A 274,123-nucleotide genomic window follows, 5' to 3' on the forward strand; every position below is an offset into this window, starting at 1 on the left:
ATTTTGTTGTGACAATCGAGTGTGCATTACGCATACGCCGCATGGCGCGGCTGCTGCTGCGGGATTCATTAAATGTTATAAACTCATTAAGGCCCTTTTTGTCTACGCGAAGAATATGGGTGGTATCGGTGGTGCGCGTTTCTAGTGTGGGGGTTTTGCTGTAATAACCGCAGAGCATCTGCGAGGCCACAGACAAAACCCCCACAAAAGCATATACCTACTGTATCTGTATGTACATAGCGCCAACAGGCACACAATCGCAGCCACTAATACACACACACACACACACAGACAGATACTCACACTTACACAAATGGAAATCTTTGTGCAGAATTAATTAAGTAAACAATACGAAAATTGTGGAAATCGCTTTGAATGCGTCCCCAAATGCGCTACAAACACACCGATACGTAGCCACACAGGCACACACCCGTACACACACACACACACACACACACACACATGAAGAAGTTATTGCCAGCAGCTGTTGTTGTTGTTACACATTATTATTATGATGCTGCTTAATAGGCAAACGAGTGTAGCCGAAAGGATAGGGGTAGGGATAGGGGTGGTGTGGTGTGGCGTGGCATGGGGGGATCCCTATTCTCCCCGCCCCATTGTCTGTGCCAACAATTAAGCTGTACTTTTGCCTTAATGATAGAGAGACACATGAAGAAAATGGCCAGAACAAAAGGCGCGCGGCGAGCAGGCAGCTCTCAAGAAATGCCAAAAGAATGGAAAAGAGAGACGAGAACATAAAGGAAACGAGAAGGAAAAGCGAAAGCAAAGGCAAAAGCAAAAGTAGCAGGAAAAACTTTTGATCATTCATGAATAATAAATTGCGAGTGAGGGAGGGATGGCGAGTAAGCCTCATAATTAATTCATAATTGTTTTGCCAGCGATTTGTGGCATGAATGCTCAGTGTCTGGTGTACTCTTTATGATCGCAGGCATCAGATACAGATACTTCTATCCGTATCTTTAGCATAGTGCGACGCCTACTCATAGACTCAAGCCACTCTAGCCAGACCAGTACGCCCACTGCATTGAGTGGAGTTCAGGGTTCACATGTCACAGGCGTGGCACTGACTGCGAATTCTTGCGATTGCCAGTGCTTCAAGAAGAAGGCGTACGATAGGGCGTGGCTGCAGCATTGACTTTCGATTTGTGGCTGCTGCCACTGCTGCTGCTGATGCTGTTGTTTCTGAGGGAAACTATTTTACCGCTCAATTGATTTTGCAATTTATTTGCGCGCATTATGCGAACAGCAGGCAAGGGAATGAGGTAGGGAAAAAGGGAAATAAAGCACACACAAACAGCCACACACACACGTGTCCTGGCTACGGATACACTTTACAGCCAAAAGGGGGTTGGCATTTTCAATTCTATTTACTCCCAATAATCATCATCAATGTCAGTTTCGCTGGCACTAAAAATAAAAATAAAACTAAACCAAGCAAACAATTTTTGTGCCCTCTCTCGGTTGATGTTGATGTTGCTGTTACTGTTGCTGTTGCTGTTGCTGTTTTCTCTTTCTGTTTTGTGTGAAACGTCAACAGGATCACTGGCAGCATTGGCAGCTCTGAACACACAACAATGCTGCCAAGGGCGAGGGGTGTGGGCGCAAGCGGCAGAAACGGCAAACAGGAGACAAACGCATTGAGGGTTTGATGTTTATATCGATTGCTGGCAATTTCGTGAATTACAACAGACAAACACTTGCCAGAAAAGCAAAAAGGGAGAGCAGGAGCGAGAGAGGGGACAAGAGAAACAGAAAAAAACGACACACCATTCAGTTATGTTCGCATGGGGGGGGAACACACTTGAGACACGTCGTCAGCGACGTGAGCATGTTGCTCCATACCATGCCTCACCATCGCTGCACATTGTTGTTGTCTCTGCTGTCTCTGCTGTCTCTGTTGTTGTTGTTGTTGTTGAAACTACCGTTGTTGCCATGTCGCTGGCGTTTGTTGAATTGCTGCCTCCATTGCTGTTTGTGGAGTGGTTTCGCAGGACAAGTAGCGTCGGGGTCACCAATTCAGCAGTCACCAGTCAGCCAGCCAGTCACACAATATACTCGCTTACTCTCACTCTCTCTCTCTCTCTCTCTCTCTCTCTCTCTCTCTGTCTGTCTCTATCAACGTGAGCATCAACGTTACTGTCACAGATACACAGGCACGCGCACAGACGTTGGGATGGGGAGACAGTTAGAGCGACACAGCGACATAGAAGACACAAACAGCGACACACACATAGCGGCACGATAATCACAATACGTCGCGTACAGGCGACAAAGGTGCATTGCTTGCCCCAAAGATCGAGCGTGAAGTACGCAGAGATTTCATCGCTTTCGACCAATTTTGTCGCCTGTTGCATGCCGCGTGACTGCTGCTGCTGCTGCTACTGCTGCTGCTACTGCTATTGCGATTTTCCATGCCTGATGCCTCGCTGGATACCTGACTCCTTCCTCCTTCACTACGCTCCCCAGCCCCTGCCCCAGCTCTAGTTCGCGAAAGGGAAAAACTAAAACAACAAATTACGCTAAATCAGTTTTTGTTCTAGCTTGTGTGTATGTCCTTTGCCCTTATTCCTCTCGTTGTCCCCTGTCGTTCTTGTTGTTGACTTTTTTTGTCATCTTTATGCTGACGCAAGAAAGTGTTGCATACTTTTCGGGTTGGAATTCGTTTTTATGCGCACGTTTCACGTGGCAGCCAGCAGAGAGTCCCGTTATGTGCTTGATTGAAGTTTGTCTCAGCTTCCGTTTCCGTTTGCCCGCCCGCTCTCTCCATCTCTCTCCATCTCTCTCTCTCTCTCTCTCTTAAAGTGTGTGGAAAAGCATTGAAAATTATAATCTATACCCTCCAAAATATTCCCTAACAAAAATAAGGAATCCTGCACAGCTGATGTGTGTGTGTGTGTGTGTGTGCAGTGTGCGGCACATTATGATTGCTTACATCATAAAGAGTATTTTGTGGCAGAGTCTGGGGGCAGCTTAGCGACAAATCCGCTTGTCGCGTACACACACACACACACACACAAACAAATGTAGATACAAATAAAAATTAACAACAACAACAACAACTGACACTATAAACATGGCGGACAAACGCCGCGCCGTTACCCCCTGGTGGGGCCAGAACCTGGCCATGTAAGCAGCTCACGCGCTAAGCTCGAATAATTTGCACAAAAATACACATACACTGGCATAACATGCTTAAAAATAGATTACAATGGTATAAAGTTAACAATGCCACGGCACACACACACACACACACACACACGCCTGCCACGCCTACCCAACCCAATGCCGCCCCCGCTTACATAAGCCAAAAGTGAATGCGGGGGAGCATTGGGCTTGGGCTTGGGCTTGGGCTTGGGCTTGGTCTTGGGTTTGGGTTTTTGCTGTGCGGATTGTAAATTCACTCGCGGGTCGCCGAACGCGCTAAAAACGCAAACAAAAATTTGCAGCTTTCCATCGCATAAATAAAGTTTAAAATAAAGTGCGAATGAAGAAGAACGGCAGAAGGGCGGGGGGCGGGGGGCGCTAACCACAAAGTTCACACGCAGAGGCGTGCGCCAGGACGCCCCCAAACAAACGTCATTTAAAAGTTATTTGGACGCTAGTTGGTGTTTATGTAAAAGTAGCTCAACGTTGCCCCAGGACACAGTAGAACAAGAAAGCTGCCACCAAAATGGATGCATAACGAAGTGCTAGATACCCTGTGAAGTGGCCATAGCGTGATGTGCGAGCCAAGCGATTTTGTAACCCGTTTTGGCAGCAAGAAGTGTTATAAGCAGCCGGCATACGTCTGCCATAAATGGACAACATATGTAAAGTGTATGTTTCCTGCATACCCTGCACAAATAGAGTATGGCACGGGGCGGAGAGTTGGTTCGGTTCCGCACCGAAAAGGGGCAAGCAAAAGTAGAAAAAGTGTAGGAAGGCAACTTCTGCTTTGGGATTTTGTTTAAACAAACCAACCCACACATGCACTTACATTGAGTAACACGCACACACACACACACACAGACACATTCGTACATTCATACAATCATTCACACTAGCGGCACGCGAATGAGCACGCACATACAATGAACTAAACGCTACGTGCTGATTACTGCTAACGCAAGGATTTTACCCAACGCACCAATACACACACGCGACACACACACACAGCCTTCTAAAGGTCTGTGTGCAGCAGGAATCAGCCTGAGGACAGCATCAGAGCAACAACAAAGCAATTTGCAGTCGAGTGGGAGCAACTGAGCAGACTTCGCGGTTACCCTGGATATGTGAGGGATAATCCAATGCAGGGGTTCAGGGGAAAGATCTCCTGATAGATGAGAGCTAATGCTAAGGGGGCTTAAAGGGAATTTTCAAACCGGTTAATAGCTGCTGAAAAACAACAAGCTGCTGCCCATACAACTCTCCAGCCCTGTGGGTGCTCCTTCCTACAGGGTAAGACGAAAAAGGCGTCGCCAGAAATTACTGCAGGTCCGTATTGTTAGTTTAGTAGTTGTTTGTCGAGCATTTCACACGCGACACACACACACACACACACACACCAACGGCCAACAACCAACAGGCAAAGGCAAAGGCAAACAAGCAACGCAAACACGCACACACAGAGACAGCACAGAGCGGACCAAGGAGTGGCATGGGGGGCTGGGGGGACACGGGATGTTTGGTTGGACAAAATATTTAGCATGTGTCCGCTCACCTTTTGTCAAAATTTTCGGATTTGTAAAACCAACAAAAAAGCAAACACCAGCAGAGAAAAATATCAGCAAAAAAAAAAAAGGGTAAGCAAAGCAACTAAAAAATAATAAACAAAAGACAAGTTTCTTAGTGGCGGAGAGGAACAGAAATGCAAGACTCTGGTTGGAAATTGTAGCAAAAATGTTTCATTTTACTGAATCTTTCATTTGTTTCCATTTACACTAAATATTTAATATTTAATCCATATTTTAATGCGCTCTTTGTTGGAAATTGTAGCTCGAATTTGGCACATGATAAATATTACGAATTTTGAGTCATTTTTTTGTAGCTCTTTCAGCTGGAAATTGTTGCTAAAATTTGCCACTTTTTTAATGTGTCAAGTATGTTTTCACTTAAAATGAATGAAACCATTTGGTGGCATTTTTTGCTGCGCTTTCAGGTTTTAAATTGTAGCTAAAATGTGTAAACTTTCATATGCATCAACTTTGTTTTGCATTTGCATTGCACACGAAATATATTCATCCTTTTGTTATAAGAGCTTGTCTGTGCAATTTGGCATTCGAATTTAAAAGTTGAACCCTAAATATTTCCTGCTTTAAGGCGTTAAGTCATTCACTTGTTGTTGCATTGTCATTTGCATTGTACGAGTGTCGCACAATAAATGTTGTGTCAAATGTGCACATTGAAGCATGATGCAAATGTATATGTTGCCGCTTAATCATAGATACATAGATGTGTGCGTACGAGTGTGTGTTTGTTTTCTATCAATATGTAATGGCACTTGAAATCACTTAAATGAGCCTTCCAGACACATGAGACGCAGACAAAGGGAACGCCATGCTCTGCGGACAGACACAGACACAATGCCTGTCTCTCTCTCTCTCTCTTTCTCTCTCTATCTATGTAGTCCTTAATAATAAGGCTTATAAATCACACGAACACACACAAAGACCCACACATGCAAGCCAGCCATGCTGTGTTTTGCCTTTTGATGTTTCTGGCATTTAATTTGTCAGTTTTTGGCGCCTCTCTGGCCAGCACCAGGCAGCAGACAGCAGGCATTAGGCATTAGGCAGCCAAAAGGATTGCCCGAGGGGTGAGTGGGGGAATGAGGTGTGTGGTGTGTCGGGTGTGGGGTGTGGTGTATGGCCAACACATTAATTGGTAATTTGATACAATTTGCATTGCTTAGCTGCAGGAATTATTTTAATTGGTTGTAATTTTACGGTCTCATCGATTCGATAGAAATGGCCAAGCAGGCCGCAGGCTCAAAAACTTAACAAGCCGCCTCTGCCTGCCTGCCTGCCTGACTGCCCCAAATGTATCTGCCCTTCTGTGTGTGTGTGTGTGTGTGTGTGTGTGCGTATCCAATTTCGAAATTGTGCAGATTGAAATCCAAAAGAGCAGCAGCAGAATGCAGCCATTTTGGTTGCCATTTGAAATTGCCTGGAAATTGAAGATCTTCCTATTTTTGGGGCTTCCATGTTCTGGGCAGTCTGTGTATTCGGTGTGCTGATTGTGCCTGGCTAATCCCTAATGATTTTGAAAGGTATCCAATTGACAGCATTTTGCCAGAGGCTGCCTATCTCTACTATTCCTCCCCGCACATTAAGCCAGCTTTGGGAGCAGTGTATCCAAATCAAAGCCGCTTCAGCAAATAATTTGTGTTGAAAGTTGTCTTCATTGGGCAGCTCAGAGGATCAGGCGATGGGGCAATCAGTCATACGAGTAGTTATCTTTGTGTGCCACCATTTTTTTGACTTATCCAACGCATTGTTCAAAAACTGTTGCATACTTCTAGGCCGGCCGCCTTGTCGTTTCGCTCTCTCTCTCTCTCTCTCTCAGTCTGTTTGCGTGCGTCGACAAGCGAGCAATTAGCTGCCATTCATTCAGTGGCACCCCTCGTGCCACACAATGCATGTGCCACACAGTGTGTTGCCCGCTGCTGCTGCTGCTGCTGCTGTTTGCCCCATTATATCGTCAAATGCCATTGACAGGCATTTAAAAAAGGACTCGACGCTCTCTGCAGTCTCTCTCTTTCTCTTTGTCTACTTCCGCCCTGTTCCTCTCTCTCTCTCTCTCTCTTTCTCTCTCTTTCCTGCTGCATTTTGTTGCTGCTGAGCCCGAGGCTGTCTTTGTATCTGAATCTGCATTTGAATGGCAGCGGCGGAATGTCTGTGTCTGTGGCTGTGATTGATTGATTGGCTGCATGATTTATTGGCTATTTAGTTGGGGGCAGTGGCAAAATTAGCTGCATAAACCAACAGATTCTGTAGATTACCTCCACAAAATACAACCCCTTCTCACTCTCTCTCTCTCTACACTCCTATTTCTATGTGCGTGTGTGTGTGTCTTTAAGCACTTAACAAACTTTTGCGTAGGCAAAGTTTACTCAGCTTTGTTAGGGGCTGGATCGTGCGGGGGTCTGGTGTCCGTTGGGCCACTCTAAACAAGCAATTGCAACTCATTAAGCGTTGACTCTGCCGCAACGTCAAAGTTTTCAGCAGGTAACCGCCGCCACAGCCACAGCTAAGGCCACGGCGAGGTGCAGCACAAAAGCTGCTGGCTACATCTTTGATTCCATTCCCTTTTCTAGGAACCCGTTTGAGCTCTAAGAACTACTCGAGCAGCTCTCGCTGTGTGTGTGCTTGTGTGTGGTTGTGCCAGACAACCGAAAAGCAACGTTTTGCTGCCACGAAATCAGCGGCAAAAACAAGTTGCTTTCAGTTCAGTTCCTTGCGCTCTCTTTTACTCTCTTTCTTGTTGGCCGCCCCCCATCCTAACTAAGCAAACTTTGTGCTCTTCTAGGCAGTGGCAGAGGGTATCCTATCCCATCATATCCTATCCTATCCTATCGTATCCCTTTCCCTTTCCCTCTGCCTGCCCCTGCCCTTCCATCGTGTTGTGTAATTTGCACCTATCGATGCTCGAAGCAAAACTTTTTTAATGAAATGCCGAATGATAGGTGAAGGTGGAGGGGGCGCATGCCAGTGGAGAGCCTCCTCCGATTGTCTGTCTGTCTATCTTTGGGCTGCTGCTGCTGCTCCTCGCTGGCCAATAGACTTCACATTAAATTTCACTAATAAAGCAAACAATGCGTGGCATTCAGCAGTCGTCAGTGGCGGTGGTGGTGCGGGTGCGGGTGCGGGTGGGGCAGGTGGACAACAGATGAGAAATTGCGCAGGGAAAAACAGGCGGAGAAGAGAGCGAGGGCGGTGGAGCATCTCTCGCCCTGTCAGTGGCAGTCGCCTGTTTTGCGGAGGCAAACGTGCAACACTCATACGTCATGTTGGACGCGTTGTGAGAGAGTGGGAGAGTGAATGGGAGACACACAGCAGCAGCAGCAGCAGCAGCAGCAGAACAGAGAGATAGTGAGGGGGGTGGAGGGGGTATACCCCCACCCAAAGAGAGCGAGACAGCAAGCGAAACACGCACAATGTAATGGCATTTTTATGTTGCATCACGTACTGGTCATAAGTCATGTTTAGAGCACTGACTGCTGCTGCTGCTGCTGCTGCTGCCACCAGCCAAACAGCCACACAGCCACCCTGCCTCACCCACCCTGCTCCACTCTAGCAACTCAAATGAACTGTAGCTAAATTGGCCCTGTAGCTGCCCCAGCAAACTCCTCGCCCTCGGACATCCCTTCGACCGTGGACCGTGGACCGTGGACCGTGTCGCCTGTCCAACTGTCAGTCAGTCAGGCAGCGTTCGCCGAGCTTAAACGGATATTACAAGGTGTTGGCCAAACATTGACCGTACATGCGCTTAAAGCAAAATTAACCAACTAACAGAGATGTGGCAAGTGCGAGAGTGGGGAGCAGCAGCAGCAGCAGCAGAGTGGGAGAACAGAGCGGGCAAAAAAAGATTGGCAGTGTGGACTTAAATGCCTGCTTAAGCGGATTCACCGCAGCAAAAACAGAATCTAAGGCGACAAATTGTGGTAACACGGGGCAGGTGCAAAGGAGAGGAAAGGGGGTAGCCAAGGGAGAGGCTGGAGAAAGCTGACAAGCAACACTAAGAGCGCAATTATTTCGATTTTTAATATGCAGAAAAACTTGAATTCCCTCCAGACTCGGGGGCCTTTTTTGCTGCACTTCCTGTGTGTCCTGTTGGCCACATTAAAGGCACAGTGTCTGCCGGCAGACACCATCCCATACATATCCTGACAGCAATTTGCCACCCCTTTTTGGGTGCCTGCCGAGTTTTGATTTATTTTCCCTACAGAATTTAGATACAAAAGCCGCGCCAAGAGTCGCTTGATGAGTTGGGTGGATGCCCGCCCCTGCTCCAGCTCCCCTTCTAAGCATCTTTTGCACTGCAGACAATGTGGGCGTTTTAGGCGGGAGGCGTGGACCAGGACCAAAATCATAAACCACATGGCTCCTCGACAATTTGTGTGTGTGTGTGTGTGTGTGTGTGTGTGTGTGTGTGTGTGTTTGTGTGTGTGTGTGTGTGTGTGTGTGGTTCAACGATAAATAATTTCCATGTTGTTCAGACATTTGCTGCCCCTTTTGCGCCTTGTTCTCCTCGTCTTCTTTTTCTTCTTTTTGATAATTCCGGAAGCTTTGATCAGACGTCAGTCAGGCTGGTCCCATAAGCCTATTGCCGTGCAGCACTTGGCCACGCCCAGCCAGAAGCAGCAGCAGAACCAAGCGTACGCCCACCACTTGAACTTCGAACTGTGGTCTGAGGACTGTGGACTGGGGGCTGGCAGCTCCTTGAGCTTTGAATACTTTTCATCCTTGCTTTGTTTCTTTGCTTTTTATGATTTACGCAGAAGGCAGAAGAATAGTTCTGATTACCCTTTTCGGGGGCTAGGGGGGTGCATTAGGGTAGGGGCAGCAGGGTATATCCGCTGCTGCTTCCATTTGGAATCGCTTAACTTTGAGCTGTTCTCTCTGTGCCTCGCTGAAGGGGTAGTCCCAGCTTCGATAGCTTGCCGCATAATTCTCATAAATTCTCACTCAGGCAAACTCTTTGGTCAATTTGCCACACCCACTCAGCCACAGCCCCTTGTAGGTGTGTTTTTGCTTTTGTCTGTGCTGTGCTGTGCTGTGCTGTGCTCTAGAACTTGAATTTCATTTTGTGGCACGCTGATTAATGAATTTGATAAAAAGAAAATTTCCACATGGAGCGAGCGAGATTCTCGTTTTGCTAATTAACATGAGCTTTGGCTTTGCCCAGGCAAATGTGTGTGTGTGTGTGTGTGTTTATTCCTGGGACATTTTCATTATGAATCAAATGATTTGTGCGCTGCGATAAGCGCACCTTTGGTTCAGAGTTCAGAGTTCACAGAGAGAGCTTCACCCAGCTATTGATTCAAGATGAAGTTGGTTTTTTAATTAATTAAGTGGTTGGTTGTGCCAGTGGACTGGGCCACTGTCTGTGTGGTATCAGTTTGCTGGCTCAGCGGAAGCGAACAGCAGCAGCAGGAGGAACAGGAGCGCCAGATGCGAATCACTTGGAGAACAAATGCTGCTACAACTCCCAGGCAACTCCTTCTGATCAAGTGGGCCCCAAGGAGTCGTAAACATGGAGCAGGACACCAAACGTGTCCACACACATGGACACACATGGACACACATGGACAGCACACGGACACTGTCGCTGTGTACGTGAGGTGTCGCCCATTTTTGAGTTCAAGCCAAAAGGAACAAGTTTTCTTTTTGTTTTCACGCAGCATAATTTTTGCGGTGCTTGCCACGTTGGGCTGTGGCATGTGCGAAATGTAACACTTTGCTCAGGGCTCAGGAGACGGCAGGGGGGGTGCTGAGCTGTCTGCAGGATAAAACGCTCTCCGAGGACACTGCCCGGTGAAGTGGAGGTGAAGTGGAGGAATGAATACTTCTATGAGTGCATTCATTTGAGGACTAGGCATACAGCTAACCAGCCCAGCCCAGACTGGCACAGGAGTACCCTTAATGTGGCCAGAAGGCATTCCGCTGCAAAAATATTTGCACGTGTACTTGGATATTGGAAAATCATCCAAAGCAGCATTCAGCATGATTGCCTCATGGGTTTGGTCACAACAATTTGCATATGCTCAGACACACACACACTGGACTGCTGGCATTCATCCGTTGAGGCCATTCATTCGGGCATTTGCAGATTAGTGTCACGGCAAGGGGCCACAAAATCCAAAATCCAAAATCCTTTTGCGATGGTCCTGCACTTGCACGTGTCTTGGACATAAAATTGAAGCGTTCTCTCTCTGCTTAAAACGATATGCGTACCTTTTGGGCAGGGAGGAGGGCACAAGGGGTCTCCCATATTGGGGTCTGGCTTCAGGGCTTCTGGGCTTCTGTGGGCTGCTGTGTTCTGCTCTGCTGTTAGCTGAGTCAGCAGAAGGCAGCGACAGTCATTTGCAGCAATTGCACACTGTATCTTACGGATGCGAATGTATCTTTTGTCCCAAGTAATTGTTATGAACTTCCATTCCGTAACGGTCGAATGTGTGTGCGTGCCAAGACTGCTGAGAGGTGGAACCAGGCAGTGGCCTTTCAGCAAATTGCTTTGATAATTGTTAACATCTCATGCGCGGCACCTAAGCTAACCCACCACCACCCACCCATCCACCCATCCACCCGTCCACCCTGACTACCAGCCAGTCAGCCTGGAAGGGTCTATGTCCATGCAACAATTCTCTCCAGTTGGCTCTGAGCCTGGGCCTGGGCCTGGGTCTGGGCCTGGGCGTGGCACTTAACACGGTAACTTGTTATTTTGTGGTTGACTAATTGCGTGTGTGGGCCGCACCGAGCAACGCACCAAAGGAATTCAAACCGAAATCAGAATCGGGTGGTGGCTGGTGGGTGGGTTGTGCCTGCAACATGGCAACATGAGCATCAGGATCAGGCAGCGGCAAAACAGTCATGGTCATGTGGCCCAACTCCTGCTACAAATCCAAACAGGAGCCACTTGCTCCACAGCAGCAGCAGCAGCAGCAGCAGTCCCGGACACGAGATTTATTCTGCCAGTGATATGCCCAAACAGGAGGAGAGTCCAGCACACACAGTGGCACTGCCACTGCCGCTGCCACTGCCACTGGTAGATCCCCCATCATGTGGCACCGAGTCATAATCCGAGCTACACAACATGCAAAAAAGTTATTCACGGATAGTCAGGGAGATGCCACATTATTTTGGTGTTGCCCTTGTGGGGATCCCTTTTCTAGGGTTTCTCAGAAATGGAGCGAGAAAGATTTGCCAGTCGCTGGAAGCCCTCGACTTTGCTGCAGACAATTTCTCTCAGTGCCAGCCCGAAAATGCAATGCGCTTTTCAAAAACCGAGAACTAAATCAACGGCATGGGCCCAACCCCCCCCTGCTAGCTCATATTTCGGAGCATGGAGTGTGTGGGGGTTTTTCTGCCACTTCCTGCCCGGTGCCATGCCTGCTCTACCACGGCCCGCGCCCGTGCCCGGTGTGCAGACAGTGCGTATGCGTGATGCCCGGACTCTCGTCCACCCAGGCTCTAAAATATACTTTGCATGCGCCTGGGTTATGGCTTTTGCGGTTGCATTTTGCAATTTTGCAAATGATAAAGTGATCCAAGCGAAGGCTACAAACCCCGCCACACTCTTTCCCCTCTCCCCCACCCCTGTGGCAGTGGGTGTCAGCGGCAATGGTTCAAGTGGTCACAGCATGACCACCTCCCAAAGATGAATGAGCCATTGGCCACAATGCTGGATGGAATGGAAACTGTTGCTACACGACGACGACTACGACGACTGCAGTTGAAGTTGGCCAGCGGTGGCTGCTGGGGGAGCAGCGTGTAGAAGGCCAAGGCATGTTTCCGTTGGGCTGATGCTGCTGCTGCTGCTGATGCTTGTGCTGGGGCACAAACACCGCACATAAAACAATCAGGAGGCGACCACAGGCTGACACGAAACGCCGGAAGAAGCAGCAAAATGAAGTCACAGACAGTGGCACAGGGGGAGGCACAGGGCGAGGCAGGAACCCAGTCAGAGAATGGCAACTGCAACTGGAAACTGGAAACTGGGGGGAACGAAAGGCATGGGACACAATTCATACATGAATGCCTCCATTTGTGCATGGGGGAGGCAGAAGTTGGGGCCGAGTGGTGCTGGCAAAAGTGTAACCAGCGTGGCAGGGCGCAATCTAATCAGTTTATTTGCCTTTGGGGGAAAGTAATTGGAAGTTGTTGCACTCAATTACAGTTAATGTGCGTTTCAATGCAGCAACCGAACGGATCTAAGAGTACATACTTTGCGGCTTTCAACGACTACACAATTTAAGCTTTACTCAAACGAAGATGATTACAAAAAAAAAACAGATTATACACAATATGGTAGTATCAATGCTTCGGGATACAGATTCATGATACGGCTATGTCGTCAGCGCCTACAACTTGCTCTTGATGGTGCGCAGAATGGGGAACTTGTCGTGGCCGGTGCAACCGCCGCGGAAATCGTCGTAGCTCAGATCGACCAATGCAACGCCGCCGAGTCCCTCGCGTTTCACATACTCGGCCTTGATGCCGGCCGTGTCCGGATCCTCGTAGCCCACCCACACACCATTCTCGCCGGAATCGTCGGCAGAGCGGTAGGCATAGCTGCCGAAACGCTTTGTGGGATCGCCCACCTTGCGCAGCGGCCCGTCGGCGCCCTTCAGATGCTGATTGGCTGGATTGGGCAGCTTGGCGCACACCTCGGGCCAGCTAAGGAGTCCCTCGACTTGGGTCTGGAGTCCGGCCGGTGCCGGACCATCGGTCTCGGCCACTGGGGGCAGGCCGGTGAGGCCCGAGTCCTTGGTCAGCTTCCAGGCACGGCCGTAGGCGGCGACGACAACGTTGATCTTGGAGGCTGGGGCGCGATTGTTCACCCAGTATTTGACCTGGTAGTTGACATTCAGCTCGGGGTTGCGCTCGTTTGCCTCGTAGATGGGAGCGGGGAAGTCGGCCACCTCCTTGTTGCGTTCGGGGGTCTGGAAGTCGTAGGCGTGCACATTCACGTAGTCCAAATTGTTAATCACAGCTGGCACATCAAAGAAAACTGTCCACAAAAATAACAGAAACTGATTACCGTTTGTCTATCGATTGATGGGTGCGAGACTTACGCGATGAGTTGACATTGGGCAGGACACTGAGACCCAGGAGATAGCCATCGGGGCGGAAGGCGTTCTTTAGCTCACGCACCAGGGCGGTGAACTCCTCCTTGTGCTCCTCGGACTTCTCATCGACAATGTGGTCACCGCTGAAGATCTTCTTGAAACCCTTCCAGAACTTGCCAATGCTGCCGTGCACCTTCTTGGGCTTGTTCTTGGGGAACTGCCAGGCAAGATCGAGGCCATCGAAGCCGTATGTCTTCACCAGCGAGTGGGCGCTGTTGATGAACGGAATGCGGGCATTGCTGCTCTCCAACAGTGTCAAATACTTGTTGTTCTCCGGATCCACAATGTCCTTGTCGCCGCCCACACTCAGCAGCACCTTCAGGGCGGGGTACTTTCGCTTCAGGCTCGTCACCTGCCGGAACAGGCTGCTGCCCAGGTCCAGGTCAAGCTTCTCGTTGGTGCTCACCAGCTTGTTGCTGGTGGGATTGATGCCAGCATAACCGTAGATCAAATGGCTGCAGTACTGCAGAGCAGGTTCCAGATCGTTGAGGGTGAGCTTCGAGAGACCTGCACAGACAGAGCAACAGGAGGGCAGGGGCATGAGTGAGTGAATAACTGTGTGTTTGTGTGTGTGTGTGTGTGGCCAGGGGCCCAACCCAAAAATAAACACCGTTTACATAATAAATTAACGCATCTCGAGGTGCCAGTTCCAGTGCCAGTGCCAGTGCCAGAGTCGAAGCCTCCCGTGACTCATTGGCGACATCGGCGACATCTGATTCCAATTTGCAATTAGCCAAAACTCAACGCTCGTGTGGGTTTTTACCGGCGGCTTGAGTGGGTCGTCAATGCAATTTACTTAAATTACTTACAAAACTTCGACCCACCACTGCCAATTAACGGGTCGTGAGAAGTGGCCACTTTACTGCTTTTAGCATGCGGCTATGAAAAGTGAAAATCATCTAATGGAATATTGTATCGCTCTCTGAGACCAGACCCCAACGATAACCTTCTAATCAGACCAAACCAAAGTTTCCCTCGAACTGGACTTACCCTCGCGCACAAAACTGGAGCCGTCGTAGTAGCAGAGCAGATGCTGGGTGCCGGCAGCGGCGCTGATCTGGCCGATGGCCAGAGAGCCCACGAGCAGGGAGAGCAGGGCGTAGAGCTTCATGTCCAGCTGTAAATGGAGACAAAGTAAAGAGAGCGGAACAACAGATTAGCGATAAGCAGCTACAAGGGAAAGCTACAACAAAGACTACAAAACGATTAAGAATGTTTCTTCGAATCAACAATTAAACGAAATGGAAGTTTCCTGAACATATTTAATGGCAAACTCTACTTTTCGCAGAAACTAAAGCTACACTAATGCTTCGTAGAAATATTATAAACAAAGATATTTGAGCTTTCAAGTCCAGAGGATAACTGGAGAATTCTGCGAATAAACAGTAAAGTCGAAATAAACTGAGATTCACAATCAGCAGCACACATTATGACACACTGAGAAACCAAAGACAAACATAAAAAAAAAAACAAAAAACAAATGCCAAATAAAAATATGCATAGCTCCAAAATATACTCAATATGAATTATTCAAAAAGCTTCCACTGACTTGTGATCGCGTTAAACGTAAAACTGGAACTGTCCGACAGTCGAGGTAAACCGAACTTTAAGTGAACTCGCTGTCGAGAATACGAATACTCGAACCAGATGAAAACTAAAACTAAGGTGAAGACGAAAACAGAGCGAAGCTTCAAACCAGAGATGATTGCGTGAGTGCGTATATCGTATGCATGGCTTGTTTTTCAAGATTTGCGCACCACATCAAGCACACAAGGACGTGAGCTGCGTGAGTGCCGTGAGCTTTTGCCCACCTCTGTTATTAGAAGAGCGACAGAGATGGGAAGAGACAAACAGTCATATCAGCAGTGACTGCGTAGCGACAGCGCAACGCGAGAGCGACGAGAATGTAACACGGCTTGAAAACCGAATGTGGAGTGAGAGAGCAGAGTGGAAGAGTACTGAGAGGAGTGAAACGAGAGGCGGTTAAGTGGATAATGTTAACAATAAGATATTACGTGCCTCAATGATCAGCTCAACTCTCCAATCGAACCTCGCTAAGCCGCACTTTTGTTTTTCGATTTTTTGCATTTGACAAACTGTTTATTTGATCTGCTCTTGTTGGATTATTTTCGTATGCGGCCCGTCGTCTCGTACGCTGCTGCTGCTGATGAGAGAGCAAGCAAGTGTTCAAACGAAGGCGGGGGTGGGTGAGTGAGTGAAGTGTGATGAAGTGTTTGTCATTGTTGTAATGTGCTGCTTTTGTTTTTGTTTTTGGTTTTTTTTGCTTGGTTCCTTTTCGAGCCTGTTTCATTCGCCTACCGCTGTGTGCCGCTCGCCTCGCTTGTGATGTCATCATTACTGGGAATCGGTCGAGCAATTATACAATCAGGCCAGGCACCGCACTGCGAGCATTATTATCGTCTGTGTTCGCCTGTTCATATATCCCCATTAAAGTGACAGTGTGGCGGCAACACATCACATCCCATCACAGTGTTTACTCATCTTGTTTTTCTTGCGCAGAGGATAAATATGAAATAAAACAAAAATATCATCATGCATATAAATCGCAAATCGACAATGTAAACCCCAACCCAAAACCCAAAGCCAAACCCAAAAAAAAAATTTATGTGTTTGATTTTTGTTTCCACGATTTCCAGTGCTAGAGATCTGAAGTTGGAGCTGTGGTCTATCTATGGCCTTTGCTCTATTAATTTGTGTTAAAATTGATTTTAATAAATAAACACTTTGAATCGTTCAGCGTTTGCCTTCGTTTTCGTTTTCGTTTTAATTTCAATTCTCAAATGTTGACACGGGACAAATAGCGGCAAAAGAGAGGCGGCAGCATCGGAATCGGAATCGGCGTTTGTCATGAAATCGCCAATCGGGCGACTTTATCAATTTATGTCAGTCGGAGAGGTCAAATATAGACCCAAATGAATGCTCTGTGTATGCTGTGGAGTGGCTTTGTTTTTTTGCTTTTCTCCCCGTCCCCCCCCCCTCAACCATATTTAGTTTTAATTTGCTGGCGTGGCACTGCTTGCCAGCCCTGCCCTGCCTTTACACATATGACAGCGACGTGACTGCGACTTATCTGCGGCTTGCGATTGAGGGATTTGGTTGGGGATTTTCGTTGGGTTGGTCGCTGGGTTGGGCCAAAAACCCCTCTCCCACTCATTCTCTCTCTCCCTGACTGAATGTCCACTCCGTTGGTGAGTGGCGGAAGGCTCAGGCTCAGGCTCAGGCTTTTGGTACAGGCTCAGTTTCAGGCTTATGGCCAAATGCTCTTGTCCATCGATACATTGAATGGTTTTAATGAACTCCCTTTTGATACTTGATCGTGGTTAAATCGCTGACAAAAATTCCTCAGTCAAAGTAATTCCAACTTTTCACTCTCATTTGCTGGGGCTAAGGGGGAAATATGAATATAATTTTCCATGCATATGGATATTTAATTGCCTCGCTTTTATTTGCAGCTCCAAAAGTATGCAGCACTTTGTGCCCCGCATTTTTGTGCTCTTAAAAAATGTAAACCAAACCGAACCGAAGCCCTGAACAAAGGCACACAAATAATATTTTCTAGTGCACACCGAATAAGGTATACCCTGCTGCATGAGGAGTACAATATTCATATTCAAATTATCAAATTTTCAATCTGTGGAAATTAGCAAACAATTGTGGAATAAGCAATTAAATAAGTGTTTACGAGAGGTAAGACTGTGAGCAGATAGTCGCAGATATTTCGCCGATACATTTTTAGCAGATATTAAGCACACATTCCAAAGTGGATTCCGTTAGAAATTGTGTAAAAATGCAACCAAAAACAAATAATCTGTTCGTAGACAAAAATGCCAGCAATGTGAGTGGATTCAACCACCAGGTATTCCCTGTATATATTTGCAATTGTAATTAAAACCGCGTTAATCAAGTGAATGCATATACACACATACATACATACACACATACATTTGTGTGTCAAAGTGCGTGGGTGTGGGCAGGTCAAACAAATAATAATTAAGTTACAAAGTGAAAAAAAAAATCACACTCAAAAAACATGGCGCAAAACAAAGAAGGAAGAGCAGAACAACAATTGTCGAATGAGGTGACAATGACAAATGATTTTGCAATCTTTAGAGGGCATAATACATGTATGAATGTACAGGCGTAAATATGTATGTACATAGATACATTTGTACATATTTATGTAATTGGTTGCAATGTATAGGGGTGTATTGTTGAATTGTATTTATTTGTGTTATTAAATGTGTAATCAGTGAGAAGTAAACAATTATAAATGTTGATTCCATGGGCTCTCGATTCGATTTTCACTTTGATTCACGAGCCCTGTCTCTTTTACTGATTGCTGTTCCCCGTTCCCAACTCTGCGCGGTGCTGCGTAATTTAAACCAATTAAACACTCACCGCCGAATAAACAAGCAAAAACACCAGCAGCACCCTCTCCCCCCGCGTCATGCCAACATGTTAAGTATGATTTACAAAATGGCTGCAATACCCATCATAAATATACTCGTACAAACACCCACAAACACACATTCATATGCACAAAAAAGGAAACATGGAAAAGAAAGTGGGAAAGCGGCTACAGCAGCGGTAATCAATGGTGGGCACTGGCCACGAAAAACTGAAACGGAAATGAGCATCAAAGGGCTACAAAGGCATATTGGAAAACGGCAACATGAAACGTGCAACTTTACAACTGTAGCAACTGAATGCTGAGCGACGCGATCGCATGCCTCAATGGGATTACAGATTGTCGTTGCCATGGCAAAACCGTTGCCACAATAAAGCCACAACCAATTTATACGGAAGGCATTAAAAAAATGCTTATAAACTTGGCACAATTAATTTTCTAAAAATGTATAATTTGATTTTTGGAAAATGTTTTGAAATATATTAACATATTGTTGGGCTTTCAAAGATTAGCCACAGATCAAAAATAAATACCAGACGACTATTTGTTGACCATTAAATTGCGTTTACTCTCCCGCCTCCCCTGCAGGCCCAGCACAACAAAATTACAATTATTGTGCTCTGGTATTTTGTATCTTTGTCATAAATCGATTAATTAATGTTCCCCCCATTGTTTTCCCCATTTTCCGTGGCTTTGTTGGGGCTCTAATTAAATGTGCAGCAGCATATTTGAAATGTCTGCCATTCGTGGCATTGAAATTAATCGTTTCGTGCTCTATTTTTTTATGCTCTCCATTTTTTATGCATTTTTTTCTGCCATAATTCGGTAGCCGCAAAGGCTCCAAGCTTTATACAATTTCTTGGGGTGTGTGAAAGTCGACAGGAATATCGACTTGAAGTTACAGTTGCTGTTGCCTTTGCTCTGTCATAAATCCAACGAAAAAAAAATAAAAATTGCATAAGGAATAAGAATGCAGCAAAACGAAAAAAAAATGGGGAAAAAGTCGCAAAAAAATGGAAATAAAATTACGTGAAACAAACGCAGTCGACGCTGGCGACAGCAGTCGGATAAATATATGTACAAACATACAAACAAATGTGCAAATGTATGTATGAATGTATATCCGAACAAACACTCGAGTGGGAGTGCAGGCGGGTGTGCGGGGTGGCTGTGTATATTTATTTTGCATGTCGCCTAACTTATATTTGTTTGTTTCTTTTCTTTTTTCTTTTTTCTTTTTGTTTCTTTTCATGACTTTTGTGCATTCTCCTCGTTGTTTTTTCGTGACGTTTCGGGATCATTGCATGGCTGCAAAGCCAGTGAGTGGGTTGCAAAAGTTGCGCCTGGCACAAAGTCAATGATGCACAAAACTACGCGAGGAGGCAGGCAGCAGCAGCAGCAGTAACAATGAACGAAACTCAAAGCCTCTACCAAAGCGAAGATACATCGAAGGAGCTACTCTCGGGCTTGGGGGTAGAGCACAGAGCCATGTGTGAGCCGTCAGGCCTCTGCATCCTGCTCAGAGGAACGTTCTGGGCACGTGCACATTGCGCATACGCCTCATCGCACAACGGCGCTGGGCTGGCTGGCTGGAAATTGCTGGAGTGAAGGTGAAGCTGGCTCTGTCTTAAACAAGTATATGCTCGCATGTATTGTACATAAATAACTGAGAAATATTGTTTAATATAGCGCCAGGCGAGTCGGAGTGGGAGTGGGAGCCCTTGTGGATTCATTGGAGATTGTCAATTGATCATTGGGCTCGGGGCGGGGGACATTAAATTGGCTGGGGAATCGTGATCCGTGGCATGCTTCGCTGAATGTCAAGGGCTGGCCTGGACTGTGCCTGCCACATGCCCTCCCCATGGGATTTTGATCGATGACTTGGTCTAAACTGATTGACTGACTGGCTCGCACAGCGATTGACTCGGCTGCTAGCTGACAAAGTGACTGAGTGACTAACTCACGGACTGACTGACAGAGTGACTGAGTGACTGACCGACTGATTGCATGATTGAGTGATTCACTGACTGACTGGCTGACTGAAAGACCAGCCACGAGCAGACCTAACAAATGATGGTGCTGGCCGGCCGCTGGCAAGACAAAGGACTTTGCCAGCGTATCTCTCTTTGCCACTGGCCACTGTCCTGGATCCTGGGCCGCCTGTCCTGTCACGACTTGGTCTTGGACTTTGAATTATGGTAAGAGCGAGAAAAGTTTTTGGCCTAGCAGCAGGACAGGGGGACGCCACGCACAGATAAGCAGCGTTGTCGAAAGTTTTGATTGAATTAATAATTTCCAATTGGTATTTTAGGCGGCACTTTCTACCCATCCCGTCCATCCTGCGGGCGTCCATCCTGCCCTTTGAGGGCCAGAAGTTTTCAATTTGCGTCGTGGCACAGTGGGCCATTCAGGTGTTGTTGCTGGCAAACCATTCTCAAGTCATTGCTGTGGCCCACTGCGTGCACCACTGTGGCAAGTACTTGCCCCATTTGCATTGCCATTTCCTTGTCGCCATCGCCGTAGCTGTCTCCTTTTCCGACTGCTCTGACTATCCAAAACTAAAGTCTAAATATCCTGGCACGCCTGAGCTGCTTCCTCTTTGCTGCTGCTGCTGCTGATGCTGCTGCCGCTTTGTCTGGAGTTGCAGGCAGGGCTAAAAGTTTCCATTGGTTTGTGCCCAGCTCCTCATCAACACGGTGAGCGGGAGGGGAGGGGAGGGGAGGATACTTTCAGCCGGATATCGAGTCAACCATTCCCTCAGTTGTTGCTGTTGTTTATCGTGACATATTTGTGGCACCCATTGGAAGGAGGAGCAGGAGCAGCAGCTGGAGTAGCAGCCGAGTATGCAGGCGGAAGTATGCTTTTCTTTGGCTTGTTTCCTGTTGGGAAGAACTGCGTCCCGTCTGCCCATCCTCCCAGCTGATGTTCACTCCTGCAGTTCCACACAAACATCTCCATCTGCAGCTCGATTTCATTTGGCTGCTGCTGCTGCTGCTGCTGCTGGCATGGGCTTTGGCATGGGCTTGGGTTTTGCGTTTGCGTTTGCATTGAAAATTTCCAATCAAATTCAGTCAGCGTGAAACCAGAAATGTTGCCCCAACAGCTCCACTTCCTGCAGCAGCACAACTTTCCTTGCCATTCGACAGCAAACGGCAAAACACTTCAAAAAATGGCGCACTGCATAAATTTCCATTTGCATTTTGCATTCCCCGAAAATCGCAACATTTTTTCTCTTGGCCAGCGATAGATAAGGGCCGAGGCGAGCTACCAATTAAAAAGTGATAATCATATAACCATGGCCAAGGGGGGGCGGCGGCACACGATCTCCCCAGGGGTCAATGTCTGTCTGAGTTTTCTGGGTGCGAGTGCCGGTTGAGGCCTTCTGTTTTTGGTGTTTGCTTTGGCAATTTGCAGCTGCCACCCACACATAGCCACAGACAGACACAGGCCACAGAGCCACAGAGCCACAGAGCCACGGGCAGAGACAGACACTCACACACACAGATACAGATGCACAGCTACAGACAGGTGCATTTGTGGTTGCACGCAAATTGGTGCAAGTTGCCAATTGCCGATTATCCCAGGCAGTCAGGCAACGGGAAACGGGCAACGGGCAGCGTGCAACTGGCAACTGACTTCTCTCCCTCTGCTGCATCCCCCTGCCACACTGCTGGTGCCGCATTCTTGGCTGCGTGCATGCTCTAGAATTTTTAGGGCTTCTCAAACGCTGCCTCAAAAGGGAGCAGGAGCAACACATCCGTTATTAGCCGGATGCGATTCGATTGATTGCCCGTCTTAAGATTTCATCACCCCCCCACCCAACTCGTTTGCCCATCAATGTACCAGCATTCCTCTCGCCTTGTCCTTCTGCCAGAAGTTTATTCTTGTATTTATTGGAGCAACAAGCAAGAGCGCGGCATAAAGGAGACACAAAGAAACTAAAGAGCTACAGATGGAAGACTTGAAACATGTTTAGGAGTAGCTGTATCTGTATCTGTATCTGTGTACGAGTATGTGTGTGTGTCTGTTAACAAGTGGAAATGATGTTAGCAATGGGCAGGCGAACGAGGCCCATGAAACTAATGAATATATCGTCATTAATTAAAATCGTGGCCTCGCAATTGGCCAGCACCAGATCGCGTGCGAGCGTCTCCTTGACGATTTTTCCGCTGAGTGAACGCAGCAGGGTGCCACACAATGGTTGAATCTCAAACAGAATGTGTTCACGATCAACCAAATTTGGATGATCGTTCAGGAAGATCTGGACTCCGGGCCCCTCCGGAACGGCTGCAAGCACCTCAAAGAGGTCCGCCTTGTGGTCACTCCCCTGCAGCGATGGAAGACGGTGCACCTGAATGCGCTGTACACAAGTGATGATAATTAAGATGAATATATATGTAATTATTGCTTACCATTTTGATTGATTTTCAAGTAATTTTTTGTTATTTCAGTTTTGGAGAAAACAGACTAGAAGTGACACCTTTAAGAGTTGTTTTAAAGGGATTTCTGGGTTGGATTTATTTCAAAATACTATTCAGTAGTTGTATGACTTCATACAGGTGCAACTTCCAGCTAAAAAGCATTGCAAATAGACGACACAGTTCTAGCGCTGATTTCAACGTTGCTTTAATGCAGGCACCGACACGCAGCCACTCGCATGTTTTTGTTGCGTTTGTTTGTGCCGCGCTTTGTCGCGCTTCTCTTTCGCATTTGTGCAGAGGATCGGGTCTTCTCCATGCATTAACTTCTCGGAGCGATGCACAGGGAGGGGGAGCAAGCGAGAGAGAGAGAGCACGCAGACACGAGGCCGAAAAAGCTTCTTGCTGCTCTGCCGCTGCCGAAGCTTTCACGCTGTGCGTCTATGCCGACTGCGCTGTCCGGCCTCTGCTTTAAAGTATCGATCATTTGAGAGCGACTGCTTTGGAAAAAAAGAACCAATCCAAAAATAACTCCCGCCAAATGGGCCAAAAGAAACTTGAGCAATGACCATTCATTTTGTTGCACTTGCAACTCCTCCCGTATCCCTCTGCCGACCCATCTAAAGATGCATTGCAATTGTTTCTCTATTCTTGTCTTGCTCCATGCGTCGCTCTTCTCTCTCTCTCTCTCTCTGTCTCTCTCTCTTATTTTTTCTTTGGCTTCGTTGCACTGGCAAACGATTTCTCTTCTGCTGGTACGTTGGCTGGGCTGGGCTGGGCTGGGCCATTACTTTTGCTTTAACTTGCACTTAGCCGCTGACAAAGCAGCTGCACTGTTGAGGCAGCGCCCTGGCAGGGGGTACGCGCAGGGGGTGAACGTGCATCATTACTCTTGGCAAGGCGCAGTGGAGCGCATGAGTTGACAACTCCACTGGTATTGGCCACCATTCCGAGTCGCATCCTGTCTAAAAGCGGGAGAGGACAAATATTGCACATGTCATTCGACGTGACCCCATAGCGAGACCCTCAGTGCTGCCAACATTGTTCAAAATAATATTTGGAAACCCCACAAAAGGATGTACTCTCCTGCCAATGGCTCATATTTCATGCTAGATTTCTGTCCTGCTCCTTTTGGCTATCCATGTCTTGCTCTCGTACAGCCTATTTCCAGCTAGATTCTCTGATAGCTTTTGTGATTGCCTCTTTGGCCACACTGACATCTCCCGGAGCATTTTTTGGGGCCATGACTTATTCATGTCAACCGCTGACAAACGGCGGACAACTGCAACTGAAAGCCGAAGGCTGCAAATGGCATCGAAATCGAAGATGGAGTTGCAGCCAAAGCTGAAGCCAAAGACTGAGCCTTCAATCAGCAGCTGGCAGGCAGGCAGAAGGAAAAGTAGAAGGGACAGCAGAAGGAGCCATCCCATGCACATGTCGTGGTGCCAGGAATCACTTTTCCATACTAATGAACTGTCACACGCACAGGAGAGGTGGGCCATCGCTCTCTCTCTCTCTCTCTCTCTCTCTCTCGATATCGTTATATCTGCCACTCTGGCGCTCTCTCTTTCTCGTCTGAAGTGCTCATATATCTTTCAGGCAGTGCCTGGGGTGGGGTTGGTTGGGGGGGGGGGGGGGGGGGGGCCCTTAGTATAAAAAAAAAATTAAGAAAAAAAAAAGATTTTTATGTTGGTGAAAAAAAAAAACAAAACCACCCGCGAACGGGGCAAAACAACAGCAAAAACCGCAATGCAGCCGCCTGCTGGATGGAAATCACTTGAAAAGGCCACAAGGGGAGGTGGGTGCAGTCAGCAGAGGTCCTTGCCAAAATGACGAAGCATCCAGCAGTAGCAGCATCATCCAGCAGCACTCTCGGCCCTCCTTCAGGTGTCTTTCATCTTCATCTTATTGTATTTTTGAGGCAACCCAAACCCAAGCCCAAGCCCAGGCCCAGGCCAACCATCCCTCCTGGCTTCTGCCCAGCCACCCGCAACAGACATTAGGCTGACAAACAATGCGGCCATCCTGCTGCTGCTCCTCCTCCTTGCTGGCCCTGTTTGGCCAGATTGATGTCAGGCGGCAGCCAACACTTGAAATTGCACTCGGTGGCCAGCATCGGAATGCAGGAGGAGGATCGGTAGCAGAAGCAGAAGCATTGCCAGAGGTACAGTGGAGTAGTAGATGGCGCAGATGCAGCACAAGAAGCCAGAGCACTTGGGTATGCAAAAAAGCGTAAAAGTAAGGATTCAGCAGCAGCAGCAGCAGCAGCAGCAGCCCTTGAGCAAGCAGCCAGCAAGCGGAAACGGAAACGGAAACGGCAGTTACAGCCTCGACACACTGTGTGTAAGTGAAATTATAAAACAAATTATGCAATTCTTCGGCGACTAGCAGCCATTAGAGGACCCACGATGCTAGGACTCACTTGAGAGGATCTGCAAAAATTGTGAAATTGAATTTCAATTCCGAAGCTGCCTCGTTTTTTGTGACTCTTTGGGGGCATTCCATCATGCCCTGGGCGATCCCTCTTTGACACTCTTTACTTATGCCCCATGCCTCATCCTCGTCTCTGCTTTTGGCCACTACTCCACTCTACACTCTCCACTCTCTCCTTTCTGCTTTTGGCGGCGTTGACTAACGAACACTATCAGTTAAATCTTGAAATTGCACTTGGCAAGCGTTCAACATGCCGCACCTTCTTTGGTGGCGCCACTCCTGGCCCGCATCAGCATGTCCTGCTGCTCCCGCTCCCGCTCCCGCTCCTGCTCACCGCATTGGCATGGTTGACATGCAAACATGCAGCCAAGGGCCAGCCCGGACCAGCAGCAGCAGCAGCAGCAGGACGACACCACTTAGCAAGGCTGTCCCCCAGGTGGAGGGCTCAGCTGCAGTGGATTCTGCTCCGAGTTGGAGTAAGCTGAAGAGTGCTGGCACTGTGGCTAGTGGCTTGCAGGGCAGAGGGGATGGAGGGCATTCCAAATTGCTTCGCATTACACGCCGTTCAGGGCGCGAAGGATGTTCCCGTCACTGCTCTGCTCGGCTGCAAATCTTTTGTGCCATGTCTTGGCGTCTTTTTGCGCAATTTTCATTTCATTTTTTTTTTGGTTTCGTTTTTTTAACTGCTCGCCGCAGATGCTATCAATATTTATCTTCCTCTGCCGCCGGCCCCTGTGCTCCTTGGTGCTGCAAGCAAAGGACAGGCACCCCAGTCCTGCCACCGCCACGCTTCTTATCCACTCTGTTGTCCCTTCCTCCCTTTCTGTCTGTCTGTCTGTCTTTCTGTTTTTTGCAACAATATTTTTCCCTGAGATTTCATATCATTTATCAGGCTCGACGACAAATTTGTCATTCTGAATCTGTCAATTTCTGCTTTATTAATATTATACGAGGGCCAACAACCAGGCCAGGCCAGGCCAGGCCAAGCGACCCTTCTTCCTGCTTGGTCTCCTTCTTGGCCTCCTCCTTGTCTCTGGGTGGAATTTTCACTTACAGAGATTTGATGAGCCCGCCCGCCGCCAGAACCACAAAACGCCTTCAACTTGGACTGCCACCCAAGCACACAGCACACAGCACACACATGCCACATGCCACATGCTGGCGTGGGCGTGGCTGTCAGTTGACTTGCTGCTGACAGTTGTCTGTGCCGCTCTGTGCCCGAGAGTCACCTGTGTGGCGGTAAAGAAGAATTGTTGCCCCGTTCGATGGGCGTGGAATAAAGCAGATGGATGGATGGCTGAAGAGGCTGCTCGATTTATTGTCACCCCCTTGCAAATGTGCGCATAATTCAGCAGATGAGTTTTTAGTTGACAGCTGGAGCCGTTAATGAAGGGGGCGTGACCCGGTCGCAGTCGCAGCCGAAACCAAACTTCAGGCCAGGCTTAATTGAGTTGGTACAGTGCGCTGTGGATATGAGTGATAACTAATGAATAAATAAATATGACAATTTATATTTCTTTTATTAATTAACTTGTAAGGCTCCAAATAATTGTTTGCTTTAATTGATTTCCATAGGAGCCACTTTGAAGCCAAGTTTTCTGCCCTGCCCGCCTGCTCAGTGTTGCAGTGATATTATTTGATTTGATAGGGACTATGTCTAGGCTTTTTAGCCAATAAATACTGTGCCAAAGCCGAGCAGCCACCATAATTTATGTAAATTGCCAAACGATTTCTAATCAAATCGAGCAAAGTGCTGTGAGAAATCTAATGCCATAAACAGACTTTTTGGCACGACATAATTTTGCACCGCCCCCCCAGACCCCCCTAAAAGGGATGTGCTTTCACCTGTTTGAGAAAAAATTGCAAACGTTTACGCCAGTGAATTTTATTGATGGCATAAATAACGAAATAAAAGGGACACCGCAAACAGACACACACACACACACACACACAAACACGCAGGTGAGGGGTTAGGGTTTAGCGCCGGAGTACATACATATGTTAAACTACGAAAGGACTCGGGGATCGAGTCCCATCAACCCTATGGCCTACCCCACTCTCTGATTATGCCCAGCTGCCGGACAGGACATTGGCTAATCCGCTTCTTGTTGTTGCTGTTCCTCGGGCATTGTCCTTCGCATATCAATGCTGGCCTTCCCCCCGGATGAAATGTTGTTAAATTGACATTTCCTCGAGGTCTTTTTGGGGCTGCCTCCTCAACTTTTTCTAATAACATAAACATGCCACACAAGAGACAGCGACAGAGGGCAGATAGCGATGGAGATAGAGAACGCTTCGGTTTTGGCCACCAATAAACCAATCAAAGAATAATTCAATGAATTTTTATTGCCAAATTATGTTAAAAGTGATTTGAATGCGACAAATGCGACGGGCCATTTATGGGGATTATGATGATGGCAGCAGCACAACGGAGGGGGCAACTCCATGTTAGAGAGAGTTGCAGGAGAAAGAGCTGTTAAAAAGAGCCAAAGAATTGGCACAGAAATATGCCAGAACTTGGCAGACAACTGCGAGGAGTTCTTTGATGAAACTTTAAAGGGAGAAAGCCATTCAAAATGTGATTTTCGTTTAACCAAATTAAACAGAATTCAAGACACTTGCGTAATATCCCTTGGCTCTATCACTGAATGTCTTGCAGCAATATGTCTTTACGTATATCCCTTGAAGTACCTGAATATGTTTGCTTGCAATTTCGCACATCATTTCATATCCTTCACATCACACACATTCTGCTGCAGCTTTCAGAAACAGCCACTCGTATTCCCCCGTGCCATTGGGCGGCTGGCTGGCAAAACTTTGGATCTTCATTTCAGTGCAAAATGTTCTTTAGCCAATTAAATTTTTGAATCTTTGCGACAGCAAAACCCCACAACGCTCCACTGAAAGTGTATCATCATAAACAAAAACTACAACAACAGGGCAGGGATAGGTTGAAATATTTTTGGTTTTTGGGCATAAAGTTTTTCTGATTGTTGTTCTTGGTTGTTCTGGCAACAACTTTTGCTGTTGACAGTCGCCAGGCAAGCTGGGAGCGTCTCTCGCCTCTCGCCTCTCGCCTCTCGCCTGTCTCTGCCTCTGTCTCCCTCGCTCGCTTCTTTGCTTTGTGGGTGTGTGGGTGTGTGTGTGTGTTGTGTGCTTGTGTGTGTTTTTGCTTACATATTTTTCGTCAACTTGAGGGACAACAGCAACGGAAAACGGAGAGTAAGAAGCCTGTGCAAATTAATTTAAGCGCCGCATGCAACCAACTTGCACGCAAAGCAAAAGTCTGCTCTTCGCACCTTGTCACTACAGGGGGGGCGTTGCCACCTGCCACCTGCCACCTGCCCACACTGAAGGGAAAACTCTGAGCTGTTCACGTGACACGAAAACTTTAGCTCTTTATCCACATACGAGTATATTCAAGTCAAGGATACTCCCAGTCTCTACGGCAAAGGCAACATTGGACACTGCTGCCGCCAATGCAGCGCCAAAACTGTTACAAAATATTGCCAAAATTTAACTATAAGCCTTATGCCGTACTTGCGTGATTACGTCTACGCAGCGCTGCTTATTAGAATGCCACCAACATTGCCACTTCCCCACACAGCCCGTCATCAGCCCGTCATTGATATATGTGTGTAGGAAGCCCCAATCCGCGTGCCAAAACAGCCAAAAACTTTTCACATATTTGCTTAGAACAGAACCAAAACAGAACACACTGTCTGCAATAAATCATATGCAGGCTCAGTCCCTGTTCCTTTCTCTGTTCCTTTCCCAGCCCCTGGCCATGTACTTTTTCCAGCCGCTTGCTGGCTGTCTGTCTGTAGTTGTTGTGCATCTTCACTAAATGGGAAAAGTTCAACTTAATTAGCGTTTTTTGGGGGGGGTTAAAGGCTGTAGGCGAATAATGTTTTTTTGCCCCGTTCGTTTTAGCACAAATAAAAATGTCAATGATGAGGCAGTCGCAAGGAGAATTTCTGTACTGTTAAAAGTGTAAATAACATAAGGCTATGCTCGTAAGTAAAAGTAATTTCTTGTTTTTGTTGATTTATTTATTTCAGTTAGATTTCGGCTGTGCAGATACTTGCGATGTGGTCTGTGCTGTGAACAGAGCAAATAACAGAACACAAACCAGCAAGCGAGAGTAGAAGCGGCGATCAAGCAAAGCAAATAGGGAAACCAAGACTCAACGATCGGCCGGCAGCGACGCATGATTATGCTATGTGCATAGGAAAATATCTCGGGCAGCGCAGTCGGCATAGACGCACGGCGTAAAAGCTTCGTGTGGCGGCAGAGAAGCAAGAAGCGTGTTCGGTCTTGTGTTTGCGTGCTCTCTCGCTTACTCCCCCTCCCAGTGCAACGCTTTGTGAGGTTAATGCAAGATCCGTTACTTACGTGCGAGCATGGCCTATGCACACATGCGACAGAGAAGGAAGGAAATGTTGTTGACTTCATTTCTCGCGGTTGAAGCAAAGGCAAGAGAGAGAGTATTTATCACCGATCAGGTATGCCTAGCCATATGTTGTGCCAGTTCCTCTAGCGAGTCATCACTGCAAGTACCGCACACACCCCTCTGCCTGCGCCTCCTGCTCGCTCTCACAGTCAATAGCAATTGCAATCCAAGTCCAAAAGTTGTACGAAGAAAGACCAACTTGAAATGGGAACTTGGGCTAATGTGGCACGCTGTCTGCTTACTCGGAATTGTTGTTGCTGTTGTTGTTACACTTGCCCCGCAGCTGTTTGTTGCTGTGGATAAAGTGGGGGCTGGAGCTGGAACTAGCATTATGCAGGCTCGCCCAAGCACAAGACAACCAAAAACCAACAATGGCAAGAACAAAATGCAACAACGAAGGAGAACAGCGGCCAAGGGGCAAACAGCAGCAGAAGATGGAGAGAAAAATCAAATAAATAAACATTCATGTAGAGGAATGTTGCATGCAACCACACGGACATGCACACACACATTGGACGAGGACTCCATGGCTGCTGCTGCTGCTTCTGCTGCTGCTTCCTTACGGCTGCTGTGGTGCTGTGTGCCACTGTGTGGCAACGAAACGTTGGGAGCAGCAGCAAAGTTTTTGTGCCGCAAGGCTGCTTCAAATGTTTTATAGGTGATAGAAAAATATTTTGCGAACGTGATGAGAATTTATCGTTTTGCCATCGGGAGCAACATCAAATGGACTGAGCACAAAAACGAATATCGACAGAGTCCTGGGACGGGCAGGAGGACAAGGAGGATAAGGAGAGCTCCAGGATTGAGAGAGAGAGAGAGCGAGAGATGGAGAGCCCTGCAGCAAAATATGGCATCCAGAGTCCGGACAACGGCGAAAACGCTTAAATAAACTGACTGTAAATGATATGAGGTTGCCGCCTGGATGCGCCGAGCGCCGCCATCCCACCGACGACCGACGACTGACGACTGTGTTGCAACATTTGAGGCTGAAACTGATGGCAAGTGAAGTGAGAGCTGCCACATGCTGTAGCACTGTGAGTTGGTGTACCTCCAACACGATCACGCTTGGCGGAACTTATTCATTTCAATCGAAGTCAAAGGCGCATCATGCACCTTGTGCATCATGTGCAGAATGCTTACACCTGCAACTGCTGCAGCTGGAACTACATCTGGGTAAGGCCATATATACCGTAGCCTTTTCCATGTGTCTCTGTGTGTGTCCTTGTCTTGGCTTGGCCACTTGTCAATTAATTCCAGTTAGGTTTTCTTTTCAGAGTTCAGAGCTCTAATTAATATTCATTTGTCTTCGACTCGCACCCCACGCCCAACACCAAGCCCCTCCCCTATCGACTTTGCACTCCGCTTTGCTGCTGCTGGAGACAGCAGATTGGAGCACAGCACAGAGCCAGAAGGAAGGAGCCAAGCAGCCAGGAGCAGCCAGGAGCAGCCAAGCAACGAAGGAGCCAAGGAGCGCCATGATATTTGCAGTTGAAGACAAAACGTTTCTGGGCCAGGGACTGACACATTTGAAGAACTTAACAAACCGTAAGAAATGGACAATAAACGGGATGTGGATGGACTCTGTGTGTGCGTGTGTGTTTGGCTCCTCAGGGTTCTGCTCCTCAGCTCTTCTGGCTGTATCTTTGATTGTACTGCTGCCTCGAAAGGGTCTGGGGGTATTGGGCATTGGGCATTGGGCATTGGGATTCGGATTCGGATTGGTGGAGGAGCCAGCTCCTGCTGGTTGGGGTTGTGTGAAGGTCGCTGGCAGGTCAACGTCTCAGCCAGCAATTCAAATAAAGTCCTCGACAGCAATGAACCTTTACAAATTGAAACGATGATCCTTCTGGGTGCAAGACGACACATTTTTGACACTTGCGGTGCGGTGCGGTGCGGTGCGTGGCATGGCGTGTGGCAGCGTGGCAGCGTGGCATTGGGTCTGCGTGTGGACATTGTTGACTTTTTGTTATTTGTTCGCTTGTTAACTTTAAACGCTGTAAATGGCTTTGAAAACTGCCCCGAATCCAGTGAGAGATAACCCACAAAAAAAGCAAAAGACGACTTGGCTTAGAGATGAAAGCGTGAGTTGCTGTGAAATTGGAATCGAAAATACTTATCACTCGTGAGTCCATCAGCAGGACAGGGCCAGCACAGCGACAGGTCAGTGGCAGAGGGTGAAGGCTCCCGGCTAACGGCGTGTTTGTGCCACCAACAAATTGGACACAAATAAAAATGCTATTGACACAGTTTGTCAAAATGCCAAAACTGTCCCTTGTCCCCTTTCCCCCTCTTTCTGTTCCTGTCTTTTGTTGTGCTGTTTGTTGGGTATTGTTTGAGTGTGTGTCCTCCTCCCATTTGGTTGTATATTCTGTGTTCTGTTTGCCCATCGAAATAAGCTTGATAGAGTTGTTATGGCTGCTGCCATTTGTGCTCATCGCTGTTGATTTGTTTTGGCTCCTCAAGGGTAATGGGAGAGGGACTGGCAGTGCGACTGGGACAGGGTCTGCCTCTGGGTTCTGTAACTGCCACTTTGCTCTGGGGCTTTGCTCGGGTTAAAAGGGGCCAAGCCAGGAGCCAAGAGCAATGAACAGTCGTCCAGTGGAGTGTATTAAATGTTTGTTCAAAAAGTTACCTCCCCTCTGGCGGCTAGCAGCTGGCAGCTGGCAGCTGCCACCGACCGCCCCCACAGCCCCCTGCTGACAATGACGAAGTGTTGACAAATGTGTTAAGGGATTTGCGGTCGGTTGGGCTCCCTCAGACTCATTGATGGTCGCTCTTTCTCTCGCTGTGTGTGTGCTGCGCCCCGTGTCTAAGGCCTTTGATTCGATTTCGCTCATTCAGTGTACTAACAATGGCGCTTTAAAACTATATAAATGATACAACGATTCATTCAGCTATCTTTGTTCTTTTGTTAATAGAAACAGGCTCAAACTTTCGGCTTTGTCTTTGGCTTTGACGCAGTCTATGGCTCTGCCTTTGGCTTTATTGTTTACTGTTTAGATGCAGTTGCAAATGCAAATGCCACTGCAACAACTGGGACAATTATTTAGCAAATGAACGATGAAAAGAGCGAAAGATTCGATGCCCTGGCATGTCCCTTTAGTTTGCATTTAGGAATAAATCTTTGAAGATCTTTGTCAATTTTGTTCGTCTTTGTATTTTGTATAGTTTGCCCAAATGGAAAGCTCATCTTGTATGCCAGTTTATACATTTTTGCGCACACATCTAGTTACAACCTACTTTGTGGCTTACATTTTCCACCTTAATCTTGCCATATGGCAGGGACAGCAGCTCATATGGTGGCTGGCTGGCCAACCCAAAACTGTATTTAACGCTTAAAAAAGACCGCATTAAGTGTGCCGGACAAAGGCACTGAAGGACCAGCAGCCAGAAGCAGCAGCAGCAGCAGCATGGACCAGGGGCAGGGACTTTGGGCGGTGGGTTTTGCCGGCATTGAATTGCATTTAATGCATGGCCAACATAATTTTAATGAGTTTTTGCTCTTAATCCGTTTGCAAGATGTTGTCAATGAGCCTGTGGCGGCTCCTCCGGATTGTCCCACCTCCCCCCGCTCTGGCGGCACTGCCAGCGGTTTTATTTCCCTTCTCGTTTGCTTTCCGGTTGCATTTTTTTGTTGTCCCTGTTTCATTGCTGTTTTTGTATACCCTTACTGGAGGTAGTACGATGACACAGTGAAAGTTGGGCCAGCACTATGCCAGGGTATCCTTCAGCTTCGGCCAGCGAAAGCAGCAACCTATCGGCAGTTTACTTTTTTTGTTTTTTTCTTTGCTTTGTTTGCTGGCAAAATTCTCTCATAATGCGCTGCCGACGCGTCGGCCTGTCAGCATGCGAGTGTGTCTCTGTGTCGCTGTGCGTGTGTGTTTGTGTGAGTGCTCATGTTTTCTTTCTATCTGCGCTGCAACAATTTCCCTTATGGCCCCTGGCGGCAGCCCTCCCAGCCCTCCCAGCCTCCCTCTTGCGCCACTGTTTGCCATAATTTTCCGCTTTTTTGCAGCATTTTAATTTGATTCGAGAGAGAACAGAAGGCTTCCCCCTCCGTACAGTTTCCCATGGCCCACGGTAGATCAGTTTTTGCTTCCCCATTCGACTGTCTCTCGGCTCTCTCTCCTTTTGGCGTGACACTTTGCCGCTTTTAATCGTCGCTCGCTGTTGGGCATTTTGCAATGTTTAATCACGGCAAAACGAGTCCACCAGAATGGTGGCGTAGGCTGCGGCACAAGCCCAAATTCGAGCTAAGGCAAAGCAAAACCCCAAGACGCTGAGTCCGAGGCCGAGGCCGAGGCCCAGGCTCAAGCCAAATACCGAAATCAAAATGATTGAAATGCCAATTAACCAATAAATGTTGTAGCTTTGTGCGGGTCTTCCTTGTTAGGAAAGGGTAGGGTGGTTGGGGGGCTGTGGGGCTGTGGGGCTGTGGGACAGGAATGCTCCAGTTGGAGGAGCCTTCAAAGCGCATTTCGTGGGGCAATGCTAAGAATTTTGGCCTCTGCTGGAGCTGACCTGCTGCTGCTGCTGCTGCTGCTGCTGGTCGATGCGATGGCTGCTTGCGGTTGCCCCAACATCAAAATCCAAAATCAAAGCACAAGGAGGCAGGGGGTGGCAAGCAGGAGTGGGTGGTGAGGAGAGGCAGGAGGCAGGAGGCGTAGGCGTAAGTCGAGCAAAAACTGTTGCATACTTAAGCGGACAGCAGGAAGCGGGCAGCGGGCAGCGGGCAGCGAGCAAAATGTAAAATATTTTCAATTAATTTGCCGCCACAAATTTCATTTCATTTCAATTTCATACCCCCAACATTTTCTCGGCACAAAGAATTAGAATATTTCCATTTGAATCTGTCTTTCATCTCCCATCCGCCACCCCTGGCCAACCCTTTATTTATGTGGCTTTCATTTCATTTTGGGCTGCCGCTTGTTTGTGCAACACTTGAGAGGTCACAGAGCAGCCAGGACTCCGACTCCGAATCTGCTCTGATTCTCCTCGTTGCTGGCGGGGAAAAACTAATAACTTTCCCCCCCTTTTGCCTTTCCGGGGCTTGTGTTTATTCATGAGGTTTGATTTCTGTGGCCGGCACAAGACTTTGGTAACTTTCTGAGCCGCTCAGGTGAAAGTTCAGCGAAGACTTAGGCGCTGGAAAATAAAAGTAGCGCAAAAGAAAACCCACTGAAGCCGCCAAAACGCATAATTAAGAGCATTGTGTACAAGTGTAGCTCCCAGGGAATATTTCCATTGATTGACAGCAGAATAAATGTAGAACTGATAATGGAGCCTCACAAATGTACACAAAAACATGCAACTTGTGTTCTTTTAGTTATAAATCAAAAACCCCAACCAGCCCCACTGGAATTTTTCATTCCACACCAACAGCTGAGCGTGAACGGGGAACTCTCTCTCTCAAAATAGTCAAAAATATTTATTTTTTAAATATCTTCTCTGATCAAAACCGAAAAGGTACCAAAAATAAGTTCTTCCATAAATTGTTTGCATAATTTTTTAAATAAGTTTCGTTAAATTTTGTGATCAATTTCGTTATTTTCCACAAGGAACCAAAGATGACCTGTCCGCCCGATGAGGCTCCTGAGCCACACCCCAAGCCGATAGTCAAGAAACCCGCAGGTGACATCATTCTGATTGGCACCATGGAGCCCAAGCGTGGGGACACCATCGTGTTGCACAACTGCGTGGCCTACATGCCCGGCAATGGTCCATTACGCTACGTGGGCACCCAAAAGCTGCGCCGCGAGATCATCGTCTCCATTATGATGGTTATCTGAGTCCCCTTAGTCCCCCTTCCCACTCCTTCCAGTCTGTCTCCTCTCCCTTCACAATAAACAGGCGTCCGTTTCACGCTACAGTCAACCAATAAAATTGTTGTTCCATATAAGTTCTGTTTTTCCTTTTGATGTGTGGGATAAATGCTCTCGAAAGTGTTGCAACTTGTGGGCCTGTGGATCAACTCTATTGCATTTCTAGTTACCCAAATTGAGCAGATCACTAGTGCTTAAATATTTTTCTGGCATCTCTGTGACGCGCTGCAGTTGGTTTTTACATTTCTATGCTAATAAAATTTTGCAAAACTTTCAAAGATTCAAAGGGTTGCACGGAACACACAAAAAGGTCCTTGGCCGATAATGGAGCTTATCTTGGGGAGCGGATACTGGCAGCAGGCGGCCAGTAAGCACATGCACATGGGTGTGGGAGGGTTGGACAAAATTGTATTATGTGCGGCATAAATTCGCATCGTCTGCCATTTGCCGCAACGACAACGACAGCGACATCATTGACATTCATTGGATTTGTTGGCCATTCGCACCTGATGCCACCTGACTCCACATACGGTGGCCATGGCCCACACAGAGCAGCAGGAGCACCTTTCGGTGGCACAAAGTGTTTTATGGTTATTCAAATGCGGCCAGTCGACGCGACCCCATAACCGTAAAATGATAAAATGATTTGCCAGCCAGCCAGGACACGGTAAAGGCAGTGGGTGGAGGGTGTGTGTGCCTGGGCGAGCCACTCATTATGCGCTGCCGCTTTATGGCGCTCCAAAATCTGTGCTACGGAAATTGTATTAACATTTTATTATGACAAGGGAGAGAGGATAACACAGATAACGCACAGCACAACATATGCTGCAAAATGTTGTACAACAATGATGGTCAAAAAGGGCGGGGGAAAGGCCGAGAGAGGGAAAGAGACATCATCTTTTGCCACCAACAAAGTTGAGGAGCTAAACAATGCAAATTAAATTGATTAAAATCTACAAGATGTGGCACAAAAATTCGAATAATTCAAATGACAAAATGAAGCCAATCTTAAGCGTTTTAAAGTCATCAGGCAGCGGCGGGCACGGCTAATCCCTCTTTAAGTTTCACCCACAAGCACCGTCCAACGGGGGCTCCTGCCCCCGTGCCTCGCCACAGTCTGTGCTGGAAAAATGTTTTTAAAACACTTCCCATGGACACTCTATTAAAATGTAATTATTCATTGCTAGGCCGTTGCCACTTTGCACCTGACAGACCGCAGCACAGCCACCATTCAGGGCACCCACCCAGGCACCACCCCTCAGCTGCTGTTGTTTCAATTTGGACTGCTCAAGGGGGTCTGGTGGCAGCCAGCATGGGTGCTCCGCCCTGTTTAGCATAAAGAATCCCTTAAAATAATTACAGTTTTCAAAACTGTTTTTCGGGGGTGAGTCCAACATCGCAACACTCCTGCCCCTGCCCCTGTCCCTGTCCCTGCTCCCACTCCACCGGCTGCTTAGAGCCCTGTCATCGTCCTTGTTCTGTACAAATTTTTAGTGCCTTGTTCGTCGCGTTGCTTTGGCATTTATTAGCTGGCAGAGGGGCTCTGTCCGTCTGTCTGTCCGTTCCGTCCGTCCGTCCGTTGTGTGTGTAAGGTGTAAGACGGCAGACCAGGCCAGACCAGGCCCCGGCCAACAACAAGTGAAATAAAATGTTAAACAAAGGCAAACAACGAGCTTGGCCATATTTTTTATGCCACCCCTCCTCTGCACTGCTTTGCCGACACCCCAGCTCCAGCCCTGGTCGTGCATTAAATTAAATGATGTGAAAATAATGTTGGTGTTTGGCTGTAGAGCCGGGCGGCAAGGCGGCAAGGCGGCAAATGTGCAAATAATTCGAAATAAAGTGTAAGCAAAGGCAGGGAATGGCCGCCAGGAGGGCAAAGGCGCTTGCAGACAGACAGTCACATTAATTACACACACACACTGAGACACACACACACACACACACACTCGAATAATTTCACGCAGCACATTACTCAAATGCAAAATAAGCTGTTTGCAGTTCCCACTTGCCATTCCCAGTGCCACTTCCCATTGCCTCCCTGCCCCCAATCTCACTCTGTCTCTGGCGCTGTATCTGTCTTTGTCTCTGTCTCCACCGCTGTCTCTGCCGCTGCCTTTCTGCTCCCGCCTTTGTATGGTTTTTCCTGAGAGAGTTTGCCCGTCGGCGCATTGCCTTAAATTTATTTCGATTCATCTATGTCTCGCTCGAAATAAAAACCAAAAAAAAAACCAAAACCTCTACAAAATGCTTAACTTTATTTTTAGCACTAAATAAAAACTGAAATAAGTGATTAAAAATAGCAACAAAAAAACAAAGAAATATTATATAAATATTAGAGACTTTTGGCGTAGAAACTCCTTTTCCATGCTAAAACTTCATAGATTCCTGGTACAAATCAGAGATCCTGGCCCCACTGTGGCCCCAGCGCCAGCCACAGACCGCAGCATTAGCCAGAGAGCACAAGGGTGGCTGGGGGTGTGAGGTTTCTGGCCAAGAACAACAGAAATGGTAAGCAAATTATCATATCAACGCCGTTAAGCAAAACAAGGCGATGTGAAAATGATGCGGCCAAAAGTTCACACGCAGTCGAGCGGGGGCAAAGGACACGGACACAGACACAGAAACAGAGACGGAGACGGAGCAGGCAGAAGGCAGAAAATTTAAATAAATCTTAAATGAAATTCACGACAAATGGCATGCAAATTTGTCTGTGTGGAGGAGTGGGGTCCGGGCCGAAAGGCGCTTCCAATCCCCAACCGGAGATGGCCCCTGGCATTGTGGAATTTTTCAGGTGAATGCCTCGGGGGCAAGCGGGAGGCTAAACAAGCCCCAGGGACAAAGGCCAGGAAGGAAGGAAGGATAGGATGGGATGGGATGGGATGGGAAGGGGCAAGGCAGTCTAACAAATCACCTGGCATTATGGACCTGGGCCTACCTGTGGCCTGCGACCTTGATGATGGGCCATGAGGCCACCGGACATTCGGGCCTAATGTCATGAGGCAGCGCAGAACGACAGATGGCAGCAGCCAGGCATAGAGATGGAAATGTACTTGGACTCGGAGTTGGACACTGAGTTTGCCATGCATTTCCCAGACCCATCAATTGGTTATACTCGACTTGTGCTGGAATTATCCTGTTCGAGTGGCGGGCTACCATCATTAATATCGGAGTGAAGCAGCCAGCTAGACCAGCACAGCTACGACTTGGGAGCTGTCCGTTGTCAGGGGCATAACGAATGCTCTCTCCACTCTCCGCAGTGGAAGATAAAATATGGCCAAAAGTGCAGCATGTCACAGGAATGTGCCGGGGAGTCTTAAAGATACAGAGAGCCAGAACAGCCCAGTCCAGCCCCCCTAGGAGCCAGTGCTACTCACATGGTAAAAACGACTGTCACCGGGACAGGAAGGAGCAACCCAGCAAGACCTCGACATGTGCTGACCAACTGGCCCTGGCTTCTCTCTCTCTCTCTCTCTCTCTCTCTCTCTGTCCGTATCCGTGTCCGTGTCCGTGTCCGTGTCCTGGCAGGTTGATTCTACCATGGCGTTGCAGTTTTTATTGGTTACATCGTTAGACAGCAGAAATATGCGAGTGTGAGTGTGTTTGTGTGTGCCCACCCGGGCAGACATTGTGGGTAAATATCATGGCAAGTATCTGAATGTTTGTCCAAATGACAGGCAGACTGAAAGCCAACAAACAAGAAGAGACCGACCGAACGACCCTCAAGATTCCAAGACGCTGTCCAAAAGTATTTCTGGATAATATGGGTTAGGAATGGGGATCTTCAATTGGACTTTGGATGGGTGGGTTGTGGATAATCAATCAACTAATTCTCCATTGGGTGGCTCTTCTTCGGCACTTTTCAGCGCTGCTGCTGCTGCTGCTGCTGCTGCTCGCTTTTCCGGCTAATTGTTTTGCCACACAGAATCAGCAAGGCAGAACCGAAGCAAAAAACAAATCGAGAGCTTTCAGTTCCACTCATTAGCATATCAATTAAAGGCAACACGCAACACATGAAACCAGCACCCAACAGGCAAGCAGTCAGGAAACCAGGAACCCGGGCACCCCGGCCAGGACCAACTTTTCTTTGAGCAAACTTTATCCAGACGCACACGCACATATGTGCCACACACACACACACACACACACACATACAAATGTCGTTAAGGCCAAAGCTGTTTGTACAGTGTTTGACTTTTATTATTTTAGTTAAACTTCTTTTTTGCACTCCGCAGAGAAAGTCCGATGGCTGGGGCTGGGTGAGAGAGATTGCTGCTGAACCCAAATCAAAGGCAGGACATGTCAAGTGTGTGTGTGTGTGTGTGTGTGTGTGTGTGTGTGTGCTAGTGTGCGGGCAAGTCTTATAGGCTTTCTGTGTGATGCCAGCACTGGCTCTGGCTGTGGCTCTCTGGCTCTGGCTTTATTGATATCCTGCCCAAGCCTACATCGCTGCCTGTCGTCAGCTGCCAGGCAAACTTAATGCCTTCCTGTCTGTCCTGCAGCTCCTGTCAGCATCCTCGCCCCCTCGCCCCTTGCCTTACTTGTTTTGTTCGTCCATTGGCCACTAATTCATCAAATTTAGCTCAAAACTGAAGATTAATGACATACGTGTGGCATATTACGAAACTTGGTGACTTGATGAAATTTATTATTATGCTCCCAGCTTGATCTGACCAACATCCACCCGGCTTTAATGCTAGTCGCAGTCGTAAACCCCCCCCAACCCCCTCTGGCTTTAGTCGCAGACGTAAAGCGCAGAGCCAACAGCAATTAGCTGTAAGCTGAGAGCACAAAATTGGCACAACAAAGTGACATTATTGCTGTTGTTGCTTATTCTAAAACAATCGACGAAGCGATGCAAATTTTCAAATTTCTTTTGGCAAGTTTTTTAAGGTCTTATTAATGATACGGCCTACTGTTGTGGCACCTTGACGATGCCCAGGTAACGGACCACTTCAGTCAGGGTTTTGGTAGAATCCGAGTATGCTGAGAACCAAGAGAACAAAAATATGACACTAATGTCGAGTGTCCAGATAAATGACCCACAAAGCAATAAAATCTATTAAAAATGTACAAATAATTAATAGCAAGCGGCAGTAAATTCATTTCTATAAGTGCAACCAATCGAAGTGAAGTTGCATAGGGAAGACATTCACCCTTCATTTTTGTGGGACATTCTTGCATTGGCATTCATAATGCTTGAGCTTTGCCACTTCCCATTCTGCATTTGGCGTGGACTTTTGCTCTGCGCTTTACTCTAACTTTTTTGCTCTCTGTCGCAGTACTGGCCACCGCACTGTCCTCGCACCATTTTTACAATTAATTCTCATGCAAGTAATTAAAAATGCCAGCGGCTCGCATTGTCGTGGCTAGTTTCTGGTCTTGCTTTGGTGTGCGGCTAGTGTGTGTTGCTGGCCCCGTGATTGCAATGCAAATAAAAGCAACGGGAAATTAATTACGCGCTCGCATAGTCGACAAATGTAAAAATGCTTACAAAAGGAAAGGCCGGGCCGAGCAGCACAGAGTAGCCGGGGGTGGGTGGGCAGCAGCGGATGGAAAATTCCAACAAAATAGAAATTACAAATAAAAGTACCTGCCTGCACATATCCCTGAACTCCCTTTCTCATCGTGTACGAGTACTGTTGTGTTCTGTGAGCAGTGATGTGGCTATGACATTGGACTAAGGCTAGCTCTTTGTGATCCCCCCTTTAAGAAGGTGTAACTTTAGTCCTTTCGGAGCTCCCCCTCACAGACCACAGAGCTGAAAACCCTTTGGCCTAATATATGGGCATGCGGAGAACTCATTCCGCCTGTCGTTGGATAACACACTAAAGTTGGCTGCATTGTCTGCGGGCTTAAACAATAACAGCAACAGCAGGCAAGACCTCGAAGTAGGAGGAAAAGGAAGCAGCACAGGAGCAGGAGCAGCAGCAATATGGAAGATGGCGGAACGTTAGAGAACAAATGGCTGCCATTAACATTTCATTTAGCTGGAAAACGCTTCTTTCTTTCGTTCTTTCATTTCCTATTTGACTGACCGCCGCCTCTGCCCACTCTGCTCACTTTTTTACCACTTTCCTGCCACTCTCTTTCTTTTTTTTTTCTACTATTTTTTGTTGTTGCCAAACATTTTAATTATGAGCGGACTCCCTACATCTACATCTAGCCCCTTGTGCCGCTGGGTTATTGTAAAACAAACGAAATGAACAAAGTCCCTTTCATACATATGTATACATATGTACATACATAAATACATACATATATTTGTGCATACGATCGCCAAATGAAAAAGGCGAACAAAATGGACATGTGGTCTCGTGCCGCGTACTCTGCGGTTCTCCCAGGAGGCGCCCGCCCCAGAAGTCAAAGCAGGCAGGAGGAGAAGGCAGTCCGCGGTCTAAGCCAAAAGAAAAGGCCAACTGCGACTGCCACTGCCACTGCCACTGCCACTGATGATGATGATGATGATGGCAATGGCTATGGCGGTGGCGATGGCAATGATGTGGGCCAGCTTGAGATGAACGCGTGAGGAGCAGCGATGATCCACACAAGAGATGTACAAAGCAAAAGCCAAAGATTTGCCCATTAGTTGCACGATTAACACGGTGCAGCATATGCCGCAGTGCCACTCACGCGCTCATCGCTAAGACAAATGCATTGTTTGCCCTCCCGCAGCCGACAATGGGTGTGTGTATGTGTGTGACATGTTAACGACGGCGCTCAAATGACTTTTGTGCGGTTTAAAAACCAAACCCAAAGCCTGAACCCTAACCTCAGCAGGCGCCATGCCATGCCACGCCACGCCAAACCGTGGAACCCCCCAACAAGCCATCATCGTCGTCATTGCCATGCCCTCCTGCCCACTCACCCGCTCTGCCTCTGCCCCTTGCTCGTTGCAGTATTTTTCAATTTTATGGTTTCCAGATGAAGTGCGTTCGACCGTAAGTAAATGCCATAGCCCGTGCCGTGCCTGCCCCCAAAAGCACCTCCTGCTGCTGCTGCTGCTGGTGCTCCTTCATCTGCTCCTCGTCCTAGTGCAGCTCCGCGTCAGCTGCAGCTGTCATTGTTTAGCTTTTTACCCTCTTTCGGGGCACCACAAAAAGTGGAACTCCCGCTCAATTTTTTGTTCGCTTTCTTTTTGTTTTTTTTTTTGTGTGTGGCACGCATAAAGTTGCATTTCTTTTTTTGCGGCTTTTTGGGGCCTCTCTCCGCTGCTTAGCCATTGGCCTGACCAATTTTTTCGAGCTTTTTGTTTGGACCAGGGCCTGGACATGGACTGCTGCTCCAACTGAATCGTTATGAGTTATATATGGCACTTGGATACGGGGCATACGGGGGGAGGGACCGCTCCCAGGTACAGGCTAACTGAATTGCCAAAGCGGCTGTGAACATTTCGTTTTAATTAAGAGGTAACGGCCAGAAGAGCGGGAATCGAAAACAGAGACAGAGAGAAAAAGCGACAGAGCGTGGGCTTCTTCACTGTTTTGTCTGTCTGTCTGCCATTCTTTTGTCATTTTTCTGCAGGGTTTGGGGCCTCGGGTTCGGGGTTGATCCCCGTAACTAATTGAAGTCTGTCACTTTTGGGCTGCCGCAATTGCTGTCAAGTTTTGAGCTACAAAAAAATGCCGCACGTATTCATGGACTGCCAGAACTATTACTATATTTATACTTATTCCAGAAGCATTTCTTCCTTCTGCTTCACCTTTTGCCTGGCACTTTTCTTTTATGTTTCCCTACCTGGCGCTCCTGGTGCTCCGGTAAATGCATTTTTAATGCCGCTAAAAGCAAATGCACATTGATATAACATTTAATAGTTATTTCTAGTTAAATATTTTATTTGCAGCGACTGGAAAGGAGCAGGGGCTGTGGCAGGATAACATAATAATAATTCTTAATGCGAATAAATCAGCGTCACAGTCAGAGTCGGAGGAGATGCTCATAAAAATTTCGTGTTTGTCCAAATGCAATAAGAGTCAAGCGAAATGACAATCCAACTGGCTGGCTGGCGGGCTGGCTGGCTGGCAGGCAGGCATCTTCCAGCAACAGCAACAAATCTGTATCATGCATCAACGTTGACACTATTTGTTGCAGCTGCAATTGCAGTTGCTGCCTGTCGCTCCTCTTGTTTGTGTGTGTTGCAAGCATAAACCAACGCCAAGGGGCAGTCAGCCAGCAGGCAAACGAGCTCAGGGCTGGACAGCTGCTGTACGTTACTTAAGGTGCGAGTATTCATTCCAGCAGAGTGCCCGTTGCATTCCAACTCTTTTGGCACTTTGTTATCTCAAGATCTCAGATAGTCCTCTAGCCGGATTAAAATGTCGATTAAGAGCTGTTTCCGGGCACCTCTTTATGCAATCTCTGCACCTCTTTTCAGGGCTATAATTACTCGTAAAACTGCAGCATAAATAAATGGCCAAAGGATACCAGCGGCACCACCCCTTGCCCCTTAACACGTGGACGACATCTCACGACATCTTTCTCTCTTTCTCTGCTGGCTGCTCCTCAGTTTGCGTTATTCCCTCGCTGTCAAGTTGCCTCCTGTTATTTGTTGCAATTTAAGTGACTTGGAATTGCAATTTATTGTCGGCCCTCCCCGCTCGTCCCACAGTCCTGTCTGAAGCGGCAGCACCCTGACGTTTTCCTTTTTGGGCTGTAAATAAACAAGCGGAAAAACGGTGACTCTGTCGGATGGAGGGGCGGCAAAAGCAAAAGAAATATGAGAATTTAGTGTAATGTTGTTTTTTATTGCGGAATCCATGTGCAGACTGCGTAGCTCCCACGTTGCATACACTTGGAGCCCAAGTTCCGCCGATCGGATCACCTTTCGGCGTGATAATTTCTGCTCGAGAGCAAAGCTACACTGACATTAGGGGTTTAGGATTAGCTTTATTCTTACAAGTAAAGTTGAAAGATGGAAACTATTGAAAAGTAAAGGGTACAAGAATTGAATTTAGCATATCAAAAGAGTGTCTTTCCAATTCTACGCTCCGAAGACCATTAAAAGTCGCTTCCACTGGGCTTTACAATGTTTTAACAGATACTTGATGGCGTTTTATAGAATGTAAAAAATGATACGATACGTTAGATGCAGTGTGAGAAATTACTTCTTTTATTGACCAAGAAAACGTTTGTATTTTGGGGTTTCCCTGGGCTGCCTTCCCCATTCGAATTTTGATTGTGCTGCGTGTGGCAGGGCAGGGCATTGTGTCCCTTTTTTTTGTTCGCTTCGGGATGCGATATTGTAAATTTCTTTATATTTGTCAAGCCAATTGAAAAGTTTGGCGCAACTTTGTGTTGATTTAACACACCCTGCCACAGCACACACACACACATATATGGCACGGGAGAGGACAGAACCATCTTCAGGGGCAACTAAGTCAGAAAGTGAGGCGATGTCGGTGACGGTGTCGGTGGCGGCTGTCCCTCTATTATTGAGACTGGACTCCGGCTGGACTCCACAAAGACTCCAGGGGACTTTCAGGGAAAAAAAAACTTTCTCCGGGCCGGCACATAAATAAGGAATTGTATGGTAAATGGCCACCAAACAACCGAATAGCATCCGAGCCAACAAAGCAAGCAACAAACCAACGCAACCAACAAGGAAACCCAAACGAAGCGAAGCGAAGAGAAGGGAAGGGCAAACATCGTGGAAATAAAGCTGAACAAGTCGGGGGAATTATTTCGTAAAGGAGAAGTGGAAACAATAAGCAACTGGTGGATGGAAGGGGGGGAGTGGAAGCGGGAGTAGAGACGGCACTGGGTGCCAAGTGACCACACAGTGATTTACGCTCATGAAATTGAGTTGTGGCGCAAATTATTTATGAACAAAGCAGAAGCACACCCAGGAATAATAAACCCCAAAGAGGACGCTCTACACACAGGACTACAACAGGGGGGGCTGACAGACAGACAGACAGACATAAAACGAGGATTGTGATGTCGCCTCGGACTCCTGGAACAATATGCAGTTTTTGGTATGGAATCGGTATCGAAGTCCCAGACCCCAGGGAGACGCCCCAGCCTGCCCCTTCTGCAAACAGCTTAGTGCTCGAAGGCATCGCTATCGCCAGGAGCCAACTTTTTCTCTCTCGAACAAAAAAAAATAAAATAATTTATTAGCGGCAAACGAGGAAAAGTTTTATGAAAATTCTAAAAAAAAAGCCAAAAAACACAAGAAAATACACAGCAAATCTACAACGAAAAGTAAACGAAACAAAAGGAAAAACAAGTGGAAGCATGAGTCGAAGTGGAAGTAGCTCCCCCGCATGCCGCATGCCGCATGGCGCATTTCATTGTCAGTCGTGCGCCGTGCGCATTGTTTAATATTTTCCGACACTGTCAAAAAGTTGTGTGTTGGGGGCCAAAACTCCGAGTGTTCAAGTGAGCACATTTATTTACTATCATGTCCTCCAATGGGCCGTGTAGCTGCTCGGGGAATATTCGCTATTCGATGGGGGAAACACGGGGAGTATGTCAGCCTCCTTAAGCAGCAGCTTCTCCCACAATTAATTTTGTAAATATTTTAGTTTCACTTTCAAAGTTCTTTCTTCACTTATCCTCTGGTGGAAGGGTATTCAGGGATCGTGGTGGGAACAGCCAAAAAGCGAACGCAGGTTACTCTGGTTATTTATTGAATTTGGCACACAATTGCACAGAAGCTACTCCCGCCCAAGCACCCAACCCCGCAGCATTCTCCTCCGCCCACTCACGCATTCAATTGCTGTGTAGAAAATTTATGAAATTTGTTTGTCGTCAAAGTTTTCTTACGAGTATGTCTGTCGGGGGACTGTCGGGGCACCATGGAGGTGCCAATGACACTCGAATTACGAGTGCGTACCTACCCCCACCATGCCATCTGCTTTGCTTTGTTCTAAATTACGTATACGCAGTGTGTGGCGTTCGATATTATAAGCATTTGAAATGCAGATGGAACACGTAATGCGAGTTCTGGCGTGTGTGTGTGTATTATTTTTAGAGACAAACAATTTCCGTTGCTTAGCAAACTCCGAAAGCTCCCCCCCCTGGCTGCATTGTATGCAAATGAGTAAAGAGAATGTCGTAGAAATGTTCTCATGATAATATGCCATTAATGAGCGGGCATGGCAGTATTTTCCCCAGTGTATGAGCGCATTGTGTGCCAATTAATTGAGCGAGGAGCACCTTCAATGCGAAATATATATCGTGGATGTAATAATTGCAATAATTAAAACCAGTTTCAGGTTTCTGGTTTCAGAGGCATTCCCCAGAGGCAATCAGCCATAGAGAGTGACACAAATGGCCACAAAACTATTCTCGCAACAATTCGAAATATTTAATATGTATTGTGTGCGTCAAGGATATTAGGTTTGGGCCTTTTTCGTCGGCCGGATGAGCATGCGAACGTAGCTGAGGGAGCCCGTCGGTCCCGGCACAAAACTCTTCCACAGTATGCCCTTGAAGTAGCCAATCTCCTGGCCATACTTGGACTGGAACGTGCCAAAGAGATTGCTAAACAGGGAAAAGCAGAAGCTCAAAATCAAACTGCAGACATTGACTGAATAAATACCTCTCGAAGCACTCGCGGCCATACCACCAGGCGCCCGCATGTGTCCGGGCGCAGTTCTGTCCATTGTCGTCGTTGTCCTGGTCGAAGGTGGTGAACTTCTTGCCCGCATGGTAGCGCAGCGAGTCACCGGCATCGCCCTTGTACGGACCCAGCACATACAGCAGATACTTCTCGGATTCGCTGCCAATGCTGAAGTGATCGTAGAGGGCGAAGCGCTGCTCCCGCGTCTTGCTGCGCATTATGACGAGCAGCTCGTAGTTATCGCTGTTGGTCAGAAGACTCAGTTTTTCCAGCCCAATGAAAAACTCCGAGTTGAGTGACCCAAAGCCGGCCTTGTAGTTCTGCCAGTCGCGATTGAAGTCCTCGCTGCCATCGAATCTGTAGGCGATCACCAGCCAGCCACCGTCGCGCTCCTTCTGGTCACAGTTCACGAAGAACGGCTCCACGTGCTGCGCCACACGGATGCGCACCTGGCCGTGCTTCTGGTCCCAGCAATTCCGCGGTGTATCATCGCTGGGCCCGACCGCTGGCAATGCCTGAACAATCGCTGGCACGGGACGCAGACTGCAGTGTGTAGATGAGGATAAGTGAGGATCAACTGTGGGAGTGGCAACACTTACGATCGTGTGCCAATTGCCTCGCCCGGCGCCTGGTTCTTGTACTCATCGATCAGCTGCTGCAGCTCGCCCAACTCCGTCGTGAGTGTCTGCAGCTCGTCCGTCATGAACTGGATGCTGTAAGGACAAGTAGAGGCGCTGTCATGGAGCAAATCTTTCCCATCGAACACTCGGAGCACTCACCGCGCTGCCAAACCGCCCAAGGCGCTCACGGGACACGCAGTGTCCTGGGCAGAGAGAAACCATCAGCAGTTGAAAGAGAGATCTGAACAGTACTCACATTTACATTGAGGAGGAATGGCTCCACTGAGTTTCGCATTATAACAGAGGACCGAGGTAGAGGAAGAGACGGAGACAGAGACTTCTCCGGCATTGTGGTGGTGCTGAGGCAGGCCAAAGCCGTGACGAGCGACTCCAGTGCCATGATTCTATTCCTATGTGTTCGGCGACAAATCAAGTTGTGCTCGATCCCAGCTAGAGGCAACGACTGCGACTGAGACGCAGTTGCAAGTGCACCTGCTGGCTGGCTGGTTGGAGATGCCCTCCACAAGTCACTGGCAGTGATCACCGATCACCGATCACACTGTGCAGTGTGTGGCACTGCCAGTAGCTGCACAATCACTGCGCAACACTAGTCATCTAATCATTTTGCATACTCGTTTGCCATGTGGCTGGCTGGCTGGCTGGCTGGCTGGAGAGAGAATTAATCTAATTGCATGATGACCTTTGTGGGCAGTCGTCGATCGAGCAGTCGATCAGCCCCCCAGTGCTCAGTGGTCAGTGGTCAGAGCTCAGTCAGTGAGACATGTCGCAGCAGATGCTACAGCTGGATGCCTTGGTTATGGCCATGGCGTGCCTTACCACAACGCAAACGGATTTGGGCGGTGGACTGGGCATGGTGCCGCCCACTCTGGATAATGCAGTGAGCACCACTTCTCTCTCTCTCTCTCTCTCTCTCTCGCTACATCTCTCTCTCTCTCTCTATCTTTGAGCAGACCAGCTGTCCCATCTCTGCATTGAGTGGCCTCAACACACGCATCCAGACTTTGAGCAACGACATTGCCAGTGTCAAGGAGCAGATTGGAGGCCTGCAGGAGCAGCTGGTGGATCTGCGCAGGAGTGGGGAGCCGGTGTTGGCCCTGGGCACGACGCATGACATTGGTTCTCGATTGTAAGCTGTGCGGGTTGGGTCAGGGGTGTGGGGGAACACTGACTGATTGATTGATAGACCCATCTCCGGTCTCCTCTCCAGCTTGGATGTACAGCCAGAGCTGCTGGCAGCCCAGGGCAACGGAGCGGTGACTGCACCCGCAACGCCGAGCAACTGCCTGAAGCAGCAGCATGGCGTTGTGCGGATACGACTCCGCGCCAATGTGGAGCCCTTCTTTGTGTTCTGCGACCAGAAGGTGCGCGGCGGTGGCTGGATCATGGTGGTCAATCGCTACGATGGCAGCGAGAACTTTAATCGCAAGTGGGACGACTACAGGATCGGCTTCGGGCCGCTCACCACCGAGTTCTTCATTGGGCTGGACAAGCTGCACCAGATCACCAGCAGCGACAACTACGAGCTGCTCGTCCAGCTGCAGAACCGCAAGCAGGAGCTGCGCTATGCGCTCTACGATCACTTTGGCATCGGCAGCGAGTCGGAGCAGTACCATCTGAATGTGCTCGGGAAGTATCAGGGCGATGCAGCCGATGCGCTGAGACAGCACACCGGCAAGAAGTTCAGCACCCAGGACAGGGACAACGACGAGAGTGAGGCCAATTGTGCGGCATCGCAGTCGGCGGCCTTCTGGTACGGCAGCTCCTGCAATTTGAGGTGCGTTTCGTTCATGCAACAGTCTCCCCCACTGTCTGCACTGTCCACTCACTGTTCTCTTCTTTCTTAGCAATCCCTTTGGCTTGTATCAGCGCCTGCTCGACCGGGACCCGGACGGCTACAAGGGCATTCTGTGGCGCGGCTTTCTCGACGGACCCAAGGGCTCCCTGAAGATAGTTCGCATGATGCTGCGCCCACGCAGTGCATCCCCGTAGTCGGAGCGGTGGGTGTGGCTTCCAATAAATACGATTATATATTTTTCCACAAGGCCCAACAGGTTACAAATACAATTAAGATACGAACAAACAAAAAAAACAATATGTATAAAATATAGAATGATGAAATTCGAGCTTAGACTTCGTTCAGCTTGTCCACCGACTCTGTTGTGGTGGTGCTGGCGATGGTCGTGCGTCTGGTTGTTGTTGTGGTGGTGGGATCCTCAAAACCCTCGACCACCAGCGCATCCCCAAAGATGGGCTTGAAGAAGAGCACAAAGCGGGAATAGCGGCGTGCAGTGCCCTGAAGAATGAGAGAGAGAGAGATAGAGAGAGAGAGATTAAAGCGGTAAACTTTTGCTTAAAGTTCTGCTGCAGCCACGTGCCAAAAAGCTCACGGCGAAAGCTCTCTCGCTGTGTTCATTGCATAGCTAGAAAGAGCTTCTGTCTCGCGCTCTTACCATGATCAGGCCTGACAGCGACTTGGCCACATTGGTGATGGCGCGGAAGGACTTGTCGAAGAGCCCAGAGGGCAGCTCGAGTGACACCATGCTGCCGTCAAGCTCCGCGGCATCCTTCAGGTCTTTGTCCCCTGCACGTGGCCGCCTGCCCTTGCTCTGTGAGAAATAGATAAAGAAAGAGAGATAGAGAGAGACAGATTGCGATGAGTGTGTGTTAGCCAACAAAGAGACAGAGACAGAAACAGAGACAAACAGCCAACGACAGACCCAAGCTTAACTCAATGCCAAAAAAAGTCCAGCCCCAACCTCAAACATTTGGATTGCGTTTTTGTATTTGTGTTTAATTTTCTTTTTCCTTTATTTATTTTCGATCGCCATAGTGTCGTGTGGGTTGATTGATATCGATAGTATTTATATATGCCGAATGTATGTACAAACATGAAACAATGCGTAAAGTTGAGCTTAACTAGTGTGGGGGAGGGGAGCAAGGGCAGGGCCGGGCAGGAAAATTCAACAAGATTTTGCATCCACGCTTCCATGCATCCAAGAGTGTTGAGTGAGAATCTGAGAATTGGTCGAAGGATAACGATAAATTACAAAGTTCAACCGATTTAGCGCTCTCATTGCTTTCTCTCTCTCTCTCTCTTTCTCCATTCATCCTGTGGCTCCTGTTTAGTAGCCCGCCTCGTCAGAGTCCGGTGAGGGTGTCGTTACACCGCCAATGCCGTTAGCGCCGCCCGAGGAGCCCTGCAGTATGGGGCCGGAGAAGCTCAAGAACTTTGAGACGACATTGCCCAGGCCGGCATTGGGATTGCCATTGCCCGCCGAGGAGCCACTGAAGGCGGTGATGGTCGTCAATACACCGGTGGTGATGTCATTGGCAATGTTGCCCAACGAGCGGATTTTCGGCGAGACGACGGCTGTGATCAGGGTCTGGAAGTCCTTGATGGGCACCGGCGACTTGATGTCCCACTGTTTATTCTTCTCGATATTGGTGCGGTCCAGCTGCTCGATCACGCGCGTCTTCGTGTCCAGGAAGTTGTCGATTTTCTAAAGAGCACAGCAAACAAAAGGACATTTCATATCATATCTAGCCACTGTGGAGCAGATCATACTTACACCAAAGACAAAGCCGAGCACGGCATTCTTGGCCTCAAATGTCGCATCGGGTAGTTTTCTTTTGTTGCGCTCTTGGCCATCGCCCAACACCTCCTGCAAAAGGAATCGAATCGGGGTACAGACATTGGCAGGGGCTCTTCGCTGGACCATGAACTTTCAAGCCATCTACTCGTATCTGGGGCTTGGGTTTTTTCCCCCCCAACTAATTGCTGTTCGCTTACGAGTATTTTCTGTGTGATTCTTTGCCCAAAACTGACTTCAAGTTTAATTACTGGCAAAGAAGTAAACAAAAAAATAGACGAAAAAAACACTCGATAATCTCTGACACTTAAGGCCGGTTCGACTTGACCCAATTTTGGGGCTGGCTGCCTGGCCCCACACATACACATTGAAGCAGTGAAACATTCATGCATTCAAACGTATTCACACATACATAATTATAACACTCACACTTGTGTTTAATCAATTTAAAACTGCTGCTGGGGGCCGCTTTGGTGTCTCGATCTTGGTCATTCTAAGCCGTCGAAAGCTTGGCTCGCTTCTCGATCGACCCCAACGATCTGCACTTAGCATTCAGTCCATCAACAGGCGCTGCCTCCGACTCTGACTCTGATTGGCCCAAAGCATGCGATATGTATGCAGCTCGAAGCCGAAATCCAAGTCGAAATCGAAACTGAAGCCTAAAGCAGCTCATTTCTAAACAAAACGCATATTACAGACCCCACCAAAACAAACCGTAACTGAACCAAAACTGTACCGATCCAATACGATCTAAAACCGAGCTCTACTGAGCCTCAGCTGAGCTGTCGAAGGTGCTGCTGCTGTTTAAGTGCAATCGGATGTGACTCGGCGATTACTTGGCCTACGTATAGATACCTGCAGTAATACGACGACCTCTGGACATAATTTTAATTTGGTTTTTGTTTTGTTTTGTTTTGTTTTGTGACGTCATTTGCGCTTGTGGCACTCTTCCGTTGTGTACGCTATTACTCCTGCGCTTAGCCTCTAACGAAGTTATGCAATTATTGGGCAAGTGATTTGAATATTAATTCGCATTACGGGAAAAGCACTCAGCCTCTGACTCAGGGGCCTACTCTCTGGCCTTTGGATGGTTCAGGCAAAAAAGGGAACTTTAACTGCTGGAAAATTGTAGCCCAGAGTTTATGTTAATAAAGTGGTTCTAGGCAGTGCGGTTAAGTACTTTAAACTCATGGTTGGACCAACCCTTTGTGGCTGCCTGCCTGGCCACTTCTTTTGTCATTTTTTGTTTGGCCGAAATTTTGTGCAATTCATTTTTGGTTGCATGTATTCGTAATTTGGCAAAAATCTTTGCTCCATTGTTCTGCCATTCTCCCACTTGAGATTTGCAAATTGCGGTCCAGTGCCTGCTGCGGCCCACATGCTTTTTGTTTCTGCCTACTTTGGTTTTTGTTTTTCTTTTTTCGAAAAGCTAAAACATTTGCATGGCAATTTATTAGTTTAACAAAACGCTAAACACATTACGCTATCCGCTCACCCCCCGACCGTTGCATTGTTTTTGGTTTTTGTTTTGGTTTTCCGAAGTGACAAACAGTTTTCAAAGCATTTTGTTGTGTTGGTCGTGAGCTATGATTTATATATGCCAAAAATCAGGTCAGACGTTTAAAGCGCCACAGGGACTTGAACAAAGGTGCAACTGGGTAAATGGTAAAGGGCAGGTAGTCAGGCAGACAACTTATGAATGGGCCTCCAAGAGGTTGCTATGAACCGAAAGTTAAACCTAGAGCAAACTTATAAATCAGATCAGAACACATGCACATACATGCTGAGTGTTTTCATTTACAGTTACATCCCTCTCTCATTCTTTCGTCCCCTTTCTAGCTCCCTCTCTTCGGAACTGTTCCGGCTGTTCCGCCTCCACTGTTTCTTGCTGCTGGTTGCACATTGGCTCTTAATTGTTTTGTGTGCAAATTGTGTGAATTCAATTAAATTTTCACAACATATTGTTGTTGAATCAATAAGCACGAAAGAGCGTAGAAATCTATTAGCAAACTGTTAAAGCGGGGAAATGTTTCACAAGCCACGCATCAGCAGCGCAGGAGAGAGAGAGAGAGAGAGAGAGAGAGAGAGAGCGAGCGCGTAGGCAGACAAGTGATGAGCCCTGGATGAGGTCGGTCTTCGCTTGGACCCGCTCTCTTTCTCTTTTTGTGCTTTTGCTTCTGCTTCTGCTTCTGCATCTGCCTCTCCTCCCCTCGCGAGGCGTTGGCTTTGGGTTTTTGGGTTTTCGGTCTTCGGTCTTCGGTCTTCAGTTATTTTTTTGGGGAACGGTTTTGAAATGTTAACGTAGGTCGTTAACAAGTTTCGTCGCGCTCAAGGTCGTCATGTCTGTGGGTCTTGTATTCGGCAACGAATTTCGTATTCATATTCGAATTCAAATCGATATCTTGTGCGGTATTCGATATTAACATATTCGCCATGGCTATGGCCATGCCAGAAGTCGGTTCAATGCACCAGGCCGCAAAAATTAGCAGCGGCTTACACAACAATAGCAAAAGAGCCACAGAGCCACAGAGCAACAGAGAAACGGCGAAATGTGCAACAAGCCGCAGAGAGCCGCAGGCAAAATTCACTTTCACGCCCCAGCTGCCCCCAAGGAGACGAGACAATCAAGTTTCCCCACTCTGTCTCTCTCGCTGTCTGTCTGCTGTCTCTTTTTGGGCTGACTTCCTTGTTGGGATTTGGGTGGATGGTTGGTTAGGGAGCTTTACCTCTGCATTGATGGGATTGAGGTCCGGGTCGCTGCTGCTGAAGCTGCTGTCCTGCAGGGTGGACTCCAACTCGGCGTTGAGCTGCTGGGGCGAGGGTGCCGATAAAGATAACGTCAGCGATAACGCTAGAACGGCCAGCATCAAAATCGTTTTGCACTTTGTGTACTGCATCTTGTGTGGACGACTCCTTTTCGTTGTAGATTCTGCAATTAACCAAAGGAAAGACTATCAATCACTGGGCACGCGCAGTTTTCAATTATATTTCTGAGGGAAGCAAGAGGGGTGGATACTGAAATAATATTTCACCCATATGCGGGGGGCTACACACCAAAAACAAACAAAAACACACAAAACTTGAAGCGCTTAAAGGGCAGACAAGTGGTAGGTAAACAAAAAACAAACAAAAAAGTGAATGATGAAAATTGAAACCGCTTGAGGTTTTTCTTGATTTTTCTTTGATTCGATCGGTGGTGAGCCGCGCCGCCAGATACGCGATACTAGCACGTTCACTAACTTTAAGCAAATGACTGCAGACGAAAGTTACTTCAATGATTTAGCAGTGGCCAAAAAATCGGTTACACAGCCCACGGCGCAACGGCGCCACAGCGCAAGCGCAGCCCCGAACGCGTCGGAGCTTTTTTTACCGACCTGCCCGAGCTGCTGCCTGAGTTGCCCGCTGCTGCTGCTGCTGCTGCTACTGCCAGCGTCGGCGTCTGGCAACCCGAAAATTAAAGCAACAAATACCTCAACGAAATCCATCCAAATTGAATTTTATTGCGGCGCTAACGTCGCCAGCAACGTCGGCGTCGCGTCTCAAACTCGCTGGCCAACTCGTTTTTGAGCGAAAAACTCACCGCATCGCACCGCACACAAAAAAAGCGCTCAATAAAGTGCAAAACGTATGAAGAGAGAAATGTGTTAAGTCACTCTGTCTGTGCTTTGGCTTCGTTGGTGTTAGTGTTGGTGTTGCTGTTACTGTTTCTGCAATGCGCTTTTAATTTGTACTTTTTGGCTTTCAATTAAAGCACAGCCAAGCCAGCTGAGAGGCACTCTGGCAGGCACAGGCTACTCTCTGGAATTGTGTTTAATGCATTCTCAAGCACTCTCCGCATTGGATTGTCATCATCATACCGCCCCGCCGCCGCATGGTATGGCCTAAAGCGCTTACATAAGGGTGGAGGCATCGACACAACACAACATTTTGTTGGTTGGGATTTTTCCATTTAGACAGGTTTTTGGTAACATCAAATGGGGAAGGTATTAACCCATTATCCTCTTCTATAAACCACTTTGATGGCACAAGTGTTTGCTCATATATTTTTTACCATACTTTAGGGCGCTCAAATAGAAGAAATATCTCGCAAGGAACTCGTTTTGGGCGTGAAACGTAAAGATCGCAAGACTCCAACAAACATTTCCAGAGCACTTAGTGAGCAAAACACACAACGAACATAGATCTAATAGGGCTTGTGGCACATACGTTTAGGATGGTTAGCACCGAGTATTTTTTTTTGTATTGATTGATTGCCAAACCAGTTCTTTGCATAGAAAAAGGGGAAATGGGGCTGGGCCCCATTCTAGCCTGCTTTAGGGCGCTGGATAACAGAGGGAAATGCAAATTGCAAGGTTCTACCAAGTGTAATGAATCTGTCTTTAGTGTAGGACAACGTGTCGCTAATTCAATGACAATATTTAACTATCTACTAGGGGGCTGTCCCATGTCGAATTGCCACTGTAGATCCTTGACTTTAGTATTGATTAAATTAGCGAAATTTATGCGCTTCCAACATTGAACACTGACCTCGACAATGTGCTAACTATGTAAAATGGCATTTTAAAGCGCCTTTTTTTAACGACTTATAGCCAATATAAATTATACATATTTATGTACCAACTGGAGGCTAGAAATCCGCGTAATATGTAATAAGAACACAAGCAAAAAAAACACAAAACCCGAACCCAAACCCAAACCAACAGCTGAAAGAGAGAATACGAGAATACAAAGTGGAGAAAAGTTAATCAAGTCGTTCGCCTTCAGACGCCAGAGGGAGACCGATAAATTGGAGTCAAAGTGCGCGCGTATTGAATTCAGACCTAAGAAAAAACTTAATAACTGGAATTGCATAGAGTCCGCTACGATACGATACGATCCAAACCAAGCCAAGCCAAGCCAAGCCAATCCGTTTCGATGTGGCCCGCATATGCATTCATGTATAATTAGTCAATTCGATTGTGGCTGAACTCTGAACAATTAACTAAATAAATCGCCAGCCGATTCCAATTCGAAATCCAATTCCAAGCAAATCTGCTGTTGATTAAGTCAATTTTTGACATTTAAATTGGTTTAAAATGAGACCATCTAAAACGCTTCTGAGAAGGCATTTATGAGCACAAATTGAACCAAGTCATTAATGCTATTTATATGTTGAACTGCAGCTGTAGATGCAACAATCAAGCATCGGCTGAGCTGCTCTGAGGGATCTGTGAGAGGTTCATCGGTGGATCAGGCCCAGTCACCTAATTATAGCTCATGTCACGATCTGTTCCCTAAAATTGGCACTTGACATTCGGGCACTCGGGGGATGCATGGATGCCTTTCTAATTAACGCCGGAGAGCACTTAACCCGTTTTAACCAGACGCTGGCGCTGAAGCTGAAGCTGACTCTAACTCTGCCTCTGACTCTGGGGTCTTTGTTGGGGCTGGCAGAAATCAGGTGAGCCGCTTATCAATGTGCGAGCCGCGAACTCAATCAACGCCTGGGCTCAAGGTCGATACGGGTCTGGGTCTGGGTCTGGGAACGAAACATAATCCTTAATTGACATTAAGAGCTGCGGCTGCCGCTGCTGCTGCTGCCGCACCTTGCCCCGACTGGTTCGCTGTTTCATGCAACATTTTATGGCGATGGCCAGACGACGATGACAACAAAAGTGAAGCCAAGATAAAGCAAAATTAATGCGCGCATCCGTTGAAATGACAATATAAAAAATGTACAAATTTCAGCCAGCAACCACAAAAACCGCAAAAAAATAAAACTACAAGAAAACCAAGCTGGCAAAACTAAAAAGCGAAAACCCAAAATGCAAAGTGCAGGCAGCACGCACAACTGTCAATGTTTTTTTTTGTTTTTGTAGGTCACAAGGTCGCACCAGTTGACAGAGCGCAGCCGAGTAGAAGGCGGCAGCAGAAGATCTCCAATCTCCAATCTCCGATCTCCAGTCTCCAGTCTGCGCACCGATCTCTGGCAGGTGTGGATCTCTGGCGGAGATGTTGCAGAACCCGACTGAGTGCCTCTTACTTTTGCCCTGCTTCAACCTTAGCCAAAATTGACTTTCAATTTCCAAGTGGTTGCTGCTGTCTGATCTCATTTCAACCAAAATGAATACAAATGAAGCCCAGAGGGAATCGCTGGAGGGAGTCCCCACCGCCCAGCTGCAGGCAGTCCAATCAAAAGTTGCATTCAATCGGTCCGTCGAGTGTCCTAATTTGTCTGCACAATTAACAAATTAACTATGGAAAATTCAATTACAATTGTTGCAAATTTTCAAGTGCTGTGTGTGGCGTCTGTGGCGCCTCAATTAGAACGCCATAATTGCTGGCCAATCTGTCAGTCAGTCTCCTGTCCGCTGTCTGCTGTCACCCAGAGCGTGGCTCATAAAATTTATGACAGACTTTGTTTTGCTGTTGCGAACTCGAGCCGCTTGTCAAGCCATTTTGACTTGGCCAAGACCCCAAACGCAAAGCGTTGCACACACACAAACAAATACTGCTGATGGCTCATAAAGCCGACATAATTGCACTGGTTGATAAGGTACAACTAGATCTACATAGATGTATGTTGTTGCAGTTGTAGTTGTAGCTTGGAGTCGTCCTTGCCCCAGAGCCGACCCTCAATGAACTGACTCGCTTTTGTGGCCGATCTTCAGCGGTTCGAGTTTGGGTTTTGTTTTTGGTTTCATTTTGAAGTCTCGTGTAAAATGTCAAAGGGGCAAGGGAGCTGCTGCCTGCTGCCTGCTGCCTGTTGCCTGTTGCCTGCTGCCTGCTGCTGGTATGTGGCAAACAAGTTGTGTGGCAGACGCATTAAATTTGTATCTAGTAACCAGTGGCAGGCAACTTGTTCTCCAGCTGAATTTTCGATGTTGAATGCTGAATGCTGAATGCTGCTGGTACATTGCCCAATGTATGTCTGACTGACTGACTGACTGACTGACTTGTGCCTTGTGCAACATTTTGTCATTATGCATGACTTTTTTTGTTGCTGTTGTGCACCGAGAGTGTGTGGCATTAATGTCACATGCTCCATGGTTCCTTGGTTCTTGCCACGATGACGGGGCACGCAGAGGCACAGGGCCCATACCGCCACTTAATGGTTACCCGTAAGCTACCAGCCATATCTATGCAGTGTCTTGGGCTATTAACATGCCCAGACACGGACTTCGTTAAGAGCCGGGCCACCGAGGCTCGTTAACGGCTGGCAGGAAGACGTTCGAGTCCAAATAAACTGCCAACCATATTGCTGGGCCTCCAATGAACTGTTGATGGCGCAAGTCACTTAGCCATCAGCCATCAACTCTATGGCATAGCGCTGTAACTGACAAGTTATTGGAGGATAAGCTGGAGCAATAGTTTGGATACACCTCTCGATTAGCTGTTTAGCTTTTGGCCAAATCCTTCGGATCAATGCTTTTGCTCCAAATCTGCGCTGCGAATTTAATTGGAGAAGGCGTTGCACCGCCACACCGGAGTCGATCTTTGTTCTTGGATCTGTTGAGAGTCTAGAGGCTAATGCTGCCGCCGTGCCGTGTTGGATTCTTATTAGCCGCCGAGTCATGTGGCGTTTGTTTGTTCACTGATCACAATAATTATAGACGCTCGTTGGCATTAATAAATCTAGCTACTGGTACATGTAAACGTACACCTCCCCATCCCCATCCCCACCCCCCTCCTCCACCCGCTCCACCCCTGTGTACATCTTGTACTCCTCGAAGGTCGCTGCCTCTATAATAATATTTTTTTTATTTTTTTTTTTCGATAAATGTTTAAATGCTCGCCAAGCGGCCAATCGCTTTTTGAAAGGCATTTCAAATTTGATCATTTTGTTTAATTGGCCATTCGAGAGAGAACTTGGCCAATGGCCAATGGCTCTAATGACCGGCCGTTGGCCGGCCTGGCCAGCCATACAAGAGCCATAAAGCTGGAAAATCACTTCTGCACTTTGTCCAGGCCTCCCTCCTCCTGTCCTTTCGTGAAAGAATTCAAATTCGATGCGTCTTGTCACTCTTTAAACTTCGATCTTTGATCAGCCATAAAAATGTGTGAAAATGCCTCAAGACCCAATGTTCGAAGCGGATTTTAGCGGCTCATAATTGACCCATAAAGCCCACGGACAGATGAGCAGAGGAAGATCCGAATAGCGTGTCGCGGAATCGTACAGATGATTTCCAAATTTACATAATAAACAGGGCGATAAATATTTTATTTATTAAGACCCAGTTCCACTGAGGGGCATTTGGTTTATTGCCAATTTGATGAGAGAGGTTCACGGGGGTTCGGAGGGAGTTTGCATAATCGTAGCGGAAAAATACTCTCATCTCGCGGGAGTATTTATTTCGAAAATGAAATCAAACGAAATGCTTGTGGTCTCTCTGGTCAATAAACTTATTGACCGACTTAGATATGACACCTGTAACCATAAATAGGCTGCATGCAGATGTATCTATGTATCTGTGGATGTGCATACATAACTTTGTGTCTGTGTGCCTCTGTGTGGACGCCCCCTCGCTGGTTTGCCTTCGAACGCGTCGTCCAGCTCCAGCTCTGTGCTCCACTTTCGTGGCATTTACTTTCGCTTTTTGTTTTTGTTTTTGTTGCTGTTGTTGCTTTTCGCCTGCTCTTTCGACGCCATCGATGGGCACAAAGCGCGTCTTTGTTGTGGCCCAAAAGCGGCGTTGATGGCTGCGACTGCGACTGCGACTGCCTTTGGGCTAAGTCAGGGCTTATCTCGTCATCGAGTCTTGTCTGTCAACGACCTTGAGACCATTACCGGTTTCTTTGGGCCATATGCCGTGGTTAGCTGACGTTGACGCTATGGCTGTCGCTGTCTCAATTTTACTCCAACTTTTAGCCATCTTCAATCATGTTCCGTGCTGGCTGGGGGTCAACCCACTTGCCAGTGGCTTAACCCCAACCAAAAATCGTTGAATTTTAATGCACAAAAATGCCAGCTTCAGATTCAATGAACTTTAATAGACAAATCTCCTTCCATCGCGACAGCCCTTCCAATCATAATTGCGCACACAGTAAAATTTCCCTCTTTTTGTTTGCTGTTTCGATTTATGGGGGGGGGGGGGGGGGGGNGGGGGGGTTGCCAAATTTCAGTAGCCACAGCGATTAATAGCCGAGCGCTAATCAGTGTCTGAGTACTGGCCGGCCAGCGATAAAGCTGAGGCGCAGTCCAGTTAGCAAGTTTGTTGCCTAAGTCTTTCGTTTGGCACACACCAAGAGCCGGGATCTACCTGCACTCCTGTCTCCAGCAGGCATACATTTTACACAATATATACTACATACATGTATGTATGTATGTATGTATGTATGTATGTATGAATGTATGTAAAACTTACCAAAGAAGAAGCAGCACTGGCTGGCTGGCTGGCTGGCAGCAAACTTTAATTGCAATGCAAACTCTGAGACGGGGCAGCACCCAAAATATATATAATTGAGTTCATTAGCAATTTCCAAATGCAACACACAAGCACAACACACACTAAAAAAATAAAAAATAAATCAAGCGAGAAACAATAAACAAAACAGTTGAAGAGTTTTCAAATTAAAAAGACGCGACAACTAAACGGCCCGGCAAAATGTCACTTTGTCTTGTGAAAGATTCACGCATAACTGAAAGTCGCGGCAGAGTCGAGTACGGAACCCAGTCGTGCCAGGGGAGACACTGGCCAAGAGTGTGAGGGGGGGGGGGGGGGGAGAAAGAGTGAAAGAGAGTGAAAGAGAGTGAGTGCGTGCGTGAGTGAGCGCAAGAGAGAGGGGTAGATAGATGGAGAGAGTGAGTGAAAGACAGAGGAAAAGGAAAGCCAAAACGATTTAATGAAACGTGCAATCAGCACTAGAAAGTGACACAAGGCCCCCAAAAGTAGTTGCTCCATTGAGCAAGAGAGCAAGAAGACGCCGAGAGCCAAAGAGCGTAAGAGCGTAAGTGAGGAAAGCGAAAGAAAGATAGATGCAGTGGGAGAGTGAAAGAGACAAGATTGCAGCAAAATCAAAGAAGAGTGAACAAGCGGAAAAAGTCTACAAGGGAAAAGTAGTTCTCGCAAAAGCAAATCGGAGAAGTAAGAGCAGTTGTTGTAGCCATAAGTATTCTTTGATGAATCATTGCCATAATATTTGTGTGCACTCTCAACTATCGGGTTGCCATGCCTATGGCCCAACTTATGGCCATACCTTGTGTGGGAATTGCTCTGCCCTGAAATTTGTCTGTGCCCAAACAACAGGCAGCCCAGTTGCCCCAGTGCATCTTTTGCTTCCGCCTTGTCTTGCGTTTGGCATCGACTGCCTGGCCCAAGGGTCCTTTGCCCGGCAGCAGTGACGTACGCGTGGGCGTAGCTTGTTGGGGGTGGGACTGGGGCTGGACTGCACTGGACTGAAGTCTGTTGCATCACACACACACACACACACACACACACCCGCCAAGGCGGTTACGGCACTTGATTTAATGCCTCTTTTACGCTTTCTTGGCTGCCCAAGTGACCGAAAAGTGGCCCGTCGGTCTGCCCGTTTCTTTCTTTTTTCGGGTAACGAAATCTCTTTATTTAAAAACTAACAAAAAAAAAATGGTTATAGTAATTACGAGTAGTGGGACGCTTACGAAAAACCCCAACTAGAATGGCTCCTCGTAGTCCCATGAACGTTCGTGGGCCGCTGGCTTCCAATGGTGGCCTCCGCCACCGCCTCCGCCACTGCTGCTGCTGCTGCTGCTGGAGAAGATGCCCGTGGAGGCTTTGGAGGCACCACCCGAGGCGCCCAGGGCGGCATTGAGCAAGAGACCCAGCGCACTGCTCACTAGATGGGAGGCCACCTGCTTGACAAAGCCGCCCGAATCGAAGCCAGCCGCTGGATGGCCGCCACCGCCCTCCCGCGCCTTCTTTTTGCGCGGCTTGGGCAGCTCTGCGCTGTCGTGGCGCTCCTCAGAAGCCTCCGCGGGACGAAACTTGGCCTCCAGGAAGCTGGACAGCAGGCTCTTGGCGAAGGTCAGCGGCTGCGGTGGTCCGTCCTCCTCGGGGTCCTAGGGCAGGGAACAAAAAAAAAAACATTCAAAATCGTGCAAAAGTGTGGCGGGGGCAGCTTTGGGAGTTAGTTGAACAGTTAGGGGGAAGGGTGAGAGGGTAAGGCTGTTGGGTAGATTGGATAAATACTGCGCTTAGTGAGGCCACCACAGTGCCCAGGAAGTTGCCCAGAAATTGTCCATTGTTGATCTGCAGAAGAGCAGAAAAATGAGCTGAGATTCCGCTGGTCTGCTGCTGTTCTTACCGCTCCACCACCGCCAGAGAGTCCCTCGAGGGCAGTGCCCACATATTGGCCGAGCACCGTGCCAAAGTTCTTGTTGCCAGACAGCAGACCCGACAGCAGCGACGTAGAGGTGCTGATCAGCGTCTCAATGTCCAGGCCGCCAGGCTGTCCAACGAAAAACCTTGGTAAGCATTTGGGCAATCATTTCGGAGGGCTTTGCACTTACCCCAAATAAAGTGGAGACGACGCCAGTGAGGGCGCCTATGAGGGCACCCACATCCGAGCCGCCTTCGCCCTGGAGTTGAATCAAAAGATTTGGTTGGAGCTGGGGGCCAGGGGGCAACTCTTGGATTGATTGCTACTCACGCCACTTAGACTGCCAATGATGCCGACCAGACCTCCACCGCCGCCAGCAGCAGGCGCTGCGCCATCGTCTCCAATGTCTCCCAGTTCATCATCATCATCCGTCTCGGCCTGGGCCTCGGACTGGACCTGGGCTTCGTTGGTGCCAGTTGCGGCTGTAGGCTCCAGCTGCTGCTTGGCATTCTGATTCGTTTTTGGCTTGGGTTTGGGTTTGGGCTTGGCTTTTGCTTTTGCTTTTGCCCTTTGCTTGGCTCTGCTGCCCTTGGCTGTAACATTTGGCGACTTCAAGAGCCCGTTAGTTGGGTTAAGACTAGACCATGTCGGCAATGGGTTAAGTGAGGGTTCAGGGTTCTGGGTTCGGGTTGGGTTTAGTTTTGGGTGTTAGTCACACGGCGAGCAATTGGCTCTTTACTCACTTTAAAGTCCAGCTGCTGCTCTGCGTCTTCGTCCTCCTGCAGATTATACAGCTCAGAGTTGTTGTGGAATTCCTGCTGATGATTGTGCTCCTGCGTTTGCTTGCTGCGTCTCTCTGGCTGCTGCTGCTGCTGCTGCTGCTGATGTTGCTGCTCCACCAGATTCTCACGGAAGTCATCCTGCAAGCGCAAATGTTTGGCCTGGGGTTAAATGTGGCAGCCACACGCTGAAGCAGCCACCTACCTCTGACAGAATGGACTTGATGATGCGCATTTCCTCGGGTAATTGTTGTGGCTCCTCCTCATCCTCCTCCTCGTCGTCCTGCACCGCTCGCTTCTGTATGACCTTCTGGCGGGCCTTGGCCAGCGGCCCGTCCTCGGAGGCCTGCTCCAGCAAATGCTGCAACGCCTTCTCGATCTTTGCATCCAGTTGCAACTTCATGTGCGGCACTTGCTTGAGGATTTGCCTGCGCAGCTGGCCCAGTCGCTCCCCCAGTTCCAGCTGCAACTCCCCCTGCGGCTGCTGTCCGCCCGTATTGTCCGCCGAGATCTCCTGCTGCTGCAGCTCATCCTCGTGCTGTTGCTGGGCCAACTCGCGCAGCTCCAGCCGGAACTCGTGATCGTCCTTTGTGTCCGAGAGTACGTCCAGGGCGCTGCTCAGGATCTCGAGGGCTCGCTGATCCCGCGTCAGCTGCTGTTCAATGGCATCGATGTGGGGCAACACCCGTTCGCTGTCCTGCTGCAGCAACAGCTCCCTGATGGCCCCCACCAGTTGCTGCTCCATCAGCTCCTCCGCCTGCCGTGCCCCATTCAGCAGGCCAATGCCCGTGAGGGCGCGCAGCTCCTGCCGCGGCAGAGTGCGCTCCAGGCGGCGGTACGCTGTCATGGCTCTCAGATAATGGGATTGCAGCTGCATACCGCTGCTGCTGCTGCTGCTCGGCCGACTGCTGCCCCGTGGCACGATGAGGCAGAGGAGCAGGAGCAGCGCTCTCACGCGGATATTGTCCATGGCGACTCAACGAAAACTGCGACCACGAGGAGCACGCACTTTTTATTATAACATCGGATCGATCGATATTTGTTTCCGCTCCGCCTGAGCTGTGGGCGTGGCATCTAAGCTAGTTACGCCTCTTCAGCTCCTCCTTCTGCTTTTGCTTTTGCTTTTGCTTTTGTTGTGCAATCGCTTGTGCATCCAGCCAGTCCAGCCATGCATCCATTCAGCCATGTCCGCCAGTTGCCTCTTTGTCATATGCTAATTTCCCATCGATCTCCAAGTCGCAAGTGGGCGTGGCAATGGTTCTGCTCTGCAGAAGGCAGCTCCCAAAAAGAACCACAAGCCAGACAGCAGCAGCAGTGACCATTAGGCACAGATCAAACCCATTAGCCATTAGCCAATTTCCTAATGGGGCCATTTCCCCGTGCCCGCAAACCAAAAAGGTGCTTGAAATTAAAAGCCTTTATATAAGCCATTTCGGGGAAGAGACAGCAGCAGCAGCGGCAGCAGCTTCATCGCAGGTGTCGCAGCTGTGCGTGACTCTTAATTACCAGTAGCTGGCTGTACTCTCTGGGTACATCTCGATCTCAATGATCATCCGTAGATGTAGACTCAGACGTAGACGTTTGGCGGTGGGGGCTTTGGCATCGAAGCGAAGCGAAGGCGAAGTCCAAGCCGCAGGCGTTACGCTCGTTTAACCTTTCAAGTGCGACAAAGACAAAGGGCAATGGGCAGAGAGGGAAGGGGAGGTTCAACTTGGATTGACATGACATAAGCGACTAAACGCAACAAAGCGCCGACTGGGTAGGGGAAGGCATAAGCCATAAGCCATCAGCCATAAGATATAGTCATCAAATACGCGTCTATGCCCCACTCCTAAGTGCGTGTATTTAGTGTACAAATTCAACCAATTAAATAACCAAAAAAAAGCGACACAAGTGGCCTGCCCTTTAATGCTTCGATTGCCCTTAGATCGTGAATTGACTTGCTCATCTAATGGCACTTTTATGAACCTTAAATAGCTCCGCATACGTGTCGACTTTCAGGGCTTTCAGAGCGCTTCAAAAATTGATCAAATTAAGACAAAGATGGCAGACCTTCAGGCGGATCTGATATCAGATTTCGACTAATTTGGTAGCCCCAGCTTCAGGCTCTTCGCATTCTTTGTCCCACCTTTAATTGTCAGCTCGTTTGTGGCAACTGCCACTGCCACTGCCACTGCCACTGACTTGTGGTTGCCATTAGTACAGAGAAAAAGAGTAAAAACCCTTTTGTTGGCTTGGAGCCACAGGCGGAAGCGGAAATGCCAGCGCCAATGAGCCAGCGGCACTTGACATTGTGCCTGGGCTGAGTGTGAGTGTGAGTATCATTTGTGCTGGCAATTAGGGTTTATTGACAATTGTCAAAAGCCAAAGAGCAGGGCAGAGCGGCGCTGCCATCGATCGAATCAAAAGTTTGTATACAAAGTACATATATGCCAGCGATATGTGTGCGTATATTATTAACACATATCTTTGTGCAATAAATAATAACCTTGCCAAATCGTTGGACTTCGTTTCGCTGCTTGGCAACACAAACACACACACAGCCAGATATATATAGAGAGAGAGAGAGAGAGACAAAAAGTTGCACTGCAGCGAACAACTTTTTGATTTTGGATGCCGATTCCGATTCCGATTCCGATTTTGCTGCTCCACTGCCTCAAATCGAGTTCGAACTGCCAGAGAGCGCGGGAATTAGTTCTTTCACGTAATCTTTGCACTTTTATTTGTTGCAATTTGTTGCTGTTGCACTTTGCTTTATGTTTATTGGCGCCTGGCTACCACACATCAAGGCAAGACATCAAAGGCTGTCATTGCGGGGGGTGGCACCGCGGCTGTTGAAGCGTCTGGTGCCGATAGACTTGCTCAAGTGTTCCATCATCAAGACGCAGACGCAGTGCAAAAAGGGTACGCTCTGCAGGGGATCTTGGGGATATGCAATTATATTGCTCTCAGCCAGGGTATTCGATAGCAAATGTATCTGTCATCAATGTAAAATCGATGACTGACCGCCAGCCAAGCGGAACGTAGCTGAAGGCGTAGCCAGCAACGAAAACAACATCAAATTAACATAATAAATAGCGCCATAAATATAAAAAGTAAACTCTTAAGTTGCAGCAATTTTGGACGGCACTTTTAGAGTGCTTTCGATTGTGGCTTCGATTTCATTGCAACATTCAACGATGATTATACAATTGGCTTTGAAATTGAATCCTAAGTCCTAAGAAATAAGCGCGAAGCTGGCAGCATCCTGATTAATCGATACAAAATCTATTAGTGCCAGCAGCTGCCTTACCGACTCCTGACTTCTGACTTTACATCCTTTCCCCGCACTAATTTAACGCCAAATCATGCATTTAATTATGCAGAGTTTTTTTTGTCTGAGCCGCCAATCACTGCGGCAATCAAATGCCAGACAGCCTGCCAGACACAGTCTAAATTCAGGCATACGGCTGCCAGATTGCCAGTTGGCCAGCTGCCTGCTGCCTGCTGCCTGATTGATATCCAATCCAGTTCAAAAAATTCAGCCAGTCACTTGCTAAAGCCGTGCTTAGTAATGGCAAAGCTGTGCTGGTGTTGTGGCTTTGAAGTGTGCCACCAGATGACCACGGGACACGACACAAAACACCACAAGAAATAATCGAAAGACAGCATCAAGAGGAGGCATCAAACGACCTGATCGATAACACGTAATGTTGGGACAACAACCAAGAAATAGTCACAGCAAAGCTGATCAATCATGATTCCGTTTCTCCGTATCTGTGGCCTTTCCTTTTGCCATTATTTCACACCCAAGAAACACGCTGAAATATTTTGAATTTTGTTGCTGTTTTTATTTTTGGCAGCACCACGTTCGGTTTGCCAATCGGCTGAAAAATGACGGCCAAACCGAAAGCCGCCAGAGCCATAGCCACAACAGCGGCCGCAGAGTTGTTAACATGTTAACTTGGCTTAAATGCATTATGATTTTATTTCTGTTGTTTGGCCCTGCCACAATTTCCAAACTGTTTTTGAGTGAATAATGCGAAAGTTTACGAGCTCATTGGCTGCCAAAAAGAAGCTTCCCCAGAGCAGTTGTAGCTACACTTGTACAGTGCACAGCAATTGGCTTACATACTTGCATGTAGAGCATCCTGTGTGCAGCTTTTGCATGCTAGAATGGGCCTCTGTGTGTGTTTTGGGCGGCTGACAGTTTCCTCTGCACAGAAAGAGAGGCTGGCACAGGGGCAATGGAGAGGCAAGGGGTGGCGTTGCAAGCGGCCGTTGCAGTCGCCAATCGAGTCTCACATCATGTTGTCCACTGGCATTAGAAGTGATTTGTCTGCAGTGGGCTCACCCCGGGTATTATGTTTACAGTACGAGTACACTCGTACACGTACAATATTGTCCACTTATTATCTGTAATTGTTTGCAATTAGTCACCGAGGCTGCGAGGCTGCGAGGCTCTGAGCCGGAGACAGACTGTGAGAGACTGTGGGCTATGGGCTAATTTATGCAATGACAAGTGCTGCCTGCCTATAGCACCTCCCAATCACAGTTCGCCATTCGCCATTCGCCATTCGATTGGATTCGATGACTCAAAACCAGCGCATAGTCCGAGCCAGAGACACTGAGCAATGGGCAGCTATGTGCTATGTCCCCCCCCGCATGTAATGGCCCCAAAAACGGTGGCAATTAAATCAGAGGAAAGACAAAACGAAGAAGATGAAAAGATGAAGCTGCCACAGAGATCGGGGATTGGGCTGCTCCGCACAACCTTGTTATTGTCTATGGGCTGTCATTAAAAGTTGAACAGGCAACAAACAACAATGGCAAACGACATCAACTCTGACATCGACACCGAATCCAGCAACGGCAACAGCTACAGACTGCAGACTGCAGACTACAGACTACAGACTACAGGGGACTGGCTGCAATGTCTTTTACATTTAATTGCACCACTGGGCGGGCACATGGCAAAGTGAACTGTCAGGCAACAGACTCATCCGAACTGAACTGAAGCGAGTCTTGAACAATTTAAAATGTTGTCAACGTCGTAGGTACCAGAGCCACAATTAATTGATGCGCCATGAATGGCCTGGTTCAATGGCAGGGACAAGTCAGTCTCCAGCAGCCAGTGGCATCGTCTCTCCTGCAATTAGAGCTACAATTTGAGTGCTACCGGAATGAGCACTAATTGTTGTGCCAGTCCATAAACATGGCTATTAATTTAGAGCAGCCAACAAAGCTGGGGGCAAGATTGTTGCCAGTTAGGTAGGGGCAAAGCCCAAAAACCGATTTGGAAACACTTTGCAAACATTATCGAAGAACAGTAGCGACAGCAGTAATTGAAATGTCTTTTGCATTATTTCATAGACTCTTTAGACTCCTCCCACTGCTACTCCAACATCCCATCCACGAGGTCTGGAAACTGCTTTTGCAGTGTCCCGAATTCAAATGTCACTACGACGCCCTATTGCCAGCATGGAGGAGCGGCAATGGAGGCAGAGGTCCGGCCATTAAAGCTAATTTCGTTGTCATTTTCGATTTTGGCAAAAACCAAAAAGCAACAAAAAAAACCAAAAGAAACAAAAAATAAAGCCGAACAAAGTCTGCAACTAATTTCATAATTTTGTAACTCTTTGTGTGGTTTTGCATACACATGCATACATATCTGCTATCTTCTGTGCATGTGTGTGTTGGCGTGTGTGTGTTTGTGTTTGTGTCAAAATCTAATTCGCCTTAAACTGATTTCGAACGCATGCAACTTTTGTGTGAGTCTCTCTCCCCCTGGCTAGTCGCTGACTAGCTGCCCGACTGACTGACTGCCAGACTGACTGATTTTGAATTTAGTTTGCTTTTGCAATGCAGCAACACAAAGACTAAAGCCAACAGCGGTGTAGAGAGATACTTTATCTGTGTGTGTTTGCCTGGCTGCCTGGCTGCCTGGTTGCCTGCTTGTACTATGCGGCGTATGCGTAATTTGTAGTACGCCAAGCATGTCTGACGGCGCGAATACTTGCACTGCTATGCGTACGAGTACTGCTACTCATACTCACACTCATAATGCTCCACTTACTTGTACTTACTGCTACTCATTCTCTTTCCCATACTCGTGTCGTTCACCCATTGCAGATCTCGAGCGGAGCAGCAGGCCAGGAGCAGCAGTAGTACCACCAACAACAGTACTGGTTATCCTTCACAACTTGTTGCCGAAGGTAAGTCGGCGACTGGTCTGGTTTTCGTAAGGGCTCCACAAAGAGAGCGCCACTCGATAGCTCCAGGCAGCAATCAAAATTGAATCGATTCGCAGCGAATTATGCGGCATAAAAGCTTCCGGCTGCCAGAACTTCAATGCAGCTAAGATCACTTTAGATCCACTCTTCATTCATTCATTCACGCACCGCAAATCACAAACTCGACAAAAATGTCGTTCACGATGATGAGCCGAAGGTCAGCCGGCGGCATAGCTAAGCATCTTCATTATCATTGTGATCGATCGCTGAACACGCTGTTCAAGAACAAATTATAACTATAACGGACAGCCGACAACCATTTGGTCGTGTGACATTGTCTTGTGGTCGATCGTTGATCGTTGATCGTCGAATGTTGGGTTTTGGTTTTTGGTTTTTGGTTTTTGGTTTGCCTTGCTGCTCGACCAGCCGAAGGTTTTCTGCCGTTTATCATCGAGTCGTTGGGCAAAGTGCATGGCCAACATGACGCTGCAGAAAAGATTTTGTTAGCCTTTCAGAGCAGTTACCAAAAAGCAACACATAGAATGGACTAAAGCAGGGACTGGCACACCAAGTTTGAGGCTACGTAGACAACTCCCTGCCATAGTTAATGTACATATCTGTGATCTATTAGCCAGCCACACGCAGGCAAAATTCATTGGAATTTGCATATGTTTTTGGCAATTTGGGGGGAAATGATTTTCAAATTCGCAGAAAAATTCGCATTTGCAGTCAAATGGGAATTGAATGGAATTGCCCAACAGTCGATTGCTGTGCAAATTGCGATCAATAAATGCCTCGAAACACACTAACGATTCAGCTATAAATCGATGAAGCGATTAAACGATTATTATCGAGCATAAAGGAGATGAGGAAAAGGTTTTCAGGAAAGCCAAAACAACAAGCGATCTTCAAACTATGCAAAGTGCGACGATGCGCAGCTGCAGGAGATTGTGTAAGCCGTCGGGCCAGCTCTAATCCTGGCCGGCACTGGCCCACTGACAAACTCCCAACAAACGGATGCCGGGAGACAGGGGGCACTGAGATGGACTGGGACGGACAGCCTGACAAAGTGAAGCTGGCAGTCACGAGGCGGAAACTTTTCGCGTAATAGTCTTGGCCAAAAAAAAACCAAACAAAAAAAGGAAAACAAAACCAAAAACAAAAGGGGGAAGCAGCACGAAAACCACTCAAAAATCTGGTCAAGCTCAGAGCTGAAGCTTGGCTTTTGGCTCACTTTCGTTTTCATTTTGGCCAGGCTTTTGAGCTCGAGACGAGGCGCAGAGACACTCGGTTCGGCTCGACGCCGATGCCGATGCCGATGCCTACGCTGACGCTGACGCCGTCGCCGAGGCGTTAAGCGGCTGACACGACGCTGGAGCTGGCTCAACGCTGACGCTGCTCTGCTCTGCTCCGGCCAGAGCGCGCTTTGTCTCGAGCTTTAGTCGCTTGTGTGTGATAAAATCACGTTAGTAATCAATTGCAGGCCCAACAGCCCAGACCACATAGAGCAGCCACAGGCACAGGCATCGAAGGCATCGCAGTCAGCACTCTCGATAAGCCACCCCACAAGACCAACACACACTTTTTGTTGTTGCACGCCAACTGTTGCCAACTGTGTTTTTTTTTTTATTGTTCTTGCTGTCGTGTTTTGGAAGCCAACCCCGTCCAGCCCGCAGGCAGTTTATCAACGCGTATGTATCTTCGTCGTGTGATCCGTTCGGATCGGATCGGTTCGGAATAGTGAGGATAAACCATCGTTAACAAACCAAAAATTAAAGCCAAAACTCAAAACTCAAACTCAAACTCAAACTAAATCAAATCCATAAAAACCAAACACTAAAAAACATCCAACAAAAGACAACAAAAAAAAACGAAGAAACCAAAAAAAAAAACTGCAGAAATTCCGCCAAGAAACATTAGAAAAAGTTTTAGCCAAAAATTTCATTTTACCTTGCTCTAAATTTTGAGTTCTTTTTTTTACACACTTTTTTTTGCTGTGCCTTACATTTTCAGACAAGACAAATTTCAGTTGGTGTAAAAATGCCCAAAACAAAAGGCGCAAAACCCAAAAAACGAAAACAAAAAACCCAAAAATGACGCGTGTGCTGAGCTATTTTCGAGGGTTTTCTGTCTCATTTGCTCATTTGCTGCACTCAATCCGATTACCCAATTAATGCGAATTGCGAATTGGTTAACAGAAAACAGCAAACAGAAAACAGAAAACAGAAAACGTTTTTGATTGCCAATTTTTGCTGGCAAGTTGGCGTTTCGGCGGGGGGGTTCGTGTTTCGTGTTCAATGGCGGGAAGAGGCTACCAAATGGTTGAGAGTAGAGAACAGATTAAAGATCAATCAGCTCAGACCAATCAAGTCGAGTCAGGTCTCATAGCTGCACTTAGCCCTTTTTTTTATTGACTCCTTCAAAACCCAAACATCTTTCAGCACTGTTCATTACAGTTTCAGCTTCTATTTCTTTTCCTTTTGCTGGGTTTCAATCTTTTCTTTTTTGGCTTTTTAATTGCGACATGTCCATGTAGCTGCATGGCACTCAATGCCACATTTGCCTGGTTTTTTAATGATTTTTACTGATTTTTCTTTTGTTGTTGTTATGGCAAAATTTTGTGCAATCATAAAAAAACCAAAAAGCAAAAGCCAAAGCCAAAGCCAAAGCAAAAGCAAAACTACATAAGTGTACGTACATATGCAAAGAGCAAACGAAATGTAACAGCAAAACGAATATATGTCCAGTCACGTTGAAGTGATCGCTGTGTGAAGTGATCGGTGATTGCTGATCACCTGTGGACAATTGTTAGAAGCAAATGGATCATAAAAACAAAAGCACCAAAAGAGCATAAATTAACAAACCATCAAAAACCCCAAACGCATGAGAGCGAAAGACAGAGAGAGGGAGATTGAGGGACGGAGAGCAGCCTGAAAGTAAAAGCAAAAGTTGGCAGATGACATAACTTTGTGGCGCTGTTGTTGCCGGTTTTGGGTATACCTCTCCCACTCTCCCTCTCTCCCTCTCTGCTTAACACTTTATACAGCTCTTTCTTGCCATCTTTCTTTCTCTCGCTGTGCTGCCTGCTTTTGACGCTTACGCCCTACTTAGACAGTCTTTGAGGCATGTTAAGCCTAACCACGTCTTTCTCTCTCTCTCTCTCTGTTTTGACCATCATCAACATGTTGCATGTTGCCATTACAGCAAACTGGCGAACAAAATTGGTTCTGGTACCCTCTGCCACACACCTTCTCCAGTCCTTGCAACCCCTTGTCCGACTCTCTGATTAATTGGCAGCGAGAAAGTCTACCACAAAAGACGTTCAAGTTCAGTTCAAGCAAATATATTTTATACCATAAACCATAATCATTTAAGTTCTTAAAACTCTCAAAAATTCATTTTTACAGAAAAAGTAAAGTATTAAATTTCCTAAATGAATTTGTTAAGCTCAAACCAACGCATTCTGCAACCTAAAAAATGAATAGTTAAACTTCGTAAAGCTCAAAAAATAAATTCATTTATAAGACTCAAGAAATTAATTACAAATATAAAGTAGTACAATTTGTAGAGCTCAAAAAATAGTTATTGAAGTTCTTAAAATAGTTTTGAAACAAAAGCCTTTAGACGGGCTAACTTTATGCCACTTGTGTGTAGTTTTGAACTTGAGCTTGGGTCTTTCCATAGTTCTGCCGTTGTTTGTTGCACATAATGCCTAGCTGGATGTCCCATCTTTGGCACCTGCCATGCCTCAACAATTTTCCACGTTTTGTCAGTCGAATGCGCAGTTAACCTTTGTGCCTTTGGGCCCTTGCCATCATCCAGACGAGCACTCGAATATATGTATATCCAAAGTGCAAGCAGGCAGTTCTAATTAGCGGTTTATCCCACACTGTACCTAGTTTCACCTCCAATAAAAGATTGTCATTAAGTCTACACATCAGTGTGATTCAGCTGCGGAGTGGGGTGGGGCTCTGTTGACCAACGAAATTGAGCTGCGACCCGGCACCGGCACCCAAGCCGCCTCTAACCCTTCAATTGGAGTCACAACTTGAGGCGTTTTTAATGCATTTTCTCACAATTTTCTGTGTGTGTTTTCGCACTAGCACTAGTCGCTCTCTCCCGTTTTCTCTGTGCCTCTCTGCTTCGAGCCTCATTCAATTTCTTACACAAATGCGCACAGCTACAGCTACACAGCCACAGCGTTTTGCTGTATAATTACATAATTCTGATTGCCGCGCTTTCTGTTGTGATTTAAACAAGTAAATTACTCGTTGTTGCTGTCGCTGTTGCTGTTGCTGTTGTTGCTGCCATTTCCACAGACTGCATGCGGCATTACTCATACGCCGTGTTGCCCAAGAAATGTCCAATATTTAAACTTGACCAAAACCAACACATGCCGCGACACGTCTGCGTCTATTGACAGTTGGCGTTAGCATCCGCATATCCGGCAGGGACCTTGGACAAGACGAGACCGAACAGCCGAACATCAAACACGAGTTTTTGGCTTTAATTTCGTTTGAACGTTGATCACATTGACATCGGTGTTTTTTTTGGTGTTTAAACACAAAAAAACTGCCGCATCATGTGAAGGTCAATGCGACGACCTTTATCGATTGTCCGTCCGTCCAGCGTGTGGCTGCTGTGTATCTGAGCCTCTCTCTCTGTGTGTGTGTGAATCTCATTAATTAATATGCCACTCTGTTCACCTCTCTTTCCAGCGCACACACACAGACACACAGAGACACTCATACTCGCAGAGCCATGAGGCAGCCAAGCAGACAGCAAATTCTGGCGCTGGCCCTTTGCAGCGCCGTTTGCCTGATCAGCGCCGTACCCGTGCCGCAGCCGCAGCCGCAGCCAGCGGGCAACCAGGAACTGGATGTGCTGCAGATACCACTGGCCAATGGCAAGGTAAGTGCAACCAACGAGGGTAGCTAAGGCAGTCACAGGTGTGACGCGAGGTGTTCCTCTTAGCTTTAGTTATTATTATTATTATCGATAAGCTTTTATGCCGCACCTCGCTGAGAGAGCAGCGCGTGCTGCTGCTGCCCTTTCGACCATATTTGCTTGACAAATTTGCACTTGGATGAGACAGAGATCGTCGTGGCTCGCTGCAGAGAGCGGGCCATGCCCGACGTGTTTGGGTAAAGCAACAAAAACGCAAAAAAAAAACTTCCTTTTACTTTTTGGCATATGCAGGTCTTGGGGTCTCTGGGCCCCCGTCGGACCTGCGTGACCAGCTCGAACGACCAACGAACCAACGAACCAAAGATCGAACCAGTTCCAAGGAAGTTGGCACACTTGTTACCTGTTTCCTTGGCCAGTCTATAGTCTCAGCTGCTGCCACTTGGCTAGTTGGCTACTTGGCTAGTTGGTTGGCTACTGCTGCTGTTGTTGTCGGGTGTGGGGCGCCTGGGTGTTGGCCTGTTCAAACCGGACTTTTGGCTTACCCGCTCCGAGTGTTCGAGTGTTGGGCAAGCTCTGCAGTCGGCTCTGTTATTTTATTACTTAATTGCCAGCCAAGACAATTCCCAGTGCCAGCCGCAGTCCCCCGAAAACAATTTCAATTTCATTTTCCATTTCATTTTCAGTTTGGGGGCCTCAGCTTCGTGCGCATTGTCCGCATTCGATCATCGTCGTCCAAAGCCTCCATGGATCATGGATCATTGTGGCTGGCAATTAACACTCTGCAGCTGCAGTCCCCTGCCACAGACCCTCCATCTTTGCTAATTTGTTACCCAAAAAGCTATTCGCTCTGCGTTTTAACATTGTTTTATGTCAATTTATGGCTTTCACTTTGTGCAACAAATTTGCACAAATGACTGTGGCTGTGGCTATGGCTGTCTCTTTGGCTGTGTGCCAGTCCCGCCGCTTGATTTGTCAAATATTTTAATCATTATTTGTGATGTATTTCTGAAGACAACTTTAAGCACAAAGGACAGCTGCGGAGATACACTTCCTACACCTACTCGATGGCAGCTTCCTTTTGGGTTTTGATTGCTCAAATTGTTGCAGCAATTTTGGGGCATTGTGATATCATGAATACATTTAAGTGCATCCAGGGCCCACGCATTTGGAAATATCATCTACTTAGGGCCCACCAAAAATGACCAACAAAATATTCAACAAAGTTTTGTCATTGCCCAATTTGGCTGTGGCTCTGGCTGTGGCTGTGGCTGTAAACGGCAAACTAGGTCAAAATTTAGCCCACAAAACGATGATACGATAATGATGCCGATAGATATACACATACTTACCCATCGTAGGTATAAGTGTATGCAATATTAGTTAACTATAACCCACACGACATGCTATGCCATCTGCTGCTCTTCATCATTGTTTGGGGGCGCTTCATCTCTGCGGCGTGTTGACATGCCTTGCGCCATAAATCATTTAACGAGAGGCTGACAATGATGATTGAACCGCCAAGCTCCACGCGCCCGTCCCCCTGAAACCCCTAAGTGGCATACGACAATTTTCCTCTTATTTTTCCATGGAACTGCAGCGCAGTTGTCAACTGCAATGATAACTCCATTGTGGCCGCGTACTCGTACTCGTCGAGCCGTTTGCTTTTTTGTTTGGTCTCTCCTTCTGTGTGTCTGTCTATTTGTCTTCGACTGACTGTCTCTTGCCATTTTTCCGCCGCAGCACGTGGCAGCAAATGACATAACAACAACCGGTCCGTTGTCGATTGTCGATTGTCGCTTCCCCCGTGGGGCACACAACGAATACCCTGTCATAGCCTGAGGGGCAGTTGTAGTTCAGCCAACAATGGCAAATCCTTTGAGCACTTTTTGCCATAGATATGCAGCAGATATCCCTCAGCAGCTGTAAGGGGTATCCCTAATATTTGATCTACAATCCCCTCCACTAACATTGCTCTTCCTTTTGTGTCTGGCGTCTCGCAGTCTCTTTGTCAGCTTCGCTTTGGTTTTGCACCCACAAATGATGGCAGTTTTGGATTCCTTGCCAAGTGCAAGTGTCGTTCCTCGTTCCCTGCCTTTCCGCTTATGTAAGCTTAGGCACTGCCTGCCCCTGCCCCTGCCCCTGCCCCTGCCTTTTGTTGCACACACATCACGCATATGCCGCCGCATTGTGCGACAATCGCAATTTGTGACTGCAGGGTGGAGGGGAGTTGCTTGTGGCTCTCTCTCTCTCTCTCTCTCTAAGTAGCCAATTTGTTGGTAGCTGCATTTTTGTTAACTGCCAAACGAGACTTGAGTCAACGAAAAATGCATGCAAAAAGCTTCGATTTGATCTGCGAATCTGCCACTGGCACTTGCATCATTCTTATGGCAGATGTGGCAGCAGAATTGAGCAGGCTGCAGGAATGTTGCTTCCTGATCCTCAACATGGCATAAGGACCCACCAAAAACCCACCAGCTACATGTTTTCTTGGACTATTGGCAAACTCTTGGCTCCGGGGCATTATCCACTGCCTCTAGGCTTGGGCTCGATTTGATTTATTCATTTTCAAATTCCAGTTTTAATCATTTTTGTTTTTTTTTCCAATTTAATTGAATTGTGTCGCGTATTTTTTATTAGCTGCGCTTGAGCAAGGCCTTAAACTGGCCGGCTGGCAAGTGGCTCAAGCATTTCGAGCAGCGCCTCCCCTCCCCCCCCTCAATGGATTAGCCAGCCAGCAATGGGCGTGGCCCGCAGATAGATTTAGATATAGAAATAGTTGGATGAATCCACTTTGATCATGACACGCACTCTGAGGGGGTCGCAATTTGCAATTAAATTGATAATTGATGGCCTCAGTTGGTGGGGCGTGGAGTGTGCACGGCGGGGCGCAGTGTTGGCATTTATGCAGTGTTGGCCAATACCCCAAAAACAGTGTTGGGAGGAAGTTTGTCAACTTAAAAATTATGTTGCTTAACATATTCTCTTTTGCCAAAAACATTTTAGTTTTCACTTTCATTTCCCTAAGAATTTAACAGTGTTGCCTAAGACCCAAATAACAGTGTTGTGCACTTTTTCAACTTCAAACTTCTCTTGCTTAAATTGTTCTTTTTGGTTAACAATATTTATTTTATTATATTTCCCCTGTTGAAATCTTCCATAATTTGTTTTAAAAAATATTTTATGTTTTTTTTTGTGTTTTTTTTTTTTGCATTGCTAATTTATGCGTCGCTTATCGAAGCCAGTTATCGGCTCCACTTTGCCAGCTATTCGCCGTTGATTGCTGCTTTGGGGGTTTCTTTGCATAAACCAGCCATATAAAGACAGCTACATATACATGTACATAAAACTACATATACATCTATGTATGTAAATGTATTATGTATATATGTATGTACATATGTCTGACAGTTATTTGTGGCGTTTTCGAGTTGCCTTAAGTTGGTTAAGGTCAAGGCAAAGGCAATTGATATGGCCTGTCTGTCTGTGTCTCTGTCTTGGCTGTATTTAAAAACGTTTATCGCTTTTGCTAGGCTGCGAATCGATTAGTGGGCGCCTGAAGCTAGCCCAGTTCAGAGTCCATGCGTTACTACTGCGATTATATAAAGAAATATGTAGGTAAATGTATACATAGGTACACCTATGTATGTACATACCTGAAGCCTACGCGCTGGCCTCTTCCGCATTTTGTCTTACGAATTCCCAACATACTTGGGCTGCTTGGGGCAGCTGCTTAAAATTCACAGCATTCGCTTTAATGACGTTTGCCTGGACCTGAACTCATTTGAAATTCATTAAGATGTCCCATAAAAATGGCAACTTTTGCCTCAAGTACTTTCTGTCTGTCTGTCTGTCTGTCTGTCTTTCTGTCTGTGTGTCGCTATCCAAACAATTGTCGCACTAAACTGACACTGACAGGCAGCTTAAAATATGATGAATAGAGAGAGAAAGAGACACTGCCAGCTGGCAACAGTAGCAAGTGGCAACAGTTTGTTGGCCAAACTATCAAAAGTTTACTTTATGCCATGTCTCCGCCCCATCATCATCATCGTAATCATCTTCGTTGCTGACTTCCGCCCCGCGTGTAAAAGTCTACTTCCGCAGCGACTTTTGAGTCAATTAAACACTGCAAAGGCACAGCACAGTGGCAACATCAGGCGCTGCAACAGCAGGAGGAGCAGCAGCAGCAGCCACGAGAATGACTTGGACTGAGACTGAGACTGGGACTAGGGCTTGGGGGTGCCACTGCCACTGAGGCCATTCCGCTTCATATATTTTACCTTTAAGTAGCTGCGCAAAGCATTCTCCAAGTTTTACCAGCTGAAAAACGTGACAATTTCATTTCAATACACTGCCAACAACAATATGGCCAACAAGTTGAGCTTTGGCTCAGCTCAAAGATTAGTTGCAGGCAACAAACAAACTGAAATAACTTCAATCAAATGATTTATTCATACAAAATACAATGGAAATAGTGTCAACAATGGGGCACATTGTATGCAGCAGCGATACATATTAATTGTAGATTCAATGAAATATATTTTATCTTATAGATAGATAAACACAATACATTCTCCGCAGTAGTTCGATTCTCCACTGCCACAAGTTTCCCTGAAAGTTGGAAAAAGTCAATTATCAAAAGGCAAGGCTGCTAGTCTCTGCTTAGGGTATAGAAAACTTTGAGTGGGTTTTATCTTTTTGCATTGTCCGATATTTAAATGGACACCTCTAACCCCTGCCACAGCCTGGGCAGAGGGGGGAGGCGAGTGGCAGAAACTTTTCCAATTGTTCAAGTGTTGATGGTATATTATTAGATTGTGCTGCTTGGGCACATCGCTCGTGGCACCTTGACAATTGCTGCGACTAAGAAGTTGCTGCTGTTGCTGCTGTTGCATGTTTAGTGACTCGTGCTGTTGATTGTCCAAGTAAGTTGCTGCTGCCATCTCAACCTATCCACCCACCCATTTATGCCGTGATTCATTCATTCCACCCACCCACAAAATGCAATTTTAATGCAATTTTCAAAATTTATTGTGCAATATTTTCAAAGCTCGAGCTCCGCATAGCCCATTAATGTTAACAACGTTTTTGTGTAAAGTCATTTCGCTGTGTGGCTGTGTGGCTGTAGCTGATGGCCCTGTGCCACCAAGAGCCACCCACTTAGTGGCTCAATGTGGTGCAGAATGTGATGCAGGGCCACAAAAGGGAAAGGATGGCAGAGACAAGAGACAACCACAGACAACTTACAAATTACAATTTACACTTGAAACTTGATTGCACAAATGACAGGGGGGTGGGCTGGGGTTGTGGCTGTGGCTGGGGTTGGAGAGTCACTGAGCCAAAGGCGAATCTCATTGTCTAAAGTGAAAGTTTTTTTGGGGGCAATTTTTTTGTCTTCTGTTTTCTGTTTTTAATTTTCTTTCTTTGACTCTGTCAGCTTATGTAACAGACACACAGACACTGACTCTAACAGTTTGTTTCTTGGCTTATTTTTCATTGTTTTGTTTTGTTTTCTTTTGTTTTGTTTTTGCAGGAAATCGATGTCTTGACATTGGGCGCCAAAGATCAAGAACAATTGATAGCCGATCGCAATAAAAGAACAATTGGATTGCTGCGTGAACTGTTTCCGGATATAACCAAGGTATGAATCGAACTACTATATAAACATATATATAAATATATATATCGAACCTCCCCTGCCCCTGCCCCTGCCTACGCCCCAAGACCCCCTTTCTCGATCTCTCTCTCTCTCTCTCTCTATCTCCGTTTGACATCACCCACCCAACCCCACTCTCAGACACTTGACTCTGTTCCTGCCCAGACCCAGATCCACACCCAGACTAGAGCTAGGGCTAGCCAATCACTCAATCAATCAATCAATCAATCACCCAATCAGTCACAGCCTTATCTTAATGAAATGTGTGTTTTGAAATGCGATGCAAATGTGTTCCGTGTAGGAGATCAATATGCAAATCAATCGTCTAGTCAATAATGTGCTGTCACGCGTCGGTCCCATTGTCCTCGGTACGGCACTCAATCCACTGTTCGATGGGCAGCACAGCCAGAGACCCTCAGACGAGGATGAGGATGAGGACGAGGATGCGAATGCGAATGCGGATGTGGATGGGCCGAAAGATCCGAGACCGTCCAGCGATAAGGACTATGAGAGCCTGCCCGAGGAGTTGACACAGTTCGAGCCCGATCGGGAGTTCGCGGGCCAGACCAAGGAGCCAAAAATTTGAATCTAACCTGAATATACACACACACACACACATATATGTATGCGTATATGTGGCTATAGCTTACCGGTTACCCACTCTTATTGGCAACATTTTGATATGGGATTTATTTATTAGTGGATCCCTTCGACAACCCGTTGCATGTCCTCCAATTCCTCTCCGCATGCCCAGCACCCACACCACCCCAGTAGATCCAACCAAGTAAAAACAGACACAAAACCACAAACACAATCCACACCAGCCCCGCAACACGAATCTCATATTGAGTTTTCAGCTAAAAAGAAAAAACCAACCAAAAATCATTCCAAAAACTATTGGCCAAAGATCATCATCAATGAATAAATCAGCAAATCAGCAAACAATCAAACCAGAGACACCAACAATCAAGATCAGCATCCGTATCAGCATCAGCATCTCATGTGGAAGCACCAAAACCACCAAAGAATCATCCACCAACCACAAGAGTCTTGAAGTGGCAGCTCAGGGCTCAGCTCTCGCAGCTCTCACAGCTCTCAGTGTGTTTAGTGTTGTTGTCACGTTTTGTTGCATATTTTCTTGTGCTCTCTCGATAGGAAATCGACTCGATAGTCAATCGTATTATAGCCCAGGTGATACGTGTGGCCGGGCCCGGCCTGCTCACCAGCATACTGGCCGGCAATCGTGGCGGTGCCGGTGGTGCAGGCGGACGCAGTACGACGCCAGCCAGCGATTTTGATGCGGATTTCGATGCCGATTTCGATGAGGATGACGATGTGGCACCGAGCAGCAGCAGCAGCAGCAGCAGCAGCACAGGTGGTGCTGCAGCCGTAGCCACCAATGAGCTGAATGGGAGCGACGACAGCTCGCGGGTGAAGATCGACTTGCCAACATTTGAGCCAGAGACGACGACGACAGCGGCGACAACTAAAGGTGATAGCTTACCCAGTGTAGTAGCATCTTCATACAGTCCCAGTCCCAGTCCCAACTCCTCAACCACCACCTCAATCATCACCAACACCGAGAGCAATGTGGAGCCAGGACCAAGCCAGTTGTTGCCGCGCTCCCTGGAGCCAGATTCAACAACAACAACTACAACAACAACGCCTGCAACAACCACCACCTCAAGCACTTCAACCACTTCAACCACCTCAACCACCTCAACCACCACTACTACTGAAAATCCCCCTCCAGTACCTACCAAAACCACCATCCAGATTCCCACCGACAATAGCATCGATGACCCACAACTGCTAACCATCATCGCTGATATCAATCGTTTATTAAATTCTACCAATTATTTTATTACAACCAGAGATAATCTAACAACAACAACAACAACAACCACCCTTGCACCAACAACAACAACAACAACGGGCAACATAACGAAATTATTGCCAGTATTTGATTGATCTGAAAACAAATGCTAAGGATATCAAAGCAACAACCAACACAACAACAACAACAACCAGAAAAACAACAACAACAACAACAACATCTACTCCAACAGAAAATAGAAACAAATATACAGCAACATTCCACAGAAGAAGAAGGAAAAGCCATCTGAAAAACATTTCCACATAAAAATCCACTCAGCATTTTGATTGAAACGCGAAACGGTTCAACAGTGGTGCGACATGGTTCGTTGGTGCAGTAAGGAACTTCAAAGCTCCTCTCTCCTTGCACCAGCTATGAACCACATGCTGGCATCGACCTGTAGAACACCTAATGGTGGGTGGCCCAGTCACTTGTTGAATCGTTTCTCAGGCAACTTCAGTTCAATCACTTTACATCACTCTCACCACATTGGATATCCTACCCTGTAGAACTCACGCCACAGCCCATCACATTTATGACGCAATCTTAACGTTGATATCCCTTAGAGACCCAACAAGTTGCAAGTTCCTTTCAGTAGCCCTGACCCCTGACCACACCCACGCACCACCCTCAAAACCCTCCCTTCCCACCCCACATGTATGTAATCACAGTCAAGTAAACTAATCTACCAACAATCGTCCCTGCCACTTGCACCTGCAACACACACACAAACACACGCACACCGAATCTGCAATTTGCAATCTACAATCGGCAATCCACAATCGATTCCTGGTTGTTGTAGCAAATCGATGAGCAAGCGAACCGCATAATCTCCAAGCTGCTGCGTACATTGGGACCCACGGTGCTACGTACGGCCATCCAGGGCAATAGCGCCAATGCGGCACGCACCAGCTTCGATGCGGACTTTGACGACGACGATGATGAGAGCAGCAAGAGTGACAGCAGCCTCAGCAGCTCCAGCTCCAGCTCCAGCCCCCCCAGCGACTCGAGTGGCACCCGTGTGACCATCGAGCTGCCAACCTTCGAGCCCGACGATGACAACGAGATCGATGCGGTGGACAATAGCAGCAGCAGCAGCAGCAGCACCATCACCTCGACCACCACCGAGTCTGCTGACACGCTGTAAAGTCACAAAACAAACGACAACAAAAAAAAAATGTGCGTTCCATTTGCTACAACAACTTTGAGACAACCCCTAAAGAAATGGCACTTAAATTGGTTTTTCTATCTATTAAATTTTTTCCCTGTGCAGCGATTTAAAGAATATTTCTCAACACTACAAGAACAACAATCAACACAGCCACAGGCACAGGCACATGTGACACCATCAACAACAAGAGCAGCGCCCAACAGAAACGAAATTTGAATTGAAATTATTTTAAAATGAAAATGAAAAGAAATGAAATGAAATTGGCATTGTTAAGCAACACGAAATTGTTTTGAAATTACTTTTACAACACTGGTTTTCAGCACACACACTCTGTCTCTCTCCTTCACTGTCTGTCGCTGCTCTCTCACTCTCTCTGACTGTACTACATCTGCCTCTCTTCACTGTTCTCTCCGCTGCCTTCACACAGCACCTTTCCCTTTCCCTCTCTATCTCTCTCTCTCTGTACCTCTACCCCTCATGCGCACTGTCTCCCTCCGTCATTCACTCGTCCCTAGGCTAGTAGGTGTTTTTTACAAGAATTATATTTTACATTTATATTGTATAAGTTGTGTAAGACACTTTTTAATACATTTCCAAATATACCGAATTAATGTTTACCCCTCGTATGACTTTTGCTATTGAAAACATATTCGCTCCCGATATATCCCACTCTCTACCACTCTCTCTATATATATTTCATTCACACTTTTGGTGCCCAGACAGACGGCGAAACCCATTACATTATGTGGGAAAAAAGTCACGCATCGAAACGAGTCACACTCTGTTCTCTTTTTTTTTTGTTGGGTGATCAATCCTCATACTCATGAGTATCCTCATTCATATCCGCCTGACTTCTCACCCAAATCGTTGCGCACATCCAAAGCATCCACAAAAGCGATCTAAGCCCGTGCATTTACTCATTCCTGCACTCATACACGTGTGCCGTCGCCTCCTGCATTCGCCCTTCTGCCGCTCAAGAACAAAGAAGCAAAAAACAAAAGCAGAATTTCCAATCCTCCAGTAGTTATTCAGAGTAGATAATTCTCCGCTCGAGCTCAGAGGCAATCCAATCCGATTATGAATTTTCCTTTCGTTCGTTCGATCAAGGAAGAGTCCTTGTTCTGGCTTGGCGCCACATCGTTGCTTAATCTATCGGCTTTCCTACTCCACTCCAATCCAAATCCAATCTACGCCACTTTTGTTTTTCGTCTTTTGCTTATTTTTGTATCTTTTTCTCTTTATTTTCATGTTCCATTAAAACCCAATTCGATTTGTGCAATATCAATAACTCACAAAAAACCAACCAAAACAAAATCAAAAAAATAATCAAACGATCAACTGATTACTGATAACTGATAACCGATAACTGACAACCGATAACCGCAAATCATTCGACAATCAAACAACAATTGAAACGAAACCAAAAACGAAAACTGCAACCGAAATGTATACAAAAATACATCAAAACGCATTTGTGCACGTGCATTGATTTCCACTCATTTACACACTAAAAATGAATCGATCAACCAAACAAATCGATTGTGCAACATGCCATAACATGTCTCCCATCTCTACCTCAACCTAACCGCACATCAAACTTAACTCACGCCAATTACACCACACACAAACACACACGTTGGATGATACTCAACACACACCAAACACACACCACACGCCACCACACTTGACACAAAACACACCACACTGCGCCGAATCCTATGCTTTATCCCACACACCCTTTTGGCCTCCCGCTGCCTGTTGCCCAACCCACAACCTCCCACACAAAATCAACGCAAAAATTTCGAAATTTTTAAAAATCACCACAAAAACGAACAACCATAAAAAAAAAACATACAAATGACAATCCCGAATTCGAACCCCGTACCCGAAAATATGCCACAACCCGCCACCTGCAACCGGCAACCTGCAACTTGCAACTTGCAAACTGCCACCTGCAATCCCCCCGATAACACACAGAACGGCGCCACCGATACACAAATCGATCTGTCGGCGATTAACAAACAGCTCGAGGAGACCATTCGCGTGGCACGCCAGGTCAAGGAGGCAGAGGCGGCCGCCGCGGCCTCCCAGTCTTCGCCCGTTGCCCAGGCGCCCATTCCCCTCAAGTCCAACGAACCCATTCAGCTGAGCTTCAACAATGAGCTGCCCACGCACAGCACATCCAGTGGCACATCCTCGCCCACAGCCAGCCTCAGCGATGTCAAGGCACTGAGCACCAATGATCTGCAGCAGTCGGAGTCCAAGTCGCCGGCCATCGATGAGCTGACCCTCGACTCTGCTGAGGAGACGGCCGAGCTGGATGACCGCAACAAGAGGTAAGTGCTCCGAGTCAGTCTGCAATCGGTACAGGAGTCACACGACAGCCACGCAAACCCAAAACATTACATCACTTATCGATGGAGCTGCTTGATCAATTCAGCGATTAGCGATCTTTCCGTCTATCGATGGCATTAACTTTTTAGTGAAAACTCAAATGAAAATTCCACCCAAGACACTAAACTAATCTTACACTTTCCTACCCTCCCCCCCCCCCCCCCCCCCCCCACACACCCCCACAAACAAAACCAACCAAACAAACAAAAAAACCACACGCATGACAAAACCACAAAAATGGATTGAATGCACCCACCCACCAAATAGTAATCTGTTCAAAAGGTTCCTCAATTTCGGCGGTGCGGGTCTGGCCGGTGGGTCCAGCGGCAACGGTGCCGGTGGCTCGCCCAGCGGCAATAGCCTCGGAGCCGGCGGCTCAGGCAATTTCCTGCTCGATGTAGTGCGGGTGAGTCTGCTGGCCCCTTATCCAGTCGGTTAACCCGAACTCATCCATCCATTATCCAACATCCTGCATGTGTTTAGCTCTTCTCGGGCAGCGTCCAGACCCAGCAGGGCGATGAGGCCGCCAACTCCGTGGGCGGCGGCACCAGCAGCAGCAGCGGCGGCGGTGGCAGCCTCGGCTCCGATGACACGGACGGGGACAGCACCCGTAATGCCGATGGCTACACCGAGGGCATTCCCGGCCCCGTGACGCGCCTGGTCGTGCTGGCCAATCGTGGTCTGGCCAATCTGGTGCAGGATTTAATACTGGTAAGCAAAACCTGAGTCGATAACTTCGATTTCTTAGCAAAGAAATTGATTTCTAATCGTGTTCCTCTTTCCTTTTTGCAGCGCGTGGCCGCCACCAGCGAGAAGTTCGTGAACTTCAAGGCCAAGCTGATAACGGCACTGATCTAAGAGCCGAGGAATGCAGTTTCCCGGCCTTGGTCTTGGCTCCATACCAGCACTGGCCACGCCCTCGCCCTCGCCCGATTTAGTCAAGTCACACTCACAACTGTGCAGAGTCAAATGCAGCAGCAGATCACACACTGTCTCTCCCACGTCCCAGCAACAGCCACAACCCATTCCATTTCCCCCGACCACTCTGCCTGTCTCTCACTCTCTCACTCTCTCACACACATGCGCCACTCATTTGATACAAAGAAAGAAAGGAAGAGAAAGAAAAACAAGCAACAACAAAAACCTTCTGGCAATGTACATTTTTTTCTTAAAACGTTTTAGCAACAATTTTAATAACAAAATATAGCAAAAGAAAAAAAAAAGAAAAAGAAAAAGAAAAAGAGACACGGAAAAGAGAAGAAAAGAAATGCTGAAAATCAAATGAAGAAATTTATTTATATTCTTTAATAAATAAAACAAAGCAAATTAACAACAAAATGAAGCAAACAAAACATGCAAAAATGATTATATAAAGATAAATATGTGTATATGGAAAAAAGAAAAAACGAAAGAAAGAAGAAACACCTGAAGCCCCTCCTCCTAGTGCTGTCTTTTTATTGTTGTCTTGTCTTTGGCTTTTGTAAATATATTTTTGCTATTTGCAAGTTTTTCACAACATATTCCCTGACCCTTTTGCACGAGATTTTCCTTAATTTGTACACCCCCTCCACATGACCTACATGATCCATCGTCGTCGTCCCCACTACAATCTTTGTGTATATTTTGTGTTCTATTAAAAATCATGACTGTGGTGTTTTATTTACTATTATTTTTAATTATTTTAAACGAAAACGAAATATGAAGAGAACGAACTATCATAACGGAAGAAGGAGCGGAGCGCAGGTTGCAGATGAGGAAAACACACACACATCAAGTGTCCACAGCCCCTAAGCAGAACAATATACTCGATCTTATAATATTTTATCCATCCATCTGCAGATATATATGTTTTGTTTGTTTATTATGTTTATGTTCAATCGATTGATCGAGCTTGCAATACAATCTATATCTATCTATATATGCCACGACCCATTTTTTGTGTCCTTCCCGAGCCACGAACCCCAAACTGGATTTGTTCATACGCCTCCCTAATCCTAAGCGAATTGTGTTTTTGTTTCTCATTATGATTTTTTTTTAGCTACCTAAGTGAATGTTTCGAACAATGTGTATAAAATATAAATGAAATGATTCTTAATATTAAATTGGAATATGTTTTTGAACTAATTTGAATGTTGTAATATTAATTATTGCCTCGGGCAACATTCCATGGAACTGACTGAGTGCTCAGCAGACTGATTGAACGACTTACTAAGAGATAGATAGGGAATGAGGATGGGAGAGAGGCAACGCATGCCGCACTTGAACGCATGCGTGGCATGTGTGGTCTTCCACGGGGGCAAGAACTTCCGTTTTGCAGGCAGCAGGCCGCAGGCCGCACACAAAAACAACAAATAAAGTGGCTAAACAAATTATCGATGGACAAATGAAGATGAGTATTTATCCTTGAAACGGAACGGAACGGAACGGAACGGAACGGAACGGACCCGACCCTCTATGCGCCATTAATATTGTACAAGTGCCACGTTTGTGCGGTGCGGCGAAAAAGGGATGGGTAGATGCCGAGAGGGAGAGTGAGAGTGAGAGTGAGAGCAAGAATGGGAGGCAGCCAGCTAGCTGTGTGCGGCTTTGTTTTGACAAGTGCGCGATCTGTGGGTAAGAAATGCTCTCGTTATTGTTGTGTGTCTCTTCATGCACAATTTGTCGTCACTTGGCGATGACTTAATTCATTTAGCAGAGGCCCAGCGGACCAGTCCATGGTCCGGCTGAAGCGGAGGCCGCGGCATTGGCTGTGATTCTGGGGCAGAGCTGCTGATGCTGCTGCTGCTGTTGCTGTTGCTGTTGCTGATGTGTGCTACATTCAGTCAGCGAACGGCGAGGCAAACGGATGGCGATCTCATCAGCAGCAACAGCCTCGTATCTGCTCACGGCGCTCACCCACGACAGCCACAGCCACAGCCAGAGTCAGAGTCCCAGCGATGGGAGTGGCAGTGGAGGGCCCGGCGACTCCGAGGACTCGCAGCCAGGCGGCAGCCGCAGGAGGCGGCCACCCAGGCAAAAGATCAATGCCAGAGAGCGCTACAGGACCTTCAAGTAAGTCCCAGGGAGTCCCAACCATAGCTCTACAGCAGATCTAACCCCTTCTTCTCCCGCCCCCTTCCACAACAGTGTTAATGCCGCGTATGAAGCTCTGCGCAGTATGATACCCACGGAGCCGATGAACCGCAAGCTCTCGAAGATCGAGATTATCCGCCTGGCCAGCAGCTACATCACCCATCTGAGCAGCACTCTGCAGACAGGTACGAAAGCTAACATACCCTCCCCTCTAATTGTATTTCCATCTGATGACTCTTCTGTTTTTCCACCACAGGAACTGATTTTCAGCCTTGTCTGCTGCATAAATACGAAAACGATGGCGTTGGATGTGGTGGTGGAGGTGGAAGTGGCGGTGGCGGTGGCGGTGGAGGCCACAGCAGACGCATCAGCATCTGCACTTTCTGCCTGAGAAGCAAGTGAACAATGTAAAGTCATCAGATTAAGCTTAGATTATGTCCAATTGCAATGCATTTCACGGTATTTATTTAAATTAAAACAGCCTTGGTGAATTCTTTCAAATTAACCGCCCAGTGGGAGCGACATCTGTTGGATTTCATCTGTACTCCAATGACACTGCCTTCTATTGCTGAACTGCTGAATTGCTGTGCTCTTTATCGATACTTTAAAAGCAAATTCAATACATTAATTTCAGTTACGAACAGTTAAATATCAGCATAATAGAAAATATTAACATTAGCATAATAGTGGCATAACTTTTAAATATTTTCCATCTACCCATAACCAGCGCACATTTTTGCGTGGAAAATATACATTGTGCTTATCGCACAAAAGTATCGATATTTGCGATACAATTGACATCACTAGCCACATGCCATTGCCATACTCTATTCGGGATATTTTGGTGTAGAAATTGAGCTTAGGGTATATTTACTGTAATAGTTTCACTGATATACTGAATGGTTCATGTATTTAAATAAATGGTGCTAATTGGGATAAGTTCGTTTCCTTACTCTTTATATTGTAAAAATACGAAGGAATATTTTGGTATATTTCTGAGGGTCAGTCGGTATATTTAATCCCAAAAAATCCACGGCTACACTGCTGTCCTTCGTCTGTCATATGAAAATCTGCGCCAAAATTTTTTAGACGCCGCCTGACGTGCTTGGTGCTTGGAAAAGAAAAATAGGTAATTGAACAAATTCCCGGGCGAAAATGTCGGCACCGCCACCGACATCGAAGCGCGTACTAACGCCCAGCAAGGAAAACGTACCGACCTCACCCAACCAAGGGCCGCCAAAGAAGGTAAAAATTAACAGCGACTTGGACACCGGCGACGATGTGGAGAACAAATGCGGCGGCGATGTGGAATACGATTGCGGCGACGACGATTTTGATTTTGATATGCTGGCCGAATTAGATGCAATTGAAGCGGCTGAGTCCGCGCACAAGCTGGACCTGTCCACCTGGCAGCGCTGCGTGATCGAGGAGCTCGAAATGGACACGGAGTCTTCCAGCGTCAAATTGCTGGTCAAAAAGAGTCCCGAGGTGTCCGACGAGCCACAGACGGCCAAGTGTCACGTGCGCGCGCCGTGGAATGTTTCTGACATCAAACAGGGCGATATTGTGTCGCTGCTGGCCAAGTGGCAGCCCTCGCAGAGTGTCTACGTGGTCGACAAGGAGCACGGCTTCTGCGTGACCAATCCCGATTTTCTGATATCCGGCACCACCGTCACGGGCGCCCTCTTCTGTCGACGCAAGGCGGTGCTGCAGGAGCGCTTCCGCGGCCTCCAGTGGAACAACCGTGTGGTGAGTACACAGTAAAAACAGCAAAAAATATCTTCACAATCGAATTCATGACACTCGCTCCCCTTCACATAGATGGTGGTTGGCACGCTGGTGCACGAACTGTTCCAACGTGTGCTCACCGATACAATTTACACGCGATCCCGTGTGCTGACCATCCTGAAGTACATGCTGCAGAATCCTTACTATGGCCAGTTCCTGTATGCCGGCGGCATCACCCATCAGGAGATAACCGAGGATATGCAGAAGTTCGTCAATCCCATCGTTCGCTTCGTCAATCAGTACTTGCTCGGGCAAATCCCTACAATGCCGACCCCGACGAATTTCCACGGACACATTGACGAGGTCAAAAATACTGAGGAAAACCTGTGGGTGCCGCAGCTGGGACTCAAGGGAAAGGTGGATGTGTTGGTGTCCGTGAACGCGTCCATAAATCCAATACCTTTGGAGCTGAAGACCGGCCGCTCCACCTTCTCCATCGAGCACACGGGCCAGCTGATACTCTACCAGATGATGAACTCGGCCATGGGCGTCGAGACGAGCTCCGGTCTGCTGCTCTACCTGCGCGAGAACATGATGCGCGAGATTTCTGGCAAGCGCAACGAGATGCGCGACCTCATCATGATGCGCAACGAGCTGGCCAAGTATTTGGTAAAAGAGCCAACGGCTCCGAAAAACACGTGGGAGGACATCGAGGACCTCTGCCTGCCGGGCCCCATTAGCCACCACAGCGCATGCCAGACATGCCAGTTCAATACGGTGTGCGCCATCTACGCCAAGCGAGACGCCAAACTGAGTCTGGGCGACTCGCATTCGATGAAGACTCTGATGCCGACACTGCTGGCTCACCTGACCCATGACGATATTAAGTACTTCCACAGCTGGTGCGGCGTACTGGCCCTCGAGGACAAACACTCGCGCGAATCCTTTAAACAGCCGACCATCTGGACGGAGGATCGCGTCACGCGCCAAAAGCAGGGACGCGCCATTATCAACCTGCGCCTCTATCCTGGCCAATTGGCACTGAAATGCAGCGGCCGCTATGAGCAGAGCATGCAGCTGCCGCGCGGCGTCGATCCCAACATCAATATTTATCACTGTGGGGTAAGTTCGATCATTGGCTTGGCTTGTTAACGATACAGTGAAAACCGTGGTGTGTATGTTTGCAATCGCTCCCTTCTTCTTTCTTCCTTCTGCAGTTCGATGTGGGCGAGTATGTGATCGTCAGCACCGATTCTTGCCTGGCCGTTGCCGCTGGGAACGTCGTTTCGTTAGAGTGCCGCCGCCTGACGGTCGCCCTGGATCGGGACCTCAAGCCGAAGTACGAGAACGAGACCTTCACCGTAGACAAGCACGACTCGACGAGCTTCAGCTCATTCAATTACACCAGCCTCGCCTTGCTGCTCGCCCCCACAGAGCGAGCAAAGGAGCTACGCTCCATCATTGTGACCTTGAAACGGCAGGAGGCGTCGCACAGCTTGCCATATTACATTCGCAAGAGGAGCCACGATATTCTGAAGAATCTGAATAATCTGCAGCAGCAGGCCATTTTGCGCTGCTTTAACAACCAATCGTACTTTCTGATCAAGGGTCTGCCTGGCACCGGCAAGACCCAGACCCTGGTCGCTCTGGTGCGTGTGCTGCATATGCATAAGCTCAGCGTCCTGATCACAGCCCACACCCACTCGGCGGTGGACAATCTGATGGGTCGTCTAATGGAGTACGGGCTGCCCATGATCCGGCTGGGCCAAAGCTCACGCATAGCCAAGAAACTGCAAGATATCAGCGAGGAGAGCGTCGCCAGACGCTGTAGCACTGTTGATCAGTTGGCCGACGCCCTGGAAACTCCCTCGATCGTGGGCGTCACCTGCCTGGGCATGGGGCACCCCATCTTCCGCAAGCGCACATTTGACTTTTGCATCGTGGACGAGGCCACCCAGGTGCTGGAGCCCACCGTTTTGCGTCCGCTATTCCACTGCCATCGCTTCGTGCTGGTCGGAGATCCAGAACAGCTGCCGCCAATTGTCAAGTCGCGCGAGGCTCGCAGTCGAGGCGCTGACGTGTCGCTCTTTGATCGCCTCGACTCGCCCGATAACACGGCCGTGCTGTCCGTACAGTACCGCATGAATAGCACCATCAACCGTCTGGCCAATCTGCTCACTTACGAAGGTGACCTGGAGTGCGCTAACGATTCTGTCGCCAAGGCCAGTATTCCGGTGTATCTCCCTCGGGACTCACCCATGTGGGTGCGTCGCGCGCTGAGTAAACACCTGGACATGGCCGTCGTGGTGTTAAACACCGGCGACGTCTCCTTGCGCTGCCAGAAGCAAAACACCTCCCCGTACACCAACACTTGCGAGGTGGGCGCTGTGATGCATATACTAATCCAGCTGAAGTCTGCTGGCTTTGACTTGTCCAACGTCGGTGTTATCGCCCCCTACCGCGCCCAAGTGGAGCTGTTGCGCCGGCTGGGCCAGAATCTGGACAGACGCGTTGAGTTCAACACTGTGGATCAGTATCAGGGTCGCGACAAAAGCATAATCATTTATAGCTGCACCAGGACCGGACGCGAGCCGGAGCAGGTGCAGGGGCGCTGCCGCACCGCTGAGATTCTCGAGGATAAGCGCCGCCTCACCGTCGCCATCACTCGAGCCAAACATAAGCTGATCATCCTGGGTGACGTTGAATGCCTCAAGAAATACAACCCCTTCGGCGTCCTGTTCAGAAACATACCAGAGTCATGCTTCCTGACCCTGAGCGAGGGTAACATGGATTTTGACTATTTGCTTCCAGATATTCAGCGAGGGTAATGTGGATTTTGAATTGATGTCATTGTACGACGACCTCAATTGCCTCATAGAGCCATTGGCCTATGAATAGTCATTAGTTTTTTAAGGAGTTGCTTGACGCTACCTGACGAGTGAAAGGAGGCTTCGTTGCAGGAAGGATAAACACATTTACAACACATACACAAAAGATAGAAATGCCAAAGAAGGAATACAGTTTTAAGAAACCGAGGAAAGTTCGGAAGGAAAGGACGAGTACAATTTTTAGGTAACGTTTAAAGAAGAAATCCTTGACGGGAATATATATTTTACGAGAAGGATTGTCAGAAAGAAAAAATACAAAGTACATATTTTAAAGCAACGAAGGAATACTCAAAGGAGACACTCAATTTAAAGGAAGGATCTTTTTACAGGGATTTTACGATGGAATTTGTTACAGGAAGAAATCAACCGAGAGAAGCGAGCACGCACACTTTTACACTTTTAAAGTTGCTGGAAGAATGTTAATTTCTGTTTTGTGTTTTGATAATTCAACGATGTAATCTCTGCATACCTGCAGCGTTAAGTGTAAAGATTATACCAGCATTTTAAGCCCCCGTAAAAATTTTAGATGTTAGTAAAAATTTATTTTTAAATAACACCCCCACGCCTTCTTGCACTCGCATAATGCGCGCTACATTCTTGTTGTGTTCCAGCAGCGTAACGGTGCCTGCTGCACTCCCCTCACTCTTTTGCCCGCTCTCCTGCCAGCGTTCCTTTATCCAACCGGAAGCTGGGGCACCTTCGAGTCTGTTCCGTTCTCTTGTCCGCGTGCCACACGTGCCCCGAATGCATATGAGCAGGAAAGATACATGCAATTGGGAGTGGTTGTGAAGGGGGAGAGTGGTGGGGTCCTGCATGCAGCGGATGCACTTAACAGCCACTAGCCGACGTGAGTCATTCTCATGATTATCGACATCATTATCGTCCTACCCATAGTCCACCCATTCCATGCCCCATCAATCCTTTCCCATGCTCAAGCCACATCCATTCGCATGTTTTGATGTGTGCATCCGAAATGTGAGATTGATTGGCCCCAAAAACTGGAGAAACCAAACCAAAGCAAAGCGAAATGAAGTGTACAGAGAGAAGGATAGATAAGGGTCGACTCTGGGTTACCTTCATGCTGCCCTTCTCGATTCTCATAAGCACAAAAAGTAAGAGTGGAGAAAGGACTGCAATTTGACTGTTAACATGCCGACGATACCAGCATGCAAACTACATGCCTGCATGTAGAGTTAACACAATCCTAGCCTGTCTCAGTCAGGGACAACCCTGCAGGCCCTACGCTTACAGGGTATTAAAACCAAATTAAAATTGTACAGCAGCAAGCTGAAGCATGCCGAAGAAAGAGAGAGAGAGAGAGTGAAAAAGAGGTGGGTAAATCACGAGGGGTGTACATGGGTAAGCTGTTGCTGGCACAGCGGAGAAAGACCCAGAGACACCAATAACAGTTACAGAGTAACAACAGACAACAGGCAAGGGGACGGCCACAATGGACATAAGCAAATCGCTTGATAAAATATTTGAAATTCATTTCGAGCCGCCTCTTGGCAGCCCCCCCGTTGGCATTTCGATGACAGCATTTAATGCTCATTATGTAATCTCTTTAGGTCTGCGGCTCCAAGACGGTGTGAGAGAGACAGAGGGGGAGTGAAGTCCATCACCATTCAACAAAGGTCAACCACAAAACTATTAAGCCCTGTCGCTGGTGCATACTCGAATATTGAATTGATTTTGAGTTCCGGCCAAACCCTATTTTGGAGCTTTTATTTGAAATATCCAATAGACACTAACACACAAACTGGGCACTATCTCCGCTCTCCCTTTCTGTTCCCCACTCTTGTTGTTTGGGTGCACAACAAATTAAGCCCATTAAGAGCCCATCTTGGTTGGTTCCCCTTCCCCCAACACCTGTTGCAATATTGAAAACTCTCACACACAGATGATCCACCATTTCATCTACAAGCACATGCCCTGGGGGCTGGCATTATCTGTAAACTGTGCTCGAGGCTGTGCGAAAGAAGGTTGAAATATAATTTTCACTTTCATTTCAAACGTTTTCTTTTAGCCAAAATAATAAGAATGCAAAAAGTGTAGAAATTTGGCAAGGAAATCTGAAAAAACTGTTTTAAAGCACATGGAAATTCATGAAAATTAACTCTTTAAGATACCTTACCATAGATAACATATACATATCTACTTAGGCACCTAGTTGCACCACACCAAAATGGAAATTAACTTAATTTTATTTCTTAGATTTTAACATTCCCAGATAATTTTAATTTTTCCTTTTCTCTGCCAAAAATGTTCAATTTTCGAGACAGAACTTCTATCACAAGTCCCCGTGCCCCACCGTATTATACAATCCCTTTTAGCTCAATTTGCGATAATTTGACGATGATCTGTGCAACGATTTCTCCGAGTGGCGATTCGCCACTGAAGCGTTGAATGGAGACCAAATGCTGTGCTGTTAATCTCCGAAACCGCAAAAGTGTGGCCATAATTGATCAGTTTTGGCTGCCCTGCCGCTAAAGTTCGTTATAGGTGTAACGAGTACTTCATTATAGCCATCTCTCTGATGAACAGCCCTCCACCAAAGCCCCACCAAGGCAGCAGCAGCAACAGCAGCACAGGCTTTCCCCTGCATTGGGGCTCTCTGTTAAAGTTTAACAGTGCACCTAACAGACGCTGTCAAGGTGCCGCTTTGCGGCTGCGCACTGTTACGGGAGCAGCTCCAAGTTATGGCTACGATACGGTACGTTGGTGCCCCGTGACAGGCAGGTAGTATAGACTTGGCCAAAAGCTTGGCTAGCACTGTGAAGAGAAAGGATTCAAATGAAATAGGGATACAACTGGAATTGGTTTGGAAATTAAACTTACACTCACACTTGCAAACATAATTACTGTTTAATTTTGGAGTTAATGTGCGGTAAGTTATTTTATTTGTTTGTTTTTCTTAGAAATTAATGCGCTAATCACAAACACATAAACCATACATACATATGTATACAATTATTCGTTGTTATAAAATTGACAAAAATGAACACAAAACTATTTTGCATGTAGCAGGAATAGAAAGGATCAAACCTACATATGTACAGATGTATTTCCTCCCATGGGTTAACCTAGGGTAACCCTTTCTTCAACACTCTCTAAGCCATTTTTGCTTTCTGGTTTCTGGTTTCTGTCTGCTAACCGTTGTCTGCTGCTTGCTTTTGCTGCTGCTGTTGTCTGCTGCTGCTTGCTGTTGCTGTTGCTGTTACTGGCTGGTGGCTTTTGATGGCTTCTGTTAAGGCCTGTACTGTTGGCCACGCTTTTTGGCCACACAAAACGAATTCAGTGCAACGGCGACTCTTGAACGGTATTGTTGGCTTAGCGGTAACTTGCCTCTGGCCGTGCATACTAATAATATTCATATTAACATACAAATCAACAAATTTCCTTCCATGTGCATTTTGTGCATTTACGTACTCCAAAGTTTATACGAATTTTTTGCTTTATTTTTTGCGTGCAACGAGTGAATGTGGAAAATGTGCAGTTAGATGTATAGATTTCTATGGATATTAGTTATATATTGTATATGTGTGTGATTTGTGGCCAAAAAGAGACGCCGCCGCGCCTGGCCGAAAGTGAAAAACTGAATGCGCAGACGTGTGTAACAGTTTTTACTTTCGGCCTCGTTTCTGGCTTCATCTCTTGCTGCTGCTGCTGCTGCTGTAGCTGCTGGCTTTTGTGGTCAGTGGAGCATACTATAGCCAAGATCTCTGCATATTGCATAAAACAAAAAAAAACATGCACCCAGCAGCAGCCTCAGCAGCAGCAGCTGCATTTAGCCCACTTTTTGAGCAAATATTTTTCAAACACAACAAAAATCTCAAACTTAATCGCAGCGTTATTTTTTTGTACCGTCGCCGCCGCCGCGTTTTACTTAGACAACAACTAGAGCAGGCTAAGACCAAGTAAAACTACATCAACAATTGAACACTGAAATAATAGCAACAGCAGCAACAATCAGTGCAAAGGAGCGCCACTGCCTTGCCACCTCGACCAGCAGCAAAACGCCGCCAAAATGCTTCCGGTAAGTTTTGTTGTTGCATTGCCCAAACGGAGCAATGAAAAAAAAAAAAAACTGGAAAATATCTTTGCAAAAACCTGAGAAAACTGAGAAATCATTTTTATATCGCTATTTTTTTCGCTGGCGCATTTTGTACGCAATTAGCGCAAATCTGACCAAGAGTCGTAAATATTTAGTCCAGGCCAAGTAGCAACAATTTCCTGTCTCGCCAGGGAGCTAAACGGTGTACGAAATTGGAGGGTCTACCGACAGAGGGAAGTGCGCCATGGGCAGCGACAACCTTGAGTAGGACCACAGCTGAAAGTTGTTTCCAGTTTCAGGAAGAGGCTACGACTCCAGCTCCAGCTCCAGCTCCTTGCCCTATCTCATAGATACTTGAACATGTCAGAGGAGATGCCACATTTTAATTGCCCGTAAAGATCGCTTCTTGATCCCGCACTAAAAAGAAACGGGTTCTGCGAGCTCAACTTCAACTTCATTCTTGAATAATTGAATTATTCATTGGGGCCCCGGACGCTATCCAGTTGATTTCATTTTCATTTTCGTTTGTGGTTTTTTTTTAGTGTGTGTGTCTCTGTCTGTTGTTATTTAAATATCTCTTAGATGATTGCATAATTAATGCCATGCCCGGGGGGCGGAGCGAAGGCTGGCAAAACTTCCGACTTTACCAGAAACTGCAGGGGATATCAGCCGTTCAAAGGAATTGTTAAAGCTCCTGCCAATGGTTTGATGAGTTATCACTCAAGTGCGGAACACCTTTGGGATTTTTGGGGGTTTTTTTATGGGGGCTTTGCTTATGTAATGGCAAAAACTTTTACTTGATTAACACCTCGGCCGAAGACGACTCTGACGATTGCAATTCCCATGCTAATCGACGCAAAGGAGTGCAAAACTTTCAAACACGATTCGAGAAATCGAAATCGTAAATCGGAAAGGCAGAGCAGCAGAGTGGCAGATACATTGCATGCATATTAAAGATACCTACTGAATGCTGCACAGATACAGATACTCAGATACATGCAATGCATAAGCAGCTCAATCCATGATAGATACTTTGATATCTCTAACGAGAGCGCCCCCGAGCAGACAAATCAAATCGACATCCAATAACATGAAATTCAATCAAATTTCATTTGTTTCGGATTCGTTTCGTTTCGTTTTGGGCATTTGTTTTTTACATCCGCCTGGTAGTATGGGCTATTATACATACATGCATACATAGGTGTACATTTGTAGCTCTCAAATTTGCCCCGAAACGGGGCAAAGTTACTACGGACTGACGCTCATATTTGCTGCCTGCGGCTGGGCTCTCATGCAAATTTCATTGTGGCTGTGGCGCATGCGCAGAAAACTTGTTTAGGAACTTTGTTGTTTTTTTTATTCCTATTTTTGGCTTTTTTGGCTTTGACGGGCACGCGGGGGCGCAAACACGTTTGGCGACAAGTGCCGCGGTACAAACTAGCCAACAGATACCTCATCATCATCATCATCTTCATCAGCCTCATGCTCATGCCCATGCTCATGCTCATTATTGTGATGCCCTGTTGTTGATGAGCCTCCTCCCATCATCACCATTCCGTGCGAGTCAGACTTGACGTCAGGCCACAAAAATGCGTGTGAAGAGGAAATCTGCTAGAGGCTTTTGTCCCTTGGTTTGTCTGTCTCTCAGTGGCAAGCGGAAATTGGCGCCCAGCCCGAAAATAAGTCAAACTAAATTTGCACATTCATGCAACCAGCCAGCAGCAGTGCATCACTGCAGCAGTGCAACGCCAACGCCTACGCTTTGTCGACTCTCCGCACCCAAAAGACGAAAGACAATGACAATGAACTGAACCCATCCCATCCCAAGCCATGCCATGCCATCCAATCATCCATCCATCTATCTCGCTGTATCTGTATCTGCATCTGCCGTGCCCTCTGTCTGATAATTATCAGAAGAAGTTGCCCCTTTAATACCCTTTCTTTCGGTTCCCTAAGGATCCTGCCACTATGACCAAAGCTGACTCCATTCATTCCACTCGCTCTTCCATTCGTTGTCGTCATAAATAACTGTTTGCAATCACATAAACTTTGACCTCTGTTCCCACTCTCCCAATTCGACGAAGGTTAACTCTTACCCTCTCCACGTGTATCCGCGTATCGTTGTATCCGTGTATAGGCGACTCTATAGAAAGGTTTTCAGATTGGCAAATCGGCATTCGCATTCGCATTCGCATTCAGCGGAAAGTGAAACCAGTCGACACTCACAAAAGAGGGACAGCAGCAGCAGCAGCAGCAGCAGCGGCAGCCGCAGGGAGCGAGGGAAAAGTGAATGGAAGGAAGGCTGAATGATGCGTTTTTGTATCTGTTTTTCTTTTAATTTTTGTTGTTGTATTATTTAAAAAGATTATAAGTAGAAGAGTCTGCTCTGTGTGCTGTTATGGGTTGGACTGGGGTTACCGGTTTTTTTGGGCTATTAAACCGCATTTGCCTGAAATTCCAGCATTCCCAGTCGCATCCACTGCAATCGCTTTGGTAATTGTATCTGACAGATACACACGTGTGCAGTCTGTGCCTTCAACCTCATTGCAAAATGTTGAAACATTTTTTGTTGCTGTTGTTTCTTCCTCTGCGCTGCTGCTTTTGTTACGTTACATACGAGAGCAGGCCACATCAGAGGAGGAACACCAGCAGCAGCAGCAGCAGCAACGGGTAGAGGTAGAGCATAGCTGCCTGGCATGGCTCACTTGCACAGAGACCGAGACCGAGACCATGCTCCACAGAGACCGCCGGGATGATTCAACTCCATGACAACAACGACAGCCAACAGGAGTTGGTGGTGGCGGGGCCTTAGCTTTGATTTTGATTTGGGGACATGCAAATCATTAACACTCCACTCGTACGACAGACGGAGAGTGAAGCCAGAGACTTTGCTTTGTTTGATATTCGAGTGCAAAGTTTGACTGATTGAAGCTTTACGAGCTGAGCAGGCCTTGGGGGCTCTAGAATCTGGTCAGTGTGGGTTCTGCCCATTAGAGCTCACAGACGTAACAGGATTCCCCGATAATCTATTGAGTTTTCTGTACCCCTTTGAAAGCTTTCCATCAAAAGCATATTTCCTCTATCTATCTATCTATCTATCTGTCTGTATGGTTAGTGGTATCCCTGATAGGGTGTATGGTGATCACCTTTCGCGCCCAAAATATCAGATTCCCACCCTTGAAGCCAGCCTCTGGACATTGTCACTTCATCACGTAACTGTAAATCCGTCATGGAGATATGAATATATATCAAGACAAGAAAAAAAAACACAAATAAATATAGATACATTTATACATATTTATGCATGTATATTCATGTATCGGCTATGCGGCCTGAAGGTCAACTTGTTTTGCAGGTCTCTCCGTGTTAGCCAGCAACGGACTAACCGACTGAATGACAGACTGACTGTGTGAGTGAGTAAAAAAAAGCAAAAGTTATAAATTAATTTATTAAGCCAGATCGGAGCCCAGAGCATAGCACAGCACCCAGTACCCAGCCCCCAGTCCCCCAGTCCAGGCTCAAAGTCAGGCCAAGTTCCACTCGCTCTGTTCGCTGTTTAAACTCGTTTGTGGTACAACAAAAGCACTTGCTGAAAATTCCAGACTCTTGACCAACAGACTAACTGACCCCCAATTGGTATTTAAAAGAATGTGACTGCAACAAAGACCCAACAACGAAACCGAAATGTAACGAACAACAAATAAATCAGTATGATGTATGCTGAATGCTGAATGCTTAAAGGTTGGGTTGCATGAACAATGGTCACTTTAATTGCCACAAGGATAGCGTCACAACATCAGAGTACAAATCTTGTACGGGGCAGGGAACATTTAATCCCTCAAATGAGTTGTTTTGTGCTCAGTCTTTCTTAAATTGCTCCAATCCTTTATCTTACTCTAACTTAGTTACCCATCACAACATTTCTGTGTCAAAGTAGAGCACACAAATTTCCATTTTGATGATCCAACAAAAAGAAAAATTGTTACCAAGTCATGCTGCGATCTGATTAAGTTTGGGCCAAACTTCGGCTTAAACAATGGACATTATCTTTATGGTCAAAGCGCCCATAGCCAGCACTCGATCCCAGGCTTGACAATGCCCTCTGGTCGCGGGTCATGCCACAGTTCAGCTTCAGCTGCTTCATGGCCGCCGCATCATCCACACAGCATCCAAATTAGCCAGTGCCCAGCTCCAACTCCGTTTCCATCTGCCTGTTCCATCTTCATCTCCAACTCCATCTGCCCGTTCCATCTTCCATCTTCCACCATTGCGCCTCACTCAACTTGAACCTGAATGTGCATCACGATTAATTTTCCTTCGTTCTCTATCTGACGTGTATCTTTGTTGCTTTTCTTCGCTCATCTTTTCTTCTCCTTTTTTTTGGTTTTTTGGGTTGCTCTGTTGCCGGATGCGCCGAACAGCTTAATAATTTCCACCGAAAAACGAACAAAATTGAAAGTGAGCAAAACCGCACAGCGGCAGCAGCGGCCAACGATTAAGCTTAATACGAATGAAAATAACAAGAACAAAAACAGCAACAAAAATGTATAAATAAATTGTATACTAAAATTGTGCTTAAAAGGGCATAAAAGTTACATAAGAAATGGTCTCTCTCACTCGCTATCTCTCTCCCTGCCTCTACCTCTGCCTCTGTCTCTTTGTCTGCGAGATGGAGCGCTGCTTCCTCCGTTGCTGTTGTGGGCTTGGGGTTTCTTTTCTTTCTTTTTTTTTGTTCGTTTTATTGTTGCTTTATTGTGTGCTGTGCATATGACATAATTGGCTCAAATGAGCGCCCGAACTACCACCAAACACACTTTTTACAACTATCTAATTTTTTGGCAAAAATAAGCAAACGGTAAAGGGGAGCAGCAGCAGCAGCAGCAGCAGCATATAACAGCTACCGTTAGTCGCTGCTAATTTCGGAGAGCAGACGCGAGTGCGAGTGCGAGTGCAAGAGCGAGAGCGCGAGCTTTTTGCCAGCGCTTTTGCAGCGTTTACTTTGCCTATTATCGCCATCGCCGGGTGCTGCCGCCGTTAATGTTAATTGCAGAGTAAATGAAATGCGTCGCGCTGCGACTCTTGGTGTTTGGATGCGTCGCTGCTGCCGTCTCCGCCCTGAGGGTGCCCTGTGATGGCTGCCGTGAAGTGGGGAAGCCGTGGGAGTGGGCAGGGTGTCAATCAGCCGCGACTTTCGATTTCACTTTGAAGTGCGCCACGCCACACGCGCTCACGCAATTTCTTACACAATTTCTTTGCCATGGACAAATGTCTCTCCCCTACAACTGTAAACCCTGTTAAATCTCCTCTAATCTGCTGTTATCTACTCCCCTTGACTCTCCTGTGGCATCCTTTTATTTTCTCCGTTGAAAGCTTTCACCTTGCCAACTAATGGCTAATTATTTGCATGCTTTTGACGCAACTGTACAACTTTTGACAAATTAAATGATAAATATCAGCAATAGAAGCCGTTAAAGGGGGGGCGGCTGTTGATCGATGATGACTTTCCGGTTTCGCGACATGCAAATCCGCTCGTAAATCCTCAGCTTGGACTCCACATTTCACCCAGCCTGGTATCAGGTGTGATCAGACTGTCCATTAAGGTGATTAACCATTAATTATGGTCAAAACACGACGGCCCGTCTGGCCACACTGGACAGGGAAAGTTTGACGACTTTTGCGAATGGATTTCTCTCTCACAGCCAACATAATTTTTTTTTCTGTGTTCTACGTTCAACAAACTCTGGGAAGAAGGTTGCAGCTTAAGTCAAATTTTAGTCAATTTGTGATACTTACAATACCATTTCTGCCATAGCAAGTGCCCACTGTATCGTGTCGTTTTTGGATTTTGGCTCGGACTTTCGCCAAACAGCTGGCAGCGTGCCATCTCGCCCGCGGGTTAATGGAGAAAATTGCACCATTAACAGCGACAAATGCAAGTCGATAAGGATTACAAATAATAAAATTGATTCATTAGCCATATCATTTATGCGGCTTGTTTGTTTTGTCCAGCGATCAGCGGAGATCTCCACTCCACTCACTTCAAAGCGGATGATAGAGGAGCGGCAATTGAGACTTGAGTTTCGTATTCAAATGGAAATTAACTTTGACTCTGACTTTGACTTTGACTTTGACTTTGAATTGGGCAATTGAAAGCCACGTTCTCTTCTTGGGTGGCTTCACTGACATTTCACGTTTTATCGCCTCCATGTCGGAGTCTGAGTCATGTCATCGATTCTGTGCGTCAATGGGGGAGTCTAAGCGGATTAGTTCTGGGCTTCGCGTTGAGTCAGCGGAGTGCAAAAGATTTACTGAAATTGTTGCCATTGGCATGGCCATGGACATGGGTATGGGTATGCGATTCCCAATCGCATCCTGTGCTGCTTAGATCATTGAGGCCTTAAATTGGATTTTTACGCTGCAGTAAGCGCAAAAAAGGAAACATATTTTCAGGCAGCAATCTGGTGATGGCGAATCTAAAATTCAGCGGAATTTACCATTGCCAGACCCATACCCTTTTTCGCTGGAAGCAACAGCAAACTATGCAGTGAAACTGCTACCAGAACCGAGCTGCATAGGGCTCATAGGGTAAAGGGAAAAGGCGCCACTCATGTGCTTAAGCAGCCATCAAATTCAACGAAATTCTCATTAAAAGGCAGCTGTAAAACCAAATTTTGGCGCATAATTGGATTTAATGAACTACCAGGCAGCCCGACTGCCTGCCTGGCCATTGTTGTGCTGCCACGTTCCAATCGTGACGACCCAACGGTGGGGATTATGCTGATGATGATGCTGGTGGCTGGCCCCATGGCTAATGCAGACAATGGGGATTACTTCTTCTCGTACTCGCAACTTAGTGAACTTGAATTCTGCGCAATGTTTTGATGAAATGAAATGCAAATTTTGACATCGATGCATGTCCTATGAATACGCGAATGAATAAGCTGAATGATGGAGCGAATGAGCATTGACATTGATCGTGGCTGAAGATGATCAATATTGATGAGCTCAATCGAATCGAATCGAATCGAATCGAAATCACATCGAAATGAAAGAGGAGATTTCTATTTTGTCCGGCCTTGACTGTCCGGGCACTGGTCGGCTCAGCTTTCAGTGGGCTACGGCTTTACAGGTTTACAGCCAAAGTGAAGATGTAAAAAATCATTCAATTTCACAATCTATTGATAGCCTTTTTTATGGCTTAATTGTGTGCGTGCGTGAGATGTGACGATGCGTTCGTCGTTGAGAGAGCTGGAAAACCGCTTCAGCGAGTGAAGTTGGCTTTTCTTTTTTTGGGTGCGTCGCCGCCGTTTGCTGACCCATAATACATTGATCCATTGAACAGAAAGAGAAAAATACTCGAACACGAATTAAAGATGGACATAATCTCACCCCAACAGCATCCGGCGACATCAACTTTCGCTTTTCCTTTCGGTTTCAGTTTCGGTTTTTGATTTTTGGTTTTGGTTTCGGCTTTTTTGGGTGCACTCGCACATCTCGCCGCCTGTCACGCCAAAAGGCGATTAAGAAAGCCAGGCCAAGACCAGCAGACCAGCAGACCAACCGACCATTTAGCAATCCACCAATCCCCGGACAGTCCAAGTCAAGGAGCAAAGGAAAGCCAATCCAAGCCGAGACGAGTCGTGTGTCCGGGCCAACTGGTTTACCCGAGTGCCACAGCCAGAGCCTGGTGTCAATGACTGGATGACTTCTGCTCCATAATTGGCTACTTTATGCCAACGCAAAATGTGTTTTAATTTTTGTGTGTATGCTTTGGTTGTGGCCTGGTCAATCCGCTTTTCACTCATCCGAACGTTTCGCTCTGTCTGCGATTGATGAAAGTGCATACGGCGAGTCTAGGCTCTGTGCAGCGGTCGTGACATCGCACAAACACTGTGCGAAATCGGGAGAACTATCGCGGGGGATAGATTGCCTTTGGGTAACAATCATTGACCCCAAAAAGTGAATTAATAATTTGGCAATTCCTTTCTGTGTGTGCCTTGAGTTTCATTCCTTAGGATCTGCAGCGCTGACAGCCTGCTTGATGGATCTCTGGCCTCAAGTGCAATCAAAAGAATTCATTCTGCAGTCCAGTCTTCCTCATTTCAGGCACAACTCGTTTCGCCCTGTGTGCCTGCTGGGCTCTTTGTGTTTGCTTGTTGTGTTCTTTTGGGCCAAATGTGCCGCTGGCCATGATTCAGTTTTCGGTCGTGTCGTGGCTTTGGATTGCTTAATTGAAAATGCCTTGGCTGCTGACTGCTGGCAAATGGGGATAAAAACGGGCCAACAGATTGAAAGGCAGCAAAGCAAAATCTTTCGCACGCTTATCTCGATGTTGGCCAACACAATGCGCAGCGTTTGGCTATGCCGCTCGCACGGCATAAATCCCGGCTAAATGCAAAAGTTAAATGCAGCAAGTTAACGCCAACTCCGCCATTCTACCACTCTGCTCACATCTGCGGCTGGGCTCCATTGTTATGGGGGGCACACCCTCGGGATACATACTCGTATATGAAGGCAAAGGCAGGGACGGCTGCTGCTGCTGCTCCAGATCCCGCCAAAATGTGTTCAAATGCCAAAAGTTTTGTTTGCAAAACTCTTCAGCTTTTTGGGGCCGCACCTTCTCCTCCCTAATGGCACTCCCACAGGGCGTATACGCAACTCTTGGCAGACATTGATCTTTTGCCACTCTTTTTTGTTGCTTTTTTGTTGTTTTTTGTTGTTTTTTGTTGTTTCTGTGGGGCGTTGACATTGTGACGCGCGGCGGTACGTGAAACGTGACATGACGTGAGGCACATTCTACGTGCCGCAGCGGAAATTTCCAGTCAATGCCAGGGCAGCAGCAGCGGTACAGGAGCCCGGGAGGAGCAGGTAGGCAGGGGAGCACAGCACGAGAGATGGAGCGGAACCGTCTTTGAATTTTAAGTTGCATTTAAAGGCAACTTACAGCATGCCAACCCCCACCCACCGTACAGTATTATAGCCAGTCATGGAATGTGAATAAGTGCGCGTGTGAGTGTGTGAGTGATGCGTGTGTGTGCGTGCACGTGAGTCTGCAGCAGCTGCAGCAGGCACTGCAGCGTTAGGGATTATCTGCGGCATTTCCTGGCAGCAAGATTGATTGAGCCCAAAAACCCCATTGCATTTCATTCATGATTCATTCACGCACTCAAGGTGATTCATGCTAATTTACGAGTGCTCACTGGCATTCATATGAGCATTCAAAAACTGCACTCAAAAGCGTTGACAACAACAAATAAATTGAAATTTAGTTTAAATCTAAATTTGTGTGTTTGGTTAGCCTGGGGTTCATTCATGAGTGCCTTCATGGGTGCACTCATGTCACATAATCGCAGGGAGTTACCTCATGCGGCGGCAATTAATCGGAGGAAGCCAGTATCTATGTATGTGCCACAGAGATCGGGTTTCGGAGGCCATTGTCCGGCGCGACCTGTTCCCAATTCGAGTGCAACCACTCGAAGGGGTTTTCCTCTGCAGCAGCAGCAGCAGCAGCAGCTCGTTTTACCCTCTCCTCTACTCTCCTCTCTCCACTCCTCTCTCTTTGCTCGCGTTTCAAGGTTAGCCGTATATCCAGATTTTATGCAAAGCAGACGACAGACGCAGCCTCTGGGAAATTGCAATTCTGTACGCAATATTTTATACATTTTTTCATTTGGTTTATAGTTTTTTTGTAAGGCAGCAGCGTAATGCATCGTTTTGCCTTACGTAAGCAACGGGCTATCCAGCTGCAGTTGCAGTTGCAGGCGACTTGTACTCGTACTCGTACTCGGTATATGTGCCACACAGTTGATCTGTTTGGCTGTCTCACTCTGCCTTTGTGTTGCAACTTGTCGTCGGCAGCAACATCAGCAACAGCAGCAGCAGCAACTTGTCCATAAATTGTGCCGCCGCTGGCTGTAAATCCGGCCAAAAACGATTCTCAATTTTGGCCCGTTGCTGTTTCTGTTGCTGTTGCTGTTGTGTGTTTTGGGGCGCCCTGCAGCAACACACATCACATCACACATCTCACAAGCTGCCAGCTTCAGATGCAGGTCGCATTTAGCTCCGATTTAATTGCCAGCTAGCCAGCCAGAGAGCCAACCACCATTTGCAATTAAAAGAGCCAACAAACTAAGCCCAAAACCAGGCACTAAATAATGCCAGCAAAGTCGAAGATATCCATACACTGGACACTCATTAACTGGGACCTGCATTTGCATTGCAGATGCAGATTACATTTCTTTTAGAGCAATCCTTTGGAATGGCTGGAGAATAGGTTTTGGGTTTTTATTGCTGGCAGATTGTAGCTCTTTCCAACAGTCATAAGAATGCAATCTGCTCTCAATGTTTGTTGAATCAATGGGCATATAAGTCAGCTCTTTGGAGAGTTAAATCCCACTATGGAGCAGACTAACTCCATTTTGAGCCACAAAACTCGAGCAAAACTCTGCGCAAAATCTGGCATTTGCCTTTAAGTACATGTGTTGCAGACGCCTGGTGGTTGTTGTTGCTGCTGTACACTTTTGTGTTCACTTTGCGTAAAATCGACAAATTTGTCAAACCAAGTCGCGGCGGCCAATCAATGCGAGTGCTCATGCGCATTGTACAATCCAAATTGTTGTCATTTCATTTTCATTCAAGTTGTTGTTGTTTTGATACGCGTATCTGTTTTTTTGTTGTTTTTTTGTATGCATTTTTGTTGTATTTTTGTTTGCATTTTTGCTGTGGTGCTGTTGTTGTTGGGCATGCAATTTTATGTAAGCAGCTGTGCTGCAGTCGCTGCCATAAAGAAATGTTAAGCAATGCGTAAGAGACAACAGTCAAAGAGCCAAACAGTTAAGAGTCCAACAGCCGAGAGTCCAAACCAAACTGTAAGCCATGTAAATGATGGCTATATATAAATGTAAATGGCCAAAGAGTTCCATAAACATGACTTGTTTAGCTTTATGCTGGTCCAATGACCCAATCAATGTCTGAACACTATTTTCTTTTGCTGTTTGCTGTTTGCTGTTTGCTGTTAGTAGGTAAATGTGCCATTACCCTACCACATCCCCATATCCATAGAATGTCTTGAGTGGCAGCAAGCAGCTTGCCGGATATGGATACGACTGCGATTTACGGCTTATGGCGGGGGGAAAGCTAGTTGATGGGTTTCTGCCACTCGCACTACAAATAAAATAAAATTCCATTGCACGCTGCTACTTTGGAGCCGGCTTTCAGCTTCCCATTGTACTGCACTTTGATTCTGTTCTCGAAGTAATGGATTCTTTTCTCAAACAAAGTTTTACTTAAAACATTTAACTGCAGTTGCCAGGAAATCTGCACCCAAAACCAAAACATCTCTTAGTAGCTTTTGCGAGGCAACTAATTATATTTATTTTGAGCCGATTCAGAGCGCTGTATTTCAGATATTTCTATTCATATTTACTCAATATATTTAAGTTATTTGCAGGCAGCAACATTTTGACAAATAGAAAGTTTCGCCCTGCGGCCAGACGGACCTTTTTTTTTTTTGATTAGCTAAATTCACTTGTGTTTTTTTCTCCATATATCATATAAAAATACAGGCATATATTTGAGTACATATGTTCATATGTATGTGTAAGTTTAGGGGGTGGGCGGGGTAGCTAATTAGTTATGAGTTGATTCAACCTGTTCCGAGATGTCTTCATGGCAGATGTTTCTCGCTGCTGCTGATTTTTTACATTTGGGGGACTTGATCAATTTATTTTATGATGTACAATTTCGATGACTTCGATGAATGAACGAAGGCACACACACACGCACACAAAAAAACCGGCATGGTGAACACGCACACACACGCAATCGAAGTCGTCTACGGGGGCTACAAGTTTTTGTGTCTTATGTAATTTTTTAGCTGTTTCTCTTTGCTGGCTGCTGACCAAAATCCCAATCCGCAAACAGTTTTTGGGCCCATTGTGGCTGTTGTAACACTTTGGCATTTTAATATGAAAATCGGCTTTAACAAATATTCGTCGTACATTTACGATGAGTCACAGACCCCTCTCTCTCTCTCTCTCTTTCTCTATGTGGATGGATGGATGATCTAATTTGAGATGAAGCAGAAAAACTTCCTTGTCGTAACAACAGCAAGCAGCAAACAGCAACTAGGCGTGTACCAATGGCATTTGCATTTCAACAAGTCCAATTTGCATATGAAATTCATCTGCACAGATCATCATATTATCTGTGGTGGTGGTGCGAGTGGTTGGTTATGTAAGACGCCAGACAAACGACCTTCATGGGAACCTTTTCGTGTTGCGAGTTTCGAATTTCGAGTCTTTTGTCTTTTGAGTGTTGTCGCTGAGATTTATGCGGATCTGTCCATCGATGTCACTGTGTCAATGCTGTCTGCCAGATAATTGCTTCCGCCTTGAGATCTTAAATTGCAACTGCAAAATACCTGACTAACACATTTTCCCTCTCTGATTCTATTTGATTTGCAGTTCCGGCGTGGAGCGGCCTGGCAAACGCTCTTCCTGCTCTGCGCACTCGCATATTGCATAAATGGTAAGCTTGCATCCACAGAATATATTAAAGATATGAAGGGATATTTGTATACATCATTTCGATATAATTACAGAGGCCAGCAGCGAGGGTCGCGTCGTTTGCTATTACACAAACTGGAGTGTCTATCGTCCGGGCACGGCAAAGTTTAATCCGCAGAATATTAATCCATACTTGTGTACACATTTGGTCTACGCATTCGGTGGATTCACCAAAGACAATCAAATGAAACCCTTCGACAAGTATCAGGATATTGAGCAGGGTATGTGCATGCCATTTCCCATCTCTCATGCCCCATGCCCATCCCACATTCAATGTTAATTCAACTCGATTTTAATTTCCTGTCTGTCTACCTGCATCCTCCTGCCCCACGTCGCTCATCCAGGTGGCTATGCAAAGTTCACCGGCCTCAAGACCTACAACAAGCAGCTGAAAACGATGATTGCCATTGGTGGCTGGAACGAAGCCAGCTCTCGCTTCTCGCCGCTTGTGGCCAGCAACGAGCGACGCCAGCAGTTCATCAAGAATATCCTCAAATTTCTGCGACAGAATCACTTTGATGGCATCGACCTGGACTGGGAGTATCCGGCGCATAGGGAGGGTGGCAAGTCGCGTGACCGCGACAATTACGCCCAATTTGTGCAAGAGCTGAGGGCAGAGTTTGAGCGCGAGGCCCAAAAGACGGGCCGGACTCGTCTGCTCCTGACCATGGCCGTGCCAGCTGGCATCGAGTACATTGACAAGGGCTACGATGTGCCCAAGCTGAACAAGTATCTGGATTGGTTCAATGTCCTCACCTACGACTTTCACTCGTCGCACGAGCCATCCGTCAACCATCACGCACCGCTCTACTCGCTGGAGGAGGATTCTGAGTACAACTACGATGCAGAGCTGAATATTGTGCGTACGACAGATGGATCCTCCCTTTAATTTGAGACTGATGGGCAAATTTCTTTGCAGGATTACTCCATCAAGTACTATCTGAAGGCGGGCGCCGATCGGGACAAGCTTGTGCTGGGCATTCCCACCTATGGCCGCTCCTACACGCTGATCAACGAGGAGAGCACGGAGCTGGGTGCACCTGCGGAGGGTCCCGGCGAGCAGGGTGATGCCACTCGGGAGAAGGGCTATCTGGCGTACTACGAGGTGAGTTTTCTATAGCCCTACCAAGTATATAAAGTTTTCTTTCAACACTCGTTACTCGTTACCCGCTACTCGTCACTCGCTCACAGATCTGTCAGACGCTCAAGGACGATCCCGAATGGACGGTGGTGCAGCCAAATGCCAATGTCATGGGTCCCTATGCCTACAGACGCAACCAGTGGGTGGGCTACGATGACGAGGCGATGGTACGCAAGAAGGCCGAGTATGTGGTGGCCCATGGCCTGGGCGGCATCATGTTCTGGGCCATAGACAACGACGATTTCCGTGGCACATGCAACGGCAAGCCATATCCCCTGATCGAGGCCGCCAAGGAGGCCATGGTGGATGCTCTTGGGTATGTTTTTTGTTGTTTCCAAAGTGCTGACTTCTAATAATCCAATTACATATCGTCCCTGTCTTCAGTCTGGGCATCAACGAGGTGGCCAAGCCGAGTGGACCACAGAAACCATCGCGTTCGCGCAGTCGCGATAATGCCGGACAGAATAGGAACCGTCTGAATGCCAAGACAGAGCCACCGACGCCGGCCAACTCGAGGCGCGGCTCCAGCGGTGGACGTCGCACCAGCACCAGCACAGCACCACCACCACCCAGCACCACCTTCAGGTTGACAGAGGCCGAGGGCTCATCGCTGTACATTGGAGGGCGAGGCTCGACCACGCCACCGCCACCGACCACACCCGATCCGGGATCGGACTTCAAGTGCGAGGAGGAGGGCTTCTTCCAACATCCGCGGGACTGCAAAAAGTACTATTGGTGCCTGGACAGCGGACCCTCGGGCCTGGGCATTGTGGCCCATCAGTTCACCTGCCCATCGGGACTGTACTTCAATCCGGCTGCGGACTCCTGTGACTTTGCCCGCAATGTGCCATGCAAGACCAAGAAGTGAGTAATCCGGCAAACACTCTCAACATCTAAGCACTCTTACCATTTCCATTTCTTCACTTAGATCCACCACAGCATCGCCGCCTGTGACTTCCACGACGACGACAACGACTACGGCGCGACCCAATCGGGTGACAGCTGCACCACCTGCACGACCTATCTATGCACCACGCACCACCAGCAGCACCACCTCGACCACAACCACTGCAGCGCCAGCCGCTGAGGACGAATTGGAGTACGAGGAGGAAGGGGGCAGCAGCCTCCTCACCGACGAAGAGCAGTCGCCAGGAGAAGAGGATCCGCAGGTGATCAAAGAGCTGATCGATCTCATCCGCAAGGTGGGTGGCGTCGAGCAGCTGGAGAAGCATTTGCTGCGCAACAAAGATGGCTCCATCACGCTCAAGGAGAACTCTGCCAGCGGTGCACCGACAACCCCATCGACCATCAGCAAGTCCCTCTACGATCGCGTTCTCAGTCGCCCTGGCACACTCAACTCGTTCACGCGCAATCGACTGAGGGTCAGCGAGACACCAGCAGCAGCTGCAGGTGCAACCCCAGAGACCCGCACCGAGAGCAGCTCGAACTCGAACTCAAACTACTCCAAGTACTCGTCGGTGTTGAGGGGCAACAGTCGCCAGGGTCCGCAGAATGAGGGCATCGAGAAGCTCACCGAGTTCGATGGCTTCCTGAAAGAGCGCAAACAGTATGTGACCATCAATCGGCATCGTTCGTCCAGCCAAGGCGAGGCCGAGTCTGACTCCGAGTCTGAGGAAGCAGTCGAGGAGCAGTCTGAGGGGGAAACCACCACCCGACGACCCATCAGTGCTGCAACGCCATCGTACACCAGTCTGCGACGCGCGCGACCCTCCACCACAGCGACCCCAGCAGAATTATCTCAGGAACAGGAGGAGGAGGAAGAGGAGCAGTCACTCAGCCAAGTGAAGTCCTACACCAGCTTGAGCCGCCAGCGAGGACGCGGCACCAGCGAGAAGTCAGAGGCAACAACCACCAGAAGTAGCACGGCAACGGAGTCAACAACCAATCGGTGAGAAATTCACTTTATACTTCAGATGTGTTCTTGCCTCACGCTCGCTTTTCGTTTTAGCTACAAATATTTGGAGCGTACAAGGCCCACGAAGAGCGGCAATAGTGGTGTTGCAGCTGCCGCAGAGGATGCTGCCGAGGATGATGACGAGGAGTACGAGGATGAGCAGCAGCAAAATGTTACGGTACAGAGCAAACAAAGTCTCACAGGCAACCAAAATACACGTAAATATGCGAGCATTGGTCGCAGTAGAACAACAACAACCACTACAGAAACAACACCAGAAACCACAACAACAACAACAACAACCACCAAAGGCACAGAGACTGCCAAGGCCAGCACCACCACCACCTACAACAACAGCAGCTACAATGTGAAACAGAATAACAACAAGAACAACAACAACAACAACAACCACCAAACAATACCAACAGCAACAGCAGAAAGCACTACAACACCACCACCTCAACCTCAATCACCGAGCACCACCACCACGCAACCAGAAACCACAACTAACGAAACCACTGAACCAATTGAAAGCACCACAACAGCCAGCACTAACCAGCATACCTCACCCAACACCCCCACAACCACAACCACACCCACACCTACACCTACACCTATTTTAGGATCCACCACCAACAGCATTGACTCAGACTCTTTGGCAACCATTGAGCCACTGGGCGATGCCACTCCCACCATCCCACTAGTCCTTGACGTTGTAAACAGTACGACAACAGAGCCCGAGCTGGGAACAACTACAACAACAACACCCACAACAACAACAGCAACAGTAACAATCACTGGCAACACCGAACGCAATGACGTGGACGTGGACGACAGTGACGACAGTGAGGTAACAAAAACCAAAACACAATACACAAAGTATGCAGCCACAAATCGCAGACGTGTGACCACAACAACAACCACAACGCCGACAACAACAAACAACAATTCAGAAGCTGCGATCGATGCTAGTCGAAACGGTTTGAATAGCATTAGCAACACTAACGTAAATAGCATTAGAACCAACTACTCTGGTAGAAGGCAACCACAAAGAACCACCACAAACACACAGACAACAACAGCCACAGAACCACAACCACTACCCACAACTAACCCGAATAATACGCTGGGTAGCGTATCTAGTCCACGACCCTTTGGTTATCCCAGACGGCGAACACGACCCACAGTCCCAAGCACCACTAGCACCACAACGATAAACGATAGCAACTCAAACGATAACTCAAACGATAACGCAAACTCAAACGATAAACAGATAACAGATGCAGTTGTGAATGTAGTGAAGAAGACACGACTATCCCAAGTGGATAGGCCCAAGGTGAGTCTTGCCAGTCTTACCGCCGCAACCACAACAAATACAACCACCACAGCAACTACTGCAACCAGTGCACCACAGCAGCACCACCAAAATGTAGAAGTAGTCGTAGATAATGGTAATGGTGGCAATAGCTTAAGGCATGACGTAGTTAGAACTATTATAAGTAAACCCCAAAACAACGCAGACACAGGCACAGCCACAGGCATCGAGGCCGAGAGCTTCACCAAGGCCAAGTACACTTGGCGCTCGGTTCGAGGACCAGCGGGAGCACGCCGGGGTTCGGCTGCCACTAGGTCTGGGGCTGGGGCTGGGGCTGGGCCCAATGCCCTGGCCGGCGACGACAAGGACACACGTAGGTATGCCGGCAAGCAGCTTTCCGCAGCTGATGATGATGATGAGGAACAGCAGCAGCTGTTGCCCTCCAAGTACCGCAGTCGGCGACTAAATTCAGCAGAGGAAGAGTCCGAGGCAGCCATAGAGGCGACAATTTTGGGTTCCTCTTCTGTTTCGAGTTCCACTTCGGGTTCCAGCTCCTCTTCGGGTTCAAGTTCGCGCACCTATCAAAGCATTCAACGCACTGCCAGCCGCGGAGCTGGAGCTTCATCGGATGACCAGCAGATTCGCTACCAGGCCATTAGCCGAGACAACGCGGGCACTGCACACCTCACCGCGGGACGCAGCTCAAGCTTCGTAAAGGATTTGGGGGAGGCCACAAGGCAACCAACCCGCAACTACCAGCCTATTTCCCGCGGCGGACAGATTGTGGTGGAGACCAACACCGAGGAGGATGAGAATGTAGCCGCTGAGGTGATCGATGATGAGCTGCCATCGGTGGCACGCGGCAGAACCAAGGCACCAGCCGCCAATGCCGTCAATACGGATGACAGCAACACGGCCACCGAGCAAGAGTCCCCGGAAATTGTCACGGAAGTGGCACCTGAGCCACAGATCCTGGACTTGGCTGAGGCAACCACTCTGCCAGCTATGGAAGACAGTGACAGCAGTAGCAGCAGCACCACTGAAGAATCAACCAGCACCACAACCACTTATGCATCTACCAGCACCACAACCACTGATGAGTTCTCCAGTAGCACTACTCCTGAACCTCTTGCTAGCAGCTCTACAGACGAAAGCATTCTGGAAGAAACCACCTTATTCCTGACTGACGAAACTGCAACCGATATCAGCGAAAGCTCAAGCACCACTGAACAGCCTGCAAGTAGCGCAAGCACCACTGAACAACCTGCAAGTAGCTCAAGCACCACTGAACCACCTGCAAGTATGACAAGCACCACAGAGTCTCAACCACAAGAGACAACTTTTAGGCCCGGTCGTCGTCCTTTCAATCGCGGCAGCAGCACCACAACCACAACGGAAATCAATGAAACAACAACCACCGAGACCACAAAACGTCGACCCCTCCTTCGAGGTGGTAAAACAACAACCACTGAGGAACCACTGAGCAGCAGCTCCGCTAAAGCAACCACCGCAGCAAAGGAAAACGATTTGAAAACATCAGAAGACGGAGCCACAACACGACGAACTTTCTTCCGTGGCGGTAGAACGAGCACCACAGAAGTTCCTTCAACAACAACTACCACTGAAGCTCCTTCGAAAACAACCACCACTGAAGCAAACAGCAGCAGCACTAGTACAACAAGCGAAGAATCGTTACCGGAAACAACCTCAGAAGCCACCACAAGACGCTCTTTCTTCCGCAACAAGACGCCCAGCAGCACCACAGAAGCAACAAGCACCACCACAGAGGGGGAGATTCAACCAGAGACAACCACAGGGCTGCCAAGACGTCGCGTCATAGTCCGCGGCAACTTCAGACCCCAAGGCAAGGAGGGAGATCTTTCTTCGCTTCTGGCTGCCGATGCCAACAAGAGATCGAGGTACAACCACCAAGAGTCCCGCAGAGTGGCACCCAAAGCAGCAGCAGCCGCACCAAATGAATACCAAGAGGAAGCAAAGGTAGACCATGAGGAAGCACAGGAAGACCAGGAGGAAGCAAAGGCAGACCAAGAGGTCGAGGTGACAGAGGTACAATCCAAAGGAACTGGCAAATTCCACAGTCGCGCATCACTCAACGGTGCTGCGGTGCGTAATCGCACTTCAACAAAGACCGAATCCCTGGGCAATGGCATCACCCGCACACGCACCACCTATGTGCGCACCCTGGACGCCGGCCAGAAGGTGGTCAAGCGGATCTACACCAAGACCGTGGAGGAGAAGCCCGCAGAGTACGAGTACATATACGACGAGGTGAGCCATGCACCGCCACCGAGCACCACCGAGCGGGTGATTACCCGCAACCGCGGCACGGTGCGCTTCCAGAGCAACGATCTGTCATCGCTGCTGGCCCTCGACTTTTCAACGCGTGGACAGCGCAAGAAGACACCACCACGACCAGAGGCGACGGTGACAAAGACACGCCGGCGTCTGCTGAAGAAACCCAAGGAGACCATCGAGCACGAAGAGGTTGAAGAGTTTGAGTACGAGGCGGGAAACGATATCGAGGCAGAGGCCGATGTAGAGGATGCACCGCACACCACCAGCACCACAGCTAGAGCCATTCAGCGCAGAACAAGACCCACAAGAAGCACCACAGCGAGACCAGCAACAAGCACCACAACAAGACCGACCACAACCACCACAACGCGAGCAACAAGCACAGATTCGGTTGAGGTTGAGGCCAGTACGCGTCGCAGTAGCTTTGCTGGCTTCAGGCGTCCCTCAACAACCACCACCGAGTCGCCAACAACAACGACAGCCACCACAGAGGCGCCACCAACGGCAGCAGCTGCCACCACTAGACGTGTGCTGACCCAACGGAGACTCATAGGAACCAGGACAACAACCACCGAAGCAAGCATCGATGAATCCACCACCACGGAAGATCAACTCTCTGCGGCCAAACAGCGGTTTGTGAATCGTCTGCGAAGCAGCAGCACCACCACCACCACGACACCCGCTAGTACCACCACAGAAGAGCCACTTGCAGCCACCACAGAGGAGGATTTGAGTGTGCTGAAGCGAAAGCTTAACAACGCGGTAAACCGCCTGCAGTCGGGCAACGAAGTGAAGGTCACTGGAACGGACACGGGCAAGTACAAGGACAAGGAAACCAGCGAGGAGGAGGAGCAACAGCTATCGCTGCCGATCTACCATCGCCGAAAGTACTATCAGTATGTGAAGGATTCACCCATAACGTATATAGACAAGTCCCCAGCACCGCCGGACATTGAGAGTGTGACGGTGAACATTCGTCAACAGATTCACGACGTCTTCAATGTCAGCGCCAAGGATACGATTAATAATTCCGTCGAAGTGGAGGATGAGGTGAAGGTGAAGGAGGAGAAAGAGCCTCTGGAGCACCACCGCCTGGCCATGGAGCAGGCCAAGGAGATTAATGCCGAACTCGGTCATTTTTTATTGAAAACCCCCGGGTCACAGTAGGCCACCCGGGGGCAAAGTTGGTCGGATCAGGTGAGGAGACATTAGACGATGAGCAAGAGGAGGACGAGTTAACCGCTCAAATCGATGATGATGATGATGATGATGATGATGAAGATGAGAATAAATATGGGAAAGCGGCTGGCAAGTCGCAACGCAGGGGAAAGACCTTCAAGACCATACCACTGACGACGGCCTCGTCGAACGAAACCTCAAATATCGTAAGCATCTCGCTGCTGGAAGATGCGGAAGCCGCCAGAAGCAACACCGATGACGAAGCCGATGCCCAGCGCAGCGAGGAGGATGCCAGAGCTTTGCGCACCTACTCGAAGCTCAATCGTACACGCCTCACGTTGTCCACTCGGCTGCAGATTGCTGAGGAGCAGCCAGCAGAGACAACCACTAGGAGAAGCTACAGCGTGCCCCAACGCTTTCGCAGTCGCTCGACAACAGTTAGAACAACCACAAAAGCGGCAGAGGAAGTGGAAACAGAAGAAGGAGCTGAAGTGGAAGCAGAAACGGAAGTGCCGCCATCCGAGATAACCACACGACGCAGCTTTGCCGCATTGAACAGACTGAGGAATCGCGGTACAACCACCAAAACAACAGAGGCAACAAACACAGCCACAGAGGCGACAACTTCCACTGCTAGAACCACGCGCCAACCCTACAAGGCTCTCAATCGCAGGGTAACAACAACCACAGAGCTGCCAGCTGGCAATGAAATTGAAACTAAAACGGAGAGGGCAACCACTGAAGACGCCACAGACTCCAGCCCACAGGTGGATACTGAAACAGAGAAGGCGGAGGAGAAGAAGAATGAGGAAGAGGCGGAAGATGAGGAGCTTTTGGCCGAACTGCCCGAGGACAATGAGATTTCCGATGAAGAAGAAATTAGTTCAACACCAACAGCAGTCACCACCAGCAGCACATCCACTGAGGCCAATAGCGTGCGACCAACACCACGTCGTCAGCTGGTTATAAGACGTCGCTTCAATGGAACAACAACCACATTAGCCCCAACCACTGATGACAGTCTGGACAATGAAATAGAAACGAGCAGCACAACAACCGCTGGACCCGCGGCACGTCGACCACTTTTGATACGCCGCCGTTTTAATGGTACAGCAACGACCACCAGAAGCACCACGACAGTGGATAAAACCGATGAAAATGAAATAGAACAAGGGGACAGTAGATCAAAAGCCACAGCAAACAGTGTGGTTTCGGGACGGCAACCACTTTTAATACGCCGACGCTTTAATGGAACAACAACAACCACCGCTAGGGTCACATTGGGAGGAGGTTCAACGAACGCCGATGATGCCGAGAAAACCACACGACGTCCATATGCGGCCTTGAATCGCTCACGTAATCGTTATGGCGCAACAACAAGCAGAACAACAACAACCACTGCAGCCAGCGATGATGGCGATGACGATAACGATAACGAGAACGATTACGAGGAGATCGGCGAACGTGTGGAGAGCTCCACAGCACGCGGTGGCTTCCTACAAACGAACCGCCACAGGGCATTGAAGCCGGTCAGCTTTGCCACACGTCGCAGCAGTACAGCGGCACCGCCGCGGATAAGCTCCAGTACCCGACGCAATCTGGTGGCACTCAACAGAAATCTCTACCATCGAGCGGAGGAGGAGGAGGAGGAGACTGAGCCTGAGCCTGAGCCTGAAGAGGAACACCAACAGGAGGAGGAATATGATGAGGAGGAGGAAGAGGAGCCGCAGCAGCAGTTGAGTGGAAGCACGCCCAGAACATCAACGAGATTGAGTCAATTGCTTGCCAGCAGACAGAGAACGAGCCAAACAACAACGACTGACACGACACAAACACAAAAAGAAACAGAAACAGAAACAAAGCAAGACGAGGACGTGGACGTGGACGAGGACGATATTGAGGCGGATGTGGATGATGATGCAGCTAGTTCCGTAGAGGTATCCAACACTAACAGTAACAATAGCAGGGTAAATGGTAGCACCACTAACACTAACCACAGCACTGGCACCAGCACGGGCACCCCAGCACCACTGAATGTCGTAGCTAGTCGTAGTCGTAGCAACAGCACCGTAGCCAATTATTTGTTGAATCGTTTCAAGCTTAACCAAAACCAAAACAACAACCAGTCAAACAACAACCACACGAAACAACAACCACAACAAGTCACTGTTAAAGCTATTACTAAGGATAAACATAACGATGATAGTCAAGAAGAAGATGATAATGATGATGTGAATGAAAACGATGCTAGTCCAGGGAATGATAATGATAATGAGAATAATTTTGGGTTAAATGTGAATGCGAATGGGTTTGAGAATGCAAATTCGAGTGTTGTTTTAGGTAATGAAGTTAATTCTAAACGACGTTTTCAGAATCGTTTTCAATTGAGCCGCACCAGAGGCAGCAGCAGCAGAAACAGCACCACAGAAAGCGGCATCAGCACCACAGCTGCAACACCAACAACGACACCGACACGTCGCTTTGCCTTTGGCAGCCGGCAGCGTACGCAGCAGGTAACTAAATTAACCCAAGTCGATGATGACGAGCAGACTGAAGAGAATGAACAGACTAAGGATAGCCAAGAGTCGTCCCAAGAGGACACCACAACGGCAGCAACAATTAAAACAACCACAACCAGCAACAGCAACACCTTCAGCAAGCCGACACCAAAGCGCATACGCGTACTAAAATTCCGACGACCCATCAATACAACAGAAAACAGCACAGCCACAAATAGCGCCACTGAAAGCACAGAAAACCACACAAACAACAATACAGTAAACCCCACACTAAACACCACAGAAACAACACCCACCACAGTAAACACCAACAATAGCAAGCGTTTCCGTAAGATTGTGCGTAAGCTTAGGCCCGTAGAAGCCAGCACCAGCAGCAGCCCGGCCAGTGGTGCTGATGAGAGCACCGAAGATGGCACCACCACCACACGTAAGCCCTTTTTACCCAGCCACACCCGATTTGCAGGTGGCGAGAGCCAGGACAATGATCTACTGAATCTGCGACAACGACTCAAGGAGCAGCAGGCCAAGGGCGAACCCCTTGATGGGGTGCTGAGCACACGGCTGAAGCCAGCTTCGGGATTGGCACAAAAGTCAGGGGCAGAGGATCAGGATATCTCGGAGCTGCAGCGTTTGAGGGACAAGGTAAAGGCGGAACAGGCACGGGGCACTGGCGAACAGGGCGTGATCAACGATCGCCTAAAGAAGCTGCTGGCCGAGAAGTCAGAGAAATCCGACAAGTCGGACAAGTCGGAGATTGGCAGCAACAATGAGCCAACACCAGCCACAGAGGTATCGTCGCGGCCCTTCTTCAAGCGGAAGCTGGTGGCCAGAAGGCCCTACACACCAGCAGGAGGCGCCACCACCACCACGAAGGCACCACTCAGCTTTAATAGCTCGCGACCCACACCGAAGTTTGTGCGTCGCAAGAACGGTCGCTTCGATCCCTTCAACTCGAGTGTGCGCAACCGGGGCGAGGGTTTCGTGCGCAGCGATCCGCGTGGATCCCGTCTGCCCGGAGCCGACCGCTTTAAGAACCAAAAGGCAGAAAACGAGGAGGAGGCTGCGGAATATGATGATGATGATAATGCGGAGGAGGAGCAGAGCGACGAGGCTGTAGAGGCGCAGCAGGAGCAGCCGCTGAACAATCGCCCGCTGGGCGCTGGCGGTGTAGCCCTGAGAAGGCCTTTCGTGCCCAAAGCCCGAAACCAGCCACAGTCACAGAAGAGCCAGAATGAGGAGAGCGAGGAGGAGGACGAAGAGGAGGAGGAAGATGACGAGGAGGATGAGGAGGAGGAGGACAACAACAATGACAACAAAGAGGCCAAATATCAGACAGAAGAAGGCAGCAGCAGCGGAGGGGCCACGCCCAAGCCAAAGTTCAATAATCCCTACCGCCCCAAGGACAATCGCGCGCTACCCGGCAGTCGTCCGAGTTTTGCACCTACCGCAGGTGGTTCCGGTCCCGGTACTGGTCCCGGCGGCAGCAATGTGCCCTACAATCCACGTGGTCGGCAGCCCAACTCCTCGACAGCGAATGGCTCCGGCTCGGTCGCCGGCAGTCGCTTTGGTGGCAGCACCAAGCGGCCGCGCGTGGTCAATCGACCGCCGGGCGTGGCCACGCCCAATCTGACACTGCGGCCTGTGGCCAGCGACTATGAGCGCACCACACCGCTGACACCGCTGAAGCCGGCACCGTTCATACCCAGTAACACGAGGAGCTACGAGCGCAAGTACACGGGTCCCTCCACGGAGGCCACGGAAACGGCCAGCGAGAATTCGCTGATCGAGGAGCTGAACATCGATGCGTTGAATGCCAGGAACAAGAAGATCTTTGATATCAACAGCAAGAAGCACACGACACTCAAGCCGAAGGTGGTGAAGGTGGAGGCGGTGGAGACGGAAACGGAGGTGGAGACTGGCACTGAGATGGAGACCACAGAGCAGGTGGCACAGGAACAGGAACAGGGCTATGTGACAACCACACCAAGCACACCACCAACTACCACACAGCCAGACACCAGCACCAACAACACCACCACAGACACCACTCCAAGCATAGAAACAGATAACGAAACCACCGCACCACCACCACAGATATTACCACAGAATCCACCACCCACCAACGACAATGAGACCCACAATGCTAATGAAGCCCCCTCTTCACTCCCACAGGATCTGACATTGACAGGCGGAGCACAGCTCTCCACCAGCACCACCCAATCACCGCCGCCGGCCACCACTTTGCTGCATGTCTTCACCCTGCTCGAGGGCGAGGGTGAGGGCGATGAGCAGGCGGCCTCCACCTCCACCAGCAGGCCACCAGCAAAGTCCTATCCAGCCAGTGTGGGCCGCCAGACGATTGCCGAGCCCAAGCACAAGCTGATCGAGATCAATCGCATTGTGGAGATCAACTCGAAGCAGGCGAAGGCCGCTCAGCGCAAGTCCAAGGCCAATCAGCAGGACTTTGGCATGCTGCGGGTGGAGTCGCTGCCCCACGTGGAGCAGCTGGGCGAGATCAGTGTGGTGAAGTATGTGCATCTGGTCGATGGCAGCGCCATTCAGATCAACGATGGCCACAGCACCGTTGCCGACTACACACCCACAGAGCCCACAGCCACATCCGACTATCGCAGCCTCTCGGCACCCGTGCGGAATACGCTGCCACTCAGCGAGGCAGACACAGGGCCTGAGAGCGAGGTCGAACGCAGTGGCAAGTCCCTGCCGGAGGTGATCAGTGGTGCATTGGAGACATCGACCATATCGCTGGAGGGCCTGTTCGATTCGGCCCGCAAGGGCAAGCAGTTGAACAGCAACAGCATACTGCAGGACACTGAGGAGACAACGACCATGGAGAGTGAGACGACGGTGGTGCCACCCACAGCCGCTGCCATTGCCGCACAGGCCACATACGTAAGACCCATTGTACCCCTACTGCGTCCCGAGTCCAACGAATCCTCTCCCCTAGTCATCTCGATAGCCAATCTCGATAAAGTCATACTGAGCAAGGTGCAGAAATCGCTGGCCGAGTCAAAGGGTGCTGGTGCCGAAGAGGGCACCACCATTGCCACCGATGTTGATGGCGATGACGATGCGGATGCCACCACCACCACTTCCACCATCACTAGCAACGATTCGAATTCGGCATTCTCTGTTCGTCATGCCTCAGTGCTTCAGGCGCCAATAGACACTCAACACAAAACACAACAAAAACAACAAGAAACCACAAAAACAACTAAAACAACAACAACCACAATTGACAGCAATAAACAACAACTGCCGCTGGGCAGTGGCGCTATTAGTGGACAAGACACAGCAACAACAACAATTAACACTTAACAACAGCTGTCGAGCAACAACAACAATAACAACAGTGGCAGCAGCAACACCACACAAACAACAACCACAACAGCAACAACGAATAACATGATTGGCAGCAGCGTGAGCGAGATAGTCAGCTTTAGCACAGAGACTCATGTGGTGCATCGCAAGAAGAAGGCGGGTCGCAAGGGGCGTGGCCGAAGGCTGCGCAAAAAAACAACAACAACCACAGCGGCCACAACCACAAGCACAACGACAGACGACGACACCACAGTGGTGCCGTTGGAGTAGAGCTTTCAAATTGCCTGCCTTAAAACTCCCAGCCCTACCCCACACACACGTAGTTAGTTATTTCTAGTCTTATCCCCCCCAAGAGCCTGCCCCCCGCCCACAGCTCATTGCTCTAGTGTTGCAAGGTACACAAGCTTGCTGCCACCCTGCCCCATTGTAAATAATTGGCTGCGTTGCTTTTGTCTTTGAAAAAACAAAACCGCAAAATTCTTTTGGAGCTGATTTTTTTCCAAATTTTCTAGTTTTTCTTAATTTAAAAAACCAAAATTGTCCATTTTCAAGTGCTGCCTGCTTTCCAGAATAATATTCTCTATTTCTATTTCTATTTCATTTCTAAACATTTATATATATATTTTTTTTAATATGTTGTTTAAACAATTCGTATTCTTCAAGCTGCCATACCTAAACAAAAATCAAACACAAACACACACACATACACATGTACTTACCAACACACACACACACACACATTGAAACATTCAAATCCATGCAGATACGAAAAGTCTTTCCTTTGGTTCAATCAATCAAACAAATCAATCGATACGACCCCCCCAGTGGATGACATACTTGAAAGTGCCCTAAAGTACTTTTTTTTTAATTTTTGCTTTTGTTTTCACCATGCGCAGTTTTTTCCTCTTACTTTCTCTCTACTTACTATCTTTCCCCTCTTCTATCCACTCTATCCTCAATCCCGAAGAAAAAAAAATAGCTTAAGTATAGCTCTAGTTGTAAAATATTTATGCACAACAATAAAATAATGAACAAAAAGAAACCAATTATACATACTATATTTTTTGCGACAACAGCCACAACAGAACACAACAACAACAACCCAAATCCACCAAAATGTCCCCTATACCCACATTGTATAATGGTAACAAATCGTGCAACAAGTTTTGTATATTTTGTATATATTTTATAGTTTTATATTTTTATTGATTATCGCTTTTAACACATAATATTTTTTTACATTTACAGCAGGATTTCTTAGGGAATTTCTAAAATTTGTATTAGATCATTATTAAAGCTATAAGAAAAACGCTTGGCAAATCTTTAGTTGTCTGATGAGGCAATCGCCAATCCCCCGCTTCGACTGCCTGCAAATGTCATCCGTAGAATCTCATTAACTTGGTCTCTTCGTTGCTGGATTCTACTGCTGCCATGAAATGTCAGCGTTTCATGAAGTGACTATTGCCTCATGCATATGCAAAAAACAAAAACCACTCATTACAAGCCAGTGCACCGTAAGAAAATGGGAGAGTAATATTCAGAATATTATGCGTCAAAGATATTCCTAAAATTAGCTAAAATATTCTAACTTTATTAATCATTTCGCCTCAACAAACTCATACTTTATATTCTGAGTATTGTTTCTTCTGTATAGCAATCCATTCGTTCATCTTCATTCGTGTCTATACTTTCCAAATCATTCGAAACACTGCCCTTTTTTCGCTCCGTACATAACGTTACATATGTATGTATGTAGGTACTATGTCTGTGCATTCATATGTTTACCGTTTGTACGGATAATCGGTTTCAACTTTCGTTGGATCCGCCGCACAAGATGTGCAAAGTCAGCAAAGAGTCAGTTAGTCAGGCGCAAAAGAGCCAACAAAACATAAAATAAATATAAAAACGAGTTCACATTAAAACAATTTTCAAAAAGACTTGAGTCGACAGGAGAGACAAGACATGTTTCATAATCGTAATTGTCGTCGGTTTGTTCGCTTTTGGAACTACTCCACGTAGTCCCCTGCCGTACACTCCGTTCCCCACCAAATGATAATTGCCAAAAGTCAAATCACGCGCCGCATAACAAAACTGACAAACACAAAAAAAGAGTCTCCGAAATCAGGTTGACAAAAAAGTCGTTAACGTGAGAAACATTAAAACGGTTCAACGATTTTTCAAGTGTCTTGAAACGACGGTGCCGGCGGCTGATTTTGTCTTTGAAATCCTCGAGTGGATGTCAAGAGTGCATGAAAATCCAATTTGAAAGATGCAGTAAAAGTTTACAAAGCAAAGAAATACCCTCTCGTAATAATGAATAATAAAAAGAAGCCAAACAAAGGCAAACAACACAGTGCCACATTATATTCTCATTGTCTTTGTTGCGAGTTGAATGCCAATGAGGCAGGCAGTGGAGATTCCAAGGAAGATTACCAAAGCATTAGATTACTTATTGCTGATTCCGTTTCAGTGTTTTGAATGTCAAGAGAAGATCAAAGTGTAGCGTTTTGCGTTCAATATTCCAAAGATAAACAAATCTTTCTACATATAATGTTCGTGGATTCGAGAATAACTTTTTTGCAAAGCAAATCTTCTTCTGAGAGAAAGCTCGCCGCCTTACAGTTACTCACGTTTGTGCGTTCTTCTTTCTCTGCCCCCCCCCCCCTCTCTCTCTCTCTCTGCTGATCTGCAAAGTCGCCCTCATTATTGCAACTGCCAGTTAACCTTGAAGGAGGATCTCACTCTTCATTCCAAACACACACCCGCAGCCCTTTCAGACTCGGGTTGCGCTTTCACTCTTGTTTCTTGAATCTTTTTATTTCCACATGTCCGCCCCAGAGGCGACTTTCACTGAAACAAGATACGCTTTACGCAGATGTGGCCGACGCCCTGCACGCATCATTCGCCGGACTCTCCATCACGATGATGATTAAGCAAGGGGCCAATGATGCTTGCACAATATTTAATTAAGGTTCCAACCAGTTTGACAGCGCGCATCTGCCTGCAAAACAGCAGCAGCAGCAGCTTTGGTTATCCGGGATTATGCAATCACATTGGAATGCAGTCGGCAGCAGAGTTGCCAAATACCAGATCTGGCCACAGGCTGCCGCTACTGCTGCTGCTGCGTTCCAATCTTCCAATCGATTCCAAGCGATGAGCCCCGGACTCTGTTATGCAAGCTCTCTCTCCCTCCCTCCTCTCCATAAAGCTGAAAGTGTGTCATCCATCTGCCCAGCCCCTGGTCCGGCTCCCACTCAAGCGATAATCATATGCGTGTGGCGTGCCACACTTTGGAGATAAACTTGCGCCCGTTTCCGTTATGCAAGCTTTTGTCTTGAAGCGTGTCTGTCTGTCTGTGCCTTACCATCGGCCCTACCAGCGACATTGACACTTGCGTTGAGGGCCATTGATCAAAGCTCTTGAATATAAACTCTCTCTCGCTCTCTCTCTTCATCTCCACGTTTTCTATTTCTTTATGTGTGTCTGCTTCTTGGAGCTGTTTTCAATGTCAACAACATTGTCCACACAACACAAACAACAGCAGAAACCTAAAGAGAAAAAAACTAGCACAAAGTGCTCGCAACTCAACTGGCATTTTGCTTTGGTATTTCTCCACAACTATTATTGAATGGCATTTATTTTGCACTCAAACGTCCTTCAATTAAAATGCCCGACTGCATTTTTGTTGCTATTGCTGTGTTGCTCTCAGTATTCATGTGATCTCGTTTGTGGTTGACATTCGCATTCAATCAAATCGAGTGGAAGGGGGTGGGGGCAACCGCCGTTAGAGCTCTTCACATGCGCTGGCGTGGAAAGTGCAGCTATAGCTACACCTGCTCTCCACTGGAAGGCTTAAACGTTTAGGATTTAGGGTATGGTTCCGCTTGTGGAACTTTCAACCATTTTACACTCTCTTTTGTCGCTCCTGAAAAACTGTAAACAAAACCAAAAACACAAACAAAACAAAACGCCTAACAATTTATTGCACAAAAATATGTTAGTAATTCTTTAGTTTTTTCGTTTCTTATCTATTTAGTTGAAACATTTACTAATACTAACGCTGCAAGTATTCTATTATTAGAATGAACTAATTATTTGTATTATTTTATTATTATTTATCAGCATGTAGCGCGCTTTTGAATTGTTGTTGAACTGTGAAAACTGCACCGCCAGGAAAATGCACAAACAAAACAGAAGATCACAAATCACAAAACGTATCCAAAAATATTACACAAAAAGTATCACATAAAAAATGCACAAAAAGAAAGTCTGATAGAGTAGAATACACACGCGATAAACGAAGTGAATTACCCTGTAAATACCCTTTCCAAACGAAAGCTAACTGGAATTCTGCTCTGCTCTCATCTCCATCTCTTTCATGTAACGCTAAACACCGCACCTCCGACCGGCAGCTGCGCCAGCCAACAACTGCCAACGTCTCGAGGCGCCCCGTGCTAAGTGTGCGCCGGCGTATTATCAATACGCCAACGTCAGCGGCGGCAGCAGCAGCAGCAGCGACGACCACGCAAATTGCAGAATTAACAACGACCTCCAAATACAACCGACTGCGCAGCAGGCCAGCAGCGACAGCAACCACAATTCCAGCAGCAGCAACAGCCGCCACAACTACGGCAGTAGCAGCTGTTGGGGCAACATCTGCAACAGCCACAGCCAGTGCCAGTGCCAGCAGAGGCAGCAGCAACAGCAACGGTTATTTGAGCAAGCTTAAAGCCAAAAGCTCATCATCCGCAGAAACAACTTCAGCGATCGCCAGCAGCAGCAGCAACAGCAACAGCGCCAGCAGCAATGACATCACACAAAAGCAGCATAAATTCCAGCCAGCGAGCTTTGCGCTGCGACGTCAGTTCCAGACGCGTCGACTGACGACCTTTGCTCCGGGCGCAAGCAGCGGGGATGAAAGTGGTGAGTAGAGTGGCGCAGCGTCGCCAGCAGCAGCAATTAAAGTGGCAGTGAGGCAGCCTCAGCTTCGAGCTACATACATATATTAAAGAGAAGGTAAGGCAGTGACCGGCTGATCTTATCTTCCATTTAATATACGCATAGCTCCGATGACATAGTGGCCAGAGGTGAAATGTGTACAACCAATGTTTCTCTCTCTCTCTTTTACTCCACGCACTCTCTCTGTCTCTCTCTGTGACGCTCTGTGTTGGAAATGATAGATGTTTTTTTGTATACCGCAGCCACTGAGGTGCCGCGCACCCAGAATCCCCTCTTCAAGCGCCGCCTCACCCTGATATCCACCACACCACCACCGGCCACTAGGACCACCATTGTGCCCACGCTGACGGAGACCACCACGAATCTGTATGCCAACGAGGACGACGAGGATCAAGTGGCCAAATCCAGCATCCACACCAGCCGCTTCAATCAGATACCCTTCGAAAGTGTCGCCAGCAGTGGCAGCCAAACCACTACCACCAGCAGCAGCCCCACCACCACGAGCACTAGCACCACCCCTGCCACACCGCTGGGCCTCGGTCCGGGTAAACGTGAGTCGACCACCCACCCACCCTCCACTAGGTTTGCGAAAGCCTCTCCCCCTAATGATCCCAATTTCCGTTTTGTTTACAGGTCGCCAGCTTGTGCCACGCCCCCGTAGGCCACAGTCCACCACGGTTGCCACGCCCTACTACTCAACTGGAAACCCTGGGGCAGGACACTCGGCTCCGCCTCTGTCGCGCCGCCAGCAGAGTCGTCGCCGGCCCCACAAGTACATTGAGGTATACAGCCGCCCGCCCAGCAAGCCGGCACTGGTGACGGCCACCGCCAGCAGTCGACGCAGCGACTATCCGGCGACCCTGGACTACGAGGAGGGAGCCCAGAGGCGTCGCAGCAGCAAGTCCCAGTCCGCATTACAATCCCTGTCCCAGTCAGAGCCGAAGGTAATCGTACATGGCAGGGGCATCATCGAGTGCCGGGCCCAGGGTAATTTTCCGCATCCACTCAACTGCCGGAAGTTCATTTCCTGCGCCCGGTTCGAGGAGACCGGCGGCATTGTGGGCTGGGAATACACCTGCCCCAAGGGTCTCACCTATGATGGCAATGGTGGCATGTGCACCTGGTCGCCCTCGGATCAGGCTGCATGCCGGGATTAGATGGCAATGACTGAATATATACGCACACACTTCACCACAATGCACAATGCACCCATTCACCACCATGTCACCATCTCTGAAATCGAATTTCACACCACTCCCATCTCTAATCCACTTCCGGTTACTGTACCCATTTCAAATTGTCCCCCCCATGCCCAATGTTGTAAATGTTTTATTCTAATTTGTGATTAGTTCTGCTGAGTATGATGAAAATGATTATGTGGAATTAAGTCCACAACGATGATGAGGATGTTGATGATGATGCAAATTTATGTTAATTATTTAAGCTTAGTGATATATCTCGAGAACCCATTTTTTTGCGCCCTGCCAACTCAGCGAGTAAGCAAAATGTTGTCTATGTTGTAGCTCTTCGATGGCTCATCGGTCGATTGCTCAATCATACACATACCGATGTCTGCTATATGCTATATATCATAAAGGATAATATGCTTTCTGTATCAAATAAACATAAACCATATCGTGTAATCCAATATCATTCGAGAGTATCTATTTTTGGGATTAAGATCTGAGAATCGACCAGGGACTGCAGAAGGAATCATCGACGATAATTCAACTTAAATAGGAATGAGAATAAATCCATCATTTGGTTGATCTTCAAAGGCTTTGCTTTACTTTCAAATAATTTCTCAATCGCTTCTGTTTACCTTCGTTTCCAATATGCTTTTTGAATTTCAAGTGTAGATTCCAATTTATAAAAATAATATCTCATTTAATAGTGCAATGATTTTTTTTTATTGTGTGGTAAAAAAACGAAGCGTAATCTAGGGATTCAATGGGGAAGGAATTTACATGCTCTGATGGATGGTATGGGGGTTCGATCGCATGAGGGTTGTGCGATCCGGTTTCGAGTGGAGCCGGATGGAATGTTTTTGAAGGTAGATGTCTATTGGCGGGCTCCCTGGCGCTGGCCCTGAGCGGACTGGCTCCAGGCCTCATGGATGGCATGGAAGCCATTCTGGGTCTGGGCGGGAGTGCTGCGGCCGAAGGGGCTCTTGGAGTTCACCTGGAGCATGTAGTCACCCTGGACATCGTAGTCGGTGGCGATGCCCATGTAGGTGCGCTTGCCATAGCCGTTGTTCTGCTTGTACTCCTTGTAGGAGCTGGCGGCGACGGCGGGGAAGTTGCGCTCGTTTCCTGGGCGGACGGACTCGGCAAAGTAGCGGGTGGCGCGCATGGAGGCCTCCACGACGTTGTCGGCTCCGGGAACACCGGTCGACGGTCCGTTGGGGTAGAAGTCAACGTTGGCAAGGCGCGCGGGGGTGCCCATGCCGTAGGCGGAGGTGTGGATGGCGTCGACAAAGTCAGCATCGCCACGGGCCAGGCCGGTGAGCTTCTCCTCGGGCTTGCCGTAGATCTTGGAGGGGTCCAGGCCGGTGATGCGGCGCAGCTTGTGTCCGGTCTGGCGGGTGAACTGGCGTCCGGCGACTCCGGCAACATGGGCAGCGGGTCCCTGGCCAATCAGATGGATGATCTCCTGGGGCACGTTGACGGCGTTGGTCAGCTCGACGAGGCGGTTGCCGATCAGCTGGCCGAGACGCTCCACATTGAGTGTGGCGAACTGCTCAAAGTCCTCGATGGCATCGCCGAGGTTGATCACAATCAGGTCTCCGGTCTTGGTGTCGTCCTGCTCCTGGCCCTGCTTGCGGCGCTGCTGCTGCTGCTCCTCGCTGCTAGACTTCTGCTGCTCCTCGTTGCTGGACTGCTCAGTGGCATAGGGCTGGAGGTTGTAACGCTGCTGGTATGCCCTCACCAGCTTGCTGGTGGCCTTGCGCACTTGCGACGAGCTCTGGGGCAGACCCTGGATGAAGATGGTCACCTCATCGTCGCCAAAGTTGGGCTGACGCTTCACCGTCTGGACCAGGTTGTTCAGGTTGAACTCGACCTTCTGGCCGCGCTCGCCCACAATGAAGCCCTTGATCTGGCTGGGCTCCGGGGTGTACTCGGGCTGGAACACGTTGTTGAACTGGGAAAGATGATCTACAGAAGGAAAGACCGAAAGGGTATCAGTATGGGTTTCGCGTATACGTCTGGAGAGACTACTCACAGAGCTTGTCCAAGAGAGTGGCACCCTCCTCGAGGCTCATCTCCTGCAGCTTGCGAAGATTCACCTGCTTGAGGGAGGGCAGCTCCTGAATCTCACGAGGATTCACCCAGTTGCTGGGCTGATCAATGTTGCTCAGAGAGTTGGAGGAGCGGCGGCTGGAGGAGCCCGTGTTCGAGTTGGCCATCGATGCTGCCACCAGGCAGGCCATCAGGCAGAGAGTGCGCAGAGGATTCATCGTGATCAGTAAAGAGACTAGGACTGGATGATGTACCAAGTTGTACTGCATATTTTCCAACGGTTCGTTTTACTTTTATAGCCCACAGAAAAAAGGGGAAGCGAAGCCCCTCGTCTCAGCCCACACGTGCCATGGGATCGAACGGAACGGAAGCAACGGTCGATCGATTGGCCTGATCAGCAGAAATTCTAGAATCGATTTTTGCACTTTTCCATTATTTGTATATATATTTTCCACTTTATCAGTTTGCTGGAGCTGATTGTCGGCGTCAGCAGTCGCTGATTCTTGATGATGATGCGACTCATGTCTCTCTTTCTGTTTTTCTCTACTCAAAAATTGGGCAACTTCATGGGAAACTTACGTAACAGTAGCCGCGATCGATTGGGTTTCATATGGGAAAAGTGCATGAGAAAATCTCATGATCCATCGGGTTGAATGACCCACACTGTTGATGTTGAAATGTTGTAGCAATTCGCTGAGGAAGATTGTTATTTTGTTTATTTTTGGGACAATATTTCGATAAACTATTGAAGGACTGCTTGCTGTTTGGACAATAAAAATAAATACAAATTCCCACCAAAATGGTGATGTTAAGATTAAAAAATATAGTCCACGTAATGCAAATGAAGTTCTGCCGAATATCATCCTCAGTTAGATGCATTGATTCCGAAATTGTCTCTAATTTCCCTTCGCATTTGGCGGTTGTACGAGAATTTATGAATGAATTCTTAGAGTTCAGAGTTGGAACAGTTTTCCATCACCTTTTCAGTAATTCGAAGTCCAACTATCTATGGCACATGTAGCTGGCATAGAAACGCAAAAGTCTCTTATCGATGTAGTTCAATGAACCTGCATTTGATTTGTCCTTCAAATTTGCATGGTTGAGGAACAAAAGACTTACGGATGCACAGAATGGACTTGGAAATGGAATAACTAAATGGAATGCCCTTAGAGACACAATCAGTTGAGGCTACAATGTGATTACAAATTAATAAAATGATTAATTAAGGCATTTGCATTATCATCCTCATCGATGGCTGCACATATGTATATATAAACATCAGTTTGTTCCCATGATTGACAAATCCCTTACGCTGCAGAAATCAGACACCCAAGCAGAGGGGAGCTTTCGCTTGTAATGCCTGACGCGGCAGAAAGGTGCAAAATGGGAAATTGGAAAATGAATTATTGAAAAAATATCAATTCGATTGATAAGCAAAAACAGAGGGCTATATAAACAGTTGGTTGGGCAGCTTTAAGACAGTTCTACTCATCGACTTGCAGCTTAAGTGTTGAAGTCGTAGTTGAAGTCGAAAAGCCTATACACCCGGACACCCACAGCCATGAATCCCATGAGAGTGCTCAGCCTTCTGGCGCTCCTGGCCGTCGCCGTTATGGGCAAGCCAGGCAGCAGCCGCATGGACAACACGGTCAGCCAGGCCCTCAAGCCGTCGCAGTGGCTGTCTGGCGCCGCTCTGGAAGCCATTCCCGCTGCCGATGACCTGACCGTGGAGCGTCTGGAGAACATGTCGCTGGAGAAGGGAGCCGAGCTCCTGCAGCAGATCTGTAAGTGCATTCTCCCCCTACCCTGACACGAGCTTTGACTTGAAAGGAATCCCTTCTGCCCTTCTGGCAGACCATCTGTCGCAGATCAACCACAATGTGGAGCCAAACTTTGTGCCCAGCGCCAGCAACATCCAAGTGTATGTGCCCCAGCGCAATGGCGAGAAGATCGTGGCGCCTCTGACCGAGATGATCCAGCGACTGAAGCAGAAGCAGAACTTTGCCGACGATGAGGTGACCATCATCATTACCGGCCTGCCCTCGACCACGGAGACGGTGAAGAAGGCCAACCGCAAGCTGGTCCAGGCCTACATGCAACGCTACAACCTGCAGCAGCAGCGCCAGCAGGGACAGGGACGCGACTACGACGACAGCAACGAGAAGAAGGGACAGCGCACATCCAGCGAGGAGAACTCCAGCGAGGAGTCCAAGAATGCCAAGACCCAGAGCGGTGACGTCATTGTGCGTTGCCTCCCCCCGCACCTAAATGGAACTCTCCCTCTCTAATTTTCGCATGCATCTTTCTAGGTGATTGACTTGGGTGCAACTTTGACCAACTACAAGCGTTATGCCATGCTCGACATTGAGAAGACCGGCGCCAAGATCGGCAAGTGGATCGTCCAGATGGTCAACGAATTGGACATGCCCTTCGACACCATCCATCTGATCGGCCAGGGTGTGAGTGCCCATGTTGCTGGCGCCAGTGCCCAGGAATTCACCCGCCTGACTGGACACAAGCTGCGTCGCGTCACCGGTCTGGATCCCTCCAAGATTGTGGCCAAGACCCGTCAGACGCTCACCGGCCTGGCCCGCGGCGATGCCGAGTTCGTTGATGCCATCCACACCTCCGTCTACGGCATGGGCACCCGCGTGCGCAGCGCCGATGCCGACTTCTATCCCAATGGACCCGCCGCCGGTGTGCCCGGAGCCGAGAATGTCATCGAGGCCACCATGCGCGCCACCCGCTACTTTGCCGAGTCCGTTCGCCCAGGAAATGAGCGCAGCTTCCCCGCCGTCCCTGCCAACTCCCTGCAGCAGTACAAGCAGAACGATGGATTCGGCAAGCGCGCCTACATGGGCATCGATGCTGCCCACGACATCGAGGGTGACTACATGCTCCAGGTGAACGCCAAGAGCCCCTTCGGCCGCAATGCACCCGCCCAGAAGCAGAGCAGCTACCACGGTGTCCACCAGACGTGGAAGAACGACGACAAGGACTACGAATAAGCTGCCCCTAACCCTTCCCTAATGGATGAACAACGGATGGACTTTCTATCTAGCATTCTCTAGACACTAAGCTAAACCCCTAATTGGCATTTTCTCCACTCGAATAACGAGCCAATCGCAAAAACAAAAATTCAAATTGCAAATAAACGCTAAAGACTCCTTTTGAAAAGGAGCTGAAACGTAAAACACGAAATGTGTCCTCCAAGAATCGTTGGGATAGCTGTGAGGGAGGCATTCCACTTCTAAAAGAATGCGCAACTCTGATTGGTTTTTGTAAACTTAGATTTATTTCATTGTTGTCTGTTTGTGGGATGTCGGGTGTCTTTTGGAGTGATCTTTGGAGTGGTTTATGGTTTGTGGTTTAGCGATTTCTGTGGTCTAACAATATGCCATATGATGCTCAACCATGAAGCAATAATAATAACTAGAAATACAGCCAAGAGTTTAGGATCAGGGCTTAGCCATGAACTTATATTATTTATGTGTTAGCTCTGTTCTGGTTTAGTTTTAGTTTTAGTTTTCGTTTAAGTTGTAGTTAGTTCTTTCGTTAAGTGCACATTCCGAATTGTTAGAAATATTATTTCTAGTAGGTTTCTTTATGTTTTGGTTTCATTTGTTGGTAGCGTTAGCAGATCAATGCAAAACGAAAATATGTTCCCGCCTAAAAAAACACATTGGTAAAAGCGCAGGCCAAAGTGTGTCTTAAAAGTTAGCTACAGTCTTTCTTAAGATTTAGCCCAGCCCAAAAACCTCTATATGTATGTAGATAGATGCTTATGTACATGTCCCCTCATTTGTATGTATGTGTATATATTTTTGTATATATTTCTATATGTAGTATATTTTCATATCGGTATATACACTAGTTAATCGCTTGTTTAACAATTCATTTTGATTTCTTTTTAATGTATTTTATAACAATTTTATTGTTGGCTTTTCTCCAGTTTCATTTTGTTTTTTTGCTTAGAGTTTTTCTGTGTGTGGAAGCAGCTTTTCTTTGTGGGTGTTTTTCCCCTGGGAAACGAGTATATATTTAATTTAATTTAGTTATTATTCTCCCAGCTACAATAGCATGTTTAATATATAATCTATAACTATATAAATTTGGTTTAGTTGATTCATTTGGATTTATTCTGCTAGGTTTTCTTCAATTGAATTCGCTTGTGTGGCCGAGAACTAAAGCACGTGGCATTTTGCCATTTATTTAAAATGTTTATCAAACTTGTATATCAATTATCGATTTGGTGCGCTCTACAGTGCAAAATATTTGCTCAATTACAAAAATTGTTTCACAGTTTATTGTTGCATCCTTCGAACAACAACAAATCCAACAAAGCAACAACTAAATAAACAACAACGAGTCAGAGTCAGAGTCGAAAAGCGTTATAGTCGACAGGTACAATTAATTTGCCTGCAATCTGATCTGCGATAGAACCTAAGATCTGAGTAGAAACGGAATCGTGTCATAGCTTAAAGCAAACTTGAGTTGATCTTTCGGTCTCTCTATATAAATTGATTGGATCCATTCGATCGATGGCTGTGTAATGGCATTAACTAGGCAAAATTGAAAACGGTTTCTTGTTGTAGCTTCAGCAAATTCATGAATAATTATACGTTCGTTATTGGTAAATCCTTACAATTTCCGTTCAATTGAATTTGGTATCACAGCAATATATTTGTTTTTCTTTTAGTTTAGTTTAGTTAAGTTAGTGTATATATTATATATATATATATATATATATATATTCTAGATATTTGTGGCGTTGTGGTGTAGTGTGGTAGTGTGACGATTCGGAATAGCAAACGAAATCAGAACTTGGAAAGCGCTCAACTCGCTTAACTCTGAAGCACGCAGGAAACCGAAATGAAATCAAACTGTATTTAGTAGCATTTCTGCAAGTACTCGTAACTGTGACTAGTGTAAGCTCTAATAACAATCCGAGATTAAACCGCAATGTGGCAACAACCTATGTGGTAAGTGTTTGTACTCTCAAATACGTTTGATGGTGGGACCTGTAAAAAATACCGAGACTTTGCGCTTGAATCTCTCCATCGTGGGCTCGTGATCCTCCTCGTCATCGTCGTCGTCATCATCGAAGACCACCACTGGCGGCGGTGCACGATGCTGTGGATGTCCATGGGGATGCAGGCGACTGGGTCGTGGCTTCTGCCCGAATATAATGGTGCGTGTAAATCGCACTCTTGCCTCCTCCTCCGCTTCGGCAGCTGCTGCCGCATCGGCATCATTCTCGTCGCCACCAGCACCAGCACCGCCTCCATCCGATTCGCTGAAACCGGGATTAAGTATTATATTCGGTATAAGCTCAATGCTGTCCCAACCATCTTGCAGTTCTTCAAGCCACAACAGCAGAAGGGATCACGAATCGTAATTGGAACATATATAGAAAGAGAAAGAGAGAGAGACAGAGAGAGGAAAACAAATACATTTATTAGATACATTTATGATAATTGTTCTGTACTTTACCTCTGCTTTTGTATATTCTTTTGGGTGGGGGGGATAGTTTTTTGTTTAAGGCAGTTTTGTTTTTAGCGTGTATGGTTTTTGTTTTTGTGTTTTTTGTGTTTGCGTATATGTGTGTGTGCAAAGTTAAAGCTCGAGGGAAAAACTTTAAGCTCAAGTTGCAACTTGAACAATCCCAGTGGGTAGAAGATTTTGAATACCCATTGAGGGAATGCCCAGCGTGTAACAGGAGCTTGTGGCCACCCTCGCAATGCCGCAAAAGCAACAACTTTTGACTCTAAATAAGTATAGTTCATATCGTATATATTGTATATAGTATCTGTATAGTAGGTTATCCAGTGTCTATATATGTGTTTGTGTGTGTTGTGTGCAGATTCTATGGCGTGTCTTCTGTGTGTTTTTGTGTGTAACGAACATAAATCAAACACTCAACAAAACATTTACACATTCTTTTTGGGTTTTTTGTTTGTTTGTTCTTTTCCATTAAAACGTTTAATGTTCGTGCTTGGTTTTTAAATGCAAATAACATAATAATATATATTCAGTAAATTACATAAACGGTTACAACATTGATAAAGCAGTTTCTTGGTTATTTCTTTTGGTTTTTTGCTATGCATTTTACAATATTAATTAAGCAATAGTTCTTCTAGTTTTATATTTAGGGGTATATGCATCTTTGGTTATCGCTTTCTAGCAATTTGTTTGGATTACTTCAACATGTTTTTAAAACTTCAAAAGTGTTTATAGTTTTTCGGTCCTTTTCGATTTTGATTCATTGATTGCTTGCTACAAGTGCGCTGGCTATCACAGTTAAAGTGCTTAAAGCTTTGATTTCTTTGGTCTACAATTGCAATTCATTTATATCTTTGGTTTTTTTTTAATGGGAAAAATCGCACTTTGGTTGGCTTAAGGCTATAGAAGGGTACGAGTTATCTGAGTTCTATATGTAAAGATTTATTCAATGAAGTGATTTGGGATAAATTGGGATGAACCATGAAAGCGTCTTTTATCCATCTACTAACTGCCTGGAATATTTGTTGAACTTTGGTTGTGTTTTTCACATGTGATAAAAATTGCGTGAAAGAGCACTTTTTATTAAGGAATACTGACAGAGGAGCACTGCCGCATGACGCGCTACAAATACATACAAGTGCATGAATGCAAATGTATGAACGAGATGGCATAATAGTGTTGCTGTCGAGTAAATCTACTATTAATTGATCTAAGCTCTACTTTCAATGAAACTATTTTCATACAATTTAAAAAAGAATTTAATGGTATACCAAAAGTAGTATTTTTAAGAGAATTTCCAATATCTTGAATGGAGGACCTAGGCGTGGGGTCTTCTTTAAGAAGGGAAGCACCCTTCCTTCCTAACACTCATACTTATCTTTTCAACACTGGTTCTTGTACTCAATTCATTCAAGAAGTATCTTCAGCGCCGTGCACTGGCTAACTGATTAACTGATGAAGAAATATTTATATACGAACATTTGTATGGTATTTGTATTTACAGATTATTTGGAGGGGCATTGGTACTAAAGCTATATACATATAATGACTTATAACTAATAAATAACAACACTAAAGCAAACAATTAATTTTGGGGCCGTTGTCATACATACATATGTATATAGATAGACACTCATACAACACGCAAATTATAACTGAATGGAACATTGAATAACAATTGCAACAATATATGTATTAACAATAACAGTAGCAACAACAATAACAGCAATACAGCAATAGCCATAGCAATGAGAACAACAATGCGTGAAGATAAAAACAAAAGGAACAAACGTAACTCAAAAGTTAGCTAAGAAAACAAACATAATAGAACACTTAAATGACGCCTGGATCATTCCAGCAGCGTTGCAGTGACTTGGTTACATCGATTTTGGTGCGCCCGTCACCTATGTGGTTCTAAAATCTTTGCTAAAACTAAAGACGAATTAAACGCAACGAAAAAATGGTTCTAGTAGATTGCATTGCCCAACACTGGCACACACAAAACACAGGAACACAGGAACGGTAACAGGCATTCGCTGCACAGCACTGGCAAGCCACACACAAAACGTGAAATCTTTTGCGATTTTGATAAATTGATTGTTTGTTTGGTTGGAGTTTGGAGTTATTTTTGGAGTTGTTGTTTTTTTTTTATTTGTGAGTTAATTCGACTTAGTCTGTACCCATTTGCGATGCTTGGTAGCACTCCTTGGAGAGCACAATGCAGAGTCCAATGGCTAATATCACAAGTGTTCCGAGCACTATACTGACGGCCACTATCCAAATGCGTGGATCGAAATTGTCTAAGTCGGGTTTAATAAGGCGTATGAGATCTGAACGCGCATCAAGAGAGATATATATAGAGAGAAAGAGAGATATATAGAGAGAGAGACACACACATCGAGAACTCCCGAAAGGGAGACAGAGTTTTTTTCAGAGCGTGAGAGGGGGAGAGAGAGAAAAAAGAGACATAGATGGACAACAAAAAGAATTACAAAATATATACTAAAACAATGATCTATGTATACGATAACGTTTACGTTTACGATTACAATTTTAAGGTAAAGTCAAGTCAATCGATAATACACGATAACACTAGAGTTGCGGAGCGATGGCAACCAGGATTGCATCTAGTTTCTAGCGGCAACCCTGGCCGCATTCAAATACCGACAATAACAACAACAAAAAAGTACAATTTACACATTGAAAAGTAAGTTAGTACGGCTGAAAGATTATCCAACTAATGAAAGTACAGTCAGACCCTAGAACCTATGATAATCTATGGATAATGCCTATCCTAAGATACAGTTCGCCTAACTATCGTATGAGCATAAGAGTATGTGGGTTGTGTGTGTGGACCTCCACTGGGAGTACTCACCCTCTTCTTTGGTCTCCGGCAAGGTGGTGACATTGGTGGTTACCACCACGCCGCTGCCCAGCTCATTGTTGGCCCATATCCGGAACTCATAGGTGGTGTTTGGCGCCAACCGATACACCTCCATTTGACGCTGAATCGTTCGGATTTGTTTTGTTATTAGTTTTGATTAAAATATACACAGAGACAAATACTGACCACATTGGGTGCTATATTAATGGGATCCATGCGGCTCCAGGCGTGCTCGAAGCTGGCATTTGCTGGCGGCTGGCTGTACGATACATTCCGGAATTCGGCGGTGAAGCTGCGCACGGGATAGCCGCCCGACTGGGTTTTGTTGAAGCGCCAGATGAGAAAGCCCAGTATGGTGGAAGCCTTGAAGTACAGCTGCGTCACTGGGCCGGGTACAGTGCGTACCGTGAGCTTTGTGCGCTGGTATGCCTGATACTCCAGCTCCTCCTCCTGCACCTGCATCGGCTTTTGTTCTTTGGATTGTGTTGTGGTTGCGATTGTGGCTGCGGTTGCGGTTTCCTCCTCTGGCAGCTGCTGCTCCCCATCATTCTCCAGTCGCGGTGAGGTAGTTGTCGCTGGGCTTGTGGCTGTAGCTCTTGTAGTTGTGGTAGTGGTTGTGGCTGTGGCAAAGCACACATAAATGCCAGCATCCGATGTGCTCACATTACGCAGCACCAAGACACGACCCGTCTGGGAAACATAAGAAGAAATCAATTCTAAAGGTATATTCTGCAATTGTTGGGTGGGCTCCGGGCTGGCTGCACCACTCACCTGGACTATTGGACTGTTGCTGCCGTGTTCTTTGACCCACATTATGTTGCCCTGGGCGATGCAGGGTATGCTGACATTTCCGCCCTTATCCGTTGCATATTCGTTGTACTTAATCGTGGAGCTGAGCACCGTGAGCACTGCAAAATAAACAAGAAAGCACAAGGATAAAAGACAGTCAGCAGTGAATGTGAGTATGAACCCTTTCCCCAGCTCGTCATGCAGCAGTGCTACTCGGTTCTACTTGGTGACAAGTCCCCATATCTAAGATGGATCTTAGATCTCTGCACCACACTTGGATTAATTGCCTTTGATAGACAAAAACGACGACGACGAGGACCCTTTGTCATCGGGAAACTCCCTCCAGTGCCTCCAGTTGCGATGTCTGCAGACTGGTTAGAACGCTGCCTGGGCGGATACTTTCAATTACTTGGCCTGCGATGCAGCTACTCCAACCGCCGTGTGGGTCGCCTGTTAAGCAGCCTCTACCTGGTGCTAGTGATCATTGATTTGCTGGTACAGATGAGGAACTATGGCAGGGGGGAAGAGCTGATGATCGATAGAAGGCTTTTCTTTCCCAAGGCCATTCAGGCTGTGAATGTGTTCTACAAGCTGGTCCATGCACTGATCGCCCTCTTTGCGCTAATCGGATGCCGGCGGGAGCGTCATCTGCTGCAACAGCTGCCACCCACGCATGCCACCGCAGCCGTCAATCGTCTGGTGGCCCTGGAACTGCTCTTGGTTGTGTACGCCCTGACGATTGCCATTACCGATGCCATGAGGTTCGGGCAGTTCGTTGAGAACTTACGCTATATCTTCAGCTCTCAGGCGGTGCGCGCACGCTATCTGCAGATGCTCCTTCTGGTCCGACGCCTGCAGGCGCAGTTGGAGCAGCTACAGCGCCAGCTGATCAATTGCTCTCTGGAAGACTACCCGCAGCTGCGCTCCGCGTATGCCCACTTGGCGAGGTTGTGCCGATCTCTGTCGCAGCTCTATGGTCCGTCGCTGCTGCTGCTGAATGTGCTCGTTCTGGGCGACTTTCTCATCGTTTGCAATGTGTACTTCATGGTGGGGCATTTGGAATCGGTGCATGCCACGTGGCTGGTCTTCTGGCAGGCCGTCTACGTAGTGGTGCCCACACTCGTGAAGATCTGGACAGTGTGCGCCGCCTGTGATCGTTTTGTGGCAGGGGTAGGTGTCCGCCAATCATTGAATATTCATTCATGAGCGAATCCTCTTTACAGTCAAAAATTCTGCAACGGCAACTAAGCGAAAAGCGTGGCGGGACGTCCCAGGAGCGCAGCCAAATTGAGGAATTTTCCCTGCAAATCATGCAAGATGCCTTGCAGTTCAATGTCTGTGGCATCTACCATCTGAATCTGCAAACTCTGGCAGCGGTAGGACATGCAACGGACATTAAACTTGAGCACTACCAAATGAAAAGGAACTCAAAAGGTCCTCTCGTCCTCTCTTTGCAGATGTTCTTCTTCATATTGGAAGTACTGGTCATATTTCTGCAATTTGTGACCCTCATTCATTGAGTGAATAAATCATGAAACGAAGAAGGAAAACGGCGCACGATTTTCTTTGCTGGTGTGGGTTGGGACTTTGTAGAGGTAAACAGAAAAAAAAAGCTTCAATTTCTGGTTGTTGCAGAAAATGTTAAAACGACATGCGATGCGCGAGAAGGTCAGGAGGCGGCATACAAAAACACGCATACAACAGAGGCCGAAGCGACGAAGCCAACCCACTTTCCATGCACCCCCCGCACCACCCATATGGTGGTGGGAGGCAGGCGGGTGCTGTACATTTCATCAAAAGCAGCAACTGCTATAGTGTTTTCCATTGCTTCTTTATTTGGGTTCTCTTAAGCGATGATTTCTCTGGCAGCTTAATAATGATGCCTTCACTTCCTTTTATTTTTCCAGTGAAGGAAATCATATGTTCATGTGACTCTATTTCTGTATTAACCTTTTCGACAATTATCGACTAATGCAACTAATGGCAACGAACATTTTTGGATATTGCATCGCTTACTCTTGAGTATGAAGTCCCCATCGGGCCCTTCTTTGAATAAAAAATAATGCCAATGGTGTCATATTGCAGCATTTTGCAGCATTATCAAATAATTTTTGTACTACCCGTTTGGCTTTTACTTTATGGCCAAAAATGCGTCACATGCTGACAATGGGCAACCGAATTGATGGACAGCCCCAGCCATCGAATGAGTCCAGTGATTGAACGAGTGAGCGATTGAATGAGTGAGTGTCTCACTGCATGAACGAATGACTCTCATAGACTTCATTCGATTGGGGGGCCGTTGGGTGGTTCCGTGTTTCAAATCAATTAACTGACGTCAGCACATGGACACGGATGGACAAACGGACGGATGGAGGGACACAGAGGCACAGCACAGGCAGAGCCTTACATCATATACTCATCCCGTGGCACCCCCTTCGAGTGGTATGCTCTGGCCCTCACTTCCGGGCCGAACTGCATAAACTTTTGGCCAATTGCTTATCAAAATTATGGATGAATGAATGAAAGCAGAGAAGCAACTTTCACGAAAGTCGAAGGTTACACACAGGTAACGTTTTCATTATTCAAAATTATTAAAAATATCCTTTTAATATGATTTCCCAATGTATTTTTGTTTGCACTGAAATACCTGAGAAAACTTCTTGGAAGGCAGACTTTCACTTAATTTGTTTTCCCCAAGTGATGAGAGCCACAGACCAGCTCCTACTCTATCCATTCGCTTTTGGGCATGCTGCCTTGCTGAATAATTAAGATCCTGCAAGCTTGCCAGCCTCCAGAGGAGCATAAGGAGCATCATTTGCGGCTGGCTATATCCACCTTTCAGGACAACAGCCAACAAGCAAATCAACATAAAGGCATGCTGAAATGGGACCCTGCTGGGAGATCGAATCCAATAGGTCTTCAAGGCAAAAACTTGGCCTGCTGCTGTGAAAACTTTTCAAGTGCCCTCACACGCATAGTTTCTCCCGCATAAGAAGTATCCCAACTCGAAAATTGTACAACTTTAAAGTGTGTGGGGGGAAAGCACTGAATTTTCACTGTTATTTACAACATGCACACGAATCGAGAGCACTTCAATTGCCATTCAATTTCAACTTTAATCAATATTTTGGCATTTTATAAATTAAGTCTAAGGATGTATTTCCAACGTATAGAAAAAGGCGAGAGTAAAATGTTGTTTAAACAAAATAGTATCCATTACTGAGCGCTTCAACTGGCATTTTGAAAAATGTTCCTTAATTGTTTTTACTTATCTCCCGTAATTAATACGAATGGAGTTGATCCTCTACTCGGCTGTTATTGTGAAGTGAAATATGCATATACAAATCTATTCTGCAAGTCCTCATGTACCCAGAATGCTACCCTGTGACATGGTTTCTGTAATTTTTGAGCTTAAATAATTTGCAATATTTATGACTCCCCCAGAACGTCCCTCGTTGTTTCGTTGTCGCAGTTGTCATGTTTCAGCGACAAGAAACCGAAAAGCAAACCCACCAGCAGAGTCTACATGCATATGTCGGACATGAAGGAGAAGTATTCCCTTCACATAAAAAATAGAATATAAACAGAGAGGGCCCTGACATTTTTATGGCGTTTAATAATGCATTTGTCTTAGAACCATTGCTGTATCGACGCCCATCGATGGGTTTGTTGTTTGTGGTGTTGTTTGTGTGGCCGGATGTGGCACAACAAATGGAATTGGGAAAATGCAATTTTTATCCAGAGAGAACATTAAATTCCAATTGATAAAGCTTTCAGCCATACAGATGGCGGGAGGGATACACAATCAAATAAATGTGTGGAAAAATGCAACGAAAATTGAAGCACCAAATAAAATGGAAACAAAAAATAGCTGAAACTCTGAAAATTTCTTCAATCAGACATTAAAGAATGCATTCAACATTGAAATACCTGGGGCAGAAGAAACATTCCTACGAGGAAACATTCCTTCCATGTTCCACAGAAGACCATTCAAGTGAATGGAAGCGAAATTCAAGCGACAACAAAAAGAGTCACTCAATGTTTTGGTCTCTTTTCTTATTTGTATTGCTATTTTTATTTTTATTTTTATTTTATTTCGTGTCCAGTGAAAGAAGTGGCTTCAATGTCAAGTTTCAAAGGCAACAAAATGGAAAAGCTGCTTAAAGAATTTTCGTGTGCAATTCCCTAGAACTCACTTTATTATTATTGCCCCAACGGGCTTTTCGGGTGGCTTTTGGGGCAACAAAATAAAATGCCTGAATTAATTAAAATTCATAATTAGTTGCATTTTGCCCCACGGCTCGACTGCGGTGCAGTGAGGGGGCAATGAGGGGGCAATGAGGTCACGACAAGAGCTAATCCTCACAGCCTCTGGGCTGTGGACCAAGGAGCACCCACAGTGGGAACAAAATCATCGAAACAGCGTTACCTTACGCTCATGGGAAATTTGGTGGAAAATTATCCTAAAGAGAGATGCGATTTGGGCGCAGATTGAGGTAGTTTCGGAAACCATTTATGCATTCCGTATTTTCATTCGTTTGGGTAAATTCAATGGACTCTCGTTCCATTTCCCACAATTCTCATGTCCACTGTGCTCGTTTCACGTCAATTCTCATTTCGCAGTTTATTTGTTTTGCAAAAACTTGGGTCCTGGGCTGCTGCATTCTGCCTGTGTCCTGGTGGCAAGGATTAAGCCTGCGAAAACTATAATGAGTTGGCTCCGTCGTGTCGCCATTCAACCGCAGCTGTTTCTCCTCCCTTTCCTGCGGGCACACACTTGTTGAACTTTTTGCTGTCTGTGTTCTGAGGAGGGGGCGGGAACAATAGCAAACCCCACTCGATCCTTATCCTTGCATTCCACTCCAGCATTCAAGTGGAAAATCAATGCAAAAATCACATGATGCATGGACACGTGGATGCTCCTTTGGTTGGGTGTTGTGGCTTGAAGATTTTGGTGCTGGGGTGTGGAATGACACTTAACCTTTCTCTTTTTGGCATTGACATTGCGAGTTTCCGTCGCCGATGCCGACGCCTTCTCTTTGTCAACAGTGCCCCACATCTGCCCCAAGCAGGCCGCCGCACTTGCTGCCGCATGATCCATGCACCATTCGAAGTGTCCTGTGCGAGTATACCCTGCCCAAATAGGGGATCAAAAAGCCCATGTGGTTATCCTCTCAAGATTTTTCCAGATTGCCTATCCACGTTTATTTTCACGTTCACGTGCGACTGGCACAGAATCGCTCGACAAATTTCCCATAGGCGATAGGATACATTCGCCGTTAGCTCTTTTGAATCGTACATCTATGGATAAGTGTATGTCATGCCTCGACCTTGCCCTTGCTTTCTGGCCTTCTGTCTCCCACACACACACATTCTGTAGGAGCCACGCTGCCACACTCTGGTGCTCTGAGGTATGTCTGTGTGTGGCAGAGTGACTAAAAATAGTTGCATTTGTTATCCTTTGTTTGGGGACTTGGGCTCTCAGCGTGCAGTGGGCAGAGTGTCGAAACCGCAGAATAGGGTCAACAAAAGGTGCAACGAAATTTGATTAGTCACTGCGGCCTTGGTGTGGTGTTTCCTTGGGTTATCCGCCAATTAAAAAATCCCTCGCTTGAAGCCACTAATTGTTGATTCCAGCACAGACTTGGCCAAGAAAATCCATTCCTTTAATACAAAAAAACAAACAAAAGAAAATCTCTCTTGTTTTAATTAAAAGCAAACATTTTGTCACCACAGAGAGAGGCACAAGGTAATGAGAGAGAGCTTGGCCAAGTTAACTAACCAAAGACATCTTTTCCACGTCCTCTATTTCCCTGTTCCATGTCCTTATTCCTTGCAATAATACTAAGAAATGGTGGAACGTGGCTCCAACCATTCAAGGATTTATACGCAATTTGCATGCAAATCAAGCTGGTTACGACCCCAAAGTGGGAGGCCAGAATTAAGGCACTTTGACTGCGATTTATTGTTCACAAGGAACGGAGGCAGTGGACATGACTACACACACGCAAGGGAGTCTCCAGTTATAGCTGGAGTCTTGGTTAACTCAACGCCAAATGAAATGTCAAATTCCAAACCCGAATTGAAACACCCTAAAATTGGAATCAGAATGATTGGACTAAGATATATAGTTTATCTTTAATGGTATGAATATGTACCTTTCGATTATATGGACACTGTACATATATATGTACATATAAACATACATACATATGCATATGAAAAGATGAGCGTAGGGATACCAAGGGAGACTGTATATTGTACAGCTACCGTTATTTTTTCACATTTTTAATCCAATTTTTCCGTAATCTCTGGCAAAGTTCTTGCTCATTAATACCCAAAATCTTCATCAATTTATTATCATTCCCCGGGGGAATACGGATACCCCAGGCACACAGGCCCACACGACTGGAGGATGGATGCGAAAGGCGAAACACAGACCCAAATGTGGGGGGGGGGCCACATGGACATTAATTATGAGCAAGGAAATGAAAAGATAAATGAATGACCGAGCCCTTGTTCCTACAGTCCGCTCCGCTTTCCATACATCCAGCAATCAGCTGGTGCATGGGTCCTCCCGGGGGGTTATATAAAAATATAGTATGTGTCCCTTACCTTGGGTGAAAAATAATAGATTGAACGATGACAACGTTAGCACGGAGCTGGACGTGGACGACATGCTTCCATATTACGCTTTACATAAGCGTTGGTGTTCCCTTTCCCGTTCCCGTTACCGTTTCCGCTGTGTTACGTTATCCGCCCGTCGTTTGCCTTTAGTTTAGCGATGCACGCACCAGTCGGCCGTCTACAGCCGGCGCTCCTCCGCTCTGCAGGGCTCGGCGCTCTATTCAATCCTCCACTCACAGACAAAGCCGGCTTACCAACAACAACAGCAACAACAGTAATCAACAAAAAAGGCAGAAGAGACAAAAAAAAGCACAACAAAAACAGGAGAACGTAACGAAGAAGAAACAACAACAGAAAAGTAACGGCGACGCCGCCGCCAAAGGCTGTTTGTGCTGCTCTCCTCCTACACCACCTTCTCCACTTAGTCTTCTTCTTTAACAGTTACTCGTCTTGGGTGCCCAGGCGCTCGGTTTGTTGTTGCCGCTGTGACTTCTTTTGACGTAACTCCTCCGCAATGCCGCTCCGCCTCACACTCTCCCACTCTCTCTGGCACTCTTTTGGATGATTTCTGCACTAAAACTATTGTTCTACTTCTCTCTTTTTAGAGAAAAAAAAAGCACGCACGCGTTGGATTACTCTGCTAAACTACATTTAATTTGTTGCAAATTCAAGTGAGAGTGCGGATAGTCACACTCTGATGCGCGACGAGAGTGATATTTGTTGCAGTTAAAGGTCACAATATAGGGACAAAAAAATAATAAACTTGGCCACAGATACGAAAATACAGTAACTGTTTCTGTCTGTTGGTTAAAAAATACGTAAATACGCTAGAATACGACCGTCAGCGCCGAAGTTTGTTTGGATTTTGATTGGAATATTGAAGGAATGACTGCTTGACTGCTCCAAAATGGTGCGCGAAAGTGAGCATCGTGCTCGCGTTGGCCTAGAGGATGAAACTTTCTCTTTCCTCTCGCTGCTCCGTGCCTGGCCTGGCTTTCGGCTTCTTTACTTGTTTTTTTCGGCGAACTGAACGCTTGCTTCGGCCATCGCCAATGCCAATGTGTGCGAGTGGGTGGGTGGGAGAGCATAGAGCCTGCTGGTAGCACCGCTTGTCCAACACTTCCCTGAGAATGCTTCTGGTTGTGCAACTCTGGGGCCGCGTGGAGCTGTGTCCAACTGTGAATTTACCTTGGCAGACGTAGGAGAGGAGATAAAATCCACTCCCCCAATCCCTCGCACACACACACACACCCATTGAACAGCTGTCTGTCGCATCTCACGGGTGCGGAACAGAAAGGACAGACGCCAGGCAACCGACAAGTTCGCTGAACCCGCGGCACATAACGAGGATTTTGTGGCCAGTGTTTTGCACTGTTGCAAATGAATGCATGTACATAAATTCAACCCTCTATCTTTTAGGCAGGTCGTTTATTATAAATTTATTATGTTTTCAAATGCATTTGTCTTAATATTATGATATAATTTACAACTAAAATACATGATGTGTACACTGCACGGTAGGAGGGTCCCTCAATCGAATGGAGGTTATCCATTACAGAACGGAAATGCATCGCTTGCAAAGACCGCACCGCACAAAGAGAACTACTACGTTTTGATTAAAATTAAAAAATAAAATTATATACCGATTTGGTACGGTACATCATCATTGGAGTATGTACTCCGATGAATAGAATAATTGAATTGTACATGGTACAGTATAATTATTCTAGCATTACTGGGGTTCACTTGGAAATGATTGCATTCGGATTGCATTTTGTCGATCCTCGTGTCTGGCAGTTGCGTGCCAGGTGGTGATTACAATTTACAAATAAAGAAATAAATTAAAATAGTGACCCTCCCTGCTCCTCAACCTCTTTTCTGTCTCGCAAACCCACAAAAACAGTTTTTCTATCTGTATCTCTATGTGCTAGCGACGCTTTTTGACGCGTTCAATGTATTTGGTTTTGTTAAGGGCACGATTGCCGGCATGGGGATCCATCATGCGCTTCCAATCTGTCTGCCCTACCACAAAGCCAATGGCACGCATCTTTTCCTGGGCGCGTTTCTCCTCAATGTCTGCCCAGCGCACCTGTAACGGAAAGTAAAGTGAGTCAAGAGTCCTTGTAACAGTCGTCGGAGTCGCTATCTCCAGCCACCACTTCTAGCTCTAATTTTCATCGGATATTATTTAATTTGGGTAAACTTATAATCATAAACAAATATCTCTTGTAATTTACTTGTAATCCTCGGAATCACTTATTACAGTCTATTAGAGTCTGCCTTTTAGTTTTCATTGCAATCGTATAATGATTACAGCTAACAAAAACACTCAGCAAAAGGGAATATCTTCACACACTCCTGATTATCAAATATATTTTTATCTACAAATCCAATTTTAATGAAACTTTAGCTAGTTACAAAATTTCCACAGAGTGTGCAAAAGAGACAATATTATTGTCTATCTACTTTTTCTATCTCTTTTCCTTTAGTGTTGAGCTCATTTTCAACATCTAGAGATCAACGCCTTTTATCCACAACTCACTCGCTTTTTGCCATCGGCTGAGGTATTGGGTGGCTCCCAGTCGTCCAGCTGCAGATATTCGGCCATGCTGGCGGTCTTGCTTTTCTTCAGGATGCGCATGGTACCGTCCAGACGGGCTACAAGGACAACAATCAGTAAAGAGATCCTTAAAAAGGAGTATAATGTGGCAGGACTTACCTAGATTATCCTCGGTGTTGTCGCTTTCCCACTTGCTTTTCAAATTGCCAAACTGCACGGAACCACACAGAATCACCGATTGAATAAAGGAGTAGAGGAATGGGAGATGGTGGAGAAATTTCGGTTTTTGTTTGTTTTGGAAAAGGAACACCCCCCAATAACACCAAAAGCCCCACACTGGATGTTTGTAATTTTTTATCGGTTAACACTTACATCGTAGCAGATATCATCACCGTTGCTGTCATCTGTCGTGCCATCGACAGCTCCGGCGGCTGTGGAAGCGGTGACGGCGGCGGCCACAACATCCCCATCCCCAGTGGTTGTTGCCTTGGTTGCGGCATTCGAAGCAGTGTCGTCATTATAGGCATTATCATCCTGAAATAAATGAAGCCGCCATAAATCAACAAAACGTTCGCTTCATTCGTGTTTTAGCCTTTTTGCAGAAGTTGCCTTTACTAAAGAGCTTAATTATAGGATAATTTCATCAATAGGTTTCGCTACAGATAGATCTACAGTAAATTTTCGATGATGTGTCGCTTTCGCTTGAGAACTTATGTGCTAAAATCGAGGCGATACAGAGCGCATATCCGACATATATCGATATCATATTCATATTCATAATAATTCATTCATAATCATTGCATTGCACATATGCCAGAGAAAAAACTTATGTCTAAGAGCATCTATCTCTAAATTATAATCTTTCCGTTCAACTTTCGACGGAAAGGCGGGCAGAGTAAAAGTTAAAATTGTTTGCTTGTTTGTATACAAATATGACTAGATTGGGCAAGAGGCATCGATGGCGGTAGCGAGAGACTCGCGGACCTCTGGCCTGCAGCGCCTGTAACCTGACGCGCCACATGTGGGGGGCGTACATGGTGTGGTTACAGGCTGCAGGCGGCACAGGCCGGAGACCAACAGTCTCCCGCTCCCGCCTCGTCTGAGGGAGTGTGTAGGGGGAGAATCATTCCCGTTTCCACCCAATCATTCGCGTTCAACGCGAGAGAATCGCATCTCGATTCTAGGGCATAGTTACCGTTGCCATATTCTCAACATCTTCCATCTCGACCACATTCTCCAGAAGCGTGGCCACGTCCAGTTTAATGTAATGCAGCGGTGTCTCGTTCCAGTTATCCAGCGCCAACTGGATCTCCCCTTTGGTGCGCTTGTGCGCATTACGCCCCAGACAAGTCTCCATGTCGCAAAACAGATCCACAATGTACGGCTAGACAGGAAGATTTATGTAATAAGCAAACGGACAAATGGTTGTTTCGCACTGGAGACTAACCACAAAATTCGAGTCCTTTGCATTGCAATAGAACTCGTTGAGTGTGCGCAGCGAATTGTTATTACAATCCACAATTATAAAGTCGTACAGGTTATCGCTGAGCGTCTTCTTGAACGATTTGATCAGGTATTGCATGTAGGTCTCCTCCATGGTGTCGTCGTACTCGTAGAGTAGCTCCTTTTTGGGTATCTGTAAGACACAACGTCAAGTCAAACGGAATTGAAAACCTCTTGCATTCCATATGTCGAGGTATGCCTCACTCACCTTCTTGCCCGTCTTGGGGCACTTCTCCTCGTAGTCATTCTCAATGATGAAGTAATCATCGATGCTGAGTATACGCGGTGTGGTGCCGCCCATTTCCAGCTCCTTCTCCTTGATGAGGCGTGCCACAAACGACTTGCCGCTGCCCGGTGGACCGCGTAGTATAACACAAATGCGCTTGGGACGCGTCAGGCGGCCGGGCGGCAACAGAATCTCATCAATCGTTATGGTATTGCGATTCTCAATCGTGGGCACACTCATCTCCAAATGTGGGGCAGGAACATGGCCGGCGGGCACATCCTCATTGGCCTTTGCCTCCGAGGGAAACAGAGATTGCAGCGCCCTAGGACCAGCCTCTGATGGAGACGACGACGACGGTTCCGTTTTCGGTATCAATAAGCTCTCCCCTAGCATGCGCCGCTGCGGATTGGCAGGGAAGGCCTTCTTGAAGGGTTCCACACCGGAAGAGACGCTGCCAAAGATGTGCATCGATGGCGGCGATGGCAGTGAGTCATCATCTCGTACTTCCACGAGATTACTGCACGCATTCAAAAAAGGATGGAAGCACATTAGTAATTTACGTTACATATGTAGGGGCTGGGGCATTGGGACTTACTCTTCACCATCGGATATATCCTCGAGATCATCGGACTGCTTGGCATTGATCTGCTCCAGCGGGACGGGTGTCTAAGGGAAAGGATTGCAAACGGATTAGGTATCGCATCGAAGGACAACTCGACTCCCCATGTTATGTGAAGAGCGGGCGCTTGGGCTTACCTGCTGATCGCTCTCTTCGGACGGAATCGCATGAAGCTGACGATTCTGCTGTAATTGCATACGCTCCTGCTGGCGCAGCTGTTTTTTTCTTTTTTTGTTACGTTGTTTTATGGTATTTTGATTCTGACCGGATGCGGGTCCGGTTAAGCTTCCTGCTGCCGCTCCTGCTGTTGCTACTCCTCCTAATGGTCCTCCTCCAGGTCCCATCCCCATTCCGTGGGATGCTCCGCCGCGTCCACCTCCGCGTCCGCCTCCTCGACCAGGTCCCATTCTACCACCAACTGGCGCATAGCCATTGTTTGAGGCGTGTCCATACTCAAAGGTTTTCAGTGGCCTAAATTCGGGCAGCCCATCACCAGATGCTGGAGAAGCGCCCCCGCTCAATGTGGATGACTTGTGGCCATAGTCGATGACTTTGGGGGCGGGCGTCTGGTTCTGGTAGTCGAACACCTTTATGGGGCGATGCACGGGATGCTCGTCGCCGTCCTCAATGGTATCCGCACGTGAATGAGAATGAGGGTGGAATGGCGGCCCCTGTGGCTTTTGCTGTGTTGACGGCGGCTCCGGTCTGCAACGTGGGGCAACGTGATGTGTAAGAGGTGGGGGGCGTAGGGTGGTGGAAGGAACGCAGTGGCGTGGTCGGTATTGTCGGTATCAAATATCGGTTGTTTTTTGTTGGTATTTGTTGTAGTATTTTGAACGGTATTTTGCGGTATTTCGGTTGTTCGATTATTGAATCGATTATGAATCGATTATTTTCAATATTTAAAATTGATTTTTGTTTCGTTTTTTGAGGTTTTTTTATTGTTTCAAAAACCAAAAGAAAAACACTTTAACTTTTACTTTTCTTTCAAATTTACAAAAAAAAGTATTGAAGATGTGCGGGGTGGTTGGGTCAAGGGTCATACTAGGCGTTTTTGAACGTATAGAGGGGGCTGGGTCATAGTTCATAGGTCCTAGATTTTACAGACATAATTGCACACAGAAAATATTACGGACAAAAATAAAGGGCGAAAATGCCGCTTCCCTGTATTCAGAAATACAATTCGGAATCTCAGACAATTTTTCTCCCCCATCCCTCACAGAAAATATAGAATGTATATCGATAATTAATCGGAAAACTTGACAGCTCTTTGGAGAGAATCTTTTTAAAAGGCGGAAGGAGGACAGATACCATCCCATGAGGTATCCTTTATATTCCATAAGTCAGCGGACAAGCATTAAATATCTAATGTATGTTCCTACATATCGTAAATTGCATTTGTATATTTATTTATTTAAAACTTTCGAGATTTGAGGCATACAGTGCGTTTCAATGGTGTATGGTTTATAAGGGGGACATCATATGGCTTATATAATATATAGTTTTACAATATTTTACAGCTTGTCGACCCTTTTGTTGGTCAGTCATCGAAAATCTAGTATTGAGCTAATTATCGATATCTACCGATATAACAATTTTAGCGTGTTAGATTGAGAGAGATAGACAGAGAGCGAGAAAGACTTATCGACATTAAAATCCATATCGTTAATCGATGTACGTTTTCTGTTGATCGAGCAACGATTGAAATTTTCGAACGGGTATCGAAACGTATTTATGTAGGATATTTGTAACCAATTAAAAACGGATAGGCACTCCGTAAATAGCTTGAATTTTATTACATATATATCGTTTAGCTATCGAACGAACACAGTGTTTATTTGTCTTATTGATTAATCGATCCATCTAAATATATCAACTATCGTTTATTGTTAGTCCAAAAAATTCAATATTGGTCACACAATAATTAACAGTGTGGCGTGGTTCAATCGCTATCTATCTGTATTTATGCTTTTTGTATTGCTGGCCTGAATCCTGTTCTGATCTTCCTACCGATATTCAAACGCACTGCAAACCCCAGGTACACGTCTTTTTTAAAATTGTAATTCATACATCAGACCGACCCCCAGACGACGACACTGGAACTGAAAACTTGAAACTTTTGCTATTGAGGTGGTAAGGAAAATGTAATTTCATCTTTACGTATGCATTGATCACTCATTTGATGTACAAAGAAACGGACTGACTGACTCGATATCGGACAGTTCTCTCTGGTGTTCTTATGGGTGTGTCTGAGTGTGTTTGAGACCAACCTTAGTTTTATCTTTTATTTTTCATTTTCGACTTATAAAACTTTTAATTCTACAAACAAATACATCCTGATCCTAACTTTCAAAACATAAATTCAGATTCAGATACAGGTGGAGTGAAGAGAGAGCAAAGAGAGTAGAGAGTATGAAAATGTTCCAAGGAAACTAAAAAAAAACAGAATTAAAACGTAACAAAGCGAAAATGTTACAAATTCATTTCATTTTAAACAACTTAATTTTTTTATGTTAGTTCGGTTTCTTTTTTCGTCAAGTTTTTGGGGAGCAACAAATTTTTTCAATTGTTTTGTTTCCCATTTTCAAGGGTATTATGCTAGAGCTATAGATCTCTGTTTCTGGTTTTTCTGTTTTCTTCGAGTTTTTGGAGGATGTGTACATGGTGTGGGTGTGTATGTTCTTATTTGCTGAATTAATCTACTATATCTGTATATGGTGCTATGTGTTTATCGATGTAGAAGTAGAAGAGGAAGCTCTGAGGCTATGTCTGGGGCTGGGGGTTCAGAGGAGCAGAGGGAGAACTGATCCTCTGGTGCCACTGGAGCCTTCATCCCACTGCCGCTTCTTCACTGCTTCCTTCTCTAATACTCTCTCTCCTACTCAGATCCTGCGCTGCTTCTGCTGCTGCTGCTGGACGTTTCTATTGGTCCTGTTCTTGAATTTAGCTTGACCGCTGCTCAGACCACGCGGACACCACAAGACACCATTCATTGATCGTATGGGATCATGGATTTATGCATTGATCGATCGATTCACCCACCACCATCACATGTCAATACCATGATATTATTATTTTTTTTTTTCATTTGTTTTTTTTTGTATTGGTTTTTTTGTATTTTTAACAAAAGTTGTGTGGTATTTTTTGGTATTTTGTTTCGTTTTCATTTCGTATTTCGGATATATATTTTTTTTTGTATTTATCAGTTGCATAGAAGTAGAAGAGAAGAAGAGAAAACGGGTATGGAATGTAAATTCCAGCATTAACGATAACTAGAAAAAAACACATCGCCTGCACATAATCTACATAAAGAATGTTGGGGGGAAGGAGAGAGAGAGACAAGAGAGAGCAACAAACATACAGAAAGAGAGAGCGAGCGAGCGAGACGGAGAAAGAGCGACATATAGGGGTGGGTGGAGATTTGGAGGGCTGGAAGGAGGCTTGGCAGATACGACAAATATCGACGAGGACTCGCAACACAAACGCCTTGTACTTATCTGGTATTTATGCGTGAATAAAAACCCTTCAAGTCTGGTATTTATCTAGTATTTTGGGGAATAAACTCTCATTTAAGAGTGGTATCTAGCTGGTACTTTTGCGGAATAAACTTGCCTTTAACGGGTATGTACTTATTCGGAATAATTGTACTTAACCTGGTATTAATTCGGAATAAACTAATATTTAACTAGTATTTATTCGGAGTGAACTGTCATTTTATGATCGGACAAATAAATATGCGACATTTCCCAAAGGCATTCAGGTTTTAAAGTGCCACGCGTCCTGCAACAGCGACGCTCGGTCGTTTATTGCACGCGTGAGAAGGTTACTTTGCTGAAGGAAATCGTATCATGAGAAAATCGCAACCTGTCCTACAATTCAGGTTATAATGCTCCAAGCTATTCTATCCCTGAAAAGTCAAGTCCAAAAGTGGAGGAAAGTACCTGACATCGGTATATTCATCCACACCTTCTCGTAATTAATTACATTTCTTATAAATTATGGCATGAACAAAGTACACTAGAGATGCCTTGAGAATTAAATCAGAGTTCGATTCAGCGGACAGACAGTCGTTGGGAGTTTGAAAGAAGACGGATGTCTATCCCCCTGTCCACTGTATTAAAGGAATTTTCTGTAACATTTTTTCGCATAGGTTTTGCTTTCGCACATGAGATCAAACTGTTCTGGTGTTTTGATTTTGCGTTAAAAGAAGAGTTATTCATAAAAGTGTGAGAGTGAGTTCTGTTTTTGGACACATACCCGTCATCCCATTGCTTCCGATTTCCAAAGTTCATCATGTTTCCGCCTCCGCCTGCGCCTGGTCCAAAGTTTCGACGATTGCGGGGAGGACCTCCGCCCATATCGTTGTCAAAGTTGGGCATCGGGGGACCGGAATTACGCCGGAATGGATTATCACTATTGTTGGGAGGTCCTCCTCCGAAGTTGGGTCCTCCTCCAAAGTTCGGTCCAGGACCAGGGCCATCAAAAGGCCCTCCAGGACCTCCAGGACCACCAAAGCCGAAGGGATTAAACGGTGCCGAGTCGGGGCCACATCCAGGGCCAGGACCACGGAATTTCGGACCAAAATTGGGTCCAGGTCCGGGTCCACCGCCGCGATTGTGTGGACCGAAATTGGGACCGAAATTAGGACCAAAGTTCGGCCCATTTGGTCGATTGTTAGGACCGAAATTGGGCCTAAAGTTGGGTCCTCCAGGACCACCGGGACCAAAGGGCGGGCCACCATTTGGACCGAAATTGCGGCCGCCATTGGGGCCAAAGTTGGGTCCGGGTCCGGGTCCATGTCCAGGTCCAAAATTCCTGCCATTCGGCCCAAAGCCGGGGCCATTTCCATCGAAATTGTTGCTAAAGTCCGTGAAATTATCGCCAGGCACCTGTCCGGGTCCCAATTGATTGATTTGATTGGGACCAAAGGGCCCGTGAGCATCACGAAAGCCTGGACCAGGACCGGGGTGAGGACCGAGACCGGAACCAGGGCCACCAGGAGCATCACCAGCAAATCCACGATGGAGCCGAGAGTGCTGCGGATCATCCATGTCCGTGGGTCCACGGCTGCGTGAGTCGGCGGCATCGCCGCTATCCCGACTCATCATCGACTCCCTGGAGTCCTGCGAGAGCTTGTCCACATTTCCAGGCGATTGAGACTGCGAATGGGAGTGCACCTTCTTCTTGCGCTGCCATTCGGCAAAGGAAAGCGGTCTTCCCTTGTTGGCGGCGCCACCTGCTGCGCCTCCTGGCTCCGCCGAGTCGTTGGCTCCTGTTCTTGCTAATGCGCCGCCCTGCTGCTCGCTTAACCGCTCTTGGGCCTTGGCCACTGCCTGGGTGAGATTATTCATGAAATCGGGATCCCTCAGAGCGTTGGACACATTCGCTGGCAGAGATTCATCCGTCGACTTTTTGCTGTCGTCGCTGGCGCTCACAACAAAGGGTGCTCCGCCTTCTTTGACGGCTGCTGCATCGACAGCCACAGCGGCGTCGGTAGCCAGATCCTCCGGGTTCTTGATCACCACATCGAACAGCGATGGTATTTTCTTGTTTTCGTCTGTGGCAACAGCGGCTGCGGCTGTCTTGGCTCTGTCCTCGACCAGATCGAGCCCAGGGATGCCATCGCTCTTCCTGAAGATATTCGTCATGGGCGTATCCACCAGGTCCGGCTCTGGCTCCGGCTCATCGTCGTCATCGTCCAGTGAAATGGTGAGAATGTTCTCCTCTTTGGTTAGCTTTGCCGGCGTGGAGGTGGCAGAGGCACCCTCGAACCGCCGCTTCCCAAGAACAGATCCAGGAACAGGCTCAAGATTGCTCTTCTGATGCTGCTGCTCCAGGGGCTTTTTGGGCGACGACTTCTTTTGTGGATCTACTGTCTTCAGCTCCTGGGGCGGCTGCTGCATCTGCTCCTTAAATTGTTCGTGCTCGCGGTGCTCTCGATTCCCGCCTGGAAATGCACCGGGACCAGGACCATGTCTGCCAGCAAAGCCAGGTCTGCCGCCAGGACTAGGTCCAAATGCAGCTCCAGGTCCGCGTCCTCCAAAGGGTCCTCTCTCAAAAGCAGGGCCTGATCCCGGTCCCGGTTCCGTTCCTGGTCCCTGACCATCCTTTCCCGCATCACCTCTGATTGGACCCTCAAAGGAGCCACCGCGGAAGCGTCCGCCTCCACCATCTTCATTCTCTTCGATGGGATCTTTGCTGGCCATTGGTCCGACTGGTGGACCATCTGGAGCTGCTGCTGTTGGTCCTGTGCCGGCACCAACTGCCGCTCCTCCACCACCATCTTGAGCCTGACGGCGACGTCGCATCTGTTCACGACGCTCGGCAATGCGACGCCGCTGCTTCTCAAACTCCTCCTCGTAGCGGCGGTACTCATCGCGATCCGGATGATTGGCATTGGCCCGTTTCCAGTCCTCAAACTGCTGCTCCCACTGATCAAACAGCCGATCGAAGCTCGCCTCATCCAGATCTGGTCCGGCAGGAGCTCCACCTCCGCCACGTGGATTGATGTTATTGCTGTTCCTTGGGCCAAAGTTGCCGCCGTTGCCGTTTCTATCGTCGTTGTATCCCTGATTATCCCAGCGCCCAGCATTGTTGTTCGGCGGTGGACCACGACGATTGTTGGCCCCAAAATTATTGCCAAAGTTGCCAGAGCTATCCGATCCTCCTGGGGCTCCACCACCGCCGCCATAGCTGTTGTTGTTAGTAAAGTTTGATCCACCTCCGCCTCCTCCTGCTCCCCCGCTAGGGCTATTACCAAAGTTTCCAGAGTTTCCACCGTCACTGGAATTGCCAGTAATTGCTCGTCTAGGTCCAGGTCCAGGTGTTCCACTGCGACCGCTGAATCCTTCTTGATTTGAGCCAAACTCCTGGCCAGAATGCTGAGTAAAAGGATTGTTGCTGCGTGGTGGGGGAGGGCCATCTGCTCCTCCCTTTTGCCCTGGTCCGTCGCTCCAACCTTTGCGCTGGAAGTTATTGTTCGGTTTATTCCCTGCATGGCGCTGCTCCATATCGGGATTATTCGTTGACCAGCGATTCGTTCGCTGATTGCTGTTGCCACCCGGCGGCGGCTGCTGCTGCTCATGTTGCTGGTCCATACCTGGGGGTGGTCCCTCCCAGCGTCCTCGATTTGACTCAGCAGCAGGCGGCGGCGGTCCGCTCCAGCGATTGCTGCCATCACCACCCTGCGATGGTGGCGGTCCGTCCCAGCGTCGGTTTGCATCAGCGGCAGGTGGTGGCGGGCCGGAATTCCAGCGGTTCCCACCCGATGGTGACGATCCCTCCCATCTAGAACCTGGACCTGGACCTCCACCTGGACCCGGACCAGGTCCGGGCACATCTGTTGGCCCGTCCCAGCTTGCTGCATTACGTGGCGGCGGCTGATTCTGGTGCTCCGGATGTTGGGGGTGCTGGCTCCATTGGTTCTCCATGGCATTGGGCAGCTGCGGGCGCAACTTGGGATCTCCGCCCATAAAGGCAGGCGGCGGCGGCTGCTGCAGATTGGGAAAAGGATTCATGTTGCCCGGCATCTCGTTGGGAATGGCTCCCATGGGTGGCTGACCGTAGCCTCCCATCTGTGGCTGTGGCATTTGGTTGTAGCGAGACCCCGACGGCGGTTGTTGGTGATGCTGATGTGGATGAGCCGCCGTTGGCGCTGTGGGCCACATATTGGGACCGGGCTGATGCTGATGCTGGTGCTGATGCTGCATGTAGCCTCCGGCATTGGCGTTCTTCTGCGGTGGCGGCGGCGGCGGCTGGCTGTACATTTGTGGTTGGGCCATAATCTTGCCCGGAATGCCGGCCCCTTGGGGATTGGGGGGCACCGGAGCCACCACCGCCGGAGCCTGGTAGTATGCCTGTTGTGCAGGAGGATATCCCTGCACTCCCGGCTGCACTGCCACAGCGGCGGGCATAACAACTGCTGCTGCTGCGACGGGCGCTGCAGCCACTGCCGGTGCAACAGCGGCAGTAGCCACGGCCGCGGCATTTGCTCCGCCAGCTGATGCGGCAGCCATCTCCCGTTTGTACTGAAAGAGGTCAAGCAAATTAAATCAACTTAAGTCGAGTGGTGCATGGGGGATGGTACACACCTGCTCTCCGTATTGGGCATGCCACTTGGCGTACTCCTGCTGGTACGTCTGCCACTGATGCCAGTGGTGCTGCAGCGCATATTGCTGCTCGGGGGTCATGGCCGCGTACTGGGCAGCCGTGTACTGCTCGTAGGGGTTGGTGGCCGTTTGTCCGGCCGTGCTGTAGGGGTTGCCACCCAGTACCGCAGGCATGGCGACCTGGTCAGCGTCGCCGGCGGGCACCACCGAGGATGCTGTGGACGCATGGTCGGCGGGCGGCGGCGGTGGTGGTGCGTCGGGCAGTGGCGGCGGTACCGTGGGCTGGGGCGGTGCAGCCATTGACACGGCGCCTGGCACCATACCCGCTGCAGCGGGCCATTGATTCCACATTCTCACTCCTCTTTTTTTGCACACTTTCGGTCACAAGGAATGGGTTTTTCGTTATTATCTCATCGTGCACTACTCGTGTGTGCTCTGGCGATTTATTGTATTCGTCATTAAACTCACCGCGAACTTGTTATTTTATGTAATTTGCAGCAATAAACTAATTTCCGAACATAAGAAAAAGTAAAAATTCCACTCACTTCGCCATTTTTGGCTTGAAAATTAGAGACGGGGAACGGGATTCTCGATTGCCGCAAGACGAACACAATAGCAAAAAGAAAGATATATCGATAGTGATATTGGCAAACTGACTATGACACAAAAAAAAAACTTGAATCCTCTCACTTTAATTATTTATTTATTATTATATTATTATTTATTATATTCTCTGGACCATTTTTATATCGATATTTGGTTGATAATTTCACAACAATTATTAAGAAAATAAACCAAAAAGGGTCACTAAGTAATCAATTTATTGAAACTGTTTAGATTTATCAAATGCTTAAGATGTTCTAGTTTCTTCTATTATTTCTGCAATTAGATTTCATCGCATGGCAGTGATAGTTATCGGCTATCACTATCGATAGCGGTGGGCCGACACGTGCTGGCTAAATTGTTTTCCTTTTATTTATGTGAACAAGAAACGCAATTAAAATGAACGAAACAAATGGAAAAATCAAATATATGGTGGCGGACACCACGGCATTTATCAATGCAGTTCCGCTGAATGTAAGTCAACTTGAGAAATCAAAGATAACGCCTGAAACCAACAAGCTGAATCCGTTCGTTTTCAGGAATACGCCGAGAGTGTGCTCACCGTGCCCGATGTGGTGGCCGAGGTGCGCAATAAACGCCAGATCCGCCGCCTCTGTGTTCTTCCCTTTGGCCTGGAGGTGCGCGAGCCGCGCCCCGAGAGCGTTAAGCACTGTGTGGAGTTTGCCAAGAAGACGGGCGACTATGCCAGCCTCTCCGGCATCGATCTGAAGGTGATCGCTTTGTCCTACGAGCTGGAGAGGGACAATGTGGGCACCGAGCATCTGCGCACGGAGCCCGTGATGGCCCAGACCATTGCCTCCAAGGAGGAGCCCAAGGAGATGCAGGAGGCCAACACAAAGCGTCTGGTGGGCTGGTACATGCCCGAAGGCGAAGAGGACGATGACGAGGATGAGGAAGAAGAAGAAGATGATGATATTGGAGAGGATGACGATGAGGATGTGGAGGACAAGTCTGTGGATAACGTAAAAGCTGCCATTGAGGCTCAGATCGAGGGCGTGGAGCTGCCCACTGAGACAAATCCAGAGACAAAGGAGGACGAAATCTCCGAGGAGGACCTAAAGACGCTGTTGGAGCAATTGAGTTGTGAGTCCGATGCCCCGGAGTGCGATATGCTGGTGGCCCAGACCAATACAGAAGATGATGAGTTGGACCAGGAAGCGGAACAGTCGGCCGCCAGCGTATCCAACAGCCATCAGGACGATAACGTGGGCGACGATGGCTGGATCACCCACTCGAACATCAGGAGCGCCAAGAAGGCGCTCGAAGGCAAGGTGGAGTCCGACGCGGTTCCCCTGGTGGCCTGCATGACCACAGATTACGCCATTCAGAACGTGCTCAAGCAGATGAATCTGAACCTGGCCGCCCTCAATGGGCGCATCATCAAGCAGCTGCGCACGTACATCCTCCGCTGCTATGCGTGCTTCAAGACCACCAGCATCATGACCAAAGTGTTCTGCCCGAACTGCGGGAACAAGACGCTGAAGCGCGTCGCCGTCAGCCTGGACGAGAATGGCAAGCAGGTGATCCACATCAATACGCGTCGTCCGCTCACGTCCAAGTACAAGAACCAAAGCCTGCCCAAATTCCATGGCGGCAAACATTCGCGCAATCCCATTCTGTTCGAGGACCAGCCCATGCCCCGCCAGATGCCGTCACGCGTGGCCAAAACGAAGACCAATGCCATGGACGAGGACTACATGGCCGGCTACTCGCCATTCGTGCTGCGCGACGTCGACTCCAAGTCGGCCATGCTCCGCTCCAAGGGCAATCTCAAAGAGTGGGCGCGAAACAACAACTTCGAGGAGGATCGCCGTCGCAAGCACTACAATCGTCTCTACAAGTAGCGGGGTGGGGCTGCGCGTCAGGGTGGGGGTGGGGTCCATAGCTATAAGCTTTCCTTTATCGTGTAATCTGTGTTTATTTTTGAATAGTAAACGCTTTCTACACACACACGCGCGAATTGTGCTTTATGGATCTACAGCCGGATGACCAGCTTGGCGCCGTAGGCTGGCAGATTGAGTTCGTATTTGCGCTGCAGGGCAGGCGGCACAAAGCGTCCGCCCAGATAGTGATGCTCGCCCTTGAAGTGCTTCGCACAGAGCTTGGGCGCCGTCAGGGAGATGAGCAGCTGCGGCTGAAAGTCGGATTCGCTCTGCTTACCCTTCTCCACGTCCCAGCCACTGGGTATGTCCACGCTGGGCAAACAGAGAGAGTCGAGTGAGAACTGGCATACAATAATTCGGGTACTGCTCCATGCTCACCTGGCTATTGGCAGCTTGGTTTGCTGCATCATCTTTACCAGGGGCACGAAATTTTCGCGCACCGGCGGCTTGAAGCCAAAGCCAAATAGGGCGTCCAGAATCAAGTCATAGTCCTCCTCGGCAGCAGCCACTGAGGGGCACTTTTTGATGTTGGGTATCTCCATGTGGTGGCACTGGTTGGTCAGATTCTCGTACAGCGCCATCAGTGTGGGCTTGGGATAGTAAACGGTGGGCTGATAGCCCATCAGGGACAGGTGACGGGCACAGACCAGTCCATCGCCTCCATTGTTGCCCGGCCCACAGACGACTAGCACTCGCGGGTGGGTTTGGGCGGGAAAGCACTCGGCAACCGCATCGGCACAGCTTAATCCGGCCAGTTCCATCAGTTGGCCGACATGGAACGTGTCGAACAGGTCAATGTCCAGATCGATGGCCTCTTTTTGTGTCAGATACTTGACCATGTTTTGGCTGCAAGACTGCTGCAAGCTCAAATTACGCTTTAATTGTTGTTTTTGGTTTTGTCTCTGCTGCTGCTGCGGATTTCCGATAAATGCAAAATGCGCGAATGACAACCGGCTTTGTGTGTTTATTGTACGCCAAAGCAGCTGACAAGTCCTTGGGATGCAGCCATTCCACCCGAGACACTGCGAGCTAAGCAACCGCATAATTCATTTAATTTAGCACTTAAATCATTGGGAGTTGACTTAAAAAAAAAAAACAAAATAAAATTGCAGATTATGCAGCTGGACAAAGTAAATCTATCGATATCCCGTAAGCGATAGTTACTGGGTTTTCAGTCGATGACCCGCAATTTGAATAATTCAAATTTATGGCCAACACTTTATTCTTAAATCAGGTACACACTAAAGCTATCAAAGGAATACAACAAAATATGCTCTTTCAGACGACCTATTGGCCCCGAGGATTGATGTGACGCTGCTGGTGCATCTCCAGGGTCTGGCGAGTGACGCACGGCTTGTTGCATTGGGCACAGGCGTAGGGCCAGAGGCTCTTGTCATGGCTACGCATATGGGAAGCTAGTCGCTCCCCGTCGGTGAAGCACTTGGAGCACACATCGCAGCGGGAGGGCAGCTGCTGGTCTCCGCTGGCGTGCAGCCGCTCGTGCCTCAGCTGGGACGCATGCGTCCCGAAGCGCTTCTCACAGTGGACGCACTGGAAGCGCCGCTGGCCCTCGTGCACCACCCGCACATGGCGACTGATGGCGCTCTTGTGTCGGAAGAGCTGCGGGCACTGCTGGCACTTGAACTTCTCCCAGCTGGGGTTGTGTATGCGCAGATGGGTGAGCAGCTCCGTCCGCGTCACCTTCGCTACGCCGCAGTGCTCGCAGACGTGCTCCTTACGCTGGGCATGCCGCTTCAGATGCTCCCCTAGGGCATTTTTGGTGCTGTACTGCCGGTTGCAGTGTTCGCAGATCAGACGCTGCACCTCCTCCAGCTGCTGCTGTGCAGACCCGCCGACGCTGCCGCTGCCGCCCTGGGACGGATGGGAGTTGCGCATGTGAGATCGAAGCTGCTCATAGCGCGTGAAAGACTTGTCACAGTCGCGGCAGAGGAATGGCTTCGCATGGCCCTGGTGCACGCTGCGGATGTGCGCCTCCAGGTAGGGCAGCTTGTAGACCTGCTTGCCACACTGGTCGCAGGTCAGGGTTCCCGCTCCTCTCTTGCTGGACGAGACTGAAATTGAGGCGTTGTCAGCTTCCTGTACGGCTGCATCTGCGGACTCGAGCTGGTCAAGCTGCAGCTCCTCCTGCCCGTCCTCCTCCCCGCTGCCTGGTGGCTCGACTTTTATCGCTACATCGCTGGCCAGCTGTGGAGAGACGCTAAGAGAGCATTAGTCATGTGAATAAGTGTGTTGGGCATTAAAAAATATTGTTATATCAACCAGCTGTGTTTCCAAATGATGGGACGACTGTTGCTGTGCTTCCCCCTCGGTGCCTGTTGCCGCGGAGCCCTTGGCCTGCTCTTGGAACAGTGGCGTCAGCTTATCGTTCGACTCTTTGGCGACCTTGCACAGCTCTTCGAAGTACTCTATGGCATTGTAGCAGAGGGCGCATATCTGCTTGGGGAAACCTTGGGGCTGCTTCAGCACATCGATGCCGAAGAACTTCTTCAGCATGTGGACCGAACGTGAGTGGAAGTTCTCCACACTGTGGTCGGAGCGGTGCTCCTTGAGATCTCGCAGTTGCCGTAGGCATATGCGGCATTGTCTTGCTATGTTGGCAATGGTGAACATTGTTCAGGCGCGGCCAGTTGCGTTGCGCACGGAACGCCCGAAAGGAGTTATCAGCAGACAAAACTTAGTTCTTTGATCTTCTTCTTCGCGGAATCCAACCAGTGGTCAGTGGGCTGGGTGTTGGTGGTGTTCTTTGCGTTGCGTTTAGAGCTGAAGATGCAGCGATAGTAAGATATCGATAATGCTACTGCTAGCGATGAGCGGTGACTTCTGTGGCGTGACTACTGGGGAGCAGTTTTATCAGTTTTAAGTGGAACGCATATATCATTGCAGCACATCATAGTATTTTATTTATTAGGCTTTTATATCACCTTGTTCTTAATCTGCAGCACAGCCACCGCTAGTGATACTTTATTTTGTATTACCATTAAGCACATTTTCCAGAATAGTGCACTTGGTAACGAATATTAACGTTTCCACTGGCATTCTTCTAATTGCTTACAAATTACTACGCCGTGACTGCCTGAAGTGAGTGAAGTACCAACCATCGATATTTTTCCCATACTCTCGCTAGGGTTGTCACATATATTAATAAAATAACTTATCGGTGATACTTTTTCTTCGAAAACATATCAAAAGTATATAAAAAATATCGCAAAAATATCAATATTTTGATATTTTGGCAAAAAGGTATCACGTCATCGATATATTGATATGTTGATATATTTTTGACAGCCCCACCTCTCGCTTGGCAAATGTGATTTTTTGTGTGGTCGTTTGAAGTTTCGGAAATAGTTTTGCTTAATTTGTTTATAGCTTCTGAAGTAATTGGAACACGATGTCACTAAATCCACAGTACGAAGAAATTGGCAAGGGCTTTGTGCAGCAGTACTATGCCCTGTTTGACGACCCGGCGAACAGAGCTAGCGTGGTCAATTTCTACAGCGTAAGTGTTTCTGTGTTCGCTTTTGTGCCCCGGACGCTCCAGCTTGTGAAACTTTGCAGAGGTGTCGCTGCAGCAGCGGCAGCAACAATTGTGGAGCTGCTCTCTGCAGCAGCTGCGCCTCCTCTTGGCGCACAGGTGACGTGCGTTGCGCCCTTGAAAATGTGCGCCTCCTCTCGTTCGGCCTCATCCGAAGCGGACACAAAAAAGGGCGCGCAAATTCACAAAATCCCTTATATGCTGAGGCCTGGGTTGATCTCAGGGGGGGGCGCCTCATCTAATGCCTCTTCTCGAATCTTCCCATAGGCCCGGTCTGGTGTGACACATACTCCCAATACACGCGCGCCCACACGTATATACAATGATATATGCCTGCATATATGTATGTATGTATGTACATATGCTGCGAGAAGCGTTTTTGTGTTGGTGTCTGTTTGTGTACATATGTATGTATGATGTATGATTTTTCATGAAACAATTCTCTTGCCAGGCAACAGAATCCTTCATGACCTTCGAGGGCCACCAAATACAAGGAGCTCCAAAGATATTAGAGAAAGTCCAGGTAAGTGTACCCATTCCCCTCCCACATATACAATACAATAAATACATCATTGAATCTTTATGAATTGTTTTAATGTTCCACAGAGCCTGAGTTTTCAAAAGATTACAAGGGTGATAACCGCTGTGGACTCGCAGCCCACCTTCGATGGAGGAGTTATCATCAATGTCCTGGGACGTCTGAAGGTAAGGCACTCCAAGCCTAACACAATCGCCAGGCGGGGGGAGCAATCGAAAAAGGTCTCGGTGCAATTTCGAAATTGTTCAAAAATGTACCGCTACGGCTTCGTCGGCTCTATCGGGGACGGAACGCTTTTCGATTGCTTTCGCAATGCCTGCAGCAAATGTATACCTATATATATAAATATGTATAAATATATATCGTATATTTCAAATGAAAATTTAATTAATGGAACAACAACAACAACAAAACCGCAGACCGACGAGGACCAGCCGCATGCCTACATACAGACCTTTGTGCTGAAGCCCGTCGGCGGTAGTTTCTTTGTGCAGCACGATATCTTTCGGCTATCGCTGCACGATGTGTAGCCCCCCGGGCCGCCGTCCTTCTCCCACCACCAAGCGAGCAGTCGGGCACGGGCCAGGCCAAGTAGAAAGAGAAGCGACACTTTTGTTGAGTTTACTGCAAAGAAATCCAAGAATACCTCAACTTCAACCTCAACCCAGAAACCCAACTAAGACACAAAGCCCGACCACGACTCCAACTCCGTCTTCGTATCCGTCTCCGTATCTGAATCTGAATCTAACGTAAATCAGTAACGTAACGAACGTTAATCCTAAGCGTTAACTCTGCTGTTTGTCATTTTGCTGTTGCTGTTTGCGCCATCATCTCCTCCTTCTTCTCCTTCCCATTGATCTTCGAATTTTCAATATTCCCAAACCAATCTCGTGATTCTCTCATCAATCCCCACAATTAACATGTTTCACATTTTATTTTGTGCATGATTTTATTTGTTTCTATGTTGGTTTTAAACATAAAAAAACGCCCCTACTCGACGAGTGAGAGCACAAAAAGGGTTTACTCTTTCTCTCTTTCTAGTTCTGTCTGAAACTCGAACACTTTAGAAGCTAGATCTTGGCATTGTTTACCATAAAAAGATTAAATTGATATTTTAAGAAATATTAAAAAAAAACACTTGTAAGCCAGCAAAAGTCTCGTGAGTAGCGGGTATATCTGATGGTCGGAAAATGATTCCGGCCTTGGCGTTGTATCCTAATTACTCCCTCTCTCGGCTTGAAATTTGTTTATTTTTTTCCTCTTTTCAATTGATTTTTGCACGCCTTTTAAACGAAATTAAAAAAACCCCAAAGGGATTGAAGATCAATTATTAATTTTGATTGTGTTTCCACCTTTTGCAGTGCGACGATGATCCCCCGCATGCCTTCTCGCAGGTCTTTACGCTGAAGGCCAATGCCAACTCGTTCTTTGTGGCCCACGACATTTTCCGATTAAATATACACGATACTGCATAAGTAATATCCATAAAGATACATAACCACACCCAAAGATGCGGCGAAGATAAAAGAACTCGACAACAACTGACGATTATTTTCAACACCAAAATCAAGAAATAAGCAGAAAGCACAACAACAACACCAGCAACAATTCAACAAATATTCAACACCAACAACGGCTAGCTCAATCAATGGATGGGGTGGAGGTCCACGTCCATGAACATGCCCATACACTTGCACAGACGCATACGCAGCACCTCTGCAAGTTCTCACGTTTATCAGCTATGAACAAAACAGAATAAACAAAGAAATTAAATTCTAACTACTATTACAATGTAAACGACACGCAAATGAAATTAGCGTGTACCGTGCTCCATTTTCCATGTCAATGACTAATTTAAAAAGCGGACAATTTACTTTTTATTGAGACTAAAACTCACACAAAAACAACAATTATTGCACTTACATTTAAGCGAGTTTCGAAGAGAGTGTTTAGAGAGAGTTACTAACGTGTATGCAAAATGTATGAGCAATCTTAGATGCGTTTAAGACAAAAGCAATTGTAACCATCGTCCTCCGATGCGTTGAATAACAGAGAGGAGAGGCTAGATCCATGCGAGCTGCTGGAATTGCTAGCAGCTTCTCTGGTCTCACTCTCTGGCAATCCAACGCATCGATCAGACCCATGGAATCGTTAAAGACTAGATCCGAACGTATGCAAATGAAAACTAAGACCCAGTTTTGTGTAGAGCAAAGGCAAAGCAATCTGAAAATGTAACAATCATAGATGCATCAAGCGTATGCTTCCAATCGCTAGTGTCTCCAATTTGCAATTGTGTTGAACTCTAAGCATGCACCCGAGGTATAGCGCTAGAGTAACTATAACCTCTGAAGTTGTAATAATCTAAAATACACCACCATCAACAACATCAACATCACCGTCAGCACAGCATAGCACGTTGGGTAAGGGTAGAACTTGGGGGAGCTCGCGAGTAAATTGTTAGCTATTCAGTTGTATGTGTGGTTAGTGTTATTCTAAAGAGCGAATGTTTGAGTAAAAAGTATATAAATAAATAAAGTAAATGAACTCTGAATCTGAATCGACTTAACGCCTAATAAATGCATATGAAAGGAAAAAAAAAATACAAGTTTTGTGCGGCCTTCACTTCACTTGTCCCGAAAGGTGAAGATGGCATCGAAGCCAAAGAGCACGCCATTGACGATCGACAGTGAGGCCTTGATCAGCGCCAGGTCGCGTGTCCGTGTCCTGAAAGAGAACTCCCAGGCCTCGATGATGAACACACCGCTGGCCACAAACAGGGCGCAGCCCAGGACGCTGAAGAATATGTCGATGCGCTTGTGGATGGGTGCCCGCATCAGAACGCCTGCAAAAATGGAACCAGATGATGATGGATTGTTTATGGATTATATTAAGGTTATACTCGGAATGCTTACCAGCAAACACACCAAGTACCACGATAATGTAGCCCGTGAAGGTGCCGGTGGCCAGAAACGATGTCATAATATCCCGATCATTGAAGCTGTAAAAGTGCAGCACCAAACAGGCCACTGCAAACCCCTGAGAAGAGATGATAAAAGAAGCGAAAGGGCTCAACACTAAATGGGATCAGTGTTGGATCAGCTTAAGGGTAAGCAAATGGAATACCCATAAAACGATTAATCCTCATTTTGTTAAACTTCTTTCTAGGATTAAAAGCGTTTTATCCAAGTGGATAAACTTTAACATGGATTAAGAAGGCATCCATTTTCCTTTCGAGCACTTTTCATCAACACTTTTGCACTTTTGAATTTAAAAAAAAAACTGAATCACTTGAAAAAAAATCGTTACCAATTCCAGAAATTTGACCACATTGAGGTGACCCTTCCGCTCGCCGTGCGACATTTTGTGAAACTGTTGCCGTTGGTAATCCTCGAAGATGTGATCCAGCTTGAAGACGCTGGCCGATCCTTTCGATTCTACAAGTATGGATGGGACCGGATGGATGGGATGGTATCGGATCCGTTCAGCGTGTACGCGACCAAAGCGGAACGTAAACTGATTGCTGCTTGCCCCCGGGCTGCTGTGTGTGGCAAGCGAGAGTCAATGCAAATCTCTGATGCTCTGCAGCAGATCGGATTGGATGGATCCCCGGCGAATGAGCGCGAAATTAATTAATTACACTTTTGGGCGGCGGCTCGAGAGGGCCACAGAGGAAATAGGCTTTTCATTTTTGTGGCTCTGTTTATCTGCTGTTTATCGTGAAGTGGACACCGCCTGGCGTGCCTTCTGCTGTAAGACGGAACCACAGCCAGCCATCCCACGATATTACAGAGTGCACTTAAGGAAGGCCCTCTTGATTGAGTGCAGAGTGGGTATGGGCATGGGGAGGGAACCGTTGTGTGCCCCACCATGATTATTGTTATGTTGCGGGGCAGAGCATACATTATTTCTCCTATTATGAAATTATAATAATGTCTATTATGATGCCGCCCCACATGGCTAATGATTTCGTGCTAGAAGGTTATGTCAAGATTTATGCAGAGACTCTCTCTCTCTCTCTCAAATGGGCAATGGGGCCATTAGGTTAAGTTGCTTATTTTAAGGGGCAACTACTATACATTTAGATTCTTATGACTGGAAGAGGGAAATTTGTTTTAGTTGTATGTCTGATTTATCGCAGCCCCGATCGCGACTAGTTTTAGATCAGGTTTGCATCTATAACCCGTTTTCCGTCTGGCTCTGAATATTTTAGAGTAAAAATGCATCCAAGTCTATACCCGTTGATGTATTTTAGTATACTATTCACTCTTTAGACTAAAAAAAAACCCTTTAAAATGAATTTTAATGATGTCAATTGATTTCTCCATTACTAAATGGTCTCATAAAAAAAGCACAAAGCTTTGAAGCACCTGCTGATATGGAAAATCTATGTACCTAACGACCTACATATATATGGACCCTGCTTATCGCTGCACTCACTCGATTAATCCCCCATCCATATTTGTATGGGGATTAGCCGGGATGGGTTAGTACGTTTACGTTTCTAACAATTTTCCAGAACGAAAGCTAATTGAGCTTTGGAGCTTTTTGTCTTTGCAATTTTACGCTAATTACCGGCAATTTGTATGCTTTTGTTGTTTCATTAAATGTTAATCATGGAAAAACGGGTATTGAGTAAATGAATACCCAACCCCTTGGGAAATGATAGATCTGATCAAATGCACGCCAACTTTCATACAGACGGACCAGTGTATACCCCTTTTGAGGTGGCCGGTACAGGGGATCAATCGCAATATTACTAGTATTTCCATTACATGGCGTGCAACGATCGATTCAGTCTGCGAATGTTCGCGAAAGGTCCCCGGTCTCAGAATGCTGCATCCCGAGTTGATTTCTATGGAGAACGAGGTATTCCGAGTCTACCTCGGATGGACGGCGGTTCTGGTCATCAAAATCTTTGCCATGAGCATCCTCACGGGCCTCACACGCTTCGCAACGGCAGTAAGTGCACTTCCTTTTCCCTCTGTTGCATCGCAGCTGCAAGAACCTGTTGACACTACTTTGACTTAAATTTCGGGTAGAATTGAATATTTTTGTAAAATGAATAATTCAACACAGTTTAAGATTCCCTTTAGGGGTTCAACTCAGCTTATTGGTTCGGTATCAATGGTTGTCGATGGCTCTTGTCTTTAGCGTAGTGTCAACAGAGCATAAACTGTCTCGAATATTCCACATTTCTGGCTGTCTCAGAGTGACGCGGCACAATTGCTTGTAGTTTTGAGAGAGCTTTTCCAGCAACTGAGAGAGAGCGAGAGAGAGAGTGCAGCGACAGCAACAGCGATAGATATAAAGAAAACACAAGCATTAAAGCTCTCACAACTTTAAATTTCACAGCGTGTGGCAGACCTGTCGAGCGAGCCGGCAGAAAAAATAGAAATTATCTACAAATCTAAAATAAATCTAGAATCAAGTGAAAGATGGCCAGCATTGTGGAGCTACTTACCCTTAATAACCCCGTGTTCAAGAGCTATGTGTTCTGGACCGGCGTTCTGGTTCTCAAAATGCTGTTCATGAGCGTCCTCACGGCAATGCAGCGCTTCAAGACGAAGGTGCGTGTGTGTGTGTGTGTGTGTGGCTAGGGCTGGGGCTTAGGTCAAAGTCTACTTTAAGTGAAAGTCACTAATGGTGCCGGCGCTATCTCTCTATCTCCTGACATTCTAGACCTTTGCCAATCCCGAGGATCTGTTGTCGCCCAAGCTGAAGGTGAAATTCGACGATCCCAATGTTGAGCGTGTTCGCCGCGCCCACCGCAACGATCTGGAGAACATTGTGCCCTTCCTCATAATCGGCCTGCTCTACACGCTGACGAACCCCAGCGCTTTCCTGGCCATCAATCTCTTCCGCGCCGTGGGTATTGCCCGCATTGTCCACACCCTCGTCTACGCCGTGGTCGTGATCCCCCAGCCTGCGCGCGCCCTGTCCTTCTTTGTGGCAGCCGGTGCCACCGTGTACATGGCCTTCCAAGTCATGGTGACGGCTGCGTTTTAATTATTAGATTTACAAACAGCTAATTGTTAATGTTCTTTTTTTTATACATAAATGCATGTGTATGTAAAGCGCTGCAGCTGCAGCACACCGACACGTACATAAATACATTGTTTTTTTTTTAAAGCTCTGTTCAGACTAAGATCGAGCAATGGTGATCTCCATGCTTTTGATTTGATGTTGCTTCATTTTAATCATCCCATTGATTTAAATCCGCCGCGTAGCCGATTTCCAGACAGACCTTAATTCCTATCTGCGTTGTTTTTTCCCCCACGTAAGAAAATGTATCAACAGCATCTGATTTCCTTGTTCAAAAGCTATCTAATTGAAGGGAGATTATATTCAGGTTTGACGCTTGTGTAAACGTGTTCAATTACGCATGTTATTCAGAATTTATAATAAATCAAGTGTCATTTAAGCTGCAGCCAACGGTGTATATGCTTCTGCTGCACTTGGGCTGTTAACCGGTTCGTTTGGGAGCAGCTGCTTTGTGTAGCTGGCCTGTTTACACTAAGCTGCGGCAAGTCCCACACTACACTGCAGCCCTGGTATTTATTACCAACTCAATCCAATCACAGTAACTTCAACATGGTTGAATTAATTGTTTTATAAAATATTAAAATTTTTCAACAACTAGAAACAAGCTTGAGTAGTGTAAACGCTTGTGCAGCGCTCTCTTTTTTAACCGGTTCTTGTTCTCACTCTCTCTCTCTCTCACCTGGTGGTGTTGCCTGTTGACATAAGTATGTATATGAGTGTATAGAAGTTCTTCAAGGTAGGGGCAACTCAGTGATTGGCCTCTGAGTTATCACTTTGGAGATTTTTGTGAGTTCTGGCAAAGACCATAGAGAAAGATGAAAAACGCTAGACGATTTTCTTGCACTCGAATTTTTCTGCCAGACTGTTGAGCTGGCTCCAGGCTCTCTCGAAATTTAAGTTTTTAATATTATTTCCAAATAGAGAAATATTTCGAAACATTTCAATGGCATAGGTCCCTAACAAGGCAGCAAGCAACTCATAGTCATACCTATTATAGTGATACCATGAACCAGCAGCCCAAAAACATTATAACCCGAGTGGGGTCCGTTTCATTGGCACATCCATCGTGGCGGTCGGCACCAGTTCTCGCGCTCACTCTCGGTCCCCTCATTTGCCATCACTTCACACGTTTCGCGTTTTCTTCGCATTAGTAAGTATTGGTTTTAGCTGTAATCTGTAAAATTGAGCAGGTCTGATTCTTTGCTCTGGTCACTGCCAAGCTGCAGTTGCAGCCATCTCACACACTCTCCGTTGAGTAGCATTTGAAAATGCTAACGTCTCCCGCATCGACCTCTCGATGGCTAGAATACCGGCTTTTTGGCAACGAAAATACACTGAGTAGGGGCAGAAACATGTGCTTGTCTATTTTTTGCCTGTGCCTTTTTTTGTTGGAGTGGAAACAAGAATACACATGCTTACACATGTGTACATAAGTGAGAAAGTGTGTTATATGAACCTGTGTGCATGAAAATAGATAATCAGGAGAGCAGGAGAGCGCAGCTAAAGTCCAGCTACAGTAAGAGCTTTGCATGTCTCCATTTTTTCCAGCGTGAGTGCAAAAGGGAGAGGGGAGAGGAAGCAAGAAAATAAGTGTGCTTACACTGGGAAAACAGTTTAGCATATTTAATATTACTATTAGTGTACGGACGCTTTTGACCCGCTGTAGCGCACTTCAATGTAGAACCCATGTGGAACAGGCCCCCTCACCGTTTCATATTTACTCAGTTTCGAGTAGCGTAAATCACTGCCACCTGACGGCGTACGTTATCTATAATGAATGCTCGGTAATATGTGCTAAGTGGTATATGGCACTCTCTACCCAAACAGAAGCAAGCGACGGCACACAATTTAAGACCTTTTCTTATTACTTGGGAAAACAATATTCGGAAAGATATTCCCAGGGGGATAACTAAAAACCGATTCAATGTTTCCCCACGCTGAAATTAGATCTATGTAAGATCATACGCCATCTCAAGATAAACTCTGTAATGGAGAAACGGAGTCACACTTTCAGGCTCATTATAACAGTTTTACCTACATACATACATACATATGTATGTATGTTGGTCGCTCTCTGAGAAAGCACCTGATTGACTCTCTGCGAGCGGCTCAGGTAGCAGTTCTAAGCAAGATACATTTGGTACTAAGGTGACGTCGCTCTCTCAGTTCTCAGAGGGACAAGCGATGGTACTGTTGGTCCTGTTGTTGTTTTCATGCAAACTGACAAACTATCGAATGATCCTCAAAAGAGAGGCAGGTGCGGCGATGACACTTAATTTGCTTGATCTTGCGTCAGCCAGTTTGGTAAGGAAAACCTTGGAGACTCCTCCGCTCTATTGTTATTCACCCCCAAAGCAGACATAGGGAACTTTTCAACCACGTCAGTGTCGAATAAATATTTCCGGACCTGACCTTTTGCTTTTGATTGACCCACGATAATGCAGCCTACCATGAGATGACAAGAAATGCTTAGAAATCTGTAGCTTGTTTTTGTTATTTGGCTGATTAGGGATCAACAGAGGCCAGCGGCCAGCGGCCAGCGGCGAGATATTTGCGTTAGAAGCCATCTGGCATGTGGTGTTTAATCAGCATTCAGCAATCAGTAAGCAGCATTCAGCATTCAGCAGCTCTTATAATTATTATTCCACTTCCGCTGATTTCATTCACGTAGAGAGATGTCAGCCAACAAGCCGTACCAGAGGCCCGCCGATTACATTGATCCTGGCACACCCTCCAAGTGCAAATGGCATCTGGGTACGAAGGAGAGGTCGCCGCACACGCAGCGTGGCATTGCACACAGGCAGAAGATCACACCGGACATCCTCGAGGTGATTGGCTGCACGCCGCTGGTGCGGCTCAACCACATCCCGGCAAAGGAGGGCATCGAGTGTGAAATGTGTAAGTAACCAGTAATCAGAGTCCTTTTGTCTGCTCCTTTAATATGCATTAAACGATTCCTTTTGATAGATGCCAAGTGCGAGTTCCTGAATCCCGGCGGCTCTGTGAAGGATCGCATCGGTTACCGCATGGTGCAGGATGCCGAGGAGCAGGGACTACTCAAGCCAGGCTTCACCATCATTGAGCCGACGTCCGGCAACACGGGCATCGGCCTGGCCATGGCATGCGCCGTCAAGGGTTACAAGTGCATCATCGTGATGCCCGAGAAGATGTCCAACGAGAAGGTGTCGGCCCTGCGCACCCTCGGCGCCAAGATTATTCGCACGCCCACAGAGGCGGCCTACGACTCGCCCGAGGGCCTCATCTACGTGGCCCAGGAGCTGCAGCGGCAGACGCCCAACTCGATTGTGTTGGATCAGTACCGGAACGCCGGCAATCCGTTGGCACACTACGATGGCACGGCCGCGGAGATCCTCTGGCAGCTGGACAACCAGGTGGACATGATTGTGTTGACCGCCGGCACGGCCGGCACCATCAGCGGCATTGGCCGGAAGATCAAGGAGCAGGCACCCGCCTGCAAGATCGTCGGCGTTGATCCCTTCGGCTCCGTCCTGGCCCGCCCCAAGGAGCTGAACAAAACCGATGTGCAGTTCTACGAGGTGGAGGGCATCGGCTACGACTTCCCGCCCACCGTCTTTGACGATGGTGTGGTGGATGTGTGGACCAAGATCGGGGACGCGGACTGCTTCCCAATGAGTCGCCGCCTAAACGCCGAGGAGGGTCTGCTCTGCGGCGGCTCCAGTGGCGGCGCCATGCAAGCCGCCCTCGACCATGCTCGCAGCCTGAAGAAGGGCCAGCGCTGCGTGGTGATCCTGCCCGACGGCATACGCAACTACATGACCAAGTTCGTCTCCGACAACTGGATGGAGGCGCGCGGATTCAAGCAGCCCGTGAACGAGCACGGCCACTGGTGGTGGAATCTGCCCATTGGTCAACTGGAGCTGCCCGCGCCCGTCGCCCTGCTGCAGTCCAGCGCCACAGTGGGCGAGGCCATTGCCCTGATGCAGCAGCATCGTGTGGACCAGCTGCCCATGATCGATGCTGAGGATGGGTATGTGGCAGCACATCCTCAAGGGAAATTCCCTCTCTAACGTCTCTAACGTCTTTTCAGCTCCATTTTGGGCGTCGTTGGGCAGGAGACGCTGATCAATCAGATCGTTAGCATGAACCGCCAGCGAACAGATCCCGCACTGAAGGCGCTCAACAAGCGAGTGATTCGCCTGGAGCCCACCGAAGTGCTGGGCAAGCTGGCCCGCATCCTTGAGGTGGATCCGAGTGTCCTTATTGTGGGCAAGAGCGCAGCCGGCAAGCCGGAGATCAAGTCGCTGGCCACCAAGCTGGATGTGACCTCATTCATTGTCTCCGAGAAGCAGGTGAAGACGGTGGCGGCCAATGGTAATGGCACCGCCACCAACGGCAACAGCCACTAGAGAGAACTTTTCCTATCCATACATGAAAGGAGCAACAGAAAACCACCTACCAGAATCCCAGTTTGTGTCCCATGTACTGACTGTAGCTGACCAGCTGATAACTTATTCGTCTAACTACTACCAACTCGCATGCATTTGTCCATTTTATAATCAAAACGAAGAATTTTAAATATACACACAAATTTGAATTTGTATTTGAATTGAAAAAACCGTTGCAGAAGGTGCTGCCAACTGCGCGCGAAAGGTGATCGTAGATGACGCTCGGTCAGATTAGTTTGGTATAAGTCCACTAGGTGGCATTAATAGGCACTAAAAGACGCCAGTGGGATCGTGCAAATAAGTCACTAGATGGCGGCAATGATGGTTTATAACTATGAATTTCAAAATGTTTTCCAAATGCCAACAAATTTGTTCCAAGTGCGAAAAACAATTCAGCTTAACAATTCTTCTTGCAGATTCATCTTTCTGCAATTTAATGGGAGCTTTGGTTGGTTTATGGGCTAAAAATTTCAAATTGATGAAGATCCCCACCCCAAAAAAAATGCACAATACTCCAGTTTCAGTTGTTCAGGTTTGTCATAGGAGTACATATAATATATAATTCGATCTTTTCGCTTACACAATGTAGGATATAGGGGGCGCTCGCCTTTCGATGGCAACTCACTAGAGCCCACACACACACACACACAGTGTAGAGAGTATGTGTTTGAGTGCTCCTGCCATCATTTACAGTTGGGACAAATACTAGAGGCAAAAAAAATATTAAGAAATGACTTTAAAACTAAGATTATGCCCCACAGGCATAAATGAGAGAGAGAGGCAGCTAGAGAGCGAGACAGGGCGCGAGATTACTAAATGCGGTTTCCGTAAGATAGAGAGGGATAGGGAGAGGCTAATATACAAGTACACACCCACACAAGAGAGACAGAGATAGCTAGAGAGGGAGATGGAATGCTTGAAGGGTTTCATGGGCGTATCGCCCCCTAGACCCCGCGATTGGGCAGATCCTTGACCTTGTAGATGCGCACCAGCCAGTGCTCCGTGGTGTATGCCTCCTCGAGGACATCCAGCTCAAAGTCCTTGTTGCCGATTTCAGCCGCACGCACCCTGTCATAGCCCTGGGCCTTGCCACCTTCGGTGTACATCTGGCCGAAGCGATAGTAGCACATCTTGTACATGAGGCAATTGAGGAGCGTGGGTGAGCCCTCCTTGTCGACACGGAACTCCCCGTTGGCCGCATAGTAGTCCTTCTCCTTGATGTGCGCCCCGCGATCCGTGCTGCCGCCGATGCGCACCATCCACAGGAACTTGTTGATATCGTCCGAGGAGTAGCCGGTGAGGCCGCCAAAGATCACCAGCACATAGTCCACATCCAGTTCGCGCATTATCTCATAGGCCTTCTCCTCGGACGAGGCCATGGCCTGGCCAACCCGCGATATATGAGTATTATTCCACGTGTTGTTATCCACCAGAATCGTGCGATTGGCCATCGCTGTGATCTGATAGCCATAATCCCACCAGGACATAATACGAGCATCCTGAAAGTGAGAGCAACAGATGAGCGAATTAGTTGGGATTCATTTTCAAAGACTTGAAGACAACTTCGAGATTTAATTTCGTCAGATAATTGTTTTAGTACTCATTATGTTTCATACTCTTCCTATCAAGAATTTACAAAATATTCATCATTGAAGGGGGTTTGGGGGGGATTTAGTTTTAGAATTGTTTGCCTTACCTCTGGTGTATTCATCTGCAGCCAGTAGTAGGCCTCTCGGAAGTCGTCGAAGATGATGCGACCACCGTCATGGGAGCGTGCACTGAGCACAATGCTGGGCGAGGAGTAGGCCTCCGAGGTGACCCACGTGCAGTGCAGTGTGTAGACAATCAGCATCATTGTGATTATGCCCACGAAACCGATGGCCACCTCGCTCTTGACGCCACCCGTCTGCTGCTCGAGCTTCTTGTGATGCCGCTTGCTATCCGTGGGCTTGGCGGCGCCGCCCGCGTCCACGCTTTTGATGTACTTGGCCAGCAGGTGCGAGATGGCGATGCCCGAGAGCACACACATCACGGGAGCGAGCACCAGCATGAGGCGCACCATCACACCGGCAAAGTAGATGCTCGTCACGCCATACAAAATGATGAAAATATTCGAATCGGTGAGCTTCGAGAAGCAAAAGTAGAGGCCAGCGGGAAAGAGAAACACCAGAATCTGCAAGGAGAATGGAATCGAAAAGGATTAGTTGTAGCAGCAGCAGTGGAGGATCGTGTGCCAGAGGGAGTGTCTGCCTTCAGCGATCAAAGTGCTGGGTAATCATGCAATGCATTAAGTCGCAACTCATACGCATCGTTGGTTTTCATCACTGGCGGAGCAATGGCAATCCCCCGTCACCCACAGAGCAGTAAGCAACCCACAAAACGCACCTGAAGATCAAAGTAAAATGATGACCAGGAGGTGGGCTGATGCTCCGACACGGAGGCAATGATGGGAATGTGATTCTTGGCATAGGACGGATCCAGAAGCGAGTAGAAGCGTCCCGTCCAGGGCGACACTTTGCCGGTTATCGTCAGCAGAGTGCCCACGACCAGCACCAGTGTGAGCATGCTCGACACCAGCGTCTTGAAGAGCAGCTCAAAGTGATCCTTGGGTATGCGGGAGCGCAGGTAGTCCACAAACGCATGTATCTGGCACAGACCAAACACGCCAAGGGCCTGCAAAAGAGCAAATGAGAGAGAGAGAAGCATTAAATGTCTGATCTTTCACTGAACAAAGCGGAGGGGAATGTAATCGAATCTAAGGATCAAATCAGTTTGGTTTGTTCGTACTCATTATGTTTCATACTCTTCCTATCAAGAATTACAAAAGTAATCATCACATTTGGATCCGAGAAAGGGGGGAGGGGACAGCAATTCAAATTTAAATTTGCACTTACCAGCATATGCTCGGAACTCTGAATGGGCTGGAAGCCCACAAACGATATCTGCATGGAGAGTATGGTGCCGACGCAGTAAAGCGTGCTGTAGGCGATGTAGATCCTGTGCGAGAATCGTCCGGTGATCATCAGGGCCAGCACATGCAGCGGTATCAGATTGATGAGGAACACATAGCCGCCCCACGATGACACCATGTAGAAGTAGGCCAGTGCGGACATGGCCGACCAAAAGATGGTGCCCGTCTTGACCGCCTTTATCCACAGATAATAGGTGAACAGCATGCAGAAGATGGCAATGCCCTCGTTGTCGTAGGACCCGGCCACCGATCGTGATATATATCCAGGCACAATGGAGATCAAAGCGGCAGCCACCAGGCCAGCACCAGTGCTCTGTAGGGATACAAGAGTTACAGCCACGTGCACGAAAACATAACATAACCTCCAACGGAGGGACTGGGGAAACTTACATGAATTTCCTTGGTCAGAGCGTAGGTGACCAGCACGGTCAGGGAGGAGAAGAAGGGGGCCAGGAAGACGCACACATTGCGTATGTCAATGGTGATGTTCAGCAGCCACATTATCCGGTACAGGGCCGCGGATGTGAGCATCAGCCCCGGGTAGATGGTGCCGCCGATGATGCGGCCCAGCGGATACCAGGCGCGCTCATCGAACCAATTGTGGAACTTGTAGAAGCCCTGCTCGGCCAGGAACCGCGTGGTGCGGTAGTTGAAGTACGGATCGAATTCATGGATCACACTCTCGAAACGCAGCACGGAAAATAGGCGCGTGGCGAAGGCTGCAGCCGGAAAGAAAAGGAGGAGAGCGGTCGATTAGGCACAAATGTTCGCTTATCGATTCAATGACTATCGATAGGGGGGTGCTTGAACTGGTTTGCGGTGAGCACGAACCAGCTTTGAATGTTTGGTTCTTTTTTCCAACACGCCCACACACACATATTTAAGATTGTTGAAATGCATTTCGTATGCATATGGCGGTACTTACACAGTACAGCAGCCAGTATGAGGATGACCAGCCTGAGCAGATGCTCCTGCTTTTCCCAGGTAAGGAGACCCTTGGCCCTGCTGGCGACGCTACCGACGCCTCCGCCAATGTCCACGGCCATGGTTTTGCCGGTAGCTGTATGCCGGTTGCTGGGATTTCGGGTGTTGCGGGACAGAACTACACGTAGGTAAGGGCTCGGGTTACAGCTCCAATGCACGCGCTTGTCCTGCACATTACCTGCACTGGCTCACAGTTGATGATGGGACCAAAAAATATACTTTTAAACTGCGCGATGGAACAATATTCGTGGCAGGAACTCAGCAGTGGTAGGAATGTTGGATCGTTCATGAACGAACAATGAACGCCATTGTCCCCGTGAATTTGATGGTTTTTTGTTATCGATATAAGAAGCGCATTTATAAAAACGTTGCAAAGTGAGTTACTTAGAGAGGGTATTATCATAAAATATTAGTAAACATACCATTGTGAAATGCATCAACAAGTGAATTATTATCAGTGTTCAGTCAGAGTATATCAACACTTTTGTCTGTTGTAAGCGTTGTTAGATCTGATGTTCCAATGAATTTGACTCTACATACAAATATCGGTAGTTTTGTGCGATAGATAGAATGAATTCAGCTGTTGTAAGCGTTCATGTTATGTTAAGAAATCGTTATGCTTGGTGTTCTAACCATTGTTTTCCTCAGTTTCCAACAAGAGTTGCCCATTATCTTTGACAGAAAAATATTTTTTGAAGCAAGCGGCGTATCTTGTGGATGTGTCTAGTCATCATCGATTGTACCGGCTAGCAACTTATCTATCTTATCGATAGTACCCTCTATGGTTTGACACCCACCTCTAGTATCTTGGATCTTGGACGGGGCACGGCCTTGCCGCCCCCATTTGAAACACGACCGAACACTCGGGCCGCGAACAATCGAATTATTTTCTAAGTTCAGAGTAGTTGAGATATCTCTAGAAATATATTATCACAAATATATATACATCAACATCCCAGGACGGGTCGTCGGATTGTCGCTTGTCGTCGCAGTGTCGTTGGGTCGCGAAGCAAATAATATAAACAGATTTCCGCTGGTAAATAAATGAGTAAATTATTTATTCGCTCTCGCTCGCTCTCTCACGTGTAAAATATAAATCTTCCCGAGTGCTCCCCACACTCTGTGCGTATCTTCCCTCCCCCCTTCGGTGTGTGTGTGTTTTTTTTTTGAGTGACTGGGCTTGTGTGTGTGTTATTTTGTTCTTTTGCCAAATGTTGTTTATTCAAACTGGAGTGTGTATGAGTGGGAGTGTGACAGGGAGAGTTATATACATAACCTAAGCGTCAGCAGAGGGCTTTTTATTGTCTTTGCTGCCTACTGCAGCTGCTGTTGTCGCGCCAAAAGTAATTAAATAATATCTATAATCACAGTTAATGTACACACTGGAGTCTAAGCCTGTGTGTGTATGCATGTGTTTGTGTGTATTTCAATACAAAATGCACACAAAAAATGCTCAAGAATGATGAAAAATCGAACATCAACACGAGTTACGCTCTCCAAAAATGCATTTGTATGTTTGTGTGTGTGTGAGTGTCCCAAGGCGGGTGGTGGCAGCGCAGCAGCAATAGGAGCAGCAGAAACAGCAACAACAACGGGCAGGCAGCGACGTAAGCAGCAGAAATTGCAGTTGCAAGCACGCACAAGGCAAAGTTGAGCAGGAAAGGGACGGCCAAGAGTTGGAGGAGGACAAAGAGTTGAAAAAAAAGGAAAAGAAAAAGAACAGGCGGGAGAAGAAGTAACAGCAAAAGAAGGTGAACGGGTGGGAAGCAGAGAAATAAAGAGTGCAAGGCAGCGGCGGCGGCGGCAACAAACTCTGAAGCTCCTGCTAATGCTTTCTCCCCCACCACCCGCCACCTCCGTTGCTTTCATCAATTGCTCTAACTCGCTCCCACTTGTACTCTGTGCGTTTCTTTGTAAGACGAGTGTGTGTGTGTGTGCGTGTAAGTGATTGCATTTGCATGGCATGCACTCTGCCATGCGTATGCGGGTGTGTGTGCATAGATTTATGAATGTGCTCCATGTACGTGGGGCCACAAAAATACATATGTATATATGTATTTGTAAATGTACATATTACAGCTATATTAGCCCCCCTTCCGTTGCTGGAGCTTTTGGTTCCGATTGCCGGCTCCAATTTCAGATTTGCATCCAATAAAATATTTACACCATGAAACGGTAAAATATTTTGATTTCCATTTGCGATTCCGGACGGAAAATGCATATTTGCCAAGGCCCCTTTGGTCGGCATTTCAACCATGTTAACCCATTGAACACAGCTCTTACGCTGATCCTTATCCTACAACTGCATTTTGTATTCATATTTCTGAATTGATTTGAGTGGAAAAATATTTTATAGTTTTTTAAAAGGGTTTTTCTTTTTATGATAGATCTGTGATCTTTGGATTTGATCATAATCGATGCATCATGTATATACACAGCTGGATGTACATTTATTCCATTTCCCAATCTTTTTTTCTGCTTTCCTTCACCAAAGCAGATTTTAAAGCAGTTTTTTTATTAAATATCTTTTGCTGTTTATTTTTTTTGTGGTTAAAGATGTTAAATATGGTATGTGATGGGACTCTGCCTTTATGATTATTATTATTATTATAATTCTTATTGTTGTCTGTTTTTTTCCGTCCTCGCTCTTTTTGTTTACTCCGTGGGAAACGGAAATTGCCAACTCAAAAAAAACCTGTTCGTTGTTTCACTTTCTGTTTTGCCTCGAAGGCATCCTCTCCACGCCACTCCACTCCATGCCAGTCCACCAATATCCATTATCCACTCTCCCCACCCAAAAGTTGTTAACAAATTATAAATAACAAACGAAATGAAAGAAAACACAAGCGAAGCCCTACGTTTCTGTACATAAATAATTTCATGTAATTAAACTTTTATAGCGCTTCCCCCGTTCCGTGTCCCGTCTCGATCAGTGTCCCATTTTCCAATTGCTGCCATAAACGGAACCAGCGGAACCAGCGACTGGACTTCCAATTGGACTGCGCGTGGTTCGAAAGCAGCCATAATTTGCAGTTTGTGGGCCAAATACCAATTAGAAATGGGGCGAAGAAGAGATATCGCGTATCGGAGAGCGATAGGGTTAAGACAACCCCCCTGAAGGCAGTCCGCTAATTGTGTTTCTGTTGCCACAAATATCTACCACAGAATGCGTAATAAAATTGGATTTGTAAGGCCAAGGCGGATATTGATAGGGTTCCATAAATGCAGCGACACTCAGCGAAGGGAAAGCGATTACACATGTCCATTGGATGCCCTCGCCTTTTCCCGCATTTCCCACCGATGATTACTCAAATTGCAGTAGCAGCAATTGATGACTTCGATACCCCCAATGACTTCCCCAGAAAAAAAACATGAATAAATGGTTTCACCATTTCCTCCCTACCCTGGTCAATATTGTCATTGGCCATTGACATGCCATCTTCTCTATTGCTTCCAACATTCATCCCACTGTTCGATGAGTGGCGCTGCGCTACCCACTCCAATCCAAACCAAACAAAACCGGAGCACTGCCACTGCCCACTCCTCCATAGTGCTGGCGTCAACTCCCTCGTGGCAATTATCCGACGAATGCAGCGACCAAGTCAAGTGCCCCACAAACATATTGGCATTTTAGCATCCAAGAGGTTTTCTGGTTTTTTCTATGCAGATATGTATGTATATGTTTTCCATGTGCAAAACGTTTAAGAAAAAGCACAACCGACAAATGAAACTGACTGCGTGGTCGTTTTAATTGTCTTTGGTTCCATGTATTGGCCGTTCTCTTACTCGCTCGACTCGTGCCTAAAAATACCCTCACATTCGTGTTATGCCATGGACCTTTGGGGGGGGGCGCTCTATCTTGGGGGAGAGTTGTAGCTGAGTCAAAAATATGTTTGGGCACAGATTGAAGAGTATTCCCAGTGTGTTCTACATATCTGACTGCATTCCCCCTCCAGCAGAGTATTAACATTTCGTCATGCTTTAAACTGCCATTTCTTATTTATGGTTTTCATGTATTACACATTTTATTATTATATTTCTCCACTTTCCGCTCTTGTCCGCTTCTTGGCGTGCAAGCTTCGTGCCCATTTTTTTTGGGCTTTAGGCCAGGCCGAGACGCTGGCTTAATCGTTGCTGTTGTTGCTTCTTTTTCAAGGCAACAACATGACGATGACTTCATCTTCTCTCTGCTTCCATGCGTCGTTGTCGCCGTCTGCATGGTTTTTGTTTTTAAAAAGTTCTGTGGGTTGTGTGTTCGGGTAGCGTTGTTGAAGGTGTACACTGGAGTGTGTTGGTGTACGCTTAACAATAATTTTTGAGTATTTTTGAGGGTGTAGATTGGTGCTGTTGTCGCTGTTAAATGGTGTTGGTGTGTTTTTTATGGTCTGAAAAGGTGCTGATGTATGGTGTTATGGTGTTGTTGTGTTTTATGTTTTTGAGGCTTTTCATTGGAGTTGATGCACGTTTTTGAGGGTTTACCATAGCTGCTGTTCGTCTGCATAGCTCTTGGTGGATGCTGTTAAAGCTGTGAATTGGTGTTGGTGTAAAAGTGTTGTTGTATTTAGGTTATGTTGTTGTGATTGTCTACTCAACGATAAGTCTGTTTGGGCCGTTCTGAATGTTTGTTGTTATGCAGTTTCTGTCGTTCCTTTGCTTTCCTTCCGCGCAATCCCCTTGCCTCCCTGCTCCATCAGCAACAATGATGATGATAATGCTCCATGATAATGGAAGCATTGGCCTTGTTTTCTGATTGTTGTTGGTATTTCCTGTGCGATATGTATGTCACATCATCATCATTATCTGAACTGAAGAAATTGTCGAATGAGATGGAGAAGGAGGAGGAGGAGGAGGTTCCAAGCTTACAAGTTTATGCAAAGTGTTGAGTAATCCTCCACATCAGCGTCATCGTCGCCGTCATGGTCATCAGACCGCACTCATCATAATCATCAACCGCCAACTGGTGGCAAGCTCATATACATATGTACTACATACGAACATGTAAACTCGGGAGCCAGAAGTGACACCTCGACCACGAGCTGGTCTGATGGTGACATCAAATTGATTATTGTATGCCTTTCCCCCATCACTCACTCTCTCCTTCCACTCTTTTTCTTTCTTTCTGTATTGTTTTTGTTGCTCTTTGTTATTGTTCAAGTCCATGCCGGAAATGTTTCCCGAGTCCTGACAAACAACGTAGCGAAGACCAGCCCAGCCCAAAATGAATGTACAGTGGAAACGCAGCACAGACGGCACTGAAGGCTTCCCTGTATCTCTGGAATCATGGGGGACCTTTCACTGTACCTTTCCCCTTTTCCGCATTGTCTCTATGTTGTCCGACTTCCCCCTTGTTTCGGCAGTGTTTTTGGGTCAGCTAAAAGCAGAAAACCAACATTTGTTGGGCTCTTGGGTTTCGACCAAGTTTCCGTCTACAATATTTGCTTTGTTGCTTACTCTCTGGAGGAGGCGTTTGACCAGCATTTCGCTTCATGGAACAGGTTGTGTGACACAAAGATCTGTATCTCTGCAACTGCGGACTTTTTTGTGCTGCTGTGATTGCTCGGTTTGGTACATGGACGTTGTCGCAGGTGAATAAAGTGTGGCTGAACATGAGGTCAGAATGGAAAGAAGGTGTCTGGAGTTGGGCAGTGAAAGTTTTGCTGCGCATCTGCTCCAGGATATCCGAGTATTTTCAGTGTCTCCAGAACGTTTGCCTCGACTCGGGTTTATTCTGTATGAATAATAAATAGGTACCCTCCCGTACCCTCGCGAAGCCTTATGGAATGCCATTTTAATGTACACAAAAAAGAGTTCGTCTAATGGCGTCTAGTGGCGCGGCGTCATGTGGCGTGACTCCCACTGCGACTGTATCGTTGATGATTGACCGTTATTGATTAACGGTTTTGTAATTAATGGCAACTTTTAATTGGCCGTTGCAGCAGCTGCGAAACAATGCAACAATGTGAGACGGGACAGCAGCGAGAGACGAAGCAGCAGCAGCAGCAGCAGCAGCGAACCCAAGCAGTTCGGTCAGCATACCCAGGCAGCAGAAGAACCCCACGCCCCCATCCACAGCTGTTAAGCGCGGACTGCAACGCCTACGTCTACGCCTACGCTAACGTCTGCTGAGGCAGCAGCATCAGCAGCAGCAGAGAGAAACGAGGAGCTGAAAAGGAGAGCGACAGACTGATACGCGGCAGAGTGAGAACGAGAGTGAGAGAGTCACGGGAGAGAGCGTTGTGTAGGTAGGCCAAGGCCATGCCCAGCACAGCCGGCAGCGCCGCCAGCGTCGGAGCTTTGATCAACAGCGCCGGCAGCAGCGCCAGCGTCATGGGCATCGGTGCGGGCGGCGGCAGTGGCGTGGGCACAGGTGTGGCTGCTGTTGCCGCTGCCGAGGTGGGCGCTGGAGCAGCAGCTGCAGCCTCAGCAGGCACCTTGATAGCGCAGAGTACGGCGGGTACGAGCGCCGCCAGCGGCACGATCACATGGGACAACAACGGCACCCTGCGTTCCATCAATCCCGGCGACTGGTCCATCGAGCAGTGCCTCAACTGGCAGCAGCCGCACCATCTCTACTTTCAGCTCGGCTGGGCCTTCCTATTCCTGGCCTTCCTCGCCCCCCACGGCCCCTTCGGCTCGCTGTGGATGCGTGCGATGCTCCTCATCGGCTGCATCATGATGGGCATGTATGGCTACCTGGTGGAGTGCACACCGGATGTGGTCCTCTGGTCTGGCCTCGGCATCGGCGTCAATTTCATCTATCTTATTGTGGTTCTCTGTCGCCTGAGACCCGTGCGCTTTGAGCAGGAGATTGAGGCGGTAAGTGCACATCACACAATATATTTCTTTTCTTATCTGCATCCCAAAAAGTAGGCTATGTTCAAGTGAGAGAGAGAGAGAGCTGCTGCTTGAATTACGGTGCATGCAGCTGTAATCAGACTGTGAGCACGTGATTTATGGCAAATTCTCTAATCATTTTAATATTCTGTGCAGCATTCTGATTGCATGTCTGATCACTCATGCTGCAGTGCAGACGGAGCGTCGTCTACATGCACCTTTAGCGTTCGAGATCCCTCTTATACTTGTCTATTTGTTGGTACAGCCTACAAGCATGCAATACAATTCTTAAGGTGGTAAAAACACTTTTAAACGGAGACGGCTTTCCCTCGTTAATTATCTGATATTTACCGCGAATCTACGGATATTTTCTGCAGTTTACAATAATCTCCCCACACTCAGAACCCCATCAATGGAAAAACCAGTATCTCTTTAATTTAAGCACACTTTCAAGTGGTTTGAATATTTTTTATTGATTTTTAATTATTCATTTTTTTGATCGGTTTTCACTCTTTTGTTTTATGGTTTCTTTTTGTTTGTTTGTTGTTTTTGTTTTGTTTTATGTTTAATTAAAAAACTATTATTCACTAAGTGTTTGTTTGCTTTGTCAACTAAAGCAGATAAATATTTTAGGTTCGATGGTTTAATAAATAACCAAAAAAAAAAAAGGAGATATAAACGGAAGTGTGATGGAGAAAAACCGTTTTGCTTGCTGCATAATTAATTATCAAATAGGCTATTAATTAATAACTGTGTGTGTGTTTGTTTATTTTCTACGCGGCTATCGACTAAATGTTTTGTGTGTGCGTGTGTGTGTGTGTGTGTGTGTGTGTGTGAGGTTTTGGGGAGGGGTGGGTGGTTGTTGGGGATGAGTTTTTATCACAGGAAAATCAGATTGGAAAATCGCAGAAAATACTCGTTTTGTTTTGATTTGTTTTGTGCGCTTCAAGAAATTATTTTGTGTGTGATGGCGAATGATTTTTGAATGTGAAATTTAATTTATCGTTGAAAATTTAACATACAATCGAGAGAGTGCGTGGCGTGGCGTAGTGTGGTCGTGCGGTTTGTGATTTGAAATGAATTCTAGACTCTAAGATTAATTGTATAAATTCTTGGATGCCAGAACAGATTTTATTCCGGCGCTGAACGCTTTGCTTTGCGCTGCTCATCTCCTCTCGCCAGACTCTCTCTTCAGAGCGTGTGCTGTGCCCTAGCTAAGATGTATTTTCGATGCCAGAAAATACAATTGCAGACACGTGGCCAGCATGACGGTCATGTTGCCAATGGCAATGGTCATGTGGATACGACGGAAGCCCTTGTGGATGCGCTGGTAGTGCGGACAGTCGATGAGGTCGCCCTGGACGAGGCTGCCCACCTCCTGGCCACTGCCGATGGCGCCCTCGATCTTGTACTTCTCGTGCATCAGCTTGAGCATGGGCGGCACCAGATATAGTCGCACCACCACCTCAATGCCCGCCGCCAGAGCCAGCGATCCGACCTGGATCCCCGACGCGGTCGTCCAGCCGCTGAGGAAGTACTTTGCATAGGTCACCAGCATCGTGAGGCTGAGCATGGCGTTAAAGGCAAAGTACCGGGGGAACAAAATCTGCTGGCACTGCCCGAAGATGTGGCGCGGCAGGGAGAAGTACAGGGAGAGGCCTGCATAAAAATAAATAAATTAGGGATTAATACATTGGAGTTGTATTCGGAAAGTGTACAAGAGGATTTCGAATTGTCGATGGATGGAACGGTGATAGATGGATGGATATGGCGTGGACATTTACCTGAGACGAATGTCATCCAGATCTGCGAACCAAAGTGAGTGGCGAATGCCCCCAGATAGACGAGGTTCGGCAGGGTGCCACCTCCTCCGGCTGGGCTGCTGCTCAGAGTTCTCGTCGTTGTTGTTGTCGTTGCGGGGTTACCCTCGATAAGGTCGCGACCGACAGTCATCATCACAAAGGCCAAAATGCAGACGGCTATCAAGTGTGCTGGCTGTGTGGTACGCGTCAGTATTCTGTGCGGATAAAAGAAGATCAAAATTATAGTTAGCTAACCCGTTAAAGCTGTTTGTTTTCATGTTACTGATGATTAATCGATGAATGTATGAGTTCGAGTGCTTTGATCTATCTAATCTGAATAAGTTATAGCCGTGCCGTGCATTCCAGAATCCGCTGCTGGGTCACTCGAGTGCAGTCCAAACTCCAAAACCCTTGAACCAGGTTGTTGTAACTCTTTTGTCAGGCACGAATTTTCCTTATGTCACAGACTGTACGTAAAGCCTGGCAGAATGCAGTCACTCCACTCGCTTGAAAGTGTATATCAAACGTTGCTCTTTCTCTGTCTGGTTCCGTTACGCATGCACCACACGTGGCCCTCACGATTAGATTCGCTTGCTGCGAACTTTCGCACAGACGAACAAGGGAAATAGAGAGAGCCCGCGAACGATCGGAGCGCACGCTAATAATTTATTTTTGTCTACCTCTTGCGTCGTTGTCGACGTCAAATAAGTTTGTACGGCTGAGTGTGTGTGTGTGTCTCGGTTTACGCATTTGTTGCGTCGGCTGGTTGTCTGCTTCTCAGTCCCCTTCCACCTTCGGTGGGTGCACATTTTTGCATATATATGTATGTATGTATGCTTGTTTGTAGGTATATTCGCGCTTTTATTGCTGCTGTTGCTCTGCTTCTGCGGCGAATATAGAGCTATAGTGGCGTACGTGCGAAAACGCATGCAACCAAATAATGAACATTTTTTCCACTTCCCCTTAACAAATAGCCTCCCCCCTACACAACCACAACATCCATGGTGGGTCGGGGAAGGTGTATAACTAAAGAAACAAATGGCCAATCTACATAACCGTAGATAATTGTGCACTTGCACCTTTAAGGCGAATTCAGAGAACGAAGCGAATCCAGAGAATCAGCTGTGCGCTGTGCCGTCCAGCTGATAAAAATCCAGAAACATTATCGCAGCAGTGTGGGTGGAAGGGGGAACGTAACCGACTCAGCAACAGAGCCAATGACGGAAAGAGATTGAGAGAGGAGCCGACGGACGACGAAGACGACGACGACGATCCAGTAGCACCTCTCTCTCTCTCTCTCTCTGCTGTGACGTCGCCACAGAAATCCGACTTTGACCGAGAGGAGACAAAAGTTTCCGAGGGAACTCGGGAACTCTGTTGACGTTGACGCACTTTGTGCCTCGCAACACTTTCATTGTCAGGGCCAAGAGAGGGCAGGAACTCTATTGACTTTACGTTTCGTCAGGGATCCCCGGATCTCGACCACCCCCCGCACGATCCAAAAAGCTGACTCAACGGTCAAGGCTACACGAACCGAGCGTAATTTGTATCGTATCTAAAAATAATATTACTCACATTCACCAATTATATTTAAGTAAGCCCGCCTGGTGTCTTCCCCCAAATGAATCACCTGCAACAACTGGTTTTTTTGTGGACCAGAAATTTAAGTTTGTATTGGGTTAGGTTATGGGGGTGTTTTCGGTCTTATCAGTGGGGGCCAAGTCCACTCTCCCTGTACGGGAATGGAAATTCAAATGGGATTCAGATTTCATCAAGTATGTACGTGTTTCGTCTGGAGTGGGCCTGCTTGCAATATGTTAGTGTCCAGACAACAACAGCTGACAAAACAGCTTATACAGATACAGTTATATGCACAGAAATTTCAAAAGCACTCGGTGAAAATAATGAATGGTCGTGATCGGACGATCGGTCGGCATGACCATTAACGTGCAAACAAACGATAAGAGGGATGCCTGTTGCCTGCTGCCCGCTGATAATTCCCATTTTTGCTTCGGAATTTTTTTGTCACATGGTGAAATGATGATAGATGGATGGGTGTGTGCTGGCTTGTGCTATTTTTGGGGGCTCGTTGATATGGTAGGGTACTCACGTGTAGAGGCGACTGCCCTGCAGCTGGGCAGCCAGACAGGTGATCCGCTCCGATACCTTGCGTGTCATTTGGGTACCAATGGCGAGCGCATCATCCATGGAGGGTTCCAACGAGCTTAGTTTTCGCTGCTGCTGTGCTTTCAGCTGTGAAATATCCTCCACCTGTTGCGGTTGCTGTTGCTGCTGCTGCTGCAGTTTGCGGAATCGTCCGCACATTTTAGGAATTTTGAAGATCTCACTGTTGTTGTTGCTGCTGCTGTTATCCATGCTGATACCCTTTTGGTTGTGGGTCTCTGTTAATGTCAGGTTCTCTGCCGCTGTCACAGCCACTGCTGCAGCGCTGCTTGCTACTGTTTCTGTTGTTTCTGGCTCTGTTGCCTCTGGTTCTGATTCGGTCTCTGGCTTTGTTTCAATCATTTTCGCTGCCTCTGCTGAGGCCAGCTGCATAGTGGTGCTATCGGTGCCGCTATCTTCGCTGTCGCTGTAATTATTGCTGCTGCTGCTCAGCTCCAGCTCTTCCAGGTATTGTTCCTGCTGAAGCTGCCTCTGGCGCAGCTGCTGCTGCTCCTTCTTCTGCTGTTGCTTCTCTCGCTTGCGCATCGTGTATTTCACGCTCTTGACGGCGCGCGAGGGCATCCCGAAGGCCATGTACCGTTCAATCTGCTGCTCGCCTTTTTCGATGCCCGAATTATGGCACATTTTTGCATTGATTTTCTTTCTCTCAACGTTATTTAACAGTTAGTTCTTTGCACTCCCTCTTTGTCTGTTTCTCTTTCGCCCTGTGTATGTCTCTTTCTGTATTTCGGAAGCACTTTTTTGCACAATCAAAAAAATTTAACTGTTGTTTAGTTCGAAATTTACGTGGTGGTTAGTCGAGGTACCGCGGGGCTGGGTGGGTAAGTGAGTGAGTGTGGCCGAAGGGGGGAGTGTGTGTGGTTGGTTGGTTGGGTGACGGCAGGCGACTACGTCCACGCGCGTTGAGGTGTGAATGGGGCCGACAGCCATGGCATAAGGTTTTATATACGACGGGGGCCGCCTGACGTTGCCGTTGCCGTTGACGTCGCTGTCGCTGCCGCTTCGGTTCTTTGCGACGTCGCTGCTTCCTTCTCTTCAGCGCGCTCTCTTGACAACGCTCTCTCTCTCTCCCCGTCTCTTTGATTACAGATTTTTGGCTGATCAAGTTATGCGCTTGAACGGGATTAATTACGAGAGAATGAAAGAGACTTGCAGTCTCAAAAAGAGAGAGAGAGAAAGAGTGGCGAAACGCTCTCTCATTCTCTTTCTTTTGCAGCTCCCTTATCACCTGCAGAATCTCAATTAGCGGCTTCTGTCACGCTGTCACGCTTTTTTGGATCCCGATCCGAATCCGAACCCGCCCCCCATATAAGGCACCTGACAAATGGGACCCTGCGCTTTAATGAGCGCCACATGTGAATAGTTTTTGTGGCTTAACCTTCATCCCCCACCCAATCCCATCCCACTTGTTGCTCTTCCTCTTGCTCTCCATTTCCCAGTTCTCAGTTCTCTCCTCGCTGCGCTCACCCGTCTCTGGCGATTTTTGTGTAGCTTTCCGTTCGTATCGGCATTGGAATTTCTACTACAAAAAAAAAAAACATTAAAATTCACAAACAATTCATTGATTCAGAATTCCCCTTTGACGTCACGGAGAGAGTGCCTCCGAGAGGGGGATACATCTCTTTTGGGGAACCCAGTCTGCAATCCAAATCCCCGAATGAGTCGCACATCGATTTCGATGAATTGATACGCGCACTTTGACGTCGATGGTGTTTTTTTTTCGTGGGGATTCTTTCAACCAAAAAAAACAGTCCCTCTTTTGAGCAATTTACCAGCAATCCCTGCACCTTTCTCCCCAAATATCATTAGCACGGCATTCGTATTTGCTTTTACTTAGTTTCTTACTTTCTTAGTTAAATTTAAGAAAATCAATAACTTTCAAGGGCTCTTACTTTTCGCTTTGAGGATTGTTTGAAAGCTGCTTACATCATTCCTCCGAATGCTCTTTGATCTGCTAGTGGACAGGTGATGTCTTTTCAAAGCACTTTCGATTGTTCTTGATGATCATTTAAGGCTAAGATAATGAAATATCACTTGGATCACTTGATTCCATTTAGTTGAAGGGGATGTGTTTGTATGTGTTTTCCATGCAATATTTTTCCCTTTACAAATTCAGCTGATCTTTGATCTTTACAGACACCATAACCATTATTTGAAAGCATTTGTTCGACTGCCTGACTGACTGATTGACTGACTGATTCGTCGGCCATTTTCTGAATTCGTTTTTCAGAAAACATTTTTTGGCGCCGCCGCCGAATTTTGTGCGGAACGTGTCCCACATGACAAGAGAGCTGATCTCTCGCACAGAAATATTGATAGGGCGCGAGGGAACTTTCTATATAGTATCTTCTCATCCGCTACGATCGCAATCGCTGCCTGCCCACCGGCCCACAAACTGCTCATTATCTAATTGCGACGGCGGGTCTCCCATCTCCGCTCCACACTTCACCCTTTTAGCTTCCCATTCGATCCGAAACGATCCGTGCAGCTCTGGGGCTCTGGCCGGACGTGGATCTTTCCCCAGACGATCGATCAATCGATGGATCCGTTTATGGCGGCAGGGACTCCTTTTTGTGCATACAAATGCTTCAATTAGTATCGTTATGGCAGCCCCGATATTCTCTCTCTTTCTCCAATCGATCGAACCTATCCGATCCGGTCCGATCATCGTGACTATTATAATTGCATTTTAATAATTCCATGGGGGCTCTCTCTAATGGTTCTCTCTTGACTCGATTTCATGCCCAATCATCGTTGCTAAGGAAGATTTGCTGGGGGCTTTGGTTCTTTGAATTGTTGGAGACGCAGTACCCTCGGAAGGGGCTCCCATCCATCCATGATTGTCCATGATTGCTGGATAGCTGCCTAGCAGCCTAATCAATGCCGCGGCTGACCTTTAATCATTTAATCAGTCTGTTTATTTGGCAACTTTCTGTTTGGTGTACTTTAGTTTATTTTTAGTTTTGCAAAGAACCGACTCGTGGGGGGCGATACACACCGATCCCCCATGGACTTTGATCTCTGACTTCGATGCTTAAAATTCTGACAGTCGGCTGTAGGGTTGTCGTGAATCATTTGAAATCATTTGCTTACTCATTTGCTTCTTCAGAAGGAGCGAATGCATGGGGGCCCGGGGGCCTCTTATCAAATTAATTTGTAAATCGATTAGGCGCTATTTCATATGAATTTTTTGTTGGGACATACCATACAAGAATAGTTAAAATATTGATTATAGTGATATTATTTCAGTAAAACAAATAATCTTTTTTAAAAATCTTTCCTTGATTAACGTTTCATGGTTTTTTTATTTGCTCGATCAGACAATTTGATCACAGAAACTCCCTCTGTTTTCTTTGTGCTTTTGATCCTCGAACATTGATCTTGAATCCCTCTCTGAAGCATCGGGGGAATCATGGGGTATCAGTAAATATGATCAGATTTGGCTGTTTTCGCGCTTATCTCTTGTTTTATTTTGACAATGGGACGCGATGGTACATGCGTTGGCCAAAAAGCTACGTCTGGTGTTTATTTTTTCGGGTCTGTGGCAAATTCCACTTGATTGCCTCAAATGCGGACGTGCCGCTCGGCTTTCACGTCACATGCGTGTGTTATGATCGGTGATCGAGAGGAGAGGGGGACATGGAAATTATTTTCTTTAACCACCTGACGCATTCATCGTGGCGTTGCGTCGGTAGTCAGGCGCTACCCGAAATCTGATGAAAGATGTCGCTCCCTGCGTCAGCATTAGGCAGCATCATCATCGAATCAGCTGTCTGTCCATCATATGGCAGTGATCCAAATAAAGATCTCCATCGGTAGGGTAGGCATGCCTTTGGTCACGATACCCCAATAGCAATCTCACACAATGTCTTCGCTCAATCATTGCCAAAAAAAAAGAGCTAACAATATGTAATCCCCTTTGGAGGTAGGAAAAAACACCCACGTGAGGCGGTGTCTGCCTCAAAGAAAGTCATGTGAATCGCACATGGAAGCGGAATCTTTGTCGCTTATTGACAATAGAATTCGATTAGCATTTCATTTTTCGAGAGCAACAAACAACAGTCAGAAGGCAGTAAGTAGTATTTCACCATAATGACGATCGCACTGCTGAGAGGATCGGCTGATAAGATGGCTGGTGGTAGGCGCTAGCCTGCTGTCCAGAGGCGCAATGATAAGGAAGTCTGTGGGTAGAGTTGGTGTGGCAGTGTGCAAAAGTGAAGTGAATGGGTGCGGTGGTGCAGCTACTCTTATCAGCAGGACGGCAAGGCGGTTGTTGTTTACAACGATCCATTTTGGCTAAGCCTGCACTGGAAACTTCCCACAAATACAACTACCTTTGCCAGTTCTGACCATTCCGTGGTAGCCATATACATATGGAAGAGGCATTCATGGGCCATGCAGCGGATCGTGTGCACCTATCGATTTTTACCCACTCTCTCTCTCTCTCTCTCTCTCTCTCTCTATCTATCTATGAAAAGCTAAGAGAGCCGCTCCGCTGCTCTGCTGGTAGGTGTCGTTTTCACTGTTGCTGGTACTAACATAAATCACACCCTGTACACCCTAAAAGCAATACACTTTGGCGCTTGCTTATCAGCTATTTACACACACGCACACAGAGCATGCACTGCTTGGCATGCGTCTGCACATAACAGGTTCAATGGCTCTTGAATGCTTTTCTGCGCTCAGCTCCCTATGGATCTGCTGCTACTGCTGCTGCGGCTGCGGCTGCGGCTGCGCTGCTTCTTCGAGTTCTGCTGCTGCGCTGCTTCTTTGAGCACTGCTGCTGCGCTGTTTCTTCAGCTGCTGCACCTCTTTAACTGCAGCAGTGCTCCTTCTTCTGCTGCTGCGCTTTCACTCATCTCTCGCACACACATAAGTATGTGCACATGAAACGTTCTATGAAACTGATCAGAGTGGTGGGGGATCAGTCTCTCATCTGTTCATTCAGGCAGGTCAGTTTTTAGTTCTCACAACTTTTTAAGAGCATTTCATTGGGAGCAGGAAAAAATACTTTGGTGTCACGAACATAGACCAAGGAAATACATAGATATGTATGTACATACGTGAAACACGTTATGACATGTACTGGCAACTCCCCTGTGACGGAGGGTGATGATGGACTAGTGTAGCGTTTCGACTGCTTCTTGGGTTTATCTTCCACTGCTAGTCAGTTTTGCTTACTGCTTGGTCTACTGCTTGTCCGACTCAACCTCCGATGCAGGAGACCAGCGACAGCTTACATTTTGTTAAATCTTCTGCTTCATACAGAATTTCTATTTTTTCTATTGTTGATAAATGAAGAGAATAAAAAACTTTATATTCCAATGCATGCGATATCTTCTTGGGAATGCTGCGATCTTTATGGGTCAGCCTGCGCTCTCTTTTTGCTATCAGTTCCTGGATTTATGGCGCCTGGAAGTGCGGATCGGTTCCGCAAAGCGCTCCAATTGGAGCGGAGAGCATTATCTGTCATTCAGATCAGGCCATTCATCATCCTCAGCCCCATTCCCATCCCCATCCCCATCCCCAGCTCCATCTCCATCCCTTCCCCCATTTGATGTCACAAATTGGTACAGTGGCTGCCGTATGTATTATCATTATGTGTGTACGCATTATTATTATTTGTTGTGTTCTGTTTGGAATTCTTGCATTCATTGATTTCAATTCGCAAATTGCGTAGAGCGGCTCAACGGAATTGCACTTTGTTTCCCACACAAAAAGGAACACGACAATAATCGTATGGGCATCGCTCATCTGTATCTCTGTATCTCTATCCCAGTCCAGCAGTTCATCTTCATCAAGAGACCCGCTAATCTGCAAGTGCCTCTTCCTATTCCCAGTGCTTCGTTCCGTTTGTGCCGCCTCCTCCTGCTATTTTCTTTACCCTTTCTGACGGGTTCTATTCTAATTTTGGTTCAATCTGTTGGTGTTCGTTCCCCTATGGATTATATGGATAGTCTCTCAGTCAGCCTCCAGATTGAGGAAGCTTTTAAATATATCTATTAATCCCTTAATATGTTGCTTAACTTTCATGGCAATCGAATGTCGAATGAGCATCCTCCATGTCCATTAATTGATCTTTCTTCAACATACTTTGCCACACTTTAGATCGTTGGATACTGTTAGCGATTTCTGTCTTAAATGGCGATGATCATTCGATTTGCAAGGGTATCCCATCCGTGTCTGTATGTGAAGCCTTTATGGATCTTTGTATTTGGAGCCGCCTGCCGTCTGGCGGTTCAGAGCTCCGCCTGGGCTTTTGGCGTACGTGACTTTGGCATCTGCGGCAATGTCCGCGACGACCGGCGACTGCCGGCTCTCGACTGCTGTGGCGACTGTTGCAAATCGAAACGAATCGCTGGATTCGCCCCATGGAGTGGATGCCGCATGCGGCACAGAGCGGTGGTGGCGGTGGCGGTGTCGGAGGCGGAGGTGATGGAGAAGCCGCCAAACCTGCCCCGTCGTCGGATTTACAATTTGTCTGCCGCTCGGGCTACACATTTTTGATTATTTTATTTATTTATTTTGCCATGCTCGTTAATGTTTAATGTTATTGCCGCCACAAAACAGCAAAAAGTTGAACGTAAATCAACATAAAATCAAACAACGAAGTGGAGAGACCCTAGGATTTCATTCATATTCAAATGTTTACCACTTATTTAGCATCTAAAATAGGGTCAACCATGCTCTAGAAAGGATCTCCTTCAACCACTTTCATTCATTTATTTCGCGACTTCCAGCAGGGCTCATCGGTCGCTCGTCAAGCCCATGTGCTTCGTATTTAGAGCAGAGCATTCGCGGGGCCAAAACTGCTGGCGCTGCATGCAATACGATCTGCTGCTGCTGCTGCTGCTGCTGCCACTTGCTGGTTTGTGTGCCTCCCATGCGGTGCCGATTGAGGGGCCCCCTGGGTCGCCTGTCTAACGGCTGCGTCAGCAACATTTTCGCATGGCAACTGCCGATCGTTTGGGCCATGTGATCGTTGTTTGCTGTTCGCTGCTCGCTGGCTTGTGGCCCATTTCGCTGTGTGTGCGTGGGGAGTAGGGGCAGGGGTAGACGGATGCCCCCGAAAACAAAACAGAAACTGGTCGAAACGTCATATGGCTGTGGCCGCCTGCACCCCCGTAGAGCGTCTGCCGCAATCTTGTTGTACTTGACGATTAGCAGGGCGCGAATCGGAGCCAAAATGAATGTCAACATTACGATTTGTTTAGTGGAAAAATATTGACTGATTTCCACAAGATGTTTTGGTTGCGAGGCAGCACCCTGGCAACAGATGCGGCAACCTCCCAACTAACTTCTGGGGGAAGATCATCTCTTTGGGGGGATCAATGATCTCTCGCTCTCTCTCTCTCTGTCTCTTTCTCTGGGGATCCTCCTACTTTTGCTGCGCGAGGGGCTCGACCTGGAACGTAATTAATTTTGTACGAACAGATGTTTAAACAGGCCCATTAAATATACGGAATACTTACACTGTAATGCCCATCCAATGATCGTGTGGAAAAGGTGTACGATGACTCAAAAGAATGCCGTGATGAATAATCATCGACTGCCCAGAGTTAAATAGGTTTTCAGCTAGAATTTAAAGAGTTGCAGATCATTTCAAGCCGAGGGTGGGACACAAAGATCACACATATCATGGGAAGATCTTCCCTTTCTTCCCTTTTCTGTTCTAATTTTGATAATAATATCTGATCATTTTGCATGGTATTACAGGTGTACATGGCCCTGTTCCAGCCGCTGCATGTGACGCGACATCAGTTCAAAAAGGTGCTTAACTGCATGAAGGTGATACGTGCCCTGAAGTACCAGGAGGTCTATGCCCAGGAGAAGGTCACCAAGGTCGATAGCCTGTCGCTGGTGCTGAGTGGCAAGTGAGTTAAACCAATAAATGAATGAATCATTCAACCACAAACAAGAACAGAACATACTAAATGTATTCCCTTTACCCAATTGAAAGGTTGGTTGTCTCGCAGCATCAGAGGGCGTTGCATATTGTGTTTCCCCATCAGTTCCTAGACTCGCCGGAATGGTTTGGCGTCTCGACCGATGATTACTTTCAGGTAAATACTTTCAACCCAAATGTATGTGTGTGTCTTGGCTAATTGCTCTTTGGCAGGTCTCCATTATGGCCATGGAGGAGTCTCGTGTTCTCATCTGGCATCGGGACAAGCTTAAATTGTCAATTATGGCCGAGCCCTTCTTGCAGACCGTCTTTGATCATATACTGGGCCGGGATGTTGTGAAGAAACTTATGCAGGTCACACAGGTCTGGTCTGGGTTCTCCGCCCTGCCCCTGCCCCTGCCCCACCGCCGTCCCGTACGTACAGTGCCCGATAAATGATTCGATTATTTCGATTTTGTTGCAGGTGAGCGAATCGATAGCCAGCAATGGCTTTCTGCCATCGGGAGGCTATGCGGAGGATGCCGAGGATAAGCCGATGCTCATACTGAAGAAGAGCGTCGATGTGGGCCATGGACTGACGGCGCTGATTAATCGACAATTGCAGGGTAAGTCCCCCACACCTTCTCTCTCACACTATCTCTCTCTGTCTCTCTCTCTCTCTCCCTCTCCCTCTCTCTACGTGTCTGTCACTTTGTCTCTCAAGCTGTCCCCCTTCCTTCATTCAGTCTTCATTTTTTCACCTCACAATCTCTCTCTACCTCTACCTCTCTCTCTCTCTCTCTATCTCTCTCTCTCTGTCTCTCTGTTTGCACGCCTTCTGCTTGTAACGGGGCTTTTGCATGGCTTAACCTCACTTTTGGCTAGAACCTAACCTCAAATTTGGAACCCAACAAACCAACCTAACCTCAAAGTACGATTTACAAGTAGTTTGATTTATTCGTGAAGCTAAGTTTATTATACATTTTGATTTTTGTACGTTTCTGTTTATTGTTCCGTTCTTTTCTTTTATTTTTTTCTACCTATTTGCAAAAACAAAACAAAAAAACAAAAAAAAAAACTCTAATTTTAGAAGAGCATGTTCCCTTACTTGGTCGCACGTACAAACAACAACCGCAACTGCAACTGCAACTGCAACTGCAACAAGAACAACTGCAACTGCAACACCAACTGCAAATGCAACTGCAACTGCAACCCGAGCCACGAGTGCACGAGTCCTCCTCCACCGCGAACAACAACGAGCAAAGTGCTTTGTGAAATGAATGAACGGGCTATGAAGATCAAATGCTGCTACAACGACGCTAAGCGCTACTCGCTCCGCCACTTGCCATACCAACAAAACAGTTCACCTCTGACCAAAAAACCAGACAACAATCAATCACCACAGAAGGCACACATATGCACACACACGCACAGGAGTCCACCCACCAAGAGCAGCAGCATACGCAGCAGCATACGCAGCTATCAGCAGTCCACCAGTCCATCAGTTCATCATCCACTCATCAACCCGATCCGATCGCAGAGAGAGCCAACGCCAACTCCAGCGCCTGATCATCACTCCAGCAGCAATCATCGCATCGCATCTCATAGAATCTAGCACACACAAACAAAGACACACAGTCACGCTCCTCCCCGTCCCCGTCCCCGTCCCCGTACCCGTCCCACCCGTCTCACCAGATATAATCACTCTAAAAGCATTACGATATGTACTCTATATTGTTTGTATAACCAACCGAACGAGAAACCCAAAACCCAATCCAAACAAATTGCCAGGCAACACTCGAATTTCACAGACTAAACAAATTATCTCACTTGTCACTCGCTCGCACAACGAAATTTTCCACAGAAGTACGGAAATTTCTTATTGAAGTCCATCGATCAGAGCCGCTAATGAAAGATCATAGAAAAGACAGATCTGAATTGAATCAGAGGAATTTGTTGAAGTTAATTCGAATCCTTGAATGTCTCACGACGTCGCGTGTGAGTTGCAGTCAAACCAGATATGAACATGAGATACTCGACAGATCATGATCAAACGTACTCATACCTGAGGTTGATTGGATTATGAATACATAGTTACATGTGTATGGTATCTTGTAGTTTAAATGTTTGCTTGACGCTGATCATGATTCTCTGACAGATGATCTTGTAGCGAGTCGAGATTTGAGCTGATTTGGACATGAGCACAGATTTGAATTAGATTAAGATACTTGACTGTAATTAGTGTTTTTAGTGTAGATTATGTTCTGTTTTAGCACGAGAACATCAATCAATAAAGATTCTACATCTGAATCTCGCATAGATTGTGGCATAAGTTGTATTTCAATATCCTTAACGAGACACTAAAAATGAACACAAAGCAGCTTAAAAGTCCTTGACACATAATCATCGATTCAGCTGCTTGAAAGACAACAATCAACTGGTTTCAGAACAGCTCTCGAATCCAGCGATTGAAGAACACTTCAACGAGTGACGATCGAGTGACAAGTGATGATCAATAATGAATGATAAATGATCTTTTGAGCCGACGTGAACTCTTTCAAAAAAGCAGTTCTCTGAATGAATTTGTTAACTAATATACTTTCTATCAATTTGTTTGTCATTAACACATTTTTAAAACTATTATTATTATTATTATTACTTGTTTTGTTTGTATTCTCCACATTTATATTGATTTGCATACAAATTGAGCGCGAAAACTAATTAGAATTAATAATGAATAATATTTAATACTGTGTAAGCAATACACCTAGGCACCTAAGTCGTTGTATATACATAACATAACATAACCCATACATGCAATATAGTACATACCATATATACATACCAATACAAAGATATATATATGATCTGCTGTGTATAATCGCCCTGCTCCCAGTCCCTGCTCCCAGTCCCTGCTCCCCAACACCACCAACCACACAAGATACCCCCAACAAATGATTATTTGTATAACGAAAGGAATCAATGTGAATGTGTAAACAAGCCAAAAACGAAAGCAAATAAAAAACTAAAAATCATATTATATATCAAGAGAAGAACGAACATCCACTCCACTCATTCTCACTCGTATCAGATACTATATATGCATTGAATGGGAAGGCACGCGCTCTGCCACTGCCGACTGTTGACTGTCGACCATTTGGCATCATTAACATTATTTTGGCATTGATTTGATTTTTATTTTAATAACAAAAATATTTTCTATTTAATTAAACAATTTTGCTGTTGTCGCGATCTCTGCGCCGACTATTGATTGCGATCTTTCTCCGACTGTCTGTCTGTCTGTCTGTCTGTCTGTCTGTCTATCGTTGCGATGATCGCCATAGGGGGAAGTGTTGCGGCTTCTGTGAGGCAGTAGGCAATCTCGCACACACACTCTGTAAACACATGAATTGTTTAGGCTGTTGATCACTTCCGCCCCATTTGCTAGCCCGTGCATCCATAATAATTATAGCGTAATTAGCAAATACATTAAAGAAAGAAATACTTTGGGCTAGCCCCGATTAGTAATTAGAACCATCAAAAACGGATTTGTATGTCCTAAATATGACCAAAGTGTCAACCAAATGGTGGTTCTAATGACTCATATAGTATATTGTTATCTGCTGTAGCTAGAGTAATTGTTAGAAATAAACTGTCTGGACTCAGATTAGTTCAGAGGCAAATTGTACCCAAATAGCACGCCCGACTAGCAAGCGTGACACACTGCCCTCCTGGTAGAGGACTAGTCGTAATTTGTATCTGGGTCCTACCATAGCTTTCTCTCACTCTCTATTAACCCCCTCTGCTTTCCTCCTACCACACTCAAATGTTTTTCACAATTTCCCCAGACCCGCTACCTACTTATAACAAAAGAAAAGCCAACATATATTGTAAACTGTATGTTTGATTTGTGATGAAATTTATGTATTTGATTTTCTATTTTTTCGGTGAACTATAATTTTGTTGTACGATATGTCCAAAATAAAAATATCAAAAAACTCTCGATCATAAACGTTAATCAACAAAACTTCAACTCCAACTACAAAACTACAAAACTACAAACCAACCAACCAACACCTACTACAATCCTACTAAAAAAACGACAACGACAATAAAAAAAACCCACCAATCTCAATCGATGATTGTTCGATTAACTGTTGTGTGTGGTGTTATCGGTGTATCAGCCCTGCCCAGGATATCGAAGTATTACGATTGCGGTAAGTGCCAACCAATACTCAAACTACAACAATGAATCAGATCAAAAGAAATGAAATAAAATCAATGAAAAGATGCTTTAGCCGTCAGCGTATGTATGCTCCTTAGTCTGTGTGTGTCTCTCTCTCTCTCTCTTGAAAAGTCTGTGTTACCGTTACCGTTACCGTTACCATTATCATTACCGTTACCGTTTGTAGTGTGACCGTTTGTGTGTCTGTTTTGTAATAGTTTTTCGTTTTTGTAAGCTTTTTAGAGTTATATTCTATGCATGCCTGCCCTGCCTTTTGTTCAAACAACAAAAATAAAGTGTTACCATATGCGTTAGTTCCCACCCCGCCCCCCTAAAAAAGCCGAAAAACTCTTTTGCTACACGCCGTCTCTTCAAAAAACTTTAAAAAAAACGTTATATGTGGAATCAATACTGAGTAAAAATATATCTTTGTTCTCTTTTGCTTCTGTTTCTTTTGAATTGACTTGCTTTTAGCTGGTGATCCGAACTCCTGGCGCCTGGGACGGATCGATGAGACTGACCACGAGACGGCCGTGTGAGAGGATGATCAGTTGAGCGACGGAGGAACGAGGAGGAAATGTTTAGACTTGTGTTTTTGAGTATTATTAGATGTATATTTTAGGTAATACTGAGAGAGCCCCCGCTGCTAAGGGTAATCGCAGAAAAAGACCCGAAAAACAGAAGAAACTAAAAAATTACAATATTTCTAAGGAAACCGAATGGCATGCGTCGTTATACAAATACAGATACAAATACTATCAATTTTTTTGTGGGTATTTCTCTGGCAATGCAAGTGTGTGTGAGCCACAGAAGTTTTTGCTTTTCTTTAAATTTCACTTTGACGATGAGCTTTAATAAGTGTTTAAGTCATTCAATCAGTTAATTTTCGATGAGCATCTAATTTAAATGTATTTTGTATTGTTCAAAATGATATATTTTGTCATTATCTTTAATTTTTTTAATATATGTTATGGCATATTTTTTTTAGTTTCCTTAAAGCAAAGCACAGCATGGCACTGCTTTCAGTGGTTCAGAAATACCCATGGCCATACTACAAAATGGAAATGCGCGAAAATATATTTATAAATTAAATTTAGTCTAGTTGCAAATTGTATTACGCTACAACTATGGTTAAAAGGGTTAGAAAATAAAGAAATATAAACAAGAGGAGAACAGGAGAAAAGCGGTCCGTGGGATGAAACAGCTACGGAACGGAAAGACAACGGAACGAAATGATTATTAATTAAATAAAGAAGAAAATGTATTTTTTTATTACCCTAACGTTAAGAGAATTACTAAAAAAACAAAAATATGGTTACAGAACAATTACAAAAATATGCAAAAAGTGTAAGAAAAAGCAAAACAAATTGTTAAGTGTAAAATATACAAAAAGAAAAACCAAACCTAAACATAGGACACATACACACAAAGAAACATGCAAACAATTATGAATACGTATCGGCAAGAAAAAAAATGTTTTGTTGTGTGTTACCCATTCCGAAAAATCATACCAGACAAGGCTTACGAATATAACTCCATACCATTCACAAATGATCACAACGAGCACAGTACAGGTATAGGTCATTCTGTTACCAGTTCCCGCCTAAATTGTCATATTAAATCATTTACATTTCCCAATACGAGTGGCTGCAGAAACAGAAGATCACCAGAGATCCCCAAGCCTTAGCACAGTACTTACTCGGAGGGCACTGTGTGTGTGTGTGTGTGTGTAACCCTAAATATATGCCCCATATCATTGGTCGTCCCACCACCCTGAAGAAAAGACAAAAAGAAGGGATGCCTGGTACAGGCAGAAGGAAGCCAAAAAGTATTCCTGGAGCATTTAATGTACCCGGCTATCCTGATATTGCGCCATGTGTGCCTCATTCTATTTTTGTAGTATACATAATACCCCCGCCCCGCCCTGCACCGTTGGGCGTTAATGATTTTGTTAGCTAGTTAGGCATCAATATCAATAGGAAAATGAGCAAAGAGTCAGCCCTGAAACTGCCTTTCATTTTGAGGTTTTTTGAGGCATGCAATTATGGAATTTGGTTTCATTCCCACAGTATTCGAGTTTTCCCTCCCATAGATTGCATTCTTTTGCATTGCATTGCATTGTATTGTATTGTATCGATCCCAACGTTTGTCTCTCATGTAAGATCCACATTAAGCAACAAAAGAAACCTAAGAGAACCGAAGATAAAAGCAAACCAAACAAATAGTTCAATGTATTTCGTACCTTGGAGCAGAATTAAAAACTTAATTAAAATGAACATAAAATAAAACCTAAACATAAGTTTACTGACAGCTAAACGCTCATGGCACAAACATCTGTCTATCCATTAACTGAAATTACTTTGGCGGGATGTAGGGGCATCTACTCGTGGAAGGGAAGGTAAGTTTTGTGGGGCAGGCTTGCTAATGACAGTTTATGTTAATGGACATCTAATCAGTTATGTACAACAGTATTATATGGTCAAAACTGCATAATTAACAAGACATTTACCCCCCCAAAACCTTAAAAGGATACCAAAAACGGGAGACATGAGACGTGCAGCACAGTCTCTGTTGTCTTTTGACCGTACGATTGGGTGCATGGCAGGGAAGCAGGAGCCTGCAGGAGGCAGGAGACATTTAATGTATGCAAGTAGTAGCCACAGATCCGGGGGACAACTAACTTTGACAACGACATTGTCCTGGAGATGGAGCCGTGGGGCCACAGACGACTCTCTCCCTCTCTCGAAAAGTTGGACAAACGACATTTTTAATATTTGATGCGGTTTTTGCTGTATGCGGTTGTGCCATCCACCGGGTTATCTATATGCACGGGGCTGTGGTGGAGCATCCTCATCGTGCTGTGGTGCCACCTCTTTTATACCCATTAAGGCAGCCCTTTTGGCAGCTAAAACGGTTTTCGGTTTTATTTTACTTGGTTCCGTCTCCACTTAGAATATAAATGGAAATCCAAATCTAATCAGTAATCAAATAAGCGATGGATCTGCAAACGCTTGAGGCTTCCTGTTGTGGCTTCTAACTTTTTGTTCGCCCCCCTCCACCCCACCTTTCGCTCTTCATCTGCTTTAGCAGCGGCTTTTTCCCACTGCGTCTCTTCTACTCTTCTCTCGCTTGTTCTAACTGTGGGTGGAAAAAAGTTTAATTACATCCATCACTCAAGCAGTGTGCACGGCTAACGTGTGAATCGCCAAGCAGTATATGTATGCATATGTGTTCACTGCGTACTGGCTCGCCAAGCAGTGCATCGTTGTCAAGCAGTCAGTCAAGCAGTCAATTGCAGGCGGGGGTACAAAAAACCGCTGCATACTCTCCGGCGGCTGTGTGCATTGGCCTGTGTACATCACACACACACACACACACACACAGGTAGCTGTGGCTCTTTTTTGCCCACCTTCCACCCCCCTGTTAAAACGTGTGCTGGTTTTTTTTTATTTTTAGTTTATCCAATGGTCACGTGCCCAAAGGGTTTCGGGTTTCGAACAGCAGACAGAGCATCAAATAAAAAACTTGCCCTTAATAGAGCAGTCAGTTCATCACATGATTGACTGCCGGAGCCAGAAAAACATTTACACATTTTTTCCAGCTTAATTTTGGAATATTCGACATGTAACTGGATTTACTCCACTCTCTGCCTTCTATTTATTGAATTTAGCCGTCAAACTGGCAAAAAAATTGCGAATCTTTTTTCCTGTCTCCATGTTTTTTATTTTTTCGTGCACCTGAAGGTGGGTAGGCTTGGAGGGTGGTGTGCTGGTGGAGGGGGACTGTGGTGTTGCATGTGCAAAATTAATTGCAGTTTGCCTTGCTCATTTCGTTTGTTTGCAACACTCTGCTTCCGCTCCACTTACGGCTGGAGTTGCTGTTGCTTGCTGCTGGCTGCTGCTGTTCCTTCTGCTTCTGACGCTTTGGATTTAGGTTAGTCGTTCACCTTAAATCAGTTAATGTTAATCAGCATTCCGCGGCGTTGGTTCAGCAGCAGGTCGGGGCAGGGTAGTGGTAGGGACAGGGACAGGGACAGGGACAGGGACAGCCGGCAGCCTGTCACCCAGTCAATTGCTTCCGCTTCCGTTTGACGCCTCTCATCCGGCGGATTGGTTTGGATGAGCATCGATCGGACCAGGAGCCGTCGTTGTCGTTGTCGTTGTCGATGTCGATGTCGATGTCCCTGCCATGGTCGGGTGGCCATGGGCAGGCGGGGAGGTGGGTTGTTTTTCATTGTTGTCGCTTGGCTGAGTACATGCGATTGGGTCACCCGAGGTGGCTCTGCCTAGCCAACCGTCATTGTCCCTATGCCACACTGCCACTCTGGCACCCTTCGACCGGGCTGTTGGTCAATAACCTTAATTGCTCATCAATTTTCACACACAGCCACACAAAGAGCAGGCAAAGGCGCTAATCAGTCAGCAGCAACAATCTGTCCCTGCGGTTTATGTGTGTCACTATGCTAGACAACCCAAACCCAAACCCCAACCCGAACCCGAGCCCCAGTGAAGGGAGTCCTGTCCATTGGCTTTGGTTTTTGTGCATTTAATCAATATTTGGACAGCAGCCACAGCAGCAAACCAGCAGCAGCCACAGCGCCACCAACTGACAAAGTGTCGAAAAGAGTTTAGGCCAGACAGAAAAACAGGAAGGATATCTCCATCAAGGAGTATGTAGTCTCGAGCACAGATCACCAACAAAGCCCATGGATACACTCATAGATTTGGGTTACGTGATTTAGAATTCCAGCAGAGAATTCCTGGACTAAATACTGTCCCTAAATAATGGTTTACTAATGCCCCAAATGTTTGATCATTTTCGCAGGTAGTGATTAAATGTATCTGCAGAAATGCCTAAATTATAATTAAAGCCAGCATTGAAAGATTTTAGTTCCCTGATCTCTTGCCCACAAAAAACAAAAGAGCCTAAAAATGTTTCTTGAAGGGCTTCGTCCGCTGGTCCGCTGGTCCACGCAGGCCTTCATTTTTCTTTGGGTGCAACATGAAAAACTCTTTTTGTTTGAGCAGCAAATATTGAAGTGCAATTGCAAGTGCAACAGCAGCAGCAGCAGCAGCAGCGTGTGCCAAAGGTTGGGGCCAGGCACCCCAAAAAATGTCAAAAAGTGACCGCAAGCAAGGGGCCAAGCCAGGAATTTGGGCAGTCGGCGGAAGAGAGGCGAGAGAGAAGGATGCTGCTTGTTTGTACCTAGCGAGGGGAGAGGGCAGATGGAGTGGCAGCAGCAGCAGCAGCAGCAGCAGCAGCACGAAATTAGCTTGCAACACAGCCACACACATGTTGCACTGGCACATCCACATCCACTTCAATAGATGGACAATGTACATGAAAGCAAATACAGTGGCTCAAGATGGACTCCCCCACTCGCTACGAGTATGATCCGAGAGAGCACTAACAACATGGTGGGGACTGTATGTCAAGCAAACATTTGACATTTTTACAGGAAGAAAAAACGAATGAACAAACGAAGAAAAGAAAGAAAATGCAACACTAAACTGCCAAAAGGCACAAGGCAAACAGAGTCCCCGCCGCTACGTCTCCCTGTGTAAAACAAAACGCAGCATTAAATATATAGTAAATATGTATATATGTATGAATAGTACATGGGTATATGTATGTAAAGAAAAGGAGCAAAAGTGTTGCCAACATTTAGAAGGGAAACTTTCTCAAAAGTTGTAAACTCTGCTGCCATTGCTGCTGGCTGCTGGCTGCTGGCTGCTCTGCATTTAAATGCTTCAAAACTCCAAAAAGGAGACACAGAGAAACTGCAACGAGCGTGAGGCCTGGGAAATGTATCAAAATTCAATAGAAATGTAATACTAATCTAATTAATTATTCAGCTCTAGCCCTGCCATGGGGTAAAACAGAAGCGTTAGGAGGAATGGCAACAGAAATCCCATTTCTTTTCTTGCAGCTAAGTATTTTGCACTTGCAACATTTGTGTTGAGTTGTGGGGGAACAACATCTATTTCAAATCTATCTACAAGTCTAAAGCCCAGTAGAATGATTCATAAATGCGAATGGAGCTGCTTGGACTGCTTGACAACTTTGCACTGCATGCACTGCTTTGCGCTGCTTGGGTGCATATACGAGCTGCTCGACTGATCTTAATTAATGATAAAAGGAACAGAGGCTCGTGCACAAAGGTACTCATAGTATTATGCGTGGCAATTCGGGCATAATCCCTAGACCCAATCCCAAAAACCAATTTGCTCGGCGCCTGTTCAATATTGTGTGCTGCCAGCAGCTTTCCATGCGGTTTTCTAGCCTTAATTAGTGTCGTCTTATCCATCAATGGGCTGCTACATCAATGCCCAACTACTATTTTCATTTGTCACTAATGGCCAGGAAGCTGCACAGATTTTCGATTAGTTGGCCAGCACATTCCTTTGTGCTAGTCTGCGGCTTTTGTCTGGCAAATGTTGCACTCTGCATGCAGCATGCAGCATGCAGCTCCAATCACCAATACCCGATTTTGATGCAATTTGTCGCCCCTAGAACCGAAAATGGGTGTGTGTGTGTGTGTGTGTGTGTGTGTTTGTGCACTCAATGCGGAGTAGGAGCAGAGTTGAGGTGTCTCTATGATGCCACTATAATCTTTCGCTTTTACTCGAGCATAGAGAAGAGCCCGGAGCCCGGAGCCTGAGCCGTGGCCATAGTCTGAGCCATAGTCCTCAGCAATTCCACACTTTCACTTCATTCTCGTGCTCTCAGGGCTCTTCTTTGCACTGCCATGCTTGGCGGCAGTAGTGCACTTAACAAGGTGCTTCGGTGAGGAGGGGGACATGACTGGTGGATGATGTTGTGGTGTGGCCCAGCACAGGTATTGTACCCTTTTAATGTGGCACAATCATGGCACCGGGAGTCGGAGCTGGAGTTGGACTTGCCTCAATCACGTGTGGGAATTCAATTAAATAAACGAGACTTTGCAAGAGCAGGGAGGCAGTGGAGTGCCAGGAGCAGCAGCGGGAGAGCAGCGCCCTGGTCAGAGCAATAAATGTGCACACGAATAGATTCGGCTACGGCTATGGCTACGGATACGGATAGGTAGATGGATAGATCCCCCAGCGGCCGGAAGTGACTTTTGGCCAACAGCCGGAAGCTGCTAACGTCTGCTGCTGCCACTCCTCGTGTTGCTCCACGTGCTGCTTCTCGTGCTTCTCCTCCTGCTGCTCGAATGCTCTTTTGCATAGATTATAGGGCAACATTTTGCTGGCCATTTCTTCGAGGGCATCCAAGTTTCGCCCTGCCACTGCTGCTGCTGCTGCTGCCTTGATATCTGTGTGCCTGCCCTCTGAGCTGCGTGCCACAGCGATGCTGCAGCCAAAACGATGTATGCTCGTGGGGCCTCGTGAGGCGAGCTTGCCACAGCCGAATGCGTATCCGTGTCTGTGTCCTGCTGCCTGGCTTGTTAGTCGCTTGAAAGTTCTTCAGAGCAACAGACGTGCCCCGGAAGCAGCAGCAGCAGCAGCAGCATCATCAGTAAAATAAAGCGGAAGCAGCCTCTTCTGTGTGCCCATCGAGAGTCCATTCTTTGTGTGTGTGTGTTTTTGTGTGCTTTGATTAGCTTGTTTTGGCGCGTGAATTTGTTGTTTTGGTTATTTGTTCAAGTGAGTGTCGAGTGGCAGCATCATGAGGGACTATCCATCGGTGCCCAGTGTATTCCGCGTGGCCTCCACGCACAGCATCAACAGCGAGAGTCCCTACAACAATGTGCAGCCGATAATGCATCCAACGAAGATAAGCAGCAGCATTAGCCACAACATTGAGCAGCAGCCACATCAATTGACCACCAGTGCATCCATAGAGCACAGTTATCCGTCACAGCAGCAACAGGAGCACTCACCCTATGCCACATTGCCGCGTGGCCAGAGATTTGCCATGCCACCACATCCATATCCACAGAGACAGCAGCAGCAGCAGCAGCAGCAGAATACTGGCGTGATCAATACCATTTCGGGCAGCATTCCCGCCACTGGCTTCGGCAGCGATCTGCAGCTCAACAATTTGGCAGGCAATCGACGCCAGTCGCAGCAGTCGCGACAAGCAGTGGGCCACTACCCGCAGCAAGCAGTGCCGCTGCCGCTGCCAACCATGGAACAGCAGCCACGTGGACAGCCAGCCGGTGGACAACAGCAGCAGCAGCAGCAGCAGCAGACACATGGATTCAGCAGTCTGAGCAGCCTGGCCAGCGGCAGTTACCTGTGGCTCCTTACACCTGTTGCCGCCAGGTAAGTCACAGCTTTTGGTTGGGTTTTATGTACAATTCTTTAATGGATTCAAGGGGGTGCTCCTCCACACACCCGTTGTGTGTTTTACCCCTTTGTAGCTGCCTTTCACCTTGCCCTTGTGCTTGCTGCAAAATTCCAGAAATTCCTTTGAAAAATCTTATAAAAAGTAAAGCCTTCAATATACACAGAGAAGCAGCAGCACCTTAAGACACACACAGAGGCCACCATTTATGTTTTGTGTTTAAAGAAAGTTGAAGAAATGTCGACAGGCGACAGGCACACAGCAGCCCAGCAGCAACATGCTCCTGCCCGACACATAATTGTGTTAGCAGCACAAATCACTGCAAAGTGAGGCTTAATTTGTTCGCAAACTATTTCGCATTTCGCACCACAACAGCACAAGCCACCCAGCCACCCAGGCCACAGCCAATAAGCTCCAAGTTTCAGTCCCAAAGTAAAGAAAAAAGCAAAACAATTTTATTGAATTTCTCTGCATAGATTTATGAGCTGTGCGGGTAAATATTTTTGGTACATCAATGCAAATGTTTATTTTTTAGGAATACAAATACATCCGCGTGCTTAGAGCAGCAAAAAGTTTTTATAATTTTATATTTATATGTTTTATTTGATGGCATTTTTCGCACCGTCTCGCAGCGCAAATGGACAAAATAATTGATTGAATGCTTGAAAGGAGAACATAAGATTTTTGTATGCGTTTCAAGTCACTGGCTTTAGCTGAAGCTAAAGATAGAAGTTTTCTCACTTTTTTTATTCTTGTTCGAATGAAGCCCTCAGCTACGAATCATTTAGCAATTCAAACCAATTTTTCTCTTATTTGTACAAGTGTAGAGTCTGATTCTAAGAGGATTATGATATTGTATTGATGGTACTTGGAGTCCTAGTAGCTAGACCCTCGACTCTAGCACACCCACTTTAAGTAGCACATTTGTTTGCATCATGCAAAGTAAATGCAATTGTTTGCGTTTTGTTGCACAGCTTAATTGGTATTAGCATTAATGCCGCATACAATTAATGCCAACATCGTCGCATTTGAACATTTAAATTCGATTCCTGAATCCAATTAGACACATTTGAAAGGTATTCATTCCCAAATACCTATCCCATTTCGCATGCCATGTGCTTGACTTTTTTTGTTCGCACATATTTTACCAGCACGCCAGCAATTGAGTTTGTGCGACATTTATTTGCATATCCCTGGCAGAACACAGGCCAACCACCACACGGCATTTCGTTCTACTTTTTGAGGTATTTTTAATCGGGCTAAAATGTTGGCAAGAAAAAGGGGAGACCCCCATTAGAGGGGGCGCGGCTGGGCTGTATGTATCTGTATGAATCTAATGTACTTTTCGTTTGTACCTTCAGCATATCCGTTGCCATTGTGATTGCCGCTTTAGCCGGGCCCCAGTGGCTCTTCACCGAGGAGAAGCTGCCGAATGTCAACTACAATGGAACGGCCAACTTTAATGCCCTGGACGATGGCGCCTACATCACCAAATACACAAAGTCCAGTCTCTGGATACTGTGCACAACGTTGCCAGGTAAGCCTCACCGCCCCTAAATTCCCAAATCGAGATGAATGTGACACAGACACACGGCCCGATCTGAATGATGATGCGTCTGTATCGCGTGGCCTAAATGAGAACACAGATCACAGTCAATCCATTAATTAGCAGTGGATTTGAATTGCTTTTATTTACAATTTACTCGCTGAACGATACAACAAAGCGAAAGAGAGAAAATCAGTCAGAGGGCAGAGGCTCAAAGTTCAGAGGAGCTGCGCTTCTTCTTGGGCAGAATTCCGCCCATGCACTGGATATGCTGAAGGACAACTGTGCGCATGCCCTGCACATAGTCGCGTGCGATGAGCAGGCTGCTCGAGGCGTAGCCACAGCGCAGCACATAGTCAGCCACATGGTCGGCCATGCACATCAAATGGATGCCCGACTGGTGAGGCTCGTCGTGCGCCTGCTGCAGGCAGCGGCCCACGACCAGGCTGAACCCGGTGAGGGCCAGTGGCATGCACAGACACTGTTGCAGGGCGACGGCCAGCTGCTTGTGGCTGTTGTCCATCGAGTCGTAGTAATACAATTTGCGCTCCGGCCGGGCGATCAGCAGCAGGGACCAGTGCTCGTGGTCCACGTTGAAGGAGCCTGGCGCTGCGCACAGCGGCAGCAGGATGAACTTCGTTTCGTGCAGGCCGCGCTGGCACATTTCGCGCCTCATGGCACGTTGGCTCAGCTGGCGCAGACTCTGCATCAGCGACGGCTGCATGAAGTACACCTGTGACTGCCGCTTGAAGCGTCTGTGCTGCAGATACGCAAAGTAGAAGGCGACCAGCCGCTCGTTCATGCCGCAGTTGGGCTCCTGCAGCAACTTCACGTCCCCATGCAGCAGCGAGATGTTCTGAAAGCGCAGCGACACCAAGCGATCCTTTCCGCACTTTGCCAGCCCGTCGCCGGCACCACCTTCTGAGCTTCTTGCAGCAGCTACTGGTGCATGTTGTCCCTGAACCTGGCTGACCAAAGTGTTGGCGAATGTCGAAGGCTGTGTCTTCTTCAGCTCCTTGCTCTTGGAGCAATCCATTTGCTGTGGCTGCTTCTTGCCCGTTGCTGCTGCTGTTGTTTGATGCTTTCCAGTGCTACGCATTGGGCTTCTGGGCTTCTGGGCTTCTGGGATTTTTAGCTGTTTGTGCGTGTGGCTCTTGAGTGTAAAATCGAACTTCTGGGATTGCTTTTTCCAAATGTTTCTCCTGTCCACTTCAATTCGAATTTGTAGTTTACCGTGCACAGAATTTTCAGTCACTGCACAACGAATTTAAATGTTTTTCAATGTCAATGTGGAGCAGAATTTATTTACATTTAATTGAAGGATCTAAGCATTTATTGCTTGTGCAAATTGGGCAGCCAGCAGAGGACTCTTCCATCTCATAGTTCGAATATTTCTTTCTTATCTTTTTGTTCATTTCTGTTCATTTCATTTCGAGCTGCAGCAGTGCGTAAATATTTATGAAATATTAAACCCAAGAAGCCGATCAATGATGAACACTTTTTAGTACCCTTTGAAGCTTTATAAAATTGCAATTCATTTCAAGTCGTTACATATTTAATTCCACTAAAAAATAAACCAAAATATTCTTAGAAAAATAAACACAACTAAACAATGGCTTTTGTTTTCTTACTGGTTTTTTTTTTTGCAGGCCTCGATGTGGACTCGTATAATTGCATTAAAATTGATTATTTCCCCAACGAGGGCTACCAGCCGGATCCGCATGACTCGACGCCAGCGATACCCTGTAAGTGAATGTTAAACCAGTGTGCGACTGCACTTCATTACGCTTAGTAATCAACTGGCAAACTGGCAAACTGGCAACTGGCATGGCTTAAAGGCTTCTCTTCTCTTCTCTTCTGTCCTGTTTGACTGGTCTCTTAATGGTCTCTTACCTGCCGCATTTATTGTACTGTGGACTGTGGACTGCGTACTCGTGTTTTTAGTTGGCCTCCTCCTACTCCTTCTCCCGTGTAGGCCAAATTGGAATTGATTTATTGCCTGTGGCCAACGCACTCTGCAGAGGGAGCGGGGAGTACCTTTAGTTGGTTGAATTTTAATTAAAGACTTTTGTCCATATGATTTGTGGTGTCCCCACAGACACGTGTGTGTGTGTGTGTGTGTTGCAAGGAGGGTTCAAAGGGTACGCTGCACATTCTGCAATTTTCCATTTAATAAACGAATAAGAAGGAAATCAAATGCAATTCCCTTAGCTGCCGCCCTTTGCGGCTTCATTTGATAAATAAACTTTTGTAATATCAAAAAGGATATTCGCGTGTTGTTGTGCCTGTGCGTGTGTCCTTTGCGACAATTGCAACATACAATGGGAGACAGAAGCAGAGACAGACAGGGGTCGAATGGAATTTCATTAATTTTCGCACAATTGGCCAGGAGCCAACATCCCCAAACAAAGATTTGAAATATTTTTCATTAATTTTGTCCTGCTAGAATCCTCCATTCCCCCCTCCCTCCTGCCGCACACAAAACATGGGCAATTCCTCAAAACTAATTTTAAACTCGCCGCGGGTGACAATTTCAACAAAAAATAAAAAAAACTATTAGACAGCTCAGATGGGGGATTGCGGGATGGTGGCGCCTCAACGGGGTACGCAGGTGTGATGATATTTTAATGCCTTGCGGCGGCATTCACACAATGAATGGCTGCGGGTAGGGGGACCAGTTGCCAGGACACGCAGGCACACCTAAAAAAATGAAAAGCAAATTACAAAATTCATTCGAGAGTCAAGAATAAAGGAGCATAGACTCGGACATGCTCCGCAGAGGAATCCTTCATTGTTCCATTTATCCTTTACATTTATTTGCTCATCGCTTTTTTTTGTTGTTGCAGACACGGTGACCAAGTCGTGCCCCATCTTTCTGGCCGCTGGCGTCTTTCTGGTCATCAGCTTCATTGTGTTCCTCATACCGACATGCTCGCACCAGAACAATCTTTTCTACTTCAGTGCCGGCATCCTCTTCATTGTCAGCGGTAGGTCCCCTCCCCCCCCACCCCCGCTGCCTCTCGTTTTCTTTGTGATCACTGTGAGTGCGAGATTTGCTGTTCCACCTGCAGGTTTGGTCATGCTCATCGGACTGATTGCGTACATATCCATACTGAAGGCGGAGATTGGATCGAAGCTGCGGCCACGCTCCACCCTGCAGCCGGCCCTGTTTAAGGTCACCTACGGCCAGAGCTTCTTTCTGTTTGTTTTTGGCTTCATCGTCACGGAGTTTGTGGGTGTCCTGAACATCTTTCTGTTCATCAATCTGCAGGAGATCAGCTACTATGGTGTGGGTATTCGCTGGTCATTCAATGTCAATACCTTCCCCAATGGGATTCACTGTGTGCCTCCTCTCTCCCTGCAGCGTCTGCCCTGCTTCAGTGTGGCCAATATCAATGCCAAAATCAAGGAGGGACAGCAGCAGCAGCAACAGCAGCAGCAGCAGCAGCTACAGCATCCACTGAGTCACTCCTACAAGCGATACAAGCAGCCCGGAGTCCAGCAGCAGCAGACAGGCAGTCAGGATGCACTGAACCAAGTCCATCTTCCAGCTAATCATCAGCAGTCGCAGTCCCATGAAACGTATCAGCCGCAGATGCAGAGGACACTCAGGGGCAACACCGCTGTGGGCAGGCAGCATCAGGTGCACGATGCCGGACGCAATCCCGGCCAGACACAGACCCTGCCAGGTGGCTATGCCTGCCGCAAGCATCCGAATGTCGCCTCCAATCTGAATCTCTATTTGCACAACGATCTGGAGCGTCGGTGAGTATGCAGAGTCATCTCTCCACTCTGATCCTTGCAGCTCTGATCGCTGTGATCCCTCTTTGGCAGCTTTTACTTTGAGAAGCCGGCGGTGTCCAAGTGCAATCTCCATTCGCGCAGCTTTGCCAAATCCCTCAACGAGCTGTCCGGGCCGACGGGTGGGCCAGTGGCGCCTCTAACGCTGCCGGCTCCTGCTCTGTTCGCCGATCTGCCGCAGGAGTTTCCGCTCACTCGCTCCGTGTCCACCACCACGGACATTTACAGCACGCCGCCGACAGGGGCTGCTGCTGCTGCTGCTGTAGCACCCAACACGGGCCAGCTGAAGCGCAAGCAGCACCGCAACATGGCCACCAATACGCACAACGTGCAGCCGCAGGATCAGTCCCGTCTGTGCGGCCTCAAGCGCGGCCTGCGCAAGACCAAGGATGAGCTCTTCCAGGAGTTTTGTCGCAGGACTGGCGTCCTGGGGCGTGCCAAGCCGAAGAATATCTACTACATCAGCGGCGGCGAGGAGGAGGACGAACAGCAGCAGCGGGGCATCGATCCGGAGACGACTTTGCGGCAGGATGACGACGATGCTGATGGCGATGATCACGGCTTCCGGCAGTTCCGCTGTAGCGGCATGGACGAGGACCGCCTCTACGTTGTCGGAGGTGAGAGCATTCGATCCAATGCCAGTCGATCCATGGGCTAATCGCCAACTAATCCTTAACAGATCACGCCCAGCTGGTGGGCCCACGACGCGCCTCGATGTGCCCCCTGGAGGCGCCTATGGGCCATCCGCTGCGCAAACTCAATTCGAATCTCTCGCTGCACAACGAGACGGCCTGGCCGGGCGCCGCCTTCGCCTCGGGACAGCTGAGACTGATGCCCCCCGAGCAGGCACAGAGTCGCACCCTGCCACGTTGCTTCATGCGACAGTCTTCGGCTGCAGCGGCGGCTGCTGCCGGCAGCCAGGACAGTCTCGGCTCGCTGCAGAGCGGCATCAGCTTCAATGCCGGCGCCAGTCAGCAGCGATTCAATCACCTGATGCTGCAGCATCAGCAGCAGTTGCAGCAGCAGAATCGCTACCTCTCCACCCTGACGCTGCCCAGGCCAGCGGAGGAGCAGCTGCAGCAGCAGCAGCAGCAGCAGCAGTTGCCACCTAAGACTCAGGTGGTTCAATGGCCAGCGGCCATTCCATCGTCACCCTCGAACTACGGCCATGGGGGATACCAGCAGCATCCCCAGCCGCTGTATCCAGCCACGAGTGTGGCAGTGAATGCGGCTCCAGGTGCTGCTCATCCGCCGAAATTCCAGCGTGGCTATGCCTTTGACGATGCCCAAAGGCGGGCCAGTTTCGCGGTCAACGATGCCGCCTTCGATTTGGACGAGATCGAGCGAGAGCGTCGACGCTCCCATGCGAGTCTCTTTGGCCAGAATCTCGATCCCTACGATCTGATCAATGGCACAGCGGTCTAGACATCAACACTCTCCACTCCAAGCGCATCCACACTGTAGACTCTCCATCCCATCGAGCTGTCTGTCATCTAACTACAAAATAAAATCCCCTTCAAGACTTTTGGCTTGGAAATGAGTGGCACATTTATGGGCGTAAGGGAATCTACTCTACCAAGGACATCCCTCTCGATGGATGTATGTGTATGTGTGGTCTCATAGGTTCAGTCGTTTCCAGAAGTTGCGGCTATGCAGGATCTCCGGACTGGCTGGCAGTTGCCGGTTCGCTGTCGTGTTGTCAAACAGATGATCCAGCACCAGTCCCCCGTAGCTGCTGCTGTCCACGGAGGAGCTCACATTGAAACAATCCTCGATGGTTGAAGGGAAGTACTGTTGCTGCTGTTGCTGATTCTGTTTCTGTTTCTTCTGTTGCGTTGTGGGTGCCGTGTGGGGGCGGCTTTTTCCACCGCCTGCTGCTCTTGTCTTCCCACCAGGCGAGGGTGCACTGACGGGCCTTGTGGGATCTGTTGTGGATCTGGGCAGTGGCAGTGGCAGTGGCACTCTATGCTCTGGTGCTAGTATCCCAGCGCCTGCAAACAGCTCCTGCATCTTGGCCATGGATCGCTGCAGCCGTACGCTCGGCGACGTTGCTGCATCCTTATCCGTTGGCTGCCTGCTGGCGGCAGTCTTTGGCTGGAACATCTCGCTGACAGCGCTGTGCCGGCTGCTCCTGCCGCTGGCGAGGGTGCTGCTGGTGTTGTAGTCAAGCAGCTGGAAATTTGAAAGCGCAGACTGCTCCTCGTTCAACTTCATTGCGTGCATGGCCCGCCGCATGAGCACTTCCAGTTCATCGCTGCTGCTGCTGCTGTTCGATTCGGATGTGATCTCCGGCAGTAGGTGGTCGTGGGTGGTGCTCTGCGAGTGCTCTGTCCGCATGCGGTACAGAATTTGCTGCGTTTGCTCCTGCACCTGCGCCAACTCCCGGCTTAAACCTTTCGTTGGCTCCTTTGCGGGCTGACAGGGCTCCCCCAGCAGCTTCTTTCTGGCCACATTTAATGTATTAATAAACTGATAGGTATCTGGCTCCGGCGCTGGCTCTGGCTCCACCTCGTTATCATTCTTTGTCAGCGTTTGCTGTTGCTGCTCATTGAGCTCCTCTATTTCGAACAGAGTCGAGGCATCCTCAAACCTTCGTCTCGAGCTTTTCTTCTTCTTTTTGGATGCACTGGGCGGCGGCGGCAGCTGCTGCTCCGGCAGCGTTTGACGTGAGCGCTCCAGATAGTCGAGAAAATTTTGCTCTAGCCGCTCACTCTCCTCCTCCAGCTGTTCCATGCGACTCTTGGCACTGGCCAAAGCATTCTCGAAGCTCGCAGCAGCTGCTGCTGGTGCTGGTGCTGCCTGAGACGTGAATGAAGAAGCAGCTGCTTGAGGTGAAGCTCGTTGGGACGGAGCTCGGTAAGACGAAGCTGCCCGAGATGAAGCTGGATAAGACGACTCACGATGAGGGGAAGCTGGATGGGGCGATGCTGTCGCTCTACGCCATGAGGCTGGACGCGACGAAGCTGGTTGAGACGAAACCGGCTGCGTCGAAGGATTAGGCGATGCTGGATATGGCGAAGTTGTTTGCTGAGGCGGCGAGGACGTGTCGCGTGGCGTATTGGTAGCCACAGTATGCACGTTGGGCCTGTGCGAGGCTGGTGCCACAACAATTGTCGGCGCCGCTGGCACCATCTGCTGCTGCTGGGCAGAGCGCGGCGTCTCCAGGGGAGATGCAGCAGCAGCAGCCACTGATGTTGGCTTAGAACGACTTGAGGTAGGAGGTGTGGACGCGGCCGAGGTGCAAATGGGAATGTCTGTTCCATTGTTATCGTTGAACACGGGCACAAAGCGCACCGCCTTCTGGGCAGCCAACTCCGTTGCCTCCATCTGTTCGGTTAGCAGCTGCTGATGGGCCTCGTAGTGCTCCAGCAGATTGAAGATCTTGTGCACCAAATCTCGTGCCTCGACAGACGTATCCGAGTCCATGTGGCGGCAAAGTGTCTAAGAAGGTTAGTGGAAAATTATGAAAAAGGAAACAGAAGCTCAGGAAGCTTTTACTCACCCGCCAGGAGCTCTGCCGTTGGCTCAGCTGCATCATCTCGGCCTGATGTTTCATTTTCACTTGGTAGAGATCCTCCAGTTGCTGCTTCTGCAGATCGCTGGCCTTCTTCAGCGACATCTCGACGCGCTTCAGGAACAACTTGCCACTGCCACTGCGCAGCATCTCCTCGATCCAATCTTCGTAGGTCCGTTTGCAAGGACTCGCCTTCGTTTGTGTGCCCCTTGCCACTTGGACCTTCTCCTGATCCTCCTTCAACGTTTGGGTTGCAGTGTTCACATCCTCTTGGCTCTTGCTTGTTTGAGTTGCAGCCACTGCCACTGGGCCTGAAGTTTCTGTCTTCAGGATCTTCTTTGTTTGTGTTGCAGCCACGGCCACAGGCACTTGGGCCATTATCGTTTGGGTTGCCATTTCCCACTGCTGCTCTTTGGGAACCTCCTCGACTCGTTTCACCATGGGAACATCCACTTGGAGCTCCTCCTCTGGCACATGCAGCTGCACCTTCTTTTTCTTGGTCTGCGTGGAGACATTTTTGCTGCGAATTGCCTTGGCCTGGACAGCCACATCCCGGGATGGCATGGTTTGGGTGGGCCGCTCCTCAGGCTGCTGCTCCAACTGCTCCTTCAGGGGCAATTTCGCGGTCTGTGTGGAGACATGTTTGCTGCGAATTGCCTTGGCCTGGACAGCCACATCCCGGCATGGTATGGTTTGGGTGGGCCGCTCCTCAGGCTTCTGCTCCAACTGCTCCTTCAGGGGCAATTTCGCGGCCTCCTGAGCGGCCAAGAAGTGGCCATGGCTGAATCCCTCGTGGTAGCCGAGCTTGAATCCGGCGTTCCTGCCCACCGCATGCTCCTGCTCCATCGCCATGTTGACCATGTTTACCAGCAGGCTGACATTGACGCACAGCTCCGATACCAGCTGGTCCATCTGCTCGAAGCTGGCAAACAGGTTGTTCGGCTGTGGCTGCTTCTCGCTGCGCAGCATCCGCTCCACGCTCTGGCGAATGGTGGCCATGTATCCGATTTGCTGCGCAAAGAGTTGCGGCATCTGCGGCATATTCACATGCATCACTGGTTTCTCGATCTGTTCAGCAGCTGCGGCGACCATTAGGTTGTCCGCCTCCTGCTGGGCCGTCATCTGGTTGCGTGGGTGAAGGTCTGGCAGCAGTAGGGCAGTCTCTGCTGGCTCCAGCTTGTGCCCGTCCTCGATCAGGCGATCTCGCTCCTCCAGCTCGAGCAGCAGCAAGTCCTCGAGATCCTCCTCGCTGACGACATCCACAGGCGGGGCACATGCAATCGAGAGCGGGATCATGTGCCGCATCACCTCTCTCAGCCGCTGCTTCATGGAGTGAATGCTTTCGCAGAGGCGAGGGCCAATCAACACGGAACGGGCCTCCTCTGCGGCATCCATGTCCTCCTTTGGTGGCCCTTTAATCTTCAACTGCAGCTGCTGCTGCTGCTTGGCATTCATCAGGACACGCAGCAAAGCTCGGAGCAGGCTCTGGTCCTGCTCCTGGTAGTAGCTGCGCTGCACCGCTGCACTGAGCTTCTCCGTGGTGTCGCCCCAGCCAGCGAGCACAGCGCCCAGCACGTCCTGCAAATCGCTCTGGCTGAAGCGGAACTCGCTGTGCCTCGCCTCTGGGTCGCCATCGCCCCTACGTTGTGGATTTTCGTTGCAGAACACAGAGAAGGCCAACTGATAGTTCTCCGCGTGCAGAAATTCCGCCACCAGGCTGTGCAGTGCCACGGCCAGCTGGGAATCTGCTGGCTGCATCTGATGACCTGCAGAATACGGACAAGAATTAGCTGACAGGATCAGGCTTGCGCGGCACTTACCCAGCGACTGCTCCTGCTCCTGCTGCTGTTGCTCCTTTATAATTCTGCGCATGTCCGCCTCGGAGATCCTGGGATCGTCTATTAACAGCTCCTCTCTCCAAAGCGGATCCTTCTCCGTCTGCTGCTCTCTCGGCGGCGATTCTCCACACTCCTTCACTGCCTTCAATGGCTTTTCTTTAGCCTTTGGCTTGCTTTTGGTTGCCGCGGGTTTTGGTTTACTTGCCGGCTTCTCCGGCACCAGCACCGGGGATCGCTCGCTCTTCGTGCCCCTGGGGGTGGGGTCCACCATTGGCCAGCGTTGGCTGTTGCGCGCCGATAGCTGCTGCAGTTGATGGTGCTGCTGCTGGCGCGACCTCAGTGCCGCCGCCGTGGCAGCTCGAGTGCGTTTCACCTCCTCCTGCCGCTCGCGGACGTGGGCCTCGTGTCGCATTTCGCGCTCGCAGGTCTCCTGGCTTTCATCCTCGCTGCGGCTGCGCCGTTTGGCCCGGTACGAGGCCGTTGTCGATGTCATGGCAGACGCTGCTTGGACGCTGTTTGGCACATGGCGGGTCTTCATTCTGCTGCCCCACGCAATCCTCCCGCAGGATCCGCTGAATTTTGGAGTATTTTCTGGTCTGAGACTCGAATGTGTGATGGTGCCAGTAGGCAAACTGTTTTCGAAATGAGTTTACCGTTTGACAGAACGAAAATTGTGACAGACGACAGTGCGTCGGGTAAGGCAGGGACTCACCCTTGTTTCTCGTAGGGAATGTGGCAGGTGGTGCCAGGTGGTGGCAGGATCGCCGTGTGCAGTCAGCCGGCAAGTCCTGCTGCACGAGTACACGAGACAGAGAAACAGCACAATTGAAAAAGAGAATAAAACCATATCTAATGCACTGCTGTACGAAATAAGCTGTATGTCTGTATAGAGTGTACCGCTGAGCGCAACAATTGCATTAAAACAAGCACAACAAGCTGACAAAAGTCAAAGCATAGCACTACGGAACAATAAACACCAAAAACCACATTGATTCTCACAGTTTCCGAAACGAAATAAACGTATTTAAATGCAATAACACGCACACAAAATATGTTGACAAAATACGCGAAACATAAGTTAAAGTTCAAATAATTGGCAATGGCTATGTATCGATACTGAGCGCGATATTAGCTATCGATAGCTTTCATTGCCGAATAATTATAATAATTGTGAAATTTCTATAACCGCTTTGGAAATGCTGTCAATATGTAGATTGATAGACATAGACTGAATAATAATAAAACAATAGAATAACTATAATAACTTACTTTGGACAAACAAAGAGAATTGCCACACTCGATAGTTACCAGTCGATAGCGAATATCCCGATTCACGAATCAGCTGTTCTTATTTTCTTTTTACTTTTCATCCAGCATTTTTTTAGTGACAGTGCACAAAATTTATGAAATTTATTTCGCATTAGTTAGAAATATGTGTTTTCCATTCAACAACAACAACAGGAACAACAACAACAACAACAACAACAACAACAACACTGTTGCTGCAATTGCGACAGAGAAGACTTCAGTTCAGTTCCATTGAGTATTAACCGTAAATTTAGGTAAATATTGTCCTGCTCCCTGCTCTGGTCTGACGCGGTTTTTAAGTGATTCCCATTAATTGCAGCGTTATCATGTCACAAATTGAAAATGTGCTTAATCTGGTGCGGGCCCGTCTTCAGGCAGAGAAGATAAAACTGTGGGAGGAGCCGTACTACACGGAAGGCATCGGCAGCATTGAAGTTGTCATGGAGGTAAGAGATGAGTTTCTCTATAATTTTTTGGCATTGATCTAACTCTGTGCACAGGACTTGGCCCAGCGGTATGCCCAGTTTCTTGGCATCGATGTATCCAACTGCATGAGCGCCCTCAGCGAGCTGCAGGACCATGCCCTGCGCAAGCTGGCCGCCCGCCGGGAGTTCAGCGAGACGGGCATGGCCACGTTCAAGGTGCGTCGCATTGACAATCACAGAGGCACCACCACCATGCTGGAGATCAAGTGTGACCTGAACTCTCTGGGCTCCGAGCTGCAGGCGGCCATTGCCGCCAAACTGCAACTGAGCAATCCCGAGCACATCAAGTGCATCGCCTGCGGGAAGATCGTGGCTCCGAATGCCACGCTGGGAGCGCAGAACCTAAAGAACAACCAGGCTGTGATTGTGATCATTGGTGGACAGGGGGACAACCAGAATGGTGACCTCTACGAGAGACTTAACAAGATCAAGGCTGATGTGGAGGCGGTGGTCTCGTCACAGAACCGCATGATGGAGATGGAGGATCAGGATGGAAATCCAGTGTTCCTGCCGCCGGAGGAGAACCGCTCGTTGCTGATGGCCCTCGGCTTCTGCGAGAAGGCCAAGGCTGCCATGCGGCGGGAGGATTACGAGGAATGCCTGCTTCTGCTGCTCGAAGGCGACGAGAAGTTTGCCGCCTGCCAGTCGAGCTTCCTCGAGTCGGTTGACAACTTTGCGCTGCTCAATCTGGACATTGTCTGGTGCTACATGTGCCTCAAAAACGTCTCCCAACTGCCCGACGCCGAGTCGCGCCTGGCCATCTGTGAGCGCAGCTTCCGCCGCAGCTACGGGGAGAGCTTTGAGCGTCTGTATGCCCTCAAGGGACGCGCCTGTCCGGAGCGGGCACTCTTCATGCGCCTAAAGTTGCTGCAGGGAATCGTCCTCTTCCATCAGAATCGCCGCGACGAGGCCTTCGAGAAGTTTGAGGCTGCCTCAGAGCTGCTAAAGGAGCTGAAGGTCGACGAGGACAAGCTGCTGCTGTTGATCGAGATGGGCTTCGATGTCGCCGAGGCCAGGCTCGCTCTGCGCTCCTGCTCCTCCAGCGGCGGCAACATTGACCAGGCCGTGCAGTTCATTCAAGAGCGCAAGAAGAAGCTGAGCGATGCCCGCAAGGAATCCACGCTGGAGCGCAAGGTGCATCGGCGCGGCAGGGAGGATGCCACGGATGCAGATTGGGTTAACCCACGCAGCGTTTGCACCCTAGTCGAGATGGGGTTCGATACAAAACTGGCCTCCCTGGCCCTGCAGCGCACCAATAACGACGTCACGAAAGCAGTAAGTCCACCCCACACACAATCCTTAGCCTGATTCTCAAGAATTGGCTCAAAATCCTATTTTTTTCTATTACTTACAGCTAGATATGCTGCAGAAGAATTCGGCTGAGCTGCTTGCTGCCTTGCCTGACAGAAGTGTCGCACCAGCGGATGAGTCCCAGATGGCAGCCCTCCAGCAGCTGGGCTTTGACGACGCCACAATTCGCGCCGCCCTGGAGTACACAGGTAACGACGTTGAGAAGAGCATAGAGTTCCTGCTGCAGGCCCTTCAGAGCGAGGACAAGCTGAAGAAGACACTCGAACTGGCCACAAAGCTGGCGAACGACAGCGGCGTCGACAGACCCTCCACCTCATCACAGGCCAACAACTCGTCGATCATTGACGTTGTGCTGTCGAAGGCGCGCGATGAGCTGGAGTCGCTCGAGGCCTACGAACGCTTCAATTCGGATATCAATCAGACCGATCAAGACCATCTCGATCTGCCCTTGATCCGTGAGGAGCAGCTCCTGTGCGAATATCGCCGCCTGCTCGAGCAATAGGCTCAACCAAAGCAAAACCTAACCAAAATTCATTACTAAACGTAAACGTTAAACGGAAACACGTAAGCGACTGTCGGCAACGAAACGAAGCGGCCATCAAGTGATTCGAAAATCGAGAAGAGAACCGGTTACGGAGATAACTGTATTCATGACTTGTCTATTGCAAATCGTCGTCTTATAAATGCCACTTAAGTGGCACTCATCCACTCAGGCATCCACCGCTACTTGGGTTTGAATAACTTGGCAAGTAGTAAGACTTACAACGAGATGTATGTACATACTATATAGTATATGGTATAGTATATATTCTATTGACAGCTGCGACAATGTGATTACGCCCCAGCCCCTCCATGCCGTTTCGTTCCGTTCTGTTCAGACGCGAACCTGTTAAGTTCTTTTGCAATTATTTATTTTATTTACAAAAATTGTTGTTGTTGTCTCCCGACTCTCGATCCCAGCCCAACCCGATATCCAGTATGTGGCCAAAGAGTTGCCAGCTGCCAAAGGGCACCATCAAGCACGAACCTTTTGCTAACCGACAAATTGAGACTGGATATATCATCATGCATATGTAGTTATATTCCTGTGATAGCTCGGGTGCCTTATAATTCATTGTGTATAGAATGTATGTTAAGGCCAAGGTAAACGATTGATCTTAGCAAATGTCCCTGTAGCCATGCTTAAGGTTAAAAAAATATAATTGATTTGCATGTACTAAAATTAAGCGAAATAAAGTATAAACAAGTGTAGCATCAACCCATGATTATAATTTGATAGATCTGCTTTGACACAATCTCTTTATTGATATATTTTCGAAGTGGAAATAATTACACACATGATCATTATTGTTGTGTTAATTTTTCCATTGACTTTTGCCCCCTTTTTAAGGCCAACAAAGGTCTCGATCTATCGATGATGTGCGTGTCTCGAGTGGGTGGTGTCCACTCGCGGCTGAGTCTCTGTTGTGTGATAACTCCAAGGGGAAGCATTCTACCACTTCCTGTTGGCAGCAGCCTACAATAAAAAGCTTCAATTTTATTGAAGTCCGAATGATGGGGTCGCCCCCGTAGGTGAACCCGGAATGATGTCGGGAGATTTACATGCATACGAGTAAGTATGTGTCCACAGTCTTTATATGTTAAAAACACTCAGAAGTGTATGGAACAAAGGATTATAGGAGAGACATACTCGAACCTGTGCCGCCAATGAACTTAAGGATGAAATTGGTTTTTATTTGTTAGTCTTGCTAAATAAACAATTAAACTTTAAGGAAGATAATAAGAGCGTAAACAGGTTGTCCCGCATCTGGGAGTATACCCAAAGAGCACAGACTGAGAGCACGTAAAATCTTGGTTGATGATAAGCTCTCCATTGGTTCTAGTAAAAGTTCTTTGTTTTTGGTGGCGGTGTTTCTTGTTTTTTAATTGCTTTTAGTTAGGGGTTTCTTTCGTTTTGCTACTCGTATACGTATTTTGGCGATTGCCATCGCTGCTCGTTTGCAGATGTGGTTGTGCTCTTTGTTCTGATAAACAATTTCATAATTTGGTTTTTTAATTTTAATTTTAATTTGTACTATTTTTGAGCATTTAGTTTTTTACGATCCGCAGCCTGGGCCTGGGCCTGGGCCTGGGCAATAATGACTTTGGCAATTATGTCCAACTGATACGCAACCAAGCGAATCTTTTGGACATTTGTATTTGTATTTGTATTTGTTATTCGTTCTCAAATGGGAATGTGAGAATGGTTATGGTTCTGGTTCGTGTAATACGCCCAGGGGAATGCGGGGTGGCCAGTGGCCATTGGCGTACGTCCAAGCTCTGTTCTACCTAAACCAATGGGGAAAAGTTCTTTAGTTTTTGGTGTTTTGGTATTTCTTTGGGTACTCAAGCACTAGAAAATTGCAGAGATTACTGGCCCAGAGCTCTTGCATGATTCGCATGCAGCTGTTTATGGGGGAAATAGTTCTGACATTTGGTTGAATCAAGATTCAAATAAAACAGTGCAAGGGCACCAAGAGGTAGTTCTGTTGTTCTCTATTAACTGTCCCATTCCAAATGAGTTCTTTATCAGAAAACAGTTGAAAGCGGGTTTTACTTTGATTCTGGGTCTGTTTTTAATGTATTTGTCTTAGGCTCCCCAACGGATCCCATTCTTCATATGTAATGATGATCAAGCGATGGCAAACAATTTATTATGCTTTGGGGGTTTCCTTGTAGATATCTCCTTGCAGTGTGAAAATATGTCGAGTCAGCTCTCGACCATTTCCATTGGCATATATACCATATGGATCCGATCCCGCAGGGTACAAAGTACAAACATTACACGCCCCACTGGCCACCCAAATTAGCCTTCATTTGCTACTCAGCCCCATTCATTCCTCCCTCCCTCTCTCTCTTTTTGGGCTTGAAAAAGGTTTTTCATATTTCGGCATTTCATTGGATATAAGTACAGGGAGCAGTTTAGAACTATCAATTAAAGCAGCCCCCAAATCTATGGAGTTATTAATTATAGAAATATATTGAAATCCGAATTGGAAATGTGGGATATGTGATCTCGCTTCCGTCACGCAATCGCAGAGCGCAGATCGCAGATCGCCAATCTGAGAAAGAACAGTTAGGAGTAGTGGCTGCAGGGAGCTTTAAAGTTTTGGAGAGACGGCGTCGCTTTGCGTTGCGTCGATCGGATCGCAACGGAGAGCGAAGAGCGAAGAGCGAAGAGCGAAGCGTCGGACGACGCTGCGGAATTAAATAATTCCCGGTACGCGCGTTTCGTCAAGCTCAGTTCAATTGTTGAACTGGAAGCGGACGGTTGAGCTTTTGATTGGAAGGCGATTGATTGAATATTGGCAACAGTTTTTTAGCCAACTAACTAACGGACTAACTCCTTTTTTGTTGTTTGTTGTTGTTCCTGTGAGTGCGTTGGGAGGATGCACTTGCAAAGCCGCACCCAGCCATAACAGACTTAGAATCAGTGATCTCAGAACTCCGAACTCCGAACTCAAACTTAAACTTAAACTCAACAACAAAACTCAAGAGTGGAGCACCAAAAGTGTGTTGTGTTGTGTTGTGTTGTGCTGTGTATTGTGTGTTCAGTGTGTTTGCGTGTGTTTTTGTTTTTGCTTGCGTCTCTCACGGTTGCTGCATCTGCATCTGTGCCAAGAACCAAAAACCAAAAACCAATAACCCCCAAAGACAACAGACAACCTTCAGTGGGGGAAGGTAGTCCATCAGTTTGGTGCTTCAACTACCGCATAGTAAGTATTTTTCACTTCTGTATTATTGCCCGTCCCACTCATTCAGTAGGGCTTGCAACAGCAGGCCCCAAGACCCAAAAAAAAAGTGCTTCAAGCGCAACAACAAACAACATAAAAGTGCATGTGGATTCTGCAGAGCCATGGCGACATTTGTATGCCCTTTAAATGGAAGAAGGGTGGCCTTTGGGCACAGTTAACCGATTTGGGTCTTAGTAAAGTTTTCCACAATACGCAATAACTCCCAAGTGGTTCCAGGGTTCTACTTCCTCCTTCCTCAAGTCACTTTCCACCTCCCATCTGTAAGCAAAAAGAGAAAAGAGATAAAGAGTACACAGATGCACTTACCGACCGCCCGCCCGCCCGGCTGGCTTGAAAAGCTTTTGGTCTTTAAGAGCAAAGAGCGACTCAAGCCGTTCGGTTCCGTCCCCGTTCCGTGGCGTGCCGACAGCTGTTTTCAATCGCTATCGCTTTCAACTTGTTATTCAGTTTGATTTCTTGTCCGGGGTCCATCGTAGTTGCTTTTAGTTTTGGTTTTGGTTTTCTTTTTCTGCTTCTGTTTCTGGATCGGGTTTTCTTGGCACGTTGCCCCGCCACCGATTGCTCATCTGCCTTTTGGGCAGGCTGGCTCCATCCAGAAACAAAGCAAAACAAAGCTCCAAGAGAGCAAGACAGCAAGAGAGCAAGAGCAAAGGCAAAACAGCCATGACAAACCATAGAAAATATGTGGGGTGGCCGTAAAGCAACGCCAAACGAGCATAAGAAGGTGGCAAAATCGACAACAAACCAACGAAAGTGAAAACACCAAGCACGTAGCATGGAAAAACGTGTGGAACGTGTGGATACCCTAACCAGAGAGTAGAGCGATCTGAATTGATTGGCAGGCAGCACTTTTATTGCCTGTTTGGTGTATCCATTCCTTGTTAGTGTATTCTATACCCACCCCCGCACACCGCAACTAACGCATGAGAAATCGCTAACATGCATATCCAAGTAATTAACACGTTCAAAGTGTTATAGAGGCAAAAATCCAGCAAAACTATAAGGTTTTCGACATTGAATCTAAAGTTGAAAAACTTACAAAAGATTGCAACGTGCGAACTGCAAATATCTTGGAAATCTTACTTGGGTTGCCTGGGTAGCTATATACTCCCAAACACTCATACTATTCATGTACCTGTGTAGATCTTTTAACTCACCACATCCCCTATCTGTCGCTCGCTTGCTTCTGGTTTGGCAATATTCTGGCCACATTAGCATATTCTTTTAGCATATACCGACAACATCAATAGCCCTTGAGCAGCAGCACCAGCAGCAGCAGCAGCAGCAGTAAAACAGCAACAGGCAGCAGTTATTATCAGAGACTGGTTATCACAGACAGGCACACAGCCAGACGGAGGGAGGGAGGGAGGGAGACACTCACTCATTCAGTTAGTCTCAGCTAAACGACGGGCATATCCAGACTTAATTGCATCGCAAGTTTTTGCACATGTAAGCAATGACCTTGATAGCTGCTGCTGCTGCTTTTGAAGCCTTCTCCAGCAGCAGCAACAAAGTAAAATAAAAAGAAAAAGTAAAATTAAAACAAAATAAATAAGAGTCAGAAGCATTTCCTATGCAGCCAGCCAGCAGCCGCCTGCTTCAAAAGCGTATAAATAAAATATACGACAGAATCTACATACAAACCTACGAGTGTGTCTATATATCTAAAGTATGTACATATCGTTTTAGCCAACTCTACGCTCTGCGGTGCTTGCCAACTCACGCTGATCGTTCGTTCGATCGATCGAAGCAGAAGCAGAAGCAAAGGCAGAACTAGGCAAAAACAAACTGGCGCCAAGTGGGAGATGTGGGAGCCACTTTAATCCCTTAACATTCCTTGCCGACACGTGTCATGCGACAGTGCAACTCAGTCGGTTGCTGCCAATTTAGCTGCAGGGCTTCCTCATGCTGAGAATTCTTTATAAATAATTAAGAATTAAGAGCCAGAAATAGCTAGGGATAAATATATTTACGGAGACATCTGGGCATCCGTACTGACGTACTATATTGGGTATAATCATTAGCCGATGACAACTGACAAAAATCAAAAGTAGCGGAAAAAAACGCGTCACTGCAGCAGAGCCAGCCACACGCGACTTTTGTCGAGCGATATTCTCGGCTAATACAATACCCAAAGATAGAAGAGAGAGAGAGAGAGAGCGGATGTGTAATTGGGATAATCATCAGAACAAAATGCATTACACGATACCACGATTATGGTGCAGAGAAGTGTTCCGGGGGAGGCAGAAAAAGCCATGCCACACGCCTAGTGGACAGCCACAAACTAGTTTCTAGTTTTTATTTAATATTCAAATTCAGTTTGCTAGATTTCGCTCTTCAGTGGTGAGACTCATGGTCAAGGTCGCTCATTCGATTAGATGATAAATGGCGCTCGTTCGCTCACATCATCGTAAAACTGTCAGAACCGAAGCCCCCACTCCGCACCATGCCCATCTGTATGAGATATTAGTGCTCCAGCGCATTACTAGATGATTTAGTGAGGCTGATTGTCTGGTCTGGGAATGCGACTGACAGAAGCTGCTGTCCAAGGTGGGTGCTCTCATCTCCATCTTATGTATTAACGAGTGAGTGCTCCGCTGTCTGTCTGTCGGGCTCTAATCAGAGTTCTCGAATGCAAGGGATAGATCCCTGATCTGAACTCTATATTGAGCATTAGATGGCCTCTGCCGCTGCTGGCACTTCTGATTCTGATTCTGAGTCCGATTCTGCTTCTGCTTCAGCTATTTGAACGTGATTTAAACAAGTTTTGATTGCACAACAGGGTATACGAGCATACGGGTACAGCAGGGGAGATTACTTTCAAATCACCATCAAAATCCTGTTTAGCGACTGCATCATAACAAAACGCCGGCACCAGCCACCAGCACCAGCACCAGCACCAGCGCACTTTCTGTTGCTGATTTTAGCTGTGATTTTAATTAGTCTAAATGCTCAAAGTGAAGTGGTCCAAAGTCTGGTTTATAATACGTCTAAGGGTAAGGGGTACGGAGCGGTACGAGTGCATTCGCAAAGTAATGTACGACTCGTGCCCGCCTGGGGCACGTGGGGGAATATCTTCCCCACTCAATATCTTCCAGCTGGCAATTAGAAAAAGAACCACGAAAGTTCTGGCGTAAGTTTGAACTCTAAATTGTGGTTGTAAAATATATAGTGGGGGATTTACTACGTTGCTTGTGTATATAATTAAATTACTTTGCAATAATCACAGCGTAGCATCAGCGCCAGTACAGATGATAGATGGCTCCTCCGAAAACATCGCACAAAGCTTAAAGTGGAGCAAATGCCGGGTCGACTCAGGTCAATCGGTTAGATAATCCCATTCCCCCATCGAACGATCATTGATGATTACATTGAGTCAACCTATTATGCTGTTGGCTAATCAACAAAACTGCAACTGGAACTGCAAGCTGCAAGCTGCAATCGCAACTAGAAAATGAATCTCCAAACACTAAAACTAAAACTTGCACTGGAAATGGAAATGGGTAACTGGTTCCCATTAGCACATAACTTGCTTGGTGTGTGTGTGATTTATTTTTTGGGGTTTGCTCTTATGGGAAATACTTGTATTGTTTCCGAAATACGTGGAGAACCGCCACGACAGAGACAATGGTTTCTGGGGCAATGATTTCTACAGTGATCAACCGCTGCAGCGAATGTGTGCGATTATTTATTGTTGCATTTTAAGCATATTCCGTTTTAGATGTGAAAATTGCTGGAAGCGGGTTTTTAACCGTTTCCCATGGCATTTACTGCACCGTTTTGCAATCGAATTTGCGTTTGTTTTCATTGGAAATATTCATTAAAGGGTACCTCAATCTATGCTTCACTGCGATACACTGGCATCACTCCATGTGTCTCATCCTTTAACATTTCCAAATGTTCGTCGACTCTATCGAGAATTGGCTGTGGCTTAATATTCTTTTGTCTCGCTTGGGATTTTCTCACTTTCGATCGTAGATCGCATCGAATCACACGACAAAAGCTGAACCTGAACATGAACCTGTAGCCAGACAGTCCACACAAACGGATCCACCGATTGTGTGTATGGGTATGCAAAAGTCACAAGTCACAAGCTTTGCATACGAAATGCAAACCGAACAGACAAGAACAGAACAGAACAGGAGTTTATTATTATTTTATATATCCAGTATCCAGTATACAGTATACACAAGCTAAAGACGAGCATTATTTGATTTGTAACTGGTTTTCAGCGAGGTTCAACCAGCCATAAATCGCACCGGCAAATGTCTGCCTGGGTAATGGATGCGGCCCATCTGCTCCCCCCACCTGAGAGTGCGGCTGTTAAATCTAATGGATAGTTTCGAGCACTGTGAGTGCTGTGATTAGGAGGACAAGGTTACGAGGGATTCCTGCAAAAGATTCATCACAGCTTTAGGCCTCAACTGCACTGCAGTGCACTCCGGAGTGTGGAGACGGTGAAATGATCTATAATTGTTCGGCATCGTTCGGTCGGTCAGTGACTCAGGCAATAATTTCATTTAAATTAAATTACAGAAGCACGCTTTAAAATAATTGTCATTGCTTCTCTGCCCCCACCCCCCCTCGGCACCACCACCATCAACGCTCTTTAGCTGGATGGGTCCGAGAGGGGGAAGTGCAATTTGAAGGCGAACCACAGCGGAATTAACGGCCGGGCCGGGCCGGGCCTGGCCTGGCCTGCCTGAATTAGCAATGTGCAAATCGAAACTAAAACCGTATTGGAGATACAATCGGAGATACACCAAACGAAACCACACCACGCCACACACAAAGGAAACCAGGCAACAAACGCGGTAGACAAACAGCCAGCTAATTATGCGATAGGGAAGTACCGACTCATACACAAGGCAGGAAATCGATGATGATGCTGATGATGCTGCTGCGAATGCCCTTTCACGGCATTACAGAATCAGCTACTCGCATGAGAAGCTATACAATTTCTTCCATTCCATTCTTTTGGCTATCCTTTTTGGTAGCTTGGGACTGACTTCTTTGTTGTTTGATTCATTTTGATGGATCTGTTAGGGCCCCACAATTCTGCAACCGTTAGCATGCAGCCTTTTAAAACCCCTCCCAACTCAATCTCTTGCAGGCCGCAAGATGCCTCAATGATTGGACTGTTTGTGAAGACCCAAAGAGATCACAACCACTACAGATCATTCCAGCAGTAGCAGCACAGATCTGGCGCTTGCACTGAGATCGAGTGCGTGACCGAGTATGAGGATGCATTTCAATACGCGGGAGATCCGTGTGCTGCTGCGCAAGGATCTCCTGGTGCGATGGCGCCAAAAGGGCCTCACCCTCACGCTACTCATTTGGCCCATTCTGCTCTTCATGATGCTGTATTTGATACGCATGAAGTATGGCTCCGAGGAGAAGGCCGCCTGCCAGTATCCCACCAGACTGCTGCCCACCAAGAACCAAATGGTGCCCAGTGCCTTCTCCTACATTTGCAGCCTCGAGAACAAGTGCCTGCCAGCGACGCCCTACGAGGAGTACACCAAATGGAGGGGCGCGCCGTAAGTTCCATGGAACTCTCATACATTTACTGCCTTCTATTTAGTGATTCTTCTTTGCAGACTCCACTCTGTGATCGGTGTGGTGAATGTCTTTGTGACGGATGACAAGCTGCACACGGCCATCGTGGAGCTGGCGGAGAAGGCGAACTTTGTGTCCGCGGTGACGGCACTCATAACCAGCGATCATCTAGACATTATACGCAGTGAGTGGACCCAGGGATTGCCCAAGGATCTAACTAACTAGGATCTACCCTTTTTCCTTTAGCAAACATCACGGAAATTATCTCCTTGGTGCCAGAGATTGAGCGCATGATGAACTACAGCTTTGACGTCAAGCACTTGTTCTCCAGTAGGTGGATGGAATCTTTTGCTTGAATCCTTGAGTCCATTAATCGGTTGAAATTGCTCCTGCAGATCGCGAGACTTTTGTGAAACTGGGAACGCTGCTGTGTGGCCATCCATTTCCCAGCACGGAGAGCATTCCTTTGGTCAATGACATCCTCTATTCGGAGGACTTTAGCGAGGTGAATGACGCGGAACTGGATGCCATGCCAAGTGAGTATCAAAGCAGCGACAAAAGCAGCGGCAGAGCCAGAAGGCAGACCAGTGGAACAGTGGACTGGAGGCCAAGTTAGCTGCTGCTCATCTCACAGTCTACCCTCGAGATTATATTTCCCCCTTTTCTGCTGATCCCCCCCCCACAGCCAAGTACTGCAAGCGGCTCTACCTGGATGTGACCTCCACGAATCAGGGCAAGCTCACATGGAACACCATCAAGCCGATAATCCAGGGCAAGATACTCTACACTCCAGCGAATACACTCACGGAGAGTGTGGTGAAGTTTGTGAGTAGCCTGAGAGAAATCTTCTCCATTCCATTACCAATTTCGCGTGTGTGTTTTTCCTCAGAGCAATGCCACCTTCGAGGAGCTGGACAAACTGAAGCAACTGTCGCAGGCAGCGGGCACAATCCTCACCAAACTCCACACGAATGCCACCTTTCAGTTGGCCTTTGATAATCTGCTGAAGCTGGCCCGCTCGCCGCTGGTGAAGAGCGTTGTCGGCGATGATTTTGACATCGAGGAGATCGAGCGAGTGTTCCTGTTCATACGCACGAATCAAATCATCTATGACATACTCACCACCGTCTCGGATCTGATGGAGTGCGTGTCTGCGGACCGTTTTGTGGCCGTGGATAGCGTGGAGGAGCTGCAGCAGCGCGCCTACGATCTCAACCAGAAGCGCATGTTCCTGGCGGCCCTGAACTTCGAGAGTGTCGGCACCAAGGAGGTGGTCTATCGCCTGCACATGGACACGGACAACACGCAGCCAACGTTCGAGAATAGGAACCGCTTCTGGTTCCCCGGACCCGCGGACAGCATGATCATCGACATGAAGTACCATCGGGGGTTCGTGCAGCTCAAGCAAATGGTGGATCTGGGCATTGTCAAGCACAAGCGGGACGAGGCGGGCTTCATTGCGGAGGAGCCCGCCACCCGATCGCCCGGCAGTTTGTTCAGCATCAAGGCTGTGGATGCCGCAGACGACGATGACGACGATGATGATGATGACTTTGATCTGAGCATCGAGAGCACCTCCTCGGAGGCTATCACCTCAGCCATCCAGGATCCAGAGACCACTGCCCCTCCACCCAGCACCACAGTGGCGCAGGAAACGAAGGAAACAACCTTTAAGCCAGGGTTTCTGCTCAACCTGGAGGATGTACAGGGCGGTAATGGGAATACTGATGGCGATGGCGAAGTACTCAGCCGCTCGAAGCGTCAGGGCCTGCTGGATCTGCTGAGCGGCCTTGGGGGCGGCGGTGCCGGCAACAAGAAGCCCAAGTTCGAGGTGGACAACATGCAGTTCTACACGAAACAGTTCCCCTATCCCGCGTACGTCAACGATGAGTTCAAGCGGGGACTCTATCTCGCCCAGGCCGTGCAGCTGGCCTACTGCCTGGGCCTGGTGGTGGCCGTGGCGATCTGTGTGCGGGAGCGCATCTGGATGCGAGAGAGCAGAAACAGTATGGTGAGAGTGGAGAGTGGAGTGTACAGCGTGTCCGTTACTCTTTGCTAATATTCGTTGTATTCCCTTTTGTAGTTGATGCGTTCGATGGGCTTGAAGGCTCACTCGGAGCTGCTGGCCTGGGCCTTGATGAGCCTCATGGAGCTGTGCCTGATCTTTGTGCTCATCAGCGTGGTGCTCTACAGCGGCGGCATCCTCTCGCACACCAACTGGTTCTTCGTGATGTTCTACTGCCTGAGCTTTGGCGCCTGCCTCATCTCCTTCTGCTACATGTGCTCCAATTTCTTTACCTCTGCCAACATTGGTGCGGTGGCCACATCGCTGCTGTTCTTCATCAGTCTCTGCCCCTTCATCATTGTGCTGATGTTCGATGCAAAGTTGAATCTGCTGGAGAGCTTCCTGGTGGATCTCTCCTTCACGACGGCCTTCGCCAAGGGCTGGGGCGAACTGATGCGCATGGAGCTGCAGCAGCAGGGCCTCACCTGTGGCCAACTCATCCAGCTGGGACCCGCGCGCAGCGAGTGCGCCATGGCAATGCTGATGTTCCTGCTCGACTTTCTGCTCTACGCAGCCATTGGCTATGCCTATCAGAGGTGGAAGAAGAGTAAGTTATCCCTGAGGATCTTCCCGCTGGACCTGTTCTAAGTTTGAATCCAACTTTCAGCCGAGTACAGCTTCGTGCGGGTTGTGCGCTCCCATTTGGACGACAAGTTGGGCGCCTCGCTGCTGAATGTCACGAAGCTCTACGGCAACCGGTGTGCCGTGTCCAATCTGAATCTGGACTTTGCTCGCAATCAGGTGAGCTGCCTGCTCGGTCGCAATGGGGCCGGCAAGAGCACCCTCATCAAGCTGCTCACCGGCCAGATCCGGCAGACGGGCGGCAAGGTGCTGCTCGCCGGGGAGCACAATGTCGGCGTTTGCTGGCAGGACAACATTCTCATACCAAAGCTGTCGGCACGCGAGCATCTGCAGTTGTATGCCAACATAAAGATGTCCCCCAGTGGCAGTGGCTCTGGATCGGGCGAGATGGCGTCGGCGGACAGCGTCGAGGCGGAGGTGAGTCGCACACTGAAGAGCCTCAATTTTGGCCAGCACGAGGACTATCCGTCGTGGCAGCTGTCGGGTGGCTATAGGCGTCGCCTCTGTGTGGCCATTGCCTTCATTGCCTCGCCCAGTGTCGTCATCCTGGACGAGCCGTGCAACGGCGTGGATGCCAAGGCGCGCAAGGACATCTGGCATCTGATCGAACAGCTGCGCCAGGGTCGAGCCGTGATATTTGCCACCCACTTTCTGGACGAGGCCAAGTACCTCAGCGACTCGCTGGTCATCATGCGCAACGTGAGTGGCTTCTCCCAGTTTATGTGTGTGAGATTTCCCTTGCTAATCCTTCATCCACAGGGTCGCATCATTGCCCAGCACAGTCGCGACTCGTTGCAGCATCTCTGCACGGCCAATTACAGCCTGAAGATGCGCTGCGCGGATGCCCCAGTGGCGGCTCATGTGGCGGCCAGGAGCAAGCAGTTGCTGACCAACAGCCAGCTGCTGCCTGCCAGCGAGGAGGAGCTGAACCAGCATCGGCTGACCATCAGCGCCAGCTATGCGGAGAATCTGACACCCGCTGCCGTGCAGTTCCTGGAGCTGCTGCAGCAGCAGGAGTCCCTCGGAGCCATCAGCGAGGTGGAGCTCTCGTCGAGCAGCAGCCTGGAGCAGGAGTTTGAGCAACTCAGTCGCAACGAGGAGCAGCCAAAGGTGGGACCAGCAGCAGCATCATCGGAGAGCAGCATTGTGGCGGGACCCGCGGACGTGTCCGAGGATCCACCCTCGTCCTGTGTGCAGATGCGACTGCTGTTTGGCAAGCGCCTGCGGCACTTGGCCCGCAACTATCGCCTGCTGCTGTACGTGCTCCTGCTGCCGGCCGTGTTCGAGCTGTGTGCCATGTGGTTCGTCAGCTATCGCCTGGAGGATGACTTTGACACGGTGCTGCCCCTCACCAGGGCCCTCTACCCGCACAGCGTACAGCTGCTCAGCCGCGAGAGTCTCACACCATTCACCGAGCAGCTCTATCCAGGTCTAAGAGCCAGCTGCGGTGACTCCTCCGCCGACTGCCATGAGTTCAGTGACTCTGCGCAGGCGTACGACTGGGTGCTGACGACCCTCGATGAGTTCAGGGAGCGACGCTACGGTGGTTATGGGTTGAACGGGTCGGGTGCCACTGTCTGGTACAACAACAAGGGCTACCACGCAATGATGGCCTGGCTGAACGACCTGAACTCGGAGCTGCTGCGCACCAGCCTGAACGACTCGGAGTACGGGATACTCACCCGCAACGAGCCGTGGAAGCTGGGCTTTGCGGAGCTCAGTACCAGCTCGCTGCTGCGGCAGGCTGGCGACTCCTGCATGGTGTTCATATTGCTGATTGCCTTCGGGCTGGTGGTGGCCGCCAATGCCGTTTATCTCGTCAACGAGCGCATCAGCGGTGAGAAGCTGCAGCAGCGACTGTGCGGCGTCTCGGCTGTGACCTACTGGCTGGTGGCCTTCCTGTGGGACTATCTGATCATGGTGCTGGCCCTCGTCGTTTGCCTGGGCATCGTGCTGATCTTCAGCATGCCGGTGTTTGTCGCCAGACAGCAGCTGATTGGCATCATTGGACTCTCATTGATGTTTAGGTGGGTGCACCGAGAAACCTTTCCTTTCACCTTTCAATCTCACTCACTTTTCGTTTCGTTTCGTTTTGCTTAGCTTTGCCTGCGTTCCGGCTGTACATGTGGCAGAGAAGCTGTTCAGCGACTCGAGCATTGCCATTGTGTCGATCTTCTGTGCAAACATGATCATTCCACTGGTCACCATGGGCATCATACTCATTCTGGGCGTTGTGGGCGAGGGCACTGCGTGGGATGGCTGGCGGCATGGCCTGAACGAGGCCTTCCTCATCTTCCCCCAGCACGCGCTGGGCGATGGACTGCTGGAGCTGTGCAAGAACTACATGGTGGCGCTGATATTCAAGCGCTACGACATCGACTCGTACAAGCATCCGCTGGCCAGCGATCTGCTGCAGCGCCACTTCATTGCCCTCGCCCTGGTGGGTGTCGCGGCACTCGTGCTGAATGTCCTCATCGAGTGCCATCTGCTGCAGCGGCTGTGGAAGCGCCTGGAGCGCCTCCTCGACTGGCACTACCGCCGCGAGCTGGACAAGCTGCAGCAGCTGAAGATCGTCAGTCTGCAGAGCATCTTCAAGGGCTGCGTGGAGCCGGGCGAGGCTCTGCGTGCGGACAACCTTTGGGTGGCCTACAGCCGCGGCCGCTACGCCGTCCGCCAGGTGCACTTCGGCGTCAAGCGGGGCGAGTGCTTCGGGCTGCTGGGCAAGAATGGGGCTGGCAAGTCCACCATCTTCAAGGTGCTCACCGGGCAGCTGGAGCCAAATGTGGGGCACATCCACCTCGAGCAGCCCGGCGTCTCCTACTGCCCGCAGAGCAATCCGCTGGATCCGCTGCTGACCGTGCGCGAATGCATCCTCTTCTATGGCCGCCTGCGTGGCATTCTGCATCTGGATCTGCTGCTGGCGCGGGTGCTGGACACCTACGAGCTGCGCTCGTACCGGGATGTCCAGGTGCGGAACCTGAGCGGCGGCAATCGACGCAAACTGACGGTGGCCGCCACCTGCTGCGGCCACACGCCCACCGTCCTCATGGACGAGCCCACCAGCGACATGGATCCGGTGACGCGGGAGTTTGTCTACGCGACCATTGAGCATCTGCTGGCCGCCCGCCGTGCCGTCGTGCTGACTTCACACTCGGTCTCCGAGATCGAGCATCTGTGCCAGCGCGTGGCGGTGCTGAAGGCGGGCCAGATCGTGGCCAGCAGCAGTCCCGCCCGGCTCAAGGCCGAGCATGGAGGCTACTACAGCGTCAGCTGTTTCTGCCCACCCGCCCAGCAGGCACTGCTGGCCAAGATGCTGCCACAGCGGCTGCCGGGCGCCTGCGACCTGCAGCACTACGCCCACAGTCTGCGCTTCCTGGTGAAGGTGCGTGCGGGCGGAGACACCTCGACACCTGGGGCTGCTCCCTGTCCACTGCTCTCCGAGCTGTTTGCCGCCCTGCGGGACATGTCCGTGGGCATCACCCGCTTCTCCGTCAACCGCTGCCGCTTCGAGGCGGTCTTCGAGAGGATACTGGATTGCAGCGAGAAGACCCTCTCCGTCTCCGCCTCGAATGGCCTGCAGGAGGAGGAGAATGGGCTGCCCAGCAAATCGGCGGCTGTTAGCGGTTCCATTTCCACCGGCTACATCCACTGCGGCTACGAGGAGACGACCACTTGAGTGATTCTTTCGCTGCATCGCTGCAATAATTAATTAATTGATTGTCTTTAGTCATATTTTTTTTGTTTTTTTTTTTATTTAGAGACGAGAATATGTGTGTGTGTCGTTTTTTTTAGTTTTTTTTTTTGTGATAAGATCGGACGCGGATCCAGTGATAGTTTTTCAATATTTCTGTTTCTGCATCTGTTTTCTGTTCGGGTATTCTGTTAGACAATAAGTTTGGACCAGCAAAAGACCTATTTATTTCGATACGTTATACGTTTCTACTACATAAATGCAGCTATGCCAATGCCCCCTTACAACGACCCTCGAAACAGGTTCATCAGGCACAAGTTCTACGAGTGTACAATACCTCTAATATTACCTACGATACGACATTTACAATACAATACGATATGCTGGAATATGAATAAAGTGAAAGTAGTAAATGTGTGAGAAAATAACTCAAGCTATGCATGAACTTCGCGTGGAGCTCTAACGGGCGAACAGAGCTGTTGGCTCCGCCGGTAAACAGACTGTTAACGCACACAGTGAATAGCCAGAGCACTGCTTGGTTGTGGCCGCTCTACATTAACAGCAAGGGGAAAGCCAGCCGCTTCGCGTTTACAGCTCAATGTTAACGCTTTCTAACAGCGTTCGCTCTCCCGATCCGCACTGCTTTCGCATTGGATAAGCAGCGTGCGCACCAACCCCCATTGTGGTGCAGCAGCAGTTTTCATTGCTGGAGCTTACTTCTACAGTTACACCTTCTACAGTATTCAATTTAAGTGTTTTTACAGCCCAATCAGTTTCCACTGCTTGTATTCATCTGTTAATTACCGCAAATCTCTCTTAAGCCACATAATGCCAACGAATTAGCTCATCTGGCGGAGCTCTGATACAATTATTGAACTACTTTCAAGGCAACCAAAAAAAGAGCAAGCGAGATATCCTTGGGGTGGCGAAAGGATATTTAATTAAGCTGTTGACTGCGCAAGTGGCGCGGCAAAAGTGCAGTCGAAAGTGTGCAGCTGGGGGTTGGGGTCGAAAGCTAAAAAGTAATTAAACCAAAAATGGTGTAACATTAACCAAAACGTGCCCCAAAAGAGTCTGGGCTATCCTTACCCTCGCTCTCACCCCCTCTCGCTCGTTTGTATTTGAATAGATGCTTTTGAAGTATTTTTCCCCGCTCTCTCCCTCGCACGCTCTCTCGTCTATTCCGCAGTAGAAAGGAATGGTGTGGGCGGGAAGGGGTACGGATTTCGGTGAAAATTCGTTTGCCAAAGCGCTTTTATAATTTGCCTTTTTCTCTGCGTTTCTCTGTGTTTCTATTTTTTTTGTTTTGTTTTTTTTTTCTGCCTTTCCTGGTCAATTTGAACAAAAAAGTGAAATGTTTTTCCAAAGGGGCTTTCGGGCAAAAGGATTAAATTAAATTCCATTTGGTTTGTGCTGCTGCCGCTACCGCTGCCGCTGCCGCTACCGTTGCTGCTGCTGTTCCGAACTTAACGAACGCAGGTAAAAATTAAATCAGCGAAAAATCAACATAATTAAAAGCGTTCAGCGTTCAGCTACCTCTCGTTTCTCGTTTCCCGTCACCTTTTCCACATTTGCCCATTTTCCCATTGGCCATTCTTTCATTTTCACATGGCCAGAAAGGCGGCTGCATGTGAGGCGATGCATAACCAAATTACTCGTAAAATGATGCTCCCTCCGCCTCTGGATAGTCGGTGGATGGATTGGCTGGCTGGTAGGTGGACAGGAAAATATTTATTTGCCTTAAATAAGAAAAGCACGTGGATGGGGTTAATCCGCATATATGTACCATACATCGGTAGCTGTAAGTGGAAAATGACAGAAGCGAATGACGACTGCAATACATCTAGGGAAAGTGTGTGACAAAATATAACAATTGAAGGTGAAGGAGCGCCAAAGGTATTACAGATATACTGTATATATTACAGAACACATTCCCATTGAATGGCATTCGATTGTAAACCGCTGCAATGCGGTAGATATTCCTTTTCCGAAGCTAGTTTTGTATATTTAATTTGGCTAAATATCCCGAGCGGCGCAGCGAGCGAGCTCCATGAATTATTCGCAAATTTACATAAACATTTTTTTGCTGTTCATAATTATTCAATTATGCTTTTATTAAGTAAAGAGTAAAGCAAAAAAAATGCAACCAATTTAATTGCGATCCTAATGAGAATGCCAATAAATTAATGTGCAATTATTTGTTTGTTTGTCCTTCCGTTTAAATTATGCACAGGATATGCAAAAAGCTAAAGGATGTGGACAAAATATAGCCACATATACACATGGCTAGCACTGAAGCTTATATGTAGCACTTTATGTACTTTTACTGTTTATTAGACTCACATTCCGCGCCTCTCATTTCCCTCTCTTTCATGTTCTTCAGACATTTTCCCCGCCCAACTGTTGCTTGTTGTTTTTGCCAATTAATCGAATCGAATCGAATCGAGTGTCGCCAAAGCACACAAAATAAACTTCGACAAGGATTTAACAATAGAGATGATTAATACGACGAACCCTTCCATTTAGGACCAGTAGGCCCATCGCTCTGCCCTATTGGATGCTGATTACAATTCATCAAAGGCAGGGCTGGAAAAAAAACACCCAAAGAGGGATGGGAAAGTAAAAGGGCACCCACCAAAAGCGGAAAACTCTACGAGGGCCTAAACAAACGAACTGTCTGGGCCGTGCCGTGCCGTGCCGCAAATTTCATTTGACAGCAACAAAGGACTAAATGCCTTCAACACCAATTTGTTTACATGCCAGCGCTCGGCCCTGCTGCTCCATCGAGCAGCGCTCTTCCAGGGGCTCCTTCTCGTCCTGATGGCGTTATTTATTGTTATCAGACACTGGGGCACATAAAACATTTTATCACTTGCCCCCAGTAGCAGCGAAACAGAGCGGACAACAGAGCCGAACGGCACAGAACAGAACAGAAAGGAAACTTCAGATACCCTTGCTGGGAGGAGCACACAGCAAAATCTCAGAATTATCGTTATACCCGCTGCAAAGGGTAATCCGAGAGAGAGAGAAAGTGAGAGAGAGAGAGGAGCAGAGGCAAAAAGAAGAATAATAATGGTTGGGGAGGTTGGCATAGGCCAGGAGCCAGGAGCCAGGAGCCAGCAGGGCAGGACCCTTGGAACTTCATCACTCAATGCGGAAACGGAAATAACGCGTCGTTGAACAGTCCCCTCCGCCCCGTTCACCCTGGAAGGTACCACACGCATCCCACACCTTATCCGCACTCTGGACTCTGGACTCTGGACTCTCTCTATCTATCTTTAAGTAATTTGTGTGCGCTGTTCTCTCCCGTCTCCTGTCTACTGTCTCCTGTCTACCGGCTGCTGTCTCCTCCTTTCCGGATCCCTGGCTAGCCGGAAGCGCACATTGTGCGATGGCGGAGACAACGGGACAAAGGGCAGGCAGGCGGAAACGAAGGGAAAGCGATAAGCGAAAAGCAAAAAAAAAAACTCACATTTGTGTCTAATAGTTTTTATTTGGTTTGTGTGTGTGTGTTTTTGGCCAGAACTCTCACTCAACAATGATTAATTAGGGCCGAAGCGCACGCCTAATGGCCATGAAGTAGTACCATTTGCCCCATCCCCCATGCAGGATACAGCACTCTCCCCTCCTGCCTCCTGTCTCCTGTCTCCCCCTCTGAGCATTAAGTCCATGGGCCATTGACCTTGGCAGCGATTGGACCTTTGGACTAATTGGCAATGGGGGCAGGGCAGGGTAGGACAGGGGACAGTGGGGGACAGTCGTTGAGGGATTTTTGAAAAGTAAAAATTAAAAATGCAACGCCAGCACAGCACAGCACAGCGGTGGCAGCAGTGTCCTGCAAAAGGGATTTAGGGCTGTGGGTGGCTCGATGGCGGGTCAAGGTCGGGTCAGCCCAACCCGTTAATGAGCCTGTGGGTCGGTCAGGAGCTGATTGCAAGTGCTTAGCCCCGATTAATTGCACAATTGTGGCCGAATCAGCAGCGACTCGTTCTGGAATTGGAATTGAGGCTTTGATTTCGAGGGCCCAGTGGATGCGCCAATGGATGGCCCAGTTCTGCAGCTCCTCAGTGATTAATGCAATATTTAATCATTGGAATTATGGCAGGCCAAGACCCAGTTCCTGCTTTGGACCGCCACTCAGCTGCCACTTGCGAGAAGTGCATCGAAAGTCGCTGCTAAAATGTTGTTTCCATTTTAAAGGCAATGTTGCGGAGCCTCACCATTACGGGGCAGGGTCTGTGTGCTCTGTGCTCTGTGCCACGGTTAATTGCTGCCTACCTTGTTGAGGCAAAAGACTGCGCAAATAACTCAATTATAGCTTGCTGGCCGTGCCACCTGACAACCTGCCACACTGGCCTCCCCAACTGCTGCTTGCTGCCTGCTGCCTGCTGCCTGCTTGCCCCTTTGCAGCTTCCATCAAATGTTGGCCATTTTCATTTGGCGCTAACTTCGTTTCTTGAGCCAAAAAGTTTCAAGCGCGTTGATGAAGAAGTCCATAAAGGTGCGAAGCGACGGCCTCGAGCAGCAGGAGCAGCAGGAGCAGTCTGGACCTGGTCCTGGACCAGGAGCAGGACTAACAAACAACAAACAAAAAGCAAACTCAATTCAAGCTTCACTCCGGCAGCTCCGTTCATGCAGCCTCGCGCCACCTCAACTTCAACTTCAACTTCAACTTCAGACTGCAGTTGGAAATAAATAAAAGCATAAAAAGTGCTCAGCAGGAGGAAAATTGTAAGAGAAATTTGCCCAAAAAATGGCGTGAAAATGTAAGCGAAAAACAAAGTTAATTGTCGGCAGGAAGAGGGAAGGCAGGGAGGGAGTCTGCCGTGGCAGGGCAGGACATGCGATTCGCGAGGCGTGCGGCACAAACACAAGTGCATAAATAATGAAATCTGTCTGCAGCTCTCAGCGATCTCTCGAATTAGTCGCAAGTGGCAAACTAAATGGCAATCATTCAGCGGGAGACCTGCCCCCCGAGCCACTTCTTCACCCAAAAAGTTATCCCAAGGGAATACAGACAGCGAGACAGAGACACAGAGAGACAGAGAGACAGAGGAAGGTGTGTCTCAAGAGATACAAATGGGCATTCGCCTGTTGAGTGTGCACTCAGCGCATCAGCAAGTATAATGGGGCATGGGGGAATGTTGCATGGGGCATCCTTCAGCCAAAATGCCAACTAAAGAGAATGAAACCTCCTGTTAATGTGGATACAATAAACGAGTTGCATTTTGCCAGCCAAGGATGTCTTTAAGGTTCTTCAGAATGGCAGAGAGAGCTTTACTTTGATCACTTGTGCCGCTTGCTGCCATTTGCCTTGCCCTCCACTATGATTAGCATACATCTCCATACGAATGGCATACATACATCAGCATTTTGCTGCAACCATTTGCACTGGTGCCTCCTGCTCCATGCGCTGTTTGCCATTTAAAGGTAAGGAGCTAAGTGGCAGCCCCAGAAGCAGTCCTAACGACTGACTCGTCGATGACTTTGATGTGCACACAGACACACGGATAGACACACAGAAAGATAGACATCGTCAAAGGTTGTCAACGTTGCAACGCATTTGGGTCTCGTCTCTCAATTCCGCTCTCAATTGAAATCGAAGTTGCATTTTCCGCCATTTCGTTTGTCTTTGTTCTCGCGCGCTCCACTGGGACTTGCTGGCTTGTTCTTCCTCATCATCTTCATCATCATCATCATCATCATCGCACACACATCAGCCCTTCCCTGGCAGCGCTTTGGCAAGAGTGCAAAAGGGCGTTCGCGACGACGACATGTGGCAGGCGTGGCAGGCAAATGCTACTCATCCATACACATGCCAGGATACATTTTGACGGAGACATCGCACGGATTTCTAGCATCAATGCGCATAAGGAGCCAAGCGACAGAAAACGAGACGAAACGGAAGCATCTTTTTTATTTAAAAGTCGCAGCGCGTAAAACGAAATTGACAAAAGCGCATGAAAGTGGCTAAGACGACGCGGACGCGTTGACTTCTTTCTTTCTTTCTGTATGTCCGCCTGTCAATCTGTCTGTATGCCTGTATGTCAGGGCTGTGGCAGGGGCAGTCACTTAAATTTAACTGCAACTGTTCCTTATGATAAGTAAGTAAGCTCCCGCGCCCAATGGCAGACACAACACATGGAAATGGGTGGAGCAACGGGTGGAATATCAAATATAACTCTCGCACTCTAGGCAGCGACACCCACGTTTAGGCTCGAAAGAGGATTTACGGGCAGAGTCTGTGTGTGTTTGCGTGTGTGGGGAGATTGACATATTGATTGCTTGGTGGCTCTACATCTGTCAAAGTGGATGATGCAAAAGGGGAAATGGGTGGACTTACGAGAGCTTAAGGTACGAGAGTATATCAATAAATGCAGCCATAAACAGGCCTTTTAAACAGCATAAAACATTCCCATTTAACATTAAAGAATGATTTCATAAATGTGATATTATTAACTGGCAGATGCTCGCAGGAAACTCTAATAAAATCTGCGGCAAATATTGGGTTTAAATTTTAAATCGAAAACTGTCGATTTCGAAATTGAATCCAATGCAAACCAATCAAATTAGTATACAAATTCGTATGCCGAGGCTGGCTACAGCCTACAGGGCGTCCTCTTGGGTTCCTCTGAGCTGTCCTGTCAGTCTATTGCGTGTGTGTGTGTGTGTGTGTGTGTGTTTGCTGTTTATTAACTTCATTTGAGTTTAAGCAGCAAAACGGCAAAACGGCATCTTGCAACGCTGGAAGACTTATTCTGTGTGAAGGAACAGGAAGGCCTTGTGGCAGGGCAACGCCGAAGGACGAGAGACGACGAGCAATGCCTGGAACTTTTTTCTCCGAAAGTTTTACTCTTGACTGCACTGCACTGCACTGCACTGCCATCTTCTTACTCCTTTAGTTACTTCCTTTTTCTTCTGCCTGCTTCCTTTTTTGTGCACCTTTTCCCAACGGGGTACTATCATATTTCGCAAGCGGTTTGCCATGCCCTTCAGGCTCATGGGTTTCATGGGATTTTTCATATAATACTTACTAGATATAATCCATGAAAGGAAAGGAACGTTACAGGTGAACAGCCCTGTTATCGCTTTTCGTTAACAGCCAGTGGACGCGCTCTGTTAACAGTAAGTGCACTGCTTGATTAGCCACTGGATTGGTCGCTCTCCGTTACCATCTTTCTAACAGCGTTCGCTCTCACAATCCACAAGTGCCAGCTGCAGTCACTGAGATTAATTACTCATTGTTACATTGACGTTGCAGCTTCAAAGGGTATCCAAAAGCCTATTATTTTAACTTTTTTTTTTGCTCCTCGCTTATCCTTCTTCTCGGTTGCTCCTGTTGTTTTATCCACCTGAGCGCGCCAGAACCTTGCTTTAAAAATTAACTTGAGACGTTGATGCTGATGCTGATGCGGATGGGGTGGTGGATACGGAGGCGGAGACGAAGACGTTTCACTGCTTCTCTGTATCCTCGAAGCGGTGGCTGCGAGTTCCCTGAAGTGTGGAGTGGGGTGTGGGGACTGCTTGCTGCTCACTTAATGAGCGTTTAATTGGCTTCATTGTTTACATTGTGGGTGTGTCCCAGAGATGGAGATGGAGGAATCGAAGTAACAGAAGAGAAAGAGAAACAGAAGTAGGAGGAGTGCTGGTGCATGAGGCGTCTGCCTGATTGAATTTCTTGAGAAAACTTTTTAATTACATCCCATTGTTGCTGCAACAAAGAAAACAATCAAACACAGCAACAACAGCAGTAACAGCAACAGCAACAACAACAGCAAGAGCGGACGTAACAGCGTCAGAGCCAGAGGCATTAACAGCGGCAGTAGCAGTAACAGCGGCAGGGGCAGCGGCAAATGCGATTTGAAACGCGTCCATAAACGCCTTGGAGACGCCGCTCGCGTATCACAGGCGATTCTCATTTCGAAAATTGCTTTTGCTAGTTATAGGGGAAGAAGGGAAATGGTGCTCCAAAGCCAAGCCAAGACATGAACTCGACTCAGATTTGGAGTTCCGTGCCCCCAGTGCCCCCTCGGGTCTGATTTTATTTACAAATGCTGCAGCATTTTATGCGGCCATTAAAATATTTTATTGCTCTTAGCGTAAATTTTAAGCAATAATAAAACGTAAGGCTACATACAATACTCCGCTTGCAGAGGGGTCGGAAGGGGCGGCCCCTGGAACGTGTGGCAGGGCAGGGCATGGGAAGGGTCCGGGGGCAGCTTCAACAATACGTAGCAGGCCCCGAAAAACACAGACCGCAACAAATCCGGCTAAGGAAATGCCCATAAGCAAAGGAATGCAAAATAAAAGAAAAGAAAACAAGCAAGAAATTATTTGGCCAAAACAGAACCGGAACGTCGCCACGACTAGGCGATGCCCTGAACTACAGCCAGGCAGCCACTATGAGCAGAGGAAGATAATGTGGAGGATCTGCACTGCTTTCGGCTCACTTCTGCTTCTGCTTGCCTTGGTCGCCTCCCTCTCCCTCTCTCTCACTCGCTGTATACCCGCTGTTACGGTTTGAACTGCTTGCGACTGGCCGCGGCAAGGCAAAGCGTTTTTCCGTTTTGCAGCGATTCTTCGTTTTGCAATTCGGTGAAAATTTAATTTGCATTTGCGCATAAAATGCTGCTACAACGCTTGCGGATACGGATGCGGATGCGGGTGGGAGGCATGTGGCTTGTGGGCGTATGAGGAGGAGCCACGCCACGCCACGCCACGCCCGTTAGTTTGACTTACACCTTAGCCTCCTCCGCCTCTCCGCCTCTGCGTTTGTACGGCTCGACGGCGCTTTGCCTTTTCTTTGAGGGGAGTAACATGTGCGGGTCTCCTCTGTTTTTGCAACTGAGTTTGGGATAGGGATTGGAATTGGGGTTGTGGCTCGGTGTTCTGTTCCTGCTATTTATGGCAGCAGCTGTTTGCCAGCCCAGCACACAAAAAAACAACAAATGTAGAAATATGTGGGTGGTGGCAGTGGCAGTGGCAGTGGCAGCACCTTCTTGCCACGCATACAAATGGCATCCAATTGATTTACTTGTGCTGTGGCATGCTGGGGCATGGCATGCGATGGCAGTCATTTGTTTCATCCTCTGCCACTTGTTCGCTGCAAAACTTAAATTTTTCCAACAAGTATTGAAAAATGGAAATCGAGCCAAGCCCGTGTCCGTGCCGTGCATTTTATGGGTAATTCACATAGGAGCTGCTCGGAAGGATGGAGGAGCTCTGCGCTGCCAAGGCAAGGTATTGGAATGGAATTGGTATTGGGCATGGGCATGGGGGGTTCATACACTCTGCAATATTAAATGGGAATCCAATTAAATGTTTGGGCTTTTATTAAATTTGTACTTAATTTCATTGCTGAACGCATGTTAAATGCATTTTAATTGGTCTCGTTTTAAATGTCCGCTTTATTTGTTTTATAATTCTATTTAATATAACGCAAACACACACAAACGCCACACACACACACACACACACACACACACACACACACAGTCATACAAAAAGAGTGTGAGCGAAGAAAAATGTGTGGGAAAGGCAAACATAGAGGCATTTTTCCCTCATTTTGCCATTTGCCATTTGCCATTTTCCTTGTTTGATATTAAGCAATAAAATTTCTATCAGCAACAACAACAACACAGCCACCGCCGCTGCCTGCTCTTTCCCAGTCTGTCTGTCTGTCTGTCTGTCTCTCTCTTTCTGTCAATGTGTCTCTGTCTCTGGCTGCTCTCTCCACCTGTTTATGCGCCCACCTGTGTGTGTTTATGCTGCAATAACTGTAAATGACAAACAAATGCGCCTGTTAAAATCGTTGATTAAAATCAGCATAAACACACACACACACACGCGGACACAGGACACGCACACAGAGGACAAGGGACAAGGGACAAAGGCCAGCGCGAGAGTGAAGAGTGACCAGTGGGCGGGTCGAGGCCAATGTACGAAAAATAACAGTAAGCAAAACCCAGCTCCATGCCGCAGCTCTTGATATCCTGGTCTTTAACTCGCACAAAAACAATCGAAAGCAGAAACTGAAAGCCCTAACCTGAATTTTCAATAGAATTGATTCTGCCTTTTTAGTTGCTGCGCCACTTCCAGCTCATAATTTGTAAAATTGCCACATAAATCCTCATCAGCAATGCAATTCAAATCAGAGATCAGTACTGGCGCCGTGCAGAGGAAATCTACGAGGAGAAACCAAAATGACACGACTTGGGCATTACGTGGAGCAGTCGGGGGGTTCTCTCATTGGGTTTTTCTTGGGCTTAACACAGTGATTCCTTCTCCTTTGGCGCCCAATATCCCCACAAACACTCACCCAGCTAATGGATACACAGCACAAACACAAAGTGCATGCTGAGAAGAGGCTGGCTGGACAGAGAGAGACAGCAGAGGGAGACTCCATGCACTCCGTGCGTCATTTATGCGGGCCTATAAGCACATGCACACACACACAGTGGCACACCTGGTGACCAGGCCTCAGGTAAATAAGTTGCACTTTAAAGCAAACAAGCAGTTTGCAGGAGGCAACCAAACAGTCAACTAGCCAGCCAGCTAGCTTCCTGCCGTCAGCCACCCAACAAAATGGCTTCTGCATGTACACACATGTATGTGTGTGTGTGTGTGTGTGTGTGGGTGGGTGTGTGGGTGGGTGTCCTGACTGCTAGTTCTAGAGCCTGCAAATGTCATTGGCAGACAGAAGCACACACAAAAATATTTTAATAACTACTCGTATTCGTCTCCGTTTGCCTGCACTTCCTGGCAAATGTTTTCATTAGCCACAAAAAACAACAACCACAACAAGAATGGTGAGTGGGGAAGGATGGGGGGATGGGTGGTATTCGAAGCAAAAAGAAAAGGAAAATAGAAAAGAGGAGCAACAACGAAAGGCAAATGGCAAATGGCAAATGGAAATGTGAGTACTTGGACGAGTCCTACGACTAGGAGATAGTCAATTAAGTCGGCCAAAGACAGGGACAGACAGAGGAGAGAGGGGAGTACTGCCGCTCGTATAAGTAATTCTAAAAATCAAATCGTTCTCCCTGGGCATATTTCCACCTCAAAGTGGAGGAGAGTCGTAGAAGCACACTCGATGTGCTACCCAGACGAGGAGTAATACGCGCCTGGGGAAAGTCACGGTGCGTAGATTGTCCCTCATTGAGGGCTACCATTAAATGCACTAAATTGCTGTCCACCTTTTTGGGGAAGTGGCAGCCAAAGCCAAACAACATTGTTATTATTTTTAAAAGCGATTTTCGAAACCCGAACGCAGCTGGGCCTCGTTAAAAGCACAAATACAGACAGAAAAGGAGCAAGGATAACGGGGTAGATAGAGCACCAAAAACCCACTTCCTGTCCTGCCCCAAACACACACACACAGAGAGAGAGAGAGAGAGAATGTCCTTTCCACATATGGACATGGAAAGCAGTTAGCCCCGCGGTGTATACACATAAGTCATTTATTGAAAATCCACTGCAGCAGCAGCAGCAGCGGGAGCAGCGGGCAATACAGGAAAAGCAGGAAAAGCGAATGGCAACGGCAACGACTGCCCAGCCCTGCCCTGCTCTGGCCTGCCCTACCGTCCAAAGTATGACAAACAATAGCCAAATGGGTTTCTCCTACAACAACAATTTTTCAATATGCTCCAACCCCCCAAACCAAAGAGACCAAAAGAGTCCGCCCAAACGAAACCGAACGAAAGCCCTCAGCGAACGAACCCTCAGCCACAGCCAAAGGGAGGGGGAGGAGCGAGTGGAAGGATGGAAAATTGCCATCTTGTTGTTGCTATTTGTGCTCGTTATTGTTTTCCCACACGGTAGCGCAGGCGGCACAAAGGAATGATGGGCACAGCCGTGGAGCTATGCTCGAGCCCCCCAATTGATTGAGGGGTATGTATAGGGTCTAAAGACTGAAGCAGCTCCAGCTTCAGCTCCAGCAGCAGGACTGAACACAGACTGTCTGCAGCAGGCGATGGCCAACACTTCTGGCCAAGGCTAAGAACCATTCATAGGTCGATTGTCGCTGCCATTAAGTGTGCATAAATGTGACAAGACGACAACAATAAAAATGAAAGCACCAGGCGACAGCAGGGGGCTGCATGGATGCTCAACTGACAGAACTCTGGATGCCCTCACAGCCAATGGAAAAGTAAAGCCAAAGCTTTGTCTGCTCGAACTTAAAGTTTATTTCTTTTTTTGTACTCCATCTTTGGTTCGAGAGCAACGCATGCAGCATCCAAGGATCGAAACGAAGCGAAGAGAAGAGAAGCGAAGCGAAGCTCTGCGCCTTTTTTATTATTTGCTCCATTGGGCGGCAATGTTTGCTCTGTCCTGTTTGCCCGGGAAAATGCAAAGCGAAGCGAAGCCTTTAACTGCGAAATTGTCAGAAAATAAATTTTAATTTCTGACACTCGCCGCCTCGGGGCTGTGCAGTGGAAAATTAATGTGGCGGGGTGGGCGCGTGGAAGGGATTGAACGACTCAATGGAGAAGAGAAAGAAGTCTGATGGCAACATATATGGCCAACTGAAATTCCATATTGCGTCTGCATTTTTCTTGCTATTTATGGCTTTTTTATGCTTTTATGGCCTTTGATTTGCTGTGGATCCATCCATCTAAATGTTGGCTCGAGTATTCCCTATCGCTTGACGGACTTTAAGGGCCGAAATTAATAAATCTATTTGCAGGCTCTGAAGGAAAGAGCCGAGCCATGATATGATGGAGCTGCCACAGCCACAGCAAATTGCAGAAGGCGAAGAAGGCGAAGAATCAGCAGTAGAAAAAGGATTGATGAATGCGTGGCAGAAGGTGGAGAGGGGGAAGGGCAGCAGGTTTCAGGCAAAATTAAACATAATCATGCGCTGTGTAGAGGAGTGTAGAGGAGTGTGGCCCTGCTATTGATATTTGGCTAAAAGCAGCAAAGCGGAGACTGCCTGCCTGCCTGCCTTCATGGCAGTGTGTGCTCAGTGCAAACAATGTGAATTTCTGGAAGAGAGACGACAGCAGCCAACACCCACAATCCGACAGTTGTTAGAGTTCCAAATCAAACAGTGTTTGCAGCAGCATGCAGCATGCAGCGTGCAGCAGCCCCTTGCCACACACAGACGACATGGTCCGATGAATATGTTTATGCCAGTTGGATTTGCAATAACTTCATAAATATTCACGAGGAAGCAACGCTCCTATATGGCTACATGCTGCACGTTACATCCAATCCACAAATCGATGCACACAAAATTTAAATTCAAATTCGTTAAAACAGAAGCGAGATACAGAGAGAGAGAGAGAGAGAGAGACACACATCAGAGGAATAGCAGGATGGTGGACGAGTGCTGTGCTGTTGAGGGGCTATAATGCAATTATGATTGTGACCAAAACCCAAAACCCAAAACCAAACGCACCAACGACTGTCAATTAAATGGCAAATTTACAACACTTGACTCGCACAGGGGAGGCACGGCTCAGGCAGCACTCATGCAGGGCCCAGTCACGGCGCACGCAATGGAATAAAATCATATAAAATATCAATAAAATACACATAAATTGATGGCAGAAACATACACACAGAGAGAGAGAGAGAGAGAGAGAGAGAGAGAGAGCACAGCCAGAAGACAAGGAGGAGCAGCAGTAGAAGCAGCACTGGAGGGGGCTTGCCCAGAAGGACCAACGACAGCAGAAGGAGCAGCACCAGAATCAGAGTAAAGTATCCTCTGCAGCATTGCATTCTGTGGGCTGCTGCTCCGCATCCGTTTCCCATGCTCGTAAATAAAATGCACTCCTTGTCTCCTCTCTTCCAGAGGGTTCTCAGCAAACAGCAACAGCCAGAGTCAGAGTCAGGGGCAGAGTCAGAGGCAGAGCCACAGCCCAGCGGCAAAACGATGACGAGCTGACGATGTCATTGTAAATACCATAAAGAAAATCGTTGCCGACGTGCGGTGTCCATGTACCGGTGGCATGGTGTGCCTTTTGCCGCTGTCGCTGCCTTTCCTTACCCAAAAAGGAGCATCCGCATCCGCATCCCAACATCCAAGCACCAGGAAGCCCTGCAAAATGTTATTTATTGGAATTGTGTAATAAATGTTACCGAAAGTGCACTCGACATAAACGAAATGTTGCATGCACACACGAGACTACGAGGACGAGGACGAGGACGAGTACATCCATCCAGCATCGAGGCGCCAGTGCTTCCAGCTCCTAGCTACCAGCTAGAAGTGATGCAAATTAGGAAGGAGCAGCAGCAGCAGCAGCAGCGAAGGGTGCCATTGTCCATTATATGGCATTACGTGAGTGTGTGTGTGTCTGCACAGATTGGCCAGAGAGCGAGAGAGAGAGATCTTCATTATGAATGGGCTTTCATATGCATTTTCCTTACTTGCTTCCAGGATTCCTCCTGGTCTGTCTGATCCAACGGCCATGCCATGTCATGCGTGCCTGCCTGCCTCAGAGCTACGTGCCTCGGGCAACGGGGCTGATCGCTCACTTAGAGCCACATGAAGCATCCTGCAAATCGCGCATTAGGCCAGTCTCGGTCTCGACCCTTGGACGCCATCTCTGCTGTCCCTGTGCAGGCGCCAGGACTAAAGGGCTTCAGGCTCCAGGCTCCAGCCAGCTGCAGTTTGACCAAAAGCGGAAACTGGTCCTTGGGGCGTCGACGCTTTGGCTTTGGGCTTTAGGCATTCGGCGGCCCAAGTGACAGGCCCACACACACACACACACACACACAGACACGTATGGGCCTGGCCACCCACAGGATACGACTGTGTGTGTCTGCTCTTTGTCCCGAAAACTTCCATCGATTTGATTTATATGCAAAATATTTAAATTTTATTGCCAGTTTGCATATGGAGGAGCAGCCGTAGAAGCAGGACCAGGACCAGGACCAGGACCAGGACCAGCCGCAGTAGCAATCCCCTGAGCTTAAGTGAGATCGATAGTTATAGTTGTAGTGCCCATGCCAACCCACCCATTCAGAACATTCAGAACGTATCCACACATATTTTTGGGGGTCGTTTAAAGAAGAAGCTCCGCTCCGCTCCGCTCTGAACTGAACTGAACTGAAGGAGTGGAGTCCAGGCGTCCAGGGAGTGGGCTTGTAATTTATGCAGCTTTTTGGGCAATATTGAAATCGAAATTTAAATGCAAACAAGGGAAAGTGTTGGGCTCCTAGCACCTGGCACCTGGCAACTGGGAACTGGTCTCTGTGTCTGTTCGGAATGGGAATGGGAATGGGGAATGCTGTGGGAATCGATTACGGAAATTGCATATAAATTACAGGCAAAATAATTATGTACTCGGACAATCGATTGGTGCGTGTGCGGAGCAGGAAAATCCTTATGTGTGCAGATATCATGAAACAGCAGCAGCTTCAAGTAGCAGCAGCAGCCGCATCAAATTCAACTAATGAGTCCTTGAGTGAAGGGAATTGTGTCTCTCTCGCGCTGCAAGTTTATTCATTTTTCATACTGTCAAAACAGCAAGGAGTCCTGGCAGGGGTGTGGGCGTGTCAGAAATTATGTTGATTGTTTGCTTTAGCCAAGGAAATAATTAAGCAAGACGAGGCAGCAGGCAGCAGGCAGCAGAACATCCAGTCGCAAGCAAGGCAAGGCAAGGACTCGACGGAGACACGAAGATGTCGCCAGACTTGGCGCCAACTCAAAAATATATGTATGCATTTTCCGGGATACAATTCCAGAAGCCGGAGCCGGAGCAGGCAGCACAAAACCAACCCAAAATCCAAATTGTCAACAGCTTTTTGTGTGCGTCGGCTCCTGCCCTCCTGGGTTTATTTTTTTTCTTCTTTCTCTTGATCTTCTTTTTTGTTGGACAAACTTAATCTAATTAGAGGGCTACTTGGAGCAGCTAAAGTTTTGATTTACATGCCAGGCGGGGCTGCCAGGAAATCGCAGACCGAGTGGAAATTAGCCGGAAAGAGGGACACCGACACCGACACCGACACCGACACCGACACCGACACCGACGCTGTCAGCGACCCAATTCTGACCCAAAAGTTGCATCAATTTCCGCTCGATATCATTTGGCGATTTAGCTGGAAATTCAATTGAAATTGATGCACAAATCTCATGCAGCGTATCTCATTCTCGTGTTCGATTTCAGCTCTCAATTTGGGGTTTGATTTTATCGCATTTCATTAGCAGGAGCAGCAGGAGCAGCAGGAGTCCGCGACTGTGTGCGTGGGTGTCCGAAATCTAATTCAAATTCCATTTTACATATGTTTCATTTTGTGATTGAAAAGCCCATCCATTCACCCATCCATCTAGCCACCAATAGCATTGTTTTAATGCTCGTTTGCGCGTTTGCTTGTTTGAATTTTATTCATTTATTTTCGCTTCATTTGGAAACTAGAGGGAGAGAGCGGGCAGCGGGATCCTTTGGCCTCTGGCCTTTGTCCTTTGGCATCTTTTGTTTGCATCCAAGCGGGCAAATATTTAACAAATAAGTAGAGGAGCGGGCTCCAAACAGTCCGCTTGATGAGAGCGATAAGTCTCGTTTCGGCCCGGGTGCTCCATGAATAAATTAGTGTTGTCCCAACCAAACATCATCATTTTTTGGCAGTTTCTAGTTATACGCAACAGACTGGAGCGTAAAGTTAGAGCCAGTCCTCTCGGAGATCGGCAAGTGGCGGAGTACAAGTACAAATCAAAACTCTAACCTGCTGGCCCAACATTTCCCTGGTTGAACCTAGAAGACCTAAAATTTGTTTACCCAATGGAGGACCTATAGAGGCTGACAATCAGCTAAAATTATTATTAAATATTTAACATTTAATATATAACAGCCCAAAGATTATTGTTTAGAGCATTCTTTTCATTGCTGAACTTTTTCGGCTTTAAATTGAATTAAAGCAGCGACACAGGCAGAGGCAGAGGCAGAGGCAGAGGAACAGGCAGCCGCGCGATTTGCGCGCGATAAAAGTCGCGCCCAGAACGTGACAAAAGTCGAGGCTGTTAAAGTCGCTAGCAAACAAAGGACCGCAACAGAGGAGAAGCCCACAGCCCCATCGGACTGGGGACTGGGGACTGGGACTGGGACTGGGCCTTGGCAGTTGTTAATCATTAAAGCCGCCTCCGGGGTGTGGCCCAAGATTTCTGGTCAGATTTATTCATTAGCCGTGGGCACGAAATCGGCACGGAATCGGACCACGGGCGGAGCAGGAGGAGCAGGAGGAGCATTAAATATTTAGGCATTTGTCGTCCATGGGAGACGAGACCGAGACCGAGACCGACATCGAGCACGAGAATCGAAGCAGCAGGAAAGGCAAAAGGGGAAAGCAAGAGACGCTGGCCAAAAATGAAGATGAGATGAAGACGGAAAAGGGCAGCTGGCTGGCTGGCTGTCTGGCTGGCTGGATGCCTTCCCCCCTTGCCACTCCCTGCATTAGCCCTTTTCTTCCTGCAATTTGCACTCAATTGCAATTTCCTCTTGGCGCTGCCATTTGCTACGTGCAGCCCTGCCCCCTGCCCACTGCCCCTTATCTCTACCACTGCCACCGCCTACGTGCTGAGGGCAGAAGCGCGCAGAAATTTGTTTTGCCAGTTTGTTTAGTTGTTAGTTGGAGGATGTCCCTCCCCCACAGCAACTCCCCCTCACGCACTCGACAAAAGGTTTCTTTCTTTTTTAAATATCAATATAAAACGTGACAGAATGGACTTTTGCCTGCACTGAAATTCGGTGGCAAGCGGATGGAACGGTTCCCATTTAAAGCCTTAAGCAAATCTTGGGGATCCAAGAGAGTGGTAGGGGAGAGGCATTTCCCCAACAGCGACAGAGACAGAGTTAAGGGGAGAGACGTACGCATTATAATCCATTTAGAGCTGCCCGTGGGACTCAACAGCTGAAGGAGCATCAGCCCCAGCCTACTTTTGCCCACACTGACCTACAAAAGGCAACCAAAAAAAACACCTTCTTTGCGTAATCTAGGGCTATGGCAAATCCCAAACATCAGGCATCATGTGCCCAAAGCAAATATGATTGTCAGCAGTTTCTCCCTACAGTTGGCTTGGCTTTAACCTTCCACTACTCATTCAATTCATTGACTTTGTGTTGATTGTGAAACGCCACAAACTAGACAAAAATTGATATTTATATTTTATAAAATGCCACAACAGAAGAAGGAGGCAGCACGGGCAGAGCCTCAGCCTGAATCACAGCTAAAGACACAGCCTTCGCCTCAGAGTCAGCCGCAGGCGGACCCGTGTGGACAGCTGGCGTTCAAGTTAAAGGAGGAGCTTAAGAGAGAGATCAAGGAGGAGCTAAAGAGTGAGCTCATGAAAGATGTGCTGATCGAATGGACAAAAATCAGGCAGTCAGAAATGGGGCCTCACAAAGACACAGATCGCCACCAGATCCAGCCCCACAAGCAGCGAAGGGAGAAGAAAGTGAAGCAGCCAGACATTGATGTTGATATCGGTATCGGTATAGCCATAGCCAAAGACAAACCCACAGACGTGGATAAGCCGATCGTGCAAACAGCACTGAAGGTAGGCTCGAAGGACAACGCAAAAGAAACCAGGGAGCGGTGCAAGTTGCCATTGCAGAGTGCAAGAAGCTCCGACAATATTGGCACAATGATCGACAAGGTTTCCAGCAAATGCTTTTGCAATTGTGTCGGCAATTACTCCTCAGCCCTGGAGGCACAGGATCAATCGTGCATCGAGGATTGCATGAAAGACTATCTTGAAGGGTACTATCTGGTCAATGGCACTCTCGACGATTCCAGTCCCACGGAGCATAGTCAGAGCCAGGAGCGGCCGGAACACCACCATGATGTGTCCTTAGCCAAAGATAAAGACACAAACGTAGATAAGCCGCTCGTGCAGATAGCACGGAAACCCAGCTCGAAGGACATCGCAACAATCTCCGACAACATTTGCACAATGATCGACAAGGTTTCCAGCAATTGCTTTTGCAATTGTGTAGGCAATCACTCCTTAGCGCTGAAGGCACAGGATCAATCGTGCATTGAGGATTGCATGAAAGACTGTCTTGAAAAGTGCCGTCTGGTCAATGGCACTCTCGACGATTCCATTCCCCCGGAGCATAGTCTGAGCCAGGAGCAGCCGGAACATCACCATCACCAGCAGGTCGTGCACACAGCACCGAAGGTAGCCTCGAAGGACATCGCAAAAGACACCATGGAGCAGGGCAAGTTGCAATTGCAGAGTGCCAGAAGCTCCGACAATATTGGCACAACGATCTACAAGGTTTCGACTAATTGCTTTCGCAAATGTATCATCAATTACGCCTTACCGCTGGAGGCACAGGATCGGTCGTGCATTGAGGATTGCATGAAGACATATCTTGAATCGTATCGTCTGGTCAATCGCACTTTCGTCGATCGCATACACAAGGAGCATAGGCAGCGCAAGGAGCAGCGCAAGGAGCAGCGCCTGGAGGAGCATCAAGAGAAGCAAAAGAAGAAGTCCTCGAAGAAGTCCAGGCCCCAGTCGATGCCTGAAGATTAAAGTTTTGTTTACCAAAACGCCAAATTGTTTTCTCCCAAAATTGTTGCTGTGTTTACCTTTTGTTTTTGCTTTTGCTTTTGCTTTTGTTTTCATTTATTTTGGAATAAACGAAATTGTCTGTGAGTGTGGCCTCACGGAAGTAATGTTTTCTGTTGTGCAGAATGTGAATGATGGAGCCATGGCCAGACTGTTTGTCTTTCTGTCTGTCTGTTTGACTGAGTTTCTGAGGCGGCTGTATGTAGATGCCGCTTATGATTGCTCTCCTCCTCCTGCTGTGTAGAAGCTGGCTTTGGTTTTGGCATTGGAATCCGGTTAACATCATCAACTGCTCTGTATTCTCTGTCTTCTGTTGCTGTTGCCCCATCAGGGGCGCCCATCATCAACATCATCATCATCAGAAGACAGGACTGCGCTGTGGGCGGCTGTGCTGGGCTGCGCTGGGGTCAAGGGGTCGTTGCTTCTATAGTTTTCGGTAAATACACTGACTCTGCCACAGGCTCTGCGTGTGCCTTTGAGGCGACTGCCTGAATAGCGGTCCGCCAATGCTGATGCTAAAACTGAAGCTGATGCTGAATGCCTCTGCGCGCATTAGTGCCGTGGCGGTACATGGTACATCCAGAGTACATCCTGCATGCTCGTACTTATATCCATGAACACACTCCTCCGTTTTCCATTCTCCAGTCTGTACATTTTGCATTCAGGATGCGTGGATGCTAGATTTCATTTCCCCACCCTCCAGCCCCACATCAATGCATTGAGCGAATGCTTTTTGTCCATTTGGTGGTGCAGGACAGGGCAGGACTCTACTCTTTGTGGTGCCGTGCACTGCTTGCTGCTGACTGCTTTATGAATGCATAATTTTATTATGCACAAATTCTATTTACAGTGGGGTGTGGAGAGCGGCAGGCAGACACCTGAGGCCTGCTCGTTGGCAACTTTTCGCTGGCATCTCGCATGCAGATTTCATTGTAATTAATATTTGCATTTCAATTGCATTTGGGCCGCGCGCTCAAAGCCCACAGGCAAGCGCCCACACAATTATCACATATGGCTATCAGTGGAGGGGTTGCGGACAAGGTTGTGGGCGGTGGCATTGATTAAACATTTAGCGGAGGGCATCGCTTCCAAAAGTATTTGCTGTCCCCGCCTCCACTCCGTCTGTCTGGCTAATTTTGGTTGCACCCAACCGAAAGTCAGCCAAATGGAAACCCCAACAGAGTTTGGCCCAGAGTATTAGGGCAGGGCAGGGAAGGGCATGGCTGGGCAGGACAGGACTGGGGATTGGCCGGACGGACATTGGCATCTGGTTATGGCACCAGGCGATGATTGCTTCCTCCAGAGCGACATCAGAGCATCAGAGCATCGGAGCATCGACATTGACACGCTCCAGTGCTTATAAATCAACAGCTGCAGCAGTTTTTTTTGTACCTAAGCTAAAGTCTTTTCAAGTGGTCAGAACGGACACGAATCCCAGCAACCCAGGGCCCGCATCCTTGTGCCTTTGCGGTTGAATTAAGGCAAACAAAAGAGGGGCAGCTAACGGGCAAGCCATGAGGCAGGGGCAGGGGCAGGGGCAGGAGCAGAGCGCTTTGCTTAGATTACGCATACGCCGTGTGCGCTCCCTCGACTCTGAATGAGGTCGAGAAAAGAAAGTGCAACACACATGAAGGTAGGAGGCAGGAGAGAGAGAGAGAGAGAGAGGAAAGCGGAGGAATCCCACACACAAAAACGAAAAAGGGCAAAAGCAAAATGTAAATGGGCTTTTCACAAAATGAATATTAAATTGCAGGGAGGGGTCGAGCTAGAGGCAGAGGGATGAGTGTTAGACATGTCTGAGCCTTTAACATTAACATGCAGGCATCGCTCCTTGCTGCTCTCTCTCTCTCTATGGAGACCTCTTCATGCCCTGCCATTTGTGTGATTTGATTTTGCAGCGTGCAACGTGCAGCATGCAACATGCAGCGTGGCACTTGTAGATTTGTATCGCTCAGTGTCAATGGTAGCGCTTTCAAGATGCACGCCACACGGCACACGGCACACGCCACACTCCGTAGCCATGGGATATGCAGCAGCAGCAGCAGCAGCTTTGATCCAAGACTCACCATCTTTCGAGTGTAAGCAGAGACCGGAGTATTCCTGTGGATTTGCACATCATCATCCGTAGCAGCTGAATATTCCACAACTAATTAGCAATGGGGTGCAAAAATCTCGGTTACCCTTCGCCATAAATAGATGTGGAAATTCTGCCACAAGCACACAAAGATTGCCTCCTGGCATGAGCAGTTTTGCCTTCGTGCTGCCTTCATGCTATATATGACATGGCATATGCATTGTTTTCAAAATGATTTGCGGTTCTAATTTTTCGCACAGAGGAGAGTCAGCGGAGAGGGAGCATTGCCAGTGGGGAGTGGCTGTGCGGCTGTGCGGCTGTGCGGCTGTGGGAGAAAGTTATGCATGGTTGCCATACTTTGTCGTCCTTGTCGTCGTCGTTTCTTATTTCTGTGGCTTTCGCTGCACAACTTGAACAGGCTCTGAGGTTGTCTTCTGGCTCTCCTCTGACTCTGTCTCTGCCTCTGTATCTGTGTCTGTCTCTGGCGACAAAGTATGCAGCAAGTACAAGCAAAATGCCGCCACAAACCGCATGCTGCTTCAAGCTCGCTCAACTATTGCATCTTCACTCGGGTGTTTCTGGTGCTTCTGTTACTCTTGTGCTACTCCTTCGAATGTGGCGTGGAGCTGCTCCTGCCGCTCCTGCTGCTCATTTTGTGTGTTTCTAAAACAAAGCAAAAACCCGTCGCTTGTTTTAACATTTCAACTGCTTGGAAATTTATTCATTCCCCTGCTCAAATGCTCAAAATGGGGCGGGCATCAAGCATTTCCATCTTCATTTGTCTGTCGTTTTGTATTTGAGCATTTCGGTATTTGAGTTTCCTCTCTCCCACAACACACTACAGAGACAGTGGCAGTGGCAGTGGCAAGTGCAGCACCCCAAAAACTTTCCTTCCAGTCTTTGCTCCGGCAAATACTCGTAAGTAAATTTTTAATTGAAACTCTCTCTCCGCCCTCTCCCTGTCGTATGGAGCTGCAGAAGCCACAAGACAAAATTTGATAATTCAAATGGCAGAGCGTTAAATATTTGATGTTCTCCTACACAGACCCTTACCCTTACCCCCTTTCAACTACTCCTGCACCTACCCATCGCTGAGTGTTTGTGTGTGTGTGTGTGTGGTCTGTGCCACAAATTTAATTTCATTTGTCGAAATCAATTAAAATTCCTCTCAAAATTTATCACCTGCTACAATGAACGATTTAAGGCAAATTGTAGCTGAGCTATAACAATGTTCTTCCGCTCTTCCTCCTGTCTTCGGGGCTGGGAGTTTAGCTTGGGAATGCATCAATTACTTGGCGCTCTCCCTCTCGCTGTCCCGCCTTCTCTTGGCCAAAAAACTTCGACTCTATTGTAAATGAAAAGTTTGTGTCGCCGCGCCGGCCGGCTCAAGGCTTCACACACACACACACACACACACACACACACACAGAAGCAGAAGTTGAGGTAAGTTGTGTAGTGAAGTTAAAAGTTTTGTGCCACAAAATGCAGCCCAAGACGACAGAGGCAGCGAGAGCGCTGCGTTGCAAGGCGTCTGCATGGCGTAGGACAAATATTTTTCAACAACTTTGCAATGTTTTCGGAAGGCAAGCAGCCAGGCAGTCAGGCAGTCAGGCATCGAAATCCCAACTAAATTTACGTGTGGCGTTCAAGCCGAAATCAAAGAAATTCTGTGGATGGGCCGTGGGGGGTCTGCACTGCAGTTGTGCGGATCCACTGAGCACATGGCAACCAGTGCTTGTTTTTCTGCCAGTGCATAGAGTGCAGTTTGTTTTGCAAATTTTTGGCCATGTCGTGGGTGGCAGCTCTCACTTTAAACATCAGATCAGCCAGGGCAGGGCGGCCAAAATCAGGGCTGCTGTCTGTCCCCGTGCCCGTCCCTGTGCCTGTCCGTGTCCCGAGCGGTTGCTGTGTTGTGTGTCTCACTGCTGATTTATCTGGTGAACGCGCCAAATGCGTGTAAACATGGCTCCTAGAGTCCTTGGCTGCTGCCCGTTCCCGTGCCCCAATAAGTAGGCAATGGATTTTTGCCTCGACGCCCTCGACGCGGCATTCCACTCGATTGAGAATGTTTTGTGGCTGCCGCGTGTGTGGGTGTCTATGTATCTGTCTGTGTGTGGGTGTGTGTGTGTGAACTCTCACTCTCTCTCCCACTGTAGCTGTATCTCGTCCGCTCTAATGGCCACAAATTAAAGACTTTTCTCGGACAAAAGCTGAACTTTCATTAATCGCAGCAAGTGTCAGCGCGCACAGATTTCCCGAGTAACAACATGGGGCAGCGGCGAAGCGGGGCAGTGTACTACAAACTATCAAAATAAATAACAGAACGTGACGGCCACGTAACGTGCCACATTCTCTGCCACCGGCCACTGGCCATGCCATGCCATGCCATGCCTCTGCTTGCCACACAAACGAAACTTTTCAGCCACGAAAATTGCACATAAAACTTAATTAGTTTTTTCTCTCTCTCTCTGCTTGGCACTGTTGTTTGTTGCAGGCGCCACCGCTGCTGCCCCTGCCACTGCCGTTTGTCTTTGTCGCTTCCTCTTCCTGTGTCCCTTTGTCCATGGGTGTGTGGTGTTGCGTTCGTGCCGCTTGGTCATTTTTATCATTTGCACTTAATTAATTAAGTTGTAGCATTTTTATTGCCCAACAGCAACAAGAACTACAACCATTGAGGGGCGCCTGGTGGCCAGATTACATGCACTCGTATAACACACATGTTATGGGGCAACATTCGCATGCCGTGTCCCCTGGCAGCATTTCAACGCAGTGAGAGAGAGAGAGATTGATTGGAGCTGCTTGAAGGTCTCGCCATCTCTCTCTCTCTCTCTCGCTCTTGCCACAGTTGAGTCTGTTGAATCTTTGGGCCTGCATGATGTATTTTTGTGGTACAGGTACAGCCTCCATGGCTGCAATCCAATCCATAATTGGATTTGCCGAGGGGCAAACCAAACACACACACACACACACACACACGTGTAGTCAAGGGAGTACGCTGGTATATGTGTGGCATGTAAGCAGATATAAAAAATTGATCAACTTAGGGCCGCCGCCATCGACTGTCGTTTATAAAAATTGCCGTAAGCATAAAAAATAATAGCCAGAAGACGGCAAACATCTTCCACAAAATGGAATGGGACGCATGTTTTTGCTCCATTGAAATGGGCATGGTGGGAGGTGGTGTGGGTTGGGTTGGGGATTGTGGAGCCTGTTGTCGACCTGGTCGTCTGCTTCAAGTACGTGTAATATCAATAAAATTAAGCCCAGACAAGGGGCACAGAGTGAAAGCAGCCAGAGCCAGAGCCAGAGCTCCAGCCAGAGGCTTTGCGTGCAATCATAAAAACGCGACAGTGCCAAACAATAAGCTGAAAGCCTCTTACATGTATCTTTATGTCCCGTGCCCATGCCCCATTCCCCATGTCCCACGCCCACGCTCACTCTCAGTCGCCGCCGTGTCGCTTCTAATGCGACTTGAAAAGTCAACGACATCCGGAGCCCTGGAACGGAGCTTGAGGTGGCGGCAGGAGGCATGGAGCAGCAGGCTGATGGCATAGAGAGGGAAAGGCTTCTAAATGCGGCGCTTCATTGTTTTGCCCTGAAGGAGCTTCAAGCTTCAAGCTGAAGTCCAAACCCGAACCTCGAACCCAGAGCTCGCTGCAAGTGCCAGCGTCAGTGGGTTCTCTCCGCCTCTGCTTATGTGGCATGTACAGTGGTGCAAAGTGCCAGTAAAAATGGACAACTGCCCCAAGGAGTGATGTCTCCTAGCATCTACTGGTAGCTATCCATTGTTGCCATCTTATGTTAGGATTGTTTAAGCCTGCTCTTAAAATGATTTCTAATCGATGCATGCCAGCCATGAGTGACGAGTGACGAACCACTGTAAGCCACTGGCAGCGCTGCTGCTGCTGCTGCTGCTGCTGCAGTTGCTGTTGTGGGGTGAAGTGCTGCTTAAATATGAAAAACTAACTCGCAGCTGCTTTCCACATTTTGCTGCACTTGACACTAAATTCACTTTGGCCAAGTAGGTGCTTCGTGCACTTGAGGCGCACTTTCGCTTGACAACCAGCAACCGGCGAACACATCCTGGCTGCTGGCTCCTGGCTCCTGGCTCCTGGCAACTGTTTGCCGTGTCTGTGGTGTGGTGTGGTGCGTTGTCGCTCGGAGGAGTTCTTCGGTTCGGTTGCACTGTTGCATGTGAGCATTGGGTGGTCCTCTTCAGGTCCTCTCATCCAGGCAGGTGCACAATGCTCCGGCATACGTATGCGTACGTATATTTATTTTATTACTTAAATAAATTACAAAATGGTAGTCGGTTAACCAGAGCCAAAGCCAAAGCCAAATGGCCACCCAGGGCTGTCGCACAGACCCAGAAGCCGAGCCCTCGCCCTCGCCCTCGCCCTCGCCCTCGCCTGGCGGCATAGTTGAGGAGCTTAGCGCATAATATATTGTTGCCATAGTAGCAGGCAGCAACCCACTGTTGCCCCCGAAAGCCATTACCAACCAAAAGGCAACAAAATGTTTGTGGGCCACTAACCGGCGACGATGATGGGCAAGGTAAGGTAAGGTGATGGTTGGTCGGCTCTGCCCTAGTCTGCTTTGGTTTGGTTGGGTCGGGTCTGGTCTGGTCTGGTCTGGTCTGGTTGTGGGGGGATAGGCGACTGCCAAGTGCAGAGTAGAGAGCAGACAGAGCATGTGGCCAACGAACAGTCCTCACTGGCTCACTGACGTACTAGCGTACCACGCGCATTTCAAGTGTGTGTGTGTGTGTGTGGCATGAATGAAACTTATGGTGAAACTTTTGTGTGCCAAACATCCTCCAAACATTAGCCCACAGTTATGGCGTAGCGTCTATGGGAATTTCAGAGGTATGCACAGACCACGAAACCACTTAATACCTTCTACTCAAACATAGTTTTTCGGTTGAATTTCTGATGATGTTTTTCGATTATTTTAGATCAAATTCGATGGCTTCTCTTTGAAATTCAAGAATTATGCAAATAATTTCGTTAAAGTTGTTCAATCAGGTTCAATAATGTGGTTACAATCATGATTGTTCAGTAGTTTTCAGTTTTATCTCCGATTTCAACTCATCTGCAGTTTCAATCGCATGGTAACTGAGATTTTAAATGAGTTTTCTGTAGAATGCTCATAGTTAATTGTCGTAAAAAAAAGCAATGGAATTCCACATTATGGATTCCGACATACTTACCCCTTGCACATATCCACACCCATCCTTCGCTGCATCCTGGCACAAATGACCATCAAATAAAAGACTCTCTTCGGTTTTGGCTTTCAATTCTTACGTATATGTATTATCATTCTCAATTTCAATTTCAGTTTGTCTCTAAGTATTTACAAATGAACTCCGGAGTGGGTAGATTGGGTAGATTGGGGAGATTGGGGGGGAGTTTAGGCTTTCTTTTGCGCAAAGTACGGGTGGATACGAGGGGTTGTCTACGTTGTTCGAATCGGTATTCATTCTGCTGCTGATGCTCAAGTATTGGGGGTATATTCTCGTATATATTTATGTATATGTATATGTATATGTATTTGTATAATCATCGTTACAGTTATGTACTTGTATATGTATATGTTACGCTTATGCTTGTGTATGTTTTGCAATATTGTTCAGTTAATTTCGTTGAAAAGTTCTCCGTTTGATTAGATGCCATCAAAAAAGAAACAGAAATACACGAGTGGATACACAAGAAAGGAATTTCCACGGAGCAGATGCATCCCCCGATCCTCGATCTATCCGTAGTAGTTGCCCGGGGCCTGGGTGGGATAGCTCTTGGGTCCGCCGGAGGAGGATGAGTCGCTGCCAGATCCCCCACGGGAGGAGGGATTCTCGCTGAAGAGGCCGCCAAAGTTTTTGGAGCTGAAGATGTCGCCTAGGCCACCGCCGCCGCCGCCGCCGCTGGAGCTGGCCCGGTTGGCATTGCCGCCACCATTGAGGAGGCTGCCCAGGAAGCTGCTGGCACCACCTGAAGAGCCGCCGCCTGCATTGGCACCGCCGCCAGACAACACGGAACCGAGCAGGCCGCCCAGGATGTTGCTGCCGCCGCCTCCAGAAGAGCCGCCAGAAGCGCCGCCACTGCCATAGCCACCGCTGGGCTGGTAGCCACCGTTCGAGTTGGCAGCACCGCCACCGCCAGCACCGCCACCGCCAGCGCCTCCGCCCTGCAACTGCTTGGCGATCTGGCCTGCAATGATACCGGAAACCGCTTGACTCACCGCCGGATTCGAGAAGAAGTTGGAGAAGAAGCCGCCGCCCTGCTTGTCCTTGGGCTTTTGTCCGCCATCACCATTGTTCTCGTAGCCAGGTGCCGGCGGTGTGTAGCCGGGCCTCGGCTGATAGCCGCCAGGTGCTGGCTGATATCCTCCATTGCCGCCGTTGTAGGGATTGTAGCCGCCGCCCTGGGGGGGCTGCTGTGGGTTGTAGCCGCCATATGGATTGTAGGGTGCAGCAGCACCACCACCACCACCACCATTGCCGCCAGACTGGGGGAGACTGGGATAGAGACTATGGCCGCCAGCCGAGAAGCCACCACCATATCCACCGCCACCACCGTTGCCATATCCGTTGGAGCCGCCGCCGCCGCCGCCGCCACCGTAGCCAGCGCCACCGCCCGCATCCGCATCCGGCAGCGGGGCACTTGGTGAATTCGGGGCATACGAGTTGTGGGTACTGCCGCTCACCTCTAGCAGAGGGCAGCGTGTAGCGTGTAGCGTAAGCAAGCAGTTCAAGCAGTTCAAGCAGTGTGTGTTTTTATCCAGTACGAGGGTTAGCCACAAAACAAAGCGCAAAGCGAAACGAAATTGAAAATTGAAAATAAACAAAGAAAAAAACACACAAAAGAAACGAAAAGAGAACACAAAAGTGGATTAAGAAATGATTAAGAAGGATTACGGGTTGGATTAAAGGGGGGCTGGGGCTGGGGCTGGGACTGGGACTGGGAGGACGGGGTCGGGGTTGATGGGACTTAGCTTAGCTTCGTTTTTCGTTATTGTTTTTTGTTTGTTCTTAGATATTAATGTTGCTCTTAGTCGCACATTTCCATTTTGTTTTGGATTTTGATTATAGGTATATGTTATCGATATTGCAATCGATGTGTTAATCGATTAAAATCTACACAACTTTGAGTTTGTCTGTCAACGTTATCGTTTATCGTTCACGTCGCTCACTTACACTCTAATTAAGTCTTCTGCTGCCTTGCCTTTCCTTTTAAATCATTATACATATATATTAAATATATATCTTTGACATGCTTAAAGATACTTTATGCAGAGTGGAGTATCTTTGTGTGTGTGTGTGTGTGTGTCCTGCTATATACAACCCGTCAGCTCTGTGTGTGTGTGTGTGTGTGTCTATTGTCTGTAATTTTAGTTGTAGTTTAAGTTTAAGTTCAAGTGTTAATTGTAATTTTAATTGGTATTAGTAGTAAATACTTGCGAATACTTCATGTTTGTCTCTGTCTGTTTTCCCTTTTCGGTTTGTTTTCTGTGTTCTCTGGGGGGATTAGTATCTGTATTCCATGCCTCAGGTGTACACCTCTCTCTTCCTCTTAATAAAATGCCAGCCACTGTGTTAATACTGTTCTGAATGGTTCTGTTTGGTGTGGTTTGGTTTGGGTTCTGCGGTACAGTTTCGTACTGCCTTGAATGAGAAATGAAGTATTGCGTGTATGTGTCTGTGTGTGTATGGGTGTGCACAAAACGGATAAACGGACGGAGTAAATATGCTCTTCGTTGACTCCTTTCAATACACAAAATGCAGAATTAACAGCTGCAGAAATCATTGTTATCAAAGCATCGACAAACTTTATCGATGTTCCCTAGTACTAAGCTTAGTACAAATACTAAATTTGTGTGTGTGTGTGGCGCTTTTGTATCCTTAATCCCTGCCTCAATTTGATGTATTTTTGGCTTTGTGGTGTGTGTCTGTGTGTGTGTTTTTGTATACTTTCTCTGGCAGTTGGCTAGCAAATATAAATGTAAATGCATTTTAGTGACAGTTTTTGGTTTTGATTAGAGGCTTACATTTACGTTTAAGTTTAAGTTTAAGTTAGAGAGCTAATTAGAGCTCTAATTTCTTATTAGTTTTCACTTTTAAAATGCCATTTAAACTGCCTCAGTAATAAGTTGTTGGTTTCGTATTCGATTCGATAGTTTGTATTTCGTATGACAAAAAAAAAATACCTTCTATTCGGGGGGCACTTGGTGCACCTTCCATTTCCCATTTCCCACTTCCCATTTCTCGTTCGTTCTTCATTTATTTTATTTTATTTTCTTTTCTCATGTAGCTCGTTATGCATTTTGATTGACATGCGTATGTATTTGGTATCTACAACACTAAACGTATTTGTTTTTGCGTATCTGTGCAAACCACTAAGTATCTATGTATCTATGACTGCAGCGGTGGCCCGGCTAAAAATTCAGCACACAAATTTCGAGCTCTCGCTCTCGCTCTCGCTCTCCCTATCGCTATGGCGAGTCCATAGTCTGACCACAAATTCGTAACATCAACAAAAATGAAATTAACATCAACATCAGCAGCATCAAAGTGCAGCCCTGCTGGCAACTCTTGCCTCCAGCCTGGCCTCCATGTGGCTGCCTCCTGTATGCCTCTGTGTGTCTGGGTGTGTGTGTGTTAGAGAGAGGCCAGGCGGGCGCCTCCTTTCTGTCTAAGCTCGAAATTAAATTCCAATTTAATTGAGCTGCAAAAAAGAGCAGCCAGCAGCCAGCAGCTAGCAGCCTCTCCCGGAGGAGCTGGCGGTTGACTGATGCTCGAAACACACACTGAGGAATGAACTCGTGTGTCCAGTGAACCTCCCTCTCCCACTGTTACTCCTTCTCTCTCTCTTTCTCTCTTTAGCTGACTCTTCGTTCGGTTCCGCACAATATTAAATTGAAATTACGTATACGTGGTGTGGTACACACACAAAAACAGGCACTCAACAGGAGGCTGCCTGCTGCTACGAGCACAACTGAATCGTTGTTAAGATGTTGTCTTAAATGCAACATCTCCAAGCGTTGCCACTGCCACTGCCACTCGCTGCTGTCTGCTGTCTTAAGCTTAACAAATTGAAGGAGAGAAATCTCAAAAGAAAAACCATAAATGGTGGGGCGGGGGTGGTGAGAAATACGAGAGAAACGAAAGAAGAAACAAAACGGATACTTGAACGAAAAGAAAGCATTGCAAAATGTTTGTTTATTCTTTTAAGATTTAGCATTTCGGGGATGATCGTCATCGTCATCGTCACCTTCGTGGTCGTCGTCGTCGTCACTGCTGCCACATTTTGCCGCTGCCGCTGCCGCTTCCGCTTCCGCTTCGTCTTCTTCTGCCGTTGGGATTACATATTACGTTCGTGTGACAGTGGCGAGCAGCAGTCCCACAAGCAGTGCCGCCCCGAGGGTGGCCGGAGCCAGGCCCGACTTGGAGCCCGCCGCTGCTGATGGATGCGCCTGGGTCTGGCGATTGTAGGGATTCTGCTGATTCTGATTCTGGTACTGTGGCGGCGGCTTGTTGAACATGTTCGCGTTCGAGTGCTGGCTCTGGTAGCCTTGATAGTTGCTGCCGTAGGGGGCAAGGCCGCCGCCGCCGCCGCCCAGGATGCCCAGCGTGGAGCTGGGCAGCCCGACGCCGGCGCCAATGCCGACGTTGCCACCGCCGTTGCCGCCATTGGGCGGGCCGCCCGTTCCAGAGGGACTGCCGCCATAGAACGGTATCTGGCCGAATACGAAGGGTGGATTGTACGGGTTCACAGGCTGCAGGCCGTGCATGGGATATCCGGGATTGAGGACGCTACCTGGATGATTGGGTTGGGGAAACTGTTGAAACGAGGGCGCTGACGTTGGCGAATTGTAGGGAAATATGGGCATATTGGGTATGACTGGCATGTGGTGCTGGGCCCCAAAAACATAGTGCGGATCCACAACGCCTGTGGATGAGGCGCCGGCAGCCCCCTCTGCATTCTGTCCGCCGCCATTACCGCCATTACCGCCGTTACCGCCGTGACCGCCATTGTGCTGCATTTGCATCTGCATCTGTTGCTGGTGATGCTGATGGTGATTGTTGCCACCGCCACCGCCACCGCCAGCGCCATTGCCGTTGCCATTTCCATTCCCATTCCCGTGGTGGCTCTGGCCCGTGTATGTGTTTAGCGTGGGATTCGATGAGGCGGGTGCAAAGATGTTGTTCTCGGGTCCAGTGTTCAGACTTGATCCTTTTGTGAGGCGGCATTAGTGGGCAGAAGGAGGCACATGATTGTGTTTTGTGGAGGAAGGGGGGGGGGGGGGG

The 274,123-nt window shown here is 47.6% G+C and overlaps 30 protein-coding genes, 1 long non-coding RNA gene and 2 other non-coding genes across 66 annotated transcripts in view; 15 read left to right on the plus strand and 18 right to left on the minus strand.

Moving 5' to 3' along the window:
- Positions 1-12,963: 12,963 nt before the first annotated feature.
- LOC117580967 (chitinase-like protein Idgf4) lies at positions 12,964-15,532 on the minus strand. Its single transcript, XM_034267757.1, has 4 exons — positions 15,399-15,532; positions 14,840-14,966; positions 13,796-14,356; positions 12,964-13,731 (listed from the first exon to the last, which is right to left on the minus strand). Exons 2-4 carry the CDS (start codon positions 14,958-14,960, stop codon positions 13,082-13,084), a joined length of 1,332 nt encoding a protein of 443 aa, XP_034123648.1. The 5' UTR covers positions 14,961-14,966; positions 15,399-15,532; the 3' UTR covers positions 12,964-13,081.
- A 31,159-nt stretch (positions 15,533-46,691) lies between these two features.
- Positions 46,692-48,046, minus strand: LOC117581308 (fibrinogen-like protein A). The gene is made up of 5 exons (XM_034268351.1): positions 47,847-48,046; positions 47,750-47,793; positions 47,570-47,683; positions 46,950-47,513; positions 46,692-46,891 (listed from the first exon to the last, which is right to left on the minus strand). The coding sequence occupies exons 1-5, from the start codon at positions 47,988-47,990 to the stop codon at positions 46,744-46,746; spliced, it is 1,014 nt and encodes a 337-aa protein (XP_034124242.1). The 5' UTR covers positions 47,991-48,046; the 3' UTR covers positions 46,692-46,743.
- Positions 48,047-48,313: 267 nt separating this feature from the next.
- On the plus strand, positions 48,314-49,648 carry LOC117581255 (fibrinogen-like protein A). 2 transcript variants are annotated; one of them, XM_034268260.1, is made up of 4 exons: positions 48,314-48,488; positions 48,562-48,737; positions 48,795-49,385; positions 49,456-49,648. In XM_034268260.1, the coding sequence occupies exons 1-4, from the start codon at positions 48,372-48,374 to the stop codon at positions 49,598-49,600; spliced, it is 1,029 nt and encodes a 342-aa protein (XP_034124151.1). In that variant the 5' UTR covers positions 48,314-48,371; the 3' UTR covers positions 49,601-49,648. The 2 variants fall into 2 exon arrangements, with proteins under 2 accessions (XP_034124151.1, XP_034124152.1); XM_034268261.1 differs by having other exon boundaries at positions 48,819-49,385; positions 49,456-49,647.
- Positions 49,649-49,680: 32 nt separating this feature from the next.
- On the minus strand, positions 49,681-54,536 carry LOC117581256. 3 transcript variants are annotated; one of them, XM_034268264.1, is made up of 4 exons: positions 54,256-54,433; positions 53,928-54,130; positions 50,062-50,217; positions 49,681-49,904 (listed from the first exon to the last, which is right to left on the minus strand). In XM_034268264.1, the coding sequence occupies exons 2-4, from the start codon at positions 54,096-54,098 to the stop codon at positions 49,737-49,739; spliced, it is 495 nt and encodes a 164-aa protein (XP_034124155.1). In that variant the 5' UTR covers positions 54,099-54,130; positions 54,256-54,433; the 3' UTR covers positions 49,681-49,736. The 3 variants fall into 3 exon arrangements, with proteins under 3 accessions (XP_034124155.1, XP_034124154.1, XP_034124153.1); XM_034268263.1 differs by lacking the exons at positions 49,681-49,904; positions 50,062-50,217; positions 54,256-54,433 and adding exons at positions 50,424-51,111; positions 51,181-51,273; positions 54,442-54,536; XM_034268262.1 differs by lacking the exons at positions 49,681-49,904; positions 50,062-50,217 and adding exons at positions 50,424-51,111; positions 51,181-51,273 and having other exon boundaries at positions 54,256-54,421.
- Positions 54,537-61,813: 7,277 nt separating this feature from the next.
- LOC117580865 (keratin, type I cytoskeletal 9) lies at positions 61,814-64,227 on the minus strand. Its single transcript, XM_034267614.1, has 7 exons — positions 63,463-64,227; positions 63,378-63,419; positions 62,809-62,988; positions 62,669-62,737; positions 62,464-62,607; positions 62,349-62,408; positions 61,814-62,218 (listed from the first exon to the last, which is right to left on the minus strand). Exons 1-7 carry the CDS (start codon positions 64,225-64,227, stop codon positions 61,814-61,816), a joined length of 1,665 nt encoding a protein of 554 aa, XP_034123505.1.
- Positions 64,228-70,936: 6,709 nt separating this feature from the next.
- LOC117581291 (probable serine/threonine-protein kinase dyrk2) lies at positions 70,937-86,565 on the plus strand. Of its 6 annotated transcripts, none has more exons than XM_034268326.1 (7): positions 70,940-71,160; positions 74,188-74,380; positions 79,908-80,015; positions 85,055-85,413; positions 85,754-85,877; positions 85,955-86,182; positions 86,264-86,565. In XM_034268326.1, the coding sequence occupies exons 2-7, from the start codon at positions 74,231-74,233 to the stop codon at positions 86,327-86,329; spliced, it is 1,035 nt and encodes a 344-aa protein (XP_034124217.1). In that variant the 5' UTR covers positions 70,940-71,160; positions 74,188-74,230; the 3' UTR covers positions 86,330-86,565. The 6 variants fall into 6 exon arrangements, with proteins under 6 accessions (XP_034124220.1, XP_034124215.1, XP_034124217.1 ...); XM_034268325.1 differs by having other exon boundaries at positions 70,942-71,160; positions 85,739-85,877; XM_034268327.1 differs by lacking the exons at positions 85,055-85,413; positions 85,754-85,877; positions 85,955-86,182; positions 86,264-86,565 and adding exons at positions 81,186-81,522; positions 81,905-82,013 and having other exon boundaries at positions 70,947-71,160.
- Positions 86,566-88,261: 1,696 nt separating this feature from the next.
- LOC117581296 (basic helix-loop-helix transcription factor scleraxis) lies at positions 88,262-89,102 on the plus strand. Its single transcript, XM_034268336.1, has 3 exons — positions 88,262-88,522; positions 88,598-88,728; positions 88,800-89,102. The coding sequence occupies exons 1-3, from the start codon at positions 88,317-88,319 to the stop codon at positions 88,943-88,945; spliced, it is 483 nt and encodes a 160-aa protein (XP_034124227.1). The 5' UTR covers positions 88,262-88,316; the 3' UTR covers positions 88,946-89,102.
- Positions 89,103-89,588: 486 nt separating this feature from the next.
- LOC117581279 (DNA replication ATP-dependent helicase/nuclease DNA2) lies at positions 89,589-93,677 on the plus strand. Its single transcript, XM_034268301.1, has 3 exons — positions 89,589-90,292; positions 90,365-91,393; positions 91,489-93,677. Exons 1-3 carry the CDS (start codon positions 89,699-89,701, stop codon positions 93,097-93,099), a joined length of 3,234 nt encoding a protein of 1,077 aa, XP_034124192.1. The 5' UTR covers positions 89,589-89,698; the 3' UTR covers positions 93,100-93,677.
- A 3,330-nt stretch (positions 93,678-97,007) lies between these two features.
- LOC117581275 (mucin-19) lies at positions 97,008-130,110 on the plus strand. 7 transcript variants are annotated; one of them, XM_034268289.1, is made up of 12 exons: positions 97,008-97,195; positions 109,678-109,741; positions 109,815-110,000; positions 110,124-110,638; positions 110,699-110,884; positions 110,971-111,236; positions 111,305-111,784; positions 111,849-112,829; positions 112,890-113,013; positions 127,916-128,426; positions 128,684-129,013; positions 129,096-130,110. In XM_034268289.1, the coding sequence occupies exons 1-12, from the start codon at positions 97,187-97,189 to the stop codon at positions 129,617-129,619; spliced, it is 4,176 nt and encodes a 1,391-aa protein (XP_034124180.1). In that variant the 5' UTR covers positions 97,008-97,186; the 3' UTR covers positions 129,620-130,110. The 7 variants fall into 7 exon arrangements, with proteins under 7 accessions (XP_034124180.1, XP_034124181.1, XP_034124182.1 ...); XM_034268290.1 differs by having other exon boundaries at positions 128,705-129,013; XM_034268291.1 differs by lacking the exons at positions 127,916-128,426; positions 128,684-129,013; positions 129,096-130,110 and adding exons at positions 120,018-120,158; positions 122,337-124,297.
- LOC117581299 lies at positions 127,178-127,877 on the minus strand. Its single transcript, XR_004573644.1, has 2 exons — positions 127,815-127,877; positions 127,178-127,664 (listed from the first exon to the last, which is right to left on the minus strand). It is a non-coding gene; the product is annotated as an uncharacterized LOC117581299 (long non-coding RNA).
- Positions 130,111-130,345: 235 nt separating the features above from the next.
- LOC117581284 (vitellogenin-2) lies at positions 130,346-131,974 on the minus strand. Its single transcript, XM_034268308.1, has 2 exons — positions 131,685-131,974; positions 130,346-131,617 (listed from the first exon to the last, which is right to left on the minus strand). The coding sequence occupies exons 1-2, from the start codon at positions 131,968-131,970 to the stop codon at positions 130,524-130,526; spliced, it is 1,380 nt and encodes a 459-aa protein (XP_034124199.1). The 5' UTR covers positions 131,971-131,974; the 3' UTR covers positions 130,346-130,523.
- Positions 131,975-133,198: 1,224 nt separating this feature from the next.
- Positions 133,199-134,884, plus strand: LOC117581289 (vitellogenin-1). The gene is made up of 3 exons (XM_034268322.1): positions 133,199-133,485; positions 133,556-133,944; positions 134,011-134,884. The coding sequence occupies exons 1-3, from the start codon at positions 133,263-133,265 to the stop codon at positions 134,707-134,709; spliced, it is 1,311 nt and encodes a 436-aa protein (XP_034124213.1). The 5' UTR covers positions 133,199-133,262; the 3' UTR covers positions 134,710-134,884.
- A 1,398-nt stretch (positions 134,885-136,282) lies between these two features.
- Positions 136,283-148,536, minus strand: LOC117581288. Of its 3 annotated transcripts, XM_034268318.1 has the most exons (6): positions 147,492-148,535; positions 140,859-140,995; positions 140,274-140,777; positions 140,079-140,208; positions 139,384-139,533; positions 136,283-137,061 (listed from the first exon to the last, which is right to left on the minus strand). In XM_034268318.1, exons 1-6 carry the CDS (start codon positions 147,553-147,555, stop codon positions 136,700-136,702), a joined length of 1,347 nt encoding a protein of 448 aa, XP_034124209.1. In that variant the 5' UTR covers positions 147,556-148,535; the 3' UTR covers positions 136,283-136,699. The 3 variants fall into 3 exon arrangements, with proteins under 3 accessions (XP_034124209.1, XP_034124211.1, XP_034124210.1); XM_034268320.1 differs by lacking the exon at positions 139,384-139,533 and having other exon boundaries at positions 136,283-136,997; positions 147,492-148,536; XM_034268319.1 differs by lacking the exon at positions 139,384-139,533 and having other exon boundaries at positions 147,492-148,536.
- Positions 141,223-142,396, plus strand: LOC117580842 (putative gustatory receptor 9a). The gene is made up of 3 exons (XM_034267583.1): positions 141,223-142,046; positions 142,100-142,252; positions 142,334-142,396. Exons 1-3 carry the CDS (start codon positions 141,237-141,239, stop codon positions 142,394-142,396), a joined length of 1,026 nt encoding a protein of 341 aa, XP_034123474.1. The 5' UTR covers positions 141,223-141,236.
- A 380-nt stretch (positions 148,537-148,916) lies between the features above and the next one.
- LOC117581277 (trithorax group protein osa) lies at positions 148,917-161,127 on the minus strand. 5 transcript variants are annotated; one of them, XM_034268296.1, is made up of 13 exons: positions 160,988-161,125; positions 160,502-160,893; positions 158,479-160,438; positions 156,669-156,726; positions 152,549-153,116; positions 152,388-152,458; positions 151,775-152,309; positions 151,511-151,699; positions 151,259-151,447; positions 150,436-150,597; positions 150,223-150,274; positions 150,046-150,161; positions 148,917-149,592 (listed from the first exon to the last, which is right to left on the minus strand). In XM_034268296.1, exons 2-13 carry the CDS (start codon positions 160,868-160,870, stop codon positions 149,431-149,433), a joined length of 4,431 nt encoding a protein of 1,476 aa, XP_034124187.1. In that variant the 5' UTR covers positions 160,871-160,893; positions 160,988-161,125; the 3' UTR covers positions 148,917-149,430. The 5 variants fall into 5 exon arrangements, with proteins under 5 accessions (XP_034124187.1, XP_034124186.1, XP_034124185.1 ...); XM_034268295.1 differs by having other exon boundaries at positions 156,669-157,116; positions 157,174-160,438; XM_034268294.1 differs by having other exon boundaries at positions 156,669-160,438.
- Positions 161,128-161,443: 316 nt separating this feature from the next.
- Positions 161,444-163,058, plus strand: LOC117581283 (RNA-binding protein NOB1). Its single transcript, XM_034268304.1, has 2 exons — positions 161,444-161,596; positions 161,662-163,058. The coding sequence occupies exons 1-2, from the start codon at positions 161,522-161,524 to the stop codon at positions 162,985-162,987; spliced, it is 1,401 nt and encodes a 466-aa protein (XP_034124195.1). The 5' UTR covers positions 161,444-161,521; the 3' UTR covers positions 162,988-163,058.
- Positions 163,059-163,081: 23 nt separating this feature from the next.
- On the minus strand, positions 163,082-164,102 carry LOC117581294 (NAD(P)H-hydrate epimerase). The gene is made up of 2 exons (XM_034268331.1): positions 163,405-164,102; positions 163,082-163,338 (listed from the first exon to the last, which is right to left on the minus strand). Exons 1-2 carry the CDS (start codon positions 164,067-164,069, stop codon positions 163,119-163,121), a joined length of 885 nt encoding a protein of 294 aa, XP_034124222.1. The 5' UTR covers positions 164,070-164,102; the 3' UTR covers positions 163,082-163,118.
- A 128-nt stretch (positions 164,103-164,230) lies between these two features.
- LOC117581290 (zinc finger protein 420) lies at positions 164,231-165,815 on the minus strand. Its single transcript, XM_034268323.1, has 2 exons — positions 165,307-165,815; positions 164,231-165,231 (listed from the first exon to the last, which is right to left on the minus strand). Exons 1-2 carry the CDS (start codon positions 165,655-165,657, stop codon positions 164,314-164,316), a joined length of 1,269 nt encoding a protein of 422 aa, XP_034124214.1. The 5' UTR covers positions 165,658-165,815; the 3' UTR covers positions 164,231-164,313.
- A 513-nt stretch (positions 165,816-166,328) lies between these two features.
- LOC117581297 (probable nuclear transport factor 2) lies at positions 166,329-169,024 on the plus strand. 2 transcript variants are annotated; one of them, XR_004573643.1, is made up of 5 exons: positions 166,329-166,543; positions 167,031-167,102; positions 167,186-167,284; positions 167,537-167,866; positions 168,479-168,615. XR_004573643.1 is itself a non-coding variant. In XM_034268337.1 (4 exons), exons 1-4 carry the CDS (start codon positions 166,436-166,438, stop codon positions 168,590-168,592), a joined length of 393 nt encoding a protein of 130 aa, XP_034124228.1. In that variant the 5' UTR covers positions 166,336-166,435; the 3' UTR covers positions 168,593-169,024. The 2 variants fall into 2 exon arrangements, 1 of the variants encoding a protein (XP_034124228.1); XM_034268337.1 differs by lacking the exon at positions 167,537-167,866 and having other exon boundaries at positions 166,336-166,543; positions 168,479-169,024.
- Positions 168,976-170,623, minus strand: LOC117581298. The gene is made up of 3 exons (XM_034268338.1): positions 170,424-170,623; positions 170,030-170,153; positions 168,976-169,959 (listed from the first exon to the last, which is right to left on the minus strand). Exons 1-3 carry the CDS (start codon positions 170,475-170,477, stop codon positions 169,742-169,744), a joined length of 396 nt encoding a protein of 131 aa, XP_034124229.1. The 5' UTR covers positions 170,478-170,623; the 3' UTR covers positions 168,976-169,741.
- Positions 170,624-171,907: 1,284 nt separating this feature from the next.
- On the plus strand, positions 171,908-173,134 carry LOC117581295 (microsomal glutathione S-transferase 1). Of its 3 annotated transcripts, XM_034268333.1 has the most exons (3): positions 171,908-172,028; positions 172,637-172,684; positions 172,797-173,134. In XM_034268333.1, the coding sequence occupies exons 1-3, from the start codon at positions 171,948-171,950 to the stop codon at positions 173,121-173,123; spliced, it is 456 nt and encodes a 151-aa protein (XP_034124224.1). In that variant the 5' UTR covers positions 171,908-171,947; the 3' UTR covers positions 173,124-173,134. The 3 variants fall into 3 exon arrangements, with proteins under 3 accessions (XP_034124224.1, XP_034124223.1, XP_034124226.1); XM_034268332.1 differs by lacking the exon at positions 172,637-172,684 and having other exon boundaries at positions 171,908-172,076; XM_034268335.1 differs by lacking the exon at positions 171,908-172,028 and having other exon boundaries at positions 172,446-172,684; positions 172,797-173,123.
- A 1,028-nt stretch (positions 173,135-174,162) lies between these two features.
- LOC117581282 (cystathionine beta-synthase) lies at positions 174,163-177,721 on the plus strand. Its single transcript, XM_034268303.1, has 4 exons — positions 174,163-174,309; positions 175,831-176,057; positions 176,127-177,168; positions 177,229-177,721. Exons 2-4 carry the CDS (start codon positions 175,835-175,837, stop codon positions 177,545-177,547), a joined length of 1,584 nt encoding a protein of 527 aa, XP_034124194.1. The 5' UTR covers positions 174,163-174,309; positions 175,831-175,834; the 3' UTR covers positions 177,548-177,721.
- Positions 177,722-178,167: 446 nt separating this feature from the next.
- On the minus strand, positions 178,168-181,853 carry LOC117581281 (dolichyl-diphosphooligosaccharide--protein glycosyltransferase subunit STT3A). Its single transcript, XM_034268302.1, has 7 exons — positions 181,720-181,853; positions 181,483-181,659; positions 180,948-181,276; positions 180,481-180,870; positions 179,972-180,259; positions 179,283-179,759; positions 178,168-179,085 (listed from the first exon to the last, which is right to left on the minus strand). Exons 2-7 carry the CDS (start codon positions 181,601-181,603, stop codon positions 178,531-178,533), a joined length of 2,160 nt encoding a protein of 719 aa, XP_034124193.1. The 5' UTR covers positions 181,604-181,659; positions 181,720-181,853; the 3' UTR covers positions 178,168-178,530.
- LOC117581668 lies at positions 179,160-179,242 on the minus strand. Its single transcript, XR_004573667.1, has one exon. It is a non-coding gene; the product is annotated as a small nucleolar RNA Me28S-U3344 (small nucleolar RNA).
- Positions 180,348-180,430, minus strand: LOC117581667. The gene has a single exon (XR_004573666.1). It is a non-coding gene; the product is annotated as a small nucleolar RNA Me28S-U3344 (small nucleolar RNA).
- Positions 181,854-182,348: 495 nt separating the features above from the next.
- Positions 182,349-205,164, plus strand: LOC117581286 (blood vessel epicardial substance). 8 transcript variants are annotated; one of them, XM_034268314.1, is made up of 8 exons: positions 182,349-182,577; positions 187,478-188,357; positions 200,078-200,235; positions 200,322-200,424; positions 200,481-200,681; positions 200,731-200,872; positions 204,431-204,463; positions 204,946-205,164. In XM_034268314.1, exons 2-8 carry the CDS (start codon positions 187,797-187,799, stop codon positions 205,008-205,010), a joined length of 1,263 nt encoding a protein of 420 aa, XP_034124205.1. In that variant the 5' UTR covers positions 182,349-182,577; positions 187,478-187,796; the 3' UTR covers positions 205,011-205,164. The 8 variants fall into 8 exon arrangements, with proteins under 8 accessions (XP_034124205.1, XP_034124206.1, XP_034124203.1 ...); XM_034268316.1 differs by having other exon boundaries at positions 182,353-182,577; positions 200,481-200,630; XM_034268315.1 differs by lacking the exon at positions 204,431-204,463.
- On the minus strand, positions 189,145-193,285 carry LOC117581285. Its single transcript, XM_034268309.1, has 3 exons — positions 192,288-193,285; positions 190,160-190,392; positions 189,145-190,034 (listed from the first exon to the last, which is right to left on the minus strand). Exons 1-3 carry the CDS (start codon positions 192,983-192,985, stop codon positions 189,586-189,588), a joined length of 1,380 nt encoding a protein of 459 aa, XP_034124200.1. The 5' UTR covers positions 192,986-193,285; the 3' UTR covers positions 189,145-189,585.
- A 6,947-nt stretch (positions 205,165-212,111) lies between the features above and the next one.
- Positions 212,112-219,533, plus strand: LOC117580867. The gene is made up of 9 exons (XM_034267616.1): positions 212,112-212,475; positions 212,593-212,717; positions 214,101-214,276; positions 215,935-216,030; positions 217,132-217,272; positions 217,357-217,574; positions 217,650-218,050; positions 218,120-218,703; positions 218,766-219,533. The coding sequence occupies exons 1-9, from the start codon at positions 212,119-212,121 to the stop codon at positions 219,509-219,511; spliced, it is 2,844 nt and encodes a 947-aa protein (XP_034123507.1). The 5' UTR covers positions 212,112-212,118; the 3' UTR covers positions 219,512-219,533.
- Positions 214,466-215,530, minus strand: LOC117581292 (sentrin-specific protease 8). The gene has a single exon (XM_034268330.1). The coding sequence runs from the start codon at positions 215,382-215,384 to the stop codon at positions 214,497-214,499; it is 888 nt and encodes a 295-aa protein (XP_034124221.1). The 5' UTR covers positions 215,385-215,530; the 3' UTR covers positions 214,466-214,496.
- Positions 219,193-224,522, minus strand: LOC117581278. 2 transcript variants are annotated; one of them, XM_034268299.1, is made up of 4 exons: positions 224,151-224,522; positions 223,421-224,070; positions 221,589-223,366; positions 219,194-221,527 (listed from the first exon to the last, which is right to left on the minus strand). In XM_034268299.1, exons 2-4 carry the CDS (start codon positions 223,974-223,976, stop codon positions 219,704-219,706), a joined length of 4,158 nt encoding a protein of 1,385 aa, XP_034124190.1. In that variant the 5' UTR covers positions 223,977-224,070; positions 224,151-224,522; the 3' UTR covers positions 219,194-219,703. The 2 variants fall into 2 exon arrangements, with proteins under 2 accessions (XP_034124191.1, XP_034124190.1); XM_034268300.1 differs by lacking the exon at positions 224,151-224,522 and having other exon boundaries at positions 219,193-221,527; positions 223,421-224,127.
- Positions 224,523-224,833: 311 nt separating this feature from the next.
- On the plus strand, positions 224,834-227,800 carry LOC117581000 (NEDD8 ultimate buster 1). The gene is made up of 4 exons (XM_034267806.1): positions 224,834-225,000; positions 225,066-225,192; positions 225,247-226,506; positions 226,586-227,800. Exons 2-4 carry the CDS (start codon positions 225,073-225,075, stop codon positions 227,042-227,044), a joined length of 1,839 nt encoding a protein of 612 aa, XP_034123697.1. The 5' UTR covers positions 224,834-225,000; positions 225,066-225,072; the 3' UTR covers positions 227,045-227,800.
- A 2,333-nt stretch (positions 227,801-230,133) lies between these two features.
- On the plus strand, positions 230,134-242,661 carry LOC117580721 (ATP-binding cassette sub-family A member 13). 2 transcript variants are annotated; one of them, XM_034267386.1, is made up of 11 exons: positions 230,134-230,297; positions 235,450-235,876; positions 235,937-236,079; positions 236,142-236,225; positions 236,291-236,431; positions 236,581-236,720; positions 236,785-237,906; positions 237,979-238,507; positions 238,568-239,241; positions 239,302-240,569; positions 240,643-242,218. In XM_034267386.1, the coding sequence occupies exons 2-11, from the start codon at positions 235,575-235,577 to the stop codon at positions 242,216-242,218; spliced, it is 5,979 nt and encodes a 1,992-aa protein (XP_034123277.1). In that variant the 5' UTR covers positions 230,134-230,297; positions 235,450-235,574. The 2 variants fall into 2 exon arrangements, with proteins under 2 accessions (XP_034123277.1, XP_034123278.1); XM_034267387.1 differs by lacking the exon at positions 230,134-230,297 and having other exon boundaries at positions 235,575-235,876; positions 240,643-242,661.
- A 26,740-nt stretch (positions 242,662-269,401) lies between these two features.
- The window catches only part of LOC117580795 (loricrin), a 74,413-nt gene continuing 69,691 nt past the window's right edge, over positions 269,402-274,123 (minus strand). The window contains exon 5 of one of the 2 annotated variants that reach the window (XM_034267490.1): positions 269,402-270,524. In XM_034267490.1, coding sequence (XP_034123381.1) covers positions 269,575-270,524 — 950 coding nt within the window. In that variant the 3' untranslated portion in view covers positions 269,402-269,574. Of the gene's footprint in view, positions 270,525-273,019; positions 273,633-274,123 lie in introns of those variants that run through there. The other variant, XM_034267491.1, reaches the window with a different exon arrangement.

The sequence above is a fragment of the Drosophila guanche genome, unplaced genomic scaffold (assembly GCF_900245975.1).
Source record: "Drosophila guanche unplaced genomic scaffold, DGUA_6, whole genome shotgun sequence".
Taxonomy (NCBI): Eukaryota; Metazoa; Arthropoda; class Insecta; order Diptera; family Drosophilidae; genus Drosophila; species Drosophila guanche.

Excerpts from the sequence above, each read along its gene's own strand:
- LOC117580967 (XM_034267757.1), bottom strand. The coding sequence starts at position 14,960 with ATGAAGCTCTACGCCCTGCTCTCCCTGCTCGTGGGCTCTCTGGCCATC. Across the intron at positions 14,357-14,839 it reads CTCCAGTTTTGTGCGCGAGG|GTCTCTCGAAGCTCACCCTC; the intron begins GTAAGTCCAGTT and ends CTGTCTGTGCAG. Across the intron at positions 13,732-13,795 it reads GCCCAATGTCAACTCATCGC|TTTTCTTTGATGTGCCAGCT; the intron begins GTAAGTCTCGCA and ends TTTTGTGGACAG.
- LOC117581308 (XM_034268351.1), bottom strand. The coding sequence starts at position 47,990 with ATGGCACTGGAGTCGCTCGTCACGGCTTTGGCCTGCCTCAGCACCACC. Across the intron at positions 47,684-47,749 it reads TTGGGCGGTTTGGCAGCGCG|CATCCAGTTCATGACGGACG; the intron begins GTGAGTGCTCCG and ends TTGTCCTTACAG. Across the intron at positions 47,514-47,569 it reads GAGGCAATTGGCACACGATC|TCTGCGTCCCGTGCCAGCGA; the intron begins GTAAGTGTTGCC and ends TACACACTGCAG.
- LOC117581255 (XM_034268260.1), top strand. The coding sequence starts at position 48,372 with ATGTCGCAGCAGATGCTACAGCTGGATGCCTTGGTTATGGCCATGGCG. Across the intron at positions 48,738-48,794 it reads CATGACATTGGTTCTCGATT|ACCCATCTCCGGTCTCCTCT; the intron begins GTAAGCTGTGCG and ends ATTGATTGATAG. Across the intron at positions 49,386-49,455 it reads GGCAGCTCCTGCAATTTGAG|CAATCCCTTTGGCTTGTATC; the intron begins GTGCGTTTCGTT and ends CTTCTTTCTTAG.
- LOC117581256 (XM_034268263.1), bottom strand. The coding sequence starts at position 54,098 with ATGCAGTACACAAAGTGCAAAACGATTTTGATGCTGGCCGTTCTAGCG. Across the intron at positions 51,274-53,927 it reads TCAATCCCATCAATGCAGAG|GAGGTGTTGGGCGATGGCCA; the intron begins GTAAAGCTCCCT and ends TTCCTTTTGCAG. Across the intron at positions 51,112-51,180 it reads TGCTCGGCTTTGTCTTTGGT|AAAATCGACAACTTCCTGGA; the intron begins GTAAGTATGATC and ends TGTGCTCTTTAG.
- LOC117580865 (XM_034267614.1), bottom strand. The coding sequence starts at position 64,227 with ATGGACAATATCCGCGTGAGAGCGCTGCTCCTGCTCCTCTGCCTCATC. Across the intron at positions 62,989-63,377 it reads ATGACTTCCGTGAGAATCTG|AATGCCAAGCAGCAGCTGGA; the intron begins GTGGAGCAGCAA and ends AAAACGAATCAG. Across the intron at positions 62,608-62,668 it reads TCGTCTCCACTTTATTTGGG|CCTGGCGGCCTGGACATTGA; the intron begins GTAAGTGCAAAG and ends TTCGTTGGACAG.
- LOC117581291 (XM_034268324.1), top strand. The coding sequence starts at position 74,231 with ATGAGGCAGCCAAGCAGACAGCAAATTCTGGCGCTGGCCCTTTGCAGC. Across the intron at positions 74,381-79,907 it reads TACCACTGGCCAATGGCAAG|GAAATCGATGTCTTGACATT; the intron begins GTAAGTGCAACC and ends TTGTTTTTGCAG. Across the intron at positions 80,016-81,185 it reads TGTTTCCGGATATAACCAAG|GAAATCGACTCGATAGTCAA; the intron begins GTATGAATCGAA and ends CTCTCTCGATAG.
- LOC117581296 (XM_034268336.1), top strand. The coding sequence starts at position 88,317 with ATGGCGATCTCATCAGCAGCAACAGCCTCGTATCTGCTCACGGCGCTC. Across the intron at positions 88,523-88,597 it reads GAGCGCTACAGGACCTTCAA|TGTTAATGCCGCGTATGAAG; the intron begins GTAAGTCCCAGG and ends CTTCCACAACAG. Across the intron at positions 88,729-88,799 it reads GAGCAGCACTCTGCAGACAG|GAACTGATTTTCAGCCTTGT; the intron begins GTACGAAAGCTA and ends TTTCCACCACAG.
- LOC117581279 (XM_034268301.1), top strand. The coding sequence starts at position 89,699 with ATGTCGGCACCGCCACCGACATCGAAGCGCGTACTAACGCCCAGCAAG. Across the intron at positions 90,293-90,364 it reads TCCAGTGGAACAACCGTGTG|ATGGTGGTTGGCACGCTGGT; the intron begins GTGAGTACACAG and ends CCCTTCACATAG. Across the intron at positions 91,394-91,488 it reads TCAATATTTATCACTGTGGG|TTCGATGTGGGCGAGTATGT; the intron begins GTAAGTTCGATC and ends TTCCTTCTGCAG.
- LOC117581275 (XM_034268286.1), top strand. Across the intron at positions 110,885-110,970 it reads GCTATCTGGCGTACTACGAG|ATCTGTCAGACGCTCAAGGA; the intron begins GTGAGTTTTCTA and ends ACTCGCTCACAG. Across the intron at positions 111,237-111,304 it reads GCCATGGTGGATGCTCTTGG|TCTGGGCATCAACGAGGTGG; the intron begins GTATGTTTTTTG and ends CCCTGTCTTCAG.
- LOC117581284 (XM_034268308.1), bottom strand. The coding sequence starts at position 131,970 with ATGCAGTACAACTTGGTACATCATCCAGTCCTAGTCTCTTTACTGATC. Across the intron at positions 131,618-131,684 it reads CACTCTCTTGGACAAGCTCT|ATCATCTTTCCCAGTTCAAC; the intron begins GTGAGTAGTCTC and ends TTCCTTCTGTAG.
- LOC117581289 (XM_034268322.1), top strand. The coding sequence starts at position 133,263 with ATGAATCCCATGAGAGTGCTCAGCCTTCTGGCGCTCCTGGCCGTCGCC. Across the intron at positions 133,486-133,555 it reads CGAGCTCCTGCAGCAGATCT|ACCATCTGTCGCAGATCAAC; the intron begins GTAAGTGCATTC and ends CCCTTCTGGCAG. Across the intron at positions 133,945-134,010 it reads CCCAGAGCGGTGACGTCATT|GTGATTGACTTGGGTGCAAC; the intron begins GTGCGTTGCCTC and ends GCATCTTTCTAG.
- LOC117580842 (XM_034267583.1), top strand. The coding sequence starts at position 141,237 with ATGTCTGCAGACTGGTTAGAACGCTGCCTGGGCGGATACTTTCAATTA. Across the intron at positions 142,047-142,099 it reads GTGATCGTTTTGTGGCAGGG|TCAAAAATTCTGCAACGGCA; the intron begins GTAGGTGTCCGC and ends TCCTCTTTACAG. Across the intron at positions 142,253-142,333 it reads ATCTGCAAACTCTGGCAGCG|ATGTTCTTCTTCATATTGGA; the intron begins GTAGGACATGCA and ends CTCTCTTTGCAG.
- LOC117581288 (XM_034268318.1), bottom strand. The coding sequence starts at position 147,555 with ATGTCGTCCACGTCCAGCTCCGTGCTAACGTTGTCATCGTTCAATCTA. Across the intron at positions 140,996-147,491 it reads TCTATTATTTTTCACCCAAG|TGCTCACGGTGCTCAGCTCC; the intron begins GTAAGGGACACA and ends TTTATTTTGCAG. Across the intron at positions 139,534-140,078 it reads GCCGGAGACCAAAGAAGAGG|ATCTCATACGCCTTATTAAA; the intron begins GTGAGTACTCCC and ends ATGCGCGTTCAG.
- LOC117581277 (XM_034268294.1), bottom strand. The coding sequence starts at position 160,870 with ATGTGGAATCAATGGCCCGCTGCAGCGGGTATGGTGCCAGGCGCCGTG. Across the intron at positions 150,275-150,435 it reads GTGATGATATCTGCTACGAT|TTTGGCAATTTGAAAAGCAA; the intron begins GTAAGTGTTAAC and ends GGTTCCGTGCAG. Across the intron at positions 150,162-150,222 it reads CAACACCGAGGATAATCTAG|CCCGTCTGGACGGTACCATG; the intron begins GTAAGTCCTGCC and ends TTGTCCTTGTAG.
- LOC117581283 (XM_034268304.1), top strand. The coding sequence starts at position 161,522 with ATGAACGAAACAAATGGAAAAATCAAATATATGGTGGCGGACACCACG. Across the intron at positions 161,597-161,661 it reads TCAATGCAGTTCCGCTGAAT|GAATACGCCGAGAGTGTGCT; the intron begins GTAAGTCAACTT and ends GTTCGTTTTCAG.
- LOC117581294 (XM_034268331.1), bottom strand. The coding sequence starts at position 164,069 with ATGCGGTTGCTTAGCTCGCAGTGTCTCGGGTGGAATGGCTGCATCCCA. Across the intron at positions 163,339-163,404 it reads ACCAAGCTGCCAATAGCCAG|CGTGGACATACCCAGTGGCT; the intron begins GTGAGCATGGAG and ends CTGTTTGCCCAG.
- LOC117581290 (XM_034268323.1), bottom strand. The coding sequence starts at position 165,657 with ATGTTCACCATTGCCAACATAGCAAGACAATGCCGCATATGCCTACGG. Across the intron at positions 165,232-165,306 it reads ATCATTTGGAAACACAGCTG|CTGGCCAGCGATGTAGCGAT; the intron begins GTTGATATAACA and ends GTCTCTCCACAG.
- LOC117581297 (XM_034268337.1), top strand. The coding sequence starts at position 166,436 with ATGTCACTAAATCCACAGTACGAAGAAATTGGCAAGGGCTTTGTGCAG. Across the intron at positions 166,544-167,030 it reads GCGTGGTCAATTTCTACAGC|GCAACAGAATCCTTCATGAC; the intron begins GTAAGTGTTTCT and ends TTCTCTTGCCAG. Across the intron at positions 167,103-167,185 it reads AGATATTAGAGAAAGTCCAG|AGCCTGAGTTTTCAAAAGAT; the intron begins GTAAGTGTACCC and ends AATGTTCCACAG.
- LOC117581298 (XM_034268338.1), bottom strand. The coding sequence starts at position 170,477 with ATGTCGCACGGCGAGCGGAAGGGTCACCTCAATGTGGTCAAATTTCTG. Across the intron at positions 170,154-170,423 it reads TGGTCAAATTTCTGGAATTG|GGGTTTGCAGTGGCCTGTTT; the intron begins GTAACGATTTTT and ends ATCTCTTCTCAG. Across the intron at positions 169,960-170,029 it reads GGTACTTGGTGTGTTTGCTG|GCGTTCTGATGCGGGCACCC; the intron begins GTAAGCATTCCG and ends CCATTTTTGCAG.
- LOC117581295 (XM_034268335.1), top strand. The coding sequence starts at position 172,553 with ATGGCCAGCATTGTGGAGCTACTTACCCTTAATAACCCCGTGTTCAAG. Across the intron at positions 172,685-172,796 it reads TGCAGCGCTTCAAGACGAAG|ACCTTTGCCAATCCCGAGGA; the intron begins GTGCGTGTGTGT and ends CTGACATTCTAG.
- LOC117581282 (XM_034268303.1), top strand. The coding sequence starts at position 175,835 with ATGTCAGCCAACAAGCCGTACCAGAGGCCCGCCGATTACATTGATCCT. Across the intron at positions 176,058-176,126 it reads GGGCATCGAGTGTGAAATGT|ATGCCAAGTGCGAGTTCCTG; the intron begins GTAAGTAACCAG and ends TCCTTTTGATAG. Across the intron at positions 177,169-177,228 it reads ATGATCGATGCTGAGGATGG|CTCCATTTTGGGCGTCGTTG; the intron begins GTATGTGGCAGC and ends ACGTCTTTTCAG.
- LOC117581281 (XM_034268302.1), bottom strand. The coding sequence starts at position 181,603 with ATGGCCGTGGACATTGGCGGAGGCGTCGGTAGCGTCGCCAGCAGGGCC. Across the intron at positions 180,871-180,947 it reads CTCTGACCAAGGAAATTCAT|AGCACTGGTGCTGGCCTGGT; the intron begins GTAAGTTTCCCC and ends GTATCCCTACAG. Across the intron at positions 180,260-180,480 it reads AGAGTTCCGAGCATATGCTG|GCCCTTGGCGTGTTTGGTCT; the intron begins GTAAGTGCAAAT and ends GCTCTTTTGCAG.
- LOC117581286 (XM_034268310.1), top strand. The coding sequence starts at position 187,797 with ATGCCCAGCACAGCCGGCAGCGCCGCCAGCGTCGGAGCTTTGATCAAC. Across the intron at positions 200,425-200,480 it reads CGACCGATGATTACTTTCAG|GTCTCCATTATGGCCATGGA; the intron begins GTAAATACTTTC and ends GCTCTTTGGCAG. Across the intron at positions 200,682-200,730 it reads CCCTGCCCCACCGCCGTCCC|GTGAGCGAATCGATAGCCAG; the intron begins GTACGTACAGTG and ends ATTTTGTTGCAG.
- LOC117581285 (XM_034268309.1), bottom strand. The coding sequence starts at position 192,985 with ATGTGCCATAATTCGGGCATCGAAAAAGGCGAGCAGCAGATTGAACGG. Across the intron at positions 190,393-192,287 it reads CAGGGCAGTCGCCTCTACAC|AATACTGACGCGTACCACAC; the intron begins GTGAGTACCCTA and ends TTATCCGCACAG. Across the intron at positions 190,035-190,159 it reads CTGGATGACATTCGTCTCAG|GCCTCTCCCTGTACTTCTCC; the intron begins GTAAATGTCCAC and ends ATTTTTATGCAG.
- LOC117580867 (XM_034267616.1), top strand. The coding sequence starts at position 212,119 with ATGAGGGACTATCCATCGGTGCCCAGTGTATTCCGCGTGGCCTCCACG. Across the intron at positions 212,476-212,592 it reads CCGCCACTGGCTTCGGCAGC|CCACGTGGACAGCCAGCCGG; the intron begins GATCTGCAGCTC and ends ATGGAACAGCAG. Across the intron at positions 216,031-217,131 it reads CTCGACGCCAGCGATACCCT|ACACGGTGACCAAGTCGTGC; the intron begins GTAAGTGAATGT and ends TTGTTGTTGCAG.
- LOC117581292 (XM_034268330.1), bottom strand. The coding sequence starts at position 215,384 with ATGCGTAGCACTGGAAAGCATCAAACAACAGCAGCAGCAACGGGCAAG.
- LOC117581278 (XM_034268300.1), bottom strand. The coding sequence starts at position 223,976 with ATGAAGACCCGCCATGTGCCAAACAGCGTCCAAGCAGCGTCTGCCATG. Across the intron at positions 223,367-223,420 it reads GGAGCAGGAGCAGTCGCTGG|GTCATCAGATGCAGCCAGCA; the intron begins GTAAGTGCCGCG and ends CGTATTCTGCAG. Across the intron at positions 221,528-221,588 it reads AACGGCAGAGCTCCTGGCGG|ACACTTTGCCGCCACATGGA; the intron begins GTGAGTAAAAGC and ends TAACCTTCTTAG.
- LOC117581000 (XM_034267806.1), top strand. The coding sequence starts at position 225,073 with ATGTCACAAATTGAAAATGTGCTTAATCTGGTGCGGGCCCGTCTTCAG. Across the intron at positions 225,193-225,246 it reads GCATTGAAGTTGTCATGGAG|GACTTGGCCCAGCGGTATGC; the intron begins GTAAGAGATGAG and ends CTCTGTGCACAG. Across the intron at positions 226,507-226,585 it reads ATAACGACGTCACGAAAGCA|CTAGATATGCTGCAGAAGAA; the intron begins GTAAGTCCACCC and ends TATTACTTACAG.
- LOC117580721 (XM_034267386.1), top strand. The coding sequence starts at position 235,575 with ATGAGGATGCATTTCAATACGCGGGAGATCCGTGTGCTGCTGCGCAAG. Across the intron at positions 237,907-237,978 it reads GAGAGAGCAGAAACAGTATG|TTGATGCGTTCGATGGGCTT; the intron begins GTGAGAGTGGAG and ends TCCCTTTTGTAG. Across the intron at positions 240,570-240,642 it reads GGACTCTCATTGATGTTTAG|CTTTGCCTGCGTTCCGGCTG; the intron begins GTGGGTGCACCG and ends CGTTTTGCTTAG.